Raw genomic sequence first — 288,358 nt, 5'->3', positions numbered from 1 at the left:
TACAGGAAACGTGTGTGTTCTGCAATATGACAATTATCGCTGCTATTAACTTTTAGTTCATCTCAATGAAGAGAGATATAGAAGGGATGAAGAGAACACGATTAGCAATTCAACGTTACAGGAAAGGTGTTTTTGCTGCAACATGACAATCATCGTTTCTAGTAACTTTAACTACATCTGAATGAAGAGAGAAATATATACAAGGGATGAAGAGAAGACGATTAGCAATTCAACGTTACAGGAAAGTTCTGTATGCTGCAACACGGCCATCATCGTTTCTAGTAACTTTAACTACATCTGAATGAAGAGAGCTATACATACAAGGGATGAAGAAAAGACGATTAGCAATTCAATGTTACAGGAAAGGTTTGTTTGCTGCAATATGACAATCATCACTGCTAGTAACTTTAACTACATCTGAATGAAGAGAGATATACATACAAGGGATGAAGAGAACACGATTAGCAATTCAACGTTACAGTTAAGGTCTGTATGCTGCAACACGGCCATCATCGTTTCTAGTAACTTTAAGTACATCTGAATGAAGAGAGAAATACATACAAGGGATGAAGAGAAGACGATTAGCAATTCAATGTTACAGGAAAGGTTTGTTTGCTGCAATATGACAATAATCGCTGCTAGTAACTTTAACTACATCTGAATGAAGAGAGATATACATAAAAGGGATGAATAGAAGACGATTAGCAATTCAACGTCACAGTTAAGGTCTGTATGCAGCAACATGGCCATCATTGTTTCTAGTAACTTTAAGTACATCTGAATGAAGAGAGGTACACATACAAGGGATGAAGGGAAGACGATTAGCAATTCAACGTTACAGGAAAGGTGTATTTGCTGCAACATGACAATCATCGTTTCTAGTAACTTTAAGTACATCTGAATGAAGAGATATACACTTACAAGGGATGAAGAGAAGACGATTAACAATTCGACATTACAGGAAAGGTCTGTATGCTGCAACACGGCCATCATCGTTTCTAGTAACTTTATCAACATCTGAATGAAGAGAGATATACATGCAAGGGATGAAGAGAAGTTGATTAGCAATTCAATGTTACAGGAAAGTTTGTTTGCTGCAATATGACAATCATCGCTGCTGGTAACTTTAACTACATCTGATTTAAGAGAAATATACATTCAAGGAATGAAGAGAACACGATTGGCAATTCAACGTTACAGGAAAGGTTTGTTTGCTGCAATATGACAATCAAAGCTGCTAGTATCTTTAACTAGATCTGAATGAAGAGCGATATGCATACAAGGGATGAAGAGAACACAATTAGCAATTCAACGTTACAGTTAAGGTCTGTATGCTGCAACACGGCCATCCTCATTTCTAGTAACTTTAACTACATCTGAATGAAGAGAGAAATATATACAAGGGATGAAGAGAAGACGATTAGCAATTCAACGTTACAGGAAAGGTGTGTTTGCTGCAACACGGCCATCATCGTTTCTAGTAACTTTAACTACATCTGAATGAAGAGAGATATACATGCAAGGGATGAAGAAAAGGCCATTAGCAATTCAACGTTACAGGAAAGGTGTGTTTGCAGTAACATGACCATCATCGTTTCTAGTAACTTTAACTACATCTGAATGAAGGGAGATATTCATACAAGGGATGAAGAGAACACGATTAGCAATTCAACGTTACAGATAAGGTCTGTATGCTGCAACACGGCCATCATCGTTTCGACTAACTTTAACTACGTCTGAATGAAGAGAGATCTACATAAAATGGATGAAGAGAAGACGATTAGCAATTCAACTTTACAGGAAAGTTGTGTTTGCTGCAATATGACAATCATCATATCTAGTAACTTTAACTACATCTGAATGAAGAGAGATATACATACAAGGGATGAAGAGAAGACGATTAGCAATTCAACGTTACAGGAAAGGTTTGTTTGCTGCAATATGGCAATCATCGCTGCCAGTAACTTTAAGGACATCTGAATGAAGAGAGATATACATACAAGGGATGAAGAGAACACGATTAGCAATTCAACTTTGCAGTTAAGGTCTGTATGCTGCAACACGGCCATCATCGTTTCTAGTAACTTTAAGTACATCTGAATGAAGAGAGAAATACATACAAGGGATGAAGAGAAGACGATTAGCAATTCAACGTTACAGGAAAGGTTTGTTTGCTGCAATATGACAATCATCGCTGCCGGTAACTTTAAGTACATCTGAATGAAGAGAGAAATACATACAAGGGATGAAGAGAAGACGATAAGCAATTCAACGTTACAGGAAAGGTCTGTTTGCTGCTACATGACAATCATCGTTTCTAGTAACTTTAACTACATCTGAATGCAGCGAGATATACATACAAGGGATGAAGAGAAGATGATTAGCAATTCAACGTTACAGGAATGGTGTGTTTGCTACAACACAGCCATCATCGTTTCTATTTACTTTAACTACATCTGAATGAAGAGAGATATACATACAACGGATGAAGAGAAGACGATTAGCATTTCAACGTTACAGGAAAGTTTTGTTTTCTGCAATATGACAATCATCACTGCTAGTAACTTTAACTACATCTGAATGCAGAGAGATATACAAACAAGGGATGAAGAGAACACGATTAGCAATTCAACGTTACAGGAAAGGTGTGTTTGCTGCAATAAGACAATCATCATTTCTAGTAACTTTAACTACATCTGAATGAAGAGAGATATACATACAAGGGATGAAGAGAACACGATTAGCAATTCAACGTTACAGGAAAGGTGTGTTTGCTGCAACATGACAATCATCATTTCTAGTAACTTTAACTACATCTGTATGAAGACAGATATACATACAAGGGATGAAGAGAACACGATTAGCAATTCAATGTTACATTAAGGTCTGTATGCTGCAACACGGCCATCATCGTTTCTAGTAAATTTAAGTACTTCTAAATGAAGAGAGAAATATATACAAGGGATGAAGAGAAGACGATTAGCAATTCAACGTTACAGTTATGGTCTGTATGCTGCAACACGGCCATCATCGTTTCTAGTAACTTTAAGTACATCTGAATGAAGAGAGAAATACATACAAGGGATGAAGAGAAGACGATTAGCAATCCAACGTTACAGGAAAGTTCTGTTTGCTGCAACATGACAATCACCGTTTCTAGTAAATTTAACTGCATCGGAATGAAGAGAGAAATACAGACAAGGGATGAAGAGAAGACGATTAGCAATTCAACGTTACAGGAAAGGTTTGTTTGCTGCAATATGACAATCATCGCTGCTAGTAACTTTAAATACATCTGATTGAAGACAGATATACATACAAGGGATGAAGAGAACACGATTAGCAATGCAACGTTACAGGAAGGGTGTGTTTGCTGCAATATGACAATCATCGTTTCTAGTAACTTTAAGTACATCTGAATGAAGAGAGAAATACATACAAGGGATGAAGAGAAGACGAATAGGAATTCAACGTTACAGGAAAGGTTTGTTTGCTGCAATATGACAATGATCGCTGCTAGTAACTTTAAGTACTTCTGAATGAACAGAGATATACATACAAGGGATGAAGAGAACACGATTAGCAATTCAACGTTACAGTTAAGGTCTGCATACTGCAACACGGCCATCATCATTTCTAGTAACTTTAAGTACATCTGAATGATGAGGAGAGAAATACATACAAGGGATGAAGAGAAGACGATAACCAGTTCAACGTTACAGGAAAGGTTTGTTTGCTGCAATATGACAATCATCGCTGCTAGTAACTTTAAATACATCTGATTGAAGACAGATATACATACAAGGGATGAAGAGAACACGATTAGCAATGCAACGTTACAGGAAGGGTGTGTTTGCTGCAATATGACAATCATCGTTTCTAGTAACTTTAAGTACATCTGAATGAAGAGAGAAATACATACAAGGGATGAAGAGAAGACGAATAGGAATTCAACGTTACAGGAAAGGTTTGTTTGCTGCAATATGACAATCATCGCTACTAGTAACTTTAAGTACATCTGAATGAACAGAGATATACATACAAGGGATGAAGAGAACACGATTAGCAATTCAACGTTACAGTTAAGGTCTGCATACTGCAACACGGCCATCATCATTTCTAGTAACTTTAAGTACATCTGAATGATGAGGAGAGAAATACATACAAGGAATGAAGAGAAGACGATAACCAGTTCAACGTTACAGGAAAGGTTTGTTTGCTGCAATATGACAATCATCGCTGCTATTAACTTTTAGTTCATCTCAATGAAGAGAGATATAGAAGGGATGAAGAGAACACGATTAGCAATTCAACGTTACAGGAAAGGTGTTTTTGCAACATGACATGTTGCAACATGTTGCAACATGACAATCATCGTTTCTAGTAACTTTAACTACATCTGAATGAAGAGAGAAATATATACAAGGGATGAAGAGAAGACGATTAGCAATTCAACGTTACAGGAAAGGTCTGTATGCTGCAACACGGCCATCATCGTTTCTAGTAACTTTAACTACATCTGAATGAAGAGAGCTATACATACAAGGGATGAAGAAAAGACGATTAGCAATTCAATGTTACAGGAAAGGTTTGTTTGCTGCAATATGACAATCATCGCTGCTAGTAAATTTAACTACATCTGAATGAAGAGAGATATACATACAAGGGATGAAGAGAACACGATTAGCAATTCAACGTTACAGTTAAGGTCTGTATGCTGCAACACGGCCATCATCGTTTCTAGTAACTTTAAGTACATCTGAATGAAGAGAGAAATACATACAAGGGATGAAGAGAAGACGATTAGCAATTCAACGTTACAGGAAAGGTTTGTTTGCTGCAATATGACAATCATCGCTGCCGGTAACTTTAAGTACATCTGAATGAAGACAGAAATACATACAAGGGATGAAGAGAAGACGATTAGCAATTCAACGTTACAATTAAGGTCTGTATGCTGCAACATGACAATCATCGTTTCTAGTAACTTTAAGTACATCTGAATGAAGAGAGAAATACATACAAGGGATGAAGAGAAGACGATAAGCAATTCAACGTTACAGGAAAGGTCTGTTTGCTGCTACATGACAATCATCGTTTCTAGTAACTTTAACTACATCTGAATGCAGAGAGATATACATACAAGGGATGAAGAGAACACGATTAGCAATGCAACGTTACAGGAAGGGTGTGTTTGCTGCAATATGACAATCATCGTTTCTAGTAAATTTAACTGCATCGGAATGAAGAGAGAAATACAGACAAGGGATGAAGAGAAGACGATTAGCAATTCAACGTTACAGGAAAGGTTTGTTTGATGCAATATGACAATCATCGCTGCTAGTAACTTTAAATACATCTGATTGAAGACAGATATACATACAAGGGATGAAGAGAACACGATTAGCAATGCAACGTTACAGGAAGGGTGTGTTTGCTGCAATATGACAATCATCGTTTCTAGTAACTTTAAGTACATCTGAATGAAGAGAGAAATACATACAAGGGATGAAGAGAAGACGAATAGGAATTCAACGTTACAGGAAAGGTTTGTTTGCTGCAATATGACAATCATCGCTGCTAGTAACTTTAAGTACATCTGAATGAACAGAGATATACATACAAGGAATGAAGAGAACACGATTAGCAATTCAACGTTACAGTTAAGGTCTGCATACTGCAACACGGCCATCATCATTTCTAGTAACTTTAAGTACATCTGAATGATGAGGAGAGAAATACATACAAGGGATGAAGAGAAGACGATAACCAGTTCAACGTTACAGGAAAGGTTTGTTTGCTGCAATATGACAATCATCGCTGCTATTAACTTTTCGTTCATCTCAATGAAGAGAGATATAGAAGGGATGAAGAGAAGAAGATTAGCAATTCAACGTTACAGGAAAGGTGTTTTTGCTGCAACATGACAATCATCGTTTCTAGTAACTTTAACTACATCTGAATGAAGAGAGAAATATATAAAAGGGATGAAGAGAAGACGATTAGCAATTCAACGTTACAGGAAAGGTCTGTATGCTGCAACACGGCCATCATCGTTTCTAGTAACTTTAACTACATCTGAATGAAGAGAGCTATACATACAAGGGATGAAGAAAAGACGATTAGCAATTCAATGTTACAGGAAAGGTTTGTTTGCTGCAATATGACAATCATCGCTGCTAGTAACTTTAACTACATCTGAATGAAGAGAGATATACATACAAGGGATGAAGAGAACACGATTAGCAATTCAACGTTACAGTTAAGGTCTGTATGCTGCAACACGGCCATCATCGTTTCTAGTAACTTTAAGTACATCTGAATGAAGAGAGAAATACATACAAGGGATGAAGAGAAGACGATTAGCAATTCAACGTTACAGGAAAGGTTTGTTTGCTGCAATATGACAATCATCGCTGCCGGTAACTTTAAGTACATCTGAATGAAGAGAGAAATACATACAAGGGATGAAGAGAAGACGATTAGCAATTCAACGTTACAGTTAAGGTCTGTATGCTGCAACATGACAATCATCGTTTCTAGTAACTTTAACTACATCTGAATGAAGAGAGAAATACATACAAGGGATGAAGACAAGACGATAAGCAATTCTATGTTACAGGATAGGTCTGTTTGCTGCTACATGACAATCATCGTTTCTAGTAACTTTAACTACATCTGAATGCAGAGAGATATACATACAAGGGATGAAGAGAAGATGATTAGCAATTCAACGTTACAGGAAAGGTGTGTTTGCTACAACACAGCCATCATCGTTTCTATTTACTTTAACTACATCTGAATGAAGAGAGATATACATACAACGGATGAAGAGAAGACGATTAGCATTTCAACGTTACAGGAAAGTTTTGTTTTCTGCAATATGACAATCATCACTGCTAGTAACTTTAACTACATCTGAATTCAGAGAGATATACAAACAAGGGATGAAGAGAACACGATTAGCAATTCAACGTTACAGGAAAGGTGTGTTTGCTGCAATATGACAATCATCATTTCTAGTAACTTTAACTACATCTGAATGAAGAGAGATATACATACAAGGGATGAAGAGAACACGATTAGCAATCCAGTGTTACATTAAGGTCTGTATGCTGCAACACGGCCATCATCGTTTCTAGTAAATTTAAGTACTTCTAAATGAAGAGAGAAATACATACAAGGGATGAAGAGAAGACGATTAGCAATTCAACGTTACAGTTATGGTCTGTATGCTGCAACACGGCCATCATCGTTTCTAGTAACTTTAACTACATCTGAATGAAGAGAGAAATACATACAAGGGATGAAGAGAAGACGATTAGCAATTCAACGTTACAGGAAAGGTTTGTTTGCTGCAATATGACAATCATCGCTGCCGGTAACTTTAAGTACATCTGAATGAAGAGAGAAATACATACAAGGGATGAAGAGAAGACGATTAGCAATTCAGCGTTACAGTTAAGGTCTGTATGCTGCAACATGACAATCATCGTTTCTAGTAACTTTAACTACATCTGAATGCAGAGAGATATACATACAAGGGATGAAGAGAACACGGTTAGCAATTCAACGTTACAGGAAGGGTGTGTTTGCTGCAATATGACAATCATCGTTTCTAGTAACTTTAAGTACATCTGAATGAAGAGAGAAATACATGCAAGGGATGAAGAGAAGACGAATAGGAATTCAACGTTACAGGAAAGGTTTGTTTGCTGCAATATGAGAATTATCGCTACTAGTAACTTTAAGTACATCTGAATGAAGAGAGATATACATACAAGGGATGAAGAGAACACGATTAGCAATTCAACGTTACAGTTAAGGTCTGCATACTGCAACACGGCCATCATCATTTCTAGTAACTTTAAGTACATCTGAATGATGAGGAGAGAAATACATACAAGGAATGAAGAGAAGACGATAACCAGTTCAACGTTACAGGAAAGGTTTGTTTGATGCAATATGACAATCATCGCTGCTAGTAACTTTAAATACATCTGATTGAAGACAGATATACATACAAGGGATGAAGAGAACACGATTAGCAATGCAACGTTACAGGAAGGGTGTGTTTGCTGCAATATGACAATCATCGTTTCTAGTAACTTTAAGTACATCTGAATGAAGAGAGAAATACATTCCCGTTCCGTGCCCGGTACCTGCCGGGCAAAGGGGCGTGTTTGCGGCTGCTGCCGAAGCCAGGCCGCCATCAAGGGTGTGTCCGTGCGCACGTGGCGCGCCAGCGCGCCGTCGTGACGCACAGTAAGGAGGCGGGGCAGCTGAAGGCCATTTAAGGCCACTCCACCAGCCTCCCGCCCTCCTTTGAATTTTGGCGGCGGAGGCCTTGTGGCGGCGGCTGCTGCGCGCCGCGGGGAGCCTTCCGGCCGCGGCGGGCCCTTTGGTGCGCTGGCCTAGCGGGGGCAGCGGCGGCTGCGGGACGCGAGGGGCCTTCGGGCCGCGGCGAGGCTCGGGAGGCCTTCCGGCCACGGCGAGGCCTTTGATGGGCCGGCCTCGCGGCTGCGACGAGGCACATGGGGACTTCCAGCGGCGGCGAGGCACGGGAGGACTTTCAGCCGCGGTGAGGCCTCTGATGGGCTGGCCTTGCGGCTGCGACGAGACGCGTGAGGACTTTCAGCCGCAGCGGGGCACGGGTGGCTTTCCAGTTACAGTTTCAGTTTCAGTTACCCCTGAGGAAGAATCTTTAATTCAGAACATGTCAGGCCTAAACAAACTGCACTGCTATGGGGCCACCTTTGATGCTCTTCTGCTCTCTCCTGTTTCTTTCCTTCAAACTATCACCTTCTGATTCCATCATTTAGCATAGAAATAATGTTTGGGATTAAGGGAAACACAACAACCTACTTCTAGTTAAATAGTACCCTAGACTTTCTATCATAAACCTGGAATATGTGGAGTAGGGGGAGAGACAATGTTTAAAATTTAATTCTATGCTGATAGTAAAAGAGAGATTGAAAAGGCCAAATATGTCTTGCAACCCAGGGCATGTGTGTCTGTGTTTTAAGTATGCAGAGAGAAATGTTTACTTTAGCTGAAGGTGAATCACAGTCAGCATTTTTATGGATTAAATATAATTTGAAAAGAACAGTAGGGGAAAAGGTTATTTTAAGGATTTTCTATTTAAACTAAACAAAATATTTATGCAGGCAGGCTTCTGTGCAGAACATAGAGGCAAGTATTCATGGAGAGCTCCTGTCTGTTTCTCTAAGCATAGTAATGCAGCAGGTAAAGGGATGATGCATAGACGAAGAGCTGTCTCTCTACTCTTCTATGTATTTAGGTCCAGTTCCACACTTTATGTGGCAATTGACATTGCCGCTTGCTCACTACATGTCTCTCACAATGCTGTAATGGGTGGCAAACCTCCAGTTAGGGCCAGGAGATACTTCTATTGGGGTCCCCTTCCCATTACAGAAAGCAAAATAGGAATAGACTCCTTTTCTTGATACTGAAGTGTATTTTTAGTTTAAACTAAATGTTACTTTTCAGTTACCAATTACCTAGAGAGGTAGTGGGCTATCTGACACTGGGGGCATTCCAGGGGCAGCTGGAGAGGGGATGCTTTTATTAAGGGATGTACTGAGAAGGCCATCCCACTTCCTCACTGTTTTGCAAACCAGGAAAGTTCAGAGAAGGGGTTAGTCAATTAGGGAGAACTTGAGATGAGAGGGCCCCCCAAAAAATTGCCTGCACTCCCACACCCTCCTGCTGCCTGTGGCCGCCACTTCTTTTGCAGAATAACCTAGAAAGATGCTCTGTCATAACGTAGCGGCCATTTGGATTGGAGCAATGCAATGTAATTACAAAGAGCAGAGGCTTTTTGATGAGGGTGGGGGGCAGCTGGAGACAGAAAGGAGGCTGCAGGAGCCAGTAGGGACCCCCAGTTAGTGCTGCAACCTCACCTCCAAAACTACTTCAACTCCAAATGCAAAGGGAACTCATCCCCCCCTTTTTTCACTGTCAAGCTTCTCCCCCCCCAAATACGTTCTTCAAAACCCAGGTAAAAATATATGAACCTTTCCATCAGTTAAGTCCCATAAACCTCTGTCCTAAGACCCATTTAATCTGTGGTATTCTGAGTAAACACACATAGGATTCTGCTGTACGTGTGCAATCACATGCCCCCTTCCGGGGGAAGAAGTAACGATACACTCGGGGATTTTCTCATAAGTAAGTATGCATAGAATTGGTCCAATTCATATTTCTCTGAGTAAATTATTTAAACATAATGGAATTAATCACGTGCAGGCTGCACATTTGCTTGCATCTTCTCTTTAGCTAGTTTACAAACTGGTCTGTAGATAAGGTGCCCACCTTTTTTTTTACAGGCCTCTAGTCCTGTGCTTTTAAGAGTCATTTGATCTGCAGACATTAGAAGATGACATTGCTTAACTCCATGCCATCTAATAACTGCTGAATACGAACCTGCTATTAAAGGCACAACAACAAGCCAGAAGGATATGTGGGGCCAGGGCCCCCCAAAGGAGTGGGAAGCAGCCCCCAGCAGAGGCTGCTTGAGAAAAGTGTCCCTTCCCAGCTACGCTCGAGGGCTATGGACCTTGCTTGCAGACTGCCCAGTTATGGGGAGACTCATTTTATGATGTGGTTTTTCTTTATTATGCGGTTTTCCGGATCCTATGGACGCACTGGTCCAGGGGACAATTGATGAAGACATACAGTCGGGCAGGGTTATTGGCCCCTTCCCATCATCCCCTACCTCTGCTCTCTCAGTGCCCCCCCCGTATAGTGCCCAAAGTGGCAGTGGGCAAAGTCTACCTGATTCACCATCCGTCATACAAGTGGGGTCAGTCAGTGATGGCTTCATACCAGATAGTCTATGCACAGTGCACTACACTTCATTCAATATAGTGCGCACCTGTGGCAGAGATGCCTTATGGGCAAGTGTGGCAGCTAATCTGCCTGCGTTGCCAGCTGTTACACATGGTGGATTTTGAGCTGCTGAGTTTTGCTTTTTAGGTCAACTATGCAGCAGAGCATTACCTATGGGCTGCTGTATTCTTGCATGGAGCACTTCAGCCCCTTCTTGGAAGGGACAGCCAGGAGACGAGAGGCCCCAGAAGCGGTGGGGCACTATTTTCATGATGTCCAGTTCTCGGGTAGGGCAGACTTTGGGTGCATGTTAGCGCTTGATGGCACAGTTTATAGCGTAGCTATGAACTGGGGAGTTCTTTTGGCAGCTGGGGAAGTGGAGGATCCTGCCCCAGTGTTCACCTTCCAGGGTATTAAAATCGACTTTTGGACCCAGGGCTGTAGGCTGCCTGGGAAAAGCTTGAATTGTTGCAGATCAAGATCCTGAAGTTTTCAGGGGCTGGGAAAGTGTTGCTTTCTGCCCTTCAGGTATTGGGGGCCTTCTGCGGTGGGGTTTATAGTGCCATAACAGGGATTTCACAGCCTTACCACAGGTTCAGGGTTTTGGCTGCCTTATGCGCCAACCTGCGGTGTGGCCCCCTCCGTTCCTGCAGTGCGTCAATGGTGTTTCAGTTAGAGGAAGGACCGACTCTGCTAGTCCCATACCGCATACTGGGAGATGGAGGAGGGGAGTCAGAGATGGTCAGGGCAGGAGGGGATTCCTGGGAGTTGGGGGATGGCAGGGGCTATGCAAAGTGTGGCCTATTCCTAGGAATCACGTCCTGGAATTCATCACAGATGGTAGGAGTAAAGCTTGTCTGCCAGTGTGTCGCAAGGTAGGCTTGCAGGGGGCCTTTAGGACCATTCACATGTCTTGGGATATGTCATGTGCTGGCCAGCTGGCCCATGCACACCCCCATACCCCTTATCCTCACCCTCCATGTTCACCTGACCCGCCAGGGATTGTTGATCAGGGAGGTGCCCTGTGACCATCATGCTTCAAAGCTCAGCGGTTACATGTAGCACCCCTCACACTTAATTTTGGAGCCTTCCGGATGGGGGGTGGGGGTGTTTGGGGCCAGGTCAGACTTCCTTTCGAGCCATCCTGGGGTCCAAGGTTTGTTTCCAGGCAGACCAGGGGTACAAGAGTCATTCCACATTATTTTACCCTCCCCTGGACTGGACACTTCCCCATGACGGCGACATAGTGTTTTTGGCCGGAAGCTATAGGCCTGGTTGCCTGATATTCAGGGGGAGCGATCTTCCCTCATAAAGTTTCGGTCTAGTGTCGCGATGCCTGGGAGCGGACCCATGGGGGGTTGAGGGCCATGCCCCTCCGGAATTGGGGTTGCCTACCTGGCAGTGGAATTGCCTACCTGGGACGGTCTATTTGGTTTTGTATATGCAGGTGCAGGCCGTTAGGAGGTGGAAGTAGGGGGCGCATGGAATACATTCACCCCAGGGGCGAGTCTGAAGGTCTGGGACCCAACTGTTCACGATTGTTTCTGTTTTTGGCAGGTTGCTGGACGGGGATGGAGCAGACGCGCAGTCTACTCTGCAGCCATGGCATGAGCTCATAGGCTGGCCTTGGGGCCGCAAACGCACATTGGTTCACAGCTGGGCCTCTGATGGTGGGCCATGGTTTGGTGACTGGGTCGACAGAGTATGCGCTGGAATGGTCTCCTACCCATGTCGTTCCAGCAGGTTCTGGGCAGAAGGTTACTGAAGGGCAAGACATGTGAGAACATGCAGTTGAGGCCACAATAGCCTCTGGTCGTCTGCTATGGTCAGACAGGAAGGGCAAGGCCCTCAGTGGCAGGCATGTGAGGACATGCAGCTGAGGCCTTGGTAGCCTCGGGTCGTCTGCTGTGGTCAGACATGGAGGGCAAGGCCCTCAGTGGCAGGCATGTGAGGACATGCAGTTGAGGCCACGGTAGCCTTGGGTCGTCTGCTGTGGTCAGACATGGAGGGCAAGGCCCTCAGTGGCAGGCATGTGAGGACATGCAGTCGAGGCCTCGGTAGCCTTGGGTTGTCTGCTGTGGTCGGACATGGAGGGCAAGGCACTCAGTGGCAGACATGCTTGGACATGCAGTTCGGGAGGCAACGATGCCATCCTCCTGAGGGACCTGCAGAGGGGTCTGCATGAGATTCTTATCGGGTGTGGGGTAAAGGGAGACTAAGCAGAGGCTTGTCCCCCTTTTGTGGCAAAGAAGTGCGGGAAAAGGTTTAAAGGGAAAGGGCAGCTAGGTGACACCTTTAGGCACCTTTGGGGGCGATTGGCGGTCCGGGGGCCTGCAGCTCAGGGCTATACGGCCCGGGGGGCAGAACACGGGCCGCCTTTGGGGCCAACGTGCCTCATCCGCTCGGAGTTTCACGGCTCCGGGGGGCGGTGATGCGGGTTGGACCCCCTACACATCTTCTGGGTGTGGCCTGAGCTGGGGGTCTGGCACAGGGCAGCCCCGGGCTCAGGCAAGGTTTGATCGCCCTATGGCTGCAAGCAGGCTTTGCCTGGATCATCAGAATGCTCCCGCACTTGATTTCCCCTCTGCAGGTTCATTATTCCAATTGATTCCGTTTAATAAAGTGGCCCATGATTTAACCCAATGAATGGTGTTTGTGTTTTATTTCGGCAATAGGCCGCAATCCCGTTCCGTGCCCGGTACCTGCCGGGCAAAGGGGCGTGTTTGCGGCTGCTGCCGAAGCCAGGCCGCCATCAAGGGTGTGTCCGTGCGCACGTGGCGCGCCAGCGCGCCGTCGTGACGCACAGTAAGGAGGCGGGGCAGCTGAAGGCCATTTAAGGCCACTCCACCAGCCTCCCGCCCTCCTTTGAATTTTGGCGGCGCCCGCCCGACCCTCCCTCTACTGCAGTGTGATTCATTTGGTCGCTACGGGGCCGACTAGGAATTTTTGGCCTGCCTGCCTCGCTTTGCTGGCAGGTTTCTTTTGCCTACTCCACACTGTGGTTGGGGGGACGGGTCAAGGGTTAGCACGGGTGCCTTTGGGGTTAATAGGCTGATTGGTGTGTTTTTAGCTTCAATATGTCAACGGTCACTTGTGGCAAAGAAGTGCGGGAAAAGGTTTAAAGGGAAAGGGCAGCTAGGTGACACCTTTAGGCACCTTTGGGGGCGATTGGCGGTCCGGGGGCCTGCAGCTCAGGGCTATACGGCCCGGGGGGCAGAACACGGGCCGCCTTTGGGGCCAACGTGCCTCATCCGCTCGGAGTTTCACGGCTCCGGGGGGCGGTGATGCGGGTTGGACCCCCTACACATCTTCTGGGTGTGGCCTGAGCTGGGGGTCTGGCACAGGGCAGCCCCGGGCTCAGGCAAGGTTTGATCGCCCTATGGCTGCAAGCAGGCTTTGCCTGGATCATCAGAATGCTCCCGCACTTGATTTCCCCTCTGCAGGTTCATTATTCCAATTGATTAGGTTTAATAAAGTGGCCCATGATTTAACCCAATGAATGGTGTTTGTGTTTTATTTCGGCAATAGGCCGCAAACAAGGGATGAAGAGAAGACGAATAGGAATTCAACGTTACAGGAAAGGTTTGTTTGCTGCAATATGACAATCATCGCTGCTAGTAACTTTAAGTACATCTGAATGAACAGAGATATACATACAAGGGATGAAGAGAACACGATTAGCAATTCAACGTTACAGTTAAGGTCTGCATACTGCAACACGGCCATCATCATTTCTAGTAACTTTAAGTACATCTGAATGATGAGGAGAGAAATACATACAAGGAATGAAGAGAAGACGATAACCAGTTCAACGTTACAGGAAAGGTTTGTTTGCTGCAATATGACAATCATCGCTGCTATTAACTTTTAGTTCATCTCAATGAAGAGAGATATAGAAGGGATGAAGAGAACACGATTAGCAATTCAACGTTACAGGAAAGGTGTTTTTGCAACATGACATGTTGCAACATGTTGCAACATGACAATCATCGTTTCTAGTAACTTTAACTACATCTGAATGAAGAGAGAAATATATACAAGGGATGAAGAGAAGACGATTAGCAATTCAACGTTACAGGAAATGTCTGTATGCTGCAACACGGCCATCATCGTTTCTAGTAACTTTAACTACATCTGAATGAAGAGAGCTATACATACAAGGGATGAAGAAAAGACGATTAGCAATTCAATGTTACAGGAAAGGTTTGTTTGCTGCAATATGACAATCATCGCTGCTAGTAACTTTAACTACATCTGAATGAAGAGAGATATACATACAAGGGATGAAGAGAACACGATTAGCAATTCAACGTTACAGTTAAGGTCTGTATGCTGCAACACGGCCATCATCGTTTCTAGTAACTTTAAGTACATCTGAATGAAGAGAGAAATACATACAAGGGATGAAGAGAAGACGATTAGCAATTCAACGTTACAGGAAAGGTTTGTTTGCTGCAATATGACAATCATCGCTGCCGGTAACTTTAAGTACATCTGAATGAAGAGAGAAATACATACAAGGGATGAAGAGAAGACGATTCAGAATTCGACATTACAGGAAAGGTCTGTATGCTGCAACACGGCCATCATCGTTTCTAGTAACTTTAACTACATCTGAATGAAGAGAGCTATACATACAAGGGATGAAGAAAAGACGATTAGCAATTCAATGTTACAGGAAAGGTTTGTTTGCTGCAATATGACAATCATCGCTGCTAGTAACTTTAACTACATCTGAATGAAGAGAGATATACATACAAGGGATGAAGAGAACACGATTAGCAATTCAACGTTACAGTTAAGGTCTGTATGCTGCAACACGGCCATCATCGTTTCTAGTAACTTTAAGTACATCTGAATGAAGAGAGAAATACATACAAGGGATGAAGAGAAGACGATTAGAAATTCAACGTTACAGGAAAGGTTTGTTTGCTGCAATATGACAATCATCGCTGCCGGTAACTTTAAGTACATCTGAATGAAGAGAGAAATACATACAAGGGATGAAGAGAAGACGATTAGCAATTCAACGTTACAGTTAAGGTCTGTATGCTGCAACATGACAATCATCGTTTCTAGTAACTTTAACTACATCTGAATGAAGAGAGAAATACATACAAGGGATGAAGACAAGACGATAAGCAATTCAACGTTACAGGAAAGGTCTGTTTGCTGCTACATGACAATCATCGTTTCTAGTAACTTTAACTACATCTGAATGCAGAGAGATATACATACAAGGGATGAAGAGAAGATGATTAGCAATTCAACGTTACAGGAAAGGTGTGTTTGCTACAACACAGCCATCATCGTTTCTATTTACTTTAACTACATCTGAATGAAGAGAGATATACATACAAGGGATGAAGAGAAGACGATTAGCAATTCAACGTTACAGGAAAGGTTTGTTTGCTGCAATATGACAATCATCGCTGCCGGTAACTTTAAGTACATCTGAATGAAGAGAGAAATACATACAAGGGATGAAGAGAAGACGATTAGCAATTCAGCGTTACAGTTAAGGTCTGTATGCTGCAACATGACAATCATCGTTTCTAGTAAATTTAACTGCATCGGAATGAAGAGAGAAATACAGACAAGGGATGAAGAGAAGACGATTAGCAATTCAACGTTACAGGAAAGGTTTGTTTGATGCAATATGACAATCATCGCTGCTAGTAACTTTAACTACATCTGAATGCAGAGAGATATACATACAAGGGATGAAGAGAACACGGTTAGCAATTCAACGTTACAGGAAGGGTGTGTTTGCTGCAATATGACAATCATCGTTTCTAGTAACTTTAAGTACATCTGAATGAAGAGAGAAATACATGCAAGGGATGAAGAGAAGACGAATAGGAATTCAACGTTACAGGAAAGGTTTGTTTGCTGCAATATGAGAATTATCGCTACTAGTAACTTTAAGTGCATCTGAATGAAGAGAGATATACATAGAGGGGATGAAGAGAACACAATTAGCAATTCAATGTTACAGTTAAGGTCTGTATACTGCAACACGGCCATCATCATTTCTAGTAACTTTAAGTACATCTGAATGAAGAGAGAAATACATACAAGGGATGAAGAGAAGACGATTAGCAATTCAACGTTACAGGAAAGGTTTGTTTGCTGCAATATGACAATCATCGCTGCTATTAACTTTTAGTACATCTCAATGAAGAGAGAAATACATACAAGGGATGAAGAGAAGACGATTAGCAATTCAACGTTACAGTTAAGGTCTGTATGCTGCAACATGACAATCATCGTTTCTAGTAACTTTAACTACATCTGAATGAAGAGAGAAATACATACAAGGGATGAAGACAAGACGATAAGCAATTCAACGTTACAGGAAAGGTCTGTTTGCTGCTACATGACAATCATCGTTTCTAGTAACTTTAACTACATCTGAATGCAGAGAGATATACATACAAGGGATGAAGAGAAGATGATTAGCAATTCAACGTTACAGGAAAGGTGTGTTTGCTACAACACAGCCATCATCGTTTCTATTTACTTTAACTACATCTGAATGAAGAGAGATATACATACAACGGATGAAGAGAAGACGATTAGCATTTCAACGTTACAGGAAAGTTTTGTTTTCTGCAATATGACAATCATCACTGCTAAGAACTTTAACTACATCTGAATTCAGAGAGATATACAAACAAGGGATGAAGAGAACACGATTAGCAATTCAACGTTACAGGAAAGGTGTGTTTGCTGCAATATGACAATCATCATTTCTAGTAACTTTAACTACATCTGAATGAAGAGAGATATAAATACAAGGGATGAAGAGAACACGATTAGCAATCCAATGTTACATTAAGGTCTGTATGCTGCAACACGGCCATCATCGTTTCTAGTAAATTTAAGTACTTCTAAATGAAGAGAGAAATACATACAAGGGATGAAGAGAAGACGATTAGCAATTCAACGTTACAGTTATGGTCTGTATGCTGCAACACGGCCATCATCTTTTCTAGTAACTTTAACTACATCTGAATGAAGAGAGAAATACATACAAGGGATGAAGAGAAGACGATTAGCAATTCAACGTTACAGGAAAGGTTTGTTTGCTGCAATATGACAATCATCGCTGCCGGTAACTTTAAGTACATCTGAATGAAGAGAGAAATACATACAAGGGATGAAGAGAAGACGATTAGCAATTCAGCGTTACAGTTAAGGTCTGTATGCTGCAACATGACAATCATCGTTTCTAGTAAATTTAACTGCATCGGAATGAAGAGAGAAATACAGACAAGGGATGAAGAGAAGACGATTAGCAATTCAACGTTACAGGAAAGGTTTGTTTGATGCAATATGACAATCATCGCTGCTAGTAACTTTAACTACATCTGAATGCAGAGAGATATACATACAAGGGATGAAGAGAACACGGTTAGCAATTCAACGTTACAGGAAGGGTGTGTTTGCTGCAATATGACAATCATCGTTTCTAGTAACTTTAAGTACATCTGAATGAAGAGAGAAATACATGCAAGGGATGAAGAGAAGACGAATAGGAATTCAACGTTACAGGAAAGGTTTGTTTGCTGCAATATGAGAATTATCGCTACTAGTAACTTTAAGTACATCTGAATGAAGAGAGATATACATAGAGGGGATGAAGAGAACACAATTAGCAATTCAATGTTACAGTTAAGGTCTGTATACTGCAACACGGCCATCATCATTTCTAGTAACTTTAAGTACATCTGAATGAAGAGAGAAATACATACAAGGGATGAAGAGAAGACGATTAGCAATTCAACGTTACAGGAAAGGTTTGTTTGCTGCAATATGACAATCATCGCTGCTATTAACTTTTAGTACATCTCAATGAAGAGAGATATAGAAGGGATAAAGAGAACACGATTAGCAATTCAATGTTACAGGAAAGGTGTGTTTGCTGCAACATGACAATCATCGTTTCTAGTAACTTTAACTACATCTGAATGAAGAAAGATATACATACAAGGGATGAAGAGAAGACGATTAGCAATTCAACGTCACAGGAAAGGTTTGTTTGCTGCAATATGACAATCATCGTTGCTAGTAACTTTAAGTACATCTGAATGAAGAGAGAAATACATACAAGGGATGAAGAGAAGACGATTAGCAATTCAACGTCACAGTTAAGGTCTGTATGCAGCAACATGGCCATCATTGTTTCTAGTAACTTTAAGTACATCTGAATGAAGAGAGGTACACATACAAGGGATGAAGGGAAGACGATTAGCAATTCAACGTTACAGGAAAGGTGTATTTGCTGCAACATGACAATCATCGTTTCTAGTAACTTTAAGTACATCTGAATGAAGAGATATATATACTTACAAGGGATGAAGAGAAGACGATTCAGAATTCGACATTACAGGAAAGGTCTGTATGCTGCAACACGGCCATCATCGTTTCTAGTAACTTTATCAACATCTGAATGAAGAGAGATATACATGCAAGGGATGAAGAGAAGTTGATTAGCAATTCAATGTTACAGGAAAGTTTGTTTGCTGCAATATGACAATCATCGCTGCTGGTAACTTTAACTACATCTGATTTAAGAGAAATATACATTCAAGGAATGAAGAGAACACGATTAGCAATTCAACGTTACAGGAAAGGTTTGTTTGCTGCAATATGACAATCAAAGCTGCTAGTATCTTTAACTAGATCTGAATGAAGAGCGATATACATACAAGGGATGAAGAGAACACAATTAGCAATTCAACGTTACAGTTAAGGTCTGTATGCTGCAACACGGCCATCCTCATTTCTAGTAACTTTAACTACATCTGAATGAAGAGAGAAATATATACAAGGGATGAAGAGAAGACGATTAGCAATTCAACGTTACAGGAAAGGTGTGTTTGCTGCAACACGGCCATCATCGTTTCTAGTAACTTTAACTACATCTGAATGAAGAGAGATATACATGCAACGGATGAAGAAAAGGCGATTAGCAATTCAACGTTACAGGAAAGGTGTGTTTGCAGTAACATGACCATCATCGTTTCTAGTAACTTTAACTACATCTGAATGAAGGGAGATATTCATACAAGGGATGAAGAGAACACGATTAGCAATTCAACGTTACAGATAAGGTCTGTATGCTGCAACACGGCCATCATCGTTTCGACTAACTTTAACTACGTCTGAATGAAGAGAGATCTACATAAAATGGATGAAGAGAAGACGATTACCAATTCAACTTTACAGGAAAGGTTTTTTGCTGCAATATGACAATCATCGCTGCTAGTAACTTTAAGTACATCTGAATGAAGAGAGCTATACATACAAGGGATGAAGAAAAGACGATTAGCAATTCAATGTTACAGGTAAGGTTTGTTTGGTGCAATATGACAATCATCGCTGCTAGTAACTTTAACTACATCTGAATGAAGAGAGATATACATACAAGGGATGAAGAGAACACGATTAGCAATTCGACGTTACAGTTAACGTCTGTATGCTGCAACACGGCCATCATCGTTTCTCATAACTTTAACTACATCTGAATGAACAGAGAAATACATACAAGGGATGAAGAGAAGACGATTAGCAATTCAACGTTACAGGAAAGGTTTGTTTGCTGCAATATGACAATCATCGCTGCCAGTAACTTTAAGTACATCTGAATGAAGAGAGATATACATACAAGGGATTAAGAGAACACGATTAGCAATTCAATGCTACAGGAAAGGTTTGTTTGCTGCAATATGACAATCATCGTTTCTAGTAACTTTAACTACATCTGAATGAAGAGAGATATACATACAAGGGGTGAAGAGAAGACGATTAGCAATTCAACGTTACAGTTAAGGTCTGTATGCTGCAACATGACAATCATCGTTTCTAGTAACTTTAACTACATCTGAATGAAGAGAGAAATACATACAAGGGATGAAGAGAAGACGATTAGCAATTCAACGTTACAGGAAAGTTATGTATGCTGCAACACGGCCATCATCGTTTCTCGTAACTTTAACTTCATCTGAATGAAGAGAGATATACATAAAAGGGATGAAGAGAAGACGATTAGCAATTCAACTTTAAAGGAAAGGTTTGTTTGCTGCAATATGACAATCATCGCTGCTAGTAACTTTAAGTACATCTTAATGAAGAGAGAAATAAATACAAGGGATGAAGAGAAGAGGATTAGCAATTCAACGTTACAGTTAAGGTCAGTATATTGCAACACGGCCATCATCGTTTCTAGTAACTTTAGGTACATCTGAATGAAGAGAGAAATACATACAAGGGATGAAGAGATCGCGATTAGCAATTCAACGTTACAGGAAAGGTCTGTATGCTGCAACACGGCCATCCTCATTTCTAGTAACTTTAACTACATCTGAATGAAGAGAGAAATATATACAAGGGATGAAGAGAAGACGATTAGCAATTCAACGTTACAGGAAAGGTGTGTTTGCTGCAACACGGCCATCATCGTTTCTAGTAACTTTAACTACATCTGAATGAAGAGAGATATACATGCAACGGATGAAGAAAAGGCGATTAGCAATTCAACGTTACAGGAAAGGTTTGTTTGCTGCAATATGACAATCAAAGCTGCTAGTATCTTTAACTAGATCTGAATGAAGAGCGATATACATACAAGGGATGAAGAGAACACAATTAGCAATTCAACGTTACAGTTAAGGTCTGTATGCTGCAACACGGCCATCCTCATTTCTAGTAACTTTAACTACATCTGAATGAAGAGAGAAATATATACAAGGGATGAAGAGAAGACGATTAGCAATTCAACGTTACAGGAAAGGTGTGTTTGCTGCAACACGGCCATCATCGTTTCTAGTAACTTTAACTACATCTGAATGAAGAGAGATATACATGCAACGGATGAAGAAAAGGCGATTAGCAATTCAACGTTACAGGAAAGGTGTGTTTGCAGTAACATGACCATCATCGTTTCTAGTAACTTTAACTACATCTGAATGAAGGGAGATATTCATACAAGGGATGAAGAGAACACGATTAGCAATTCAACGTTACAGATAAGGTCTGTATGCTGCAACACGGCCATCATCGTTTCGACTAACTTTAACTACGTCTGAATGAAGAGAGATCTACATAAAATGGATGAAGAGAAGACGATTACCAATTCAACTTTACAGGAAAGGTTTTTTGCTGCAATATGACAATCATCGCTGCTAGTAACTTTAAGTACATCTGAATGAAGAGAGCTATACATACAAGGGATGAAGAAAAGACGATTAGCAACTCAATGTTACAGGTAAGGTTTGTTTGGTGCAATATGACAATCATCGCTGCTAGTAACTTTAACTACATCTGAATGAAGAGAGATATACATACAAGGGATGAAGAGAACACGATTAGCAATTCGACGTTACAGTTAACGTCTGTATGCTGCAACACGGCCATCATCGTTTCTCATAACTTTAACTACATCTGAATGAACAGAGAAATACATACAAGGGATGAAGAGAAGACGATTAGCAATTCAACGTTACAGGAAAGGTTTGTTTGCTGCAATATGACAATCATCGCTGCCAGTAACTTTAAGTACATCTGAATGAAGAGAGATATACATACAAGGGATTAAGAGAACACGATTAGCAATTCAATGCTACAGGAAAGGTTTGTTTGCTGCAATATGACAATCATCGTTTCTAGTAACTTTAACTACATCTGAATGAAGAGAGATATACATACAAGGGGTGAAGAGAAGACGATTAGCAATTCAACGTTACAGTTAAGGTCTGTATGCTGCAACATGACAATCATCGTTTCTAGTAACTTTAACTACATCTGAATGAAGAGAGAAATACATACAAGGGATGAAGAGAAGACGATTAGCAATTCAACGTTACAGGAAAGTTATGTATGCTGCAACACGGCCATCATCGTTTCTCGTAACTTTAACTTCATCTGAATGAAGAGAGATATACATAAAAGGGATGAAGAGAAGACGATTAGCAATTCAACTTTAAAGGAAAGGTTTGTTTGCTGCAATATGACAATCATCGCTGCTAGTAACTTTAAGTACATCTTAATGAAGAGAGAAATAAATACAAGGGATGAAGAGAAGAGGATTAGCAATTCAACGTTACAGTTAAGGTCAGTATATTGCAACACGGCCATCATCGTTTCTAGTAACTTTAGGTACATCTGAATGAAGAGAGAAATACATACAAGGGATGAAGAGATCGCGATTAGCAATTCAACGTTACAGGAAAGTTTTGTTTGCTGGAACATGGCCATCATCGTTTCTAGTAAATTTAACTACATCTGAATGAAGAGAGATAAACATACTAGGAATGAAGACAAGATTATTAGCCATTCAACTTTACAGGAAAGGGGTGTTTGCTGCAACATGGCCAACATCTTTTCTAGTAACTTTAACTACATCTGAATGAAGAGAGGTATACATACAAGGGATGAAGACAAGATGAGATGCAATTCAATGTTACAGGAAAGGTGTGTTTGCTGCAACATGACAATCATCGTTTCTAGTAACTTTAACTACATCTGAATGAAGAGAGATATTACATACAAGGGATGAAGAAAAGACGATTAGCAATTCAACGTTACAGGAAAGGTGTGTTTGCTGTAACATGACCATCATCGTTTCTAGTAACGTTAACTACATCTGAATGAAGAGAGATATTCATACAAGGGATGAAGAGAACACGATTAGCAATGCAAAGTTATTGGAAAGGTTTCTTTGCTGCAACACGGCCATCATCGTTTCTAGTAACTTTAACTACATCTGAATGAAGAGAGATATACATACTAGGAATGAAGAGAAGACGATTAGCAATTCAACGTTACAGGAAATGTGTGTTTGCTACAACCCGGCAATCATCGTTTCTAGTAATTTTAACTACTTCTGAATGAACAGTGGTATACATACAAGCGATGAAGAGAAGACGATAAGCAATTCAACGTTACAGGAAAGGTCTGTTTGCTGCTACATGACAATCATCGTTTCTAGTAACTTTAACTACATCTGAATGCAGAGAGATATACATACAAGGGATGAAGAGAAGATGATTAGCAATTCAACGTTACAGGAAACGTGTGTTTGCTACAACACAGCCATCATCGTTTCTATTTACTTAAACTACATCTGAATGAAGAGAGATATACATACAACGGATGAAGAGAACACGATTAGCAATTCAACGTTACAGGAAAGGTGTGTTTGCTGTAACATGACCATCATCATTTCTAGTAACTTTAACTACATCTGAATGCAGAGAGATATACATACAAGGGATGAAGAGAAGATGATTAGCAATTCAACGTTACAGGAAAGGTCTGTTTGCTGCTACATGACAATCATCGTTTCTAGTAACTTTAACTACATCTGAATGCAGAGAGATATACATACAAGGGATGAAGAGAAGATGATTAGCAATTCAACGTTACAGGAAAGGTGTGTTTGCTACAACACAGCCATCATCGTTTCTATTTACTTAAACTACATCTGTATGAAGACAGATATACATACAAGGGATGAAGAGAACACGATTAGCAATTCAATGTTACATTAAGGTCTGTATGCTGCAACACGGCCATCATCGTTTCTAGTAACTTTAAGTACTTCTGAATGAAGAGAGAAATACATACAAGGGATGAAGAGAAGACGATTAGCAATTCAACGTTACAGGAAAGGTCTGTTTGCTGCAACATGACAATCATCGTTTCTAGTAAATTTAACTGCATCGGAATGAAGAGAGAAATACAGACAAGGGATGAAGAGAAGACGATTAGCAATACAACGTTACAGGAAAGGTTTGTTTGGTGCAATATGACAATCATCGCTGCTAGTAACATTAACTACATCTGAATGCAGAGAGATATACATACAAGGGATGAAGAGAACACGATTAGCAATGCAACGTTACAGGAAGGGTGTGTTTGCTGCAATATGACAATCATCGTTTCTAGTAACTTTAAGTACATCTGAATGAAGAGAGAAATACATTCAAGGGATGAAGAGAAGACGAATAGGAATTCAACGTTACAGGAAAGGTTTGTTTGCTGCAATATGACAATCATCGCTGCTAGTAACTTTAAGTACATCTGAATGAAGAGAGATATACATACAAGGGATGAAGAGAACACGATTAGCAATTCAACGTTACAGTTAAGGTCTGTATACTGCAACACGGCCATCATCATTTCTAGTAACTTTAAGTACATCTGAATGAAGAGAGAAATACATACAAGGGATGAAGAGAAGACGATTAGCAATTCAACGTTACAGGAAAGGTTTGTTTGCTGCAATATGACAATCAAAGCTGCTAGTATCTTTAACTAGATCTGAATGAAGAGCGATATACATACAAGGGATGAAGAGAACACAATTAGCAATTCAACGTTACAGTTAAGGTCTGTATGCTGCAACACGGCCATCCTCATTTCTAGTAACTTTAACTACATCTGAATGAAGAGAGAAATATATACAAGGGATGAAGAGAAGACGATTAGCAATTCAACGTTACAGGAAAGGTGTGTTTGCTGCAACACGGCCATCATCGTTTCTAGTAACTTTAACTACATCTGAATGAAGAGAGATATACATGCAACGGATGAAGAAAAGGCGATTAGCAATTCAACGTTACAGGAAAGGTGTGTTTGCAGTAACATGACCATCATCGTTTCTAGTAACTTTAACTACATCTGAATGAAGGGAGATATTCATACAAGGGATGAAGAGAACACGATTAGCAATTCAACGTTACAGATAAGGTCTGTATGCTGCAACACGGCCATCATCGTTTCGACTAACTTTAACTACGTCTGAATGAAGAGAGATCTACATAAAATGGATGAAGAGAAGACGATTACCAATTCAACTTTACAGGAAAGGTTTTTTGCTGCAATATGACAATCATCGCTGCTAGTAACTTTAAGTACATCTGAATGAAGAGAGCTATACATACAAGGGATGAAGAAAAGACGATTAGCAATTCAATGTTACAGGTAAGGTTTGTTTGGTGCAATATGACAATCATCGCTGCTAGTAACTTTAACTACATCTGAATGAAGAGAGATATACATACAAGGGATGAAGAGAACACGATTAGCAATTCGACGTTACAGTTAACGTCTGTATGCTGCAACACGGCCATCATCGTTTCTCATAACTTTAACTACATCTGAATGAACAGAGAAATACATACAAGGGATGAAGAGAAGACGATTAGCAATTCAACGTTACAGGAAAGGTTTGTTTGCTGCAATATGACAATCATCGCTGCCAGTAACTTTAAGTACATCTGAATGAAGAGAGATATACATACAAGGGATTAAGAGAACACGATTAGCAATTCAATGCTACAGGAAAGGTTTGTTTGCTGCAATATGACAATCATCGTTTCTAGTAACTTTAACTACATCTGAATGAAGAGAGATATACATACAAGGGGTGAAGAGAAGACGATTAGCAATTCAACGTTACAGTTAAGGTCTGTATGCTGCAACATGACAATCATCGTTTCTAGTAACTTTAACTACATCTGAATGAAGAGAGAAATACATACAAGGGATGAAGAGAAGACGATTAGCAATTCAACGTTACAGGAAAGTTATGTATGCTGCAACACGGCCATCATCGTTTCTCGTAACTTTAACTTCATCTGAATGAAGAGAGATATACATAAAAGGGATGAAGAGAAGACGATTAGCAATTCAACTTTAAAGGAAAGGTTTGTTTGCTGCAATATGACAATCATCGCTGCTAGTAACTTTAAGTACATCTTAATGAAGAGAGAAATAAATACAAGGGATGAAGAGAAGAGGATTAGCAATTCAACGTTACAGTTAAGGTCAGTATATTGCAACACGGCCATCATCGTTTCTAGTAACTTTAGGTACATCTGAATGAAGAGAGAAATACATACAAGGGATGAAGAGATCGCGATTAGCAATTCAACGTTACAGGAAAGGTCTGTATGCTGCAACACGGCCATCCTCATTTCTAGTAACTTTAACTACATCTGAATGAAGAGAGAAATATATACAAGGGATGAAGAGAAGACGATTAGCAATTCAACGTTACAGGAAAGGTGTGTTTGCTGCAACACGGCCATCATCGTTTCTAGTAACTTTAACTACATCTGAATGAAGAGAGATATACATGCAACGGATGAAGAAAAGGCGATTAGCAATTCAACGTTACAGGAAAGGTTTGTTTGCTGCAATATGACAATCAAAGCTGCTAGTATCTTTAACTAGATCTGAATGAAGAGCGATATACATACAAGGGATGAAGAGAACACAATTAGCAATTCAACGTTACAGTTAAGGTCTGTATGCTGCAACACGGCCATCCTCATTTCTAGTAACTTTAACTACATCTGAATGAAGAGAGAAATATATACAAGGGATGAAGAGAAGACGATTAGCAATTCAACGTTACAGGAAAGGTGTGTTTGCTGCAACACGGCCATCATCGTTTCTAGTAACTTTAACTACATCTGAATGAAGAGAGATATACATGCAACGGATGAAGAAAAGGCGATTAGCAATTCAACGTTACAGGAAAGGTGTGTTTGCAGTAACATGACCATCATCGTTTCTAGTAACTTTAACTACATCTGAATGAAGGGAGATATTCATACAAGGGATGAAGAGAACACGATTAGCAATTCAACGTTACAGATAAGGTCTGTATGCTGCAACACGGCCATCATCGTTTCGACTAACTTTAACTACGTCTGAATGAAGAGAGATCTACATAAAATGGATGAAGAGAAGACGATTACCAATTCAACTTTACAGGAAAGGTTTTTTGCTGCAATATGACAATCATCGCTGCTAGTAACTTTAAGTACATCTGAATGAAGAGAGCTATACATACAAGGGATGAAGAAAAGACGATTAGCAACTCAATGTTACAGGTAAGGTTTGTTTGTTGCAATATGACAATCATCGCTGCTAGTAACTTTAACTACATCTGAATGAAGAGAGATATACATACAAGGGATGAAGAGAACACGATTAGCAATTCGACGTTACAGTTAACGTCTGTATGCTGCAACACGGCCATCATCGTTTCTCATAACTTTAACTACATCTGAATGAACAGAGAAATACATACAAGGGATGAAGAGAAGACGATTAGCAATTCAACGTTACAGGAAAGGTTTGTTTGCTGCAATATGACAATCATCGCTGCCAGTAACTTTAAGTACATCTGAATGAAGAGAGATATACATACAAGGGATTAAGAGAACACGATTAGCAATTCAATGCTACAGGAAAGGTTTGTTTGCTGCAATATGACAATCATCGTTTCTAGTAACTTTAACTACATCTGAATGAAGAGAGATATACATACAAGGGGTGAAGAGAAGACGATTAGCAATTCAACGTTACAGTTAAGGTCTGTATGCTGCAACATGACAATCATCGTTTCTAGTAACTTTAACTACATCTGAATGAAGAGAGAAATACATACAAGGGATGAAGAGAAGACGATTAGCAATTCAACGTTACAGGAAAGTTATGTATGCTGCAACACGGCCATCATCGTTTCTCGTAACTTTAACTTCATCTGAATGAAGAGAGATATACATAAAAGGGATGAAGAGAAGACGATTAGCAATTCAACTTTAAAGGAAAGGTTTGTTTGCTGCAATATGACAATCATCGCTGCTAGTAACTTTAAGTACATCTTAATGAAGAGAGAAATAAATACAAGGGATGAAGAGAAGAGGATTAGCAATTCAACGTTACAGTTAAGGTCAGTATATTGCAACACGGCCATCATCGTTTCTAGTAACTTTAGGTACATCTGAATGAAGAGAGAAATACATACAAGGGATGAAGAGATCGCGATTAGCAATTCAACGTTACAGGAAAGTTTTGTTTGCTGGAACATGGCCATCATCGTTTCTAGTAACTTTAACTACATCTGAATGAAGAGAGATAAACATACTAGGAATGAAGACAAGATTATTAGCCATTCAACTTTACAGGAAAGGGGTGTTTGCTGCAACATGGCCAACATCTTTTCTAGTAACTTTAACTACATCTGAATGAAGAGAGGTATACATACAAGGGATGAAGACAAGATGAGATGCAATTCAATGTTACAGGAAAGGTGTGTTTGCTGCAACATGACAATCATCGTTTCTAGTAACTTTAACTACATCTGAATGAAGAGAGATATTACATACAAGGGATGAAGAAAAGACGATTAGCAATTCAACGTTACAGGAAAGGTGTGTTTGCTGTAACATGACCATCATCGTTTCTAGTAACGTTAACTACATCTGAATGAAGAGAGATATTCATACAAGGGATGAAGAGAACACGATTAGCAATGCAAAGTTATTGGAAAGGTTTCTTTGCTGCAACACGGCCATCATCGTTTCTAGTAACTTTAACTACATCTGAATGAAGAGAGATATACATACTAGGAATGAAGAGAAGACGATTAGCAATTCAACGTTACAGGAAATGTGTGTTTGCTACAACCCGGCAATCATCGTTTCTAGTAATTTTAACTACTTCTGAATGAACAGTGGTATACATACAAGCGATGAAGAGAAGACGATAAGCAATTCAACGTTACAGGAAAGGTCTGTTTGCTGCTACATGACAATCATCGTTTCTAGTAACTTTAACTACATCTGAATGCAGAGAGATATACATACAAGGGATGAAGAGAAGATGATTAGCAATTCAACGTTACAGGAAACGTGTGTTTGCTACAACACAGCCATCATCGTTTCTATTTACTTAAACTACATCTGAATGAAGAGAGATATACATACAACGGATGAAGAGAACACGATTAGCAATTCAACGTTACAGGAAAGGTGTGTTTGCTGTAACATGACCATCATCATTTCTAGTAACTTTAACTACATCTGAATGCAGAGAGATATACATACAAGGGATGAAGAGAAGATGATTAGCAATTCAACGTTACAGGAAAGGTCTGTTTGCTGCTACATGACAATCATCGTTTCTAGTAACTTTAACTACATCTGAATGCAGAGAGATATACATACAAGGGATGAAGAGAAGATGATTAGCAATTCAACGTTACAGGAAAGGTGTGTTTGCTACAACACAGCCATCATCGTTTCTATTTACTTAAACTACATCTGTATGAAGACAGATATACATACAAGGCATGAAGAGAACACGATTAGCAATTCAATGTTACATTAAGGTCTGTATGCTGCAACACGGCCATCATCGTTTCTAGTAACTTTAAGTACTTCTGAATGAAGAGAGAAATACATACAAGGGATGAAGAGAAGACGATTAGCAATTCAACGTTACAGGAAAGGTCTGTTTGCTGCAACATGACAATCATCGTTTCTAGTAAATTTAACTGCATCGGAATGAAGAGAGAAATACAGACAAGGGATGAAGAGAAGACGATTAGCAATACAACGTTACAGGAAAGGTTTGTTTGGTGCAATATGACAATCATCGCTGCTAGTAACATTAACTACATCTGAATGCAGAGAGATATACATACAAGGGATGAAGAGAACACGATTAGCAATGCAACGTTACAGGAAGGGTGTGTTTGCTGCAATATGACAATCATCGTTTCTAGTAACTTTAAGTACATCTGAATGAAGAGAGAAATACATTCAAGGGATGAAGAGAAGACGAATAGGAATTCAACGTTACAGGAAAGGTTTGTTTGCTGCAATATGACAATCATCGCTGCTAGTAACTTTAAGTACATCTGAATGAAGAGAGATATACATACAAGGGATGAAGAGAACACGATTAGCAATTCAACGTTACAGTTAAGGTCTGTATACTGCAACACGGCCATCATCATTTCTAGTAACTTTAAGTACATCTGAATGAAGAGAGAAATACATACAAGGGATGAAGAGAAGACGATTACCAGTTCAACGTTACAGGAAAGGTTTGTTTGCTGCAATATGACAATCATCACTGCTATTAACTTTTAGTTCATCTCAATGAAGAGAGATATAGAAGGGATGAAGAGAACACGATTAGCAATTCAACGTTACAGGAAAGGTGTATTTGCTGCAACATGACCATCATCGTTTCTCGTAACTTTAACTACATCTGAATGAAGAGAGAAATATATAGAAGGGATGAAGAGAAGACGATTAGCAATTCAATGTTACAGGAAAGGTGTGTTTGCTGCAACATGACAATCATCGTTTCTAGTAACTTTAACTACATCTGAATGAAGAAAGATATACATACAAGGGATGAAGAGAAGACGATTAGCAATTCAACGTCAGAGGAAAGGTTTGTTTGCTGCAATATGACAATCATCGCTGCTAGTAACTTTAAGTACATCTGAATGAAGAGAGAAATACATACAAGGGATGAAGAGAAGACGATTAGCAATTCAACGTCACAGTTAAGGTCTGTATGCAGCAACATGGCCATCATTGTTTCTAGTAACTTTAAGTACATCTGAATGAAGAGAGGTACACATACAAGGGATGAAGGGAAGACGATTAGCAATTCAACGTTACAGGAAAGGTGTATTTGCTGCAACATGACAATCATCGTTTCTAGTAACTTTAAGTACATCTGAATGAAGAGATATATATACTTACAAGGGATGAAGAGAAGACGATTCAGAATTCGACATTACAGGAAAGGTCTGTATGCTGCAACACGGCCATCATCGTTTCTAGTAACTTTATCAACATCTGAATGAAGAGAGATATACATGCAAGGGATGAAGAGAAGTTGATTAGCAATTCAATGTTACAGGAAAGTTTGTTTGCTGCAATATGACAATCATCGCTGCTGGTAACTTTAACTACATCTGATTTAAGAGAAATATACATTCAAGGAATGAAGAGAACACGATTAGCAATTCAACGTTACAGGAAAGGTTTGTTTGCTGCAATATGACAATCAAAGCTGCTAGTATCTTTAACTAGATCTGAATGAAGAGCGATATACATACAAGGGATGAAGAGAACACAATTAGCAATTCAACGTTACAGTTAAGGTCTGTATGCTGCAACACGGCCATCCTCATTTCTAGTAACTTTAACTACATCTGAATGAAGAGAGAAATATATACAAGGGATGAAGAGAAGACGATTAGCAATTCAACGTTACAGGAAAGGTGTGTTTGCTGCAACACGGCCATCATCGTTTCTAGTAACTTTAACTACATCTGAATGAAGAGAGATATACATGCAACGGATGAAGAAAAGGCGATTAGCAATTCAACGTTACAGGAAAGGTGTGTTTGCAGTAACATGACCATCATCGTTTCTAGTAACTTTAACTACATCTGAATGAAGGGAGATATTCATACAAGGGATGAAGAGAACACGATTAGCAATTCAACGTTACAGATAAGGTCTGTATGCTGCAACACGGCCATCATCGTTTCGACTAACTTTAACTACGTCTGAATGAAGAGAGATCTACATAAAATGAATGAAGAGAAGACGATTACCAATTCAACTTTACAGGAAAGGTTTTTTGCTGCAATATGACAATCATCGCTGCTAGTAACTTTAAGTACATCTGAATGAAGAGAGCTATACATACAAGGGATGAAGAGAACACGATTAGCAATTCGACGTTACAGTTAACGTCTGTATGCTGCAACACGGCCATCATCGTTTCTCATAACTTTAACTACATCTGAATGAACAGAGAAATACATACAAGGGATGAAGAGAAGACGATTAGCAATTCAACGTTACAGGAAAGGTTTGTTTGCTGCAATATGACAATCATCGCTGCCAGTAACTTTAAGTACATCTGAATGAAGAGAGATATACATACAAGGGATTAAGAGAACACGATTAGCAATTCAATGCTACAGGAAAGGTTTGTTTGCTGCAATATGACAATCATCGTTTCTAGTAACTTTAACTACATCTGAATGAAGAGAGATATACATACAAGGGGTGAAGAGAAGACGATTAGCAATTCAACGTTACAGTTAAGGTCTGTATGCTGCAACATGACAATCATCGTTTCTAGTAACTTTAACTACATCTGAATGAAGAGAGAAATACATACAAGGGATGAAGAGAAGACGATTAGCAATTCAACGTTACAGGAAAGTTATGTATGCTGCAACACGGCCATCATCGTTTCTCGTAACTTTAACTTCATCTGAATGAAGGGAGATATACATAAAAGGGATGAAGAGAAGACGATTAGCAATTCAACGTTACAGGAAAGGTTTGTTTGCTGCAATATGACAATCATCGCTGCTAGTAACTTTAAGTACATCTTAATGAAGAGAGAAATAAATACAAGGGATGAAGAGAAGAGGATTAGCAATTCAACGTTACAGTTAAGGTCAGTATATTGCAACACGGCCATCATCGTTTCTAGTAACTTTAAGTACATCTGAATGAAGAGAGAAATACATACAAGGGATGAAGAGATCGCGATTAGCAATTCAACGTTACAGGAAAGGTTTGTTTGCTGGAACACGGCCATCATCGTTTCTAGTAACTTTAACTACATCTGAATGAAGAGAGATAAACATACTAGGAATGAAGAGAAGATTATTAGCCATTCAACTTTACAGGAAAGGCGTGTTTGCTGCAACATGGCCAACATCTTTTCTAGTAACTTTAACTACATCTGAATGAAGAGAGGTATACATACAAGGGATGAAGACAAGATGAGATGCAATTCAATGTTACAGGAAAGGTGTGTTTGCTGCAACATGACAATCATCATTTCTAGTAACTTTAACTACATCTGAATGAAGAGAGATATTACATACAAGGGATGAAGAAAAGACGATTTGCAATTCAACGTTACAGGAAAGGTGTGTTTGCTGTAACATGACCATCATCGTTTCTAGTAACGTTAACTACATCTGAATGAAGAGAGATATTCATACAAGGGATGAAGAGAACACGATAAGCAATGCAAAGTTATAGGAAAGGTTTCTTTGCTGCAACACGGCCATCATCGTTTCTAGTAACTTTAACTACATCTGAATGAAGAGAGATATACATACTAGGAATGAAGAGAAGACGATTAGCAATTCAACGTTACAGGAAATGTTTGTTTGCTACAACCCGGCAATCATCGTTTCTAGTAATTTTAACTACTTCTGAATGAAGAGTGGTATACATACAAGCGATGAAGAGAAGACGATAAGCAATTCAACGTTACAGGAAAGGTCTGTTTGCTGCTACATGACAATCATCGTTTCTAGTAACTTTAACTACATCTGAATGCAGAGAGATATACATACAAGGGATGAAGAGAAGATGATTAGCAATTCAACGTTACAGGAAAGGTGTGTTTGCTACAACACAGCCATCATCGTTTCTATTTACTTAAACTACATCTGAATGAAGAGAGATATACATACAACGGATGAAGAGAACACGATTAGCAATTCAACGTTACAGGAAAGGTGTGTTTGCTGCAACATGACAATCATCATTTCTAGTAACTTTAACTACATCTGTATGAAGACAGATATACATACAAGGGATGAAGAGAACACGATTAGCAATTCAATGTTACATTAAGGTCTGTATGCTGCAACACGGCCATCATCGTTTCTAGTAACTTTAAGTACTTCTGAATGAAGAGAGAAATACATACAAGGGATGAAGAGAAGACGATTAGCAATTCAACGTTACAGGAAAGGTCTGTTTGCTGCAACATGACAATCATCGTTTCTAGTAAATTTAACTGCATCGGAATGAAGAGAGAAATACAGACAAGGGATGAAGAGAAGACGATTAGCAATTCAACGTTACAGGAAAGGTTTGTTTGGTGCAATATGACAATCATCGCTGCTAGTAACATTAACTACATCTGAATGCAGAGAGATATACATACAAGGGATGAAGAGAACACGATTAGCAATGCAACGTTACAGGAAGGGTGTGTTTGCTGCAATATGACAATCATCGTTTCTAGTAACTTTAAGTACATCTGAATGAAGAGAGAAATACATTCAAGGGATGAAGAGAAGACGAATAGGAATTCAACGTTACAGGAAAGGTTTGTTTGCTGCAATATGACAATCATCGCTGCTAGTAACTTTAAGTACATCTGAATGAAGAGAGATATACATACAAGGGATGAAGAGAACACGATTAGCAATTCAACGTTATAGTTAAGGTCTGTATACTGCAACACGGCCATCATCATTTCTAGTAACTTTAAGTACATCTGAATGAAGAGAGAAATACATACAAGGGATGAAGAGAAGACGATTACCAGTTCAACGTTACAGGAAAGGTTTGTTTGCTGCAATATGACAATCATCACTGCTATTAACTTTTAGTTCATCTCAATGAAGAGAGATATAGAAGGGATGAAGAGAACACGATTAGCAATTCAACGTTACAGGAAAGGTGTATTTGCTGCAACATGACCATCATCGTTTCTCGTAACTTTAACTACATCTGAATGAAGAGAGAAATATATAGAAGGGATGAAGAGAAGACGAGTAGCAATTCAACGTTACAGGAAAGGTTTGTTTGCTGCAATATGACAATCATCGCTGCCAGTAACTTTAAGTACATCTGAATGAAGAGAGCTTACATACAAGGGATGAAGAAAAGACGATTAGCAATTCAATGTTACAGGAAAGTTTTGTTTGCTGCAATATGAGAATCATCGCTGCTCGTAACTTTAACTACATCTGAATGAAGAGAGATATACATACAAGGGATGAAGAGAACACGATTAGCAATTCGACGTTACAGTTAAGGTCTGTATGCTGCAACACGGCCATCATCGTTTCTAGTAACTTTAACTACATCTGAATGAATAGAGAAATACATACAAGGGATGAAGAGAAGACGAATAGGAATTCAACGTTAAAGGAAAGGTTTGTTTGCTGCAATATGACAATCATCGCTGCTAGTAACTTTAAGTACATCTGAATGAAGAGAGATATACATACAAGGGATGAAGAGAACACGATTAGCAATTCAACGTTACAGTTAAGGTCTGTATACTGCAACACGGCCATCATCATTTCTAGTAACTTTAAGTACATCTGAATGAAGAGAGAAATACATACAAGGGATGAAGAGAAGACGATTACCAGTTCAACGTTACAGGAAAGGTTTGTTTGCTGCAATATGACAATCATCACTGCTATTAACTTTTAGTTCATCTCAATGAAGAGAGATATAGAAGGGATGAAGAGAACACGATTAGCAATTCAACGTTACAGGAAAGTTGTGTTTGCTGCAACATGACCATCATCGTTTCTCGTTACTTTAACTACATCTGAATGAAGAGAGAAATATATAGAAGGGATGAAGAGAAGACGATTAGCAATTCAACATTACAGGAAAGGTTTGTTTGCTGCAATATGACAATCATCGCTGCCAGTAACTTTAAGTACATCTGAATGAAGAGAGCTTACATACAAGGGATGAAGAAAAGACGATTAGCAATTCAATGTTACAGGAAAGTTTTGTTTGCTGCAATATGAGAATCATCGCTGCTCGTAACTTTAACTACATCTGAATGAAGAGAGATATACATACAAGGGATGAAGAGAACACGATTAGCAATTCGACGTTACAGGTAAGGTCTGTATGCTGCAACACGGCCATCATCGTTTCTAGTAACTTTAACTACATCTGAATGAATAGAGAAATACATACAAGGGATGAAGAGAAGACGATTAGCAATTCAACGTTACAGAAAAGGTTTGTTTGCTGCAATATGACAATCATCGCTGCTAGTAACTTTAAGTACATCTGAATGAAGAGAGAAATACATACAAGGGATGAAGAGAAGAGGATTAGCAATTCAACGTTACAGTTAAGGTCTGTATGCTGCAACATGACAATCATCGCTGCTAGTAACTTTAAGTACATCTGAATGAAGAGAGAAATACATACAAGGGATGAAGAGAAGACGATTAGCAATTCAACGTTACAGGAAAGTTCTGTATGCTGCAACAGAGCCATCATCGTTTCTAGTAACTTTAGCTACATCTGAATGAGAAGAGATATACATAAAAGGGATGAAGAGATCACGATTAGCAATTCAACGTTGCAGTTAAGGTCTGTATGCTGCAACACGGCCATCATCGTTTCTAGTAACTTTAAGTACATCTGAATGAAGAGAGAAATACATACAAGGGATGAAGAGAAGACGATTAGCAATTCAACGTTACAGGAAAGGTTTGTTTGCTGCAATATGACAATCATCGCTGCCGGTAACTTTAAGTACATCTGAATGAAGAGAGAAATACATAGAAGGGATGAAGAGAAGACGATTAGCAATTCAACGTTACAGTTAAGGTCTGTATGCTGCAACATGACAATCATCATTTCTAGTAACTTTAAGTACATGTGAATGAAGAGAGAAATACATACAAGGGATGAAGAGAAGACGATTAGCAATTCAACGTTACAGGAAAGTTCTGTATGCTGCAACGCGGCCATCATCGTTTCTAGTAACTTTAACTACATCTGAATGAAGAGAGATATACATAAAAGGGATGAATAGAAGACGATTAGCAATTCAACGTTACAGAAAAGGTTTGTTTGCTGCAATATGACAATCATCGCTGCTAGTAACTTTAAGTACATCTGAATGAAGAGAGAAATACATACAAGGGATGAAGAGAAGAGGATTAGCAATTCAACGTTACAGTTAAGGTCTGTATGCTGCAACATGACAATCATCGCTGCTAGTAACTTTAAGTACATCTGAATGAAGAGAGAAATACATACAAGGGATGAAGAGAAGACGATTAGCAATTCAACGTTACAGGAAAGTTCTGTATGCTGCAACACAGCCATCATCGTTTCTAGTAACTTTAGCTACATCTGAATGAGAAGAGATATACATAAAAGGGATGAAGAGAAGACGATTAGCAATTCAACGTTACAGGAAAGTTTTGTTTGCTGCAATATGACAATCATCGCTGCTAGTAACTTTAAGTACATCTGAATGCAGAGAGATATACATACAAGGGATGAAGAGAACACGATTAGCAATTCAACGTTACAGGAAAGGTGTGTTTGCTGCAATATGACAATCATCGTTTCAAGTATCTTTAAGTATATCTGAATGAAGAGAGAAATACATACATGGGATGAAGAGAAGAAGATTAGGATTTCAACGGTACAGGAACGGTTTGTTTGCTGCAATATGACAATCATCGCTGCTAGTAACTTTAAGTACATCTGAATGAAGAGAGATATACATACAAGGGATGAAGAGAACACGATTAGCAATTCAATGATACAGGAAAGGTTTGCTTGCTGCAATATGACAATCATCGTTTCTAGGAACTTTAACTACATCTGAATGAAGACAGATATACATACAAGGGATGAAGAGAACACGATTAGCAATTCAACGTTACAGGAAAGGTGTGTTTGCTGCAACATGACAATCATCATTACTAGTAACTTTAAATACATCTGAAGTAAGAGAGATATACATACAAGGGAGGAGGAGAACACGATTAGCAATTCAATGTTACAGGAAAGGTTTGTCTGCTGCAACACGGCCATCATCGTATCTACTAACTTTAACTACATCTGAATGAAGAGAGATATACATACAAGGGATGAAGAGAAGACGATTAGCAATTCAACGTTACAGGAAAGGTGTGTATGCTGCAACACGGCCATCATCGTTTCTAGTTACTTTAACTACATCTGAATGAAGAGAGATATACATACAAGGGATGAAGAGAACACGATTAGCAGAATGCAACGTTATAGGAAAGGTTTGTTTTCTGCAACACGGCCATCATCGTTTTTAGTAACTTTAACTACATCTGAATGAAGAGAGATATACATATTAGGAATGAAGAGAAGACGACTAGCAATTCATCGTTACAGGAAAGGTGTGTTTGCTACAACACGGCAATCATCGTTTCTAGTAACTTTAACTTCTTCAGAATGAAGACAGGTATACATACAAGGGATGAAGAGAAGACGATTAGCAATTCAACGTTACAGGAAAGGTGTGTTTGCTGCAACATGACAATCATCGTTTCCAGTAATTTTAACTACATCTGAAATAAGATAGATATACATACATGGGATGAAGAAAAGACGATTAGCAATTCAACGTTACAGGAAAGGTGTGTTTGCTGTAACATGACCATCATCGTTTCTAGTAACTTTAACTACATCTGAATGAAGAGAGATATTCATACAAGGGATGAAGAGAACACGATTAGCAATGCAATGTTATAGGAAAGGTTTCTTTGCTGCAACACGGCCATCATCGTTTCTAGTAACTTTAACTACATCTGAATGAAGAGAGATATACATACTAGGAATGAAGAGAAGACGATTAGCAATTCAACGTTACAGGAAAGGTGTGTTTGCTACAACACGGCAATCATCGTTTCTTATAATTTTAACTACTTCTGAATGAAGAGAGGTATACATACAAGGGATGAAGAGAAGACGATAAGCAATTCAACGTTACAGGAAAGGTCTGTTTGCTGCTACATGACAATCATCGTTTCTAGTAACTTTAATTACATCTGAATGAAGAGAGATATACATACAAGGGATGAAGAGAAGATGATTAGCAATTCAACGTTACAGGAATGGTGTGTTTGCTACAACACAGCCATCATCGTTTCTATTTACTTTAACTACATCTGAATGAAGAGAGATATACATACTAGGAATGAAGAGAACACGTTTAGCAATTCAACGTTACAGGAAAGGTGTGTTTGCTGCAACATGACAATCATCGTTACTAGTAACTTTAACTACATCTGAATGAAGAGAGATAAACATACAAGGGATGAAGAGAAGACGATTTGCAATTCAACGTTACAGGAAAGGTGTGTTTGCTGCAACACTGCCATCATCGTTTCTAGTAACTTTAACTACATCTGAATTCTGAGAGATATACATACAAGGGATGAAGAGAAGATGATTAGTCATTCAACGTTACAGGACAGGTGTGTTTGCTGCAACATGACAATCATCGTTTCTAGTAACTTTAACTACATCTTAATGCAGACAGGTATATATACATGGGATGAAGAGAACACGATTAGTAATTCAACATTACAGGAAAGGTGTGTTTGCTGCAACACGGCCATCATCGTTTCTAGTAACTTTAACTACATCTAAATGAAGAGAGATATACATACAACGAATGAAGAGAATACGATTTGCAATTCAACGTTACAGGAAACGTGTGTTTGCTGCAACATGACAATCATCGTTTCTAGTAATTTTAACTACATCTGAATGCAGATAGATATACATACAAGGGATGAAGAGAAGACTATTAGCAATTGAACATTACGGCAAAGGTGTGTTTGCTGCAACACGGCCATCATCGTTTCTAGTAACTTTAACTACATCTCAATGAAGAGAGATATACATACAGGGGATGAAGAGAAGACGATTAGCAATTCAACGTTACAGGAAAGCTGTGTTTGCTGCAAAATGACAATCATCGTTACTAGTAACTTTAACTACATCTGAATGAAGAGAGATAAACATACAAGGGATGAAGAGTAGACGATTTGCAATTCAACGTTACAGGAAAGGTGTGTTTGCTGCAACACTGCCATCATCGTTTCTAGTAACTTTAACTACATCTGAATTCTGAGAGATATACATACAAGGGATGAAGAGAAGATGATTAGTCATTCAACGTTACAGGACAGGTGTGTTTGCTGCAACATGACAATCATCGTTTCTAGTAACTTTAACTACATCTTAATGCAGACAGGTATATATACATGGGATGAAGAGAACACGATTAGTAATTCAACATTACAGGAAAGGTGTGTTTGCTGCAACACGGCCATCATCGTTTCTAGTAACTTTAACTACATCTAAATGAAGAGAGATATACATACAACGAATGAAGAGAATACGATTTGCAATTCAACGTTACAGGAAACGTGTGTTTGCTGCAACATGACAATCATCGTTTCTAGTAATTTTAACTACATGTGAATGCAGATAGATATACATACAAGGGATGAAGAGAAGACTATTAGCAATTGAACATTACAGCAAAGGTGTGTTTGCTGCAACACGGCCATCATCGTTTCTAGTAACTTTAACTACATCTCAATGAAGAGAGATATACATACAGGGGATGAAGAGAAGACGATTAGCAATTCAACGTTACAGGAAAGCTGTGTTTGCTGCAAAATGACAATCATCGTTACTAGTAACTTTAACTACATCTGAATGTAGAGAAGTATATATACAAGGGATGAAGAGATCGCGATTAGCAATTCAACGTTACAGGAAAGGTTTGTTTGCTGGAACACGGCCATCATCGTTTCTAGTAACTTTAACTACATCTGAATGAAGAGAGATAAACATACTAGGAATGAAGAGAAGATGATTAGCCATTCAACTTTACAGGAAAGGCGTGTTTGCTGCAACATGGCCAACATCCTTTCTAGTAAGTTTAACTACATCTGAATGAAGAGAGGTATACATACAGGGGATGAAGACAAGACGAGTTGCAATTCAACGTTACAGGAAATCTGTGTTTGCTGCAACATGACAATCATCGTTTCTAGTAACTTTAACTACATCTGAATGAAGAGAGATATACATACAAGGGATGAAGAAAAGACGATTAGCAATTCAACGTTACACGGAAGGTGTGTTTGCTGTAATATGACAATCATCGTTTCTAGTAACTTTAACTACATCTGAATGAAGAGAGATTTTCATACAAGGGATGAAGAGAACACGATTAGCAATGCAATGTTATAGGAAAGGTTTCTTTGCTGCAACACGGCCATCATCGTTTCTAGTAACTTTAACTACATCTGAATGAAGAGAGATATACATACTAGAATGAAGAGAAGACAATTAGGAATTCAACGTTACAGGAAAGGTGTGTTTGCTACAACACGGCAATCATCGTTTCTAGTAATTTTAACTACTTCTGAATGAAGAGAGGTATACATACAAGGGATGAAGAGAAGACGATAAGCAGTTCAATGTTACAGGAAAGGTGTGTTTGCTTCTACAGGACAATCATCGTTTCTAGTAACTTTAACTACATCTGAATGCAGACAGATATACATACAAGGGATGAAGAGAAGATGATTAGCAATTCAACGTTACAGGAAAGGTGTGTTTGCTACAACACAGCCATCATCGTTTCTATTTACTTTAACTACATCTGAATGAAGAGAGATATACATACAAGGGATGAACAGAAGACGATTAGCAATTCAGCGTTACAGGAAAGTTTTGTTTGCTGCAATATGACAATCATCGCTGCTAGTAACTTTAACTACATCTGAATGCAGAGAGATATACATACAAGGGATGAAGAGAACACGATTAGCAATTCAACGTTACAGGAAAGCTGTGTTTGCTGCAATATGACAATCATCGTTTCTAGTAACTTTAAGTACATCTGAATGAAGAGAGAAATACATACATGGGATGAAGAGAAGAAGATTAGGAATTCAACGTTACAGGAAAGGTTTGTTTGCTGCAATATGACAATCATCGCTGCTAGTAACTTTAAGTACATCTGAATGAAGAGAGAAATACATACAAGGGATGAAGAGAACACGATTAGCAATTCAATGCTACAGGAAAGGTTTGCTTGCTGCAATATGACAATCATCGTTTCTAGGAACTTTACATCTGAATGAAGAGAGATATACATACAAGGGATGAAGAGAACACGATTAGCAATTCAACATTGCAGGAAAGGTTTGTTTGCTGCAACATGACAATCATCATTACTAGTAACTTTAAATACATCTGAAGTAAGAGAGATATACATACAAGGGAGGAGGAGAACACGATTAGCAATTCAATGTTACAGGAAAGGTTTGTCTGCTGCAACACGGCCATCATCGTATCTAGTAACTTTAACTACATCTGAATGAAGAGAGATATACATACAAGGGATGAAGAGAAGACGATTAGCAATTCAACGTTACAGGAAAGGTGTGTATGCTGCAACACGGCCATCATCGTTTCTAGTTACTTTAACTACATCTGAATGAAGAGAGATATACATACAAGGGATGAAGAGAACACGATTAGCAGAATGCAACGTTATAGGAAAGGTTTGTTTTCTGCAACACGGCCATCATCGTTTTTAGTAACTTTAACTACATCTGAATGAAGAGAGATAAACATAGTAGGAATGAAGAGAAGATGATTAGCCATTCAACTTTATAGGAAAGGTGTGTTTGCTGCAGCATGGCCAACATCCTTTCTAGTAAGTTTAACTACATCTGAATGAAGAGAGGTATACATACAAGGGATGAAGACAAGACGAGTTGCAATTCAACGTTACAGGAAAGCTGTGTTTGCTGCAACATGACAATCATCGTTTCTAGTAACTTTAACTACATCTGAATGAAGAGAGATATACATACAAGGGATGAAGAAAAGATGATTAGCAATTCAGCGTTACAGGAAAGGTGTGTTTGCTGTAACATGACCATCATCGTTTCTAGTAAGTTTAACTACATCTGAATGAAGAGAGATTTTCATACAAGAGATGAAGAGAACACGATTAGCAATGCAATGTTATAGGAAAGGTTTCTTTGCTGCAACACGGCCATCCTCGTTTCTAGTAACTTTAACTACATCTGAGTGAAGAGAGAAATACATACTAGGAATGAAGAGAAGACGATTAGCAATTCAACGTTATAGGAAAGGTGTGCTTGCTACAGCACGGCAATCATCGTTTCTAGTAATTTTAACTACTTCTGAATGAAGAGAGGTATACATACAAGGGATGAAGAGAAGACGATAAGCAATTCAACGTTACAGGAAAGGTCTGTTTGCTGCTACATGACAACCATCGTTTCTAGTAACTTTAACTACATCTGAATGCACAGAGATATACATATAAGGGATGAAGAGAAGATGATTAGCAATTCAACGTTACAGGAAAGGTGTGTTTGCTACAACACAGCCATCATCGTTTCTATTTACTTTAACTACATCTGAATGAAGAGAGATATACATACAAGGGATGAAGTGAAGACGATTAGCAATTCAACGTTACAGTTAAGGTCTGTATGCTGCAACACGGCCATCATTGTTTCTAGTAACTTTAAGTACATCTGAATGAAGAGAGGTACACATACAAGGGATGAAGAGAAGACGATTAGCAATTCAACGTTACAGGAAAGGTGTGTTTTGTGCAATATGACAATCATCGCTGCTAGTAACTTTAACTACATCTGAATGCAGAGAGATATACATACAAGGGATGAAGAGAACACGATTAGCAATTCAACGTTACAGGAATAACTGTAATATGACTGTATTGTCATACCAATGGCAGTTGCACAGAATCGACCCTGAATGGTGTCTTTCATAATATCTGTAAACTGTGCTGGTCTGCGATACGGTTTGTCATTCAGGACTTCTTTTTTAATTGTTCTGAACCAATGGCATTCAACAGTGGCATTACAGTCTCCAGTTTGGTGGCATGTTTGGTCTTGGAGCATAATGCCACTCCACAATGGCAATGTAGCAACATACCTTGACACAATGTTTTGTAGTTCATTATTGTAGTAGATATTTTGTTTTTTAATCACATTCTGTATTCCAATGCTTTCCAGATTTTGGGTGGGAATAAGTTTGGAAAAAGGTGAGCTTTTACATATGAAATCCTGTGTTTGAGAGATTCCTTCTTCCAGATCAAAAGTACTTTCATGATCAGCAGTGGATATTTTCTGGTCTTTTAAAAAATTCCTTAACGGTATCTATTGCACCTTACACTCATATGTTAGCTGCTTAGTCCCAAACATAATGTTTAGTTTTCTAATCATCTCTGTATTCTGTCATTTCCCCCCATTTTGCAGTAATGCTAAAGCATACATGAAAAAACTTTTAACTCTTGTGCAACTTTTATTCTGCTTAAATGTCCAGCAATTAGCTTTATCATATGTGCCGCGCAAACGTGAATTATTGTGAATTCAACAGGTCTCTTCTTTGAACACACTTCAAAACATGCTTTGAGGTATTGCTTTGGAAGCATCTTGTTAAACACTTCACATTCAACTTTTTGTGGTCTGAGATGTTGTCCAGTCACATTTAGCATGTTCCTTGAATACAATGCCAGCCAGTGTGAAATAGCTGGAGTGTTCATCTCTGCTAGTGGAAGGATGTGTTCGATGGATCCTTTATGCACAAAGCATAATACAAAATACGGTGTTTCACTGAAGGCGGTCTCTGGACTTAAGGACATTGCGGCGTCAAGATACAACTTGCGTAAACCCGCCCTCTGAAGATCACACAATATATGTAATTGAACGTCCATATACATGTGCAATGTAAATGGTGATACAGCAATATACTGCACATAGCAATGTTCTGTTTTATATGGTGCTATTTCTGAAGCATCTTGCTTCTCTTGTATGTTAACACAGTCCTGAAAAAGGTTTCCCTCACTGGAAATTTTTTGTAAGACTGCAGTAGTTTTCACTTCATTATAGTTGCTTGCTATTAGGGTCACACTGGCTTATAAGTGTGTTCCTTAGGTGACTTGGTGTTTCTCCCTTTGTTTTTTCCCCAGTTCCTTCGTTTCTGGGATACGTGTATGCCTTTTGTATGACTGGCCAATGGTGTGTGAGTGATGTTTATTCTTACGTTATCATCCTTCTTTGGTCTCTCTTTATCAGTCATTTGCTGCCAAATACAGCCATCAAATTTACATTTTGCTTTTCTATGCCAAAATGGGGCATTCATTTTTTGTGAGCTCTTCCTTTTCAATCGATTATATCTGAAAGCAGATACAGACCACGTTCTTTTCCTCCAACTTCTTGGCTAACATCTGTTCTGTAATCCAGATTGTGATTTTCTCGAGTATATCTCTCTTTGTTCAGATGTGTTTAAACTTACTATAAACGATGATGGGCATGTTGCAGCAAACACACCTTTTCTGTAACGTTGAATTGATAATAGTCTTCTCTTCATCACTTGTATGTGTTTCACAGTGCATAGAAACTGATATCTGATCTTCGTGGACACTCTCTTGAAATTCCTTCCCTTTGGGAACATCACTGCCATTCTTCTGTCTAAATATAGTTTGATGTTTCAACTTTGGATCATTGTACTCAGTTTGGAGATGAGCATCTATATCCACAGATTCAGTCAGTGAATGAAAATATGATTCATTTTGGGTAGCTTCATTAGATGCACTGAATTTATAGTCCTGTTTGAAACGGCAGTTCTGATTCACATGCTGGAAAAAACCATGGTGTAACATCAATTAACTGCTGTGCAGATTTATAAAAGCTAAACACTTTGGGTGAAACTAATCATTGCAATGACCACACTGAACACTGAATCTTCTGGCTTCTTCCAAGTACAAAACTTTTTGATCCCAGCTTCTCTCAAAGTTCTACTTCTCAAGGCTCTTCGATCTTCCTTCCATAAATTATAATGCCATTTCTTACATTTCTGTGTTTCTGTAAAGCTTAGTAGATATCCTTGTTGCGCTGTGTGTAGTTGTGTTGCTTAATTTCGTTTAAAAGCAGCACCACAACAGCAGAGAGTAACAGCAGATGTTGAAATGCGAGTGTGCTAGCGTGTGGTGCGTTTGCCTAAGAAAGCAGGCTTTTACCCTGCAACAGCATCACTGAGACTTCCCTAAAGGCATCACAGTCTAGCGACAGAAGGAAGTCAGTGAGATTATCGCAGGTAAAAGGTAAAAGGACCCTCGCTCTATCTTCCTTCTGGAGCACATACAAAAGAACAGAGCAGGAATTCCTCTTGCCACACTTCCAACAATTCTGCCCCAACAAGACGTCTAATTTCTGTAACCTTCTTTGTTCAAATTCCGCACTTCTTGAATGTAAGCATGTATTATCTTTTCTTGAGCATCTAATGCAGAACTTAAATATTTCCATGACATCTTAAAGGAAATCTCCACATTTGCAAATATAACTGTGGTGCTAACTGTTAGGCAAGGTGAACTGGAATGGTAACTAAAGTTAGGTTTCAATTGCAGCCAAGTTAGGTGTGGTGGCATGAAACAACGATTGGTGTTTCAGGATACACACAGTAAACTGATGGCTATTTTGGCAATCAGCTGAGAGTCTGACCTACAACCCTGGCCCCTGGGTGTTGTTTCCCACCTGGATCCTTATCTTTGATGATAAAGAAGATGGTTATTTCTTTGAATAGTCAAGCCAACAACACTACTGACTTGTTAATTTTTTAATATATATATAAGTACGTCTAAAAGTATGGTTGTAAGTATGTATGTATATATTTGTTTATTTGTTATATCTCTATCCTCTCCTTCCTCCAGCTTTAGCCCAGGGTGGCAAAAAAGTGATACCCCCCCCAAGTCTTTTAAAAACATCTTAAAAACAAAAGATGTTTACAAAATCAAATACAAAACACACTCTCCCAGATGCAATGAAGTATGTTTTATGGTGCTCCAAACCATCTTTTGTGAAGGGCACTTCATTTCCTTATTCTTTTCCTGTACATATTCGCTATATTTTCTAGTACATATATGCCCTTGTCTGTGCCATACAGACACAAGACATTCTGAATTGGGTGGGATACCTCTCCAGAATGAAGGGGTGTATGACCTGCAGTGCCCAAAGCATGTCTGATGGTGGAAACCCACAGTTCCTTATGCATTTTCTACATAGCTTGATTATTGTTGTTGTGCAGAGCTGTCAATCCCTGTTCCTGTTCCACAAACCCAGGGGAAGTGCGGGAACCCCTGGAAGTCTCTCACCCTCCAAAAAATTAAGGGTGTGCACAACACTATTAAGTTCTGTGCCTGTCGATTAACATATGTTCAGATATGTATGCTAATTCCCTCTTCATATAATTAAATGAACACTGGGTTTATCTTTGCTTTCCTGGCTAACGCTTGGGTGCCCAAATTCTGGAATGCATTCAAGTGACAATGACAAAAGATTGTAAAAGGGGTGTCAAGGTTGCATGTTGGAACTGTACACATGTGTGCTTACTGAACATTTCAAAACAAGGTGATTTAGTAACCTAGTACCTTAGGTTTGCTCTCAAAGTTGGTGATGCCAAAATAAAGACTAACAGCATCTTCTTCTAGTTGTGCATTATTTTAGTATATCCCCTTCACCATCTTCAACTTGAAGGTTGGCAGGAAAGAATTGTAAGTCATGAAGTACACTTACCTAATGTCATTAACACTAATCTGTTCCTTATATGTTGGTTTTTGACTTGATTGCCAATGTGATGAGCAGGTCTCCATTAATAAAAGTCCTCCTACTCAGGGTACGTGTTCCACTGCACTTTCTCACTTTTACACTGCAAGTGATAAAAAATATAATGATCACAGAAAGCATTTTGTTAACGTATTAATTTAATTCCAGAATAGGTTTTGAAAATGTACGAAACACAGAGATGAAGCTTGCAGTGTATTGGCTGCATCCAAGCTGTTTTTAAGATGAAATAAGATGCTAGATATAACGAAAGATGGTATGTAAATAATATACAACTAAAACCCAGTCTTGCCTTTCTGATTTGCACTATCATCATTATTGTATGCATACAGCGTTAGCAATCTCTCTGTGAACACCCAGTGTGGTCCCTCTCATTAATACTGCTTTCCCAGTTTATTGTGTAAAGAGTACTTAGAACACAATCAAGATGGGATATCATAACAGGGATTAATATCCTTGGAAGGGTGTTACTTCAAACCATTGCATAGCTTGAAACATTATGAGAAGATTTGTTCTGTAAAATTTGACAATGAATCCAGTGATCCAGTGAAGCTAGCGGGGCAATAAATAGCAATGAAACAGTATACCTACGATAAACATATTGACCTAGACTTCATTTCCCTTATCCTTTTTGGACATTCAAGATTGCTACAGATGGAGTACTGTCTGGAACTGAATAAAAAGGATAGGCGGGAGGTTATTATGTCTTCTTCAGACCCACAGCTATCTCTGACCTTTTGCCACGTAATTCTGAAACTGTGTCAATCATTCAAGTTTCCCTGAACACCATATATGACTCCTAAAGGCATCATTCACTTGCAACAATCTTTGAATGGCTTCATCCTTGTTCTGCAGTCCTGATATTTCATTTTTCAATCTGGGATACAGTTCCGTTATCACAATGTAGAGATTGTCTATTGGGCGAGTGTTTATAAGCTTTCTATTCCTTCCCTTCAGTTTCCCTTTTCCATTCCAAAGAGGACAAGATGAAATTGGATTTTCTTTGTGCTGATGTTCAAGCAGTGCTTTTTGGTACCTAGGTTGCTTTTGAGGTGTGCACTGTGGTCTTTTGGACCATTTTTCGATCTCAGTAAGAGGATCTGGTATGACATCACTTAAACTAGTTTCTTCTTGGTTTTCTTTTTTTGGTTGCTGTCACTGAGAATACCAATGGCAGTTGCACAGAATCGACCCTGAATGGTGTCTTTCATAATATCTGTAAACTGTGCTGGTCTGCGATACGGTTTGTCATTCAGGACTTCTTTTTTAATTGTTCTGAACCAATGGCATTCAACAGTGGCATTACAGTCTCCAGTTCGGTGGCATGTTTGGTCTTGGAGCATAATGCCACTCCACAATGGCAATGTAGCAACATACCTTGACACAATGTTTTGTAGTTCATTATTGTAGTAGATATTTTGTTTTTTAATCACATTCTGTATTCCAATGCTTTCCAGATTTTGGGTGGGAATAAGTTTGGAAAAAGGTGAGCTTTTACATATGAAATCCTGTGTTTGAGAGATTCCTTCTTCCAGATCAAAAGTACTTTCATGATCAGCAGTGGATATTTTTTGGTCTTTTAAAAAATTCCTTAACGGTATCTATTGCACCTTACACTCATATGTTAGCTGCTTAGTCCCAAACATAATGTTTAGTTTCCTAATCATCTCTGTATCATTTCCCCCCATTTTGCAGTAATGCTAAAGCATACATGAAAAAACTTTTAACTCTTGTGCAACTTTTATTCTGCTTAAATGTCCAGCAATTAGCTTTATCATATGTGCCGCGCAAACGTGAATTATTGTGAATTCAACAGGTCTCTTCTTTGAACACACTTCAAAACATGCTTTGAGGTATTGCTTTGGAAGCATCTTGTTAAACACTTCACATTCAACTTTTTGTGGTCTGAGATGTTGTCCAGTCACATTTAGCATGTTCCTTGAATACAATGCCAGCCAGTGTGAAATAGCTGGAGTGTTCATCTCTGCTAGTGGAAGGATGTGTTCGATGGATCCTTTATGCACAAAGCATAATACAAAATACGGTGTTTCACTGAAGGCGGTCTCTGGACTTAAGGACATTGCGGCGTCAAGATACAACTTGCGTAAACCCGCCCTCTGAAGATCACACAATATATGTAATTGAACGTCCATATACATGTGCAATGTAAATGGTGATACAGCAATATACTGCACATAGCAATGTTCTGTTTTATATGGTGCTATTTCTGAAGCATCTTGCTTCTCTTGTATGTTAACACAGTCCTGAAAAAGGTTTCCCTCACTGGAAATTTTTTGTAAGACTGCAGTAGTTTTCACTTCATTATAGTTGCTTGCTATTAGGGTCACACTGGCTTATAAGTGTGTTCCTTAGGTGACTTGGTGTTTCTCCCTTTGTTTTTTCCCCTGTTCCTTCGTTTCTGGGATACGTGTATGCCTTTTGTATGACTGGCCAATGGTGTGTGAGTGATGTTTATTCTTACGTTATCATCCTTCTTTGGTCTCTCTTTATCAGTCATTTGCAGCCAAATACAGCCATCAAATTTACATTTTGCTTTTCTATGCCAAAATGGGGCATTCATTTTTTGTGAGCTCTTCCTTTTCAATCGATTATATCTGAAAGCAGATACAGACCACGTTCTTTTCCTCCAACTTCTTTGCTAACATCTGTTCTGTAATCCAGATTGTGATTTTCTCGAGTATATCTCTCTTTGTTCAGATGTGTTTAAAGTTACTATAAACGATGATGGGCATGTTGCAGCAAACACACCTTTTCTGTAACGTTGAATTGATAATAGTCTTCTCTTCATCACTTGTATGTGTTTCACAGTGCATAGAAACTGATATCTGATCTTCGTGGACACTCTCTTGAAATTCCTTCCCTTTGGGAACATCACTGCCATTCTTCTGTCTAAATATAGTTTGATGTTTCAACTTTGGATCATTGTACTCAGTTTGGAGATGAGCATCTATATCCACAGATTCAGTCAGTGAATGAAAATATGATTCATTTTGGGTAGCTTCATTAGATGCACTGAATTTATAGTCCTGTTTGAAACGGCAGTTCTGATTCACATGCTGGAAAAAACCATGGTGTAACATCAATTAACTGCTGTGCAGATTTATAAAAGCTAAACTCTTTGGGTGAAACCAATCATTGCAATGACCACACTGAACATTGAATCTTCTGGCTTCTTCCAAGTACAAAACTTTTTGATCCCAGCTTCTCTCAAAGTTCTACTTCTCAAGGCTCTTCGATCTTCCTTCCATAAATTATAATGCCATTTCTTACATTTCTGTGTTTCTGTAAAGCTTAGTAGATATCCTTGTTGCGCTGTGTGTAGTTGTGTTGCTTAATTTCGTTTAAAAGCAGCACCACAACAGCAGAGAGTAACAGCAGATGTTGAAATGCGAGTGTGCTAGCGTGTGGTGCGTTTGCCTAAGAAAGCAGGCTTTTACCCTGCAACAGCATCACTGAGACTTCCCTAAAGGCGTCACAGTCTAGCGACAGAAGGAAGTCAGTGAGATTATCGCAGGTAAAAGGTAAAAGGACCCTCGCTCTATCTTCCTTCTGGAGCACATACAAAAGAACAGAGCAGGAATTCCTCTTGCCACACTTCCAACAATTCTGCCCCAACAAGATGTCTAATTTCTGTAACCTTCTTTGTTCAAATTCCGCACTTCTTGAATGTAAGCATGTATTATCTTTTCTTGAGCATCTAATGCAGAACTTAAATATTTCCATGACATCTTAAAGGAAATCTCCACATTTGCAAATATAACTGTGGTGCTAACTGTTAGGCAAGGTGAACTGGAATGGTAACTAAAGTTAGGTTTCAATTGCAGCCAAGTTAGGTGTGGTGGCATGAAACAACGATTGGTGTTTCAGGATACACACAGTAAACTGATGGCTATTTTGGCAATCAGCTGAGAGTCTGACCTACAACCCTGGCCCCTGGGTGTTGTTTCCCACCTGGATCCTTATCTTTGATGATAAAGAAGATGGTTATTTCTTTGAATAGTCAAGCCAACAACACTACTGACTTGTTAATTTTTTAATATATATATAAGTACGTCTAAAAGTATGGTTGTAAGTATGTATGTATATATTTGTTTATTTGTTATATCTCTATCCTCTCCTTCCTCCAGCTTTAGCCCAGGGTGGCAAAAAAGTGATACCCCCCCCAAGTCTTTTAAAAACATCTTAAAAACAAAAGATGTTTACAAAATCAAATACAAAACACACTCTCCCAGATGCAATGAAGTATGTTTTATGGTGCTCCAAACCATCTTTTGTGAAGGGCACTTCATTTCCTTATTCTTTTCCTGTACATATTCGCTATATTTTCTAGTACATATATGCCCTTGTCTGTGCCATACAGACACAAGACATTCTGAATTGGGTGGGATACCTCTCCAGAATGAAGGGGTGTATGACCTGCAGTGCCCAAAGCATGTCTGATGGTGGAAACCCACAGTTCCTTATGCATTTTCTACATAGCTTGATTATTGTTGTTGTGCAGAGCTGTCAATCCCTGTTCCTGTTCCACAAACCCAGGGGAAGTGCGGGAACCCCTGGAAGTCTCTCACCCTCCAAAAAATTAAGGGTGTGCACAACACTATTAAGTTCTGTGCCTGTCGATTAACATATGTTCAGATATGTATGCTAATTCCCTCTTCATATAATTAAATGAACACTGGGTTTATCTTTGCTTTCCTGGCTAACGCTTGGGTGCCCAAATTCTGGAATGTATTCAAGTGACAATGACAAAAGATTGTAAAAGGGGTGTCAAGGTTGCATGTTGGAACTGTACACATGTGTGCTTACTGAACATTTCAAAACAAGGTGATTTAGTAACCTAGTACCTTAGGTTTGCTCTCAAAGTTGGTGATGCCAAAATAAAGACTAACAGCATCTTCTTCTAGTTGTGCATTATTTTAGTATATCCCCTTCACCATCTTCAACTTGAAGGTTGGCAGGAAAGAATTGTAAGTCATGAAGTACACTTACCTAATGTCATTAACACTAATCTGTTCCTTATATGTTGGTTTTTGACTTGATTGCCAATGTGATGAGCAGGTCTCCATTAATAAAAGTCCTCCTACTCAGGGTACGTGTTCCACTGCACTTTCTCACTTTTACACTGCAAGTGATAAAAAATATAATGATCACAGAAAGCATTTTGTTAACGTATTAATTTAATTCCAGAATAGGTTTTGAAAATGTACGAAACACAGAGATGAAGCTTGCAGTGTATTGGCTGCATCCAAGCTGTTTTTAAGATGAAATAAGATGCTAGATATAACGAAAGATGGTATGTAAATAATATACAACTAAAACCCAGTCTTGCCTTTCTGATTTGCACTATCATCATTATTGTATGCATACAGCGTTAGCAATCTCTCTGTGAACACCCAGTGTGGTCCCTCTCATTAATACTGCTTTCCCAGTTTATTGTGTAAAGAGTACTTAGAACACAATCAAGATGGGATATCATAACAGGGATTAATATCCTTGGAAGAGTGTTACTTCAAACCATTGCATAGCTTGAAACATTATGAGAAGATTTGTTCTGTAAAATTTGACAATGAATCCAGTGATCCAGTGAAGCTAGCGGGGCAATAAATAGCAATGAAACAGTATACCTACGATAAACATATTGACCTAGACTTCATTTCCCTTATCCTTTTTGGACATTCAAGATTGCTACAGATGGAGTACTGTCTGGAACTGAATAAAAAGGATAGGCGGGAGGTTATTATGTCTTCTTCAGACCCACAGCTATCTCTGACCTTTTGCCACGTAATTCTGAAACTGTGTCAATCATTCAAGTTTCCCTGAACACCATATATGACTCCTAAAGGCATCATTCACTTGCAACAATCTTTGAATGGCTTCATCCTTGTTCTGCAGTCCTGATATTTCATTTTTCAATCTGGGATACAGTTCCGTTATCACAATGTAGAGATTGTCTATTGGGCGAGTGTTTATAAGCTTTCTATTCCTTCCCTTCAGTTTCCCTTTTCCATTCCAAAGAGGACAAGATGAAATTGGATTTTCTTTGTGCTGATGTTCAAGCAGTGCTTTTTGGTACCTAGGTTGCTTTTGAGGTGTGCACTGTGGTCTTTTGGACCATTTTTCGATCTCAGTAAGAGGATCTGGTATGACATCACTTAAACTAGTTTCTTCTTGGTTTTCTTTTTTTGGTTGCTGTCACTGAGAATACCAATGGCAGTTGCACAGAATCGACCCTGAATGGTGTCTTTCATAATATCTGTAAACTGTGCTGGTCTGCGATACGGTTTGTCATTCAGGACTTCTTTTTTAATTGTTCTGAACCAATGGCATTCAACAGTGGCATTACAGTCTCCAGTTTGGTGGCATGTTTGGTCTTGGAGCATAATGCCACTCCACAATGGCAATGTAGCAACATACCTTGACACAATGTTTTGTAGTTCATTATTGTAGTAGATATTTTGTTTTTTAATCACATTCTGTATTCCAATGCTTTCCAGATTTTGGGTGGGAATAAGTTTGGAAAAAGGTGAGCTTTTACATATGAAATCCTGTGTTTGAGAGATTCCTTCTTCCAGATCAAAAGTACTTTCATGATCAGCAGTGGATATTTTCTGGTCTTTTAAAAAATTCCTTAACGGTATCTATTGCACCTTACACTCATATGTTAGCTGCTTAGTCCCAAACATAATGTTTAGTTTCCTAATCATCTCTGTATTCTGTCATTTCCCCCCATTTTGCAGTAATGCTAAAGCATACATGAAAAAACTTTTAACTCTTGTGCAACTTTTATTCTGCTTAAATGTCCAGCAATTAGCTTTATCATATGTGCCGCGCAAACGTGAATTATTGTGAATTCAACAGGTCTCTTCTTTGAACACACTTCAAAACATGCTTTGAGGTATTGCTTTGGAAGCATCTTGTTAAACACTTCACATTCAACTTTTTGTGGTCTGAGATGTTGTCCAGTCACATTTAGCATGTTCCTTGAATACAATGCCAGCCAGTGTGAAATAGCTGGAGTGTTCATCTCTGCTAGTGGAAGGATGTGTTCGATGGATCCTTTATGCACAAAGCATAATACAAAATACGGTGTTTCACTGAAGGCGGTCTCTGGACTTAAGGACATTGCGGCGTCAAGATACAACTTGCGTAAACCCGCCCTCTGAAGATCACACAATATATGTAATTGAACGTCCATATACATGTGCAATGTAAATGGTGATACAGCAATATACTGCACATAGCAATGTTCTGTTTTATATGGTGCTATTTCTGAAGCATCTTGCTTCTCTTGTATGTTAACACAGTCCTGAAAAAGGTTTCCCTCACTGGAAATTTTTTGTAAGACTGCAGTAGTTTTCACTTCATTATAGTTGCTTGCTATTAGGGTCACACTGGCTCATAAGTGTGTTCCTTAGGTGACTTGGTGTTTCTCCCTTTGTTTTTTCCCCAGTTCCTTCGTTTCTGGGATACGTGTATGCCTTTTGTATGACTGGCCAATGGTGTGTGAGTGATGTTTATTCTTACGTTATCATCCTTCTTTGGTCTCTCTTTATCAGTCATTTGCAGCCAAATACAGCCATCAAACTTACATTTTGCTTTTCTATGCCAAAATGGGGCATTCATTTTTTGTGAGCTCTTCCTTTTCAATCGATTATATCTGAAAGCAGATACAGACCACGTTCTTTTCCTCCAACTTCTTTGCTAACATCTGTTCTGTAATCCAGATTGTGATTTTCTCGAGTATATCTCTCTTTGTTCAGATGTGTTTAAAGTTACTATAAACGATGATGGGCATGTTGCAGCAAACACACCTTTTCTGTAACATTGAATTGATAATAGTCTTCTCTTCATCACTTGTATGTGTTTCACAGTGCATAGAAACTGATATCTGATCTTCGTGGACACTCTCTTGAAATTCCTTCCCTTTGGGAACATCACTGCCATTCTTCTGTCTAAATATAGTTTGATGTTTCAACTTTGGATCACTGTAGTCAGTTTGGAGATGAGCATCTATATCCACAGATTCAGTCAGTGAATGAAAATATGATTCATTTTGGGTAGCTTCATTAGATGCACTAAATTTATAGTCCTGTTTGAAACGGCAGTTCTGATTCACATGCTGGAAAAAACCATGGTGTAACATCAACCAACTGCTGTGCAGATTTATAAAAGCTAAACACTTTGGGTGAAACCAATCATTGCAATGACCACACTGAACATTGAATCTTCTGGCTTCTTCCAAATACAAAACTTTTTGATCCCAGCTTCTCTCAAAGTTCTACTTCTCAAGGCTCTTCGATCTTCCTTCCATAAATTATAATGCCATTTCTTACATTTCTGTGTTTCTGTAAAGCTTAGTAGATATCCTTGTTGCGCTGTGTGTAGTTGTGTTGCTTAATTTCGTTTAAAAGCAGCACCACAACAGCAGAGAGTAACAGCAGATGTTGAAATGCGAGTGTGCTAGCGTGTGCGTGCGTTTGCCTAAGAAAGCAGGCTTTTACCCTGCAACAGCATCACTGAGACTTCCCTAAAGGCGTCACAGTCTAGCGACAGAAGGAAGTCAGTGAGATTATCGCAGGTAAAAGGTAAAAGGACCCTCGCTCTATCTTCCTTCTGGAGCACATACAAAAGAACAGAGCAGGAATTCCTCTTGCCACACTTCCAACAATTCTGCCCCAACAAGATGTCTAATTTCTGTAACCTTCTTTGTTCAAATTCCGCACTTCTTGAATGTAAGCATGTATTATCTTTTCTTGAGCATCTAATGCAGAACTTAAATATTTCCATGACATCTTAAAGGAAATCTCCACATTTGCAAATATAACTGTGGTGCTAACTGTTAGGCAAGGTGAACTGGAATGGTAACTAAAGTTAGGTTTCAATTGCAGCCAGTTAGGTGTGGTGGCATGAAACAACGATTGGTGTTTCAGGATACACACAGCAAACTGATGGCTATTTTGGCAATCAGCTGAGAGTCTGACCTACAACCCTGGCCCCTGGGTGTTGTTTCCCACCTGGATCCTTATCTTTGATGATAAAGAAGATGGTTATTTCTTTGAATAGTCAAGCCAACAACACACTTGTTAATTTTTTTATATATATATATATAGTAAACAAAAAAGTACGTCTAAAAGTATGGTTGTAAGTATGTATGTATATATTTGTTTATTTGTTATATCTCTATCCTCTCCTTCCTCCAGCTTTAGCCCAGGGTGGCAAAAAAGTGATACCCCCCCCCAAGTCTTTTAAAAACATCTTAAAAACAAAAGATGTTTACAAAATCAAATAGAAAACACACTCTCCCAGATGCAATGAAGTATGTTTTATGGTGCTCCAAACCATCTTTTGTGAAGGGCACTTCATTTCCTTATTCTTTTCCTGTACATATTCGCTATATTTTCTTGTACATATATGCCCTTGTCTGTGCCATACAGACACAAGACATTCTGAATTGGGTGGGATACCTCTCCAGAATGAAGGGGTGTATGACCTGCAGTGCCCAAAGCATGTCTGATGGTGGAAACCCACAGTTCCTTATGCATTTTCTACATAGCTTGATTATTGTTGTTGTGCAGAGCTGTCAATCCCTGTTCCTGTTCCACAAACCCAGGGGAAGTGCGGGAACCCCTGGAAGTCTCTCACTCTCCAAAAAATTAAGGGTGTGCACAACACTATTAAGTTCTGTGCCTGTCGATTAACATATGTTCAGATATGTATGCTAATTCCCTCTTCATATAATTAAATGAACACTGGGTTTATCTTTGCTTTCCTGGCTAACGCTTGGGTGCCCAAATTCTGGAATGTATTCAAGTGACAATGACAAAAGATTGTAAAAGGGGTGTCAAGGTTGCATGTTGGAACTGTACACATGTGTGCTTACTGAACATTTCAAAACAAGGTGATTTAGTAACCTAGTACCTTAGGTTTGCTCTCAAAGTTGGTGATGCCAAAATAAAGACTAACAGCATCTTCTTCTATTTGTGCATTATTTTAGTATATCCCCTTCACCATCTTCAACTTGAAGGTTGGCAGGAAAGAATTGTAAGTCATGAAGTACACTTACCTAATGTCATTAACACTAATCTGTTCCTGATATGTTGGTTTTTGACTTGATTGCCAATGTGATGAGCAGGTCTCCATTAATAAAAGTCCTCCTACTCAGGGTACGTGTTCCACTGCACTTTCTCACTTTTACACTGCAAGTGATAAAAAATATAATGATCACAGAAAGCATTTTGTTAACGTATTTATTTAATTCCAGAATAGGTTTTGAAAATGTACGAAACACAGAGATGAAGCTTGCAGTGTATTGGCTGCATCCAAGCTGTTTTTAAGATGAAATAAGATGCTAGATATAACGAAAGATGGTATGTAAATAATATACAACTAAAACCCAGTCTTGCCTTTCTGATTTGCACTATCATCATTATTGTATGCATACAGCGTTAGCAATCTCTCTGTGAACACCCAGTGTGGTTCCTCTCATTCTGTGCCATACAGACACAAGACATTCTGAATTGGGTGGGATACCTCTCCAGAATGAAGGGGTGTATGACCTGCAGTGCCCAAAGCATTTTCTTAAGAGTTTGCTTAACAGTTAGCACCATAGTTATATTTGCAAATGTGGAGATTTGTGGAATGGAATAACAGTATAAATATCAATATCTAGTTTGATTATCAATACAATTTGAATCAGATTAATTTTTTGGATTTGGATATTAAGAAAGTAGATGTCTACACACTAGGATTTATAAAAAACCAACAGATAAAAATACGTATTTAAAATATGACAGTTCACATCCCAAAGTACTAAGAGAAAAGGACATTTAAGTGAAAAGTGATTTTAGAGTTGGGGCACAATTGAGGCAAAATTTACTCCCAGGTGCAACTTCTGCCCTGGGTCATCATCCTTGTGGGCGTTGCATTTTTTGCAAAAATACTAGCAAGATGACAGAATTTGTGAATCCCACTAATCAGAGGAAGTATCATCTAAGACACTTTTCTACATGTAATACAGATAGAGTTATCTATGTTATACAATGTGGCTGTAAAAAACTGCATATAGGACAAACTACAAGAATGATAAAAATAAGGATAGGGGAACATTGGAGTAACTTAAGGAACAACAGCAGAGGGGCCCCTCTGGTAGATCATTACAATCAATGTCCTCATTCTATAACAGAGTGTAAGTTTTGGGTTTTGGAAAAGGTATATGGAAGGAATACAGACATCCTATTACGAAGGGAATTACATTGGATTTTAGAACTAGATACCATGATTCCAAATGGGTTGAATGAGGAATTTGACCTGTTGCCTTTAATTTAGAAAACAGAGGTATCTTCAATTACAGTCAGGTGTGCCCCCCCCCAAAAAGGTTAAACTCGTTATATGCTACAGAGCTATATTTAGCTCAGGATAGTCTCCACATAACAGAAGTTTGAAAAAATATTAGTAAGAGTTGGCTACAATATTTTGATGAAGAATCAATGTGTGTAAGTATTTTTCATATAATTTGAGATGATTTAAATAAGATGTATGTATTTTTAACTGTGTGTTTGTGTGTGTATATATATATATATATATATATATATATATATATATATATATAAAATCTTGTTTGTTCTAGCCCCTGATGAAGGCTTGGTTGCACAAGCTGAAACGCGTTGGGCTTTGAGCTTCTACAGAGCATCTTGTAATACATTTCTAAGCTTTTTGTTATTATTTTTCAAAGAGTCCATATAGCAACAGTACCGCTGTCACCCACATCTGTAGACATGTACATCAACCACTCAACAGTCCGATTAACTCACAAAGAGAGTGGTTTGGCCAAAACAATTAACAAGTTGGTTAAACCTGTTCAGCTTCTGTATCACTATAGATTCAAAATCACAGGCTGAAGGGGAGAAAAATACATAACCTGTACCAAGAATAGTATACTAATAAGAGACAAATAGTATATTAACAAGAGACAAATCCGTGGTGCAGAGTGGTAAGCGGCGGTAACGCAGTCAAAGCTCTGCTCACGGCCGGAGTTCAATTCCAACGGAAGGAGGAAGTCAAACCTCTGGTAAAAGGGGTCGAGGTCCACTCAGCCTTCCATCCATCTGTGGTCGGAAAAATGAGTACCCGGGATATGCTGGGGGGTAAAGAAAGGCCGGGGAAGGAACTGGCAATCCCACCCCATATATACGGTCTTGCCTAGTCACCCTAAGAGTCGAAAACAACTCGCACTACAAGTGCGGGGACACCTTTACCTTTTTTAAAGTAAAGCATACAGGCACCAGTTTTAAAAAGCATGCACGAAAACCCACAGAAACTCTAGGATGCAGTCAGGGAAAGAGGTTGGGATAGGGGGAAGGATGTTGGGTGAGATGAAGGGTTAAGGTGGTATCAGAAGATAAAAGGATGCTGGCTAGGGCTAGTTACTTTAGAAACAGAAGAGGGGCTTGTCAGTAGAGTAATGGTGATTGGGCCATGGTTTTCTGGGCCTTTCTGAAAGTTTCAAGGCAAGATTCAAGATAAAGAATTTTTTGGGTCTGAGTCATCAGTGAGAAGCTTGGAAACCACAGCACCATTGTGGATCGTTCCTTGGCCATGTTAAACCAAGCCAGGACCCATATTTTGGGCGTCAGTTGGCTTTGAAGCACTAGATACAAAGTCGTTTTATTCCACATTTGGAGGAAAACTATGTTAGCACAGCAAGCGAGCTGGAGTATTTCTTTTTCCTCACAATGGAGGTGAAGAGATAGATTGTGTTCATTCTTTAAAGAAAGAGTTACTGGCAGGGGAAAAGGCGGGCAGGGGAAAGATGGAGTCTCATTATCCTGTCCAGTGCAAACCCAGCAGGGCTTTGGAAGTGGTGGTTCTTCCACTACAGTCTCTCCTCCTCCAATCGTTTCTACTGTTTTCCAATCCACAAGTGCAACATAAACAGGAAAATTGCAGACCTTGTAATGGTATGTAAACTAACTACAGATTAAGCCATAACATCTCAACTGTCTCTGTATAGGTTGCTAATGAACATATTTGTATTTTTAAGAAACCAGCTGATGGAAAACACATGTGAGGAGTGTGCTGTTGCATTAATAATCTTCTTTGGGATTCCAAAAGACATCTAGCTGGTCACTGGGAGAACAGGAAGCTGGTCTATATGTGACTTTGTGAACTACAAAAATGTACTTAATTTTAAAAATGTTTACCATTTTTTCCAGGTACAAAGTGGTAGGGATCACTTTCAACACTGGAAATCACTTTGTTTCTTTCCACAATCTGGGAAATGCAAGTGATTGGAACTTCTACGATGGAATTAGGGAGCTTCAAAACACAGGATGTGGTGATGTTTGTGCAACAGATGAGTTGTTCCAAGACTTCACGAAGTAAAATAGTACTCCAAGTCATATTGTAGCAATGAGGCTATAAAGGACCAAATGATAACAATGATGTGCAATGTGCAGTTTAGAAGGTGCTCTTCTAAATCTACTACTATTTCAGAGATGTTTGAAAATCAGGAGATTATTTCGAATGGGTGAAATTGTTTAATTCCAGCCCATGTGAAATGGTGTTGATTTTGTAAACTGCAAACAGGAAAGCTCTTGTCTGTAGTTTTTATGGTTGTTCAGTGGAAATGTGTGTAGTTCAGTATCAAAAAGTTGAATTTGGGCACTCATAAAAAATTCCTTGGCTAATTTTGTTTTTACTCTAAGTGCATATTTTTGGTGGCTTGCTCTGGTTGGCGGATCTTGGGTATTGTTAGTAATAATAGAAATAAAATTAAATACCAAAAACCTGAAGTCTAACCATCCTGATATACAGTATTAGATCCTGATGTAGTCTAATGAGGAAGTCCAGCCATCCTGATCTAGAGTATTTGGCACCCTGTGCTCCTGCTGGGAGGAAGGACAGGATATAAATCAAATAATAAATACATAAATCAATTATTACAGCCCTATGTGTTACCATAAAACCATGTGATGCAGCTCCTTCGGACAGCAGTTGATAATGAAGGGAGCCATTATCATGCGTTTGACCATCCGTTGTGTCAAATGTTGACGCTTGACACAGAAGGTAAGAGCTGCACAAAGAAACCCCCTTTTTTCTCATCTCAATCTTGGATACACAGTGGAAAGGTGACATTGTTTTTTTGTCTTCTTTGGCAATGTTTCGAACAATCTTACCTCTGCTACTGTAGTTTCATTCTTGCTAGCTCTCCTTTGAACTATGGAACAACAACCCTGCAAGGTAGGCCTGTGCCCATACAAATGAATTAGCGCATGGTCATAAGACAGACTGTAATGTATTCATAGATCCCTGGGAGATTTGCATATTTTTCCACCATCTGTGACTGCAGATATCAAACACATACAAGGGGAGGGGAATGCACAGGTCATTTGGTCACATATTGTTATGGCTTTTAGGGAAGAGACAGATGATACCAGGCTATGTTCTGAAGGCACATGATGCCAGCACCCTGTTGAATCAAATCATGGTCTGGTCAGTGCTTGGATGGTATCCCGCCTGTGAACCAGATGAAAGCCGCCTAGGGTTTATATCATGAAAAGGAATGTGGGGTACAAATGTGACAAAAAAGGGGGGAAGTTTGTAGGGCCTCTGATTTTGAACCCTGCAAGTGTGAGAAAGAAACCCACTATGATGTTGACATTATTCCTTTTGTTAATCTAGTAGAGTGGCCGGGTGAGTTAATTGCATTGCCCATTAGCTGGTGAATGGGCGCGGGAGATCCTATTGTTATTGAAACTATTCCATAGCCCTTCACCCCTTCCAGTGGCCAAGGACAGGCTGGAGTGTTTTTGGTTGTGTCGGAGGGAAAGTATGGGAAATGGAGGTGGGCAGAGATGATGGCTCTCTGCACAATGACTTTCCGCTGCTAGCGTTAACCTTGATGGAAAATGCACCATCTCATGGACTGCTGATGCTTCATACCCCACCCCCACCCCATCTTAAGCCGAGGTGGCTATGTGTGTAAACAAATGAAACATATGTCATAAACACAGCACTTTGCAGGAACTGGTCAAACCCCATCACTTACGAAGACTTTCTGTCCTGCATTCAGAACTGTTTCTAGTATTCAAGCAATTGGCTGGAATCCAAACCTGAGGATGTGTGAAGAGGCTATAGCCAAAGAAAGAATGTAAGAAAGAGAGGAAAATGTCTTAGCCACTGCGAAGTCTTCTAGCATGCTTCCTTGCCCGTTCCTGCTGATTGGATCTATTCATGCTAAGTCGCAGGAAAGGTGAAAGGCAGCCGCATGGACATGTGTGAAGAGGCTATAGTTAAAGAAAGAATGGAAGAATGAGAGGAAAATGTCTTAGCCACTGCAAAGAGTCTTCTAGCATGCTTCCGGAGTGCCCAGCCACAGTGTTTTTAAAAGGAATATTTCCTGATGGGGATCATTCTGCAAAGAGATCCATATCCAAGCAGGGTTGGCAACCCCCTGCCTGGAATGCCCTGCTTGGCTACTCCAAACTTAATATGGCTGCTCCAAACTTCTTTACAGATTTGACCCTTCACTTCAGAAAGAGGTCTGAGAAATGAGTAAGAGTAAGAAGATTCTCTACCCTTTCTGTCTGCATAGATGCCCTCCTCCGTGCTCTGCGCCCAACAGAAGCTCTGGGCCAGCCGGGACACAGTGGCATCTCGTAGAGGACACCCTCCCCTTTCATGGGGTGTATGATTTGTCCTGGCCCAAAGCAGATTTTGGGTTGGGCACCCCCAATTAGTTATTTTTCCTGTATGTCTTTTTCTGCTTTGATTTTTGTATAGATGCCCCTTCAGAAGCTCTGAGCCAGGTGGGACCCTCCCCTTTCCTGGGGTATATGATTTGTGCTGTCCCAGAGCAGATTTCAGGGTGGTACCCCAGTTACTTATTTTTTTCTATGTGTTTTTGTCCATTTTGATTTTGCATTGATGTACCAGTGTGTGCCCGGTGCCCAGCAGAAGCTCTGGGCCAGACGGGATGCACTGGCATCTCGTAGAGGACACCCTCCCCTTTCCTGGGGTATATGTCCCAGAGCAGATTTTGGGGTGGGCACCCCCAGTTACTTATTTTTTTCTACTTGTTTTTGTCCATTTTGATTTTGCATAGATGCCCTCCTCAATGCCCTGCGCCCAGCAGAAGCTCTGGGCCAGGTGGGATGCAGTGGCATATCGTAGAGGACACCCTCCCCTTTAATGGGGTGTATGATTTGTCCTGGCCCAGAGCAGATTTTGGGGTGGGCACTCCCAGTTACTTTTTTATGATTTTATGACATCATTATGTATTTATGATAATATCAGAAGCCTGGTGATTTTGATTGCATAAATGTATTGTTATTCTTGACGGGGAGAGTCCCCCGATCACAGTGATATATCATACAGGGTACCCCAACATATATTCTGGGGTTCAGAGACATGTTAAGTTTGGTTTGAAGTTGCTGTAGTTGTCAAGTCTTCTTTTGTAGTGTTTTGAACTTTCAAGCAAATAAGGAACTGGGAACTAGAAACCAACTTCAGCGTCGTATCAGTTAAATAGATTAAATAGTCACGGGGGGTGGCTGACGTTTTGGTGAATATCTCGGGAACCAGACCACCTAGAAACTTTTTTTTTTTAAATTGAAGCTGAGAGTCCGGAGATTAATGGGTGGTAGCCGGAGAGCTGGAGGGCCCCCCAAAAACCGGGGACTCCGGCCGAAAACCGGAGACCTGGTAACTCTCATTAGGAGGCCCCTGATTCCCCTCACAGAGCTACAGTTTTCAGTTTCCTGACAAGAGGGATTGATTGTTAAACCATTTTGGAAACTGTAGCTCTGTGAGGGGAATAGGGGCCTCCTAACAACTCTCAGCACCCTTAGCAGACTACAGTCCCCAGGATCCTTTGGGAAGCCGTGACTGTTCAAAGTGTTATGATGCTTCTTTTCATGTGTAGTGCAGATGGGGTCAGAGAGAGAACCTCTGCCGGAACTGTTGGAGGAGGTGCACAGAGGCAGCTTAGTGGCTTGTGAACGGGATGGATTTTTGTCCTTCCCAGTGTAATTAGAAGCATCTGAGCGCCCTTGGCTTGGCATAAATGCAGTGATAAAAGAGAGGAAGTGACAGAGATGTCAGACATTAAAAGAAAACTAAGAACACTGAGAGTATCTTGTGCACATATTTATCATTTAATATGTTCTTGTAACGTTGCTCAGCATGCAGTAGAGGTGGGCCAGAATTTTGATTCAGTTCGCATTCCAAGCCGAATCTATCAAATTCACACTTTCTGAAACAATGGCCTCATTCACAGGGAGCTGAACTTCCAGTAAAGATGCAGCTTTTGCCATCGCGATAGATTTGCAAGGTTCATACTTCCTACTTTCAAATCCACTGTTTTCCTTTCACACAAGTAGGTGTTCCTCTGTGGACCCGCACCTAATTTTACATGTACTCCCTCCAGAGTACCCATATTGCTAATGGAGAAGGGGAGGTTTTTTTTGTCAGTTTAGTTGTTTCTTGTCAGTTGCACACCTCTGTCCCTGAAGCAGGGAGGGGTGTGTGCAATTGACATGAAACTGAATAGAGTGGGGAGTGAGTGAAAGGCAGCTTTTGCTGAGGCAGAGAGAGAGAGGAAGCTGGCAATGGGGCATAAGAGAGCTCATGCACTAAAAAAAATCAAGGCAAAACACCTACATGGAGGAGTGCAGCGAACTTGAGACTTCTTTCCTTTTCGCATTAAAATTGGATTGGTTTGATATGGGAAAACTGTGTGATAGCTGCTGATTGATTGCAATGTCATGTGAATCATGCAAATTAAACGGGGATGCAAGTAGTACCAATCTCACAGTAAGTTGCCATGTGAACCAGCCCAATTTGAGAACTGACATACAGCCATCCTTCGAAGTTTGCCAACCAATCAATGGTTACAAAAATGCATATATTTGGGGGAAATGTGCATAATAATGACTATATGAGTGGACATAACATACAAAAATGCATTATATGACAAGAAATGGCTAGCAAAAATGTGTACATTAGTCAAAACTATCTACAAAAGTGTGTCTATTAGGAGAAATTCACACTAAAATGCTGGTGAATTCTCATGAGTAATTTTTTAAAAAATTGCAAATTGCTGTGGAAATGTGGAGAATTGAATTTAAGATTGGAAAAATGAGAAACTGAGAGAACTGAAATTGGCAGATCTTTCCACCCCTAGCATGCAGTAAGATGAAGTAGGTTGTTAAATGAGTCTAAGACAAAATAATGCAAACTTCAAGCTGGCCCTGAACAGATAGATGCTCATATAAGGGGGTGGCAGCAGCAATATTCTCAGCTCTTCTTCAACCACATTTCTAGAAAATTGTATAATTTATTGTAAATGGCTGAGATCTGCAAAACAAGCTATTTTAAATTTTCCACCTCAAATGAATCCACAGAACCCCTGTGTGATGCAAGGGACTTGGGGTCCCATTGTAGTCCATGTGCTCTGTTCACTAGAGAGGGTCCCTCACCATAATTCTGCATGTGCATTAAAAAACAGTGGTTCCTAAGCTTTTTCCCCCCATGGATCACTTGAACATTGCTGAGGGTCTTGGCAAAACAAATGTTTTTTCTGCCTGTTGTAGCAATTGTAATGCATTGTGCTAGACTTTGTGTGATTTTTAAAAATTGTATTTTAATTGTCTCAATTGTTTCTTATATACTCTATTTTTTATTGTATTACAATTTGAATTCCATAAAATTCATATTGTACCACAATAAAGGACAATACAGGAAATCAAAGAAGCAACAAAAGTACAATTAAAAATCAGTATGAATATTTACAATGGTAGATGAGCCACCTCCTGTCTTCAGCCACAAATCCATTCACACTGCAGACCACCTGAATGACGCTCATGTACCATGGATCCACGGACCAATTTGGGATCCCCTGCCCTAAAACATACCCAGTATTCTCCTATTGCCTTCCCAATCTGTAGCCCTCCAGATCTGGGTGGGTTACAACTCTCATCATCACCAGCCAGCATGGCCATGGGGCAGGGATGCTGAGAGCTGTAGTCCAACAACATCTGGGGACACAAGGTTGGGGAAAGTTGTTCTAGTTGTCTCTATATGTCGGGGTGGGGTGGAGGAAGATTAGTAGTACTGAGCCGCCTGTCTTGCAGGAAAGTCTGTGCACAGCTACTGAAGCTTTTCCATTGCGGGAGACCCCTGGAAAGTCCAGCGTTTTGAAACCACTGCCAACCTCTACTTGATAATGTGACTCACAGATCCCCAGAAAAAACCCTAACCCTGATAAGAACATTCCCTACACTGACACTGGAGTACAATCTGTCAGGGAGTTCTCCTGTGCAAGCCTCATCGAAATGCTTGAATGTGCAACTGCTTCAAGATCTCCCTGCACTTTGGCAGCTTGCATTTCGAAGGGTGGCTCTAGTAAAGGACCCTTTGACTTGCAAGTCTAATCTACAGCTAAAAAGAACCTGACTTGATCAGATCAAGGTCTGTCTAGTCCAGCATCCACTTTGCAACCACAACCAGATAGATCCCTCTGAGAAGCTCACAAGCAGGGTTCACAAAGATGATGGACAACTCCTACTGCTTGTTCTTGGCACAAAGGTGTACTGGCCCTGACAATGGAGGCTCCATTTAGCTCTCATAGCCACTGATGAGATGATGATTGTTTATAGTTTCCTTTTCAAACCTTCTAAGCCAGTGGCTATTGCCACAACTTGTAGAAGAGGGCTCCATCAGTTGTGAATTGTGTGAAGAACTCCTTTCTTGTGCCTGTCCTAAATCTATGGCTCATTAATTGCACTGGGTGAGCCTGAGGTCTAGTTTTAAGAGAAAGACAGAATTTTCTCTCTAAGGTTGCAGCCCTAGGCAACCTTTTACTAAACAGCAAGCCCCATTGAACTTGGTAGGACTGCTCAGTAAACATGTTTAGGATCATGCTGCACAGCTGCTTTCTTCTGATCTGTGGCTGCCACTTGGTCCAGAATCTGGCTATGCAAGAATGCTTGGATGTGGGCCAAATGAGTCCCACTGAAGCAAATCCCAGGTTATTTGGCTTAATTGAGCCTATGGATCAAGTTGTAATATTTTGTTTCCTCTTCTCGTAAAGCATCCACCCAGATGGTTCAAGGAAACAGCAAACTAAACCATCATCAAAACCGCATTTCCTGCTTTCATCAATAGTAAAAGTTTTGAAGCTGTTTGTGCATTTAGCTGTGATACTACCACTAATAATTCTCAGCTGTGAATTGCACTCCTGTCGAAAGAGTAATTTCTTTTCTTTGAGCAAAATGTGTGCACAAAATTGCTTGATCTGTATAAGTAATTGGTGATATCTTTGTTTGTTCCTAATAAAATGATGTGAACATTTTAAATGTGTTTTTCTTCCTGCCCTGACTGTATGGCGTAATTTCAGCTGTTGTTATTTTTTAAAACTATGACAATTATAAATTAATGTTTTCCAGCATAGCAGTGACCAAAACTGCTTATGTAACTTCTGTGAGAGGGTGCAGGATACGTAGTTTAAATTAGGGATGTTCAACCACATGATTTGGCTCAGACACTGATTCAGCATATGAGAAAAATGCATGATTCAGTCTGAAGTGTTTCAGAGGCTGTCCGATTCAACTTGGGCTCTGAATTCCAATTTGGAAAAGTGAAACTTTTTGCCTCCTCTTCTCAATATTATGGGCAAATAAAAAATGGCTATATCATATTAAAAATAGTGGCAGGCTTCCTGCTATTCATTTGTTTGGAATACATTTATATTCCACCTTTCCTCCAAGAGACTCAAGATGGTGGTACACATGGTTCTCCCCTTCCCCACTCCCCTTCCCCACTGGATCCTCACAACAAGCTGAGAGATGGTGATTGGTTCAAAGTCACCCAGTGAACTTCTTGGCTGAGTAGGGATTTGAACCCTGGTCTCCCAGGGCCTAGTCTAACCACTACACCTTTAACACATGCAGGACAGGCAGAAAAAGAACAAATGCAACCCCATCAGCAAGCATCAAGAAACAATAACGGGCAATGTTGGTTCTCTTAAATTGCCAGGCAAAAAATAAAGTGGAAAACACTTGGATATAGTAAGATCTACATTCAGGTGATGAATGATGAGAAGCCCTGTCATTTATCATCTCAGCAGGCAAAATGGGTGGGGAACCCTTTTAAGACAAGGAACCCTTGGCCACATTCCTTCATAAGTAACCTTCCAGGGGCCACATTCTAATGGATGGGACAGAGGGAATAGTGGATGGAACAATGCATGAGACTCTTTGTAAGTGGCGGCTGGGGGCTCCATGTCAGTGGGACACTGGAATCTGCTTTGGGTTTTAGTCCAAACTGTCAAGGAGTGCCTTGGACAGCACCTCAAAAGTATGTATTAAAACCTGGAGTGCATTCCATTGCCCCACTGACATGGAGCCACCAACTACCACTGATTTGTAAAGTAGACTGCATTCTGTTGACACAAAACTCGGAGGGTCCTTCACATAGCACCTCTCTCTATCTTCCATTCTGGCAAGGAAGAGACATTGCCACAGTTCTCAGGCACATTCTAGCCAGGCAAAAGAATTCAAGGAGGGTACAAAGCAGGACGACAAAGGGGATGGCCTGGGAGGGGCACGGCATTGGGAGAGTCCTGAGGGCCAGATAGAGAGGTCTGGAGGGCCACACTCAGCCCTCAAAGCCTGAGGTTCTCCATCCCTGAGATAAAATGGATTTCAAGGATATCTTTCTTTTCCATTGAATCCTTGAAAATTGCTGGAGGTCTGGGTGGGCCCCCCAACACACTTTTTGTCTTCTTCTGCAAATCAAAACACATGCCCTGCTCAAATTTTAATACCTACCGTACAGACTGGCCATAAAAAGCAAATGCTGCAAGTAAAAATAAAACACAAAGCTACAAAATTTCACATATAAAGCAAATAATAGAGGTAGAAGCTGCACCCATATTGTCCCCCCTGTGTGTACACCAGTGTGCTAATGTGCATGTGGGTTGCAGAGATCCCATTTTTCCATGCACACTTTTGTTCGTGCACAAGGGCTTTCAGCTGAACTGAATCTGTGTTTCCCATCCACACTAATGGGCGGCATTTGATGGGATGTATCCACACTCTGTGCTGTTGCCCCCCCCAATTAATACTTCCACACCCTCTCTGAGTTCAGGAAACCTGAGGACCATTGTGGGCATGCATGCAGGTATTTGTTTACCTGTGTGTGGCCAATTTTTTTGTAGACACACACATATACACATGCATGTTGTGCTCGCCCCCCCCCACAGCAGCCCATTGAATAACAGAAATTGGGATTGTGGTGATTTATGTCACCCAGCAAAACGTCACCATACCTGTTTGCTCAATGTGCTTCAGCATGTACAGTTGGGTAACATAAAATTTTATGTTGATTTCCCCCCCCCATCGCATTGTCTGGAAATCCAAATTAAATGGGGGTCAAGAGCAGGCTGCCACTTGGAGAAAAAAATCATGTGGATGCTAGGGTGTAGTCATCTAGGGTCTCGGGGTGTGTGTGTCTTAGACCCCTTACTTTTTTGGGAGCAGGTCCTAATGTCTCCAGGATCCTATGAGCCAATCAACATGAAAGGGGAATATGTTAGCCACTGAGAAGAATCTTCCAGCTTGTTTCCTTGTCCTTTCCTTGTCCTGTTTGGAGCCAATCAGAGTGACAGGAGGTGAGTCAGCCACTGAGAAGACTCTTCCCAGTAGATAACTGTTGGAAGTGGGGCAAGAGCAACTCCTGTATGGGTTCTTTTGTTTGTATTCCAGAAGGAAGATAGAGTTAGGGTCCTCCAGCTGGCTAGGCTTGCCTACCTAACTTCCATTGTAAACTGATATGCTCAGGAAAGCTGACCTATTCCTCCTTCTTTTGTCTTCTTAGACTGTCTGAGGGGAGAGGAGGCATCTCTGTCTTTGCTCTCTCTCCTGAGCCATGAGGGCAATACCCATGTCTGGGCATTGCGCCTCCAACTTATTTAGTTAGTTAGAACTAGTTATGCCTTTTCTACCTACTATGCATTTCTATAAATAAAGGAGCTTTTCTTATTTTACTAAGTTTTAAGTCTCAGTGATCTAAATGCAGGGTAAAAGCCTGCTACTTAGCTAAATACACACACTGGCAGCTCAGACCGCTGAATATCTCTGCATATATATTTCCATAACACTAACACTGGCCTCTTTTGTGCTTATTGGCTCCCATGGAGATCTATTGTTGTGGGGGAAGGCATTAACAAAGATCTCATTCTCAACCCAGAATTTCCAAAAATGTTGGAAGTGGGGCAAGAGCAACTCCTGTTTTGTTCTTTTGTTTGTGCTCCAGAAGGAAGATAGAGCTAGGGTCCTCCAGATGGATAGGCTTGTTACCTTTACCTGTGATGCTCTGACTGACTTCCTTCTGTCGCTAGACTGTGATGCCTTTAGGGAAGCTTACCTGCCCCTCCTCCTTCCGCCCTTTCCCTTCCCTTCTTCTCTGGCTGTCCCTGAGAGAGGAGACATCCCTTTGTCTCTGCTCTCTCTCTGAGCATGGGGCTGACTCCTACACCTGGGAGTTATGCCTCCAACTTAGCTAGTTAGTTAGAACTAGGGATGCCTTTTCTATCTACTATGTATTTCTCTAAATAAAGTAGCTTTTCTTATTTTACTGAGTCTCCAGTCTCAGTGATGCTGATGCAGGGTAAAGCCTGCTTTCTTAGGCAAATGCACGCACACGCTGGCACACTCGCATTTCAACATCTGCTTTTACTCTCTGCTGCTGTGGTGCTGCTTTTAAACGAAATTAAGCAACACAACTACAAACAGCGCAACATGTACCCCCGTTACTTATTTTTTTCTGCGTGTTTTTGTCCAGTCTGATTTTGCATAGATTCCCTCGTGAGTGCCTGGTGCCCAGCAGAAGCTATGGGCCGGACTCGATGCACTGGCATCCCGAAGAGGACACCCTCCCCTTTCCTGGGGTATATGATTTGTCCTGGCCCAGAGAAGATTTTGGGGCAGGTACCCCCAGTTACTTATTTTTCCTCTATGTTTTTTTCTGCTTTGGTTTTGGATAGATGCCCCCCCATGTGCCCTGCGCCCAGCAGTAGCTCTGGGCCAGGCGGGACACAGTGGCATCTTGTAGGGGACACCCTCCCCTTTCCTGGGGTATATGATTTGTCCCGGGCCAGAGCAAATTTTGGGGCATGTACCCCCAGTTACTTATTTTTTTTTGCGTGTTTTTTTCTGCTTTGATTTTGCATAGATGCCCTTGTGAGTGCCTGGTGCCCAGCAGAAGCTATGGGCCGGATGGGATGCAGTCGCATCTCGTAGGGGACACGCTCCCCTTTCCTGGGGTATATGATTTGTCCTGGCTGAGAGCAGATTTTGGGGTGTGTACCCCCAGTTACTTATTTTTTCCTGTATGTTTTTTTCTGCTTTGGTTTTGGATAGATGGCCTCCCATGTGCCCTGCGCCCAGCAGAAGCTCTGGGCCAGGCGGGATGCAGTGGCATCTCGTAGGGGACACCCTCTCCCTTCCTGGGGTATATGATTTGTCCTGGCCCAGAGCAGATTTTGGGGTGTGTACCTCCAGTTACTTATTTTTTCCTGTATGTTTTTGTCTGCTTTGGTTTTGGATAGATGCCCTCCCATGTGCCCTTCGCCCAGCAGAAGCTCTGGGCTAGGTGGGATGCAGTGGCATCTCATAGGGGACACCCTCCCCTTTCCTGGGGTATATGATTTGTCCTGGCCCAGAGCAGTTTTTGGGGCGTGTACCCCCAGTTACTTATTTTTTATGATTTTATGACATCATTATGTATTTATGATAATATCAGAATCCAGATAATTTTGATTGTATAAATTTATTGTCAATCTTGACGGGGAGAGTCTCCTGATTACAGCAATATATCATACAGGGTACCCCATTATATATTTTGGGGTTCAGGGGCATGTTAAATTTGGCTTGACCTTGCTGTAGCTGTCAACTTTTCTTCTTTGTTAGTGATTGAACTTTCACGCAAATAAGGAACTGGGAACTAGGAACCAACTTCAGCGTCGTCAACTCAGCGGCCTTTGTCCGAAAGAGGACCTCCAGACGAGTCGACTCAGAAGTAAGCCCTGCTACGCCGCCGACTGGGATGGATTCCCAGGCAGGCGCCAAGCGCACACATGGCCCGAAGGCTTCATTTCGCCTTGCGCGTCGCGGGTTTCACGACGGTGAGCCACGTAGTTGCGGGACCCCCCGCGGGGTCTTCTTCCCAGGCTTGCAGGCTGGCGGCCCAAGCCTCTCCTTTTCCCCGCCCCGCTTGGCCCCAAAGCCTCCAGCCTATCCTCCATAAATAAAAGCCCCGGGACGGTGGTCAAACGCGGAGGTGCCAGGCCTAGCCAAGGACGGCTGGCTGTACTGGGACGCCGGCTGCGGGGGCTCCTTAGAGCAGCTCTCCCGCCACGTGCTCTCTTTCGACGGCCATGGCATCGCCCGCCGCCCGGCAGCCTCGGCTCCGCCTCCTCTTATGGGCGCTGCTGGCCAGCGCGGCCCCCTCGTCGTCCCTGCCGCCGCCGCCGCCGCCCTGCCCAGCGTTGTGTGAGCCGGCGCGCTGCCCTCCGCGCTCCCCACAAGGGTGCTTGGCCGTCGGGGGCGAGCTGCAGCCCGATCGCTGCGGCTGTTGCTGGGAGTGCTTCCCGGGCGAAGGCCAGCCCTGCGCCCCGGGCGGCCTCTGCGCTCCCGGGCTCTTCTGCAGGCGGCCTGGCGGCGGGGGGCGCGTGCGGGGCACCTGCCGGTGCGCCGAGTCGCCTCTGGGCGTCTGCGGCAGCGATGGGCGGACCTACCGGAGCCTCTGCCACCTGCGGACCGAGAACAAGGGAGGCCGCCTCCGGGACCAGCTGCCCGTTATCGCTGTCCAGAAGGGCGGCTGCGGAGATAAAGGTGGGGGACGGGGGCGGGGAGGGTAGGTTTTAACATAGGAGACGGTAAGGTACAACCAGTTAAAAGGATTCCCAGTAACCTCCTGGCAAAGGTGCATGGGGTAAAGCCTGGCTTGTCCACACGGGCGGATAACATCGCATTGGGAAGAGCAAGTAAAAGCTTTACGTTTAAGCCATTTTAGCCTTGTGAGTAAGCCACGCAGGGTTAACGCTGCAGGTGGAACTTATTTTTGATTGATGGAATTCAGCATCTCAGAATGAGGTGGGTGCCCCTCCAGGGCACCGAAATTGTTGAGAAGTCCTGTTCGCAGAGAAGGAAAGGGCTGTTAAGGGCTGTTACCCATGATGGCTAAACAGAGCCTGCAGCTTCAGAGGCAGTCTACCAGCTGCTGGAGGAGAAACAGCTGGGGACAGAGCTGTTGCCCTCATGTCCTGCTTCTGGTCTCCCCAGAGGCATTTGAATGTCCTCTCTTGCCAAAAGGAGGCTGGGCTGTGTAAATGGACCCTTCGCCTGATCTAAGATGTCTACAGCATCCTATTTGTTGTTATGTGCCTTCAAGTCGATTACGACTTATGGTAACCCTATGAATCAGCGACTTCCAGTAGCATCTGTTATAAACCACCCTGTTCAGATCTTGTAAGTTCAGGGATGTGGCTTCCTTTATGGAATCAATCCATCTCTTGTTTGGCCTTCCTCTTTTTCTACTCCCTTCTGTTTTTCCCAGCATTATTGTCTTTTCTAGTGAATCATGTCTTCTCATTATGTGTCCAAAGTATGATAACCTCAGTTTCATCATTTTAGCATCTAGTGATAGTTCTGCTCAAAGTAGACCCACTGAAATGAATGAACCTTAGTTATGTCAGTTATTTTTAGTGGGTCTCCTCTGAGGAGGACTGTCATTGAATACCACCCTATGCTTCTCAGCGGAGCCTATTCACACATTCAGCCATGAGTTAACAAGTGCAGAGCACTCAAAGGAGGAACATCTGTGAGCCATTTTGGTGACTGGCAGCTGACTGCATGAATGGACTTCCCTGAAAAGCATTGCCTCTGATGACATCTAATCTATTGCTAAATTCCAAAGCAGAATTTTGCCATGGATGCATTTGGGCATCTCTTTTCCAGCAAATCCTGGATGTGTATTCTTGGCTTATTTGGATGGTGTGAAAAGGAACGAAACTGGCACCTGGATTTGTGAATTTGATCCATTGGGAGGCAAGAGGTCATAGGAAGATGCCATATATGAGACTAACTATCTAGCCTCATGTTGCCTAGTCCAGCCTTCTCTAAACTGGTCATCTCCAGATGTTTTGGACTACAACTCCCATCAGCCCCAACCAGCATAGTCCATGGTTAGGGTTTATGGGAACTATAGCCCAAAACATATGGAGGGCATTAGGTTGAAACAGCTGATCTCCTCTGGTGGGCAGTGGTTCTTCACGATCTCAGGCTGGAGTTTTAAAAGCTGTGATGCTGAGGATTGATCCTGAAAATGTCTACATGCAAAACATGTGCTCTTCCGTGGAGCTATGATGAATTGTTTCTTTGGTGTCAGATGATTACAGTGTAGACTCTAGAGCAGGGGAGCAGAAGGTTTCCAACAGATCAGCAAGACACCCTTCCCTTCAAAATGAGGGTGCTGAGATGAAGAAAGGTGGGGTGGAAACTAAACCAGGAGTTGATGTTCATAGGACAGGACTGCGAGCTCCCTTCTGGCCCTGAAAGCATATTCCTGGCTTAAGCATGTTCTTAGAGGTGCTGTGCTCCATCTTTCTAAGAATATGTTCCCCTTCTGCTGCTCTTCTGCACCTGGCTCCAGTTGGTGGATCTCTCGGATCTAGTATAAAACAAAATAGATCCCACAAGCCTGAAGTCTGCCTGTCCAAGCTGCAGAGTATTGAGATTCAACTTTGTGTTGCATTGAGTGTCAGAGACATCTTTTTGCCTCACAGGTCCTGTGGATCCCAATAGCCTGAGGTACAAGTTCAACTTCATTGCTGATGTGGTAGAGAAGATTGCTCCAGCTGTCGTGCACTTGGAACTCTTCCGCAGGTAATAAGCAAACTCCAGCTAGTTAAGAGGGAGAAATTAGCCACTTCTCTGCCCGTTGACTCTTTTTCTTGCAGCGCCTTTTCCTTGGCCCAACTGCAACTCTATAGCAGCTGACCCTCCAAGGCTTTTAAAGTCGGGAGATGTGGGCAAAGTAATGTTGCAAGATAATTTTCAGTCTGGAGATAAGAGTGGCCTCGCAACAGATTGTGTTGCCCTTCCGCAACTTTAAGAGCGCTTAAGGAAGATGCATGATACAGTCCCCATGGCTTGCTTTCCTGCACAGGGGTGCTTTGTGTGTGTGTGTGTGTGTGTTTTGTTTTTTGCAGCAGTTGGGTGCTGGAGCTGGAGGGGATGGTAGTGAGGAAATTGAGCATTGTTGTTGTTATTATTATTATTATAGTGCCATCAGATGCACATAGCACTGTACATAAAATGAAACAATAAAAACAGGTCCCTGCCCCCAAAGGAGTACAATCTAAATAAAATAAAATGAAAGCAACAAAGGAAGGGAAAGGAAACAAGTAGAAGAGAAAGCGAGGGCTTCAAATACACATACTCGAGGTATCCAAATTATAGAAAATAAAGAAACCTAAGCTGAATTTCCAAAAGCTTTGGAATAAAGGAAGGTTTTTAAATGAAACTTAAAAGCTGAAATTGAGAGCAGAGGGGCGGCAGTGGCGGTGGTGAAACCTGTCAGGTCATAGTATAGTCAGAAGAGCACTTAGAATACTTAGGAGCAGATCCAAAACAGGGCTAAGGGTGCATTATGTCGCAATCAGTGGGCTTAAGCACATAGTTTAGTGTTGATTAAACATGCACACACCCCGGATTAATTACTCCTAAAAGAATGCAGCCCTTGGCAGATGATGATCAAAGTCTTGTATGGGTCTAGAACAGACATGGGGAAACTTTGGCCCTCCTGATGCTAGAATCATAGAATAGTAGAGTTGGAAGGGGCCTGTAAGGCCATCAAGTCCAACCCCCTGCTCAATGCAGGAATCCAACTTAAAGCATCCCCAACAAATGGCTCTCCAGCTGCCTCATGAATACCTCCAGTGTTAGGGAGGCCACCAACTCCCGAGGTCATTGGTTTCATTGTCGTACTGCTCTAACAGTGACTGAACCTCAACTACAATCAGTTCCAGCAAGCATGGCCGATGGCCAAGAATATTGGGAGTTGTAATTCAGCAACATCCGGAGGACCAAAGGTTCCCCACATCTAGTCTAGAAGTCCAATATTGGCAATTTTGTATTCAGAAAGATCCTATGCTACATTATGTGCTTTAAATGAGCAAATAATTTAGGGAGTTTGCCTTATGCTGAGTCAGATCATTGGTCCATCTAGCTTAGTGCTGTCTACACTGACTGGCAGCAGCTCTCCAGAGCTTCAGACAGGGATGTTTCCCGTGTCTGCATGGAAATGGTGGGGATTGAATCTGGGACCTTCTGAATGCAAAGGATTTACTCTGTGACTGGGCTACAACTTTTCCCTTTCTCTGTTTTTTTTTAATACCAAACCATGACCTGTTAAGTTGTACAAAAGTTATCCAGAAAGTAGTTGGATGCTAATATGGACAAAAAGCTTTTATTCTGAAATTGCGATTTGCAATTTACAATGTGACAGTCATCCTTTTTTAAATCAAGATGAAAAATGATTGTAATCTTTGAAGTTTTATTGTACCTATTTGCATTCTGTTCACAGCAATGTAATGAGGAGGACAGATACCATATTTACAGGGCAGGTTTTTCACCTCTGATGCAAGCCTAGATACCTCCTGACTTTGCAGTGTTTGCATCAAGCACACCTTCTGGCAAGATAAATGCTGGATGATCTATCAATCTTGCTTTTACTCCTGTGCTTCAGGCAGGCTGCCTGTTTGTTTTTTAAAGGATTTGTATGTTTGTTCATGTGTTTTATTGATGCATTAAAATTTCACTTCATGGTTTTTTAAAAAAAACAAACCTTTTTTAAAAAGTTGAAGAATTGTTCTGTAGCATGGATGTGTTGCTAACATTACCCCCGTTGCAGTCGGTATGTCCTCCCCCCACCCACTGAGCTTGTCCCAAGGGAGAAATGGGTACATTTGGTCAGTTTACAGGCAGGGTACTTTTAAACAGTTCCACTGCTCTAAAAATGTTGAGTTTTATTCAGTGCTAGTCCTGTTCAAAGTAGATCCATTGAAGTCAATGGACGTGATTAAGGCTGCAATCCAGTGTACACTTGCCTGGGAGTAAGTTCCATTGAATTTCATGGAGCTTACTTCTGAGTAGATGTATTGGATTGCAGATTGATTTCATTAATTTCAATGAGTCTACTCTGAGCATGACTTGGTTATAACCTATAATGTCTTACCTTCAGCCTAATTGCTCAGACCTTTGGTTTTAGATGTGTTTTTATTTTAATTCTATTGTTTTAGCACTGGTGCCCTGGGCTCCTTTAGGAAGAAGGATGGCATATACATTTCAGTAATAATAAATTATAAAGTTGGCAGTAGTGGATTTGTGTGTCTGATCCTGGGGCAGGTCGCCTTACACAAACAAAGAGGTCCTGGTGTCCAGCGGTTCGGGCTTCATTGTGTCCGAGAATGGCCTGATTATCACCAACGCCCACGTTCTCACCAACAAGCAGAGGATCAAAGTGGAGCTCAAGAGCGGCCATCAGTTTGATGCCAAAGTCAAAGATGTTAACCACAAGCTGGACATCGCCCTGATTGAAATAGACACCCATGTGAGTATCGCCTTGTTTTTCAGCAGGGCAAGAAAACCCCTGCAGGCTCAAACTCTCCCTTGGCACGTTTCCTGGCATAATGAGGGTAGTGGAATTTATCCCATAAACTGGGCTGGGATTTGAGAGAAGTTGCTGGCTTAGAGCAGGGGCGAATATAGGCATGGTCTACCCCGTCTGGTCAGATCAGAACCCAGGGCTGCTTCTGTGGTTTTTGTAGGAAAATAATGAGGACGCTTGTAGAGATTTTCTGCAGTGTTTGATATGGCCTAACTTAAGAAGCTGTTTACAGGAGATCAGCTCAGATGTCTGGCAAGAGTGATCTGTCCCTCGACTGAGAGCCCACTTTGCAGGGAGGAAGAGGGAGAGAAAGAAAATCCTGCCCACTGCTGCCTTTGGGCCCACTTACCACCAACATGCATCCCCCCCACAGATTAATTACTCCTAAAAGAACGCAGCCCTTGAGAGAAAAGAGGTTACCCATCCTTTAGGACTTGGGTCGCCAACATGGCACTTGCCAGCACACATGCACCCATAGAGGCCTACCTTGGTGCCTGCAGGGTCCTGTCCCTCTCCCCCCCCTTCTGTTGTACCCAATCAGCCATGCTGGCTGGGGTTGATGGGAGTTGTGATCCAAAGTAGCTGCAGACACCAAACTGGTGAAGGCTACTCTAGGGCAAAGGTGAAGCACAATAGCTTAGCTCCGTCTCACTTACGTTTTCATCAGTTCAGAAGAGCCGGCGTGAATTTATACAGCTTCCCAAGTGATTCAGATTGGCCTCGCTGGCTTTTAAAACTGGATTCCTATTGAGCTTTGGTTTTAACTGAGATCCTAAACCCTAACTGATACTCCATTCTTAAGAAAGGAGCAAGATGAGTTTGGGGAAAATATATAGCAATGTTCCTGGGACAATCAGACAATTCCAGTGGAGAGTCCTGGCCTCTCTAGCCTGCCGCTCTGGGCTCTTGCTGGAAGGAAGGGCGGGATATCAATCAATCAATTAAACAAACAAACAAATATATATATATGGAAATGGACTGCCTTCAAGTCGATCCCGACTTATGGCGACCCTATGAATAGGGTTTTCATGGTAAGCAGTATTCAGAGGTGGTTTACCATTGCCTTCCTCTGAGACTGAGAGGCAGTGACTGGCCCAAGGTGATAGTTGGACAGTGGTGACTCTGGGCCCTGTGGGAGATTCCCACCTCTGTATATATATATTGTGTGTGGGTAAGGTGCATTTTAATTTATTTGTTCTTTGCCTTGTGGGCTTGAGCTTTTGTGCCTGAATTTTCATCTGCCTTGCAAGATGAACGGAGGATAAAACTATCAATGGCTACTAGGCATGATGGCTATGTTTCCCCTCCACTGCTGGAGGCAGTGTGCCTCTCAATAACAGTGGCTGGAAATCACAGATGGGGAGAATGCTGTTGCACTCAGATCCTGCTTGCGGGCTTCCCATAGGCTCTGGTTGGCCACTGTGAGAACAGAGCCTGAACTCCTCTGGCCTGATCCAGCAGGTCTCTTTTTATGTTCTTAAGAAGTCCATTAAAGTTCCTGGCTTTTATGCCTGCCTGCCCACATCACCCATCTATAGCCCCCAAGGAACAGTTTTAGCTTCCCTGCCTGCTCGCCTGTAGACAATTCTGAATTGCCATAGGGGGCCAGGTGAGCAGCCCCCTTTAAAAAAAATACTTTTAACATTTTAATCCCTGTGCAGATGGCCCTCCCGGTCCTCCTGCTGGGCAGATCCTCTGACCTTCGGCCTGGGGAGTTTGTGGTGGCCTTGGGCAGTCCTTTCTCCTTGCAAAACACCGTGACAACTGGAATTGTGAGCAGCACTCAGAGAGATGGCAAGGAGCTTGGTCTTAAGGACTCTGATATGGAATACATCCAGACCGATGCCATTATCAATGTAAGAGACGCTTCTGGGGATCCCCAGAGTATGTTCTTTTCTTTACCACTTTATGGGGGATCCATCGCATCAATGGAGCCAATCAGTAGCAGTGCTGCCATGATGTTTGGTAAAGCATTACTTCGCTATACTTCCACAGTCTTTTGCTAAAGAGGCAGAAGCAGTTGCTCTTTCCGCCTTGCATGTCCACTTTCTGTTAGGTCAGGCAATGCTGTGGAATGAATGAGGAGGGGAAATGAAACTTGGGGGGAACCTCCAGGTCACAGGCCTAATTTATCTATTAATTGCACTTATGTCTCACCTTGTTTTAAGGAGTTCAAGGTTCTCCTCCCTCTCCATTTTATCCTTAAAACAACACTGTGAGGTAGGTTAGGCTGAGAGACAGTGACTGGTCCAAGGTCACCCAGCAAGCTTCATGGCTGAGTGGGGATTTCAACCTGGTCTTGCAGGTCCTAGTCCAATGCTCTAACCTGTACACCACACTGGCTCTCAGTGTGGCCCAGCATGGATCCCGATGTAACCCATTGGGTGGAAAGCCGGGAGCCCAACAGTAGGTGGAGCCAGAGCCAGTGACAGGCAGGGTCAACTAGTTCTAGATTTGTCCTGCCCTCTTCTGTGCTGAGTTCTAGAAAGGCAACACTGAGACTTCCCCAAAACCAAGCCCATGTATGACCGGCGGGGCAGGTAGAGAAGTGGCTGCTGGTACACAACTGGGAATCTTTAAATGCACTCCCAGTTGTTCATTGGCAAGGGAGGCTAGTTGTCACCGCCGATCAGCTGATTGGTGGTGACAGCAAACTCTGTGAGATTGGCTGTGCTATAGAGTTCCCCCTGGAAAGCCCTGCAGAAAGTGGAGCTATCCAAACAGTGGAGACTTCAAGGCTGCTGAGATCCCTGAGGAATGCTGACTCCTGCCCAAAGTAGGGCTTGAAGTTGGTGCTGATCAGTTGATTGATGGTAACTTCAAGCCTTGCTTGGTTGGGCTTGGATATTCCTTTGTAGCACGGTTTGCCATGCTGCAAAGGAAAACTGGGTCACCTGATATCAAAGTAACTTCAGGTGCTAGGTGTATGGGACCCTGCCAGGGATGGAGGAACCCAGGATCCGTCCTGACCCAGTTTTCCACCCCTGGATTATTTAATCACCCACTTGTATACTGGGGTAAGCCCCTATTTTTCATATGCATTTTTGCTTCCTTGCAGTTCATACATAGGGGAACTTAAGAGTTCCCTGGGAAGAGGGATTGACTGTCAATCCGCTATGGGAATTCTAACTCTGTGAGGGGAATGTTGGATGTTGTATCTGGCGCAAGCAGATGCCCAGGATGCAGAACAGTATAGTGACAGGCTAGATGCCAGTTGAAGCAATGAGCCAGACAAGTAATAAGTTTTAAGAGTCACTTTACTGACAATAGAATATATCACAAGCTCTCTCTCTGTACAAACTCCTCGACCCCCACACCCTGCCAGTTTGAGTTTCCAGCTATATACTGATAAGACAGCTGGTTGTCCTGGCAACGTGTCCTTGAGATCTGCACGGACTCTGTGCTTCTTGGCCTTGTAACTCTGCTGTGGAAAAATACATTCAGGCACTCTTTCTTTGCCAACACCCCCCACCTATTTTTCCATAGCATAAACCTTTATCATTTACATTACATCTTTCATGTTTCTTCCAACTTTTGTTATCACAATTACAGTTACATTTCTTGCAGTCACTTAAATTACATTTCTCCACATGATACATTTCTTTTCTTCAGTTTACATCAGCATCATTTGTAATACAGTTACTCCATTGCAGCTTTGTTCTGTTTTTCCACGTTGTGTTTAGACTCAGTCTTTTCCTGCTTTGCCATTTCCTGCCTTCTTTGAAATTCTTGTAAAAGTTTGCCTTCTATATAATCCATATTGAGATTTGCATCGTCCATTGCTTCCAAAGAGCTCACCAGACTATCATAACTTGAATCTAGTGAAGCTAATGTGATATACACTTTTTGCGTTTGAGAATGTTCAATTTCACGTTCTGACAACTCAGTAAACAGTCTGTTTATTTCCAACAAATGCTCTGACATGGTTGTATCTCCAGATAAGTGCATCTGATACAATCTTCTGGCAAGATATATTTTAGAACTGGCAGTCTTTTTCACATGAATATTTCTTAAAGTTTCCCAGGTTTCCTTAGCTGTTGTTGCGTCACGCACGTGCAGTAATTGAGAATCATCAATAGCAAGAACAATTAACGCCTTTGCCCTCTCATCCAGCCTTCTCCAATCTGCTGGAATAGGCACCCCGGCGGGTGGGTCTTCTGCGATAGCTTTCCACAGGTCTTCTTTCACTAGAAAAGCCTGCATTCTCTGTTTCCAAGTGCCATAATTTTTCCCTGTCAGCCTTTCCAAGGGAATCCCGGCCGATAACGTAATAGACATACTTTCACTTTTCACAGTTCACCGCCTTTGTAATTAGAGCTTCTCACCTCTGTCCTTCAGTCAGTTATTCCCACGGCTCTCTCACAGCTTTCAGCTCAGCTTTCGGTTTCTCCGTCTCTCTGCTGTTTTACTCGCTGGTCTGCAGTTCTGGCTTTTCTCTGCCGCTTTTCTGCAATCCTCCGCTCCAGGTAATCCTCAGCACCAGGTAACCATCAGCACCAGGTAACCATTCTCTGCTACCACTTGTTGGATGTTGTATCTGGCGCAAGCAGATGCCCAGGATGCAGAACAGTATAGTGACAGGCTAGATGCCAGTTGAAGCAATGAGCCAGACAAGTAATAAGTTTTAAGAGTCACTTTACTGACAATAGAATATATCACAAGCTCTCTCTCTGTACAAACTCCTCGACCCCCACACCCTGCCAGTTTGAGTTTCCAGCTATATACTGATAAGACAGCTGGTTGTCCTGGCAACGTGTCCTTGAGATCTGCACGGACTCTGTGCTTCTTGGCCTTGTAACTCTGCTGTGGAAAAATACATTCAGGCACTCTTTCTTTGCCAACAGGGAATAGGGGTCTCCTAACCACTCTCAGCACCCTTAAACAAACTACAGTTCCCAGGATGCTTTTGGGGAAAGCCATGGCTATTTAAAGTGGTAGGATTCTGCTTTAAATGCATAGCACAGATGGGGCTTTAACCTGCCGCTTCAGTTGTCATGGTGTGTCTGCAAGAGCCACATAAGTGCATTAAAGTACATGAGGGCACTAGAATGGAAGCGATGACTACAAGGATCAGAAAGTGAAGGCAACCTGACCAGGAGTTGGGCTTCTTTTATGTTGTGAACTATCTTAAAATGCTACGAATGTCAGAAATTTCTGAAGACTGTAGGCAAAATGGGCTATAAACTCTTTGAAAAGGCTTTGGCAACTGGTCACTCTCCAGTGAATTCTGCCAGAGGAAATGGATGTGAAACAGGCTAATTAACCTGCTCTCCGACTGTCTTCTCTTTTGCAGTATGGAAATTCTGGAGGGCCACTGGTCAACTTGGTAAATAATCTACATTATTTCATTATTATTCATTCTTATCCCTCGGCTTTGTCTAAACTTAAGTGTGTTTTTCCTCTTTAGTCGTGCCTTCACCAGCAGCTATCTATATGTTGCTTTATCAACATATTTCATTAATTCACATGATTGAGTAAGGCTGCAGTTCTCTACCCATTTGCCTGGAAGTAAGCCCTACTGAACTGAGTGGGACTAAATTCTAAGAGGTATAGGATTGCCCCTGTTAAAGAAATGTCCCATCTTTCTTTGCAGTCTGGAAGATTCTTCAAGTTACAGCCATCCCCTGACCTCAAATGGGTTGTATCCAATGCTAGTCTTACTCAGAGCAGACCATTGAAGTTAATGGACATGACTAATTGAGGCTTATTAATTTCAATGGGTCTACTCTGAGTAGAGCTTAGTTGGCTATAACCCAGTAAGGGCGTGGCACTCTGATGAACTCTGTTCATGGGAAGAATACACAGGTTGTAAAAAGACTCCTCAGACTTTTCTTCACTAGTCATATGTCCCATCTTGGTCCTAGGGTATGGTCTGAAGGCTACCATGGCTGAAGCTAAGTAGGTCTGGTTCTGGTCAGTGCCTGGTTGGGACACCAACTGGGAACCACATGCATGCCATATTTGAAAGGTTGCCACACAAAGGAGGGCCAGGATCTCTCCTTGATCATTTAAGAGTGCAGGACATGGAATAAAGGCCTCAAGTTATAGGAAGCCAGATTTCAGCTGAACATCAGGAAAAACTTCCTGTTAGAGCAGTAGTGGAAGAGGAAATTTTATTGTTTGTAGCCAGTGGCCATCACAATATAGTACAACCAATCAAATAGGAAAAGGCGAATAAAACCATATAAAATGTAAAAGACACCTATTACAAGAGATCACACACAATACCTAAAATACATTAAAAGAAAAACAAGCCAAGGGGCTTATAGTTAAAATAGACTAGTCAGGGGCGGGCTCCGGATGCATACCCACAGTTGCTAAATGACCAGCTCTCAATTTCCCCGCCGCCAAGGCAAATTTTGCCACTTGAAGTATTACCCATGGATCGGAGGGAGCAAGAAGAGCACACGTTTGCTCCAAAGGTGGTCTGTATCTCCAGGAGTATAAATTTCCTTCTAGGCTCGGTATACAGCGCACATCGTAGTGCAATGTCCTCCACTTCAGGAAATTCACAAGTACAGAGTCTTTGATGAATAGGGCGTTTCGCGTATCTCCCCTACAAAAAAGCAGAGGGCATAGTTTGAAAGCGTAAGGCCGTAAAGGCCTTTCTTAAAGCAGTGGAGGTCAGATAGATGAAATATTGTTCAAACCCAAAAGATGTTTCAACTAAGGGATACCACCGGGAAAAGGCTGACTGAGTGGAAGCAAACACGTCCTTCCTTCTTGAGTAGAACAGAATTCTGTCCTTATAAAGAAATCTTACTTGAGGGGTGACACAGGAGGGCAAAATTTCTGTGTTTATCCTATATGAGGACAGCATTAATTTAGTGCGCATAGCCCAAGTGTTAGAAGAGGGGCTCTAACTGCTCCAGAAAGCATTCCTTAATAAGGCGGGCATCATTCGAGGATGAGAGTTTTAGCCAGTAACTGGCAAGGGCCGCATGTACAAGGGATTCTATTGACTGGAGCCCAGTTTCCATCCTTAAAAGCGGGGCAGGCGTGCCTCTTGGGAGGGTAAGGATGGAGCGCAAAAAGGAATTCTGTATTATCTCAAGAACGGCAAAGTTGTCATGCCTCCAAATTTGGGCTCCATAAAGGAGCTGAGGGATCACTTTTCCCTGGAAAACCTCAATCATAGGGGAAACTAAACTGCCCCCATTAGACCTAAAAAAACAAAGAAGAGAGTGTACCGAGGGGGATGCTTTTAATTTCACTGCCTGCAGGTGAGATTTCCAAGATTGGTTGGCCGTGAAGTTAACACCTAAGTATCTAGCATGGTGGCATTGGGCAATAACCTGGTTGTTCAATTTCCAGCTATGGAATTTCCTTCTCTTTCCGAATACCACTACATTGGTTTTTGAATAGTTAATTAAGAGATGTTCTTTGTTGCAAAATTCTCCCAGAGCTCTTAGTAGCCTCCTCATTCCAACCAAGGTGACGGCGACCAAGGCCAAATCATCGGCATAAAGTAAAACTGAGAGTTTAGTGCCCAAGATGGAAACAGGAAAGAACTGTGGGCCACTCAAGTCTTGCACGATATCATTAACATAGAAATTAAAAAGAAAGGGTGCCAAAAGGCAGCCCTGCCTTACCCCTTTAGTTGTTGAAACTGACTCCGATAGACAGCCACTAGCGCCAACTCTAACCCTAAGTGAGGTGTTCGTATGTAGTATACGTAGTAAGCAAAGAAGTCTTCTATCAATGTTAGTCAAGTAGAGTTTGAACCATAATCGATCTCTATCGATAAGGTCAAATGCGGACGTGAAATCCACAAAGGTGACAAATAATTCCTTGTTTCCCCTTCCAGTGTATTTTTGAATTAAATGGGATAGGATAAAGCAATGATCTATTGATGACTTCCCTTTTGTAAAACCCGCCTGTTCCTCCGCAATAATTGCATTTTCGGCAGCCCAATCTTCAAGCCTGCACAGCAGATACTTGGCATACAGTTTGGCCACTAGGCTGATTGGTTGAAAGTTTTTTGGGTCAGCCTTGGATCCCTTTTTGTGGATTGGTACAATTATGCTGACTCCCCACCCAGGAGGAACTTCACCTCGATGGTTTATGAAGGTGAACGTTTTGGCGAGAATTGGTGCCCACCAGTGGGGATTTGCTCTAAATAACTCTACAGGGAGCATGTCCTCACCTGGAGCTTTCTTTACGGGTAAGGACGAAATCAGAGTGGAAATTTCTTGGGGAGTAACGGGTTCCCACTCCGGACAATGGGAGAGGGTGAAAGATTCACCAACAAGAGAGGGATAAACCTGTGGCAAGCAAAGGTGGCGGTCGTAGAGGGCATTAAAATAGGAGCACCATTGAGAGGAGGTAATTTGATTATCAAGGGGGAAGTAATTCCCCCTAGTCCCTTTAGACACTAGAGCCCAAAATCTATCTGTGTTCTTTTCTTGAGATGCCAGACCGAGGTCCAGCCATTGCCGTTGGATATACCATTCTTTTTTTCTTCGTAGAAGATTTTTATATTCTCTTCAAGCAGAGATGTAGGAGTTAAAGTTTGCTAGGGAGTCAACTCTCCTGTGGTTCCTTATTGCTCTTGTGAGAGATCGTTTTATTCTGGCACAGTGATTATCATACCAGCCAGATTTTTTTGGCCTAAGGACATAACATTTACTCATCAACGGTTTTATCTCTGATGTTATTAAGCAATAGTGATCCAAAGGATTGTCCACAGCCAGGAGTTGACCTCTCAGCACCTGTAGTCTGGGGGAGGATAACAATAAGTTAGTGGCCGTTTGAATAGTGCCATTCCAACGAATCCCTCTAACGCCCTGTGGCGAGAATGTCTCCATTGGCGCTGCAGGAATCGAATTATAGTCCATTGGAAGCGTGAAGCAGGCACGGATGGGCATATGATCACTCTCAGTTCTAGCCAAGACTGCGAATGATTCACAGTAGTCATTGCAAGAGCGAGAGAGTATCATATAATCTATAACGCTTTTTCCATTCGGACCAATATACGTGTAATAGTCCGAGGATGGATTATTAGGTGTGCCGTTACATATAACTAAATGGTATTTGAAGATAATCACAAAGAGCGAGTGACCTGCAGTATTCATGCCGGAATCTCGTGAGTCTCTGTCTGGAAGGGCTGCCAGATCTTCTAGGGTCAGTCCAAGTTTATCACCAATTATGGAGTTGTTTGGGCTGATCCTAGCATTCATATCCCCAACCATTATAATTAAAGGGTCAGAATTAGCTTGATATAAAAGATCAAAAACCCTATCTATGTCCGACCAAAATGACAAACATGCATATTTAGAGTTAGCAGGGGGGCAGTAAACATTAATTAAAAAGATTTACAGCCAGAGGGCCAAGTAATTTGCAAGATTAGTATATTGCTGGAGGGGACCAACTCCAGCTGGAGAATAGCGGGGTTGTAGTCCACCTTAATTAGCATCGCCAGGCCAGCTCGGGGCCTACCTCTCCACCCAGGATTTGCTGCTGGTAGAGTAAAAGTAATATAACCAGGCAGTGAGGGGAAAGAAGATGAAATTATCCATGTTTCCTGGATGCAGAGAATTTGAAATTGCTGGCAGAAATCATAGAAGGAAGAGTCAGCAAATTTAGAAGCCCAACCCGCGACATTCCATGAGACAATATTCGTAGATAAACACTGAGTGGAAGGGGGCGTTCAAAGGGGCAGTGGAACATTTTCAACTTCCCTGATGTTCGTTCTCCCGCATGTGAATAATCGCCTCACAGGTATAATTAGGTCTACTGACATTGGAAAATCTAGGTCTGGGCAAGGGTTGGGACACCTTTGGTATTTTGGGGGGGAGAACCCAATTCATCCTTCTCTAAAAATCTAACGTCTGTCCATGAGGGAATAGAGTGAGTATTTAAGACGCAAGACCTCCGCGCTAGCTCTGATGAGGGCACAGTCTTTATACAAGAGGAGTCCGGCTTAGTACAGCGGGGAGCAGCAGTTTCCTGAGTGGCGCTGATCTGTTTCTCTAGCAGCAAATGAGGAGGGTGTAGAACTTCCAGTGCCTTAGTATCCTGTTGCAGATCACGGTGATTAGGCAAGGTTGAATGGGAATAGATAGTTCTGTTCGAAAGGTAGTCTGTGTAGTCTTTGGATAATGTCATGCTGTTCCGGGAGTGGTAGTGTGTCGAAAGCGTTAAAAAGGGATTCCTCCTCCACAGAAAACAGATTGATGGGAATATCGTTGTTGCACAGATTAGAGCAGTATGAAAATGGAACCGATTGCCTAGGGAGGTGGTGGGCTCTCCAACATTGGAGGCATTCAAGAGGCAGCTGCATAGCCACTTGTCAGGGATTCTTTAAGTTGGATTGCTGCATTGAGCAGGGGGTTGGCCTTGGCCTTAGAGACCCCTTCCAACTCTACTCTTCTATGTAAATGTAAGAAAATAAAATCTTAGTGATAAGAAAGTTTCACCAGTGAAGTCTAGTAAAACCTTGGTGTCATTGGGTGGCATCCTTTAGTCATAGGGTAGGCCCCTTGAAATCAATGGACTTAAGACCATTGCCAGCCCGGGCTCCTTTATAAGGAAGGGCAAGATATAAATTTAATAATAAATAAATAAATGTCCATTGATTTCAAGGGGTGTACTCTGAGCACAAATAAAGGATACTGCCCCCTTTTTAAAAATTAATCACCCAAAATGTTTTAATACACTGAATGTGTGTATCTAGATGGAGCTTTTTTCATCCCAAGAGCCACATTCTCTCCCAGGCCACCTTGTAGGGGCCATGTGCCTGTGGCGGGCATGGACAGAGGCAAACATGGGTGGAGCAATGAGTGTAATTTTTACCTTTGTCCAGGAAGCTGGTTTCTACACACACTGCTCGATCTGCCATCCAGCCAAGCAAGAGGCAATATTAAAGTAGGGACACATTGCAACCAGGCAAAAACACTGAAGGATGCTAAGAGAGCCAGGTGGGGGTGTGGCCTGAGGAGAGTGCCCAAGGGCCAGATAAGAGAGGCTTGGAGGCCACATTCAGCCCCCGGCCCTGAGGTTCCCAACCCCCAATTTAGAGAAAAGCCTGCCAAAAAACTGCAAGAGAACAGTAAATGCAGTAAACTGCAGGAGCTGAGCGGGTCCATTAGAAAAAAACATCTAACAGGAGCAAAATACTTTTATTACTTGGGATCATGCAAAAATTATTGAAGGTATGACAGGCTTGTTTTGCATGATAAACACACTCAGTAAAAACCCATCTTAAAATCTGCCTAGGAAAGCATTGGGTGCATTTAGAAGTAGTGTTCAGAGTTTGCTGGTATAACTTTAAAAATAGGATTTCAGTATTTCAGGACTTCTGGGCATCTTGGTTGTGTGTTTTTCTGCATATATAGGTAATGCAGAGAAAAATCAACTCCTTTGAAATGTGGTGTTGGAGGAGAGCTGTGCACATACCATGGACTGCGAGAAAGACAAATAATTGGTGTTAGAACAAATTAAACCAGAACTGTCACTAGAAGCTAAAATGATGAAACTGAGGTTATCCTACTTTGGACACATAATGAGAAGACATGATTCATTAGAAAAGACAATAATGCTGGGAAAAATAGAAGGGAGTAGAAAAAGAGGAAGGCCAAACAAGAGATGGATTGATTCCATAAAGGAAGCCACATCCCTGAACTCACAAGATCTGAACAGGGTGGTTCATGACAGATGCTGTTGGAGGTCACTGATTCATAGGGCCATAAGTCATGGTCGACTTGGAGGCACATAACAATAATAGGTAATGCTCTCCTGACTTGCATCTCAGTTAAGCCATATTCCTTGTTGCTGCATGCCTCCTAATTTCGGTTGAACACCCATCCCCCACAACCTCCGCTCATATCCTTGCTTCTTCCTACATGATCAAGGTATGAAAAATCCTCCAGTTCTCTCTCTCTCTCCACTAGGATGGTGAAGTCATTGGGATGAATACCCTGAAGGTCACGGCTGGCATCTCCTTTGCCATTCCCTCTGACCGGATCCGCAAGTTCCTGGAAGATTCTCACAATCGCCTGGCAAAAGGTAGTGAGTCAGGGACGATCACCGGAAGCCTGTTCCTGGTTCTGTGTGGGAGAGTTCTTGCACTCACCCACCCTGTGGCAGTGGTGGCTCCATGACAGTGGAATCCATTCAGCACCGTGGACAACCCCTTGAAAGATGGGTAAAACTTGGAGCAGATTCCACTGCTGCACTGGCATGGAGCTGCCAGCCGCTGCTGCTCTGTAGGCTGTACACACAGTGAGGCATAGTGAAGGGGCCGCAGCTCAGTGGTAGAGCAACTGCTTTGCACCCCAGGTTCAATCCTCGGCATCGCCAGGTAGGACTGGAAACGAATCCCGTCTGAAACCTTTTGAGAGCTGTGGCCAGTCAGTGTCACTAATACTGAGCTAGACAGCCCAATCATGTAACTCTCTATAAGGCAGCTTCCTGTGTTCCTATGATCAAATGGTAGACTTGTGCATCTTACAGTCATTCAGAGAACCTCCAGCGCAAGAAGGCCCAATTCATGCAAGCCGTCGGCCCCGTTGGTTTTAGAGTACAGAGCAGGTGAACAGGATCTGTTCATGTAGGCGGGGCTTTTTGTGTGTGATGGTACTCGCCAGTACAGAGTACCAGCATCTCCTTTTTGTTTGGCTGCCCATGGCAATCCTTTTGTGCTGGTACCCACAGCACATTTGTCAAGATATGAGTGCCAGCACCTCACTTTTTACCAAAAAAGGCATTGCATGTAGGCATTTTTACACACACAAAGATGGGGGAGTGCTGGACCCAGTCTGTCATTTTTTTCATGGCTTTCTGAGAATGTTTCTAACCCTCATGTCTCTAGGGAGAATTAGATCAAAGAAAAAGTATCTGGGGCTCCGAATGCTCCCTCTCACTTTCAAGTAAGTTTGCTGTGCCCTGCCCCCCCCCAAAATCCGTGCCTTCCTTTCACCTGTCTGGATCTTGCATGTCCTCTCACTGTAAGGCTGTGTTGAGACGTTAGCATTACATGATTGCATTCACCTCATCATTACCTGAATGTCTGCTTGCTATTGCCAGTAATATGTCCTCAGCGTCCCATTCTCCTCCTTTTAAACTTTGATAGGGCATCCCTTTGACCAATTCGTCCAGTGAAAACTGATAGGGGATGTGCCATGTCGCCCATACCAATTTCCTGTCCCCAGCTTTTAATGCCCATTTTAATGCTGGCAGGGCTGTTCTGCGGCAGCGTAGGGTTGCTACTTGCAGACAACCTTCACTGTCACTGGTTTTGGGGTGGCTGCAGCTTGTTAAGCCCACTCACCCTGATTCTGCTGCTATGGTGGATGGTCAGTGAAGGCCTCTTGCCCTGCCTACAGTGGATGTTGCACAACCAGAGTGTTTTAATTACAGGTTTGGGATTTCTGTGTTTAGTGGGGAAACTGCCTGCTTTGTTTAACTGTCCTGATCTCTCTCTCTCTCCTCAGTCTCATCCGTGAGCTGAGGCGGAAGGACAGGGATTTCCCACACCTGAGCTCCGGTGTCTATGTCTATGAAGTGATTCAAGGAACAGCTGCCGAAAGGTAAACTCTATTCATTTTTACCCCTGCTCTTGGAATGGGATGTAAAGCAAGTAAGAGGGCTTGGCCTCCTCCGGGCATGTTTTGGATTTGGAAGGGCTTCTCTTGCACAGATGCTCTCCTGGCTCCAATAATTCTGTGCTGCCTCCCGTGTTCTTGTAGGAAATATTACTTTTTTATTTCTGCAGCACAGAACTGGATATCGGGCACAGACATGCTATAAACCAACCCCTACCCCCCAATGCTTTCTGTATTAATTTAAGTACTCTTGAACCTGTGCAACTGTACTGCACTGTGTTTTAGTATTTGCATAATGGGATGTCAGCTGCATTAAACACTGAATGCATTGCTGAGTCAGCACCTGCTCTTCATGAGGGCGGCAGTAACATTTTTGCTTTCCAGGATAGTGGGTTCTAGCCAATTACGTTCTACTCAGAGTACGGCTGCTGAAATTATGCCATGCTCATTAACTTCAATGGGTCTACTCAGAGTAGGACTGGCATTCAATACAACCCCTATTCTCTTACTCTCTGCAAATGTAGGAGTTATTTACCCACGTACAAGATGAGGATGAGTGGGTAGCAGGCTTGCTCAGTCACAATCTAAGTTTCTACCACTACTGCTGTAATATATTGGCCTGACTGCAGCTAAAGTTGTGCATGAACATTTGTAAGCTGGTCCTTCTGCCCTACTCAAGACCTACAAGGGAAGAGTTGATTTTTCAAGAGGGCATTCTGGCTCCGAAACAGATCATCTTGGTATGTCATTTAGGTGAGGCTGTTTGAAGCCTCAGCTACAGTGAATCAAGTTATGGTTTTCTACAGCCGATTTTTTGGATGGTATTTGCTTACTGAGAAGAGCTGTTTGTGCAAGAACATTTTTCAAGAGGTAAAAGCTATTATAGGCCAACAGCATCAACCTTCTCCAGCCTGTTCTAGCTTCCTATCTGATCAGAATGTGGAGGGTGAATGATGTGAGGAAAAACCCAGATGCCATCCCTTAAATCTTCAGAGGAAATGTTGCTGAAACCAGCAAGTAAGCTGGTACTGTATCTAATTTCCTGCTTCCCTTGGGATATTTTTTTTTAAAGACAAGAGAGACACACTGACTTACGAACACTTGCATAGAGATGCATTTACTGAACTGCTTTGTGTGACCATGACTAAAATCAGGAGCAGGAAGAATAAAATGGGAAAGACAATGGAGATGCATTTCTTGGACCTTACTGTGAACATTAATCCTCTTTTTCTCAAGACGAGCAGGAAACTAGTGCAGACTAAGATGGCTGTAGAAATTTTGTTCACTGTGAAACAATTGTGGCTGGTGGCTCCATGTCAGTAGGGCAGTGGAATCTGCTCCAGGTTTTAATCTGAACTTTCAAGGAGCTGTCCAAGCTGAAGCACCTTGGACAGCTCCTTCAAAGTTTGGAGTAAATCCCAGAGCAGATTCTACTGTCCTACTGCCACGAAGCACCAGCCACCACTGCTGTAGAAGGATGTACATCTAGCAGTTTCTTCCAAACAGATGGCCTGCAGCTGTTTTGGACTACAGCTTCCCATCAGCTACTGGCCATGGTGGCTGGGGAATTCAAGTCAAAAAGAGCTGCAGGCCACCTGGTTGGAGAAAACTACTGTGTAGATAAATGCCCATGAACTCACCACTGTGTGAAGATCACAAGTACATCAACTACTTCGTACTACATCTCTTTGAACACATCTGCCTTTCTAGGTTTAGATAAAACTTAAAGATGGTTTTACAACAACAAATAACAAAATTAAAACCAAACCTAATATTCTGGGGGAAACTGTTTGGCACCTACTTCCACAACATATGCATGCCTCTCAAAATAAGACAGTGATACACCCTTGGGGGCAGGTGTGGGGAACCTTGGGTTCTCCAGATATTGCTGAACAACAACTGTCATCATGCCTAGCTGTTGGCTGTGCTTGCTGGGGCTGATAGGAGACGTAGTTCAGCAACATCTGGAGCCAAAGGTTCCTCACACCTTAGCCCCAAAGTAGCCCTGTTGGCAACCAGTGCTCTTTGAAAGCTTACTCTCTAGACATGGAAGGCAGTGAGGTCTCTCCTAAGACAGAGTCCCTGCAACAGTCCTTTCAAGTGATCTATGCTTCTTTTCTAATTTGCTGTATGAGAAGGGGGCCAACTTGAAAGAGTGCATGCGAAAAAGGTTTCACTAGCAATAACTACCACTGTCAAGTTCCTGTTCCCATAGGTTTTTTTTAATCTCTGGCTTTTGTTGCAGTGCTGGCCTGCAAGATGGTGATGTCATTATAGCAATTAATGGAAAAACAGTCACTTCAATCCATGATGTAAAGGATGCTGTCCAAAACATCCGCACCCTAGCCATTGTAGTACGGCGGAGTAATGAAGACTTCATCTTGACAGTAACACCAGATGAAGTTGATTAAAAAAGTGTGCCTTTCTATAGAAAAAGTGTGTTGCAGTTCTAAATTACGTCTAACAAATGGTTTAGGCCTTAAGAAATAACTGTACAAACAATATCCAACAAGCTCTTAGTCTCTTTGTATGAACAAACCAAACAATCCCAATCAAAAGTGGACAAGCTAGGGTTTTTTTTTTTTTTTTAAAAATCAAGAGACAAAACTGTGTGTGTGGGGGAACAGGACACAATACCATCCATCATAGATCTTTTAGGTTGAAGGTCACCTTCTCCAGTGCCCTACAGCAAGGTAGGAACATCTATTACACAAACTCTGTGTGATAGTTGATTTAACTTGACTCCTCCAGTTTTCTAGTGGGCCAGCTGCAGAACTCCAGATGGTGAAGGTGTTCCAAATGTTGGAGGTCACCTGCAAGACAAGAAATAAGGTTGATACAGACATTTCTAGATAGATAGTGCAGGGGTGGCAGATGCTATGAAAACCACTGGAATCTCTAGACTGCCTGATTTGATGGATATTCCTTCCCAATACCACTGAACAAAGGCAAAATATGGTGGTTAAGCATCCCCCAAGGTGTTACGTAACCATGGAAAAGACCTACTCTTTAACGGCTACTACTCAACCGTCTGGCAACAAGCAAGTTTTTAAGAATACCTATCCTCATGCCACTTCCAAATATTACTCTAAAGCATAACTTTAACTATCTTAAAATAAGATTAAAGTAGTTGCACAGTTTAAGCTTTCCATAGTTTATTCTTGCCCTGTACCAGCTCACCTTAGTTAGTTATAACACAATATTGGAACACTTTCACACTCCCATACCAGAAATTGTTTTGCATACTCATTTTAGCTCCAGGAACAAAAAGCTGCATTCATAATGATGTAGCCCCTCTAACTGGCTCTTCTTCCATCGTCTGCCACCCAGGCCAATCGGACAAATGCAAGAGTTCCTTTCTGGCCCCAACAGAGACCAACTATCAGGGCAAGGAAGTGTGTGTGAATTTGCCTTGCTATAGGAATACTTTAATTCCATTATTATGTAGATACCCAGACATTGTAGTAGTTTGCCCCACCCACCAACTACAGGCAAACCCTGCTACATAGACTAATCATTTGTGTATGTTCCAGTGATAGAACATACACAATGGATACTAGAAGAAGCTAATCAGGTGCTGATGTCAATCGAAGGCATCCTGAAGAAACTCTCTTCCTGATTAATTTTTAACCTGCTGGCAAGATTAATTGGGCTGAAACCTAGCTCACACTGAAAATATGGCAATCCCCTGCTTTCTTAAAATGGGCCAGCAAGTGGCCACCTTTTTTTGGGGGGGGGGTCACTTCACTAAGCACGTTCTTGAGTTCGAACACAAAATGGGTCTGGCACTCATAAAAGATGCAAAAGCAAAAAAAAAAAAAAAGGCATTTTATCTTATCTGGGGCTACTTTGGGCTAACATTCTGACTGGAAAACGGTGCTACCCTAAGCTCAAATGTAAAAAGCAATCAAAACCAGACAATGACTTTTGCAACTCCACTAATTTACTAATTATTTTCTGCTAATAGTGGCTGCACGGGTTTATTTAGAAAATCTCTTCTAAAGAGTACAGCACTGAGAATTAGGATTAAGTGGAGTGGGGTAGACCACAGTTACTACCCTGGCACCTCCTAAAGAGTACACAAACACATAAGGATAGAAAGAAATACAATACCTTTTTGACAGTGGTAAATCCATTGAGCGTGTTTATTCTACAGGGTAGAAGTCTTCCCAGTTCTTTATGGGCAAGAAAAGCACAGCTTCAATTTAAACAAGACAATGAGGTATGTACAGCAGAATTATGGTTAGCATTTTTCTCTTAATTCCATTCTTGGAGGACCTACTTCCAGTGCAAAATGTCTCTATGCTTGCTACAAGACAAGATTTAAGTATCAGGTCTCCAGCTGAGCTTCTTTGGTTTAGGTCCAGTCAGATTTGTAGCCTTTCAGTAAATGGTGCACCAGTTGCTTCCATCACTGGGCATCAGTCCTCCAGTGATAAGGAGAATCAAGTCCACAAACCACCAGATCCCAAGTCCTCCAAGAGTGAGCAGTTTCCCCACAGCTGTGCCCGTGTGCCCCAGGCAGAAACGATCCACTCCAAAGCAACCCAAGAAAAATGAGTAGAGAAGAGTGGTGATGAAGTAGTGTCCAGTGTACCTAAGATAAAACAAAGTTGGAAAAAGCTTTGATGCAGGGAGGCGGTATTATTTCAAGTCCAATCCTTGTCTTCATTGTACCACAATTCCCCTTAATAGGCATAAAGCAAAAGTCCCCAAACTGGTCTGTGGACCACCAGTGGTCCATAAGCTTCATTCAGGTGACTTGTCCACAGTAAGTATTCATATTGATTGTAATGTTTTTATCACTTTTATTTCTTAGACTGTATTCTCTTGTATTACAATTTGAATTCTCTGGAATGCAAATTGTAATACAACAACATACAATATAAGAAATAAAATAAGCAATAAAAGCACGATTAAAAATCATATATCTAGCACAGTGCACAATAATTGCTACAGCAGGCAGAAAGATCATTAAGTGGTCTGCTAAGACCACCAGCAATTTTCAAGCTGTCCATGGGGCAAAAAACTTTAGGAACCACTGACATAAAGAAAGATGCATAGAATCCTCTATATTTTAAAATGTATACACTACAAAAAGTGCCTACTTTCAACTTGCCTGAACAGTGGAAGGGCCTTCATTTACTCATAGCTTGTGTGCAAAAATAGCTCCTTCAGTTGAAGTCAGAAAGGCACAGTAGGGCTGGAGAGAGGGTCAGATTTGTCTCCCACACCCCATCTATCACATACTGAAGTGTTGCAAATGAGTTTTGGGGTTGGTCATCTCAAATTGCCAAAAAAGAAAAAATCTCAAGAAAGAAAGGACACTCACTTAATGCATGGCTTATTCCCACGCCGAAAGGTTCGCAGACCTGCACATTCGATGCCATCCAGTGCCTTACATTGGACCTGAGTGTGGCTTACATCGCTATATGCTTGGCCACCGAACTATTACAGGGACAAAAAGACAGCAGACAGCATTGATAATTTATTGGCTTAAATCCGTCGATGCTGTTGATTTAAGTATACATTCTCTACTGTGAATGAATGTGTCTGGTAACAAGAAGGGAGATGTTTGATGCCCTGGGCTCCTTTGAGTAGGATATAAATTTAATAAATAGGAGGTAGGAACTCAAGCTCTCTTTACCTCCACCCTCACTCCATGTTTACCAGACATTTAGCTAATATTAAAGCATCAGAACAATTCCTTTTGGACCCACCTTGAGACATCCATAGCCCATTTCATCTCGTGCACTTGAATTTCCACCATGATCCACAGGAGCGTCACACTCTATGAACTCCTCGGGTCTACAAATAAACCATAAGGAGAATTCAGTTTTGAGAAGGATATGGAGCATTTTTCCAGAGCTAAGTTTCAGAAGAGTTGATGTGTTCAACAAAATAGAGAGTCAGAGCACAGCAATAATTCATGAATGTTCCCCAAAATCTCCAAATTGGGCAGACAAGCATCAATTTAACCCTATTCCTTGCTCCAGTCTTCTTCCAGTCTCCACTGCATGCCTTTCTACCTACAGTAGTTTGCTATCTCCATCTCACCTTTCATCTTTGACTTTAGACACTTGCCATCAAGAGTAACACTCCTCCTCCCTCTCTCTCTCTCTTCTCAATCAGCCTTGATTTTTGCAATCCTTCAGCCTACCACTCTTTTCTATATGCACCCACAGCCCACCCCCTTTAAAATCCTTCCTCAAAAGCCTTTCCTTTACGCTCCAGCCTTAACCCTTTAGTTTTTCACACAAGAACCATGTTCAGGTGTTTTAGCAGCAGCTTCAATAGTAACACCAGCAGCATTGCTTTAGGGCAGCCTTTCCTAACTAGTGGGCCACCAGATGTTGTTGGACCACAACTCCCATCAGCCTCAGCCAGCTTTGCCAATGGTCAGGAAAGATAGGAATTGTGGTCCAACAACATCTGGTGGCCCAGTAGTTGGGAAAGGCTGCTTTAGGGTGTTGTAGGAAATTAATATGGCAGCTGGCCAGCAGCAGAGGCATACCTACCACAAACTAAAGCTGCCAGTCAAACCAGTCAGAGGGCACTGTGATGTTCCTATATTAATGTATATATGGTAAGTGTTGGTTGTTTAGAAGATACATGGTAAGTGGAGTGAAAGAGGAGGGGGAGTGAATGGGCAGTAGAATGCTAGATGATTGGCTGAGTGTTTAAAATGGCTGAACGTATAAAAGGAAGAGTGAGAGTGGAATCTGGGGGGGAGAAGAGAAAGAGTGGGTTGTTTGGTGGGTTTGAGAGAGTGGTTTGCCAGGAGAGAGTGGAGAAGGAGGGGGGTGGAGTTCGGATTAGTATTGAGTAAAACCATATGCTTACGTGCCTTAAGAAGAAATCTTGTTAATCTTGTTAGCTTTGTTATCTTTAATAAATACTTAATTTGGTTTACCAAAGGCCTGATCCTTGGCTGGGGTTTCACAGACCAGAAGGGAGGGTAAGGTAATGACCAAGGCTGAAGGGAAACTGTAACAAATGGTGGCAGCGGTGAAGAGAATAACAATACCAGTATTCAGAGTCTCTGGGAATACTAGTATTAGGACGTGACTGGTGGTTGCCTAGCAGGGGGATCTGTTGAGATCTGTGCTAGAGCGGGGAGAGAAACAATAAAAAAGGACAGTCCGGACTGGTGGAGTCCCTGGTGGTGCCTAGTGAGAGGCAGTAGCCACGCGCAGGTAGGAACCTGACAGGGAGAGCCAGGGAAGGGCGTCACAGGTGGTGGCAGTAGCGGTGGGATACGAACAACAGAGAATCCGGATACGAACCAAAGAGAGTCCCTGTCGGGACGCGGAATTGGGGTCCCGGGGATTTAGAGTCAGAAGACAAGGGGGAGGGGAGCCCCCTGTCAGACTTGAGCGAAGGAGAAGGAGAGGAATGTCCAGAGATAGGGTTGCCCAGCAACGGAGATCCTGGGAGCGCCAGAGTCTCGGAGCCAACCTTGAAAGTTCACACGCCTCCCCCTCCGCCCGGACCTCCCCTTACGCCCATACTGGAGTCGGAATCTTCAGAAGGGGAGGGGCCGGCGCTTCCCCCCTCACCGCGTACTCGACGACAAGTGAAGAGACAAGAAAGGGGGAGGGGGAGACAGGTGGCCCCTGAGGGTGGATTGAGGCGGAGTGAAAGGCTTCGCGCCCGTTTGGGTCCTACTTAAGAGTTGGGCGGGAAAGTGCACTTCGCTCTGTCAACTATCTTTCCATGTCGCAGGATCTGTAAGTCAGTGGCGCTTTATGAGAAGGCGCAGCGTTTGTGTGGATGTCACTCTAATAAAAACTGAATTGCTTTCACCCACTGGTCTGGTTCCTCAGTCTCATCCTGGACCTGACAGTCCCAAAGACACGTGGTGACAAAGGAGACTACGTCACAAGTGTTGGCTGTAGCAGTGAGATACGAATACTAGAGAATCCCTACCAGTGATGTGGCAAACAGAATTAACAAAACAAGATTACTTGTGAGAGTGACTGGCAAAGAGTGTGTGGCAAAGAGTGAGTGACCATGGCTGAATATATAAAAATGAAAAGAGAGGAGCTGGTGGAGAAGTGCATAACATTCAATTTACCTCACGAGGGTAAAGGGGTAGATGAATTGAGGGTAGCACTTATAGGATTTGCAACTGCCAGCAAAAACAACCTGTCAGAGAAGAGACCCCAGAAGGCTACTTAAGCAATCCCGCTTATATAGAGTACTTGAGAGAGAAGTTAAGATGGGAGCATGAGTTGGAAACTGAGAGATTGAGGAGGGAGGCTGATGAGAAAGAAAAACAGCGGGTCTTTGAGGCTGGGGAAAAAGATAAACAGCGAGAGTTGGAAACTGAGAGATTGTGGATGGAAACTGAGAGAATGAGAGTGGATGCGGAATTACAGGCAGAAAAGTTAAAATTTGAAAGAGAGAAGTTTCATTCTGATGAAACAAGAAAGGACAGAGATGGAGCAAAAATAAAAATTACTCCAAAGGACTTTGCTGTCTATGAGCCTGGTCAAGATCCTCAAATTTACCTCAGCACCTTTGAAAAAGCAGCTCAGTTGTGGGGGCTACCTGAAGATAAATACATGCAGTATTTATCAAACCTGATTAAAGGGGAATTGGCTGAGGTATACCAATATTTCCCCTCAGACAGGCCCGTCACCTATGCTGAATTCAAAGAAGCAGTGTTTAAAAGATTCAGACTGGGGCCTGATTATTTTAGAAAGCTTTTCAGAAACTGCCAGATACAGACAGGGAGGTCTTTCGTGGAGCTGGGGGCAAAACTGATGGACATATTTGGGAAATGGCTGACAAGTGCAAAAGCTCAGTCTGTGGAGGAGGTGAAAAACCTCATGATATTGGATCAATTATACCATCAGTTACCACCAGAAATAAGGCTCCTGGTCAAAGACCGTTCCCCTACATCGGTGCAGGAGGCTGCAGAGATGGCGGATCACTTCGCCTCCAACAGAACTGGCTGGGTGGGGAAAACATCAAGAGATTTTAAACCCAGACCATATAACGCTGGCAGAAGGGATGTGGTACCACAGAGAGTGAGTCCTCCAGTAAAATCTGAAGGGCACAGGACACCCCAGAGTGGATCTGTGTACCCTAAAAGTGAGGAGAAATTATGCTACAAATGTGGTAGACTGGGGCACCTACGTTTTCAATGTGAGGTTGCCAACCCCATTAGTAATCCTGCTCAGACAAGGGCAGTGAAAACAGAGCCCAAGGCTTTAGAAACAGCAAAAAAGGTTCAGTTCTGCCAGATAAACTGGACAGAAGTAACAGACCTTGATTCAAGTCTGAGAGAGGAAGTGAGTGTACAAGGGGCAAATTATTGGGCATTGCTTGATACTGGTGCCGCTCAGACATTACTGAGGCCAGATTTAATAAAATCTGAGGTAATATTACCTCAGGAAACTGCGACTATCCAAGGAGTGAGGGGTCAACCAGAAAGTATGCCTGTGGCCCTGGTGGAAATGACTTGGAGAGGCCGAGAGGGCCGATATAAAGTAGGCATTAATGCCCAGCAACAAGAACCAGTAATACTGGGAAGAGATGTAATGGGAGCCCAAGGAAAGATCTATGTAGTGACCAGACAGCAAATTGGCAGAGAAAAAGAAGCCATATTAAGGGGGGCTGAAACAAACAGGGTGGAATCTGTTAACCAGCCTCAGGTCACCATAGCAACCACTAGCAGGCCTGCTGAAGGAGACAAACTGTATCAAGTGGTCTCTGATAAGAAAGAAGCAGAGCAATTCAGGGAAGAGCTGCATAAAGATATAAGTTTGAAGCAGACAAAGGAACAAGCTCTGACCCAACAGATTCCTTTCACTGACAAACTGAGGAATCAAGTTGTGTGTGAGAATGGGATTTTATATAGACTGTGGATGCCCGCTGAGAGAAAGGATGAATGTGAACCAGTGAAGCAATTGATAGTACCTAGCAAATACAGAACCAGATTGCTAGAGGTAGCCCATGATGTCCCATGTGCAGGACATCTGGGAATAAAAAAGACCAAGAGGAGATTGGCTGCACACTATTATTGGCCAAACATCTCCAAAGATGTAAAACAACATTGTCTATCTTGTGGAATATGCCAAAAGGTGGGAAAAAGTGGAGTAAAGACTAAGGCACCCTTAAAGCCCCTTCCTATAATTGGACAACCCTTTTATAGAGTGGGAATAGATTTGGTGGGCCCTTTTTCCAAACCCACAAGGCATGGCAAGAAGTATCTATTGGTGGTGGTGGATTTTGCCACCAGGTACCCAGACGCAGAAGCACTAAGATCTGTAGAAGCCCCTGTAGTGGCAGAGGCTTTATTAAAAATCTTTATGAGGCTGGGTTTACCTCATGAAGTGCTGACGGATCAAGGCAGTGTATTCATGGGAGAAGTGATGCAATGTATGTGGAAATGTTGTGGTCTAAAACATCTAAAGACCACTACTTACCATCCCGCCACTAATGGGTTAACAGAGAGATTCAATGGCGTTTTGAAGGGCATGATCAGAAGCTATGTTCAAGATCACCCACAAGACTGGGATGAACGGTTGGGATGCTTCTTATTTGCATACAGAGAAGTCCCTCAGGAGTCAACAGGCTTCTCACCCTTTGAACTCATGTTCACTAGAAAAGTGAGGGGACCTTTGGAACTATTAAAAAATTCATGGGAAGGAACCCTGGGAGAGTACAAAACATCTGTAGTAGATTTTGTATTGGAATTCCGCAATAAATTAACATCAATGATGGAGGTGGTGGAAAAGAATTTGAGTCAAGCACAGGAGAAGCAACGTTACTGGTATGACAGAACAGCCAGGGAACGTGTGTATGATGTGGGAGATATGGTTATGGCGTTCATACCCAGGAAACATGACAAATTACAGGCTAACTGGGAAGGACCATATACCATCAGAGAAAGGCTTGACACAGTGACGTATGTAATCACCACAGACCAATTAAACAAAAGCAAAGTGGTTCATGTAAATATGTTGAAGCCTTACCATACCAGGGATGTACAGGTGTTGCAAGTTACCTTATTCCCTGAGGGAAGTGGGCCTGAACTTCCAGATTTGGTACAGGAAAGCAAAGACAAAGGAGGGGTAGATCAAGTGGAATGGTCAGAGGAGGTGAAGGAGGAAGTAAAAGAAGAGATTCTGAGAGTTTTGAAAACCTATAGGAATCTCTTTAGCAACAAACCTGGCCGAACCAGTATAGTTATACATTCCATTGATATTGGAGATCATGCCCCAATCAGATCTATGCCGTACCGTGTGAATGGGAAAGTTTTGAATGAGATCAAAAAGAAGGTGGAAGATATGCTGGAATTAGGAGTGATCAGGGAATCCATCAGTCCCTGGGCCTCAAGTATTGTCCTGGTTCCGAAAAAAGATGGAACGACCAGGTTTTGCATTGATTATTGGCTAATCAATAAAATTACTGTCCCAGATGCGTATCCTATGCCTAGGGTAGACACAATGTTAGAGTTATTGGGGGCAGCAACCATTATCTCTACACTAGATCTCTGTAAAGGATTTTGGCAAATGGAACTAGACGAGCAATCCAGAGCCAAAACTGCCTTCAGTACACCAGATGGGTTATATGAGTTTGTGACCTTACCCATGGGACTAAGGAACTCACCAAGTTCATTTCAGAGGCTAATCAATACTGTGTTGCGAGGCATGTCAGATTTTGCAGTGGCCTATATTGATGACGTGGCCATATTTAGCAAGTCGGTGCCTGAGCATGTCCAACACCTGACAACAGTATTGGAGGCCTTAAGAAAAGCAGGCCTCACAATAAAAGCTAAGAAATGCCAGTTTGGACTAAAGGAAGTAATCTATTTAGGACATAAGGTGGGGGGTGCAAGGTGGAGGCAATACAAGCGTGGCCGATCCACTTAACCAAAAAACAAGTAAGGGCATTTCTGGGTGTGGCTGGATTTTATAGGAAGTTTGTGAGAAATTTTGGGGAAATAGCAACCCCCTTGCATGAAAACAAAGAAGAAGTGTTCTGAGCGTGTGGTATGGACGGATGAATATCAGAAGGCTTTTGATCTACTGAAGCAAGCCTTGTGCCAAGGACCCATATTAATAGCACCAGACTATGAGAAACCATTCATCGTGGCTACAGATGCGTCGGACCTGGCGCTGGGAGTCGTCTTGCTACAGGAGAGAGAAGGCACCAGACATCCAGTGGCGTACCTGAGTCGCAAGCTGACGCCGAGGGAGAAAAACTATTTGTCGGTCCAGAAGGAGTGCCTAGCGGTCGTGTGGGGACTGAACAAGTTGCGCCCATACGTGTGGGGACGAAGATTCACGGTAACTACGGATCATCGGGCCTTGTTATGGTTGCAGACTATGAAAAACCATAACACTATGCTGCAGAGGTGGTCCTGGGCCCTACAGGACTATCAAGTGGACTTCCAGTTCATAAAAGGCAAGGACAATGTACTGGCCGATGGACTTTCCAGGCAAGTGGCCGGGACTGCAGTGACGTGACCAGATGGAGGGACAAAGAAAGACATTTTCCCCATAGAGACTTGTTTATATTGTTAACGCGATGTATAAATCCTGGAACAGGAATAATACTCTGCCGTTGTTTAAGGGGGGGGAAATGTGATATTCCTATATTAATGTATATATGGTAAGTGTTGGTTGTTTAGAAGATACATGGTCAGTGGAGTGAAAGAGGAGGGGGAGTGAATGGGCAGTAGAATGCTAGATGATTGGCTGAGTGTTTAAAATGGCTGAACGTATAAAAGGAAGAGTGGGAGTGGAATCTGGGGGGGAGAAGAGAAAGAGTGGGTTGTTTGGTGGGTTTGAGAGAGTGGTTTGCCAGGAGAGAGTGGAGAAGGAGGGGGGTGGAGTTCGGATTAGTATTGAGTAAAACCATATGTTTATGTGCCTTAAGAAGAAATCTTGTTAATCTTGTTAGCTTTGTTATCTTTAATAAATACTTAATTTGGTTTACCAAAGGCCTGATCCTTGGCTGGGGTTTCACAGACCAGAAGGGAGGGTAAGGTAATGACCAAGGCTGAAGGGAAACTGTAACAAATGGTGGCAGCGGTGAAGAGAATAACAATACCAGTATTCAGAGTCTCTGGGAATACTAGTATTAGGATGTGACTGGTGGTTGCCTAGCAGGGGGATCTGTTGAGATCTGTGCTAGAGCGGGGAGAGAAACAATAAAAAAGGACAGTCCGGACTGGTGGAGTCCCTGGTGGTGCCTAGTGACAGGCAGTAGCCACGCGCAGGTAGGAACCTGACAGGGAGAGCCAGGGAAGGGCATCACAGGCACCACCATTATTACATTTATATCCCATATTTCCTCCAAGGAGCTTAAGGTGGCATATACAATTCTTCCCCTAGAACAGAAGAGCACTGCTAGATCAAGCCAATGGTCCATCTAGTCCAGCATCCTGTTCTTAGAAATGCCTCTAGGAAGCCTGCAAGCAGGGGCTGAGTGCAAAGAGCCCTCTCCCCTCCTGCGATTTCCAGGAAGTGGTATTTGGAAGCATACTGCCTCCGACCATGCCTCCCCAGGCCTCACAACAACGCTGTGAGGTAGATAGGCTGAGAGACAGCAAGGACACCCTGAGAGCTTCATGGTGGAGTGTTATATCTTAAGTTCTCTTTAGAGTAGATCCATTAAAATTAATGAACATAGGTCAGTCACATAAACCCATTTTGTGTTTTGATTAAAAAAAGAGAGGTGCTGGTAACTCTTATCTTGGAAAAAAAATGTAGTGCCAGCACCCAATGGTAGTCATGGGCAGCCAAGAAAGAGGTGCTAGTACTCCATACTGGTGAGTAACATCACAAAAAAGCCCTGGACCCATTCACTTCCATGGGTCTACTCTGAGAACTAGCATTGGACACAACCCTGAATAAGGATTTGAACCAGGGTTTATTCTAACATGCAACTACACATTTTGTGTAGTGTAAAAAAAAATGAGCAGTATGAAATAAGCCTTTTGTGCAGTTGAGCATATGGGATTTAATCTGGAACTAGGCAATTTCTTAAAAAAAAATGTATAAAGATACAAAGAAACAGCAAATGAAGATAAATATTGGTTCGTTTCACATTTTCATAACTAATAGTCAGCGCTCTTTTGGTAAAAAAATGAGGTACCAGCACTCACATTTTCATAAAAAAGTAGTGTGGGCGCCAGCACAAAATGGCTGGTAGGACCAAAAAAGAAGAAAAAAAGGTAGTATGAAGTACTGTCACACACACACACAAATGTATAGTATACTATGAGGCAAATTACTTGACTAGTTCAGGGGTAGGCAGTGGGCTGGCTGTTAGCGCTATAGGGGGCAAAAAAGCGTATAAACTCTGGTTTCAACCCAGGTCCCAAGTCCCCGCCTCCACCTCACCTCACCCGAACTTGCTTGTCCCTATAGCCCCCTCCCTTGAACTCCTCTTCCGCGCTCCGCAACCAACAGGCTCTGTAGGCCTCCCTCCTCCCAACCCCGCCCCTTCCTGCTGCCCCGCCCCTTTGGTCGCTCTCCTCAGCCCATACGAAAGCCCCGCCCCTCACAGGTAGTCGCAGAGAACGTAAGGGCCTTGAGCTTCCCAGACGCTGGAGGCGGCAGTTGCGGTTGGGTCCAGTTGTTGCTGCTGGTCTTGGCCTAGCGTGACTCCGGCGGGGCTGTCGGTGGCGTTGTGTTGGTGGCTCCGCGACACGCCTTGGAGCAACAGCAGGTTGCCCAGCAGCAGCGCCGCCTGCCCGCATAACAGCGCGTAGCACACCTGCCCTCTGCCCGCCATGGCGGCCGCCCGCTCGGGTTCCGATAGGCGCTTCCGGAAATTACCTCAGTCTCCTACGCCCCGCCTCTCCACCAATAGAAAAATGCAGGGGTGGGCCCAGCCAGCCCTTCTAGCCAATCGGAGGCAAGTTAAGGGGGGATGAGGAAGCGCAGCTATGTAGGCCCCCAAAGCTTCAGCTTCCGGTAAAGATGGAAAGCAGCGCTATCGGGCAGGAATTTTTCGTCGCTCTAGCTTGTTGGAATCTCTATGGTCACCCGTTCCACAGTTCTCTGTGGTCTGAATTGGAACTCGGGAAGAGCAGCTCCGTCTTGGACTGGGGAGTTCTGCAGTGGTGTCAGCCTTGTAGAGAGAAAGAACGTCCATTTAACCGTATGAATAGCTCACGAGCTGTAGGACTCCAGCTCCCATCAGCCCCCGCTAGCAGTGCCAGTAGACAGGGATGATGGGAATTGTAGTCTAGCTGATCGCGGGCGGGCGGTTTCTCCGACGTAGACGATCTGTAGCTCTCCTCCCCCAGCACAGCTGCGATTGGCAACAAGGCTGCTGCCGAGAGCCAATGAGGGAAGAGAATGAGGCAGAGCGGGCCCGCCGCGTTTCAGGCCAACGGGCAGCAGCGGGCCGGAGGACGAAAAGTCGCTCATTGGTTTATGCCTAAGGAGAGATGTGGCTGCAACAAGCAGAGGAATGAGGAGGTAGAATCCTGAGGTGGAAGACCGCCAGGCTAGGGCCCCTCTTTTTGTTGTTGTTATGCTCCCATGCCTTAAAACAAATCAAAACATCCTGCAAGTAGAAAACTAGCGTGTCAGTGAGAAAAGTCCTATGGTCTACCTGCTGGCTGGTTGTGCTGGTTTTGTCCTATCAGGGTGTTCTGTATTATAAGGGAGGCTGGGGAAATGGCTGTAGCTCACTGGTACAGCATCTGCCTTGCATGCAGAAGGTCCCAGGTTCAATCCTTGGCATCTCCTGTTCAAAGGTAAAAGTGGTAGGTGATGGGAAAAAAATTCTGCTTGAGGCCCTGGAGAGCTACTGCCAACCAGAGTAGACAATACTGGGCCAGATGAGTAACTAGATGTATTTTCCATCACTAGCTTCCCTGGTTCTATTACCAGGGAAAAGGTCATAGCTCCATGGTATAGAGCAGTGGCTCCCGAGCTTTATGAGTACAGGACCCCATTGTGACTTCAAAAGTTTTCACCACTCCTATATGCTAATTGTTGCAGTTTTAGTCTCTGTTAATTGAAAAAATACATAATGAAGCATTAAATAATGTCACTTTTTATTTCACACAAAAACAAATATGAGGAAGATGTTATTTATTACCTGCCCTTCACCAGAAGGTCCCAGGACAGGTTGCAACAATACAAATAACATTTAACCATTTTTGAAGGAAATAAACGGAAGGAGATAAAAGTAAACCACCCCCAGAGCAGTGAACAGAGCCTGGTTGATGCTGGGGCATTTAGTTTTAAGTGTTCCTTCCATCTGGATACAAAGATACCTCATCTTCAGTACTTGGCTCATGAAGCTCCATGTGATGGCAGCAACATTTATTATTATTATTATTATTATTATTATTAGACCAACCCAAACTGTGTTTGCATATTTACAGATTTGTAGGGCAGTACAATATCTCGGAGAGGAGGTCAGGTCTCCTGCTTCCCTGGTGCATTCATTATAGCTGTCTAATTTCCCTGCTTTTTAAAGTTTGATAGAAATATCTGTGGGCTATAGGTATGTTCTTAAACTGCAAGGTTTTTTGCATATTGGTGAATTTAGCTAATATTTCTATCCTAATTTCCAATCAGAGAAATGTTTTTGTTTGAATTGTATGCTCCAAGCAACTGTGGTTGATGCTTAATGTATCATGCTTAATGACATCACATGGGCCCACCTCTGATGTCACTAGGGACCGCCCCTGAAATCGCAGGGTTTGGAATGCTTCTGACCTGGCAACCCTAGTAGGCCTTAACATCCTGGTTGTGTTTCAGATTCTTTTTTCTTTGATTTTTAGGATGAGTTATTACATGATTCTAAACATAGCCACACACAAAGACTTCCCCCAGTTCAAAATCAGGAGCAGGCCGGATGGAGACAGACATTTTATTATTATCATTATTTATTGACCAGCATTGATTTAATATCCATTCCACATTTCCTCCAAGTGAACTTCATGACTTAGTGGTGATTTTCACCTTGATCTCTCAGGTCCTTGGCCAATCCCTCTGCCTTATCCCATGTTCCGGGGGGGGGGGAGATTTAGAAGTGAATAAGCTGGAGGAGGGGAATAATCTTTTTTCCATAGGTCTGGAAATTTATGGGGTCCCTTGTTAACAGTCCTGTGAGACACCTTTAAGACTAACCTATTCAGGCTGCAATCCTGTACACACTTTTCAGGGAGCATTCCCCATGAAATTCAGTGGGGCTCACTACTGAGTAATGTATAGTTATTGTGGCATGAACCCACACTAGCAATTTGTTTAAATGTTAGTATTAATTGGGTTACATATTAAATATTAATAAAAACAGCAGTGTTTAAGTGCAAAGGAAGAAGATAGGGAGAGAACTGGAATGGGAGAGGGGGCACAACCTTTTCTCCCCGCAGAGAAGCAACTGGGACAGCAGGGACCCCTTCCAAACAGGTTTCAGATTACTTAGGAGCTTAGTGTTTGTGCAGTTGCAATGCTGAAGTGTCCATGGTATCTTGCAAGTGAGGAAGATGGGGAGAAAACTGGGACAACTGGTTACACCCCCTGTGACCTCATTGCCCACACCACTATGACTTCCTAGCAGCCCCACCACGTCCAATGACTCTCAAATTTATCAAGTTCCAGCACCTCTTTTTTTTTCTTTTTCTTTTTTTTCTTTTTTTACGAAAAAAGCACTGATGCAGACAAACTGGAACAGGTTCAGAGGAGGGCAACCAGGATGATCAGGGGACTGGAAACAAAGCTCTGTGAAGAGAGACTGAAAGACCTGGCCATTTTTAGCCTTAAGAAGACTGAGGGGAGATGGCATTGCACTATTCAAGTCCTTAAAATGTCACACAGAGGAGGGCCAGGATCTCTTCTCGATCATCACTGAGTGCCAGATGCAGAATAATGGGCTCAAGTTACTACAGGAAGCCAGATTTCGGCTGAACGTCAGAAAAAACTTCCTAACTGTTAGAGCAGTACTACAATAGTGCCAATGACCTAGGGAGATGGTGGGCTCTCCAACACTGGAGGCTTTCAAGAGGAGCTGGACAGCTCCCTGCCAGGGATGCTTGAAGTTGGATTCCTGCACTGAGCAGGGAGTTAGACTCGATGGCCTGACAGGCCCCTTCCAACTCTTCCATTCTTTGATTCTATATTCTAAGGAATGAGAAACACAGACTGAGAACTGTTCACAACTTTAATTATATAAAATGCCATATACATGATTAACAACACACAATGAAACCCTAAAACCCTACACAAACATAAAAAACGAGCAGTGGTCCCTCCATCACTGTCCACAAAGTACTTGGATCCGGGCTCGAGAAGAGGAATTCATCTCTGGGGATTTATTTCTGGGGACGCACACCATCTCATTCAAATTCTTCTATCAGGAGTTCCTCTGGTTGGGGGAGAAAGGAAAACAAGGGAAGTCTTCATTATAGCTGCTTCAATTTGACCTTTTCAAATGTTTATTAATATTTTTAGTACCATATTTAACAAACAAAGAAGACAAAAAAGAAAGAAAGAAAATGAAGGAGCAAAAAACAAACCAAAAAAATGCATCACCTCACATTAAGGATACAATAACCATCACTACATCCATCTTAAACATATAAATCGGTATTATACAGCCACAAGAGTGGCTGTATACTATAGTCAGTAGGGATTTTTCGCGTTCTACCATGTTAAATGAAAATACCCCCCCACCCCTTTCTGGTGCGTTGTATAGTCCCAATTCAAAACAAAAACTTACAAGGCTTATACTGTTGGATTCAGAATCGCTTGCTCTACAACTCTGGAAGTTTTCTTGGTGATACACAACCCCCCCACGGAGAATCCACAGGTTAAAGTGAAAAACGGGAGGAAAAAAAAACTAGAAGCCGTTTGGACTTTTTTTTTCTTGAAATTGACATAATCTGTTGTCCTTGGTTACAACTCAGAGATGACTCTAAGGTATCCCTAATCAATTGCCTGAGCTTGCCCCAAACACAGTACTTCATCTGTACTAGGTTTAAATTAAAAAAACAGCATGGTTTATTTTTAATTAATCGATTAAAAATGCATTAGAGTGGATTGTAACATACCGCATGCGCAGAAGAAAGACTTCTTTCGTTTCACTCTCCTTCCCTCTCCCCTTCCAGTTACTTGGAGGAAGCAGGGGAAGTCTGCTCCTGTGGTTGGTGGGTAACAGACATGTGACTCACACTGGCCTTCTGCTGAGCTTGCTCTGTGTGTGGAAGCAAGAGAGAGAGTGAGAGAGAGAAAATGGCTGAAAATGGAGGGAGAAAGCAGCAGCAGATGGGAGGTGAGTGGGAAAGAGTTAAAAATGGGGGGGGGACTTTCTTTCTGTTCTTCTCCAGTCCTGTTTTAAAGCAATTAGGCAGGGCTTACTTAGGTATTACAATTTATTATTATGTAGGAAACTAATACTGATTTGTTTAAAATTAATACTGATTTTTTGCAATGACCAAGTGGTTTGACAATAAAGTATTATATGGGCTGTATGCATTTATACATCTACAGTGTGTGTATGGAGTCTTTCCAACAACTTTTTATGTACACCGCCCAGAGAGCCTTTTTGGCTTAGGGCGGTATATAAATTAAATTAAATAAATAAATAAAAATAAACTCTGTGATTGGGTTGGTGATTGGAAACCAAGGCAACTCACAACAAGAAATTAATCCCTTTAAAATCCAATAACCATAAAGCAAGAATAAACAGTTGGAAAACAGCCTAAAGAGGCATGATTCTGAATTTTGGGTTGGGTGAATGAAGTTTATTTATTATTTGATTTATATCCTGCCCTTCCTCCCAGTAGGAGCCCAGGACGGGAAACAAAATACTAAAAGCACTTTAAAACATCATAAAAAACAGACTTTAAAATCTATTAAAACATCTTTGAAAACATTTTTAAAAAGCTTTAAAAATATTTTTTTTAAAAAAGAAAAGGCTTGAAACATATTAAAAAGCAATTCCAACACAGACTCAGACGGGGATAAGGTCTCAGCTTAAAAGGCTTGTTGAAAGAACAAGTTCCTTATCACTTGAGGCTGTAGTTCTCTGCACACTTCCCAGTTTAGTAAACCCCATTGAATACATTGGGACTTGCTTCTGAGTAAACAAACATTGGATTGCACTATAAATATATTTACAGATTGTGTAATTAATAAACATATTTGATAGTCATGTTTATATAAATATTTCTTCATACTGCGTTCCAATAAGTATTTGATTTCACACTATGGTTGTAGATGATTTTTTCTCTACATTTTAAGTGTGCCCTTCTTCCTTGGGGTGGTCATGGTACTCTGTTTTCATCTTGAGGGGAGGATAGGCTGAGAGATGGTGAGTAGCACACGGTCATCCAGTATACTTTATAGCTCATTTCCATTTTGAAAAATTAATTAAAACGATTTACATGCAGGCAAATCTCATAAATAAATAAAATAAATAAAGTTGATTAAGTAGATCAACACATTTAAAGCACATCCAACTCACATTTAAAGCCCATGACTTCGCCTAAAGAATCCTGGGAAGTGTAGTTTCCCCCTCACAGTTATAGTTCTCACCACCCTTAACAAATGAAAATTCCCATGATTCTGTGATGGGATTCATGTGCTTCAAATGGGTGTTGAATGTGCTATAAATAAATGTTGTAGGTATGATGTGCATTCAAGAGTGAATTGCAAAGAAAATTTTTAAAAGATACTTTTTTAAACAGGGGGAGGGTTGTAGCTCATCGTTAGAGCATATGCTTTGCATACAAGGTCCAAAATTCAATTCCTGGAAAAGGCTATTGCCTGGAATCCTGGAGAACCAATGCTAGTCCATGTCATGAGTACTGAGTTAGATGGTACAAAATGGCCTGAGTCAGTATAAGGCAGATTCCTTGGTTCCTAAAAGTGGGAAGAGACTCAAGGGCCACAGTGACTCCAACATTTATTGATGTATTTTTATTAACAACATTTATATACCGCTTTAGTGTAAAAAATCTCAAAGGTGTTTACAGAAAGACTTAAAACAATAAAATTGTTGTTAAGGACAGATATTTTAAAAAGTTCAAAATAATAAAACCAACAATGAGTTAAGAACAGATTTAAAAATACAATAGCTTAAGAACATAAGAAGAGCCTGCTGGATCAGGCCAGTGGCCCATCTAGTCCAGCATCCTGTTCTCACAGTGGCCAACCAGGTGCCTGGGGGAAGCCCGCAAGCAGGACCCGAGTGCAAGAACACTCTCCCCTCCTGAGGCTTCCGGCAACTGGTTTTCAGAAGCATGCTGCCTTTGACTAGGGTGGCAGAGCACAGCCATCATGGCTAGTAGCCATTGATAGCCCTGTCCTCCATGAATTTGTCTAATCTTCCTTTAAAGCCGTCCAAGCTGGTGGCCATTACTGCATCTTGTGGGAGCAAATTCCATAGTTTAACTATGCGCTGAGTAAAGAAATACTTCCTTTTGTCTGTCCTGAATCTTCCAACATTCAGCTTCTTTGAATGTCCGCGAGTTCTAGTATTATGAGAGAGGGAGAAGAACTTTTCTCTATCCACTTTCTCAATGCCATGCATAATTTTATACACTTCTATCATGTCTCCTGTGACCCGCCTTTTCTCTAAACTAAAAAGCCCCAAATGCTGCAACCTTTCCTTGTAAGGGAGTCGCTCCATCCCCTTGATCATTCTGGTTGCCCTCTTCTGAACCTTTTCCAACTCTATAATATGCCTGGAGAGGCTTGCCTCAAGAAAACTGATTTTAACAGGTGCTGAAAAGAGGCGTCTGCCTAATGTCAGTAGGCATGGAGTTCCAAAGCATAGGTGCTGCCACTTTACAGGACTGATTTCTTACAAGGGCAGAACAAGTACTATGTGGCACCCATAACATGGAAAGCACAGCTTGAACTTGGCCTGGTAGCAAATCAGCAACCAATGCCGATTTCAGAGCAGAGGTGTAATGTGCTGATAGGATCTCACTCATGTCAGCAATCGTGCTGCAGCATTCTGCGTTAACTGCAGTCCCCAGGTCATGTTGTGCTGCATGGGGATTTCTGTGACCTTGGCTGACTGGCTGCTAGGATTTTTTTAGGTTGGGTTTTTGGTTATGAATCCTGACTGGTTGTGGGATGCGGAGTTTTCTGCCTTATTCATAGGAATCTTGTTGTGGTTGGTATGGTATTGCATTTAGGAAAGTGTTACTGGCTTTTGTGTTGTTGTTTTTTCTATTTGCATTTCACTTATCTTTAACCTCACTCTGTTACAGCCATAGAAGCAACAGCAGTGGTTCCATGTGCTCAGGACAACCCCCTTAAACCCACTGGTGATGCACCTTGTTGGTTTCATGAAAGTTTGCCCAATAGTGGTAAAAGAGAATTCATATATTTGGAAGTGTGGCTGCAACTGTTGTTCCCAAGCTGCTGCTTATGAAAGTAGACCAAAACATGTGTGTTTTCTCTCTGTCCATTATTGCTCACTGGAACTGGGTTGGCTGTCAAAGTGAGTTTATAGCAGTCCACAGGGTAGACAGAAAGGGTAGAGAATCTTCTTACTCTTACTCATTTCTCAGACCTCTTTCTGAAGGGTCAAATCTGTTAAGAATTTTGGAGCAGCCATGTTAAAAGATAAGGGCAGGGCACTGCAGGCAGGGGGTTGCCAACCCTGTTTGGATATGGATGTATTTGCAGAGGATCCATAGTCAAGGTTTACCAACATCACAATCCATACTATATCTACTCAGAAGTAAGTCTTGTTGAGTTCTGTGGTGCTTAGTTCATTAGTAAGTGTGTTTAGAATTGCTGCCTTTGGGAACATCCATCTTTACTCCTGAGTGTTCCCATCTAACATCTCCACAACACTAGGCTCCTTTCTTCCTACAATGGCCTTCTGGTGACTGGCCTGGGGGCACTTAAACCCTTCTTGCTGAAAGCAAATGTGCTAGATTAAATGTTCCCTACCCGGGCTTCATATTTTAGCTAAGATTTCTATCTTAATTTTCAATCAGAAAAATGTTTTTTTTTCATTGTATGCTCTACACAACTGTGATTGATGCTTAATGTATCATGCTTAATGGCAGCACTAGGGCCCTTGCCTGTGACATCACTCAGGCCCCTGACATCACTCAGGAGTACCTCCTCTGGCCCTGAAATTTCAGGGTTTGGGATGCTTCTGACCTGGCAACCCTAATTCCCGCCTTCCATTGTTCTTAGCCAATGAGAGACACCACAGTTGTCCTGGAAAAATGAAGAATTTTAGTCTGCTTGCCTGCTGCATCTGCAGAATCTAGCAGGTTAGAAAACTGCACATGCCCACTTGATCAACACATGCAGCTGCTCCACCCCTTACCCATACACTTTCTGGTTGCGTCAGCAAGGAGAAGCAGCTTTCATCTCAGTTGCCTGTTTCTTAGGATATGTGTCTTAAGTGGTGAATGCAATGGGAGGGTCTGCCTGTCATCATGGAGGATGGAATAAAAGGGTTTGATTCCACTAAACACTCCCTCCCCTGAACAGATAGAAGATATAAAAGCAAACCTCTCTGTAGAAAAGGCAGTGATACTAGCATTTGCATTTTTCAGCCCTGTACCCACCTTGTTAAATGGTGCTTACTCCTAAGTAAAGTTGCATTGGAATGCAGCCTCACTCACCCTGTTGCGTGACAGAGCCTCTGTTCAGCAATTCAGAAAAGGCTAAAAAAGTAGTTTTTGATACATAGCCTTCTTCAAAATGACTGGCAGGCACCTCTCCACCAAAGATCACCCTACTTCCATCTCCCTAGGGATGGATATGTGTGTGTGTGTGTGCACGTATACCTACACGCATGTGTATATATATACATACACATAGAGGCGCTCCCTCTCTCTATGCATATATTCAATGCAGTGGGGGGTGTAACCTTCCCCCCCTTAAGGAATGGAACAGCTACCCTGTCTAATGCTACCACAGCTTGCCAGGTCTCTAGAATTCACTGCATTTTTATTTTCTTTTTAAAAAAAGGTGCCATCACCCAGGTCTCCATCATGTTCTAGCCTTTATCATAGAAGGCTCCATTTTCCCTCTCTCTGATCGGATATGTGAGAATCGGTGTACTAAAGACACTTCTTACATGCTCAGACATGCTCCCTTTAGATAATATGATTGACAGAGCTGATAATATTGAAATCTTGATTTCTATCTGCGTTAAAAGTTGTATGATTTTTATAGTGCTGCACACTATGCTGTGTAGCTTGGAAGAATTTGGTAACGTGCCTCTGAGCATATGCAACACCTGCAATCAGCCCAAATAACAGAAACAAGACATGTGCTGTGCTGATCTTGTTTTAGCAGGGAGGAAGCAACATTATTAAGACAGTTGATATAGTTGAGATGGTCACTTTGAATATGTCTGATTTCCTTTGCAATTTTAGTGAAGTTTCCTATAGGAAATCATTTTCTTTTGTTTCTATTTCTGCAAATATGTGAAGTACAGCAACACTTTGCAAAATTTACACTAAAAAAACTCCAGACATAATAATGGCACTGACTTCTGCAGAATAGTCTCCAGTGGACCTCAGGAGTGTGTCAGTTTGCACAAGATAAAATGGTGGGAGGTGAAATATATTCTAACAAAATGCTAGGTGTGCTCTATGTTTTTAATTGACCGTGCCTACCTTGCCTTAAATGAAGTGGTTTAAACATAGCAGGCTGAAAACATGCATCCTCTTTTTCCCAACAGCTAGAGTCACTGCTGAAGTAGCAACATATGGAATCAGTCTGATTTTACATCAAACTACAGTTTCAGATTCAACTGTTAAAACACCCAAAATAGAAATAGAACATAACCTCCAATTTGAAACACAAAAGGCTATTTTCGCCATCATATGACACTGACCACTAAAAAGGTTTTGAAATTAATAAAAATAAATTTGACACAGATTTCTGGGATGAATAATGAGGAAAATAAAATGTTCTAGTTTAGATTCTCTGTACAAATAGTAGTAACACAGGAAAGAAGCAAAGTAAGAAGAACACCAACAAACATACAAAAATAGAATTCTCCATCTTTGGAGATGGCACGTGTTGCCACCACTCACCATATGCTCAGAAGCACATGTTACCAAATTCTTCCAAGCTACACAGGAAGTGGATTGGACTGTGAAAGACCAACCCAAATGGTGTTTGCATTTTGACCAGTTTGTAGGGCAGTACAATATCTCAGAGAGGAGTTCAGGTCTCCTGCTCCCCTGGTGCATTCACTATAGCTGCCCAATTTCCCTGCTTTTTAAAGTTTGATAGAAATAGCTGTAGGCTATAGGTACATTCTTAAACCGCAAGGTTTTTTGCCTATTAGTGAATATGTTATTAAACTTATATTGAATAAGTCACAAAGCCAGGCTGGACTCGGCACATGGCATACTTAGATAGCTAATGGGGGACTCACACCCTGGCAGAGTCCAAAGGGGCTGCTGTCCATGGCCCCATCATCACTACTATTGTCAGACCATTGGGGCCCCTCCTGCTGTGGTCATTGGGCCCTTTCTTTTGGGGACAGCCACCCACTACCCCAATCCCCAATTTTGTGGCTGGTTTCAAGACCCCTGGCTTGTGGGATTGGCCTGAGGCAGGTATGCTACAGCTAAGAAGTGGTCCTCAGGTCTGAGGTAGGTGACGGATGGTGGGTTTTGTGTGGAAAGTGTGGGCTGAGTCTGTGGTTCCAGGATGGAGAGCTTACCTTCTCTCTTTTGGGGGCACAGCAGGGACAGCTCTGGAGGGAGGGCGTCTTGGATGGACTCCAGCTGTAGAGGAAAGAAAATGCTGCATCAGAACAAAAGGAGGCCCAGCTGCCCAGACTCACTCCCTTGCCTCAGAGGACCTCTGTGGGTTCTGCTGCTTAGTAGGCGAAGGCCAAAGGGCAAGCCCAATGAAGGGGGCAGAAATGACGCCTGAATCATACTAGCCCCACAGGGAGACCAAGATATTCTGTTCCTGACAGAAGATATTAATGTTTCTGCTGAGAATGTATCTTAAGCTGCTCTGCCCCTCAGGGCCATAAAGTAGCATATAAATATTCAAAATAAATGAATAAAGGTGAGATATTAACGGTTAGGTTGGGGAGCCTGATAGCGTAGGCCAGCAGGCGTTGAACGCTGCGGGTGGCCAGATCCCGTTCCTCCTCTTGCTCTGAAATGATGTAGAAACTCAACTCCTGTGGGGGAAAAGAGCACCTCAGAATCAAGGGGCTGGTCTGGGCTACAGACACAAACCGGCAGCACCCACCACGACTCCCTCCCTCTCAGAGAGGGAGATCCCTCGTGTGTTTTTCCTGCGAGCCCCTGCCTAAATGAAACACACTGTCATGGTTGCGAGCTTACTCACTTCCAACATGGCAGACAAAGTCTGGAGGGTTGGGGCCTCTGATAGCAGGCCCCTCAGCATGGCCTTAAAGCTGTCCTCCAAATACTGAAGGTGAAGAGCATTTTCATTCAGGTGCATACGTCAATTTGGGGCAGGATAGAATTTGGAAACAAGGGAAAAAACATTTTTAGCAGTGGATATGAGGAAGTGATACGAAAGCAAATGAGAGGAATAGAGAGAGGGAGCTTCAAATGAGACTGTGAATCCAGCACATTCATACACAAACACATCACTCACTTACAGAAGAGGAAGCCCTTTACTGAGCTTACTCTCTTATTGACGTATCAGCCAGAAATGAAAAGCTATTTCAGGAGATGTGTTGACTGACTACAAGTCAAAGCCCAAGAATAATGTTCAAAGAAGTAATCTACAAAGAATTTACCTGGTTGTCATCCTCAGTCAGCTGCGTAAGCTCATAAACTGGAAAAAAGGCCAAATTGATTAGAGCAGCCCTCTGGTGGTCTTTGAAAGGAGGGTTCATGAAGCTGTGAGGATGGAGGGTAACGTATGAGAGCAGGATCTCCAAAGTCCTGTGAACTGTTACTAGGAATGGCGGGACCCCAACCTCCTTCCAAGCCCCTCTTAGACCTCATGGGTCAGCACCCTATCCCCATCCAGAAGCCTGGCCTGTGAGACAGAGATGAGGAGGGCTCAGCTGGACCCTCAGACCACTAACACTAGAGGCAGAGCTAGCAGACACCAGCCTGGTCCCCAGAATCAAGACCATGCCTGACCCAAGCCTGAGGCCATCAGATCAGGGGCTCTTGAGGCAAAGACCCCCAAGTTGGGACTTCCAGAGTCTGTACCATGAAAGCCTCCATGTCCCCCTGGAGACCTGGCTCCCCTCCATGCCAGGCATCCAGCCAAGGACCCATCAAGTTCTACCTGCCAAGCCAGAGTCCTGCCCCTTTAAGAGCTTCTCCACAAGGAAGGGGCAGAGACTGGGAGGAGTCAGCTGGCCCTGGGAACATTAAAGCCTCTGGTCCCCTCGGAGTCTTGGTAAGGGCAAGTTGCTGTCTTGGAGCTTCCCTTGCCCTCAACAACTCACCCCCTCCCCACAATGGCTGAATTACTCCCCAGTTGTGGTTGAATAAGAAACGACATCCCTCTGTAACATACCTGAGTTCATAAACGGCCTCTAGAGCCATTCTGACGGTTTTGGGGGGGATCCAGGAACTGCTGGTATGTGTCCAGGATGTCCTGAGAACAAAGCAGAAGAGACACGTCATTTCCCCAGGGACCTCCGGAGGGCTGCTCCAGCCCCAAACTCAGGTTTGACTTCACTGGGCATTGGTCTTCCCAAACACCTGCAGAGTCCTCCTCTCTGCCAGACCCATACAACGTCCCCCAAATCCCATCCCCAGGGCCCTCTCCCCCCACCTCCCCACAGGGCTCCTCCTCTTGCAGCTCACTCACCCCAATAGCATGGGCTGCAGCATCCTTGCGAAAGGGGAGGGTATCATGTCCCCTTGCCCAGGCCTCCTTGCAGCTGGAAACCAGGGAGGACAAAAAAATCATCCCTGGCGAGTTACTGAAAAGGGAAACAGTAAAGATTTTCATCAGGGAAAGACATTTTAGTTTCCAAAAATACAGAGCAATGAAAATAAGGGAGAGAAAGGGGTGCTCCCAAGAGTGTCCAAGAAATGTTTCAGGGGTGCAAGGTGTATGAATGGTTATGACAGGTCATTGGCAACCCTCTCCACCCATCGTTGCATTTAGACTTCTGGGGGGAGAGACCCCCTTCCTCCCACCCTGCGGACACCCTTGGGTGCTCCCAGGCCCCAAAGGGCAAACTCCTAGAATGGCCATTTCCCTGGGCTAGGTGTGTGTGTGGAAAGGAACCTCCTGTGTCGAGAGGATTTACACCTGCTCTTCACTTCTGTTCCCCTGATACTGACCTTGGGCGAGGGGATGAACTCCTCACCCTGCGGTACCTGTGGCTGTGCAACGGAAAGAGGAGGAAAGGGTGTGAAGGGAGGTTCATTCACCTCTTAGTATTTGCTGCCTTGATTCATTTTGCCATCCTCTTACTGACCTTCCTACTCCTCATCTCCTGGCCATTCTTCAGATGACCCTCTATGCTCCCCCCGCCCACCTGCCTCCCCCCTTTCCCTCCCTGGGAGGCCCCCCTCCCCCCCCTCTCTGCTGGACTCCAGGGAGGCTGAAGGGTGGGAGATTGGGGAGGGCCGTAGCTCAGTGGCAGAGCATCTGCCTTGCATGCAGAAGGTCCCAAGTTCAATCCCCAACATCTCTCAGGCAGGGCCGGGAGACACTCCCACCTGAAATCTTGGAAAGCTGCTGCCAGTCAGTGTACACAATACTGAGCTAGATGGACCCAGGTGGTATAAGGCAGCTTCCTACATTCCGAGATACAGGACAAGCAAGAGGGAAGGCTTGTTCACCATCACGCAGCATTGCATCGCTCAAGGATTGAATTCCTGGCCACAGGATGCAGTGATAGGGGACATACTGAGCAGTTTTAAAAGGAGATTCAAAAAAATCAAGGAGGATAAAGCTATTGAGGGCTACTAGTCAAGGGGGTTCTCTGTTACCCCAGGGTGCCCCTAAAGGTGGCTTGGGGAACCAGGGCCTGTGCCAGGCATGACTGGGTCCTTGGGCACCAGCCCACCCCAGGCCCACGGTACTGTAGCCCAACTCACCCATACAGGTGGTGCAGGGCTAATAAGCCCACCCGCACATCCCACCTACCTCTCCTGTACTTGTGAATGAAATGCATGCTGCGTACATATGCCTGTCACCAACCAAGATGGCAGCAGGGGCATCAGCCCCTTAGGGAAGCCTCTTCCGCCATCTTGGTCGATTTCAGGCATGCGTGCTCAGCATGCACATCATTCCTAGGAATGGGAGAGGTATGTGGGGCATGTGAACTTATTGAAGCCCACACTGAATGTATTGGGGGGGTCTGGGAGCTCCCTGTGCACGATCTGCGGCAGGGTCAGGAGCTGACACTGCTGTGGATCGTGGAACAAGAGTGCTACCCTTCCACCCTAAAGAGGGGCCCTTCAGGGGCCCCTCTGGGTTGCAGGGGCCCTCAGCCAGGGCCCAGCCCTGTGGGGAACCTTTGGCCCCCCATATGTTGCTGAACTACAATTCCCACCATCCTTTGCCATTGACCATGCTTGCTGTGGTTGATGGAAGGTGAAGTTCAACAATGTCTGGAGGACCAAATGATCTTAAATAAATGCTATCAGTATTTGAGGGTCACGAGAGGGACAGGGTTACTCTTAAGGTGTCCTGTGGTGGACTTTCCCTTTGAAGTATCTGGTTGGCCATTGTGGGAACAGACGGCTGGACCGGACGGGCCTATGGTCTGATCCAGCAGGCCTCTTTGTTTGAGGGAAACTCAGTAGTGTAGTGGCAGGTTCCAGAGTGCAGGGTCCCTTCATGAAAGTCACAGTCCTGCCCCCTTCTAAGATTCTGCAACCTTCTAAGATTATAGAATAATCTGACCAGACTTGAATGCTGGCTTCTGCTTCTCTATCACTGACACCGTTTGAAGGCCCTTTCTCACTGTCAAGAGATACCCCTTGAATTACTGGATTCAGTGTCTATGCGTTTGTCTTCTGTTGCAACCAAAGTGCTTGAGGATGTAGATGGGCTGCTATCTTCAGGATTCACTGTCTCTTCCGCAATTACAGAATTCTCACTCTCCACAACTTGCTTTGGCTTTTTGAAGTAGGAACTTATACAGGCTTGCTTGCAATTAACACCCAGAAGCTGCCCTTTCATGCTGATTGGCTTGCAGGACACTGGAGACATAGGGACCCTGCTGGGCTGTGGCTCCCCAAAAAGTGAGGGGTCTAAGACCCCCAGGATCCCGGATGACTACACCCCTGTGAGGGATACCTCCGAACCAGCCACCATCTTCCTGGGCTCTCATACTAACCGTCTCCCTTCCCCCAAAAGTGGACACCATCCCCTCACTGGCAGCCTCACCTGGCTTGGCTTCTGGCTTCTGTCTCCACTGGAAACGGGCACTTCTAGGTGGTCTTTTTTGTGGCCCCTGAAGGGGTGACCTTGCCAGGCCTGTGCCAAAGAAGGCCCCGCAGTCGCCTCAACCTAGAACAGAAAAGGGAGAGGTCAGAATGAACCCCCTAGCTGGAAATGTTCTGGGGAGGGGATGGGGGTCTAGAGAGGCCACGGATCAGATCAGCCAAAACAGAAATAGGGGAGTCTGCCTATGTTTCAGCCTCTTTCATTCAGAGCAGATCTCTCTCTCTCTCTCTCTGTCTCTCTCTGTGTGTGTTTCTGTTTCTGTGTGCTAAACCTTCCAGTCTCCAAGATTCCTCTCCCAGCATTGCAAACCACAGCACGGAGGCAGCAATCTTTGGTACATGATGAGGATGAGGAGGCCTCTAGGTGTGTGACAAGAGCCAGAGCCAGAATGTTGGCAGCAGATGGAGTGTGACGGAGAGTGATTGACAGGGAGGTGGAGAGAGTGTCAGTTGAGACCGTTGGAGAGATGGAAAATGGAGGAAGGAGGGAATGAGATGGGAGGGGGGAGGGAGACTCGGGAAGAGTTTGGGGGAGGAGGGGAGCTCCTAAGGAGGGGAGATTAGGCCAGGGTGTCAAAATGGTAATTTTAGCATAAAAGATAACTAGTTCCAAATATTACTTTGTTTAAATAAAGACATATTTGTGGTTATCAGCTAGTTGTGTTCTTCTCTGGGTGTCCGTGTGTCTTGTGTAGATCACAAAGGCTCTGGAGGGAGAGTCCTGCTGGTCTCAGAAGGGGGGTGGAGGAGGGTGCCATGGGGGATTGCGGAGGGACGTCCCTGGGCTCAGCAGCAGAGAACTCGGACAACTGGCCTAGTACCCTCCAGGGGCCAAAACCATGTAGGGGATCCCCCCCAATCTCTCCCTCCAGCATAAAAATAGATAAATAGAAATGAAGTGAAGAAATCCTACTTACATTTTCAACATGCTGAGGCCTCTTTGGATGACTCCTAACTACACCTGCTCTAGTACCTACCTAAACTAACCCAAACCCTAATTCTAGCCTGAGCCCCTCCCCAACCCTAAGCCCCACCCTGCCCCCTCCCCTAACTCTGCCCCAACCCCTATGTACAAAAGCAAATATCAAAAATATATACAAACAGGATAAAGAAAAAGATAAGATAAAAATGAAAAAAATAAACAAAATATAAAGAAAATATAAGTAGCAAAATAAAAATAAAGATAAACAAAATATAATTAAAATAATACACAAAAATATAAAGAGAAATAAAATATAAAGAAAAACAAAAATGTAAATAAACCAAAATAAAAAACCAACTGAAACCCTCCACTCCACGCTCTCCAACTACTCCTCTCTCTCCTCTCCCTCCTCTCTCTCCCACTCCTCCTAACTGACCTGCACGGGACATCCCTAGTTGGTGACTTTTAAGCCAGCAGCAAGAGATGTCACAAAGAAGGGTGGGTCCCTGTTGCCTTGGCAACCCACCTGCCAGGAGGACCCTGGACAATGGCTGCTCCTGAGTCTTCTTGAGGCGTCTTCAGAACTTGGAGGCCCCTGTTGTCCTGTCGGCCAGCTTGCTTCAGCATCCCTCTTAATATCTCTGTTTCTCAAATGAATCAGGTTGTTCTCCATTAAGCAGCATTTCCAAAGGGAGACTGTCCCCCCAGCCTCCTCTATACAGTGGAAAACTCATTGCTCCCATGTTGAGGGCAAGGGCCTTGAGTCAGGGGGGCAGAGCATCTGCTTTGCCTACAAAAGGTCCCTGGCTCAATCCTCAGCCTCTCCAGGCAGGGCTGGGAAAGCAAGACCCGGTTTGATGTCCTGGAGAGCTGCTTCCAGTCAGTGTGGACAATACCCACCTAGATGGACTTGGCGTAGGGCTTCTTAGGTATCGTCCTGTTTGGTCATTTATCCTGAGAGCTAGCAACCTTCTCTGCAAGACACGAAGATTCATCCCATAACATCCAATATAGAAGACTTCTTTCAAATAATAACATAGGTACAGGAATTCTGACTACAGAAGGGGGTAAAATTCTGCCTCTGAAATAAAGGCATTCGTGCTGCAAGATGACCTGCCCTATTTAGGGTTACCAAGTCTCTGGGTTTTGCTCGGAGACTCCAGTTTTTGGGAGTCCTCTCCAGGTTTCTGTGTGTGCCACCCCAATCTCTAGAGTCTTAGCTTAATTTTTTTTTAAAAAATTAAGTTTCTAGGTGGTCTCGTTCAAGAGATATACACCAAAATATGAGCCCCCCCCCACAACTTCTGTTAGTACTGGCTGCTCTAACCTCCACCTGACATGTTTTTAGACAAGTGAAGTCCAGGTTGTGATTGACAAGGGATTTGTTGACCTCCAGACAGTAGCTAAACCCCATTGCAAGTTCTAAAAACAGTTTTCTTTTCATGTTTGTGTACACTTCAGGAATTCAGTAAATGTATAGCTTTCAGCAGCATTAAGAGTACTTTCTGTGCAGGAGATCTGAATACATTGGGACTTGCTTCTGAGTAAGCATGCATAGGATTGCAAAAGACTTATAGTGGCATGATGCTGTTACGACACGTGCTTTTGGGAACCTGAGTGTGTGACTTTGCCACCCTCATGACCCATGAAACACACCTCCTTGAGAGGAGGGGGGGAGAGGAAAAAGTCTTTTAAAAACCGAGGCTTGAATCTAAAAAAGAAAAAGGAGAAGGGGGGGTGAGGAACATCAGAGCTCCCACACGTGTACTACGCTCTCAAGGAACGCATCAAGGACTGCAGGGACAGAACCGGAGAGACTCTGGGTCTTGGTGCAAAACCTTGAGACCAAGAGATTCCTTCCTGGTTTTGGATCAGAGCTCTTCCACATAGCTTCATCTGTATTCAACCGCCCACTCCGGGCATAGGATAGGTAATCCTACCTTTCACCTCTTATAGTAATAGGGTCCTTTGATTTCTTTAAAGTTATGAATGGGTTAGGATATTAATGATTAATGCTGCCACACACCCAAGTAATTCTGTAATGCTTTTCTACTCTTTCTCTCAATAAAAGGAAGCTGTGCTTTATTTTAGTTTGGACCTGCATTTCTTGGGGAAAATATAGATACACTATTTAGGCACATTTCAGGGCAAAGCGCTTGTTTTATCCCTAGCAAAAGATCCCCTCCTGTCAAGGAGGTGTGTTTCATGGGACATGAAAATATCTGTCAGTTTTGGTTCTCTCAGTGTCTCATTTTTTTCAGTCTTAAGTTCAGTTCTGCAGCAATTTGTAATTCTTGTGAAATTTTTTTAGCATTTTAGTGTGAATTTCTCTTACTAAACACATTTTTGTATGCAGATTTGACTAATGTACACATTTTTGCATGCATGCTCTCCTAACATAATGCATTTTCTATGTTATTTTCACTAATATATTCATCTTTATGTACTTCTCCCCTCAGCATATGCATTTTTTTGGGGGGGGGGAATTGGCTGGAAAACTGCATCGCAAAATTTGGATAAGTGCAAATTTTGAAGGACGGCTGTGTTTCAATTCTCATATTATTTCGGAAAGTGCAGATTTGGTAGCTTCAGCTTTAAATGTGAACTAAATCAAATTTCTCTCCCATCCCTACTCCCAGTTTTCTTGAGAAGCTGGTTTCATTCTGAAATCTTGGTATATGCCCACCCATAATGTCATTGGGCAGATGTGAATACACTCTCATTGCTGGGACCACCTACCTCTGTTTCCAGTGGACACGCTGCAGGGTAATTCAGAATCAATCTGCAATGAGCTTTTATTTTCGGAATGAAACCAGTTTGTCAAGTGCTTTTTCAGGGGCAAAAATATATAATAGGTTCAGACTGACTATGAACTAGGTATAAAAAAAAGCTTCATTGATTCTAGAATAAGATGTTGTGTGTACACAGCCTAGGGATGGGGGAGAAATTCAATTCAATTCTCTTTTAAAGGCAAACCTACTTAATTTGCACTTTCTGAAACCAAAACACAGCCATCTTTCAAAATTTGCATGTCTCTGAATTTTGCAAACTAGTTCTCCAGCCAAGTCCTGTGTACAAAATGCATGTGCTAGTATAAAGTATGCATTAAAATTGATCTAATTTCCACAAATAACCTATAGAAATGCATTATATTAAGAAAAATGAAACCTTAAGGAAAATGTGCTTTGCAAAAATGTGCATATTCCATACAATGTGCATTTTAGGAGAAATTTGCACTAAAATGTTGATGAACACTTATAAGGACCGCTTTGAAAGCTGGTGTGGAAATGAGAACTAAACTTGAGATTGGAAAAATGAGAAATGGAGAAAAGCTGAAATTGAGATTTGCTCATCCCTAGCATAGTTGTGCTCTCACACCCCTCTCTGTCCCCCACTGAGACAAGGAAGAAGCATCAAAAACAGTTCTAGGCCCCTAGGCCTGAGGCTTTCCATCTCTGTTCGACAAAGGCTGAGAGCTTCAGTTTATTTCTGGCACACTCCCAAGGTGTCCCAGCACATTGTTTGGGACACACATGATGTTTATAACTAATATCCTTGTTGACATCTCTAAGTCATTAGCTGGGCTTCAAATGTATTATTCCCTTTTATGTGGTTTTGGAATGGCAAGTAGCTGGATGTTAAATGCCTGTTTTTATGGTGCTGGCTTGGTGCACACACTTATGAATTTTGCAGTGCAGATCTCCAACCACAAGATGTTTACAAAAATGCATGTATTGGGGGAAAGTGTGCAAAAAAGGAATATATTAGTGATAATGACATCAAAATGCATTACAGTAGGAGAAATTGCTTGCAAAAATGTGTACATTAGTCAACTGCATATAAAATGTATTTATTAGGAGAAATTTGCACTAAAATGCTGAAAAAGCTTCATGAGGATTTTATTTAGAAAAAAAAGAACAGCAAATTCCTGCAGAAATGTGGAGAACTGAATTTAAGATTGGAAAAGTGAAAAACTGAACAAAATTGACAGATCTTTCCATCCCTACAGGGAGTTGTAGGAGACCCCAGCATCTCTCCTTGGATACTGTTCCATACTGCTGTGGGTAGGAGGCCAGCATGCAGAGCCCAGAATTATCCTGGGAGATGCCTGCTGTGGGACCAATGGCTTTCCACAATGAAGGCCGGCTCTACTATTAGGCAGAGAGAGGCAGCAGCCTAAGGCAGCAGATGTCGGAGGATGGGGAGTAGTGTTGAGGGGCTGAAGGTACAAGAGCTCTGTGTGCAGTGTGGCCTGCCTCTAGCCCCCTAAGTTAGCCTGCTGTGATGAAGCAAGATTCAAGTAGAATGTTTTGATTCAGCATGATGAATAAAATGTTTCATTGAATCTTGGTTCTCCCCTTTTTCTCAGTTCTTTTTATGGGAATGGATGCTTTATGTCTGCTTGACACTGTGGAGGACTAGCGGAGACATAAATAATTTTGTTATTAATGTTGATGGTTTCTTCTTTTTTTAAAATTGTTTTTTGCCTGCTTCTCATAAACTGGCAAAATGAAAGACATTCCTTACAGTTCAGGATCATGTAGATCCATTTGTTACAAAAAAAGTAAAAGAATATGGATACGAGCAAGGTGGTGACTTAGGAGGATGCTAAGTTTGGAGCTCCTCATTTTACTTCCAATTTATCTGATTTTAGAGCTTTTAGAGCTTTTACTTCAAGCCTAAACAACCTGCATCACCTTTGCCGGGATTTTTATGTCAATTATACCTCTGGTGCCTCTAAGGGCTGTTCTTCCTGTGTTTTCTTTTTGATAACGCTTTTTCGCTTTCGTTCTCGGATGACGGTCGGAGCCTTCCAGCTCACTAATATAAACAAGGTAATCAACCTGGTCGTGGTTTGTGAATCGTGCTTCAGTCAACGTGCCGGGCTTGGACATTGTTTGCTTTATTTTGCACTCGACATTGTCTTCAGCGTTAAATTGAGTTGCTAATTGTTTTTTATGTGAACCCTTTACAGCTGCTGCAGACCCGGCTTTTTTTCCTGCCACAAACTACTTAAATTCCCGGCAGATATGGCTCTCACTCGACAAGCAGGTAAGGCTTTGGGGAAAGCTTTACTCCGTGCGCTAACCTCCCTGAAGAAGAAGAAGAAGGAAAAGGAAAGTACAAAAAAAAAACAATCAAGCAAAAAAACAAACTAAAATTCCTTCGTACTTCCCCTTTAAAGAGAATCCTCTAGGAACGGATTGTAGAGAGCTCGAGGGTGGGGCTGGAAGTTCCCGGCTGCCGGATGATAAAGATCCTTCAACGATCCCTCAGGCCTTCCAACATTTGGATTGGTTGGTGGATTATAACAAGTGAGGTTTGCCCTTCCTCAAAAGGCTCTCCGGGGGACCTAATCTGGCATCTGAAATTGAGGCAGTAATGTCCCCAAGCTGCCCTTTTGAGCGAATGCCTAATCCTTACTTATTTCCTCTTGTTTTGTCCTCTTTGAGCATGAGATGTGATTCTACCAACTCAGAAGGTCGGCCTTTATCTTCTGCATCAATTCACTTAAGCCCTACAGATGTGGCTCCCTCTTCTCAATATGTCAATCAACTATACCTCTCAACAGGCTTATGCCGAGTTAGCGGCGGAGTCGAGCCCTATCTCCTTTGGGACCTGTAATCTGGAGGCTTCCCTTTTCCTTTTTTTTTTTTTTTTTTTTCAATAATTTTTATTCAGATTTTCATAAAACATACAAGACGAAATCATAAAACATTCAAAGACAAAAAACAAAATCAAAAATAGTTAAACAAACAAAAAAAAAAAGAAAGAAAAAAAAAAACAAAAATAAAAAATAAAGAGTAAAATATTGACTTCCCATTTGTCAAAGATCAAATCAGTTATAAGTCTATAATATATAACAATCCTGTCTCTTAAGTCATATTATAAAATCACTTTCCTCCAGTAATTATCTTACTTAATCATCAAATCTCATAAACATTACTTTATTCTTTCCACAAAAAGTCAAAGAGAGGTTTCAATTCTTTAAGAAATATATCTAACAATTTTTTTTTCCAGATAAGCATATCGATTAATCCATCTCATTACTAATTATGATAATCTTATTGTCATAACCATAGTCAAAATAAACATTTCAATTAATCCATCACATCAGAATCTGTTAGGTTCAGTAATTTCAGTAGCCATTGTTCTATTATCCCTATTAGTTCCATTTTCCATCTTCCATCTTCAGTAGTCTTGTTAAGTCCAGTAATTTCAGTATCCAATCTTCCATTATCAGTATTCCATAATAATCTTGCTGTCAAAGCCATAGTCATATAGTAAGAGTCTGATGGGAATTACCTCTATCCCAAATATTTTCTTGCCATCCATTCTGAATAGGTTGCTGAAATACTGCTGTAAAATCATATCTCTGTTCTTTTTTTCAAAATACACTGGGTCATCTCTTGAAAGTTTTTCCATTGTCACATGGCTGCAGTTAATTCCATAGATTTTCTCTATATTGGGCTCCATCACATCATTCCAGTCCAGAAGATTATCCATGCCATTGATAACTTTATCTCTAGAATCTTCATTAATTTCTTCAGAGATAACATTGAATTCCAAACAATAGATTTTATTTCTAAAGTCCATAGACTCCAAATCTTGTTCCTGTTCCACGTTTGTTCCAATCTCCGGGATCTCCTCTCTCACAGGGACCCCTGTTCCAGTCTCCAGGGTCTCCTCTCTCACAGGGACCCCTGTTCCAGTCTCCAGGGTCTCCTCTCTCACAAGGACCCCTATGTCTTTAATCTCCTGTGTCTCCAAACAATAGATTTTGTTTCTAAAGTCCATAGACTCCAAATCTTTTTCCTGTTCCACGTTTGTTCCAATCTCCGGGGTCTCCTCTCTCACAGGGACCCCTTCCAGGGTCACCTCTCTCACAGGGACCCCTATATCTTTAATCTCCTGCTTCATTTTACTCAATTCAATTTTCAGCTCCTTACAATCCTGTCGCAGGTTTTGTTTCGTTATCTCAATCTCATCCATTATTTTCTGAAACATAGTTATTTCCAGATTCTCAGCCACTTTCTTAATTGCCATTTTAAAAGAAAAATATAGGAAAACCACTTCTTATTTCAGCAACAATTGGGTTAATACTCCAAACTTGGTGACATCACAGTATAAACAGAGCAGACAGCCTTATCTCTCCATGCTTAAGTAAACAAAATGCAGTTCCCAGGATCGAAACAATTAATGGCGGTCGTCAGGAAACAGATTCGTCAAAATAAAATAGACCAAAAAGAGAGTAGTCTCAGACAATATAATATTCTTCAAAATAAAAATCTGGAATAGAAATCCCTCTTCTGTGTATATCTTTAGAATGCAAATCCAGGACAGCTTTTTGCAACAAAAACAGAGATAAGCTATTAATTAGTGAGTAGCAGAGAGAAGTTATGGCTCCCCAGTGAGATGTCAAAAACCGATCAATCTGGCAAATCTCTTTTAAACAGCAACAATTTAAGTCAAGTAAAAGAAAAATATAGAAAGAAGGGTGCTTGCCTGTTAGTGCGTTCTCTCTTAGAAGACAAGATGAACGTTCGCTTTATCAGATAGAGCTTGTTGTTGAAAATCCGTCCCACCTTCGTCGGCTGGACCTCGTCCCATAAATCAATGAGATCTGGTCGTCCCAACAAAAATAGGCTTTGAGGTTAATCTCTTCGTTTCTCCCTACCCGGGAGAAGTTTAATCAGTCAAAAAAAAAAAAAAAAAATCTGACTGATATATCTGAATAAGCTTCTTTTGAGGCAGGAGCCCGTCTCAAAAGCAGGCACAGGCTAAGTCACCCTTCCCGGAAGTCCCCGAGGCTTCCCTTTTCCTAAAGAATTGGAATCAGTTAAAAAATTTTTATCGAAATGTTAGGATCTCCTGGTGGTGTTGGCTGAACTCCATAAATCTTATCCCTATGCAATTATCCTGGGCCAAGCATCTGGAGTTAATGACCTGCAAATTCATCCAGAACCGCAGCAATCTTCTCCTAGAGCCTCTCAGAAGCCAGCAAATCGCCTCACCCGTAAGATAAAGCATAAATCCTTAGCCCACCCTAAACCTAAAAACATTAAGGCTCGGAGTGGCAGGCTTAATAATGTAAAACGACGTAAAGGTTTCAACTTCCAAAGGCTTTTCAACCTCCTTGATTCTTCCCAACCATCCATCGCTCCGATAAGAAAAGAAAGCCTCCACGCAGACTTATACGTCTAATCTTCCTATTCATAACTCACACTCTGTATCTGATCTATCCTGCCTCGCGGACCTGCCAAGAGAGTCACCACGAGAGACACTGATGTCACCTCTAAATGACATTCTTGAATCCGAATTTCCATTGGTCCTTGGCAACATATCCTCGAGACTGCTCCCTCTTTGTGAGAGACCCCTCGATACCTACCCCTTCCTTTAGAGAAACAAAAGTGGAATCTGACTTTGAACAATCAAAAATTAGTTTTTTCAAATTTCCCCAAACCAAAGGGACGGCTTTCTTTCCTCCAACGTAAAACTCATTTTTAAAATTTGATGCGAAAAATAGCCCCCTGTTGTGAGTAATTCGATGATATTGTAGATATTGCCTATTTGTTTTATAATTATCGAAATGCACGTGCCATAGTTACATTTTCATCTTCGGCTTCGGTGCTTTCGCTATATAAGCAGAAACCCCTATTCTTTCAAGCAAATATGCCAATATCTAGACTGTTCATTAATCAAATCCTCTGTTCTCTAAAGAAACCAACCCCTCTAATAAGAGGGGAATTTCTAATTCTCTTATTCTGTTAAATATTCCTAACTCTACCTTGCACCTTAAGCCTAGTGGTCCTCTTTCGGAATCTGGTCCTTCTGATCACTCTACCTTGCTCTTGCCTGCTTTGGTTCCTGAAGAAATAGAATTATTAAAATCTTCCCAGTTTTTGCCTATCCAATCCCAACTGGAGATTATTGCTTGACTTATTTCTTTAATTGATACTCTCACTCAAGTCCTCCCTCACAATAAGACTATTCCACTTCAGCCACTGATATTGGTTAACGATCAGATGATAACCAACCCCAAGCCTGGTAAGCCTGAAGTGAAGACCTACCTCACTAATCAGGAGTATCCCCTTGATAAGCCTCTTTCTCCTACTCATAATCAGATTCCCTCATCCTCCCCCTCGTTCCATCAGAATTCAGCTAATAGCTCCAGTGATCTTTTGACTTCTAAGCACCCTAGGCCCCATCCGCTGGCCCTAACCTCAGGCCTTGAATGGCTTCATGTCAGGTACCTTGACCCTGAGGAATTGGGACACTCTCCCGCTAAGGTCCCCCCCACTGAGACTTCCCAGCTCTTGGAGGATAGATTGGTGAGGGGAGCAGGCTCTGTGTTTGTGGACAGAGCGGGAGACCTCAACCAGATTACAGTCTTGGAGTGACAATCCCCGTCTTGTATAGTCCCTCCTGCTGATTTGCCTTCCGGGCCATGCGCTGATGCCTTATGGGCTCCCCAAAATAGAGTAGCTACCTTCCAGGACTCGATTGAAATCCTTTCGTGGAATATCGCTGGTTGGGCCTCAAAGAAAGCATCGTCGGATTTCTTGGATTTCCTTAAAATGCATGAGGTGATTTGTCTCCAGGAAACTTGGTCCACCAACTCCATCTATTTGAATGGATTTGCCACATTTGAGCTATTTGCTCTGTCTGCTAACAGTAGGGGCAGACCCAGGGCTGGTTTGGCAATTCTCATATCCACCTCCCTTCGGGCTAATTTCACGGTGCTGGGTGCTTGTGATAATTTTGCCCTTGCGGGCTTATTGAAATTTAAATTTGCAACCTTTTTACTGTTTAATGTTTACATTCCTCCTGCTGCCTCTAAGAAGGATGTTGAGTTGTCCTGGGATACTCTGGAGAGATTTATTTTAGACCTTATCTCTTCATATCCCAGGGCAACCCTTATTATTCTTAGGGATCTTAATGCAAGAATCGGCCCAAATAACAACACTCTCCTAAATTCGCCCTTATGGGGCGTCCTTGCAATTATATGCCCAGATACCAAAGATCGTCTAAAGATCTTAGAGTAAATTATGCTGGAATTTGTATCTCAGCTCATTGCTAGACTTAATCTGCTGATTTTAAATGGTCATGTAAAACTAGGGAATAGTCCAGAATTTACGTTCACCTCTTCCCATGGCAGCAGTGTGATTGATTATGTTTTAATTTCCCATCCTTTGCTTCCTTGGACCTCTAATTTTACAATAGCAGACAAATTAGATAGCGATCATTTCCCTTTAAATATTACATTGTCACTGGCTGAACCCGGTCATTTTGCTGCTCATCCACATTTTGCAGTTAAGGACTCATGTCCCAGTTAGAAGAGAATCCGTTGGTCTGTCGCTTCCTCTAATAAGGTAACCTCCTTTCTTACTTCCCCTAGAGCCACCGCTCTTAGATCTCGAATTATGGATGCTGGCCTTGCTGCTCCCTCTGATGCCTCCGTTGTTTTATGTGATTACTCATTATTATCTTCCGCTTTATATGCGGTTTTAACGTCTAATTTTAACGCTTTTAATGCCGATGTGTGTCCTGTTATTTCCTGTTGGTTTGATAATGACTGCCTTGAGGCTAAGAACCAATTGAGATCGATCTATAAGTTTTATAGGTTACAAAATATCTCCATATTACCCCCTGAATATTTTATTATTAAAAGGAAATATAAGCAACTACTTTCCTCTAAAAAAAGATTAACACTCCATAATAGATGGAAAGCCTTAATCAGTGCTTCCCTTAATAACAATTTCCAACTATTTTGGTCTCTAGTGACCGATGCTCTTGGTTCCTCTACCCCTTCTCAGTGCAAATTCCTCCTCCTATCTGGGAACGCCATTTTTCTGCTCTGTTCTCAGATAATGATGGTTCGCCAATGCGTCCCTTGATCCCCGTGGATTCTTTTCCCCTTCCTGCTTGAACCCCTGTAACATTGTTGGAGATCATCTCCTTGATCAACAATCTTAAGACTGGAAAAGCTCTGGGCATTGATGCCTTCCCTTCTGAAATGCTAAAGATGCATATTGACTGGTGAGCTCCTCTATTAGCCAACTTATTTTCTCATATTAACCACTCTGGTCGAATCCCCTCTACGTGGCTTGAGGCTGTAATTATCCCCATCTTTAAGAAAGGTGACAGGAGTGATCCCGCTAATTATAGGCCTATTAGCCTTTTATCTATTGTGGGCAAATTATATGCCAGTTTTCTTAATCTCAGGCTGTTAGCATGGATTGAGGAGGAAAATATCTTGGGCAGAGAGCAGGCCAGGTTTAGAAAGGGTAAATATCCGATTGATCACTGTCTAGTACTAACACATCTAGCCGAGAAGTATTCCTCCTCTTTTGGCAATGGTTTATCAGTCGCCTTTATGTCCTTAAAGCGGCTTTCGACTCTGTCTCGAGAACAAAACTTTGGTCCAAGCTGTATCAATGTACTATAGGCAAAAGATTGCTCTTTCTTATCAGCTCTCTCTACCATTGTACTTCTGTTCACGTTCACTGTGGCGCTGATGGAAGCCTGACCAATCCCACTCCGGCCTCTAGTGGTGTGCGCCAGGGCTGTATTCTGGCTCCAACACTATTTAACCTCTTTCTCAATGATATGAGCAACTGTTGCTTGTCTGATAATTTTCACCCCCCCAAATTAGCTGGGATTAAATGCCCTTTGCTTTTATATGCTGATGATGCCGTTTTAATGTCATCGAATATTGGCTTAAAACGGCTTCTACGTGCCTTCATGGGATATTGTACTAAAAATTTGTTAACTATTAATTTTTCTAAATCCAAGATTATGGTATTCTCTTGCCGGATATCTACCCACCCCTGGATCATTAAGGGACACTCAATGGATCAAGTCAGGCAGTTCAAATACCTGGGGTCACTTTCCAGGCTACACTCTCTTGGACTGCCCATATCTCTTCCGCGGTTCAATCTGCCTTGAATGCCACTAAGGCCTTACTTCGTTTCTTTTTCACCACGGGAGGGCAATACATTCCAGCAGCGATTCAAGTCTTCAAATAAAAAATCCTTTCTCAACTTCTATACGGGGTCCCAATTTGGGCCCCCGGTTTTAATGCCAAGGTCGAATCAGTTTTATCTCGCTTTTTGAGAACTATTTTTGGTATGCCCCGCTGTGCATCTGCTGCTGGTCTCCGTCTTGAGGCTGGGCTTTATTCCACTGAATGCATGGCATGGCTCATGGCCTTTAGATATTGGATCAAAGTGATCTATGCTGACCCCTCTAAGGACTATTTACATCTTTTATGGAAAGACCCCTTTACCAGCTCCTGGTCAAAGAACATTCAAAACAAATTAAAGATGCTTGGCCTTTCACTAGAGCTTTTATCTGTTATCGATCCAGTCTCAGCAAATCACATTATAGAACAACATATTAAAGACATTGATCTCCAATATTCAAGATCGAGAGCCAACTCAATTTGCTCCCCTATGTTGCTAGACTTGAACTTTGCTTTTCCTAATCATGCTGCCTATTTGTCAAATCTGTCTGTCATGGATTCCTGCTGTCAAGGCGCAAGGACCATGCGTCAGACCCACTTCCCAACCTTAGGGCAATGGGACTGGAACCAAAATATACCAATTCACCCCTGCCAAGGCTGTGCAATCCAACACCAACCCTGCAAGGTAGAAGGTAGGCTGCCACCACCCCTGTTACTGGTCCACTCAGAGTTAGGGGAGACTCTGAGCCCAGACAATTAGGTAAACCAAGGTTCAAAAAGACAAGAGCCAAAACTACACTCCTTGTCAGGAAACCTCTGGTAAAACCCCACAATTGGAATTAAGCTTTTAACTTCTTTTTCCCTCTTTGGTAGTTACGTGACTGAGATGGTCAAGGTACTGAATTCAGAACCACCCTTTCTCTCAAAGAACACACCAGGTCAAATAGAAGTAGCTTTATTAAAATAGATAAGTGCACATTAATATATAGCAGCAAGTAATCCTTTAAGACTTTATACCCAAAACAGGGGCTTAAGTCAAATAAAAGAGTTCAGATACACAACATGAAAATAACAACCTTTTCTAACCTAATACTTACACATGAGGTAGATGGTTGAAGTGGCATCCCTCCTAAGAGAGAATGATGTTAACCACAAAGCAATGGAACCCTGCCTAAGTTACCTCCCATAGGCAACACCAGGGAACCACAAAAGCAGAGAGGTATAGAACTCGAACCAAGGCAGCAGAGAACAAAGGCTATGGGTCTCTAGCCCTATACGTAAGGAAAAGAATCCTAACGGTCCAAGATTAATTGACCAATCAGGAATGGGCTGATGTAACCCCTTTCTAGATGTTTCTCACTTTTGCACGCCTTCCCGGCCCCCCTCCCAACAGTGTTTGAAACTTCACAGGCCAAAATGACCTTGGGTGCTAGGCACTTGCTAATCAGCACAGATAGCCAGGTGTTTCTTGTTTAGGCTTCTCCTTAACCGTCTTCAGCTGGAAACCGAAACTTAATGTATTATTCTATCAGAGGCCTGCCTTTTCTAACAGTTAAAACTCCCAGAGTCCCTTGCTTGAGCCAAGATATTACTTATGAGATTGTTAATAACTCATGAACATATACAGGTTCATGAGACTGTCCATCTCGAAATACCACCTGGTTTTCTCTAGAGCAAGATTTGATTGTCTTCTTTCCACGATCCTTGAAGGCCGCTTTCAAGGTATCCCTCTAGAGAAGCGCCTTTGCCCCTGCACTTTTACTGAGACTGAATCCCTGGCTCATATTCTGTTCTGTTGTAATTTGTATAATGCAGAACGATCTAGACTTATCTTTCCTATAATCAATCATTATCCTGGTATTTGCAATACCTCACATCAGATGTTGATAAGCTGACGACACAATCCGTTGCTAAATTTCTTAATCTAGCCCAGATGTTAAGAAAGCCTTCCCCGTTTTAAAACTTTTTACTAAGAACATATTTGTATTAATATGCACTGTTTTTATACTTGTTGTATTACTGGCTAAATTTTATATCTGTTGGGTCTTTGACCGTAATAATAAATACATACATACATACATACAAAAAAGTAAAAAAATTAAAAAGTAAATTCAATTTGTAATAATTGTTTGAATAAAATGTACTTTTAATATACCAAATGCAATAATTTTATGCCAAACCAACTTTTACATAATGACATTTGATGTTCTTGAAGTAACAAAGTGACTTCCAATCTGTAAAACATGCTAATATTGAATTTTTTCAATTTTTCCAAAAAATTGTGGTTTTTTTTGAAAAAAACAACAGAAAAAACTTTTTTTTCCAAGGCTTCAAAATTTCCAGAAATTTTACATCTCTAGTCAGGGATGATGGGAGTTGTAGTCCATCAGCATCTTGAGGACCCAAGGTTGAAGAACACTGCCCTAATGGACCAGTCTCCACCCTGCCAGCAATGTCCACAAAAAAACAGGAATTTTGTATAACACTACCCACAACCACTTGCTGCAAGAGCAATGAAAATAGGTTCTTAATTTTTGCTCCAGTGAGCTAGTGGTGGTAATCAGAAAGGGACCAGAGTCAGACCAAAAATAAAAATAAATGGGAAGATTTATTTAAATCAAAGCACAGAAATGAGGAAAATATACAAATTCAGCAAAAACTGAAATATAAGAGTACAAAGAATGTATGATTCATGGTATAAATGGGAAACAATATTAGATGGCAAATAAAAGTAATTAACCAAACGAATAAAGCATGTCTATCACTAATCCCTAAATTACATCCCTCTGAAACTTCCACCAGTTCAAACTAGTTGCAAACTGACTAGATTCCCAGCCTTAACAGCCGTTTAACCCAGAGATTAAGGAGAGCAGGGGAGAGGGCATTACCGCTCCTAATCCAAGCAGGGATCCAAGGAACTGGCTTCTGTGGACATGAGGTGAAGGCTGAGAAAAATGGATTCAGGGTTCGGTGTTTAGGATCCAGAATGGTCCCAATGGAAGATATGTTTATTTAATTAATTTATTTAATTTATTATTTTATTTATATCCTGCCCTTCCTGCCAGCAGGAACCCAGGGTGACAATATGTTCACGTAAAAAATCATGAAAAACGTTTAAAATTGGAATAGTGAAGTCTGAGCCTCACAAGGGAATGAACAGAAAGTAAAATCAAAATAGAGATGGAAAAGAGACCCAAGTAAAACAGATACTGCTTTTTTTGAACATTGGTTTTAAAGTGTTTTCTGACAGGATCACAGAACAATGGAGTGGCCACCTTCTTTTGTATCTGCAGGGCCTCTGTGCCTTTGAAAGCTGCTTGGCAACTTTCTCCATCACTGCACCTGTTTCATTGCTATGTAGAATGTATTCTGGAATGGAACAGGTCTGCTAAAACAAAATATGGCAGCCCCAAAGAGGAATGCCTTGTTTCTTGCTGGTTGCTGCTGTTATAGCTGTGACATGGAGTTTGCATGTCATGGGATGGGATAGGGGAACGTATTTTCCTCTGTGAATGTTGAATGGCTGCTTGGTTGCCTATTGATGTAGGTGGCCATGAATAAGAGGCAGCAGCTGGTGGTTAGATTTATTTATTTATTTATATACTGCTTATTTGTCAAGATGGCTTCTAAGCGGTTTATAGCTATAAAATCAATTATAAAATACATAAATAATGAAAATACACTATTATAATTCAATCAGAAGATTAAAACATCCTTAATTAAAATATACAACAAACCGGTTAAAAAGCATGACAATTAAAACAGTTAAAAAGCACACTACTTAATACAATCAGAAGTTCAAGTTCAGGGGACTTCCGGGAAGGGTGACTTAGCCTGTGCCTGCTTTTGAGACGGGCTCCTGCCTCAAAAGAAGCTTATTCAGATATATCAGTCAGTTTTTTCTTTTTTTTTTGACTGATTGAACTTCTCCCGGGTAGGGAGAAACGAAGAGATTAACCTCAAAGCCTATTTTTGTTGGGACGACCAGATCTCATTAATTTATGGGACGAGGTCCAGCCGACGAAGGTGGGACGGATTTTCAACAGCAAGCTCTATCTGTTAAAGCGAACGTTCATCTTATCTTCTAAGAGAGAACGCACTAACAGGCAAGCACCCTTCTTTCTATATTTTTCTTTTACTTGACTTAAATTGTTGCTGTTTAAAAGAGATTTGCCAGATTGATCGGTTTTTGACATCTCACTGGGGAGCCGTAACTTCTCTCTGCTACGCACTAATTAATAGCTTATCTCTGTTTTTGTTGCAAAAAGCTGTCCTGGATTTGCATTCTAAAGATACACACAGAAGAGGGATTTCTATTCCAGATTTTTATTTTGAAAAATATTATACTGTTTTGAGACTACTCTCTTTTTGGTCTATTTTATTTTGACGAATCTGTTTCTTGACGATTGCCATTAATTGCTTCGATCCTGGGAACTGCATTTTGTTTACTTAACTATTGGAGAGATAAGGCTGTCTGCTCTGTTTATACTGTGATGTCACCAAGTTTGGAGTATTAACCCAATTGTTGCTGAAATAAGAAGTGGTTTTCCTATATTTTTCTTTTAAAATGGCAATTAAGAAAGTGGCTGAGAATCTGGAAATAACTATGTTTCAGAGAATAATGAATGAGATTGAGATAACGAAAATTGAATTGAGTAAAATGAAGCAGGAGATTAAAGATATAAGGGTCCCTGTGAGAGAGGTGACCCTGGAAGGGGTCCCTGTGAGAGAGGAGACCCCGGAGATTGGAATAGGGGTCCCTGTGAGAGAGGAGACCCTGGAGACTGGAATAGGGGTCCCTGTGAGAGAGGAGATCCCGGAGATTGGAACAAACGTGGAACAGGAACAAGATTTGGAGTCTATGGACTTTAGAAATAAAATCTATTGTTTGGAACTCAATGTTATCTCTGAAGAAATTAATGAAGATTCTAGAGATAAAGTTATCAATGGCATGGATTATCTTCTGGACTGGAATGATGTGATGGAGCCCAATATAGAGAAAATCTATGGAATTAACTGCAGCCATGTGACAATGGAAAAACTTTTAAGAGATGACCCAGTGTATTTTGAAAAAAAGAACAGAGATATGATTTTACAGCAGTATTTCAGCAACTTATTCAGAATGGATGGCAAGAAAATATTTGGGATAGAGGTAATTCCCATCAGACTCTTATTATATGACTATGGCTTTGACAGCAAGATTATTATGGAATACTGATAATGGAAGATTGGATATTGAAATTACTGGACTTAACAAGACTACTGAAGATGGAAGATGGAAAATGGAACTAATAGAGATAATAGAACAATGGCTACTGAAATTACTGAACCTAACAGATTCTGATGTGATGGATTAATTGAAATGTTTATTTTGACTATGGTTATGACAATAAGATTATCATAATTAGTAATGAGATGGATTAATCGATATGCTTATCTGGAAAAAAAAATTGATAGATATATTTCTTAAAGAATTGAAACCTCTCTTTGACTTTTTGTGGAAAGAATAAAGTAATGTTTATGAGATTTGATGATTAAGTAAGATAACTACTGGAGGAAAGTGATTTTATAATATGACTTAAGAGACAGGATTGCTATATATTATAGACTTATAACTGATTTGATCTTTGACAAATGGGAAGTCAATATTTTACTTTTTATTTTTTATTTTTTTTTATTTTTTTTTCTTCTTTTCTTTTTTTCCTTTTGTTTAACTATTTTTGATTTTGTTTTTTGTCTTTGAATGTTTTATGATTTTGTCTTGTATGTTTTATGAAAATCTGAATAAAAATTATTGAAAAAAAAAAAGAAAAAAAAAAAGAAGTTCAAGTTCAGGGGAATGCTTGCCTAAACAGGTGTGTCTTCAGGAGCCTGCAGAATGGCAATACTGATGGAGCCACTCATATTTAAGCAGGGACAGCAGTAAGGATTGGTGAGTGAGTAGAAGTGAGAAAGGATGTTATCATTTAGGTAAGGGGTGGTGAACTTGTGGCCCTCCAGATGTTGTTGGGCTCCATCTCCCTTGATACAAAATGTGCCATAATTGTAGCTCAGTGGTAGAACATTTGCTTTGAATGAAAAATGTCCCAAGTTCAATCTCTGGTCTGATACATAAGCAGTTTCCTATGTTTCTGTATCACCATTTGTGTCATGACCATGGGATCTGATTCCCCTTCCTCAGGAGTTTTATTTATTTTATTTATTTTTATATAGCTAAGACAATCTCTAAGCTGGTTACAAAATAACTATGCACACAAGCACACACATTACTGTATGTAATGCAATGCAAAACTACAATACAATGCAATATAAAACAATACCATCTTCCCCAAAAGCAGGATCGTCGCCAGAAGGTAGTGCTTGGGGAACATTGCTCGACACCCTGGACTCTCCATTGTGGAGTCCCTCAGGGGTCGGTCTTGTCCCCCATGCTTTTTAACATCTACATGCAGCCTCTTGGTGCCGTCATCAGGAGTTTTGGAGTGCGTTGCCATCAGTATGCTGATGACACGCAACTCTACTTCTCCTTTTCACCTTCTTCAGGAGAGGCTGTTGATGTGCTGAACTGTTGCCTGACCGCGATAATAGACTGGATGAGAGCTAATAAACTGAGACAATCCAGACAAGACTGAGACACTGTTGGTGAGCTCTTTACCTGCCCAGATGGTGGATGTTCAGCCTGTTCTAGATGGGGTTACACTCCCCTTGAAGGAACAGGTTCATAGTTTGGGGGTCCTTTTTGACCCTTCCTTGTCACTTGAGGCTCAAGTGGCCTCGGTGGCGCGGAATGCGTTTTACCATCTTTGCTTAGTAGCCCAACTACGCCCCTATCTGGACAGTGACGATCTCGCCTCTGTTGTTCATGCTCTGGTAACTTCTAGATTGGACTACTGTAATGCGCTCTACGTAGGGCTGCCCTTGAAGACCGTTCGGAAACTTCAGCTAGTGCAAAACGCGGCAGCCAGGTTGTTGACGGGGACCCATTGGTCTGCGCATATAACACCTGTCCTGGCCTGCTTGCACTGGCTACCTATTTGTTTCCGAGCCAGATTCAAGGTGCTGGTTTTGACCTACAAAGCCTTACACGGTGTGGGACCGCAATATCTGATGGAACGCCTCTCCCGCTATGAACCTACCCGTTCACTTCGTTCAGTATCTAAGGCCCTCCTCCGGGTACCAACCCATCAGGATGCCCGGAGGATTGTTATTAGATCCAGGGCCTTTTCTGTGGTGGCCCCCGAACTATGGAACAGCTTACCTGAGGAGATACGCCTGGCGCCTACGGTTCTTTCTTTTAGGCGCCAGGTTAAGACCTGGTTATACTCCCAGGCATTTTAACGTTCATGTTTTATATTAAATGTTTTTTACTCTACCTTGTTGTGACCTTGTATGTTTTATTGTAACTTTGTATTTTAACTCTGCTGTTCACCGCCCAGAGAGCTATTCGCTATGGGCGGTCTATAAATAAAATAAAATAAATAAATAAATAAATAAATAAAAACATAACAGCACATTTTGAAGAGTCAGCCTCCCTCTTGTCAAGGCACAGATCCTGACTCATGAGTTTCAAGCTTGTGCCCAGCTTCCTGGACTGGGGTTGCCTGACCTCAGTTGTCCATGTTCTGGTGACCCTCTGCCTGGACTACTGTAATGCATTCTACATGGGACTGCCCTTAAAGATGGTCTGGAGGCTACAGCTAATGCAGAATGTGGTTGGTAGGATGGTAGGTGGGGCAGTCCAATGAGACCGTGTGTCTGTTGGAAGTTTCACTTCTCACTGTGTGCTCTGAATCTATTGACCATTAGGGGCAATAATAATAATAATAAATAAACTTTATTTCTACCTTTCTTTATTTCTTTCTTTACAGCTAAAAGATAACACACCATTAAAACATAGAAATGTATACAATTAAAAATAGAATTAAACTATGAGAAAAATTAAAAACTATAAAACGTATGTTTAAGAACAGCAGATAATTTAAAATAATAAGATCATAATGTAGTCACCCATCCTATGACACTTAATCCTGGCCGTTCTCTATCCCAAATGCCCATTCTCTTTCATATTCCTTTATATCTCCAATAGATATAGTTGGTCAGTTGAAAGGGCCCCTGCTTGAATTCTCTCCTTGTTCCGTTCCTCAAGTTTAAGCATGCCTCTGATTGGTTAGACTGATATCCTCAGGGCTATCATCCCAGTTCCTTCTTCTTCCCACAATTTTCTCTCTCTCTGCCTTTTGAATTCAGCTAGTGTAGATGATTAGGCTTTCCTAACCATGTGTATTTTCTTAATGAGTTTATTTTGTTGAAGATAAACACCATTCTCTTTCATATTCCTTTATATCACCAATGAACTCTGCTGCATACAGTAACTCTCTTCATAGGGACATAGGTCCAGACATAATTGGAGATTTATAAAAGGAAAAAGAAAAAGGAGTCTGTGGAGTCTGTAATACAGACAGATTAGATAAGAAAGGATAGCTACTTCTGAATTTTCTAGGACATCTGATGCCACTGAGCAGCTAAATGACTCAAACTACAGAAGATGGTACTTTGGATGAAAATGCTGCTGAATACTTTGGGGTTAGCCTTTGTCCTCGAAGAACCAAGGCCAGAGGCATTTCAAAAGAAATAAGATGAATGGGATGCCACACACAGGAAAGCCATGGGACACATATCTCTAGCTGTAACTGATAATCTAATTTACCATATTGAAGATAAGCAAACTGCAAAAGAAATGTGGGAAAGGTTGAGGTAGGCTTTTCAACAAAACAAAATGAATACTCAAGTTTCCTTGATGCTAAAACTCTGTAACAAGAGGCTTAAAGATCTTAATTATCTATCAGGGCATATGAGCTCTTTCTTGGGAACAGTAAGAGAACTGGAGCAATAGGAGATAAATTTACCTGAGGCAGCTAAGATTGGTCTTCTGCTCAATACTTTGCCTCCAGAATATGAAGGAATAATTAATTTACTTCACATTAAGGAAAAAGTGAGTTTTGTCCAGGAGCATTTGCAAGAATTTAATCTAAGAAAACAGATACAAAATGAGGAAACCAAAAGCCAAGCCTATAGACTGACTCAAGGCAAGCATTGTTTCTTTTGTGGAAGTAATCAGCATTAGAAAAGCACTTTTCCTTACCTGAGAAAACCCCTTAAGGGCAAATTCCAAATGATTGAGTCAGCAAGACCAAATGACAAGGGAGTAAGGGGGAATGCCTCTCCAGAAAAGAATTTTGGAAAATAAAATATGTACTGCAAAAGAAATAATTTGTAGAGTTGATTCAAACCAAGCTCACATCAAGATTCACATAGACAGTGGGGCAACTTCACATTTCTTCAACAATTTGGATGTTTTCTCAGATATAGATATGGATTATAAAGTCCCAGTTTATCTTGCTGATGGACAATGTATTTATACACAAGGAAAAGGGACAGTTCATTTAAAATGTAAACTGGGTGAAAAGAGCACCACTGATGTGTGCATTCCTGGAGCTTACTATGTGCCATCTCTACAGAACAGTTTAATGAGCATAAAAACAGCTACAAGGTGAGGATGCAGAGTTTTGTTTAGGAGAGATTGTTGTTTTGTGTTCAAAGGCAGAGAACTACTTATGACAGGACTTTTAAGTAATGAAGACCTATATGAAGTAGATTGTGTGAGACAGCAAGCTAATGCTACTAAAGAATGTCTTCATAAAGACTACATGAGGTTGTGGTATCACTGATTTGGCCATAGAAATGTTGAAAGCATTTCAGAACTTATGAAAGACAATTTAGCAAAAAATTTAGACAAAAACCTGACATAAAAATTTAGACATGCAAATTTGAGTTCAAGTGTGTTGATTGTGTTAAAGCGAATGCAACTAGAGCCACCTACAGGCCATCTGTTGTTGTTGTTATGTGCCTTCAAGTCGATTATGACTTATGGCGACCCTATGAATCAGTGACCTCCAAGAGCATCTGTCATGAACCACCCTGTTCAGATCTTGTATGTTCAGGTCTGTGGCTTCTTTTATGGAATCAATCCATCTTTTGTTTGGCCTTCCTTTTTCTACTCCCTTCTGTTTTTCCCAGGCCATCTGCTGAAGTGCAACCAGAAAAACTCCTGGATTTAATCCACAATGACATCTGTGGACTCTTACCTGTAATGACACCAGTAAGGAATGTTTATTTCCTTACTTTTATCGATGATTTTTCAAGATATGTCTACACTTACCTCCTTAAAGAGAAAAATGAAGTGTTACAGAAGTCTTAAGAGTATGTGGTCAGAGTGAGCAATAAATTTGGGAGAAAGCCCAGACTGCGCACTGACAATGATGGTGAATATGCAGGGAAAGATATTGAAGAATACCTAAAGAAACAAGGCATTAAACATGAAAAAAACAATTCCTTATACCCCAGAACAAAATGGGACGTCAGAAAGGGAAAATAGAACACTATTAGAAATGAGAAGTATGCTTCTCAGTGCTATATTCCAATGCTGTGGGGAAACAATAATGACAACCACTTACTTGCAAAACAGGCTACCCACTAAAGGCAGAGAAGCAACACCATTTCAACTGTGGAATGGAACCATATTAGAGTGTTTGGATCTAAGGTGTATGCTTACATTCCCAAAGAAAAGAGAGGCAAACTAGACTGCAGAAGTGAAGAAGGCATATTTGTTGGCTATGAATTGGGCTGCAAAGGCTACAGAATACTTGATCCTACCACAGAAACAATCAAAGTATGTAGTATTGCATATTCAATGAGAGACAAAAACCAAATACCAGTAAAATGTCAGAAATCAAACTAGACATCCCAGCAGGAGAAGAAACAGTGCAGCAGTCATAGCAAGAAGTGGCTGTGACCTTTGAAACGTCAAGTGAACTCAAGCAAGAAGGGGGTGCAAGAGCTGATCAAGAGGTGAGATGCTCAAGCAGACCCAACAAATGGATGACATCCAACAGGCTGTCTCTTCTAACCAGAATGGAGGAGACACCAAAGTCCTCCAACTGGCGAGGGATGCCAGATACCGAGACAGACAAATGGCTGCAAGCTGCTGGAGAAAAAATAGAATCTCTTCACAAGAACAAAACATGGACTCTTACAGAGCTACCAAAAGGGAGAAAGATCATTGGATGTAAATGGGTCTTTACAACCACACAAGGTGCAGAAGGTGATACCAGCACTACAAAGCTAGGCTAGTTGCTAAGGGATACTCCCAAAAATACGGTGATTATTATGAAACTTTTGCACCTGTGGTCAAACACACTTCGATAAGGAAACTTCTCAGTATTGCCACCTCAAGGAAGATTCAGATTCAACACCTGGATGTAAAGACAGCCTTCCTATATGGAGACTGTGAGGATGGTATATATATATATATGGTTGAACAACCCGGGAAAGGACTGGTGTGCAAGCTTCAGAAAAGCATTTACGGCCTGAAGCAAGCTGCTAGGGCCTGGAATGACAAACTAAACCAACCACTACTTAAGGAGGGGTTCACACAAGGAAAGCCTGACCTCTTCCTATACTCGAGGTTTAAGAATAATAGATGGACATTCATCCTGACCTGTGTGGATGATTTGGTCTTATATCACCAAGACAAGGAAGACAGTGATGAAATTGTGTGAGATCTTAACAAGGAAATAGAAGTGAAGGAGCTGGGAGACATCTCTTACTATCTTGGAATCCAGATGGAAAGTGGAGAAAATGGAAACTTCTTCATTAACAAGAAAGAGAAGATAATGAACCTGATAGAGCACTTTGGGCTGACAGAAGCCAATGTAGCAGAAACACCAATGGAAGTAGGCTTCTTTAAAGACAATGAGACCAAGGAACCACTGCAAAACAACAGTCAGTACAGGACAGTAGTTCGAAAGCTTCTGTACATATCAACTGTAACAAGACGACATTGCAGTAGCAACAATTGGGATACTGTGCAGAAAAGTTAATGCACCAACAAAGAAAGATTGGAGTGCAGTCAAGAGGATAGGAAGATATCTAAAGGGAAATGCAGATCTGAAATTGATGCTACCCGCAAACAGTAATTAATGAGTGGTAGGTTATATGGATTTAAACTGTGATGAAGGCAGAGAAGATCAAAAGTCCACTAGTGGGAATCTGTTATATTATGGAGGAGGAGTAATCAGTTGGACTAGTAAGAAACAGTTAGTCGTAGCCCTCTTCTCTACAGAAGCAGAATACATATCTGCAACACAAGCATGTCAAGAAGCAACCCGGTTACTCAGACTACTCTTAGAACCCGGTTACTCAGATTACTCAATGAACCAAAACCAACTAAAATGCATGAAGACAACAAGAGTTGTATTTTGCTCTCCCAGTCAGACACTGCAAAAAAAGCACATTGATACCAAGTACCACTGCGTGAGAGATGAGCAACAGAAAGGGCTCATTGAGCTGAAGTACTGTCCAACAGAAGAAATAGTGGCAGATATTCTTATCAAGCCACTACCTAGAGAGCGTTTTCAGGATCTTCATGAAGTGATGGGAGTCGTGAGTTTGAGTATGACACAATGAGAAGGGGTGTTGGAAGTTTCACTTTGTGCTTGGAATCTATAGACCAGTGGCTCCCAACCTGGGGGCCGCAAAGTAATCCAGAGGGGGCCATGAACAGTAAAGAAATGAATTATTTATTAATTTTTTTTAAAAAGTCTTCACTCCCTCTACACTGTCTGCTTTCCACTGCCGCTGCAGATGACACCTCCCCCTTGCTCCAAACAAGAGGGGAGGCCTTTTCTGAAGCTCCAGAGCATCTTTCAGGCGCAATAAGGGCAGGCATCTGCCTATAAAATACATGGCAGATGCCAAAGGAGGCTGAGAGTGGAGCTACCAGGAAGAAGAGGGGATTACTATCACTGATTCCCGTCTACTGGCACTGCCGCTACTGGCAACACCCTTAGTTAGAATGAGAGGAGAGGGCTTCTTGTGAAGCAAAAAGAAGCAAGCCTGAAAAAAAAGGTTGCTTTCCCCCTTCCTTCCTGGCAGCCAGCCTGCCTCCCTGGGGGGAGGGGGTCACAATTTTCTTTCAGCTTATAAAGGGGGTCCCGTGCTCATAAAGGTTGGGAACCACTGCTATAGACCATTAGACGAAATAGATATACAGTAGGGCCCCACTTATACGGTGGGTAATGTTCCAGGCCCCTGCTGAAAAGCAAAACCCACCATAAAGTGGGACATAGCGCGCGATCAGCTGTACAGTACAGCTGATTGCACTCTACAGCTGATCAGCTGGAGCATGCAATCAGCTTTAGTGTGGGAAGCTCCAGCCACCACACTCCAGCTGACAGTGCTTGGCCCCTGAAGCTGTCAGCTAGAGCATGGTGGCTAGAGCTCCCCACACTCCAGCTGATCGCATATTAGAGCAGCTCCCCATGCTCCAGCTGATCACTGTCAGCTGGAGTGCGGCGGCTGGAGTACGAGGAGCTCTAGCTGCCACGCTCCAGCTGACAGCAATCAGCTGAAGCGCGGGGAGCTTCAGGGGCCAAGTGCTGGAGTGTGGTGGCTGGAGCTCCACATGCTACAGCTGATCACCCCGCTAGCGCTGTATTAGCAGAATGCCGAAAAGCAGGGCACTGAAAAGCGTGGCCCTACAGTAGTTAGTTGAATCGACCCCTGCTTGAATTCTCTCCTTGTTACTTTTCTCAATATTAAGCATGCCTCTGATTGGTATATTCTTGAAGAAAGTCGCTTTATGCAGCAGAGTTCATTTAAGATATAAAAGAATATGAAAGAGTGGTGTATATCGTAAACAAAATAAACTCATTTTATTAAGAAAGTACATGTGGATAGGAAAGCCAAATTATTTACACTAGCTAAATTCAAAAAGGTAGGGTGGGGGATGAAGAAGGAGGAACTGGAAGTGATGACAGCCCTAGGAATATCAGTCTAAGCAATCAGGGACAAACTGTCTTGAAATGCTGCTTGGAACCAATTGGGTGGGAAAAGTGGGGGAAACGTGACTCCCTGCTTAAGATTCCAAAAAATATTGAAAATCCTGACTCCAGGTCAGGAATCCAAAAAAAGTCAAAACATGTGACCTCGGGTCAGGATTCCCAAAAATGTGAAATTCAAAACTGCCCCAGAGTGTCCTAAAATGGTGCTCAAGAGCCAATTACGGAAACAAGACTGCCAGCTCTAGATTTGAAAAAAAATCCAGAAAATCCAGATTACAGCTGAAGAGTCCAAAAAAGGAAAAAAGTGACCTGTGAGTCAGGATTCCCAAAAATGTGAAATATTTCAAAACTGCCCAAAAGGGTCCTAAAATGCTGCTCAAGAGCCAATTTGGCAGGAAAAGTGGGGGGGAACATGACTGCCTGCTCTAGTGTCCAAAAAATCATGAAACTCCTGATTCCAGGTCAGGAGTCTCAAGAAAGTCAAAAAGTGTGATATGTGGGTGAGGATTCCCAAAAATGTAAAAAATTTCAAAACTGCCTGAAAGGGTCCTAAAATGCAGGAGCCAGTTTGGTAGGAAAAGTGGGGGAGACGTGACTGCCTGCTCTAGGTTTGAAACAATCTTGAAAAACCTGATTCCAGGTCAGGAGTCCAAAAAGGTCACATCCACACCAGAGATTTAAAGCACATTTAACATACATATAAAGCACATGGCTTCCCCCCCAAAATAATCGGAACTGTAGTTTACCCCTCAGTAGGGATGGGTGAAAAATTCAATTTAGTTTGCATCTCAAGCCAAATCATCAAATTCAAACTTTCTGAAACAGTATGAGAACTAAAACCAACCATCTTTCAAAATTTGCACTTAATTTTGCAACACAGCTCGACAACCAAACAATGTAAAAAATGTCTATGTTAGGGAATGCATAAAAATGAATATATGAGGGATAATAAGATACAAAAATGCATTAGTTAAAACTGCCTACAAATTGTGTTTATTAGGAGAAATTTGCACTAAGATGCTAGAGAATTTTCACTAGGATTTTTTTTTAAAATTTGCAAATTGCTGCAGCAATGTGGAGAACTGAATTTAAGATTGGAAAAATTGAGAGAGAAAAAATGGACAGATCTTTCCTTCCCTATTCCTCAGAGAGCTACAGTTCCCAGCACCCATAACAGAATTCTTTGGGGGAAGCCATGTGCATTAAATGTGTGTCTAGCATGGATGTGACCACACGCTCCAAACACATACCACACATTTTAGTTCAAACTATGTTTAGAACAACTGCATTTTATTGTAGAAACAAATAGAAACAAGCCTTGCGTTAATAACACCTGAACACAAAGCGAGATCCGAATTAAAATATTTCAACGCAATGTACTTCTTGGAGAGAAGAAAAGGCATTTCTGCAACAGTTTGGCAATCCGGTAACCGTATCTGCAACTTCTGCTGCTGTTGCCTATACGCTGTGATGCAGGGAATTAAAAAAAAAAACATAGCAGAAAATCAACAAGATTATACATCAGATAGGAATTGGGGCCAACTAGTTCCCAGGATTCTTTGGGGTAAGTAAAGTGTTTTAAATGTATGATATGCTTGCAGCCAGTCTCAAGAGTTCCTGCCAATGAGGACTCTGCCCTTATTCAACCCGAGGGGGCAACTTTTAGGTTCTGCTCAGCACACAGGCATCTCCTACTGGGAAGTTCTCCCAGGGCAAGAGAACAATTAAGGGAAGAATTTAAAATGGAAGCCAGTTTAGCCAGTAAGAGCTGCTTCTGGCATGCACCATGTTAATTCTCCCACAATACCTTTGGGGTCCTGACGTTGGAGTCTTAGAATCATTGTGGGGGGATTTTAAATGGCAGGAGGAAGAAGGGATGGGGGAGGATTTTGGTTCACAATTTGAATAGAACCTCTTCAATCTGCATCCAATGGACCATGCTCAGATCTGAATGCAGACATGCGAATCATATCACATGCCTATGAGCCTTTCCAAGCATAGTTCAATCCAACTTCCAGTTTGTTTGTTTTTTAAAATCAAGGTAGTCCAAGGGTTTTCCTGATTCTGTCCTTTCCCCCCTTGCTTTTAAACTGTTCCTGGTTGCTTGCAGTGGAGAGGAAAGTGTGACGTTTGCCACATTTGTTCAATACAATGGATGATCTTATTTATATTTTGATCAAACTTTATGTCAATTAATTTTCAATGTTTGCTTTTATCAATAATGTTTAATGATTGTTTTAGATTGCACTTTGTGAACAACTCAGATTACCTGAAAGACTGCCTGACCCTGTACAGACCTATAAGATCATTTAGATCATCTGGGGAAATTCTACTCATGGCATGGCACTCTACAGAATATTCTAGGGCAGTGATCTGAAAACAGGCATCTTCCACAGTTGCCCCTGTACTATGGAATGACATTTCTGCCATACATGAAACAGCAACCATTAGTTGCTTCAGATGTCTTGTAAAGACACACTTGTCATATCTAACCCCACTTCTGGTCGCAGGAGTCCTCAGAACCTCAGGTGGTACGCAGAGTGCCCCTTGGTGGGGAGCTTACTTAGAGAGTTCTGTTGCCCCCTTTCATCACAGGACTCCGCTATATTATACAGCCACAAGAGTGGCTGTATACTATAATCAATAAACAGAGGGTGGCTAGCATCCAAATGGGCAATCAAAAAGAGAAGGTCAAAGACCAAGATTCTGGAGAGTGGGAACTTTTATTTTTGATAATTTGCTTGTCTTTTAATCTTACAAGCTATTATCCCCTGATGAAGGCCTGTAGATAACAGGCTGAAACGTGTTGGGTTTTATCAAAAATAAAAGTCCCCACTCTCCAGCATCTTGGTCTTCGACCTTCTCTTTTTGATTGTATACTATAGTCAGCATGGATTTTTTGCATTCTGCATTGTTAAATTGAAAATGCCATTCTGATCCTTCCCATAAGCTCATTTCAAAACAAAACCTTACAAAACTTATAATCCTGAACTCAGAAACATTTGTTTAACAACCCTCTAAATTTTCATGGTGACACAAAACAGTCAGAGAGAAATGAGAGTTCAAAGTGTAAAGAGAGAGAGAAGAAAACCAGACCCCTTTTGGACTTTTTTCTGTCAGAGTTCTCATAATCTGTTGAAATTAATGAAAAATCAGCCATGTTCACAGAGTACCTGTAATCATATTATTGACCTTGCCCCATACCTTCATCTTCTGCAGTTCAAAAGTTAAAAAAATGCCTGGCTGATTTTTAATTAATTTAAGAAATTTTGGCTTGAACTCAATGATAATGTCGGGCATGCTCAATAAGAACCAAATGTCAGTGTTCTAAAAGCCAGACTCACAGCTGCTGGGCTTGCCTAATCCACACCCACACCAGACTTTGATTTCATGTGAGACAGTCATGGCTTCCCCCAGAGAATCCTGGGAAATGTAGTTTGTGTAGGGTGCTGAGAGGAAATGCCTATTCCCCTGACAGAGCTCCAGTGGCCAGACTGGTTTAACAGTCAGCCACTCTGACTGAAGCTCTGTGAGGGGAACAGGGCCTCTCCTATCAACACTCAGCACCCTTCACTAACTACAGTTCCCAGGATTCTTTGGGAGAAGTGATGACAATCTGAAGTGAAACAACAGTCTGGTGTGGATGTGGCCAGGGACAGCTTTGGTTTAAATTTGGATGGGTACATGTACCCACTGTAGAATAAAAAGGTGGGAGAAATCCTGAAAAAGAATGATACTGTTCACAATATTTTCCTTTTGGAAAGGGGCTTCCCCTCTGCCCAGTGCCCACCTACCCACCCTATCCCTCCTCCCCCTCCTCTCCCCTCCCTGCCATCCCCCCTCCTCCCCCTGCCCCTCCCCTAGGTCAGTTTCACCTATCCTAAGCATGATTGCACAGGAGTAAATCCCACTGAACTAAGAAAGCATACAAATGATCAAACCAGCCCTCCCCTCCTCTCTCCTCCATCTTGCCCCTCCCCTCCCCCTTCCTTCCCCCTCCTCCTCCCCCTTCCCCTCCCCTCCCCCATGGTCAGTTTTACCTATCCTAGGACTACGACCCAGGAGACCAGAGTTCAATTGCCTACACAGCCATGAAGCTCACTGGGTGACCTTGGGCCAGTCACTGCCTCTCAGCCTCAGAGGAAGGCAATGGTAAACTACCTCTGAATACCCCTTACCATGAAAACCCTATTCATAGGGTGGCCATAAGTTGGAATCGACTTGAAGGCAGTCCATCTCATTTTCAAGCATGATTACACGGGAGTAAATCCCATTGAACTCAATAACCATGCAAATGATCAGACCTGCCTTTCCCCTCCTTCCCCTCTCTGCTCCCTTCCTCCTCCTCCTTCCTCCTCCACTCTAGGCTTCCCTCCCCATGGTCAGTTTTACCTATCCTAAGCATGATTGCAGGAGAGTAAATCCCACTGCGCTCAATAAGCATGCAGATGATCAATCCATTCTCAGCAAACTTGCACAGGATCCCATTTCTTACCTCCCGGACAAAAAAGCAGGGAAATTCACTAATAGGCAAAAATACCTTACGGTTTAAGAATGTACCTATAGCCAACAGATTATTCTATCACATTTGAAAAGGCAGCGAAATTGGGCAGCTATAGTGAATGCACCAGGAGAGCAGGAGACCTGACCTCCTCTCTGAGATATGGGACTGCCCTACAAATTTGTCAAAATGCAAACACCATTTTGGTTGGTCGGGGGGAGGGTACGACTGGAGCAACAGAGGAGAAATACAGGTAAAGAAGCTAGGACAGTTAAGAAACCAAGGAGCCAGGAGCAGGAGCAGCCGGGGCTGCATCTATCGCCCGGCTTCCCAGTACCGTGTGCTGCTGCCAGTTATCAAGAGGGAGAAGGGAGGGGCAAGGCAACAAGGGGACCTATAGGACTGGACCTCATTTTTTATTTGTTTGAAGTCCTTGAATCCCTGATTTTATGTTTTCATAGTCCTCCACTGAAGAATGTTGACAACATTTCATATACTGTGATGTGTTTTAAATAAGAACATAAGAAGCTGCAGGATGTGGCCAGGGCCAGCAACAGGCATGACTGAGCCCCTGGGCACCAACCTGCTCTGGGCTCGCAGCGCTGTAGCCCAACACCCCTCCCAATACTGGCTAATAAACCTTCTTGCGTACCCCACCTACCTCTTGTGTCATGTGAATGATGTGCATGTGTAGCGCACATTCCTGCTATCAAGAAAGATGGCAGCAGGGGCATTAGCCCCTTAGGGAAGCCCCCACTGCCATCTTGGATGATGGCAGGCATCCGTGCACAGCAATCACACTGATGGGAGAGGTAGGTGGGGCATACGTGCAGGCATATTGAAGTCTGAGCTATCTGTATTGGGGGGATGCCTTGATGCTCCCTCTCCACGATAGGGTTGGGCTACAGAACCCGACGCTACTGCAGATCACAGAACAGCAGCACCACCCTCCCACCCTAAGTATAGGCCCTTCAGTGGCCCCTCTGGGCCACAGGGGCCCTCAGCCAGGGCCCAACCTGGCCAGCTTCTGGCATCGGACTTATCCTCCACAAATTTGCTTAATCCTCTTTTAAAGCCATTTCCTTCTCACTCATATTTTTGCATTACCCCCCCCCCTCGGCATGCTATGGATACATCATTATTATATTTTTGCAGCTCATTTAGCATCTCAAGTTTCTGTATTAAACAGGTTTTGTTTAAAATGTGCACTCTATTTTTTATATTTGAATCTTTGTTTTTACTTTCTCCATTCATGACAAGGTTATACTTTCTTCTTATGGATTATTTATTAATACCTGACTGTACTGCACTGTTTTATGGTGTCTGATGCTGGCCAACAACTGGTAATTAAAACCCAATAACCATCAATATTAGTTATTTGTCTGGCCTATTTTGCAATAAATTTAAAATATTAGTATTATTGAAATGAATTATCTAAATGGTTGTGGATCAACTTGAAGGCAGTCCATTTCCATTTTGTGTTTTGAAATGAATGACTGTTATACGGCTTGTTGTAATGATGTGTCAATATGTATATTGGTTGTTGTGCTGCTGTTCTTGCGTTGTGATCCACTGTGCATACAGTTCTGTGGGGAAAAGGGGGGCATACAATTTGCAATCATCTAAATCACGTGCTCCAATCTGGAGCTAGAGCCCTTCACAACAGAGCCAAAGAAAAGTAGACATGTGTAGGGTTAAGTGTAAAAATCTACCTTGCAGTCTCCGGCTGATGTGCTTCTTGAGATCTAAATCAAAAGGAGAGAAAATGTACACAGTTCAAGAATAGTATTTTAGGAAACACAAAGACATTCCCAAAGCCTTAATACCCAATTCTTCAGCCAGGCCACTGGGGATTGTCCTCAGGAAGCCAAGCGCATACATGTAGCAGAATCCAGGAATGTTCCTGGAATGTGCCATCTCAGGCTTTACATCGGGGTGAGGAATCTCAGGCCCAAGAGTTGAATGTGGCAACTCTCTCTCTCTGGGTCACACCCCTCAAGTGCTCTGCTCAAGTGCTTTTGCCTGGCTTGAATGTGTCCTTGAACTGTGCAAAGGCCTCTTGCTTGCCTGAATGGAAAGAAGTGTGTGGAAACCTCTGGCTTCTGTGTGTCGGGAGAGGTAAGAGTTACAGTGGTTGCTCCACCTACATTGTGCCTCTGGCAAGGAGCCCATGGAAAGTTGCCCACAAGAGAATGCGGCCCTTGGCCGATTCCCGCTTTAGGTAGTGCGGTAGTGGTGTGCCGGCGGGGGGGGGGGAGTACTCCTTGCATTTTAGAAAAATCACCTCTCAGAGAAGTCTGTCTTTCCTTCCCACTAGCCTTTTAACCTTTTAATTTCATCTGTGTTGGAACTGTTTTTAAGCATTTTTTAAAAAGGTGTTTGGAATATTTGTTTTTTAAGATGCTTTGCTTTTAAGATGTTTTTAGTGTTTTGGTTTGCCACCCTGGGATCCTTCTGGGAGGAAGGGCGGGATGTAAATTTAATAAATAAATAATAAAACACGTAGGGTGGTACTCAGTGCTAGCCCTACTCAGTGTTAGACCCACTGAAGTTAGTAGAGATGACTAACTTTGGTTCATTAATTTCAGTAGATCTACTCTGAGTAGGGCTTAGATGGATACAACCCTAAAGCAGGAGTTCCCTAACTGTGTGTCTTCAGAGGGTCTAAAGTACCACATTGGATGCATTCACCTCACCAATCTATACCTGTTGGGGAGGGAAGTGGCTGATATACACAGCTAAACAAGGATGCAGCTAAAGAAGGATGCAGCAGGATGAGGGATGTTCAAGAATTTAAACAAAAACAGAAATGGGAACAGAAATTGCTGTTTATTGCTTATTAGTTTTGTATCCAAAATGGAAATCAATCCAGTGAATGCCATTGGTATTCATCATGGCTGTTGCTTTCAGTCAGCATGAGATATGTAACTAATGACAATTCCCCACCCCCACTCCACTTTGCATTGCATTTCATTTGCAGTGAAATGAAGAGAGTGGAATAGCTTCATGAGAATGTATATTAACTACGTAAATTACATAAGTTACATAACTTCACCACAGCAGACAGTGAGACAAATAACATCGTTTTGGCCAGAAGACAAAGGACAGAAGAATGGAAACAGTGCGGCATGCAACAAGTAAAGGGCGGGAGGGAAAACTGCCTTCTTGCATCCCTAATCAGGGATTCTCTGGTGTAAACTGTGCTACAGCTGACAGGCATGATGGAATCCCAGAAGTATCATCATAGCCCAGAAGGCTGTCCCATCCCTGAGCCATAACTGATTTATTTTGTTTTCATTTTATTTATATCCCACCCTTCCTACCAAAGGAGCCCAGGGTGGCTCCAGGGATAGCCAATGTGGTGCCCTCCACTTGTTGTTGGACTCTGGCTCTCATGAGCTCCAGGAAGAAGGGAGCTGCAGTCCAGAGACATCTGGAAGACTCCTTGTTGGCTATCCCTGGACTAGGCAAAGGGGAAGGCAGAATGATGAGAGGCAATATGTGAGCTGGTCTATCATGCAACTGGTAAGGAGAACACTGGTTCATTGTTCTGGCAGCAGACTGAGAAAATGAATCTATACTTTTGTGAATGTAAGGGTGATGCATGGGTCTAATTTCACTTGGGAAAAGGAAAAGCTGCAAAAAAAAGGAAGTTTGGGAAAATATCTGCACTTTGATCATTAGGCAAACAAAATCAAGTTACCTTTCTGTATCATAATCTCCTCCTTCTCCTTCCTCCTCCTCCTCCTCCACTCTTTTCGCATGTGAGAAAAAGTCCCTCAATTTGATGATCAAGATGATGGAGCCAATCAGGACAGGCAGGAAAAGGAAGAAGCTAATCAGGAGCCAGTTCCTTGTTGTGATAGGAACACTGCGACTTTCACCCACGACTGAAGCTAGCAAAGGAAATAATAAATAAATAATATCATATCCTCTCCATTTCCCTGAGTGGTGTGCTAAAGCAGGATCTAGAGAGACAGGAGAGAAGCTGAATGAATTTGTTGCACCTTCCTTTCCTGCAGAAGATGTAGAACAGACATCCATGTCTCTGCATGTTTCAGGGGCAGGGTCTGATGAACTGAGTTCAATTGAAGTGACAAGAGATTAAGTTCTTTGGCTTATCAAAAAACCAAAAATTATCAAGGCAACAGTATTTGCCTGAGAAACAGGAGCAGAAATTGCTGATGTTCATTTATTCATCCCATATCTGCAACAGAAATCAGTCCAGCAAATACAACTGGTATTTGCTTTTGTAGTTGCTTTCAGTCTACAAACAATACATAATTATGTTTTTTCCCATTTGTATGGCATTTCCTTTGCATTGAAATCAATAGGGTGGAATAACGTAAAGACAATATAACAATGTATATTATCAATTACATAAGCTACGTAATTTCACCACAGCGGACAGCAAGGCAAATAACATAGCCTTGGTGGAAGATGAACTGTAGTGGAACACAAACAGTGCTGCATGCAATGAATACAGGGTGGAATGAAAAATTATGCCTTTTGCATTCCTAATCACAAGGTTTCTCTGCAACCTGTGGATTTGGCGGCAGTGAATCTCTGAGAACCAGTTGCTGGTAAGCAGGAGAGGGCTACTGCCTTCATATCCTGCTTGCAGGCTGGTCAGAGGCATCAGGCTGGCTGCTGCAGGAAGCAGAACTAGGTGGACCTTTGCTCTGATCCAGCAGGGCTCTAATGTTCTTATCTCCAGTGGCAGCTGGTGACTCGATGCCATTGGGTCAGTGGAATCCATTCCACGTTTTAGTCCAAACTTTCAAGGTACTATAGGTTCTGCACCTTACAACAGCTCCTTGAAAGTTCAGACTAAAACCCGGTGTGGATTCCACTGCCCCACTGACATGGAGCCACCAGCCTCCACTGTTTATTTCCTTTAACATGCTCAAGAGGGTTTTTCCAGCTGTTAGGAGAATGACCCTCTCTTAACCCACTGAACCACCCACAGACCACCCTGATCTGTTAACCAGACCTCTGCCTGCCAAAGGAATCCTCAATATGATATGTTGCTTATAGCTCATTCTGCTTATGGGCAAGCATACACTAAAATTTATTAAAAGTCAATTAAAAGCCAAGAACTAACCGCTTCGGAATGTGCTGTCGATGCTTCCTCCCAACCCTCCTTTCTCTTCTGTTGTGCAGTCAGGGGGGGCCCAGCCCTCATTGCAGTGGCAATTTCCTTTATTGTTGCACACCTGGATTGCATGGGGAAGGGGGGAAGAGAAGCCAGTTATTTCCCTTACAGTTGTTAAGACTTTGCCAAGCCGGTGCCCTCCAGATGTTTTGGACCATGACTCCTTTCAGCCCTAGCTAGCACAGCCATGCTGTCATCCAAAACATCTGGAGGGCACTGGCTAGGTGAAGTTCTACCATTTTCAGTTCTCCTGTCACCATGCCCATTGCAGTTTCCCAATTGTGGCATCGACATCTTGTTATACATTGGGGGGGTTTAGAATCTGGTTGCTACATTCCCCCCTCCTCAAACTTGCCTAGCAGGCAGAAATCCAACAGGTGCTGCTTTTATGCATTTGCTGCAGCTGTTAAAGAGGACAGGAGCTTTGCCAGAAAACAGCTGCTCCCTGCCCCTGGGCAACCCAGTATCCCTGTAGGAAAAGGGGTGCCAAGCACACAAAGATACATTTCAGCAGGAATAGGAATATAAAGGATTGTGGGATTGGGATGGATGATGTCTGTGGGTCCCCTTCAAGCCTGCAATCCTGTATCTGGAAGTTGGGATCTGCTGTAGAAGAAGCCTGCTGTAATGACCAAGCCAGTGCCTTTGTTTGGTCGATGAGTCTGTCAAGTGCCCCTCTTAATGTGTAAGGATTTTGCCAAGAAAAGTTGTGTTGCCATAGGCATATGGGTAGCCCCCCTCACCTGGCTGAGGCGGGAGGTAAATTTTGCATGAGTCAAAGGTGATGCTGGAAAGATGCAGAAAGGCTCTGTGCTGAATCCAAAGCTATGGCTTTGGAGAGTCCCCTGGAAACCTAATGGAGAAGCAAGATCTGTTGGACTGTTAATGCTGTAGGCTCCTCCATCTTACACTCAGGTTGTATATATGTGTAAATAAAACCATATATCCTGAAGACACCACAGTCTCCACCGACCTTCATTCCAAGAAAGCCAAACCTTGGCTAAGTGCAGGAACCCCTGGAAGTCTTGCACCACTTGGAGATGGGAGTACACACAACAATATGGATTAGAGATCGATAGTTCAAAACAGTGTTTGATGGAGCCCATTTTCTATCTCCCCCCATATATCTGCCATAAAGGTGCCAAAAGAATGTCTGCATCAGATGATAACATGGCTAGCTCACTGGAAAATTCTGGGTGCATTTGCAGTTCTTCAGTTGCTGGTTCTGTTCAACCAAGGATGGGAGGGGGAGTGGATCCAGCCAGCCAGATCCTCATCTCCCCCACCGCCATGGTCTAAATTTAGGAGGTGGGCAGAGCTGCCAATCACCTAGTGTCACAATGACTCCTGCCACCCCTCCAATTGTGGCCTTGATGTCTAATAACACGAGGGGGATCTGATTGCTACACTCCCGCTCCTCCCCCCAGCAGGGCTCCAGCAACTTGCCTAGCAGGCTGAAATGTCACCACGGCCTCAGGTGCTTGTTTCAACCCATGCCGACAATCAGCTGATTGTCAAGGCCTGCAAAGCACCACATGCTGAGCTGTGCAAGTCCAGACAATGAGCTGAAGTGTGGCAAGGCAAGGAGGATGGGGGCAGAGCAATGCAACAGGTTGGCACTGATCTCCCACAGCCGCCTCCTTCCCTGTGCAGCTCCTTCACCCCTCACTGGAATGAAAGCAAAGGCTCAGCCCAGAACCACCTATAGGGCTACAAACAAAAGCAAATTTAGCTATAGCAATGTTTGGATGCCCAGCTTTTGTTGACTATAGCACCCATCATCCCCACCCAGCTTGGCCAAGGGTCAGGGATGATGGGAGTTGCAGGCCAACAAGACCTGGAGACCTAAGGCTAAACAACACTGGGCAAAAGGCCATCAGGCTCCACCCCCAGTCTAACCCAGATGTCAGAATTTTAGAAACCAAAGTTGGCAACCCTGGTGGGGAAAGGCAAATCAATTTCTTTCTTTCTTTCTTTCTTTCTTTCTTTCTTTCTTTCTTTCTTTCTTTCTTTCTTTCTTTCTTTCTTTCTTTCTTTCTTTCTTTCTTTCTTTCTGTGCTCTGGGCACAAAATGTGGTCAAGTGATTTTGTGTGAGCATGGATGAACACTTTTAGTACATATTTGTTTTGTTTTACCAAGATTTTTATTTTGTATGTTACTGTCCCTGTAAATCGCTGCAGGTCTCCTTCTGTCTGTGTGAAGAGATGCCACAACTGAACAAATTGAAATGAATGCGCTCCTCCTGGCTGTTCCCCACAAAACTACAAATCCCAGGGTTCCATGGAAGAGGGAATGACCGCTAAATGTATCTGCAGTGCGAGACACCACATGTTTGGTACTATTTGAAAAATAACCTGCTGTTACTCACTCCTTTATTGTGGCAGTTTCTTTCTGGATCGCAAGTTGTTCTTATCACAGCCCTATCCACGCACTTCTGGTTCAAGCAAATCTAAGTTAAATATATATATATATGGGACCACTTCAGGTAAAGAGACCGGCAGGAAAATAGCCACAAGAGCCCTTTGCCTGTTGAGTCTGTGTGCGTGCACACACACAGACACACACACCCGTCAGCAATTGGGGGAGAAGGCTGGAGGGGAAAGAAAGTACATAAAGGCTGTGTGTGCACCATACATTTAAAGCACATGGTTTTCCCCAAAAGAATTCTGGGAATTATGGTTTGTTAAGAGCCAGTGTGGTGTAGTGGTTAAGGTGTTGGACTATGACTTGGGAGACCAGGGTTTGAATCCCCACACAGCCATGAAGCTTACTGGGTGACCTTGGGCCAGTCACTGCCTCTCAGCCTCAGAGGAAGGCAATGGTAAACCCCCTCTGAATACAGCTTACCATGAAAACCCTATTCATAGGGTTGCCATAAGTTGGAATCGACTTGGAAGGCAGCCCCCCCCCAAAAGGATGCTGGGAATAGTAGTTCTGTGAGGGCCAAACTGCAATTCCTAGGACTCTTTGGGGGATGTCACATCCTTTAAATGTATGGTGTGTACACAGACAAGGGATGGAAGGATCTGTCCATTTGGGTTCTCTCATTTTCTTGTTTTTCTAATCTTAAATTCAGTTCTCCACATTTCTGTAACAATTTCCAATTTTTTTGAAAGGAGAAAACCTCACAAAAATGCTTCAGCATTTTAGAGCAAATTTTCCCTAATAAATACAGTTTTGTATGCAGGTTTGACTAATGTACTCATTTTTGCAAGCAAATTATCCTAATATAATACATTTTTGTATGTTATTTTTACCAATATATTTATTGCATGCACACTTTCCCCTAATATAAACATTGCTTGGTTGGAGAGCTGAATGGCAAAATTCGGATAAGTGTGAATTTCAGAGGATGGCTATTTCAGTTCTCATGTTGTTGCGGGAACTGCGAATTTGATAAATTTAGCTTTAAATTGATTTGCTGAATCAAATTTCCTGTCCCTAATGCAGACATAGAGGAACAGAGGGGAGGGGACTGGGGACCTCCCTCTCTCTGTTCTTCATCTGCCCATATGTCCTTCACTTTAGCAGATATTTATTTATTTCAATTTGGATGTCTCTGTCCCACATAAATGTGCCCGAAGGGGCTCACCACATAAGAAGCAAAAGTACATATCCATTACACACTACAACTGTAGTCTAAATACCAATTCATTTCAAGACGTACTATGGCAATCCAAAGAAATAATTCATTTTGCTAATATGGACATTAAAATAGTTTAAGTTCAGGATAACATAGACTATCAAACAGTAAATCACATCAGCTGGTATCGGTTGGTTAAAATATATAAACCAGAGTCAAAAATTGTAAACATTTCCAGGCAGTCAGATTTCTACAACTGTGTAACCAGCAGCCAGGCCCCCAAATTGCTCAAGAGGCAGCAGCAGATCCACTGCAGCTCTTTGCTCCTCCCTCTCCCAGATAATTAGCTGCTCAGTCTACCAGTCATTCTGCATAATGCTGTTAATTAGTTTTATTGCTTTGTCACCCTGCCCACTCCTCTCACAAGCAGAAGAGCAGGAGAAAGGGTTGTACCCGGTGCTGGTCCTTGTCAGAGCAGACCCACTGAAATCAATGGGCATGAGTAATTTCAGACTATTGGGTTGCATTCAGCTAAATCCTACTCAGAGTAGACCCACTGAAATTAATGAACCTAAGTTAGTTATGTCCACAAACTTCAATGGGTCTACTCTGAATAGGACTGGCACTGGATACAACCTAGTATTTCTTTAATATTAGCTGGATCTGTGCATCTAACTAAAAAAAACACCAAAGAATTGCAGGGTCATAGCATGCACTACATTGCTCTCATTTATTTACTTAACTTACGGTATGTATATTCCTCCTTTTCCCCAAGGAGCTTCCTTCATCTCACCTTGCTTCACACCCTGGTTGGACCCTGCCTTGCTATGCCATAGAGCTGGACAGTTTGCTCCACCCACTTATGCAGGGTGGAGGCCCTGACATTCCAGATCATTTGTCCACACCAGCGGAACTGCACTATCTGGATCAGAAGTCAAACCTGTTGGGACTGCTGCAGAAGCCCTGGCTTAAACCCTGATCTTGTTTTTGAAATAGTTTAAACCCTGGTTTATACTCTCACCTTGTTTTCCCCGCAACCAGTACCATCGCGAACCAAGAATGGGTCCTTCACTCCTGGCCCCTTCATGTAGTCCAAAGTGACACACAAGCGATTCTGCACCCTTGCGTAAATTATTGCTGCGTTTTCTATAATAAAAGGCTTTTTACTTGGATATTCACACACCAACTTGCCACACTTGAGGTCCCTGCAAGTAAGCACAAGAAAAGCATGGCAGTGGGCGGGTGGGGTATTCATCAGATGCCCAGAAGAATGAATCCTCCTATGCCAGCAATATGTAAAATGGTTGCTTCACTGCCAACATTTCAAATAAAGATAACTACTTGAAAAATATATCTCTATCTTAGAAAATATATTTCCATATTAGAAATGACCAGGGGATGAGCTGTCAACACGCAGCATAGCCATATGGTGGTGCATTGGACTACAGCTCCCATCAGCCCCTGTATTGCATGGCCATGCTGGCTAGGGTCAATGGGAGTTGCAATCCAAAACCTCTAGATGGCACCAGATTGGGGATGGCTGGTGTAACCATTTGGTACACTGGTTGTGCTAGTCTAATTCATATAAAACAGCAGAGAAGACGGCAATTTTGGTCCTGGACTAGACTACATCAAACTACAAATGTGAGGTTGTATAGGTGAATGCTTCTACATGAAAACTATTTCCCATTCAGTTGTGTGTGTGTGCGTGTGTGCATGTGTTGGTGCCTGTTTGACTGCATTCTGTCAAACTGGCAGGCAGCTCCATTTTGGGTTTGTCGCAGGAGCCTAAATAGGCTATTGCCTGCTATATATAGTTCAATGCTGGGAGGCCCTAACAAAACTCTCAAGACACAACAATTGATTCTTTGATTAGAAGTCTTTATTTGCGAACAAGCAATTGCTTGGAAGAGTTGCACAGAGAACAGTCTCTATGTAAGCCTTAAAAAAGGTAAAGGTGTCATAAGAACATAAGAAGAGCCTGCTGGATCAGGCCAGTGGCCCATCTAGTCCAGCATCCTGTTCTCACAGTGGCCAACCAGGTGCCTGGGGGAAGCCCGCAAGCAGGACCTGAGTGCAAGAACACTCTCCCCTCCTGAGGCTTCCGGCAACTGGTTTTCAGAAGCATGCTGCCTCTGACTAGGGTGGCAGAGCACAGTCGTCATGGCTAGTAGCCATTGATAGCCCTGTCCTCCATGTATTTGTCTAATCTTCTTTGAAAGCCATCCAAGCTGGTGGCCATTACTGCATCTTGTGGAAGCAAATTCCATAGTTTGACTATGCGCTTAGTAAAGAAGTACTTCCTTTTGTCTGTCCTGAATCTTTCAACATTCAGCTTCTTTGAATGTCCACGAGTTCTAGTATTATGAGAGAGGGAGAAGAACTTTTCTCTATCCACTTTCTCAATGCCATGCATAATTTTATACACTTCTATCATGTCTCCTCTGACCCACCTTTTCTCTGAACTAAAAAGCCCCAAATGCGGCAACCTTTCCTCGTAAGGGAGTCGCTCCATCCCCTTGATCATTCTGGTTGCCCTCTTCTGAACCTTTTCCAACTCTATAATATCCTTTTTGAGATGAGGTGACCAGAACTGCACACAGTATTCCAAATGCGTCCGCACCATAGATTTATACAACGGCATTATGATATCAGCTGTTTCCTAATTATCCCTAGCATGGAATTTGCCTCTTTCACTGCTGCCGCACACTGGCTCGACATTTTCATCGTGCTGTCCACGACAACCCCGAGGTCTCTCTCCCGGTCGGTCACCGCCAGTTCAGACCCCATGAGCATATATGTGTCCCCGCACTTATAGTGCAAGTCATTTCCGACTTTTAGGGTGATGTCTTGTGACGTTTACTAGGCAGACCGTATATATGGGGTGGGATTGCCAGTTCCTTCCCTGGCCTTTCTTTACCCCCTAGCATATGCCGGGTACTCATTTTACCGACCATGGATGGATGGAAGGCTGAGTGGACCTCGACCCCTTTTACCGGAGATTCGACTTCCTCCTTCCATTGGAATCGAACTCCAGCCGTGAGCAGAGCTTCGGCTGCGTTACCGCCGCTTACCACTCTGCGCCACGGAGGATCTGTAAGCCTTACCTTTCATAAATAAAACACACATCTCTGTTATTATACAGCCACGAGAGTGGCTGTATACTATAGCCAGCATGGATTTTTCACATTCCGCAATGTTAAATGGAAAATACCCCTGCATGCCATTCTGATGCTTCCCATAAGCTCATTTTGAAACAAAACCTTACAAAACTTATAGTTCTGAACTCAGAAACGCTTGCTTAACAACCCTGTCAATTTTCATGGCAATACACAAAACAGTCAGAGAGAATCGAGAGTTCAAAGTCTAAAAAGAGAGAGAAAAACCTCAGAGTACTTTTGGACTTTTTTCTGCCAGAGTTCTCCTAATCTGTTGAAATTCATTAAAAATCAGCCATGTTCACAGAGTACCTGTAATCCTAATACTGACCTTGCCCCATACTCTGACCTTCATCTACTGCAGTTTAAAAGTTAAAAAAATGCCTGGTTGATTTTTAATTAATTTAAGAAATTTTGGCTGGAAGCCTATTATAACGCGGGGCATGCTCAGTAAGGACCAACTGTCAGTGTTCTAAAAGCCTCACAGCTGCTGGGCTTGGCTAATCAGAGGGCCATACCCACACCAGACTTGATTTCACTTGAGACAGTCATGGCTTCCCTCAAAGAATCCTGGGAAGTGTAGTTTGTGAAGGGTGCTGAGAGGAGACTCCTATTCCCCTGAGAGAATGGTTAACAGTCAGCCACTCTGACTGAAGGTCTGTGAGAGGAACAGGGCGTCTCCTAGCAACTCTCAGCACCCTTCACTAACTACACTTCCCAGGATTCTTTGAGAGAAGCCATGATTGGCTTTGAGAGAAGCCATGATAAATTCTTTTAAATTGTTTTGAAAAGATGTGTTTTTAAATTTGTATATTTGTTTTTAATGTTTTTAGTTATTGTAAACTGCCCAGAGAGCTTCGGCTATGGGGCGGTATATAAATACACTAAATAAATAGATAAATAAATAATGATTGTCCAAAGTGTAATAGAGGCCTGGTGTGGATGTGGCCAGGGACAGCTTTGTTTTAAATTTGGGTGGGAGGTAGGGTTGCCAGGTTCAGGGCCTGAGACTGATCCTATATCTTTAGTAGAAGAGAAAGTCAGCCAAGTGCAGGTGTTCTTGCAACATTGTAATGGGAAAAACCACAAGGTAGAATTCTCCCTTCCCCCAGCACAACTTTGAAAGATACAGAAGACACCTTGGTTGCCAGGCCCAGCCTGGTCAGTTTTACCTATTCTAATCATGATTACATAGCAGTATATCCGATTCAACTCAATAATCATACAAATGATCAGACCTACCTTTTCCCTCCTTCCCCTTTCCTCTCCCTTTCTCCTCCCCTGCCCTCTTCCTTCTGCCTCCTCCCCTGTCCACTTCAGGCTTCCCTCCCCATGGTCAGTTTTACCTATCCTAAGCATGATTGCACGGGAGTAAATTCCACTGAACTCAATAAACATGCAAATGACCACATCTGTCCTTCTTCTCCCCTCCCCCTCCTGCCTGCTCCCATCCTAATCCTCCCCTCTGCCTTTCCACCCCTCCCTCCTCCCTTCCCCATCCCCTGTGGTCAATTTCACCTATCCTAAGCATGATTGCTTTGTGTGTGTGTGTAAATCCCACTTAACTCAATAAGCATGCAAATGATCAATCCATTCTCAGCAAACTTGTGCAGGATCCCATTTCTTACCTCCCGGATTAAAAAGCAGGGAAATTCAATAATATGCAAAAACCCTTGCGGTTTAAGAACGTACTTATAGCCCACAGATATTTCTACCAAACTTTAAAAAGCAGGGAAATTGGGCAGCTATAGTGAATGCACCAGGGCAGCAGGAGACCTGAACTCCTTTCTGAGATATTGGACTACCCTACAAAGTTGTCAAAATGCAAACACAATTTGGGTTGGTCTTTCACAGTCCAATCCACTTGCTGTGTAGCTTGGAAGAATTTGGTAACATGTGCCTCTGAGCATATGGTGAGTGGTGTCAACACTTGTAATCTGCCCAGATAATAGAAAGAAGATATGTCCTGTGCTGATCTTGTTTTAGCAGGGAGGAAGTTGAGATTGGTCACTTTAAATATGTCTGATTTACTTTGCAATTTTAGTGAAGTTTCCTATAGGAAATCATTTTCTTTTGCTTTTGTTTCTATGAATATGTGAAGTACAGCAACACTTTGCAAAATTTATACTAAAAAAACTCCAAACATAATTGTGGAATAATGGCACTGACTTCTGCAAAATAGTCTCCAGTGGACCTCAGAAGTATCTCAATTTGCACAAGATAAGACAGTGGAAGGTGAAATATATTCTAGCAAAATTCTAGATGTGCTCTATGTTTTTAATTGACCGTGAACACCTTGCCTTAAATAAAGTGGTTTAAACATAGCAGGCTGAAAACATGCATCCTCTTTTTTCCAACAGCTAGAGTCATTGCTGAAGTAGCAACATATTGGAATCAGTCTGATTTTACATCAAACTGCAGTTTCAGATTCAACTGTTAATACACCCAAAATAGAAATAGAACATAGCCTCCAATATAAAACACAAAAGGCTGTCTTCACCATCACATGACAATGACCAATAAAAAGGCTTTGAAATTAATAAAAATACATTTGACACAGATTTCTAGGATGAATAAGGAGGGGGAAAATTTTCTGATTTAGATTCTCTGTAGAAACATTAGTAACACAGGAAAGAAGCAAAGTAAGAAGAACACCAACAAACATACAAAAATATAATTCTCCATCTTTGGAGATGGCACGTGTTGACACCACTCACCATATGCTCAGAGGCACGTTACCAAATTCTTCCAAGCTACACAGCAAGTAGATTGGACTGTGAAAGACCAACCCAAATTGTGTTTGCATGTTGACAACTTTGTAGGGCAGTCCATTATCTCAGAGAGGAGGTCAGGTCTCCTGCTCCCCTGGTGCATTCACTATAGCTGCCCAATTTCCCTGCTTTTTAAAGTTTGGTAGAAATATCTGTGGGCTATAGGTGCATTCTTAAACCGCAATTTTTTTTTGCATATTAGTGAATATACTCTTTTCAAGGTTACACTGATTACTCAATCTTCACGTCAACATATGTCAATCTATACAATAACTTGGTCTAAACATACTTAACATAGCATAAATATAATTATCTTCTCTAAAATATGCAGGTCAAGATAACTTTTCTCTTCCTTTTCCATGACACAACTACGCCAACCTCTTCCCTACATTTCCATCATATCTCCTTTGATAAGTATTTGACCTTTAAAGCAAGCATGTATTTATAAAGTTTGCTCTGCTTCTTTTCACAGCCTAATAAGAGCAATTTCAGCAATTCTACTAATACATTTTTAGGCCTAGCCACTTTGGAGAGCTCACGCAAACCTGAACCAAAATATTTCCGAAACAGGTTAGTTATTTTTCTATTATGCTTTGCTTTTACCATTCCAATTTTTCCCCTCCTGAAAAATAATTTTCTCCCCAGCCCTAGGAGGAAGTGATTTTTTTTAATGCAAAGCAAAGAGACAGGCTTGTCAGTTTCATCTTAGCAGAGGAAAGTGACACACAGGCTTGTCAATTTCACATTAGCAAAGCAAAGAACAGGCTGAGCAAAACAAAGACAGAGGCTGCAAAGCAAAGACACAGGCATGTCAGTTTCAAGTTAGCAAAGCAAAGAAGCTTTTTAAATAAATCCCCACATAGCCATGAAGCTCACTGGGTCAGTCACTGCCTCTCAGCCTCATGAAAACCCTATTCATAGGGTTGCCATAAGTTGGAATCGACTTGAAGGCAGTACCTTTACCTTTAGGGAAAAGCCAGGGAAACTTGCAGCATTTAGGACTTGTCCACAAAGTTAGCGAACTTTCAAGTTCAATTTTAGCAAAATTTTCCCGATCCTTAATATATATATATATAGTGTGTGAATGTATGTATTGTATATGTATATCTATATACTATATAACGTATATGTATATCTGTACCTATGGACTGTATCCAGTGTTCTCTGTCTGCTAGTGCAAAGGCTCTTGCGCTACCAGATGGGTGAGTTTTAAAGTTGCACAACAGAAGAAATGTAATAGCGGCACTAGCAGAAACGTATTGTGTGACAGATTATGCAGTCTATTGTGCAACAAAGTTACTAGCAACCTGCTTTGTGCATTCTCTTGTGCACCAACATTTTGTTGGTGCAAAAATTTTTACTAGTGCAATAAACATTTTACTAGTGCAATCAACATACCACTAAGTGACTTTAACTTAATGCCACACAATCTAAAATCCATCCATCCATCCATCCATCCATCCATCCATCCACAAAGAAGCACCCCAGCTGCAGTGTGAAGTGGTACACGATCAGATGTTTGTGTCAGCCAGAACGTAGACACTATTCAACGGTAGTTTAACTTGTAGCTTTTGCAAGAAAGAGGGAGCCACCATTCTAATAATTTCACATCTGCCATTTGTATGGACTAGGGCAGCCTTTCCCAACCAGTGTGCCTCCAGATGTTGTTGGACCACAATTCCCATCTTTCCTGACCATTGGCAATGCTGGCTGAGGCTGATGGGAGTTGTGGTCCAACAACATCTGGAGGCACACTGGTTGGGAAAGGCTGGACTAGGGCATTAGTATCATACTGTCAAAGAGTGCTGACTCAGATGAATTTTATTGCATGTCAGGTATGTGGCAGAACAAGTAATATCCTATATATCCACCCAGTAACATCTTGCAGCACAAACACAGCTGCCCTCAGCCACATTACAACAATGTCCTTGGCATCCAAAATAAGACATTTCCATCCCATCATTTCCACTTTTGGTCAAAACCTACTGCCACTGACAGTTGTCATATCCTCGGGTGCTGGAGCCGCAATGTCCCATCCTGTCCCTTTGACTGTTAATTTCCTCATAGCACTGCGAAGATCCGCTTTTTGAATCTGCAACATAGATCAGAACCATTACTCATTTATTCAAAGCATTTTTATCCCACTCTTCAACACCCCCCTCGCAAAAAAGAGCTTCCAGAGTTGCATACAAATATCAGTGATAAGATGACCCCTGCTCTCAGGCTTACAATCTAAAGAACACAAGACAAAAGGAAAAGGGATTTGGAGGGAAGAGGAAAACAAACTCAGTCTCTAGTTCTTAGTTACAACACTCTTCTAATTATTAGCTAGAATGGAATGATTCCGAGAGAAGAAACCAAAAGTTGCTGGTCAGAGTCAATGGAGAGGCCCCACAGTCCCATCTCTCCCTTTCAGCTAAGCCCAGGTGTGGGGAATCTTTGGCAGGGATGTAGTCATCCAGGGTCGTGGTGGGTCATAGACCAGTTACTTTTTGGGGAGCAGGGTCCCAGCCAGGTCCCTGAGAAGAATCCTTGTCCTTTTGCACTGATTGGAGCCAATCAGAGTGAAAGGAGATGAGTCAGCCAATGAGAAGACTCTTCTCAGTAGCTAGCACACAGCTGCCCCTTTCATGCTGATTGGCTCCTAGGGACATCTGTTGTAGTGGAGTGTGGACTCAGAGATGACACAGAGAGCAAGGGAGATGAGGGAAAGTGGAAAAGGGGGCATGGCTGTGGGGGGTGTAGCATAACTGTCATGAAGGGGCCCTGCACCTCTGAATTTGTCATTGCATGACTAGTATTTGGCCCTCCAGATGTTTCTGAACTGCAATTCCTGTCACCCCTGGCCATTGGCCAAGCTTACACACATCGGCTTTTCTAGTTTCCAGGGGATGCCTGCATAGCTGGATTCCAAACTGAAGCCTTCTAACCTGCACACTGGATGGGGCCTGTCCAGCTGCACAAGATGTAAGGCAGGATTCTCCTTCTCCACCTGCCAGTCTTTCCTAGCTCTGACCCTTGGCTTCACTCAGCAGCAGCTCAGCCCTGATAGTTGCATGGGGGCCCAGCTGATGCCACTTTAAAGTCACTCCCACCCAAGGATGGGAGAGAAATTTGATTCAGTTCACATTTCAAAGTGAATCTACCTAATTCGCATTCCCTGAAACAATGTGTCAATCAAAACACAGCCTTCCTGAAAAATTTGCACTTCTCCAAATTTAGTGGCGCAGTTCTCTGACCAAATAAATGTGCACAAAAAGGCACACATTACGGCAGAGGTGAGGAACACTTTTGAGCCTGAGGGCCACATTCCCTACTGGGCAACCTTCCAAGGGCCACATGCCAAGGTGGACAGGGCTCGAGGCAAAAGTGGGCAGAGCAAAGCCAGTAAATTTTACCTTTGAACAGTAGAATCATAGAATAGTAGAGTTGGAAGGGGTCTATAAGGCCATCAAGTCCAACCCCCTGCTCAATGCAGGAATCCAAATTGAAGCATTCCCGACAAGTGGCTGTCCAGCTGCCTCTTGAATGCCTCCAGTGTCGGAGAGCCCATTACCTCTCTAGGGAATTGGTTCCATTGTCGCATGGCTCTAACAGTTAGGAAGTTTTTCCTGATGTCCAGTCGAAATCTGGCTTCCTGCAGCTTGAGCCCATTATTCTGTGTCCTGCACTCTGGACTAATTACTACACACAGTGATACACCCCTCTCTGTCTTCCACTCAGGAGGGTGTGAAGCAGGGCTAGGGGAGGGTGTGGTCTGGAGAGAATCCTGAGGAACCCACAGATATAGACTCAAGTTCCCGATCCCCATACTCGGGAAAGCAGGGTGCATAAAAATGCAAATATTATTTCTTTATTTCATTTATATCTCCCTTTTCCTCCAAGGAGCTCAAGGGGGCTAACAAAGTTTTCCCTCTCTCCATTTTATCCTCACAACAAGCCTGTAAGGTAGGCTAGGCTAGGCTGAGAGAGGCATATAACTGGCCCAAGGTCATCCAGTGAGCTTCATGGCTAAGTAGGAATTTGAGGCCTGTAGGGCTTCCTACGGCACAGAGTAATATGTACAACAATGCATATAATTAGCAGAGACTGCATTTCTGTCTGTTATTCTCATATACAATGGGGCTTTCAGAACCTTGGATGGCTCCTTGAAAGTTCAGGCTAAAACCCGGGGCGGATTCAGTGCTCCACAGACATCGGAGCCACCAGTCTTCACTGCATATACTAAGGTGAAGTGTGCGTGGAAATACATATATATTAGTGAAAATAACACACAAAAATGCATTAGGATAATTTGCTTGCAAAAATGTGTATATTAGGCAAAATGTCATACAAAAACGTGAATATCTGGGGGGGGATTCACACCCAAATGCTGATGAATATTCATGAGGACTTTCAAAACAAAAATCCGCAAACTGATGCAGAAAGGTGGAGGGCTGAACTTGAGACCAGGGAAATGAGAAACAAACCAAAATGGACAGATCTGGTGTGAGGAGAAGGCAGCAAAGAGGAGGGAAAGAGGCATGAGGAGATGGGTAGCAGAGTGGGCAGGGAGAAGGGAAAAGAGGGTGGAGGAGGGCCAAGGGACAGTCTGGGGAGAGCAGAAGGGCTGTAGGGAAGGGAGAGAGGAGAGGGAAGAGGGACTTCAGTTACCTTTTCCAAACATTTTTCGGCACCACCGATCTGGACTTTGGCATATGCCTTTCATGCACACCCCAGTATCCCCCTCGCACAGCTGCCCGTCCTGGACATGGAAATCCTCTGTGCACTCGGTGGACGTGCCATTACAGTACTCCTTCAGATCACAGTCATCGTCCGAAGTGGATCTGCATAAGGTGCCTTTTGCTTTCAACTGTCAGAGGGGAAAGAGAAAGAGCAGCTTGGGAGTTGCGAGTCAGGCCCAAGGCAGTGGGTCTCTCTCTCTCTCTCTCTCTGCGTTTTGGCACTGCTTCCAAACAAATGCTGCCTCCCCCACTCTCCTACAAGACTGCATGGGGAAAGAGCCACAGCACAGTAGTATGCACTATGGGCTTTGCATGAAGAAGGTCCCAGGGTCAGTCCCTGGCATCTCCAGATAGAACTGGGAGAGACTCCTCTCTGAAACCCTTGAAATCCACTGTCAGTCAGTACAGATCAGTGGTTCCCAAACCTTCTCCCCCCCAGCCCACTTGAAAATGGCTAGGGGACTTAGTGGACCAGTTAATGATTTTTCTGCCTGTTGTAGCGATTGTACCGTGCTGTACTAGAAGCTGTATGATTTTTAATTATCTTTATTGCTTCTTTTATTTCTTTTGTCTTGTATTTTATAGCATTACAATTTGCATTCTACAGAATTCAAGTTGTAATACAACAAAATACAATCTAAAAGAAAATCTACAATAAAAATACAGTTAAAAATCAATGTGGATATTTAATGTGGGCATGTCAGGGGCAACCTGTATGAAGCTTGTGGGCCACTGGTGTTCCCACAGACCACAGTTTGGGAACTCCTGGTATAAATACCGAGCTGGATGGACGACTGATCTGACTAGGGATAAGGCAGCTTCCTATGATCCTGAATCTTGAAGAGCTGCTGGCAGTAGGAGACCAAGACTTGGTAGATGTCACTTGAAATTCTCACCAAATCAGCAGCAGTGATTGGTGACTCCAATGTCCATGGGGTGGTGAATCCACTCTGAACTTTCAAGGAGCTGTCCAAGGTGCTTTCAGCTCCATGAAAGTTTGGACTAAAACCTGGACCACATTCACTGTACTACTGACATTAGAGCCATCAGTCTCCACTGAGGGAGGGCGTAACAATACCAGGAGGCTAGCTTACCGTGCAATACCTATGCCAGCAACACGAACCGTGGGCACATGCTTTCCCTCTTTTCAACGTACAATCTGACGCACAGCAAGGATTGCTTTCACATTCCTGGAAGGGGAGGGGGAAAGGAATGGTGGCAATCAGGACACACTGTCTGCTGAGAAATGTCAAAGGGGCCAGGGGAATCAGCTTCATGCCCTACAAGTGGAAGGCCACCCCTCTCCTCCCCCATGCACAAACCCCATCTGCATTATACATTTAAAGCACTCTTATAGCACTTCAACAGCCATGGCTTCTTTAGGGTGCTGAGAGTTAGGAGATCCCCTATTCTCTTGTTGTCTCTCACGTTGATTAAATTTGTTGGTTTATTCACGCATGCCATGCCTAGATTTTAGCTAACCAAGAGTCTATAGAAGGAATGATGGCATTCTTCCAGTTCTGACATATTGTCATTCTAGCTTCCATTATCAAATAAGTGACAAATTCCATTGTCACTTCTATATCTTCTTCTCTATGTTATCCTAAAGATACCCAAACAAAACTACCATTGGGTTTCTTGGGAGGTCCTAACCCAAAATTTTTCTTTCATTTCTGACACCATTGTGTGTTATGAGCCTTCAAGTCGATTACGACTTATGGCGACCCTATGAACCACTGACGTCCAATAGCATCTATTATAAACCACCCTGTTCAGATCTTGTAAGTTTAGGTCTGTGGCTTTCTTTATGGAATCAATCCATCTCGTTTGGTCTACCTCTTTTTCTACTCCCTTCTGTTTTCCCCAGCATTATTGTTTTTTTGAGTGAATCACGTCTTCTGATTATGTGTCCAAAGTATGATAGCCTCAGTTTCATCATTTTAGGTTTAGGGATACTTCTGGTTTAGTTTGTTCTAACACCCAATTATTTGTCTTTTTCGCAGTCCATGGTATCCACAAAGCTCTCCTGCAACACCACATTTCAAATGTTTTTTCTCTTATCAGCTTTTTTCACTGTCCAACTTTCACATCCATACATAGAGATTGGGAATACCATGGTCTGAGGACCTTTTCTAGTTCTCTCATAGCTGCCCTCCCCAGTCCTAGCCTTCTTCTTATTTCTTGACTATTGTCTCCATTTTGGTTAATGACTGTGCCAAGGTATTGATAATCCTTAAGTTCAATGTCTTCGTTGTCAACTTTAAAGTTACATAAATCTTCTGCTGTCATTAAAAAAGGTAAAGGTAAAGGTGTCCCTGCACTTGTAGTGCGAGTCATTTCCGACTCTTAGGGTGACATCTTGCGACGTTTACTAGGCAGACCATATATATGGGGTGGGATTGCCAGTGATTACTAGATCTCAAAATATCTGAGTCTTTGTGCATGACCACATAATGTGGAATACATTGGTGTTTATATCCTGGCAGTATTGTACTGTGACTGGGTACTGAGTGACCATCAATGCAGAAGCAGGTATTTTTACATTTCCCCCCTTTCCTGCTAAACATGGCCAGGGTCTGATCAGTGGTTGGACGGGGGACTGCCTGGGAACCATCATGAGTTCCATGATGAAAGAAGGGCAGGATGTAAATGAACTGGGTAACATCTAAACTACAAGTTGCATCCAATGCTTGTCTAGTGCCAGTCCTACTTAGAGTAGATTCACTGAAGTTAAAGGACATGATTAACATAAATTCATTAAATTCAGTGGGTCTACTCTGGGTAGAACTTAGATGGCTGCAACCCTATGGAAATATAAAAAGCTTTACTATTTGCATAAACTGGGCTTATTAGCTGATACATAGGACACATCTGCACCATACATTTAAAGCACTCTTATATCACTTTAAACAGACATGGCTTCCCCCAAAGAATCCTGGGAACTGTAGTTTGTTAAGAGTTCTGAAAGTTGTTAGGAGACCCTCCTATTTCCCTCACAGTGCGACAATTCCCAGAGCTGTTTAATAATCAACCCCTCTTCCCAGAGGAGTCTGGGAACTGTAGCTTTGTTGGGCATTCAGGGACCCTTACAACGTTCAGCACCTTAACAAACTACAGCTCCCAGGATTCTCTGGAGGAAGTCATGACTGTTAAAATGGCATAATAGTGCTTTAAATATATGGTGTGAATGTGGCCATAGTCTCCAGGTGCAGAAATGGCTTATTTTAGTTGCCATTTTAGGTCACCCTCATTGATTTCCTTTTCTTTCTGGCTCACCAACACCATCCCCCTTTCTAACAAACCCTTGCTGTGCCACAGTCACATTGTTCCCCGTCTTCTACTTCTCTGTTGCCGCAGAAGGGGGCGCGGTACGTGATATCCATCCGTGGCTTGTTCAGGAGGCACTGTGACACTCCAGATCCCAGAAAATTCTGGAAGTCTTTGATACTGCAGCTGCTGAACGACTTGATGCCGCTGGCCTGCCTGTAGGGCAAAGGTGGGAGAGAAAAGCTGCCACAGCACAGAGAGGCTAGCCGACCGTGGGCTGCAGTTGTGGAGTGACTGGACTTAAGAGACCTAGTGATTTGTTTCATGTTGCCTATGTAAACGTTGATGTGCCCGCTGAAGAACCCCTGAAGGAAGAGGTGGAGGAACCTCTGGCCTGCCAAATGTTGTGGGACTCCTGGCCCCCATCAGTTCCAACCAGGATGGCCAATGATCCGGGATGATGGAAGTTGTAGTGCAGAACATCTGGAGAGCCACAGGCTCCCCGGTCCTGCCTTAGGGCCTGTCACTGGACTCCAAAAGATGCTGGGGCATGTTCTAGGGGGACACAGTCAATTATCAAAGCGGGCTTCTTGGCTGACCGCATTGGCCTGTGTGAACTGAGGCCCAGTTCTCACTTGCATGTTCAGCCTATGCCTCAGTTAATCTACAGGAGCAATGTGTGTCTGTGTGTGTGTATCACGTGATGAAACACTGCCTCACAAGGGGAGAAACCCCCCAAATTCCTATATATAAAAAACTAGCATGAGAGAGAGAAGAATAGGAGAGCAGGCCTGGCGCCAGAGGTCAGGCCTGTCGGATCCTGGCCAAGGGCCCCAGTGGCTCAGAAGGGCCCCTTGTAGATCTATAGTCAGGGCATTGCATTTTGGGTAAAATGAGACAGTGGGTGGCCATGTTAGATGTGAGCTAAGCTTGGCTCCCATCAAAAAGTCTTCCTGCTGCTAAAATGTGGCCTGGGGCCTAGCAAAGAGGGTTGATATGTGGTGTCACACCACCATCGTGGCAGCAGTGGCAGATGAAAAAAATGTGTGGTTGCACTGAGAAAGGGGTGTATGTTAAGGGAGGGTACTGACCATACTATACCAAGGGCCCCCTGAAGTTTGATGCCGGCCTTGCAGGCTAAGCTAAGACCCTGCTATACTAATTTCTCCAGAAAAAAAGCAGCTTCATTCTCTACTGCTTACAGCTGGATTGTTTCACTGAACTGAGGGTGAGGAACATTATTTCCCATCCACGGGCCACATTCCCTTCTGGTGACCACATGCCAATGGTGGGCAGGACCAGAACCAAAAGTGGGCAGAGCAGCAAATGCAAATTTTAGCCTTTGTACAGGAGGCGAGTTTCTACACACACTCCCCCACCCCTCTGTATCCTCCATCCAGGGAAGCGAGAGGCATTATGGGAGCTCAAGGACATATTCCAGCCAGGCAGAAACATTTAGGGAGGGTGCAAATCAGGGCCGGTGAGGGGCATTGCCAGGGGAGAGTCCCAAGGGCCAGACAGAGAGGCTTGGAGGGCCACATATGGCCCCTGGGCCTGAGGTTCCCCACCCCTGCATGGAACCATAGTTAACACAAGTTTGGATATAATGTGAAACCATGGTTAGTTAAAAGGAAGTGAAAGCTACCAATCTCCTCCTTATAGCTGCCCCAGAGAAGGAGGAGAAGAGACCTCAAATCCAAGGGTCATAAATGTAATCCTATTTTTTAATTATTATTATTATTTAGTGTTTTGTGCGGATGCAGCTAGCTAGACAGTGGCAGCTGGTGGCTCCCATGTGAGTGGGGCAGTGGAATCTGTGCCAGGTTTTAGTCTGAACTTTTAGCACCTTGGACAGCTTCTTGAAAGTTCAGACTAAAACCCGGAGCGGATTCCACTGCCTCAACAACATGGGGGCCATCAGCCGCCACTGAAGCTAGAGACTGTCATCCTCACAGGAATGAACTACAGCAGCCATGTAAATGTGCCCACAAAAGATATTAGCCTGCAGACAGCCCGCTGGATTTCTCTTCTGGGCAGAGATGGAGCACTCTTTCCTTCCTCTGCCATCCTGCTCACTGATTGGCAACAAATCGCACCTTTGCTCCCCCAGTCACTCACCCGCAAGCAATTCCTAAACAGCACTGGGCTAGTCCTTAACTGCAGGCCTTGCAAGGAACCCACCCAGTGACGAGGAGAAACAACTTTCTTGCTTTGATTTGGATTCATGCATTGAGCAGGAGGTTGGACTTGATGGCCTTATAGGCCCCTTCCAACTCTACTACTATTCTATGATATTCTATTCTGTGATAACTACTCGGGGATCGTTTGCCATAGCTGCTCACCAGAGGAGGCAGAGCCTCCACACCAACTTCCTGGCAGGTGGATCGCTGGTGCTTACCAGGAGGGAGAGAGGCAAGGTGGCAGGGAGGTTTGCGCAGTGCAATGCACTTGCAGAGCCAACTTCTGCAGTGTGTTCTTATCACGCCTCCCACCTGGCCACCTTACCCCACTCCCTGCCAATAAGCAACAGCAACCCACCTGCAGGAAGCTAGTGTGGCAGCTCCGCCCCTCCCCCCCAGTGAGCCACTTCTTGATTGTGGGGCAGAGGAGGGTTGGCTGTAATAATGATAATGATAATGATAATGATAATGATGATAATAATAATAATAATAATAATAATAATAATAAACCACTTTATTTCTACCCTGTCCTTTTTCCAATAGGACTCAGAGCGGCTTACAACTAAAAACAACACACTATTAAAACATACAAAGTATACAATTAAAAATAGAATTAAACTATGAGAAAAATTAAAACCATAAAACATACGTTAAAAACAGCAGACAATTTAAAATAATAAGACCATATAATGTAGTCACCAATTCTAGGACACTTAATCCTAGTCGTTCTCTATCCCAAATGCCTGTTGAAATAAAACAGTCTTTACTTGTCGCCGGAAAGACGGCAAGGAGGGAGCTAATCGCACTCAGAAGGGAATTCCATAGCCTAGGGGTGGCCACTGAAATGGCCCTATCTCGTGTCCCCATCATATGTACTTGCGAAGGTGTGTGGAGCACAAGAAGGGCCTCACCTGAAGATCTCAAATCCCAGGCAGGTTCATGTAGGGAGATACGATCTGCCAAATAGCCTGGACCTGAGTCGTATAGGGCTTTGTAGGTCAAAACCAGTACTTTGAATTGTGACTGGAAACAAACTGGCAGCCAGTAGAGCTGTTGTAACAGGGGGATTGAATGATCCCTGTAACCAGCCCCGGTTAGCACTCTGGCTGCAGCTCTTTGTACCAATTTAAGTTTCCGAACAGTCTTCAAAGGCAGCCCAATGTAGAGCGCATTACAGTAGTCTAAGCGGGATGTAACCAAGGCATGCATCACCCTAGTCAGATCAGGCAGATCCAGGAACGGGCGCAGCTGGCGTACCAGTTTTAATTGGGCAAATGCGCCCCTGGACACAGCAGTAATCTGGGCCTCAAAATTCAAAGCTGAGTCCAGGAGTACACCTAAACTGCAAACCTGAGACTTCAGGGGGAGTGCGACCCCATCCAGTACTGGTTGAATCCCTATTCCCTGATCTGCCCTCCGACTGACCAGGAGTACCTCTGTTTTATCAGGATTTAATCTCAACTTGTTTGCCCTCATCCAGTCCATCACTGATGTCAGGCACTGGTTAAGGACCTGTACGGCTTCCTTGGCTCCAGGTGGAAAAGAGAAATAGAGTTGAGTGTCATCAGCATACTGATGGCACCGAACCCCAAAACCCCGGACAACCTCTCCCAGCGGTTTCATGTAAATGTTAAATAACATGGGGGACAAAACTGAACCCTGAGGGACCCCATAGGTCAATGGCCAAGGGGTCGAGCAGGAGTCCCCCAGTACCACCTTCTGGGTTTGGTCCTCCAGGAAGGACTGAAGCCACTGTAACACAGTGCCCCCAAGTCCCATCTCAGCCAGGCAGCCCAGAGGGATACCATGATCGATGGTATCGAAACCCGCTGAGAGGTCCAGTAGAACCAACAGGGACACACTCCCCCTGTCCAGTTCTCTGTGTAGGTCATCCACCAAGGTGACCAAAGCCATCTCTGTCCTATAGCCAGGCCTGAAACCAGACTGAAATGGATCCAGATAATCCATATTATCCAAGAATCTCTGGAGTTGGGCGACCACCACACGCTCTATTATCTTGCCTAGAAATGGAGACTGGCCGGTAGTTACCCAGTACAGAGGGATCCAGGGAGGGCTTTTTCAGCAGTGGTCTTATAACTGCCTCCTTTAAGCATGATGGAATTCTTCCTTGTTGTAGAGAGGCATTAACCACTCCCCTGACCCAATCGACCAGTCCCCCTCTGGTACTTTTAATGAGCCAGGAAGGGCAAGGGTCCAGTAAACAAGTGGTGGCATGCGCCGCTCCAAGGATCTTGTTCACATCCTGGGGCAAAACAAGTTGAAAAGAATCAATTTTAATTGGACAAACAGGCGCCAAAGTTACATCCTCAGAGACTGTATCAATTTTAGCATCCAAGTCGGAGCGAATCTGAGCGATTTTGTCTGCAAGGTGCCGTGCAAATTCTTGACAGCAGTCTGCTGAGTGGTCAAAATTACCCTCACGGAGGCCAGAACTTAAAAGCCCCCTAACCACTTGAAACAGTTCCGCTGGCCAGCTCCCAGCAGACGCAATGGAGGCCGAGAAGAAAGATTTCTTCTTAGCCCGCACTGCCTCGGAGTAGGCCTTCAGATAGGTTCTAGCCCAAGATCGGTCAGCTTCGCTCCGAGTCTTCCGCCAACGTCGCTCTAGTCCCCGTCTGACACGTTTCATCACCACCAGCTCCTTGGAAGACGACTTTGGTCCTTACCTGAAATAAATTTCTCCTGGATGATAGTCCATCAAGTGGGCTCTGGCTCCACCTAGCGACCGTAGGCAGGAAATTACAGCAGAATTGCTGGGAGTAGGTCGGCTATCACGTGACCTCTCCAGTCTTTTCATGACGAGACGAAACACATCAGGTTGTCAGCTAAAATTGAAGTGTAACTGGTGACGACCTACTCCCTTGAAATAGAAAAAACAGACACTACAAAAGAAGGCTTCAGAGTTAAAAGTATTATTGAAGAGAACCATAAACAACAGAGAAAATTAGGCATTGAATACGGAGTCGTTACAAACATGTGGCGAAAAAACAAAGGCAACAAGTTGTCATAACTAACTTGAAATGTAGAAAATTATGTTGCTAGTAAGAAGTAGATTAAACAATGAAGTAGAAAAAACATGCATGTGCTAGTGTCTACTCATTGTAACAATTCTTTAGGTTGACCGGTAGGTTAACACTGTATCAAAAAGAGGAACTTAGAAAAGTAAAGCACGCAGAGCCACAAAGAGGTGGGCCTTGATGGACTATCATCCAGGAGAAATTTATTTCAGGTAAGGACCAAAGTCCTCTTCTCCCTGGATGATAGTCCATCAAGTAGGATATACCAAAGCAGTCCCCATCTAACAAATTAGGGAGGATGTTGTGGCTCAAGGTTTAAGAGCGTGCTGCAGGACTTTTTGGCCAAAGGTAGCCTCAGCTGAAGCCTGAGAAACCATGTTGTAATGTGCTGCAAAAGTATTAGCAGACGACCAGGTGGCTGCGCAGCAAATCTCTTCTAGAGCAACATTAACTGAGAAAGCCGCTGAAGTGGAAGCTGAGTGAGTAGAACGTGCCATTATCTTGCTAGGAAGCGGCACATTTTGAACCTCATATGCTAGCTGAACACACGCTCATAGCCAACACGACAGGGTTGAAGCAGAAACCCTTTTCCCCAAACAGGTGGGGTGAAAAGATACAAACATGGAATCTGACAATCGGAAGTCTTTAGTTCGGTTGAGATACACCTTCAATGCCCTGCGGACATCTAAACAGTGCCAGGATTCCTCCTGTGGCACCGTAGGATTCGGATAGAATGAAGGGAGATCTCTTGTTTCCGATGAAAAAGCGAGTTCACCTTAGGCATAAAAGATGGATCCAGTCTCAAGACAACGCAGTCGTCACGAAAAACGCGAAGATGTTATGCCACGGATAGCACATGAAGCTCTGAGATGCATCTAGCGGAGGTGATGGCCATGAGGAAAAGCACTTTGAACGACAGTAGGCGAAGGGTAATGTTGTTGAGAGGTTCAAAAGGTGGTTTCTGGAGCGCTGCGAGAACTGGAGACTCCATGAGGGATAGTGATGAACCACAGGCAGGCAAAGGGTGGCAGTGCCCCTGAGAAAACGCTGTACAAGAGGATTGCAACCAGTAACCCCACAAGGACAGAGGGATAACACCGATGACAGGGTGGAGACCTGTCGTCACAAGGTGTTAGCTGTAAGGCCCTTGTCGAATCCTTCTTGAAGGAAGGCCAGGATCTCTGAGACTGATGCGTGGGGCGGGAAGACGTTCCTGACTGCACACCAATCTGCGAAGACACGCCACGTGGAACCATAAATTCTGATTGTGGATGGACGGCGTGATGCCAGAATGGTGGCTATGACTTCCTGTGATAAACCTGCTTTCCCTAAATAGCTGCGCTCAACCTCCAGGTGGTCAGACGCAGCCAGGTCGGGTCCGGGTGTTGGATTGGACCCTGTGATAGGAGATTCCGATAGGGCAGAAGACTTAGAGGTGGTTGGGTTGAGAGACGCACAATCTCCGAGAACCATGGGTGGCATAGCCAGAAGGGCGCAATCAAAACAATTTCCGTGTGTTCCTTCCTCAGCTTCTGGAGAGTGCGAGCTAACAATGGAGTTGGGGGGAAAGCGTAGAGGAGACCCCGAGGCCAGGTGTTTGTCAGTGCATCCATGGCCTCCGCCTGAGGAGATGGATACCGAGTGAAGAACCGAGGCAGGTGATGATTGTTGGGAGAAGCGAAGAGATCCACCACCATGTTGCCAAATTGATGTTGTAGCTGAGCAAATGCCCTTGGATTGAGTCTCCACTCCCCCTGTCGAAGTTGTTGACGACTGAGCCAGTCTGCCTTCATGTTGGCGTCTCCGCTGAGATGGTCTGCGTGCATGGATCCCAGGTGTGACTCGGCCCAAGAGAAGAGAAGAGCGGCTTCCTGGTGAAGTGTGTGCAAGCGCGTTCCCCCTTGCTTGTTGATATGAGCCTTCGTACAGACGTTGTTGGTACGACGGAGGATGTGACGAAGATTGAGTCTGGTAGTGAAGTACTGAATGGTGAATCGAGCTGCCCGGAGCTCCAACCAATTGATGCTGTGTTGGGACTCTGTCAAAGACCATTGCCCCTGGACGCAGAGGGAGCGACAGTGCGCGCCCCACCCAGACAGGCTGGCATCAGATGTGATGATGACCCGTAGTGGATCCTGGAAGGACATACCCATCCTGAGGTTTGAAGAAGACATCCACCATTGAAAGGAGCTGCGGAGATGAGTGGAAATACGCAGCTGATGATGTCTGCAGGCCATGATGTCTTGCTGAAAAGGAAGCAGGAACCACTGCAATGTGCGAGTGTGGAACCTTGCCCAAGGGACTATCTGAATTGCGGAGATGAAAAGTCCCATGGCCTTTGCCAGAACCATAAGATCTACGGTGGAGGAGGCAATCAAGGATGCTGCAGTGGACTGAAGGGCTCGTATACGTTCCGGGGACAGCCAGATTGTGGCCTGTCAGGTATCCAGAATGGCTCCCAGATGCTGTAGGCGATGTGTGGGAAGCAGATGGCTTTTGGCATAGTTTATAAGGAAGCCGTGGGATGACAAGGTTTCTACAACAAGGCGAACCGCTGCTTCTGCTTGAAGAGTCTCCGCGCGGATCAACAAGTCGTCCAAGTACGGATAGATGTGAACTCCCTGGCAGCGGAGAAAAGCCACAAGGGTAACCATGATCTTCGTGAACACCCGGGGGGTCGAAGAAAGACCGAATGGCATGGCGCGGTACTGGTAGTGCTGCTGGTCGTAGGCAAAATGGAGATATCGTTTGTGTTGTGGGTGAATGGGTACGTGTAAATAAGCCTCTTGGAGATCTATGGAGGCTAGATAATCATGTTGTTGCAGGGTTTCCCGAATGGACAGGAGGGACTCCATTCTGAACTTCCGATGTTGGACAATCTGGTTTAAGAACTTCAAGTCCAGGATTGCCCTCCAGGTGGTTTTGTCACGTTTTGGCACGACGAAGAAAACAGAGTAGACTCCTGAGAACCATTCTGCGACGGGAACATGCTCTATTGCACCAATTTGAAGAAGATGAAGAATGGCGTCCGAAAGGGCTTGCCGCCTTTCCGGAGAACCGGACACGGGGGATGGCAGAAAATGGTTTGGTGGGAGACTTTCCAGCTGTATAGCGTAGCCCTCCTGAACTGCCTGTCATACCCAGAGGTCTGTTGTTAAATGCTCCCAAATTTGGGCAAAAAGGAGTAGTTGTGCCCCTACTGGCAGAGGGTGTGAGAACTGACGTGAGGAATTGTGAGGCCTGTTACCCTTGGGTTCAGAAGATGCAGAATTAGATCTGCTTCCCCCCGAGTATTGAATCTTTTTGAAAACCGGCCCCTGGTTCAGTTGGGCTGACCTGAACGGAAGTCCCGGCCTCTGCCTGATGAGCGTGAGGGACGAAAGGACTGGAAAGGGTGAAACTGAGACTGAAAAGGTTGAGCAGGAAGCCGATAAGGAGAGAACCTGCGCAATGATCTGTGGTCCTCCCGACGCAGAGTGGCCAAAAAAGGCTTGCGTTTCTCTTTAAGGTCCACAAGAACCTCCTGAAGGGCCTGTTCACCAAATAATTTTAGACCTGCAAACGGCGCTGTTGACAAATTGATTCTGGCCCCTTGGTCGGCGTCCCAGTGGCGTAACCATAATGTGCGTCGAGCCACAACCTGTGTAGCGATCGCCCTTGCAGAATACTGGACTGCGTCCAGTGTGGCATCCGTCACAAAGGTGGCAGACCTATGAAGCTTCAGAAGGGTCTTGCGCAGTCTAATAGGGTCATGAGTGATGTCTTGAGCCGTCGGCTCCAGGAGATCATTTAGCCAAACTAATGAGGCCCGTGAAAAGATAGAAGCCACACAAGAAGCTCTGACTGGCAAACCTGACGCCTCGTGGGTTTTGCGCAGGTTGAAGTCAAGACGGCGCTTAGATATATCCTTAAACTGGGCTTCAGATTCTCTTGGCAATAGAGAACGAGAAACTAGAGAAGAAATAGGACCGTCCACCTCAGGGACTTTTAGCATGTCCATGAAGACTGGTTCCATGGAGTAGAAACAGTCTGCCAAGGCAGGAAGGCGCCGTTTCTGAAGGGGAGCTTGCCACTCAGCCTGGGCTATAGACTTAAACATGTCTGGCACAGGAACAGACACCAGCTTAGGTTTAGGAGTTTTCAACACTGAAGCTGCTCTGGAAGAGGCTGGGGATGGGTCTTGCCCTGCAGGCTTAATATCCAAAGCCGCCAAGGATTTGCAGAGGAGGGGTAAAAAATGGTCGGCTGAAAACAGTCTATGAGAAGCAGAGGATGCTGAAGATGGGGCGTCTTCCAGTTCCGAACCTGCGCTCCATTCATCATCTTCATAATCTGGGTCTATGAATGGATCTAAAGGGTCTGCATGTGGTCTAAAAGTGGCATGCCCCCTGGAGGCTGCAAAAGGTTCAGGAGAGGAAGAACCATCACTCTCTGAGGAATGTCCTACGAACTCTCTGGGGAGCCTACTCTGAGGATGCCTGGATGTATGCCCTTTCAAAACAGGCCTTGAGAGAGCAGATCTGGACCGTGAGGTAGCAGGAGTCAATATCTCTGTGGACAGTACTCCAATGAGTGCTTCCTTGATTTGGGCAAGCGCCTCTGGCGTTAGTTGGAATGGCAGGGTAGGGGCCAAGGTTGGCTCTTGCGCTGTGAGTTGGTAGGAGCTAGCATGACGACAGTCCTCCTCTGAGAAAATTTTCCCTTCACTGCCTGACGTGGCCCCAGACAAATTTGTCACTGGCTCATCCTCAGAAAATGAGTCTTGAGTGTGCTTAGGAAGAGGTTTATGGTGACTCACAGAAGCAATGACTGAAGAGTGGCTCTGGTGCCCAGAGCCGCAGTGGTGAGGAGGGCGCTTTTTAGACTTAAGTGCCAAGGAGGAAGGCGCTGGTAATGGGGTCTCAGAAGGTACTGGGAGCTGGCATGATATGGGAGTGATGCCAGACCTCCCTATTCACCATCAGTGTCTGAGGAAGCAGCAGCCATGGAAAGCGTTTTACGGGGAGCTGCGGCAGAGGGGGCTTTCAAGGTGGCAGATCTCCTTTTGGCGGGAACTTGCAGCATCACGGGGGCGGTAAGAGCCGCTACCCCAGCACTGCCCGATAAAAGCACTCTTGTTGGTTCCCCATGCTTTGTCTTTTTAAGCGCCTTACGAGGCGCTGAGGCTGGCTGTGCTAAAGCAGTGTGGAAGAGTTTTGTGTGTCTTACAGTATTAGACACATGATGAGGCGCTGGGACAGCCTCCCTCATAGCCACCACAGGGTTTCCCATTAACCCCTCAGTTGTTATAGCGGTGGGAGCGCAAGCTGAGGTGCTGATTCTTCCATCGCTCTCCCTCACGCACACACACCTTTCCGGGGTGCGGGAGAGGCGTTCGTCTGAGGAAAAAATACCACTCACGCACATGCGCCTTTCTGGGGTGCGGAGGGTTAACGAGTTGACAGGGGAATTTGGTTAAAACCAGTCAGATCTCCTTTTCCTACTTCAATCAGCCTAGTGACAAGGAGTAGAAGCGGAGACAAACTGGCGAGGATCTGTAAAAAGTGGTTTGTTTTGTTTTAAAAAGACAACGAAGAGCAATAAAAAATTCAACCACCTAGGTCGATGAGGCAGGAAAAGACTGGAGAGGTCACATGATAGCCGACCTACTCCCAGCAATTCTGCTGTAATTTCCTGCCTACGGTCGCTAGGTGGAGCCAGAGCCCACTTGATGGAGAAAACCATGGGGCCGGTTTGGCTCCACTCCGAAAGAGGGGACGCTCGGGAGCAATTGTGGCCATTTCCCTATTCCAGAGGTCAACCAGGGCTTCGACAGGATCGCCTGCCAAGGTGACAGGAAAAACTCCAACAGCCATCAGGAAATCTTCCGGATCCATCAGCCTCTTGGGACGGACCATTCTAATCGGTCCCCCACCCCTGCAGAGGTTCTGGGTCCCAGTGAGTCTAAACCCAACCAGGTAGTGATCTGTCCATGACAACGGAACCACCGCAAGTTCTTCCACACCAAGATCACCATCATCCTGACCAACACAAAATACCTGCCATTATAACAGGCAGGGTATGAGTGGAGAGAATTTGCCTGTTGCAGAACCCCTCTATGGTGCACAACCTTTCCACCCCGTCCTTAGGAGAGAATCGCAGCCATTCACTTCTGCCAGAGATAGTAAAGAGATACTCATCAGGACACCACAGATGGCTATGATCTCCATTGCCCCAACCTGGGTTGTGGTTCTTACAATGTTGGGAAGCGGCTGTGATAGAAATAAATAAATAAATAAATAATAGATTTAGCCTTCGTTGCAACTTGGTGACCTCCGGATGTTTGGGATTGCAACTCCCACCAGGCCTAGCATGCATGTCCACATTACACTGGGGCTAATGGGCACATGGTCACTGTGGCTGGGACTGAGGGCACCAAGCTGGGGAAAACTGAGACAAAGAAAACAACCAGCTTCCTCCTTAGCACCATGCTAGCAATAAACAAAGGAAGAAAGGGCCTTACACTGCATTGGTATTCATCAAGCAAGTGGTTCCTGGGCAGTGGCATTGCCGTGAGTTGTCGAAGTACAGGCCCAGGCTGAATCCCAGCAGCTGTGCGACGATCACAGAAAAGGCCTCCAATGTGATCCCCTTTTCATACTAAATGGGAGCACAGGAAACATTAATGGTTGGCAGGCATAAGAGCTAACCATAGAGGCAGTTGCTGCTGTTATCATCATTATTGCCAATGGAAGCGGTTTGTGAAATGCTAGTAGCAACTTTGGAAAGGGGCTTTCTGCTGGGATCGTGGCAGGGAGAAAAAGAGTTAAGCTCACCCATCCCCTATGGTCCCATTTCTCCCTCATGGCCCCAAGGGTGCTCAGGCATCCAAGCAGCTGCCACTGCTCTAGCAAAAATGTTCATGTTAACTGAAGTCACGCAATAAACCTCAGGTCTAGCTTGGCCCAAAGCTTCCAGGAATCACAACGTTGAGTTATAGGATTGGATGATATGTGTGAAGAAACCGGCTCCACTGGTCAGATTAGTTTCCTTTGTTAATCTAATCGTTTGGAATAAGCCTATTTGAGTGGTCAATCTGCATATCCAAAGGGATCCTGTGGCTATTGGAACTCTTTTCAGGGGAGAGGCCCTCCTCCCCCCATCCTGGAGCCAAGGAGAGGGTTATGTCTTTTAGTTTTATCTTGGGGGTGAAGCTGGAAAGTCACAGAGGCCTGTCCTCTGTGGCCTATACCCCAAAAGCTATGGGCCTTGGGGGAGCAAGATCTCATGCACTGTTAATGCTGAGAACACCCCATCTTATGCTCAGGTTGTGAATATGTGTAAGCAAAAACCATATATCTGCTGACATATGACACCACAGTCTTCACTGACTTCTCTCCAAGGAAACCAAACCCTGGGTAAGGGCAGGAACCCTTTGAAGCCTTGCACCGCTCAGAGATTAGGGTGGCGCACAACAGCATTAAGAAATTGAGAACAGTTCAGCAGGTAAATGAGCACAGCATGTCTAGCGCTACCCTACCACGGCAATCCCTGCAGAAGAAGGTCTGGAGCACATCTTTCTTGCACAGGAATAATACTCTGCCGTTGTTTTAAGGGGGGGAAATGTGATGTTCCTATATTAATGTATATATGGTAAGTGTTGTTGTTTAGAAGATACATGGTAAGTGGAGTGAAAGAGGAGGGGGAGTGAATGGGCAGTAGAATGCTAGATGATTGGCTGAGTGTTTAAAATGGCTGAACGTATAAAAGGAAGAGTGAGAGTGGAATCTGGGGGGAGAAGAGAAAGAGTGGGTTGTTTGGTGGGTTTGAGAGAGTGGTTTGCCAGGAGAGAGTGGAGAAGGAGGGGGGTGGAGTTCAGATTAGTATTGAGTAAAACCATATGCTTATGTGCCTTAAGAAGAAATCTTGTTAATCTTGTTAGCTTTGTTATCTTTAATAAATACTTAATTTGGTTTACCAAAGGCCTGATCCTTGGCTGGGGTTTCACAGACCAGAAGGGAGGGTAAGGTAATGACCAAGGCTGAAGGGAAACTGTAACAAATGGTGGCAGTGGTGAAGAGAATAACAATACCAGTATTCAGAGTCTCTGGGAATACTAGTATTAGGACGTGACTGGTGGTTGCCTAGCAGGGGGATCTGTTGAGATCTGTGCTAGAGCGGGGAGAGAAACAATAAAAAAGGACAGTCCGGACTGGTGGAGTCCCTGGTGGTGCCTAGTGACAGGCAGTAGCCACGCGCAGGTAGGAACCTGACAGGGAGAGCCAGGGAAGGGCGTCACAGCGCACAACAGCATTAAGAAATTGAGAACAGTTCGGCAGGTAAATGAGCACAGCACGTCTAGCGCTACCCTACCACGGCAATCCCTGCAGAAGAAGGTCTGGAGCACATCTTTCTTGCAAACGTCGAGCCCACAGAATCACCCTTGTTCCTGAAGCTGGGGGGAAGGGGACGGGGAGAGAGAGAAGAGGGGAGAAATGCTTTGACTCGCACTCAGCACCTTAGCAAAAAGCATAGGAAAAGAACACTGAAGCTTATTTCTGTAACTCGCCAGTGGCAATGGGCTTTGTGTGCTCTTACTCAGGATGCCTCTTCAACACTTTGCCACCCCAACATTTCCTGCTTTCTCACTCTGCCCATTCTCCTTTGCTGCCCCCCTTGACCTACACACCCCTCCCAGAGCCCCTTGACCTACACACCCCTCCCAGAACACTTTCATGGTGCCACCTCTCTCTTCCTCTCCAGCTCCTCGACCCAAATCCACCCCTTCCATGAAACCAAAGTTATCCCCAACTGCAATGACACCTAAGGCAGCTGTGTATGTAAGCCCAGGAAAGTGCCTGTCTTAAAAAAAAAAAAATCAATAGCCTACTTCCCTTCTACCAAGTGGGCTGGGAGATGTGGAAGGGATTCCTCACCCTCCCTCGTCTCCCAGCCCCCTTGGTTTCACTGCTGGCCACAGAGGAAGTTGGCTGGCAGAAAAAATGGAAACGGACTGCCTTCAAGTCGATATCGACTTATGGTGACCCTAAGAACAGGGTTTTTATGGTAAGCGGTATTTAGACACCATTGCCATCCTCGAGGCTGAGAGGCAGTGACTGGCCCAATGTCACCCAGTGATACTCATGGCTGTGTGGGGATTCGAACCCTGGTCTCCCAGGTCGTAGTCTAACACCTTAACCACTACACCACACTGCCTCTCTTCCTGGCTGGCAGAAGGATGAAATTTGTGGGAAAATTGAAAAGCACGCACCCCTTACAGATCAGAAGTCACTTTGTTTGTTTAGGAACATAAAATGTATATTATGTATAGCTTGGTTTGCCATTAAATTATCATTTATAATTAATCAAGTATATGACAAGTACAGATTTTTCAGGCAATAATTACAAATTGAATTTACAGTAGGGCCCCGCTTTTTGGCGTTCCACTAATACGGCAGCTAAAATTAGAGTAAGGCCCACTCATACGGCGCTTGTTCCGATTTACGGTGTTTTTCGGGCGTTGGGCGCCATTTTATTGAAGGAGTTCTGCTTTTCGGCAGGTTTCGCTTTTTGGCGGTGGTCTGCAACATAACCCGCTGTATGAGTGGGGCTCTATTGTACTTTTAAAAAAAAAATTGTTACAAGCTGTGGAACTGTGAGGAACCTAGCATTTCTTTCCTTTTCAGTTTATGAGTGGGCAATCCCCCCAAAAACACAAGAAACTATTAACATTAGACTAAAAAAAAAGAAAATTATTATATCACCTCCTGTCTTCCACAATGTCAAGCGTACATAAAGCATTCTTTTCCATAGAAAGAGCTGAGAAAAAGGAGGGGGGAACCATGACTCAATGAAAACCAGACAGAATTTAATGAGACTCATTTTCTGAGGTGTCACTAATAGTATTTGCTTCCTTTTGTTTTTTCATATTTGTCTTCATATGTATTATGGACTTCTAAAAACTGAAGGTTTGCCCAGATTGAAACGTGCTTCTATACCCTTTCACATGTATAGTCAAAGATTTTTCCATTTTTCAGGGGGAAAAAGGCTTTGGGGGGGACAAAAACCCAAATATTTTTCTTTTGAATTTTTCCGGGATTTTGTGGTACATTTCTACTCAGGTGGACAAAAGGTAGATCAGGATCTACTGACAGATTGATAAACACTTTGCAGTAGATCAGTAAGGATTCTGACTCCCGACTGTTGGCAGAACAAAACAGAGACAAGCTCCAGTGTTTCTTGTAATAGTTGCTTATTTCGCTCAGCTGTTTGTTTAGCTTGAAAAGTTTCAGAGATATGTTTCCTTCATGAAGAGTTCCCTGGGAAGAGGAGATGATCGTTTAAAACCACTATGGAATTATAGCTCTTGGGGTGGGGGCGGGGGAATAGGGGTCTCCTAATAACTCTCAACACCCTTAGCAAACTGCAGTTCCCAGGATTCTTTGTGGGAAGCCATGCCTGTTTAAAGTGGTATGATATTGCTGGATAGTGCAGACGGGGCCTTAAACAGATGGAGCAATGGTCTGATGCGAGGCAATGTAAGTCAGCTTCCTACATTTCCATAGAGTGGTGGTGTTAAGCGCAATGCCTAAGCCTCTCTCTCTCTCTCTCTCTCTCTCTTTCTCTCTCTCTCACACACACACACACACACACACACACACACACACACACACACACACACACACACAGGGTATTTTGATGCTTGACTCGCTCACATGCCCCTCCCCCACCAGCCCTCAACTGCCATAACCCATCTTCAAATCGTCTCCACCACCACTTTCCCCACACTGACCACCTGGACAAGGAAAAGATCCCCCTTTTTAACAACAAAGTGGGGGAAATGCGCTTCTTACACAAACAAGAATGCCACGTCGTGGGGTCGTAAGGTGAGGTGGACCTGTTTCCAGTCCACAAACCTTTCCAGCAACTCTTTGGCTGTTCCCGCGGTGGAGATTTTATCCTTGTCTTTCCAAAACTCCATAGAGGACAGCAGAATCCTCATGTTGAGTTTGTAAAACATCTGAAAATAGGAGCGATAATGTAGGTTTAACCAGCGACCCATGCCACACCTCAGTGGGAGGGCACATGCTTTCCATAGATAAAGGTAGAGGGCTCTGTTCCCAGCTTTTCCAGCTAAAGGACCTCAGGTTATCTATTTCTTAATGTATAAAAAGATGTATATGCTGCTTTTTGGGGAGGCATACCCACTCAAGGCAACTCACAATTAGAGATGGAGCAGAAATTCTATTTGGTTCGCATTTAAAGCCGAATCTACCAAATTCACACTTTCCAGAATAGGAGAACCTAAACACAGCCAGCTTTCAAAATTCACACTTTTCTGGATTTTGTGATGCAGTTCTCCAGTGTTTACAGAAATGCGTATATTAGGGGAAAGTATGCATAAAAATGAACATATTAGTGAAAATACAAACATGCATTATGTTAGGATACATTGCTAGCAGGAATGTGTACATTAGTCAGAACTGCAGACAAATGTGTTTAGTAGGAGAAATGCTAAAGAATTTTTGTGAGCATTTTTTTTAAAAAAATCGCAAATTGCTGCAGAAATATAGACAACTGAATTTAAGATTGGAAAAGGAGAGAAATGAAACTGACAGATCCTCCCATCCCATCACAGTGTCATAAAAATTCAATGCTTTTTGCTGATGTGGCCGAGGGGTGTTTGTGTCTACTTCTTTCATTCTACAAATCATCTCACCAGTGGCCTGCGGCCTTTCTGGGTGCCTGCACTTCAATTAAAGCCCAGGGGAAGACATCCTGAGGTGGCTCCTCCCTTGGGGCTTCTTCAGATCAGGAAGCATTGGCAGCCAGGGAGGCTGCAGAGTCCTAGAGAAATGTCGAACAGAAAGAAAAACACACACAGTAACCAAAATTCTAAAGAAATTCTCAAGCACCCTGAAAATGAGGCAGAAAAATTGAAGCCTCTTTTGCAGAAGGAAACTTTCCAGAAAATGAAGGACAGATTTTGACAACGCACTAGAGCTAACCCCAACTCCTACTAGCTGCCTCCCCCTGTCCCAAGGCAGGGAAAGAGGAAGGCACCAAAGGTAGATGCTCCTGGGCCAGGTCCTACCTGAGCATCATTTTCCTTCCGGAGTGCAGACTCAAGCCCCAGCCCCCCCAGGTGCAACCCTTCCACAGCATTCCCTGGAACACAGCTTGGAAGCAGCTCCTTATGGAGGGCTGTTGCTCTGTCTCCTGAAGCAGACAACCAACCATCCCTGTGCAGAACTCATCAGCTGCTTACAAATGTGAGGGATCCCTGACTCCAGAGCTTTCAAAATGTGCTGCTGTGTTGTAGCTATTGTTACTGGATTTCAATGTTTTATTCCATTGTATTGTGGCTTTGTTTAATATTGCATTGCATTGTAATATATCATACTCTTTCCATTTCATTGCTCTCTATATAATGGTTTTTCTGTGACAGTATCCACCAGTACAGAGCATTGGCACCTCTTTTTTTGCTGACCAAGGTAGCCATTTTGTGCTGGCACTCACGGCACTTTTATCAAGATATGAGTACCGGCACCTCCTTTTTTTTTACCAGTTATTGTTATGCTGTGAACCGCTTAGAGACTGTCTTAAATATGAAGCAGTATATAAAGGATATAAATGTAAAAATAAATAAATGAAATAGCTCCGTGCAAACAGTCTTTAATGTTTTAATCATAGCTGGCAACAGAAAAAAGTTGACAATAATTACAAAAATATTTAACAGAATATCTTATTTATCTAACACACGATAAACAAAAAAACCCAGGCTCTCACTTTGCCAGCTGCCAAAGGAAATCTGGCCACAGCTAAAAGAGTTGCTTTATCACAAGAAGCCAACGGGAAATAAATTTTTTGCAACTCAGACCAGCTGGCTTTCCCCTCAAGAAGTGGGTCTAAAAGTTTAGTATTAAACACAGAGAAGATTGGGCAGTAAAATAGATAATGTGGTGCATCCTGCCAAAAGGACAGAGTCTCGAATCAAAGGATTAAAAAAAAAGCCCTTCTAAAACTGCAGTTTGCAGTAATGGCATTTGAGTTGGGTTAAAGCAGGTCTAAGAGTAGGATTAGATATAAGCTTCAAGTGACACATTCAAATGTATACTTGATTGCAGCATCCCACGAGGGCCCTTCTTTTTACTTATCACTCAGATCAGATTGGACAGCAGCACTGTCAACCATAAATGAAATAAGGGTGGCCAACTCTTAAGTTGCGTATGAGATGCTTCTGTGTTGCCCAGGCCACAATGCATTGCTCTTGCAGGTATCTCTTTTTGACTTGGGCCCCCCAGGATGCAAAGGAAGCCAAGGGGAGCATTGTAGAGAGTGGGGAGCAGGCAAGGTCTGGGTCCATGCCCTGGGTTCAAGCGCAGGACAAGGTGTCTTAGACAAAGTCAGGATGTGTTAATGAATCTGAGCTGTTGCATCCAACACAACACATGCTGTCTACTGGCATACAAAAAGGCATCAACTTACTGTGTTTATAAAGCTAACAAGCTGGGTGATTTTCCTCATCACAGTATCTTCATCTGAACCCATATAATCATACTGAAAAGAATAGCATTTCCTTGTTAGCCAGCAAAGATAACTAAGAACCATTTTGCACATTATGTTGCATGTTAGATGCCTGCTGAAGATGCTTTCAGTCAGGGGTCATCAAACTGCATGGGCCAGGAGGGACATCTGGAATGGTGACAAGGTGCTGTGACTGCCAGGCATGAAACAGCTGTTGTGGGGGACATGGCATAAAACAAAGAGGCTGCCATGGGGGCTGCTGCATCTAAAAAAGCAGAAAATCAGGCAGGATGACAAAAGGGTGGGGGCATGCCACCCCATCAATGGAGAAAAAGGCATGTACATCAGCCACTGCCGTGATCGCTCACAGAGACAAGCTTTGCACATCTCCTCTGCTCAGAATGGGCGGGGGAGACAGTCCAATCCTGGCATCGAATAAAATGTGGGCATGCCTAAGGGGGCATGTTCAAGCTGGGGGAGGCCAAGCCAGTACAAATCAGAACTGGGCAGGAAAAGGAAACAGTCTCTTGCACATTGTGGATTTTTGAGGAGCTCTCAACTAAGGCTTTTAGAAGGCACCATAAAAGGTTCTGGCAAGCACCCTGCAGGCCCCACACTGCTGACTCCTTTGTTAAGAGAAAACCTAAAACCACAAAGTGCGGGCATGAACAAAAAGCATGTATGCAAATATCCAGGGCATGATGCAGCCACCTTGCTGAAGTGAAACATTTCTGGGGCTGGTTGGCATCTGGATGAGAGGCTAGTTCAGTTCAATGATGGGGGAAAGGTAGGACAAAAACAACCACTGAAAAGTGGTGCAAAATAAGTACATTCAAAATAATGGGGATTATAGCGGAGCCCGTTGGCTGCAGTTCCAAGTCTCATGTATGCTTAGTGGAAACAACAACAAAAGAGGTAAATAAAGGAGGTTAAAATAAACCTACCAGGGCTTTGGCCACGACTGTGTGCATTTCCACATATCTCACGGTGCTGAAGTTAACCTGTTTTAATTCAAGGAAGAAGGTTTAACCTGTCATTACTGCACTCATATGAACATTATGCAAAAGCCACAGGTGGAACTACAAATGCCAGTGTGTGGAGGCTTACTCTTGACCTCACCAGGTTTGCATCACAGGATGGAAAGATAATGGAGGGGGGGAGGGATCCGTGATGAATGGTCATGCTTGCTGGGGCTGATGGGAACCACAATCTGGCAACATTTGGGGAGGGCACAGTCTCCCCATCCCTTAGCTAGAAAGACCAGTAAGTCTGATTGAGGATGCAATGGCTCATTGACAGGGCATTTGCTGTGCATGCAGAAGGTCCCGGGTTCAATCCCCAGCATCTCCATCCAGAGGCCACAGGACTGGGGATCACTTCTGCCTGACACTTGCAGAGTGGGGGTGGGGTGCCGCTATCAGCCAAAGGAGACAATATTGAGCAAGAGGTATCAATGGTTGGGCTCAGTCTAAGGCAAGGGTGAGGAATGTTTTTCAATCTGGGGGGGATCACATTGCCTTTTGGGCAACCAGCCAGGGTTGGGCAGGGCCAGAAGCAAAGTGTGTATATCACAAAATTAAGGCAAGGGCCCTTGAAAAAGCCAGCCAGTTCCTCCATGGAGGGACAACCTACCACTCTCTGGGCAGCCTACAGAAGGCTTCATTTGGCTCTAGGTCTCTGCAGAGACAACATTTATTGTTAAGGGAAATCTTTTTGGAGCTGTCCAAGGTGTTGCCTGCACTCTTCTTGACTTGTCTCTGCTGGCTTCCCCTGCAAACCCCAAGTTCCCATGGAACCGGACAATATTTTCACTTGGTTACTTTGTTTTGGATTCCCTCTTTAAGGCTGCAATCCTGTACACAGTAACCTGAAAGGAACCCACAGTTAACACAGTGGCAGTTACTGCTGAGCAAGTGCACGTGTGTATCCTATTGTTATTTGATATGCTGCTCTACCCTGAAAATGGAAGAGGCGAGTATCACACAGGGCTTTTGCATTGCTGGACAGCTACAGCTGCTTGCTTAATGAGCACTAATTTGCAGCTGATGCTCAGAAAGCCAGCTGTGCATGACACCCATCAGTGTGACAGCTGAAGGGAAAAATGTTCAGCCTGAGAGTGCATGCCCCATGGGAGGTCAGAAGAGGAACAGCTGTACTGTCTAGGCATCTGGGGGGCGCTTTTTGTACCCAGAAAGAAAGAAGCAGACTTGTGGGGGAGTGCAGTTGCTTTTAGAGGACTGATGGTACTTTAAGGCTAGTGTTGCCTTCCTTGTTGACTGTGGGCTTGTGCTTCTGTTCTATATACATATGCAAACATTATAAAACATCTTCAGTTTCTTTGGGGTTTTTTATTTCTCATCACAAGCTGTCCTTGACAAAGCTCCCCCCCAAAAAAAATTCCTACTGGGAGAAGTCAGGGAAGAGTGTGCGTATGCATAAGTACATGCACATGCTTGCAAAATACTATTGCTACTCATTTTTAAAAATTTATACACACAAATGGTTGTTGTTAAAAAAAAAATGGACTGCCTTCAAGTTGATCCTGACTTATGGTGACTCTATGAATAGGGCTTTCATGGTAAGTGGTATTCAGAGGTGGTTTACCATTGCCTTCCTCTGAGGCTGAGAGGCAGTGACTGGCCAAGGTCATAATAATAATAATAAAATTTTATTTATGAGTCGCCTATCTGGCCAAATTAACAGCCACTCTAGGCGACGTACATCAATACAATAAAATACAATATAAAACAATAAAAACAATGAGGGCCACAGTCAATAGTTAAACTAAACACTACAATTCCAGTTAATAACAGTATTAAAAGCTAACCCACCCCAGGGATCCCGTAGGCTTGCCTGAACAGCCAGGTCTTCAATGCCCGGCAGAAACCTATCAGGGAAGGGGCATGGTGAAGGTCGAAAGGAAGGGAATTCCAGAGGGTGGGGGCCACAACCGAGTAAGCTTCATGGCTGTGTGTGGATTCGAACCGTAGTCTCCCAGGTTGTAGTCCAACACCTTAACCACTACACCACACTGGCTCTCATGGTTGTTGTTAAAAACAATGGTTGTTGTTATTGTTTTTAAAAAATAACACTCACTGGTAACCCTGAGTCTATCCTCGGTGCTATTCCTGGTGTCCATCTAATGGAATAGTTCTCTTGAGAAAGTGGCCACTCTGCATCCTTGTATTCCGTCTGATAAATGAGGTGCTGAAATCCAGAAGCAGATTCCACTGGCTCGATCCCATAGCTGGCGTTCTCAAACTGCAACAACCCACTGGCAAGTTGGGCAAGCCGTGGGAAAGAAGCAAAAAGATGGATGGTACAAACCATGATTTGGGTGATCAATAGCTAAATCCCCCTTTCGGCCCAATGCAATGCTTCAGCAGGTGGGCAGGACAATCAATCCTGCTTTCTGTAGGTTTTGGATGTGCCGGCAACTTCCCTGCAAGGGACTTACCCACATAAAAGACCAAGTGGATTGAACTCCCCACCCATCAGCTGATGCTCCAATGCTTTCTGCAGGAATTGGCTGCACGGGCAGCCAATCCAGCCACATCTCTACCTGCTCTACAGCTAACATCATGCATGATGTCAGGTATGGGGCAGGTGGGCGTGGCTTGGAAAAAAACAGCCCATCGGACCAAATGGATGGACATGCTGGACCGGATCTGGCTGTGGCCCGAAGCCTGCCCCCACCACCAATACAGGAGAAACTGACACGGGATGGAAATAAGCTGATTCAAAACAAAGTAACAAGAGAGAGCCTCTTCCCTGAGTGCTAAAACAAAGAACACAACCAACAAAAATCAAGGTGTGGAGTAAATTCTCTTTTACAAGTAACATATGAGGTATGCATCACTCTTTTCCTAAAAAATATTCTAGCAGCCTTGGCTATTGACTAGTACACTTGACTGTTCCACTGCAAGAGGTATGTATTTATATATAAAAGGTATCTATCGCCCTTAACAGCTTGGCACCAGTTTACTGCCTTATCCCATGGTGCCCACTCAAGCACTTCGACCTGCAGACTAGCACCGTTATAGGTGCCACATAATACTTATTCCGCACTTGAAAGAATGTTTTGATCATTGTAATGTTTGTTTCGTAAACTGCTTAGAGGTTTTCTACAATCAAGCAGTATATAAATGCTGTTAAATAAATAAAATATGCTAATAGATTTTAAAAGTACAGATCCTTGGTTCAGAAGAGCTATTTGGAAAAACAATGCTTGAGATTGTGTGCAAGTGGCATGTAACAAATGTTGCATACATTAATTATAAAATGTGTGTGTGTGTGTGTGCGCACACACTTGTGCAGGCCAATTTGGCCATTCTTCATTGCCACTGCAGCTTATTAAGCAGGTTGTTTAATTTCAGGTCCACCTTGCTCAGGTGCCTGGTGCGCTCTGAATGCAGTTGCACTTGGACTGAGAAACGAAGAGTTGTGTTCAAGAATGACAAGAGTCCCTCACTTGAGTCCAGCACAGGTGCTGAGCATCACAACTGAATCAGTGTAGCCTTCAACGTAGCCTTGATAGTAGCAATCACGCTAGAAAAAAAATCAGAATAATTTGTCTGCTAATAAGGGGAACTAAAAAGTGAAAAGAGGGAGGATATTTCCATCCCCCCAAACACACATACAGTAGGGCCCTGCTTACCGGCGCTTTGCATTCCGGCGTTTTGCTAATGCGGCGGCTTTCAATTAGGGGAAATTCCCCGTTTTAAAGCTGTTTTTGCCCTTTCACGTCATTTTCGTGCAACACGCCCCATTATACTCAATGGGTTCCGCTTTACGGCAGCAGTCCAGAACAGAACCTGCCGTATAAGCAGGGCCCACCTATATTGTTGTTTGAAACCCAACCCTCTGTCATACCAGGCAAAGCTTGGGCTTGTTCCCTCAAATCAAATACATAGTAACTCACCTCTCCTCTTGGCCAGGCTAGCTGCCATTTCCCTTTTTTCCACTGTCAGGGTGGTGCTGTGAAGCAGCAAGGCTCAGATAACCCATCCCTCCTCTTGTAAGCAGCTCTAGTGGCACGGACAGTGAGGTCCCTGCGTGTGCTTCACGAACCACCCCACCAGGTTAAGCCTGCTGGTGCTTTATACCCATGAACCATTGCTTTCCCTCTAATCAAAGTTTCTGGTTATGTGCACGGTGCATCGAGTAGGAAAAGTGGATGGGGAAATTGGCAGATGAAAAGCAGTGGGTGGGAAAGGATTAAGCACTAGAGATGCAAACTTCTCAGAAATTCTGAAGACATGGGGGAATTCTGTTTTTTCTGGAAAGAGGGGCACAAAAATTTGAGGGACAATTGACATATATGCAATGCTTATTTCCTTATCAAATCTAAGCTTAGCTCCCAGGCTCACATCAGTAACAGGAGCAAGGTGGGAGTGACATTGTTGTGATTTTCACCCCCTTTAAACCAAGTGGCATGCAAATGAGCCCACCCCACCCCACAATACACACAGCACCACCCATTGCTTCTCTTCTAGAAACTGCCTAACCTGGCCCCGTTTGGAGGGGAGAATTGGCAGTCGGTGTTCCCAGATCCTATGTGTGCTGCTACCAGTCAGCTCCTGCTCAGTATGGCTGCCCTCTTGGAACCTGCATGTGAATTTATGTGCCAGTCCTGGTGGGAGGGATGGTGATGGTGAGACAGAATGGAGATGTGGCCCACTGTGCATAACGTCTGTGCTTGGGTGCAAGGATGTGTGCTTTAACAATTCACTACCTTATTCATGCTTTTTAATAGGCACACTGCAGCTCATCAATGAAAACTCACATGATTAATCTATTTTTTTAATGGGTTGGCAAGTCTAATGTAGCTCAAACAACAATCCAATGAAAAGAGCATCTGAGGAAATCTTACCTGAATGGAGGGGACAAAGGACACCACTGATCCTCCATGGGTATATGTATAAACTCTGAAATCATTGCTTAAAAAGGATCTGCAAAGAAAATATGTATGTGAGAGTGTATGTGTGCTGGTCCTGAAACTTGCAACAACATCCACTGTCATGTCCTGATGGATGGATGACATTGTCTTTGCGACAGGGGGGAATGGAATAAGGCCTGGAGGGGCCTGAGATCCCCCCCCCATTTTAACAGTAAATGGTAACGGTTTGGGGGTAACATAACAAAACAATGCGAACTGATGATGAGGAAGGCAACTCATTCTGGGATGTAGCTGAACATCAGCTATTGTTCCCTTGCTGCCTAAATTCCCTGTAGCCGTGGCAGGACCTGAGTCCTATACAGATATGTGCCAATGGATGTCTTCCTGAAAAGACCCTCCTTTTCTGTAAATGAGCCCCAGGCCCAGGATGAAAAAAACTCCCTCCCTAGCCCACTTACGAGTAAGAGGATGTATCAGTTATGCATACAGCAGCATCTGTTGACATCACACTTTACAAAGAATGAGAAAGCAAGCCTCTGCCCCCAAGGAGTTTACAATCTACAGCAGAGCTCTACATAATGTTTGGAGAATCGGTGGGCCTCCAGATGTTTCTGTTGAACTACAACTCCCATCATCCCTGACCATTGCCCATGCTGGTAGGGGCAGATGGGAGCTAGAGTCCTGGGGGGGGCACAGGTTCCCCATCTTGTGCTAAACCTTGTTGCAGCAAGTCACCAATTTGGAGCTGTCTGAGGTCTTGCAACTCCAGCCTGACCTAACCTCAGACCTTGGTAGGCCACCCTCCAGTGCCCATCGAGCCCTCTGGGCCCTTGCGTATGCTCAGGGCAGGGCAGGAGAGAACTGGGAATATCTCTGATGGACTCAGGTCCAGCCACAACTACAGAGAATTTAGGCAGCAAGGAGACAACCACTAATGTTCCAGGCTGTGGTCTGAAGGCACATGGAGCTGGCACCCTGCTGAAGCTAAGCAGTGTCAGGTCTGGTCAGTGCCTGGATGGGAGACTGCCTGGGAACCATATGTAAGCAGCCTTGGGTTTCAATCATGAAAAGAAAGGTGGGGTAGAAATGTAATAAATAAATAATGTTCAGCTACTTTCCAGAATGAGTTGCCTTCCACACTATCAGTTTGCATGGTTTTGTTTGGTTAACCCTCAGACTGTTGCCATTTACTGGTAAAATGGATAACTAGACCCTCCGTAAGCCACACTTCTTCCCCTAACCACACCCCTTGTTGCAGGCCACACTCCTCATTAGCTCTGGGCCTCCTCCTCCCCAAGTGCTTTTGCCTGGCTGGAATGTGTACAGGAACCGTGATCGTTCCTCTTGCATGCCTGGATGAAAGCTGGAGAGGTGCATGTATGGGAGTGGGGGGAAGGTGAAGAAACCTTTGACTTTTGCATGGCCACCTTTCTCCCCTCATGTTTTGCCTCTGGCCCCACCAACCACTGGTGTGTGGTCCCTGGAAGGCTGCTCTCTGGGGCAGGCAGCCTGCAAGCTTTAAAAAGGCTCATTACAACATTTCGCCTTCTTGTTCAATATACTGGCTGGTACAATATACTCTGTGGCCTCAGTTGAAATGCAAAGAGGTTTTCCAATGAAGACTGGAGAGAAATTTGGTTCAGTTGTCATCTAAAGTCAAATCTATCAAATATGCACTTGCCAAAGCAGCGGCAGACCTGAAACACAGCCCTCGTTTGAAAGCCGCACGTGTCCAAATTTTGCAATGCAGTTCTCCAACCAAAGCACGTTTACAAAAGTGCATTAGGGGAAAGTGGGCATAAAAATGAATATATTTATTTATTATTTAATTTGTATCCCGCCCTTTCTCCCAGGAAGAGCCCAGGGCGGCAAACAAAGCACTAAAAACACTTCAAAACATCATAAAAACAGGTCTTAAAATACATTAAAACAAAACAGTGTTAAAAACATTTAAAAAACTTTTAAAAAGGTTTAAAAACATTAAAAAACATATTAAGCAATTCTAACACAGACACAGATATATTTGTGGAAATAGCATACAAAAATGCATAATGTTAGGAGAAATTGCTGGCAAAAATGTGTACATTAGTCAAAACTGCAGACAAAAATGTGTGAGAGGAGAAATGCGCATTAAAATGCAGAGGAATTTTTAAAGGAACAAATTGCAAATTGCTGCAAAAACGTGGCGAACTGAATTTAAGACTGGAAAAATGAGAAACCAAAAAAACCAAAACTGACAGATCCATCCATCCTTGATGAGGACTAAGATTTGTTTCTGAAAGTAAGCTTATTTTCTCTGCAGATGAGAACTGAGTACTGTGTCACACTTTTTTGGATAGGGTTTCTTGGAAATCTTTCTAGCCATTAAACATGAACACAATGTCTCTGTGTGTGTAACCAGAGCAGAGAATAAGATGCAAATCCCAGTTATGTGTTCTACTCACTGTTGCTTCAGATGAATTGTATATGGATTCCCATTTATATCGATATCGAAGGTCATCCTTTCCTACAACAGCCAAAGGTTTTGTCACACTCTTGTTGTTTATACAGTGAAGTCCAGCCTAGGCAAACAGTTTGGGCCTTTTTTGCCCACCTGCAATCAAAGGTGCTGCAGTCCCAAGAACAGTTGTACCACTTGACCTGCTGTGATTGCATTTCCATAGTAGTGCCCTTTACCTGGAATTGGGGTTCCACACAGCACTTGACATAGTGCTGCAAATTGGACCTGCTGCAGTAAAATGTTGCGGCATGTATCCACTCCCTGAGAGGAGTGCTCCCGTTTATAGCTCCAGTCAGCCTGTAAGAGAAGCCTTGCTCACATAAGCGGGGGAGTTTCAGGGGGATGGAAAGGAAAAATACACTTTTCTTCTCCCTCCCTCTCCCACAAAGCCTGAGCATTTATTGCTCTGTGGTGGCAAGGTTCTATAGAGTAGGAAAGAGGATATGTGCCCTTCCTGCAATCACCATTGTCCTTCCTCCTGAAACACCCACATATAGTACAAGAAGATAATCTTTTTTTTAATCTCAAGGCACTCAACCGCCCAACTCTAATTCCTGCTCCAGCATGCTCAGCATGTTGGTGAGCATCCAACATCGGTGGGGCAGTGAATCCGCTCCAGGTTTTAGTCCAAACTTCCAAGGTTGAAAGTTTGGACAAATACCCGGAGTGGATTGCCTGCCGCACTGACTTCAGAGCCACCAGTTTCTATTGATACTCACTATAAGCTATTAGTGCAGTGGGGAGGGGGAGAGACCTTGTGGCCTTCCACCTATTGCTGGACTACCCAGAGAGCCATGCTGGCCAGGGCCGATGGGAGTCGGGATGCAGCTACATCTGGAGAGCCACAGCTTCTCCGTCCTTGCACTGGGCGCTTTTTGCCTTAAAGGGTGGGGGGACGGGATAGCACAATACACAGCTGAGCCCTTGGAGGTGAAAGAAAAGCCTGACAGACTTAGTGGCTGCCGGAAAGCTACGGTTAGGGTTTGAATTACGATTGTCAACTCTTCCCCCTCCTGTCCTTTGATCCCCATTGGCATGGATCCCCATGCCTTGAACAACCTTGGAACAAACTCAGACTACAGCTCGTGGTTAGTGAGGAAAAGACAGCTTAACCAAGAGTCTCCGTTTGGATAACATGCTAAGCCAAACCTTGGCACGATGTCGCAGTAAAAGGGACCTGGGAGGAGCAAAGCAGCTGTGAGCTCCTCTCTGGGAGCCCAAACATTTGCACAGTCTTGGTCAGCTGCAGATTTGCTTCCCATGCCGAGCAAACTAGGCCTGCGTCTGTTGGTGTTTTTATACTGTGGATTTGAAATGTTGCAGCTTAAACTTTTTCAAAGTAATCAGCCTTGAGAGGGCAGCCTAGACAAAAAGTAGAGGAGGGACACTTTGGATTATCAAACACAATACCGTATTTCCGCTGGAGTGAGGCGGGATCCTCTGAGGAACAGTCACTTGGAGAAAGGTGCGCCGAGACCCTAAGACAGGAGAGACCTTTCTATAGCCATTTATTCATAAGATCTGGGTATTAACTGCACTTCATAAGATCTGGGTATTAACTGCACTGCAGGCAATTGTTTTGCAAGAAGAATTTTCAGCACTCTCAGAATATCATCAGTATTACTATATTTAATGCCTGCCCTTCACCATTAGGTCCCAGTAGGAGTGTAGTGGCAAATTCAGAAGCACAGGTTCCCTTCATGATAGTCACAGCCACACTCCCTTCCCCCTTTATGGGTTGAGAATTAGATCCTTGTTAATGCTTTCTCCCACAACAGACATCGCTAGCAGCCAATCAGTATGAAAGGGGAGAGTGTTAGCTACTGAAAAGAGTCTTCTCAGCAGCTGACTCATCTCCTTTCACTCTGATTGGCTCCAATCAGCAGGAAAGCTCAAGGAAGCATGCTAGAAGACTCTTCTCAGTGGCTAACACGCTTGCCTCCCATACTAATTGGCTTGTAGCATGCTGAAGACATAGTGACCCTGTTGGGACCCTGCTCCCAAAAAAGTAAGGGGTCTAAGGCCCCCGGAGACCCCGGATAACTACAATCGAGTCTCAGAGTGGGTTACAGACTTTTAAAGTCCAGTATGAAAATCCTTTAAAACACATTACAATTCTCAGGATCCTTTGGGGTGGGTGGGAGCCATGACAGTTAAGGTAGAAGAGATATAGATATTGATATCCCACTAGTCTAGGACCGGAGTGGTCAGTTGCAGTATGGCACACCCAGCCTCCCAAAACATTTCAGTTGGGCCCCTTTTGATCCTACCAAAGTTGGACCAAGGTGCAGGAGAAGAAAAACAAAAATTACTTTGTAAGACGCAGAGACGTTCCATGTTTAAGCTGTATATCACCTGTCTCTAGCCTGGTGTCCTTGAGATGCTTTGGACCACAACTCCCATCAGCCAGCACAGCCATAGTCCAAAACAGTTTGGGGAAGGCTGGCATATATTTTTCTTTGGGATTTGTATGTAAGATGCTCTATGTTGGCTCAGTTAATTCCAATATTATTACTGAGCCTGAGGTGAGTGGCTGTCACCCTGTGTGGTGAAATATAATTTTGGACCCACACCTAGAGTGTAGAGTGGCCCTTGAAAAGTCATCCCTGCCTGATTTGGTGCTTAATTTGTGCCAGGATTTACCAGAGTATAAGCCTATCCATGTTTACTTGGAAGTAAGCCACACTGAATTCAATGGGGCTGGCTTACAAGTAGATGTGTACAGTACTGTAACCTTAGCCCTAAAACCCGCTTCTAATCCTTGGCTTCAGCCCTCAGTACTGAGAACAGGCACTTCAGCATGTGCAGAATGTCTTTTCCCTGAACACTGCTGCAAGCAATCAACATCTCTCAGGTTAAGGACCAGGGAAGAGGCAGATCTGGGATTTCCCAACTTTTATCGTAATTGTCATTGCTTTTCCTCTCCTTGTTTCTTCTCCCTCGAGGCCTGTGAATCTCAACCCGGCCAGGAACAAAGGAGGGAGGGGCAGTGGGTGGCAACGTGAGAACAGGCCTTTTCAGTGGTGGCTTCTCAATTGTGGAATGCTCTCTGCAGAGAGATGTGCCTGGCACCATCATTACTAGCTTTAGGCTCCAGGCAAAAGTGCTTCTGTTTGTCCAGGCATTGTGCTCTTAATTGGGGTCCCATATTGCTGTTCATCTTTTAGCGGGGTGGAGTAGGATTCGTCCTTTTTATGTTATGGCAGGATGAGCACTTTTTTGTCAACTGATGCTCTTTTACCTTTTTAATGTATTTAAAATTCTGCAGCATGTATACTTTCATAACTGTAAGTCGCTTTGTAGTAAATGATGAATGAATGCAATAAATGACATAGGAAGCTGCTCTACACCGAGTCAGATCATTGGGCCATGTAGCTCAGTTCACTCTACACTGACTGATTCCGATTCCGATTTATTGCATTCAGCCATAGACCATTGCAAAATACAATTTTAACAATTAAAACAACATAGAATTAAAATAGGCCAAGATACAGAAGTGCAGAAATACTCAAAGAATATTATGATTCTGCATATGAGCCACATGCGACTTCTTGGCCACCAACACAGGATCGGCTGCAATGTCGTCAATTTAACAGTAACAGTTACAGTTAAAACAACATGCAAATAAAATGAGCCAAAGTACAGAAATAAGAAAGTGCTGAGGAGATTTTATATTTCTGAATATGGGTCACCCGCAGCTTCCTGGCAGCCAACGCAAAGTTGGCTACGGCTAACGTCACATGATTCTGATTAGCACATAAAAGCTTCACGACCTGTTCCTGGGTGGATTTATCCGATGAGGTGTAAATATGATGGGCCAAGAATTTCTGTCTAAGCTCATCATACAATGGGCAATTTAACAAATAATGAACAATTTCTTCCACTGAATTGCATCCCAGGATGCATCTCCGTTCGTCAATTGGAATGCCCAAGAATCTCCCGTCTAAATAGGCAGAGGGCATCAGCTGAAACCTTAGTTCCGAAAAGGCTCTATGGACAGGAGCAAATGTTAGCCTCTCGAAATAATGTGGTTTGGCGTGATTAACATGCAATAAGGGATACCAGCTAGAAAATGGGGCGGCTACGATGGATGCCCGATCCTGTCTCGCATCCTGATCAAAGACCCAGTTCCTAAGGGCTCGGGGGCTTAGACTTAAATATTCCCCCATGGTGAGGTTGTACATCTCTAACTGCATGGCAGCCAAAGGCCCACCCCCCTTTGTAAGTTGTTCTAACCAGCATGATTTGGTGAGGGAGTGATTGGCCATCCTAAAGACTCTGTGCCAGTACCTGAAATAGGCAAGATCAATTCTGGCTGTGAGCGAGGGAAGACCAAACTCTGCTCTGAGATGAGCTGCCGGTGTTCCAGGGGGGAGACCCAATGTCTGCCTCAGAAACTTGTTTTGTAGGGTCTCTATCTCCCTCTTAGCAGTTTCCCCCCAAAGTTCTGCCCCATAAAGTATAGTGGCTATAATTTTTGCAGTAAAGACCTTGATCATGGGATTAACCAATTGGCCCCCTCTAGCATAGAAGAACTTTCTGAGTTGTGCTATGGATCTGGCACCTACCAGTTTGGTTGATTTTATGTGGGCCTTCCAAGAAAGGTTCTCAGTGAAACAGATGCCCAAGTATTTAAACAGGTGAACTTGTTCCAAGGGGTGCCCATTCAAGGTCCACTTGGAAATTTTTTTTTTCCTGCCGAAGACCAGGATCTTACTTTTGGTATAGTTGAGTGTTAAACGTTGGGCCATGCAATAGGCACCCAGATGGTTTAACATCCTTTGAAGTCCAATTTTGTTTAGGGATAACAATACTAAGTCATCGGCATAAAGGAGTAATGGGGTCTTACGATTACCAACCGAGGGAGGAAAAAAGGAGGGAGAGGCCATTACAGGGACAATATCGTTGACAAAGAAATTAAACAGGAAGGGGGCCAGGATGCAACCCTGCTTTACCCCTCTAGCAATCTTAACCTCCCGGGAAAGAGTGCCCTGCAGGCCTAAACGAACCTGTAGGGTGTTGTCCTGATGAAGGGTCCGAATCAGGAACAACAGTCTCCTATCAATATTGGTCTCAGCCAGTTTTTGCCAAAGTAAGTCCCTGTCTATAAGGTCAAAGGCTGAGATAAAGTCTACGAAAGCTGCGTATAAAGATTTGTTTGGACCCCTGATTGTTTTATTGATGAGATGCTGCAAAACCAAGGCCTGGTCGACAGTACTTCTGCCCTTTCTAAACCCTGCCTGCTCCTCATAGAGGATAGAATTACTACCCTCCCACTCAAGGAGCTTGTTTAGAAGGTACCGTCCATACAATTTGGAGGCAACGTCCAGGAGACTAATTGGTCTGCAGTTCTGAGGATCTGAGGCGTTGCCTTTTTTGAAAATGGGAACAATAATGCTAGATCGCCAGCTTGGGGGAAGGTCACCAGTTGAGTTTATATGCGTAAACAGTACGGCTAATACTGGAGCCCACCAGTTTGCATCAGTCAAAAAGACCTCTGGAGGGATCACATCTCTGCCAGGGGCCTTGCGAGGGTGGAGCTGTACAATTAGCTCCAATATTTCCGAGGTGGAAACCAGGGGCCAAGGGGGAAGCGTACGAAGCATAGAAAGATTCCCCAACGGGTCAGGAAATGGACTTTTACTGCCACCAAAAATATTGGAGAAATGGGAGACCCAGGTATCGGGAGGGATTGGGGGCGCTACCCAGAAATCATTAGGGGTTAGACCTCCCTGAATCAATTCCCAAAATTTGGGATCATTCCATTCGCTCAGTGCGAGTCCTAGAGCTTTCCAATTATCCACATAAAAAGCCCCCTTTTTTTTCTAAGAAGGATTTTATATTCTCTTCAGCGGGATTGCAGATGGAAAATAGGCTCACGGGATCCCACCCGTAATAACCTCCTAGTCAGCTGCTGAAGCTCCTTTTTCTTTGCTCTGCATTCGCTGTCAAACCATGACCGGCAGTTACCGGGAGGCTTGGCAGCTGAAGTGGCAGAGTCTTATCGTGTGAACTATGTCTTGGTAGATTGAGAGAATAGACCCCGGGGATTCAACGGTCAGCTGACGAAGATGAATAAGTTTTTCTGACGCCAGCACCTGGCCTATGTTGGCGTCCATTTCCTGGGACCATTTAAGGCGGCTAAACCCCTGTAGGTGACCTAGCATTTGGGAGTCTGTCAATACAGAAGGACGGTAATCCTGGAAGTGGAGAGTAAGTCTTAGTAGAAGATGGTCGCTATCCGCCCTGTCCTCTAAAAGCATCTCCTGGATAAAGGGGACAAGGGAGGATGAGCCAAGGATGTAATCTACAACACTGGCTCCCCTCCCAGAGATGTACGTATAATAGCCCTTAGAATGGTCAAGGAAAGTTCCATTAAGGCACACCAGTTGGAGTTTAAAAATTAAAGAAAAAAGGGCATCCCCATACTTATTAATTGACAAGTCTCGAGACAAACGGGGGAAACTCATCAATTCATCTGGGTCAAACCCAAGATCTTTGCCCAACCTGGGATGGCTGCTCCCCATTCTGGCATTAAAGTCACCGCAAATAAGTTGCGAGTGGGCAGGATACTCCGCTGAAAGATTTTCCACAAATAACTCCAGCTCAGGCCAGTGCCCTAAATCGGCTCTAAAAGAGTAAGGGGGTATAGACCAAGGGAGGCACCATAGGTCCCTGCAACACTAGGGCCTGGCACATGCTTGGTGTGGGCCCACGGGCCTCTAAGGCCTTAACCTCCAGGGATGAAGAAATCAGAACAGCAAGACCTCCGGAGCCGCGGCCTTGATTAGAGGATTTCACAGCAGGCTGTTCCCAGATCCTAAAACCCTGCAGTAAAGGAGGAACCTGGAAATTACAATCAGCCTGACATCAATCTCTGGAGCAGATTATAAAGCAGTCAATGTGTAAGCACCTTGAAAACAATGCAGTGATTACTAGAAGCCAGTATGGATTTATCAAGAAAAAATCCTGCTAGATTAATCTTATTCCATTTTTTGATTGAGTAACCTCCTTGGTAGACTGTGGGAATGCTGTGGACAGTACTATCTTTTCGGCGCCAGGTGAAAACCTTTTTATACTCCCAGGCATTTTAAAGTGTGTTTTAACAGCATTTTCACCATTATTTTGTATTCCGGATGTTGTTTGGTTCTTTTATTGTTTGCTTGTTTTGTTTTTTGATTCATTGTATTTATTGTATTCATATATTGTGCTGTTTTTATCTTTCTGTACACCGCCCAGAGAGCCTTCGGGCTTAGGGCGGTATATAAATTAAATTAAATAAATAAATAAATAAATAAATAAAACGGAGTTAGTTTCCAGGAGCCAGGTCTCCTGGAGACATATAATATCAAAAGACTGCAGGTAAAGGGTGAAATCTTGGTCTACTAGTTTGTTAGCAAACTGGTTTGTTGTTATCCTGCAGTGTTCCAGGATAAGAATTTTATAGGATTTGCCAGGCGTAACCTGGCCGCCAGGCAGCCGTTTCTGATAAGAGGCGGGGCGATGTCAGAATCTGTGCACTATGTGCCTTGCTGGGCGATAGCCCCTTACTGGTGAGAGGTTTATAATTAGCCTGTTGGTCTGGTTGGCCAATAACAAGGTTCCCAGGGTCAGGTGTGAAAAATTGGCGTCCTCGAACAAGAGGGTGCACTTGCCTTACTTTTGCTGGGGCCAGCTCCTGAAGGATTATGGAAACTCGTTTCCCGTCAAAGATGATTTCCAGTATCTTTGGATAGAGAGCACTTTCCTAGACGTTCCGAAGCTTCCCCTGAGAAGGTGATAGTATCTAGGAAAGGACTTACGCTACTTACGTTGGAGATAATTAGTCCAGAATGGATGGAAGGCAAATCCAAACGGGTCATTCCTCTCCCAGGGGAGCCCAGTTCCCCCGGCTCTAAAAAGTGCATGTCAGTCCATGAAGGGCCAGTAAGTGGGCTTAGTTTGTCGCTAGCTCCAGGGAGGGTTGAGAGATTGTTAATGCCAAGCGAATTTTCGCACTGGTTAAGCTCCACAGTGATCTGATGGATACGTGAGTGGCCCATTCGGCTCTGGATCTTCTCAGGATCCCCTTGCGCTGATATAGCATCTGGATGGCTCTGAAGGGCTTCCTTTTTACATAAGGGACTAAGTTGTTTCACCTGCAGATTGTCTAAGTGCATTTTTAAAAGGTCCAGCTTGCGCACAATTTCAGATTGATCTTCAGCAGGTAAGGCTCGGAAAGATTCCACCAGGAGTTTTTCTTCATCAACAAAGGGGACTATCAGTTCAGTATTTGGGCACGCCTCCCTGTACATAGGTGGAGAGTTGGTCACACATTGAAGGAAAGGCCCGGGGTCGATGGTAGGGTCCGGGTCTATCTGATCGATAAGAACAGAGGGATTAGTACCCAATTCATCCTCCCAAGCGCCACTAAGGGTGCCACATTCTCGAAGAATCTTTGAATCATAATCTCCCGGGTCACGAGGGCACTTCTGGAGGCAAGTGCGAGGCTTGCAAGGCTCAGATCTGCGAAAGTAACCACAGCCCACACAGTCCTATAGTTATAAAATAGATAGTCCACGCGAACAATGTCGGAAGACTGTATCTGGCCTGACAGAGCTGGCTCCATTATGTTCAAAAGATGGAATTTACGCTTGGATTGTGATACTATACCTGCAGGTTTGGGATAGTTCAGCAAAACCAGCTTACATCTATTCAGCACCAAGTTCCAACAAGCAATACATTTCTGGTCCTGTAAGGGTTGCACTGATGGAAAAGAAATAGGCCTCGGGTCTTGGGCTGGTAGAACATGGGGCATGTCCTGAGATGGTTGCGACGGTAAAGATGGAGAAGAGGGGGAGCTTATCTGAACACAAGATGGCGTAGGGTTACTGGTAGGGACCCTAAGCTTAGCTCCCCTGCTTGCTTCTGGTGCTGGAGTATAGGACTGTGGTTCATCGAGTATATTAAACAGTCTGTTGAACCTCATCTTCTTAAAGCGGGGGGGTTTGTATTTTTGATGTTTTTGCTTTTCTTGCGAGTACCCCCATGCTGGCCTCACGCTCTCTTGATGGACTGTGTGGGGTGAGGTAGCCTTCCATGAGATAAAATAGGCTTATTTGTCTGGGAGCTCTCACTACCCAAACTCGGGCTAGCGGATGCTGGCCTGGGCTTCTTCTTTAAAAATGCCACTAATGTGGTCAGGAGGCTTACACTGCAAGAGGAAGGTTTTTACTCGATCTAAATCCTCCAGTATCGCAAGAAACCATCCTTCAGTGGGTATCTTGGTGCTTTGGGACACAGGGGGAGCATCAGAGGGAATCATATGGGCTCTCTGGGGATCAGCAGTGTCTGAGTCTACTATGGGGCTGTTACTCAAGGAGCCCTCTGGATCTAGCCCAATTCCAGTCTGCGAAGAGACGGTAAAATTTGCCGCCTCCAGCTCTGCTGCTAGATTCATCAGGGGAGAGTCTTCCTTTGGGCCAACCAGGTTGTATTGAAGGTCCAGGGACCAATCCAGTTGGAAGTTTGGAGAAGGCAATAGTTTCAAGGACTCTTCCCTTGATTCAGAGACAGAGTCTCCCAAAGTAAAAGAAAAAAACTCAGTGATTTTAGTTTGGCGAGCACAAGGCTTTAAAGGAGCCTCCTCAGTACAGGGGACGATCCCTAGCTCTCTGTATCTCTTTCTGATAAGCACCATGGTTCCAAAAGAGTCACCTCAGAAAGAGAGGGAGAACTCTTTGCAGAGAAGTATGGGCACAAATATGGGAACAAATACAAGCTGAAGATTCTCCCGGCAGAGTTAATATGCGCCACCTGTTCACTGAGAGCCAGCCACAGTAGAGAAGTTGGAATTAAGGCTAGCTTCCTCCTAACTCCTTCTCAAGGCTCCAATTGTGGCAAGCTGCCAGGGCTGATAGCTTGACTTTGCAGATTACATGAAAGAAATATGCAACCCTCCATCCTACCAGTCTTTGAACTTCTGCAAAGGAGGGAAGATAAAACCTGTACAGGGAGTAGCCAAAGCCTGGAATTCTACTGAAAACAAATAGGGTAGTACAGTTAATTAAAACTGCTGGCTGGCTGGGTTGCTTACATGTTATGACTCAAAGTCGACCAGCATTCGAACGGAGTGCCTTGATGAGGCCTTAACGAAGCGTGGAGATGAGGTAAGACACTGTTTGTTTATCTTCGACCAGCAAAGAATATTAGTGCTAGCTGGAGGTTTTAGGAGATTTAGATACGGAGCTCCTGAGATAGCTCCCTTCCTATGCCGCCATCTTGATCCCCCTAACCTCTACACTGACTGGCAGCAGCTCCCCAGCGTTGCAGGTAGGGGCATTTCCCATCCCCACCTAGAGATGCCGGAGACTGGAGCTGGGATCTTCTGGATGCAAAGAACGGGCTCTGCCACGGAGCAATGGCCTTTCCAACACAGGGACATAGGAAGCTGCCTTATCCTGAGTCAGACCATCTCGCTCTGCGCGGTCTACACTGGCTGGCAGCAGCTCTCCAGGAGATGCTGGGGGTTGAACCTGGGACATTTCGCGTGCAAGGCAGATGCTCTGCCAAGTGAGCTACATTCTCACAAGGGTTCACACAGGGGAATATGAAAGCATTGTGCACCCAAATAGTCCTAGAATACCAGCGGTTGGGCCAGGAGAATTAGGACGGGGGGGAAATTGCAGAAACTGTTGGTATTCGCCTTGTGCCCCATCCTTTATCCACACCCTTCTCCTTTAAAGGTCCAAAGAAGTAGACGCTTTCACACAACAGCCTCAGCTGAGCATGCAGAATTCAGAGCCGGTGCCCAAAGGCTGAAATCCTACTCCCCACCCCATGCATTGAATATACAATTCAGCAGTTGTCTGCACCGCAGGATGTAGATGTTGCTGGACTCCAACTCCCATCATCCTTAATAATTTAATTATTAATATCCTTAATAATACTGGTTGAGGCTAAGTGGACTGACAGTACAAGAGCATACAAGAGCAGTAGGATGCTGCCTTGTACTTAGTCAGACCATTGGCCCATTGAGCTCAGTATTGTCCGCACTGACTGGCAGCTGTTCCCCAGAGTTGCAGATGGCGGTCTCTCCCAGCCCTACTTGGAGATGTCAGCCAATGAACCTGGGGCCATCTTCATGCAAAGCAGGTGCTCTGCTACTGAACTACAGCCAGCAATGTGCAGCAGAATTTTTTCTGTGGAAAATATCCCATTTTTCCACAGAAAATTTTCCATCTGATAAGTTCATTAGTAATGAGGAATGGATGTCAACTGCAAAAACAGTATTAGGAAAGCCTGGCAGTTTCAAAGCTTTGAGCGCTGTTTACTAACCACAGGTAAAATAAATGTTAAATTAGAAGACACTCTAGGACATCACAAAACTTTCCAATGCAGACCAGTAATGTAGCGATAAATTCAGAAGTGCAGAGTCCCCTCATGATAGTCATGCTAGATTGAGAATGAGATCCTTGTTAATGCCTTCTCCCACAACAACAGATGTCCCTAGGAGTCAATAAGCATGAATGGGGAGAATGTTAGCTACTGAGAAGAGTCTTCTCAGAGACTGACTCACCTCCTTTCATTCTCATTGGTTCCAATCATCAGGAAAGGACAAGGAAGCATGTTAGAAGACTCTTCTCACCAGCTAACACTCTCCTTTCATGCTTATTGGCTTGTAGGGTGCCGGAGACATACAGACCCTGCTGGGACCCTGTTCCCAAAAAAGTAAGGAATCTAAGACCCCCTGAGATCCTAGATGACTACACCCCTGATGCAGGCAGAACATCTTCCAAGGCAAATTACTCTATTCAAATAGTAATTTCCAATACAAATTGTCCTAAGGAGATTTCAGTCTATTTTGCACAGGAAAAATTCCCGGGAAGCCCTCATCCTCGGCTACAATCCTTCATGACCCAAGCTGAGCCTAAGCACTTCTAGCCTCTCTCTGGGTAGGGGCCATACACAAGCATCAAGTTATGGGGGGGCTGGGGAGGGGGAAGCTCCAGGCGCAATCATGTTCCCTAGTACTGTGACATGGGCAGGGCGATCTGGGCTGGATGGCTTGTTCGCTGCTGGGGCATCACTGAGCCATCTCAGTTTACAAACATAATTGCTCCTCACCAGTCACAAGTTTTGGTATAGCAGGCAAATGTTGGAGGTGTAAAGCTGGAAATGCCTCAATGGGGCATATGATGTGAGTTTGTCCAATAATACATGGTTTCTGATCTGAAGATGTTGCCTTTATCAATTCTGCACTGGCAAAATCCTTGATACAGTATTTGCAGACGTTTGATAATATAATTTAAAAGTATACCGAGTACGGGTTGAGATGTGAAGGCCCAGAAAAAAAACAGAAAATTTGGAGAAAACCTGGGGGTCTTTGCCCCTTTTTCCTAAGCATTTGTTTGTTTCACCCCAAAATTGGTGGTGGGGGGGCAGAGGGAAAAATCAATTTAAAAAGGGGGGCAGGAAAAAACTTTTTCTCCTATTTTTATTTTTCTGTTTTTTTCCCTAGGCCTTCACATCTTGAAACATGGAGATTAATGGCAAGACAACAAAAGTGGGTTTTGCAAGTCCTTTTATGGTCCCTAAGTGACTCATATTAGCAGCCTGGAAGGATAAACCGAGGCATTTTAGCATGTGTTTTTAAATTGCTTTTTAAAAATGTGTTTTTAAATCTGTACATTTGTTTTTAATGTTTTTAATTGTTGTAAACTGCTCAGAGAGCTTTGGCTATGGGGCAGTATACAAATGCAATAAATAAATAAAAAATAAATAAACCATCTCTCATGCAATGGTGTGAAGACCTCACTGCTCTGGCTACATTTGAACTTATTTCATATAGATACCAATTTTGTGTGGACATCTGGAGGGCTTATATTACGATGTTTAACTTGAAATGGATGTACTGGCACTGAGTGTATCCACAATGTGAACTAGCAGTGTGGAATTATGATTATTTTTCTCTTTTCTTTCTTTGTTAAATTTGCAAATAAAAAAAATTAATTAAGAAAACAAGTTGTGGTACAGCAGAGGGGTCTGGCGCCCACTGGGACTGGTAAATTGATGCCAATGACCGACAGAACCAACTAATTCTAGTTTTGTCTACTTCCCTGATGAGTTCTGCTAGGGCAAAACTGAGACCAATGTGGATGCTGACAGCTAGGGACCCTCCCTGGGCGGTATTCAACCCACTCCTGTCCAAAGTTAGACCCACTGATGTTAATAGACATCAGTAACTTAGGTTCATTCATTTCAATGGGTCTACTCTGAGTAGGACTTTTGGGGAAAACCCACTGGAAAGGAGGCAGCCAGGTGGGGCCTGGCCACGGAGAGCCCTTTGGAGCTGGTGGGAGACTGTCCCATTCACTCTAATGGACAAGCCTCTACTGTTAGCACACTACTTCTGTAGAAAGTGCTACGCACCTTGATGGTACAATTTTTATATATTGTTATTACTACTATTATTTATTAGTGGGCAGCGATTCCGGGTACAAAGGGGTCATTTCCAGCAGTCTGAGACCCGCGCCTGCGTGTCCTTGGGGGATCAAGCCAGCCCGCCAGCCCAGGGGAGGCACAATGGCCGCCAGTTCTCCCCAGGGCTCAGAAGGGGCGCCACGAGGGTGTGGCCGCTGGGGACACCCGCCCTCGAGGATCCCTGGGCGCCCAGCTCCCCTTTCGACTCCCCCCACTGGCTCACCCAGCGCAGAAACGAGGCAGACGGGAAGCAGCGTCAACACCAGGCGAAGCAGAGCCATCGCCTCCTTTCGCGCCGTTCCCACCAGCATCAGGAGGAACCCTCCGGCGACCAGTAACGGGCGCGGAGGAACGGGGGGGGGGAAGCGTGGCCCCCGAGCGAGAGACACTCTTTCGCGGCCCTGGCGGGCGAGAACCGGCCCAAGCAGGGCAAAGACCCTTTTGGGGCGGGGCAGCGGATTTTTTTAAAAAGGCGGGCAGGAAAGGGCTGAGGTGGTGGAGAAGGCCTTGGGGCAGATCTCGGCGCACGAAACAGGGCGGCTCTTGGCAAAGATGTCCGCTTGCGAGCTGCCGTCGCTCGTTTCTCGGTGGCGTTGGGAAGCAAGAGCGGGTTTCATGTCAAGTGGATCGGGTTGCATCTACGATGGGCTGGCGGCTGCAGCTCAAGCAAGCCGGCAACGTTGACGGGGCGGAGGGGTGGAAAGGGAGGGGGCGCCTGTATGTTTGTGCTGCCCAAGAGGGGGGGTGACTTGGGGGGAATGCAAGGGCGCCGCTGTTTAGGCGCGGTTGTTCCAAGAGATCTGGCTTCTTGAAACCGGGGACGGGAGTGGGTGTTAATCCCATAAATCAGCCTATAAAGGCGCACACACCATTTCCCTCGAACAAAGAGCATAACAAATAGCGCTCAAGTCCTGGTTGCGGTGGGCATGTCATAGGCATCTGACTGGCCGCTGTGAGAACGGGACGCTGGACTACATGGGCTTTGGGATGATCTATGCTTATTTGGTATGACCTAAACTTGGATTATACAAATTCATGGAGGATAAGGCTATCAATGGCTACTGGCCACAATGGCTGTGTTCTACCTCCACTTTTGGAGGCAGTATGGGGGGGCATCCAATGCTAGTTCTACTCAGAGTAGACCCACTGGAATGTATCCTTGAACCCAATTCACCAGGACAGGTACCAAGAAAAAAGGGCTGCCCTAGGTAGATAGGGGTGGTTGGAAAGATTTGGGTTGCCATTTCACCCCACTAGGTGGACGTGATGATGCAAGACAGAAATTCAATAGATGGAGCTTCTCTCTCTCTCTCTCTCTCTCTCTCTCTCTCTCTCTCTCTCTCTCTCTCTCACACACACACACACACACACACACACACACAAACATGCCCAGCTGGAAGAAGGGGCCAAGGAATTGGTTGGCTATCTGCTTGCCACACACCTGGTGAACGTAAGAGCTGTGTTTGGAGGTGGGTGGCAACCTTAGCTGCAAAGTGTGCTTCCAAGTGTCCCTAAAGTTACCAGCTTTTTAAAGAAGTAACTCCTGTACCTTTGACAGGTAAATGACAAGAGGAATTGCAGCACAGCAAAGCTTTTTCTTGTCACTGTAATCTACAAGGTCAGGAAGAGTGTCACCTGTTGAATTTCTGCTTGTCTTGGAGCTGTTAGAGGCAGGGGGATCCATGGCAAGGGAGGGCAGGGAGAGAAGGTAGCAACTCTAGGAGATGCTGAATGTGTCAGTGTTGTTGCTGGGGAGGTGGAAGCAATTGCAGGTCACTGTAACAGCAACATGAGGAGGGCAGAACTGGGATACATGTCTAGCAAGCCAGGATGAGATGTAAGCAACTCAGTAGGATTTTGATTCTCTTGGCAGGAGACCTGTACCATTAAGAGCTGAACAAGAGGCAGAAATTCTACAAGTGAGAGTTTCACTTACTGAATTTCTGCAGGAGTCCTGCTTTTTTGGCAGGTGGGGTGGGGTGGGTGGGAATAAAAATGGCAGCACAGGAAGCCTAACAAGACTGAAGACTATTGCAGCTCTCTTCCTCATAGGGTCTGTCCATACCACTCTATGATCGGCAATGTTATACCTTTGTATCCTTGTTAATTCACAATCGTCCATATGACACTGCAACCTAGTACAGATTTCTGCGTTCACAACTCGGCATTAGAAATACCATTGGAAAACCTATACACTTTCCTAAACCGATAATCACATTCAGGCCCGCCCATAGTATGGGCGGGCCTGGGGCAAAAGCATAATTGGGGGCCCCCACATTCTTTCTCTCTCTATATTATATATATATTGAGAGAGAGAGAGATTTTATTTACGAATATATGTAATTATATTTAATTTACATATGAGGCTAACAATTTATTAAATACAAATATGATTACCTTCACTTCAGGGAATAGGCCTCTAATCAACCTGTTCCATATCCATTTGTCCACTGGTCTTTTGACATCTGTCTTCCCTTTGTCGATATCTGCTAGATATGGCAGTCTATTTCTAGGCATATTTTCCCATCTTTATCTTCCTAACTGAACCTGGCAACCCTAATCTCATCAATATTCAGTCATGATGCTTACTCCCCAATGTACCTTGGTAGAGTTGTGGCTACTCCATAGCCTGATCCTTTGTAGTTTTTCTTTGGGAGTAAGTTTCCTAGTTCAACCATGGGGCTTTACTTGTAGATAAATGTGTCCTTAGGGTTGTGTGGGTTTACACAAGAGTAGTCTCACTGAGCACATAGGCTTCTTGCAGCTTTTCAACTAGACCTTTGTTTATTCAGGAGTAAGGGTGCAATCCTAATTCAATTAACCTGGGAGTAAGCACCTTTGAATTCTGTAGGACTTACTTCTGAGTAGATGTAGTTAGGGTTGCAATGCCTAGCTTGTCTGCCTGCTCACTCACTCAATAGGGCCACAATCCAGTACATACTTACCTGGGATTAAGTCCCATTGAACACAACAGAGCTTACTTCTGAGTAGACATGTATTGGATTGCAAGCCTGGGTCACTTACCTTACCACCATTTGCCCATAATGCTTGCTTAGAAGGAACAACCATTCAGTTAAACAGGACTTACTCCGAATTAAGTGGGTTTAGGACAGCAGCAAAGAACTGCTGTCTATGTTAATTTCTAAGGATACTGAAACTTTTTCAGATTTATTTTCTGTACATTATATTAGGTAAGTTGATGCAAGGAGAGGGCAGATAGACAGCTATTTGTGAGAGAGGAAAAGGAAGGCTTCCATTGAAGGTGACAGGAAAAGAAAAAATACAGAAAAGGGAGAGGAAAGTCAGTTCTCCGGGTAAGGAGAACCTTTGTCAACCTTACATTAATAAGCAAATCCTAAGCATGTCTACTCAGAAGTGAGGACAATTTGTTTTGATGGAATTGACTGTCATGTAAGAGTGCACAGGACTGCAACTTTAACATTTCAGTGTTGATTTAGAGTGAAAATAGCTTAGTGGCTTTTTAAAAAAGAATGGTAAAATGGTAAGATTTTGAACCAAAATTAAAAAGGAGGAAAATAATAACCCCTCTCCCCATCTTTTGAACTTCGAGAGGAAGGAGAGAAATAAAGTAAATACGAACGGAGGGCAGTGGAATGTGGGGGGGAGGGGACGCCATGGCGCAGTTGTTGACTGAAGGAGGGGAAAGAATTGCATTGCCTTCACATGCGCACACAAGGATGAGGGCTCCTTACCTAGGATGCGCCGCTCCTGCTCCTCGTTGGGCGAGTGACGTTCGGGGAGGTAACCCAGCCTAAAGCGAAACTTTTTGCCTTCTTAGCGCTCTAGAGTGGAGGCAGTAGCGGCGACTAACGAGCACAGGTCTACTTGGCAATGGCAACAACAAACCACCACAAGAAGATCTGGGCCAGCCTCTTAAGGCGGAACTCAGCACCGCCAGAGCAACGGGGAAGAGCGGCGGCCGCGCAAGGCAATGGGCGGGTCTGCGTCACTAGCCTGCCTTGCCCTGTCGTGGAGTCAGTGGCGCCGCAACGCCCAAGGACCGCGACGCCACCTCCCCGGCTGCCAAGCACAGATCGCCAAGCACGGGCCTCCCCCAAAGTGTGGGGCCCGGGGCAAGTGCCCCGCTTCCCGGTGCCTAGGGGCGGTACTGATCACATTAATGTCTGTGTGCTTGGATGCAATGCCGCAGAGTTTCCTGCAATAGGCCATCCATGGGCGTTCCGCTGTCATATGCCAGGCCCCTTGTCTCCTTCCCAACCAATAGCACATCCACAAACCTGCACATGCGAGGGAATTACAAAATAGATATACATTTCTGTGCTCTTCTGAAAAAACATGAAAAACAGATGATCGTTATGGACCTATCACTGAAAAACGGTGGACTTAGGGGAGTGGCTAATGCTAAAGAAATTTAGACCAAAAAAAGCCCACATGTATGGATGCTTGATAATCAAGTTTTCACAATAATCTGACCACAAACAGGACGTGTATCGATCTTGAGGCCACCAACTGAATATGGAAAATGTGGATTTTGCGGTTATGTATGTATGGGCTTGTAGACTACCTTGATTCTGCATATCATCAAGTTTCCCATGGTTCCCAGCATCCTTAGCATCACCCTCCCCGTAAGCAAGGTGGGAAGGTATCATAGTGGCTTTGCCCCAGTGGGTAGGCACCTTGTAAACAGAAGCTGTCCTCTGACAGAGGGCTGTCCTCTGTAAAGAAGGGCACATGACCATCTTACCACTGGGATGCCCCTCTGCAGAAGCCTAATTGAATGGAAAGGAACCAGAACATGAATGAAGGGGGCACAGAACATGAATGAAGGGGGAACAGCATCTGCTTTGCATTCAGAAGGTCCGAGATACAATCTCTGCTGTCTCCAGGTAGAGCTGGGAGAGAACCGCATCTGAAACTCTGGAGAGCTGCTGCCAACCAGTGTGGGCAACACTGGGCTAGATCACATGTGGGGAACCTTTGGCCCTCCAGATGTTGCTGAACTACAACTCCCATCACCCCTAGCCATTGGCCATGCTTGCTGGGGCTGATGCAAGTTGTCGTTCACAAACATCTGGAGGGCCAAAGGTTCCTCACACCTGAGCTAGATGAAACAGTGGTCTGACTCTGTACAATAAGGCACCTTCCTATGTTTCCTTTTTCCTGCTCATGGGTCTCCTGCATCAGCATGTCTAGTTTGGTCCTCAGCACTCACTACCAGCAGCTTGGGGAGAATGGTGCTGTCCTCAGGTTCCACACATGGGCTTCCCACAGTATCTGGTTGGCCACTGGGAGAACAGAGTGCTAGACTAGGTAGGCCTTTGACCTAACCCAGCAGGGCTCTTCTTATGTTCCTACTAATAGGTCCCAAATCCATTCAACTGGAAAGTGGCCTTGAGGGATCTATGTGTCCCATTGTCAGTGCTGGTTCCCCAGGTTTTTTTTGGGGGGGGAGCTTGTGTGCAATACTTCCAGTGGACCTTTTTTTCTCCTTGAATGCCCACCTCCATTTCCTCTCTTCTGTTGCCATTTCCCAAACACTTTCCTCTCCCTTTGGACCCAATCCAGAGGGGACTTCAGAAAAACTAGTTGGGGGAATTGAAAAGGCCATTTTAGGGGGAGAAAAAGATATAATCCATACTGTGACTGAAAGCTGGAGGGACAAACAGGATAGCAGGAAGTAGGGGGTGTTAGCCCTTGTTACCTCTTGGATTAATCTGGCACAGTCTGCACCCCTTCCCAGGAAGAGAGAGGTGATCACTGCACCTTTTCCTTGCTTGGAAATGGCAGCTGAAAAGGCAGCGGCAGCAGCAAGGAGGAGGTCTAAGAGGCTCCTGGGAGTGGTAATGAGGTCCCTATTGGTGTGGGGGTGGGGCACACTGAAGCCAACCCATGATGCAGACCCTGCCTGTTATACACAAGTGCAGTGAGGAATCTGAAAAACTATTCAGGAGAACTCATCTCACCTGTACTATATGTGCAATAAGCTATTTATTAAGCAGCTACAAGGCATATCGCAACGCACAAGTGTGCCGCGATCTTGCCATCTCTTTTTCTCCCTGCACAATAGGAGCCTGGCCCAGGCCTTGTCACATCGTGTCTTCTTGGTTGCTCATGCTACTCACATGCCAGGACAAAAAGGGGGGGGGAAGAGAGAGGGAAAGACGAGACATATTGGAGCAATAGTTATAAGAATCGGCAACTGAACAATTTGACTTTCCCCCCCCAAAATTAGGCAAAAAATATATGGTGCACATGCATTTCCAGAACATAATAACTGATGTATTAACTGATGAATTTGTGTTTTAATCTGTTAGTAGTGATTATGATTTATTATGTTAGTTGTTAATATAGGTTATATTAATGTTTAAGATTTTTAAAAAATGTTTTGTATTAAATGTGTAATTTGGTTTTTATGTTTATTGTTAATGTTAAGATGTTAACATTTGAGATGGCTTCTTTTAAATGTTTTGTATTGTTTTAAATGTGTAATTTGGTTTGTTTTCAACACTGTAAACCGCTTAGAGGCTTCTTTTCAAGTATGAAGTGGTATACAAATTAATTAAATAAATAATAAAAGGGTCTTGGATAGTAGTGCCACCAGGAAAGGTGGAAAGGGAATCAGAATGAACATCTCCTATATGAGCTTCCCTCCTCCCTGAACAGTCTTTGAAATCTCTGTACCTTTTCTTTGAGAGGCAAGATCTAGTGGTGCAGGGCTCTGCCTTTAAGTGCTGCTGCTGCTGTTATGAAACGGTCTCCCAAGCAAGGTCTGCCACTGCTTGGTTTGCTCAGCTGATGCCCCCCCAGATGTTTTAGACTACAGCTCCCATCAGCCCCAGCAAGCACAGCCATGCTCATTGGGGCTGATGGGAGCTGCAGTCAAAAACATCTGGAGAGCACTAAGTTGGCAAAGGCTGGCTTAGTTTTAGGTGTGTCATTAAAAAAAGTTTTTTTATTGTTAATGAAAGCACCTGAATTACAAAAACAGTGACTAAACTATTAGCATTAATACTATCACATATTTTGAATAAACTTAAAATTGAGTAACAATCCATAGCAATGATTAATAATATAAATTAAATATAATACAATTATAATTATTTATATGATATGCTAATATAAATATAAAAACAAACATATATGATTGTACTTAATAGGAAGAAGTTATTTAATGAGCCCTTTTGTTTATTTGTAGCATTTATAATTTAAGGAGACTGATATTCATAGATTCATTATTATTGTTATTATCAAATAATAATAATAATAAATTTCCCTAGTGTCTCCTTCTCTTTGGAAGCCTGCCTAACAGTTCCCTCTTAAAGACCAGCAAAAATCCTCTGTATATGCAAAGGTTCTGTAATTAGTGGTACTGTTTCTTGCCTTAGGCTGCAATCCAAAACACACTTTCCTTGGAGTAAGTCCCATTGAACCCATTGGAACTTACTTCTGAGTAGACATGTACTGGATCACAACCTTAGGGTGCAATCCTGTGCTCTGGATATGCCAGCTGAGGGACAATGATCCATCTCTCGTCCTGTTCTGTGGAGACCACAAGAGAGGCCTGTGATGCCCCTGTAGTGTTTGCATGATATTCATGGCAAGTGCCAGTTTTGTAGGTTAAATATGGTAAGTAGAGTGAGTTGGGAGGAGGGAGTACACATGATGGAATGTTGAGGAATGCTGTGTTGTGATTGGCTGAGCATCTGGGTGGTTGAATGTATATATGGGAGAATGACAGTTGGTCAGGGGTTCAGTTCTGGTTTGGGGCTGAAAAGGGTGAGGGGTGGATGTGTATTTAGACGGGTAGTGAGGCAGGTTTAGGACTAAAGTATATGAAGTAAGAGAAACTATAGTATGTTGAAGATCATTTATATGTAACCACACACATGACAACTGAATTAAAAGTAATCTTGTTTATTCCCATTGTTATTTAATAAATCTGTTTGGTTTAACAAAATGTCTGCTCCTTGGCTGGGTTCATACAGAGGAGAAGGGTGGGCAGAGCAAAAACCAAATCTGGAACCAGTATCTATGGTGGCAGCGGTTAATGGTTAGTGTACCAGCAGCAGGTATCCAAAGGCAACCCAGGGCTGTAGTCTTTAAAGATAGAAAGATGGGGTGTTTTTTTCTGGCCTGCAGGTGTACCTAGACACTTAATAGCAATCTATTAAAGGAGGAGACTAAGGCAAAGTCTCAGGGCAGCATTGCTCTCCAGTGTGTTAGGTAGTGATGCCTAGTGGTGGGATTGTGAGAGATCTGTGCAAGGGCCAGCGCAAGAGAGGAGGTCTGACAGGTGGTGCCAATTGCAGTGGGATACAAACAAGAGGAAGTTCCCAGGAAGCAGCGTGGTTGTGTGTAGAATAATAGACAAGGATAACTTCTAAGTGTGTATGGTAAAGTTTGTGAGTTCTTAGTGACATGGTGGAGTACTTGAAAATGAAGAGGGAAGAGCTGGTGGAGAAATGTATAGCCTTTCATTTACCTCATGAGGGTAGATGAGTTGTGTGTAACACTAATCCATCAGTCCAAAACCAAGAGCCTGTGAAAGAGGAGACCCGTGAAGGGTGCTCAAGTAATTTTGTCTATGTGGAGTATTTAAGAGAGAAGATGGGAACGTGAGGAAAAAGAAAGAGATTGAGACAGTGAAACTAAGAATGGAGGCTGAGGAAAAAGAGAAACTGGTTTGTAGAGACTGAAAGGTTACAAATGGAGGCTGAGATGGAAGTGGAAAGGTTAAGATTAGAAAGGGAGAAGTTTCATTCTGAGGAGATAAGACAGATGAAGCAAAAACAGAAGTGACTTCAAAAGATTTCTCCACATATGAGCCTGGGCAAGATCCCCAAATTTACCTCACAACGTTTGAAAAGGTGGCACAGATATGGGGATTACCCAAAGATTATGCAGTATTGATCAAACTTAATTAAAGGAGAATTGGCTGAGGTGGATCAATGTTTCCCCTCAGACAGGCCAGTGACATATGCTGATTTTAACGAGGCAGTGTTTAAAAGATTTAGATTGGGGCCTGATTAGTTCAGAAAACTTTTCAGAAACTCAGTTACAGTCAGCGAGGTCTTTTGTGGAGTTGGGGGTGAAATTGATGGACATATTTGAAAAGTGGATGTTGAGTGCGAAAGCTCAATCTGTGAAGGAGGTAAAAAGCCTCATGGTGTTAAACCAGTTATTCCATCAACTGCTACCAAATATTAGGCTACTGGTTAAAGATCATTCCCCTAAGACTGTACAGGAGGCTGCAGAGCTGGCAGATCATTTTGCATCAAACCGAACGGGTTCATTGGGAAAGACACAAAGATTTTAAAACAAAACCAACACAACTGGCAGTAGAGATGTGGTACTAAAGGGGAATTTTATATATCCATACAGTAGGGCCCCGCTTTACGGCGTTCCGTTTTCCGGCGTTCCGCTGATGTGGTGGCTTTCAATTAGGGGAAATTCCCTGTTTTAAAGCTGATTTTGTGCTTTTGCGGCATTTTCACATCATTTTCGCATCATTTTCACGTGACGCGACCCATTATAGTCAATGGGTTCCGCTTTACGGCGATTTCCACTTTACGGTGGGGGCATGGTCCCTAACCCGCCGTATAAGCAGGGCCCTACTATATATGTATGATCATGACTATTAAGAAGGCAAATTTCTTTTACAATCATAAGAAGTTAAATATTGAACTTCAGGCCTATTGGGGCCCTGAGATTCAAGCTTATAGAGAAATTCTGAATCTTAGCATTTAATATTTAATCAGTAGGCAAAAGCCCATTGCCATTGACAACAGGTCACAGTGGTCTCCTGTTTTCCCACCAAATCGCCGGTACTTGACAAGGCTGAAATTAATGATTTTATTGTTTGGAATCAAGAAACGTTAGGAGCGAGAGAAGCTGTGATTGATGAAATGAGTAGGGATTGCCAATGTTTGATTCTTGGGTAAAGCAAGAACTCCACCTAGGGAAAAAATTATGAAACGTATTGGAAGTTTTAATAAAGAGAAATAGTGAAATGTATAATATTTTACAACTTTATAAGTGTGTTTTCATAAAGAAAAGGGTACATCTGGGGTGGCCTGCTTGCCTGCCTTTATATTTCTGAGGCTGAAGGATACTGGTTAACCAGAGTTATCCAGTTTTGTTTTTGCTGTGTGGCTTCAAGATGAAGCTCAAGTTTCTTAAATAATTCCCTCTCTTGAGCTATGTATTTCATAAGCAAGGGAATGGGATTTCTGAGAAAGTATAAGGACATAAGAATAAGAACCCCTATGGCAAAGGAATAGAACTGGGGGTGCTCATACATTCACAAACACCCTGAGTTAAGTTCCCAAACTTAACTCAGGGAACTTGTCCAAAATATTTCCAGGTGTGCCTGAGTCAGCCTGACCCATCTGAAAACAATGCAACAATGGCATATGGTTGAAACATATTCACAGCAGAAACTGTTCTAACTAGAACCAAAATTCATTAGTCTTGAAGAGACAGTAGGACAATGGAGGACAGGGCTATCAATGGCTACTAGCCATGATGGCTGTGCTCTGCCACCTTAGTCAGAGGCAGCATGCTACTGAAAACCAGTTGCCAGAAGCCTCAGGAGGGGAGAGTGTTCTTGCACTTGGGTCCTACTTGCAGGCTTCCCCCAGGCACCTGGTTGGCCACTGTGAGAACAGGATGCTGGACTAGATGGGCCACTGGCCTGATCCAGCAGGCTCTTCTTATGTTCTTATGGTAACATTTATGATATGGACAGAATCTTGGAATCACCACTGGAGTTAGCTAATGCTTTCTGATTGGTTTGGAACGATTGTAGTGAGGAGGAACTGTGATGAGATTGGTGAAATCACTGTCACATGTTGTAATTCTACTCTATAAAAGAAGCTGGCACACAGTGCCTCAGTGCAGTCTCACCTGGATGCTTCTGAGGGGCTGACCCTGCATATGGCCCTACATATGCTTGTAAAGAATAAAGGCCTACCTTTTTGCTTCAAGGCTGTGTTTTCAATTTTATTTAAGGACCCCCAGCAAAAGATCCCAAGGAGAAGAATTCTCCGACAGTACCACACAGAGAGTAAACCCTCCAACAATATCTGAAGGTTACAGATCACCACAAACTAGGTATGTGTGTCCTAAAATGGAGGGAAAGGTCTGCTTTGGATGTGGTAAACCAGGCCATTTATGATTCCAGTGTGAAGTTAGCAACCCCACCAGATTTCTTGTTCATGTAAAAACAGTAGAGAATGAGCAGAGTGAGGGGAAAGCTAAGAAAATTCAAATTTGTCAAATAAGCTGGTCAAATGTGCAGGATTTTGACACGAGCTTGAGGGAGGAAGTGTTTGTGCAAGGGGTGAAATATTGGGCTTTACTGAACACTAGTGCTGCCCAGACCCTCTTGAGGCCAGACCTAGTGAAAGCTGAGAAAATTTTACCTCAGAAAAAAGTAATACAAGGTGTGACGCGTGTGCAAGAGAGCATTCCGGCGGCCTTGATAAAGTTGAACTGGAGAGGAAAAGAGGAGACTTATAAAGTGGGTATCAATGTCCAACAGCATGAGCCCATAATTTTGAGTGGAGATGTGATCACAGGGGCAGATTTATGTGGTGACAAGACAACAGCTTGGCAAAGGTGCAGAAGCCATTTTGCTTGTCGCTGAACAGAACAGGGTGGAGCCTGAGGTCATCATAGCAACCCCTACTGTGCCTGCGAAGGTGAGACAATGTTACCGGTACTGAACTTGCTCGATGTTGGAGAGGCACAGGAGTTCAGAGATGAGTTGAAACAGGATTCTAGTTTAAAAGCCATAAAGGAACAAGCCCTACCACAAGGAGTCCCTTTTACAGGGAACCTGAGGGATCAAACTGTGGGGAAATGGGGTGCTATATAGAATGTGGCTGCCAAAAGAGATATATATAAACTGTGAACCAGTCAAACAATTAATAGTGCCCAGCAAATACAGAACTAGGTTGCTAATAATGGCACATGATATACTTTGCTTGGGACACCTAGGAGTAAAAAAGACCAAAAAGACTGTGCATTTATATTGGCCAAATATTGCCAAAGATGTCAACCAATACTGCTTATCATGCAGAGTGTGCCAAAAAGTGGGTAAAAGTGGGGTGAAAACAAAGGCTCCACTGAAACCCCTTCCTATAACAGGGCAAGCTTTTTACAGAGTGGGGATTGACATAGTGGGTCCTTTATCTAAACCTTCAAGGCATGGCCGGAGATATATCTTAGTGGTGGTAGATTATGTCACAAGGTACCCAGATGCTGAGGCACTGAGATCAGTAGAAGCTCCTGTGGTGGCAGAAGCATTACTGAAGATTTTTATGAGACTGGGTAAGTATTGACAGATCAAGGCAGTGCATTTATGGGGGAAGTTATGCAGTGTATATGGAAGTGCTGTGGGTTGAAGCATCTAAAAACAACCACATCATCCAGCTACCAATGGTTTGACTGAAAGATTTAACAAGGTGCTAAAAGGGATGATAAAAAGCTATGTACAGGATCACCCACAGGATTGGGATGAACGCTTGGGGTGTTCCTTGTTTGCCTACCGGGAGGAGCTGCAAGAATCAACCGGGTTTTCACCTTTTGAACTAATGTATTCTAGGAAAGTTAGGGATCCTTTAGAATTATTATGGAATTCTTGGGAAAGGTTCTTGGTGGAATATAAAACATCTGTGGTAGATTATGGAATGGACTTCTGTAACAAATTAGAACCCATGATGAAAGTAGTACAAGAAAATATGAGCCAAGCTCAACAAAAGCAGAGCTATTGGTATGACAGAACAGCAAGAGAGTGTACATATGAAATGGGGGATATGGTCATGGCATTTATTCCTAGAAAACAGGAGAAGTTACAAGCTAGCTGGAAGGGACCACCCATTAGAGAAAAATTAGACACCTTGACTTAGGTTTATTTATTTTATTTTATTTATTATTTGATTTATATCCCTCCCTTCCTCCCAGCAGGATCCCAGGGTGTTATAACATCAGATAAACCAGAAAAACACAAAGTGGTACACGTAAAGCCCTATCACACTAGAGATGCAGGGGTTTATAGGTCATCTTGTTTCCTGAAGGGTGTGTGCCTGACTGGCTGGATTTGGTGCACGAGAGCAAGATAGAGGGAGGTTTAGATCAGCTGGAGTGGTCAGAGGAAGTGGATGATCAGGTCAGAGAAGAAATCATGAGAGTCTTGAGGAAATATGCGGAACTCTTTGGAAATAGACCTGGTAGAACTAGTGTTACAAAACACTCAATAGACACTGGCAATCACCCTCCAATAAGGTCTACCCCCTATCGTGTGAATGGAAGAGTGCTTGAAAAGAACAAAAAGGAAGTTAAAGAAATGTTAGAGTTGGGTTTGATATGTGAATCAATTAGTCCCTGGTCATCTAGAATCACGTTGGTTCCTAAAAAGGATGGAACAATCCGATTCTGTATCGACTTCAGGTATATAAATAAAATTACAGTTCTGGATGCGTATCCCATGCCAAGGGTAGACTCTATGCTGGAACTATTGGGTGCAGCCAAAATAATCTCCACCATAGACCTTTGTAAGGGTTTTGGCAAATGGAGTTAGATGCGCAGTCATGTAGCAAAATTGCATTTAACACACCTGAGGGGCTGCATGAATTTGCAGTTCTCCTGTTTGGGTTTAAAAATGTACCAGCATCCTTCCAGAGACTGATCAATACCATCCTGAGAGGCAAGTCAGACTTTGCTATAGCTTATATTGAGGATGTGGCTATCTTTAGCAAGTTGTGCCAGAGCACTTACAACACCTAACAACAGTTTTAGAGGCATTTAAAGATGCTGGAATGACCATTAAAGTAAAAAAATGCCAATCTGGGTTACCCAAGGTAACATACTTGGGACATAAGGTGGGAAGTGGAAAAATAATCTCTTTATGGAGTAAAATATAGTCTTGGCCTGTTCCACTGAATAAAAAGCAAGTGAGAGCATTCTTAGGTATGGCAAGGTACTATAGAAGGTTTATCAAGGGGTTTGGGGAAATAACTACCCCACTGCATGAACTTGACTAAAAAAAACCAGCCAGAGAAAGTTGAGTGGAGTGAAAGGTGCCAAAAAGCTTTTGTCCAGTTAAAGCAGGCACTATGTCAGAGTCCAGTGCTAATAGCTTCGGACTATGAGCAGCCTTTCATCATGGCTACTGATGCATCTGACCTTGGTCTCGGAGTTGTGCTGATGCAAACAAGGGAAGGCACCAACCATCCTATTGCTTTCCTGAGCAGAAAGCTGACAACAAGAGAGAGGAATTACTCGCCAATGCAAAAGGAATGCTTGGCTGTTGTGTGGACCCTGAGTAAACTGTGTCCCTACGTGTGGGGAAGATTTACTGCTGTCACCAATTGTGTGCTGATGTGGCTGGACTCCATGAAAAATAGTAACACCATGCTCCAGAGGTGGTTGTGGGTGCTGCAAGAATATCTAGTGGACTTTGTACATGTTAAAGGAAAGTACAATGTGCTGGCAGATGGACTTTCCAGAATATCCCAAAGACTTCAGTGTGCTTGCCATTATGAAGCTGTCTTCCAATTTTTAGACTGTGAGGGAAAGACAAAGTTGTTCCACTGCCATAGCAGAAGGATCTCTCTTCCTCCCTGCATCAGGCTGCACATGCACATCTCCTGTGCAACCACAATATAGGATTGCTCTGCCCATGTTTGTTTTTAGGTCTTATTTTACTGTATGATGCTTTGGGGGTTCTTGGATAGAAAGATGATAAATAGGTTTTGCAAATTAACCTAGTCCATCCTTCAGCGATGGGAGAAAAACAGACACGTGCATCTACATTTCATTATTGCAGAGGAAGAAGGAAAAAATTAGGGTTTGTTTCTTTTCTAGATTCTGCAGCTAGCTCTGGAAGGAAAAGTGTTTCTTTTCTTTTTTAAAATCAATATTCTTTTTGGTATTCTTGGTACAGAAAATACCATTCCTGGACTTTAAGTTAGCAGATGCTTACCTTGTTTTGTCCGACATGCTATATTCTTCTGATCTAGTATAGGATCTAGAATGCAATGAGAAGTAAGGTTATTGAACATCAATTATATACAGAAAAATACACCCCACTTTGTCATAGAGTTATGTTTACTATACAGCCAGGAAGTTAATTCTTACCATTTATATTGACAAGAGAAACCTGTGCCCCCCTCCAGATGTAGCTGGACTACAATTCTCATTGTCCCTGACCATCGGCCGTGCTGGCTGGAGCTGACTAGAGCTGAAGTCCCAACAACATCTGGAGGGCCACCTGCTCCCAATCCCTGCTTTAAACATTTATTTCTTTTGTTTTTGGATGCCATCTCCCTCCAAACATTTTTGGACTGCAACTCCCATCTACCCCAAGCAACATGGCCAATGGCCAGGGATGATGGGAGCTGGTGTCCAACAACATGTGGAGGGCCCACAGATTCTCCACCCCTGATATGTACCAATAGCAACTCAATTATCTGAGTACTGGTTCTCAGGTACAGGAGGGAGACATCAGCAGGCTCAGAGGAACTCCCATGGTTTGCGGAAGTAAAACAAGCACATTTAGAAAAAAAACATAAGCAGGAAACCTCGCCTCCCCCCCCCCCAAAAAATACCCAGCCAAATGAGGACTAAGCATGGTCAGTGGCTATGGAATGCTGATTGACTGTTCGAGAAGGCGGGGGGCAGAAAAGTGAATGGGTGTGTGGAAGGGGAAACAGAAAGGATTATTATGGAGGAGGGCTGACTGAGAAGAAGACTGTACAGGAGTACTGCACGCTGAAACATTTTGTTGCGGGACCCACTTGTCCAAATTATTGATGGATGGGAAGATTTCAGATCCACACAGAGCAGGCCCTGAGGAGCCATGGGCAAAAGTGTCTTACTCAGAATCGTCTAGCGACTCATCATCATCTATGAAGTACTTGTTGATTCGAGCCCATTTCCCAATCAGGATGGCTGACCCAACAACCATGGGCAGAAAGAGAAATATGCTGAGCAGGATCCACGTCCGCAGGTTGTCTTCCACGGCTCTTCCTGCTATATCTAGAAGGAAACATTTCACGGCAAAGGCTGAAACCAGGAATAGGGCTACACTATGCATTTTTAGTGAGGCACTACCGTGCTTTGTTCATTCACTTTTTACAGGGCACCCACACAATGTCCATCATCCATCACTCTCATCCTGCACTTTCCCTGTGGTTTGTCCTCAGAAGGGTAGTGCAATTGTCACACTGCCGGACAGAGAGGCCTGGAGGGATGCATCCCCCCCCACCCCCCAGGACTGAGGTTCCCTATCCCTGCCATAATGCCATTATTGTATGGTTTTTTAATCTTTTTTAAAAATGTAAACACTTTCTATGTTACTAAAATGGCACTGGCCAGAAAGTTTTTAATTTTTTGAAAACTAGCATTATTGTAGCATTAGTTTACAGCACTATAGGACCATAAAAATTTAACAACCTAATAGTATGGTTTCATAGCACCATCCGTCTCTTTCATTTAATTGACAAAGAAAAAAAAGACAGCCAGAAAAGTGCTTTGGCAATAATTAAAAGGCTGTTTTTAAAAAAATAAACAGGGGTCATAAAATGACACCCACTGCAAAGGCTATAGCAAATCTGGGCTGAGCTGCAAATAGCCCCACTCACTACACACAGGAGGACATATGCATAGGAAAGCTGCAATACTCCTGATAGTGAGGAAAGCAACTGCATTCCACTTGCAGCTTACAAGAGAAGAACAATAACTGGGTGGCACTAGGAGCCCAAGATGGGCTATACAAGCAAACACGGTGGCTCTGTCCTACCTTCACTGTGTTGGAAATGGGGCAACAGCAACTCCTGTTTGGGTTCTTTTGTTTCTATTCCAGAAGGAAGATACAGTTAGGGTCCTCCAGCTGGCTAGGCTTGCCTACCTTTACCTGTGCTCTTCTCTACCTAACTTCCTTCTGTTGTAAACTGATATGCTCAGGGAAGCTGACCTGCCCCTCTTTCGTCTTCTTAGACTGTCCGAGGAGAGAGGAGTATCTTTGTCTTTGCTCTTTCTCCTGAGCCATGAGGGCAGTTTCCCAAGTCTGGGAATTGCGCCTCCAACTTGGTTAGTTAGAACCAGGTATGCCTCCTATCTACTATGTATTTCTATAAATAAAGTAGCTTTTCCTTTTTTAGCTAAGTCTTAAGTCTCAGTGATTTAGATGCAGGGTAAAAGTCCGCTTCTTAGGTAAATACACACACTGGCACACGCAGCGGGGAACGCTAAGTTACCTTACATATGCATAACATGCTGTAGGAGGCAATATGCCTGAATAACTATTGCTGGGAATCACAAGTACAGATAAGTGCTGTTGCACTTAGGTCCTGCTTGCAGCTTCCCAGTAGGCACTTGGCTGGCCACCATTAGAACAAAATGCTGGACTAGATTGGCCTTTGGCTTGATCCAGCAGAATTCTCTTGAGATGTTCCTGTTCCTTTCAGTGGAGACTGCACAAGAGAGCTTCCCAGAAGGTTGTGCTCCAAGTCCCGTTGTTTCAGGTTTGGGTGAAAAAAGGGTCCTGGTTTTGAAGAGATTGAAAATTACTGCACTAGAGCTGTTTGCCAGGATGGAGGATCTTACTAACCAGATTCCAGAATACGAAGCCCACTGTCAATGCTTCCTCCTAGAGGGCTTCCTTTGGCTTTGCAGTTCGGAGGAGCCCATCCTGGATTACAGTGGCAGTTTCTTTTGTTGTTGCAAATCTGAAAGGGGGAGGGCAGATGTAGAAATTCATTGCTTATGTGCTGTCTCTTAAAAAGGGCAATATTCTTTAAGAAAAAGTTTTTATTATTTCCTGAACGGGGCCCAAATTCTAGTCTAAAATAAAGGGTAAAGTAAAGTAAAAATAAGGTGTGAGAACTGCAGCCTTGATCTCACTATTAACAGTGGTAAGCCTGTGTATAGATCGGGGTGGTGCCTAGCCTTTTTCAGTCTAAGAGCCACATTTAAGACCGTCCAACCCTCCGCAGAATACACACTAATAGTGTTGTGACCAAAGTGGTGATGTATACACTGAAGTCACCACACTTCCAGTATACACACATCATCACACATGCAGGCCACAAACAGACATATGCAGGCGCACAGCAGTTTCTGTTTCTCTGACACACACACACACACACAAACATACCCCACATATACATAAAGTCACACACTCATAGAATCACACCTGCAGAGGAGGTGGGGTGGTGGGATTTTCCTCCTTATCACAGTGCTGGGAGGAAAGAGTTCTTTTTCTCCCAGACCAGCACAGCTATGAGGAAAAAAATTGCTCTCTCTACTTACTGCAGTGGAGGAAGTGATCTCCTCCCAGCTCCACACTCTGATGGGGAGGAAGACACTTTGCAAAAGCACTTCTTTCTCTTGCACCACCAATGCTCGGCTATGGGGTGGTATACAAGTATAATAAATAAATAATTATGATGAGATATGCCTGGCGCCAACATTACTATCTTTCTGGCGCCAGGTAAAAACCTTCCTTTTCTCTCAGGCATTTTAGCATTTTAACTTTTAGCATTTTAGTATTCTAACATTCCTGCATTTTAGTATTTAATATGCATTTAATATGTGTTTAATTATGTCTTAACTTTTGTATAATTAACTTATTTTAATTGATATGTGGTTTTTAATTGTATGTTACTGGTTTTGTTTGTTGTGAACCGCCCAGAGAGCTTTGGCTATGGGGCGGTATATAAATCTAATAAATAAATAAATATTAAATAAATAAATAAATAAATGCTAGGAGTCTGGAGGTACGAGGAAACTGGAAGAGACACTGAGGGCCTGATCAGATGCCGGTATAATGTGGATCTGATGTTTTTTGCAGATCCATTTAATTTGGACCGTTTACATGACGTTTTTGCCAATGCGAAGTGATTCAGCTGCTTTTGCCTTTAAATCTGGATTAAATAGATGTGATAAAAATCCAAAATTGTCTTAAAAATCCGCACCCGCCTCAGTGCCAATCTGCTGTGTGGTTGCATCCTCCGCTGTTCGCCATTTTAGATCCTCCCTTTCTCCACCCCCTTATAATGTCTATGGACATAATTTTGTTTCCGGTCGCTGATGGACAAACTTCCTGTCGCTTTACGCACTATTTTACTTTATGAACCGGTCGGGGGCAGCGAGGGAAGAGAAGGGGTGCTGCGCTACCACTCTCCCCTGGCCTCTATGAGGTATTTAGGGACGGTGCTCCGGGCGCGGGCAGGCGAGCAGCCCCTCCTCCCCTCCCCTTTCCTCCCTTTTGAGGCGGCGGCGAGCAGTCCTGCTGGCCAGTGAAGGCTGCCTTCCCTACAGCCAGCGTGAAAGCTGCCCGCGACTGAGGAGGAGGGAAGAGATGCAGCCCAGAGAGCAGGACTTGCCATGGGATGTGCCAGGGCGACCCTGCTTGGTTTTCTGGAGGGGGAGGAGAGGGGGGTTGACCCGACCCCCCCATCTAACACTTTCCAGCTGGGCAGCCTGGGGAAAGCTCCTGCAGAAGCCCTGTTGCAACTAAGTTCTCATTCACAAAGAGGTTGTGTGCGCATAAAAATATATACACTGCACACTATAAACATTTACAGCCACGGGTGGGAGCCGAGGGGATGGGAGAAAGCCTGCACCACAGGGAAGGGGGGCGGCTGTAGGCGATTCCCCTTTGTTCAAGTGCCCTCCCTCTGTGAGGCTGCATCACCACTGCACGGAGGGCTAATGTGAAAGCCTAATCCTTCCTTCTTGCTGTTGATGTGCCACGGTGTGGCCATGCCACCCTTCCTTTAGGGAAACACCGCCCCTTGCCCGCCTCCGCAGATAACATTCTAATGTGTGGGCGTGGCAACAAGGAAACACTGATAACAATAAACACAAACACATGTGAATGCTACAAAGAAATACAGCCAATTTAATTGTAGCGAGGGAGGATGTATGTAAACTGTCAAAATCAATCGCGATGGAAAAAGCAGCATTTTTAATGTGGATCTTGGCTCATATGTGAACCAGCCCTGAGTGACTCTAGCTGTCTTATTTCTATGGCTGCCTTTAGAAACTGTGAAGCAACTTGACTGTCTGAGGCTGGATCTTCACACGCAGGGAGATGGAGTAGTAGAATCCTGAGGTGATAAGAGTAGACTGTACCCCTTCAGGCTACACACTGGGGATAATTTTTAAAAAATATTCATATAGATAGATAAATAGAATCCTTGCAAGTAGAACACTAGCACAGCAGGATTAGAAGGACTGCCTAGATCTATCTCTTTGCTGTGCTAGTTTTCCACCTGCAAGGAGATTTTAGGTGGGGAATCATTCAAAAAATGGGAGTCCCCATCTGTAGCCTGAAGTGGTGCAGTCCACTCAACCACATCAGAACTCTATTTATTTATTTATTTGTTGAATTTCTTAGTCGCCCATCTGGCTGGCTTCCAGCCACTCTGGGCGACGTACAAAATAGGCATACAAATATAATAGACATTAAAAATCTGAAAACAATGACGATAAAATCTAGCCCACCCCAAAAGCCTGCCTGAAGAGCCAGGTCTTCACTCTACCACCTCCCTCTCTTCCATTTGTATATCCAGCTTCCGGCACTCAAGATACTGGAGAGCTTGGGGGCGGGGGCAGCGGCGAAGGGAATCTCCTTTTTATAGTAGAAACACTAACACTGGAAAGACAACATTCATTTTACTTACTCCATGCCCAAAACACTTTTTCCCAGGATCACAGTCATACTTCAGGATGTCATACTTTTCACATACTTGTTTGATGCAAACCTTTAAAAAAAGCAATAACATTTTTTCAGTTTTCACAAGACCTGATGCTCTGCAACAGGCCTTTTGCTGTTCCTACCCCCCCATCTATGAGTGCCTCAAGACAGGTGGTTATTGTAGAATCTGTGCTCCTCACACATGCAAGTTTTTTGCAGTGTCCATACAGCATAATCTGCATCAAAATGTCAGTCCACATTCTCCCCTGCTACACACATTTAAAGATGACGAAAACTGGTACAGAGCGGTGTTCTTTTCTAGGTTTAAGAGCTCACAGATTGTTGCTCTCTGAGCAGGGGTGTAGTCATCCAGGGTCTAAGGGGGTATTAGATTCCTTACTTTTATGGGAGGAGGGTCCCAGCAAGGTCCCTATGTCTCTAGCATGCTACAAGCCAATCGGTATGAAAGGCAGGTGTGTTAGCCACTGAGAAGAAACTTCTAACATACTTTCTTATCCTTTTCCTGCTGATTGGAGCCAATCAGAGTGAAAGGAGTTGAGTCAGCCCCTAAGAAGACTCTTTTCAGTAGCTAACACTCTCCCTTTCATGCTGATTGGCTGTTAGGGATGTCTGTTGTTGTGGGAGAAAGCATTAACAAGGATCTAATTCTCAACCCAGCATCAATAAAGGGGGAAGGGGTGTGGTTGTGATTATCATGAAGGGACCCTGCATTTCTGAATTTGCCATTACACTGCTGTCTCTGAGACACATATACATTATTTAAATAATAGTAGCAGTAGTACTGTTATGCCAGATTGTCTCCCTTACCTTACCAACTCCACATTTGGTACCCTCTTTCATCAGCATTGGGTCCGGTGTGCCCTTCGGCTGTTTAAAGTCCAGAGATACACAGAGCGTATCTTTTACCGGAGTGTACAGGACTGGAACTCTCATTTGAACATAAGGAGCTCTGGTTGGATACTCACAAATTAACTTTCCACATCTGATGTCCCTATCAAAGGCATGTGGAGAAGAGAACAGGCTCACACATTTGCAAAGAGTTGGAGATTACGTCTTAGAAATACCAGTTTTTTCATATCCAAAATGCCAGATTTGGCAACTGATGTGTATTATAAATAAAATAAATATAAAAATGCATGCTTTCCATTACACAGATGAAACTCAGAGTGGGGAGGCATTCTCATACCTTTGTAAGTTCCTTGCATAAAGGATTACTGCCCCAACTGTTTGTGTCCCATGGAAAACCTTTTTGTATATTTTAATTTGTTGTTGAATGGTTTTGTTGTATTGATTTTTCTTTGAAAACTGCCTTGTAATCATTTTGGCAAAAGGCAATATATGGGCTATTTTAATTAATAATTAATTACTCCTCCCCTGACCCAATCCATTTTTATCTTGTGTTGCATCTTTTATTTATCTCAATAACATATATAAAGCTTGACACCGTAGTTTACAGTGAAGTGAAAAAAGACATGCAAAGTATAAAGTCAACTGGAATTAACCACAAAATCAGAAAAGCTTACTTAAAAATTTAGATAGTAAACCTGAGTGCAGGAACTGCCTTGTTTTTATTAATCTGTAAACCACTCTGGGAGTCTTTTCTTTTTCTTGTTTTGTTGGAGTAACAGGATAATTTTTTTACATTTAAAAAAATATAAAAAATAATATTGCCAGAGGTTCTTCTCTGCCTCCATTCACTCAGCATTAGCCCTACACTGCCGTGATTTTAAAGTAATGAGTTCAAAATAAATCTCATCAGCTGCAGTGTGTGCAGTCGAAAATGGAAAAATAATCTTTTTGCATTTGCAGGGGGGGGATTTATTTATTTAAATTGGCATCATTCATTTTCATTGGGTGGCCCAATGTAACCAATTGGCAGTAGATTCAGCACAGTCAAAAGACAAGTACTCCTTTGCACAGGGGACACGGCAATGGCCAGCAGCTTAGATGATTGTGAAAAGACATAGAAAATTGGATTGAACCAATTCATGGAGGATAGGTCTGCCATGTGGTATTAGCCATGAACAGAGCAACATGGCACCTCCACATGCCAAGACAGTACCATATGCTGAAAACAAACAACAGGCTTGGGCTGTTCTCTTAGTACCCTGCTTGTGGACTCCCAAGAAAGAAGCATTTAGTTTCTGTATGAAACAGAATAGGCTAGACTAGATGGACCTTCTGCCTGATCCAGCAGGGTGTAAGAGCCTTATGTTCTTATTTATTTTATCTTGCTTTTCTTTTTTCAAGAGAAAAACCTCAAGGCAGCTAATAAATGAAACAGAAAAATCACACTTGGCCAAAGCAGCACAATAGGAAAAGACAAACCAACTGATGTTCTCCATATTTCCTGCTAAGTAACAGAATGCATAGCTGCTGATGAGACTCTGAGAGAGGAAGGGGCCTGGCAGGGCAAGATGAAAGAGTCCCACATGGACTATGAAAATGAGCTGTAATTTTAAGGGTGCTTGGTTTTGTTGGAATAGGCAAATATTGCATGGTCACTTTAAGGGATATTTGGGAAATATCCCATGTACCTGTTTACCATGATGTAACTTCCTAATGGGTGGGGTTTTGTTACCTGACTTCCTCCTCCTTTGTTCTGGGGGATTTTTGAATATTCTCCACTACTGATCTTCCACCATTGAGAGAGGCCGCATGGCACAGATGCTCTCTCTGAGAGCATCCATACTAAAGACTAAGATGGACACTATTTTTCTTTCTTCTAAGCTAGAGCCTATCTTCTTCTGAACATGTGAAGAGGTTGTGACATTCTCATTCTACTGCTTGTATTTTTACAACTCTGCTAAGAAATAGGACCAACCAAATTAGTTCCTATTTCTGTGTGTATTTTTATAATACCGAACAGGTTTAGCCTCAGATTATCCTTGTCATCCATTTCAATCCCCCTCTGCAAATCTAGAGCTTCAGGGAGAATGCCTCGTTCCTCAATGTCCTGTTCTGGTCCTGCAGAGGAGCCCACAGAGCAAGATAGGTTAGTTGTGACAGAACCACAGAGAGCTCCTGGGGAGCAACTTGTTCCAAGAAGGACTGGAGGTGAGTGGTGGCCTTTTGAGCCTATGTCTCAAGTCTGCATCTCGCAGGCTCCACTCCCTTTGGAGGACTGTAGGACTTTAAAGGGCCAGCCCTCTGGCCTTAAGAGAGGCACTTCTCCTGCTTTCTGTGTCCTCCCACCTGCACTGTCGGGCTAGCAAGGTAGAACAGGAGACACTTATGGGAAAGACACACATGAGGATCCTCCCTCTAGTCCTATGGGCCTTGGTGCTATGGGATCTGGTTGAGCGGGCACCTAACTGCCAACCTCCGGATCAGGGTCAGAGCCAGGAACCAGTCCAGCTCCTCACCCAGTGACAGTGAAGCTTCCAACTGGGTATCCTGGTTGGCGCCAGGCTCTGGAATCATGACACCCCACCACACCCGGCAACTATTATGCTATATCATCAAAAAAAATGCACTATACAACAGAAGATGCCCAAGCAACCACCCGCCACACAAACCCTGTCACGACCCCAACCATTTATTCTAGTCTCTTCTCTGTTTCCTAATCACATACCGAAAAGAGCAAGTCTTAAATCCCTTTTTTAGATCAATCCCACAGTGTCCAAATCTATCTCTCTGACCATTAATTTCTTCATAACACGCTTGAGGAGCACTTTTTGACTCTATAAATATTGAAAGGATCTTGATTAGAAGAAATAAAATACAACCTGTAATAGTTTTCTTTCTTTCTTTCAGCAATGCTCTTAACAGATATTTGCATATGGAAAAACAACTGAGTCTGATGCAAGGAGTCTGATGAGGCGGGTTTGAGTCTGTAAAGCTTATGCATAATAAATATGTTAGCCTTGAAGCTGCCACGGGACTCTTGGTTGTTTTCACTGCAGCAGAATTATTTATCTATTTAAAACATTATATTCATGCAATGCACAATTAAACTATGGAGTTCGCTACTGCACGATGTAGTGATCAAACAGATTCAAGAGGGGGTTAGACAAAATGATGAATGATAAAGCTATCAACAGCTGCAAACCATGATGGTGATCGATATACCACCTCCAGCATCACAGGCAGCAAGCCTCAACACCATGAGCAGGAGAGTGCTATTGTGCTTGTGCCCTGCTGGCAGCCTTCCTGTAGGCACCAGTGAGATCAAAAGACTGATATAGGCCTTTGGTGCGATCCAGCAGGGCTCTTCTTAAAGACATTTGATGAAGGACCTCAGCAAAATATCTTAATGGAGCAGGTTGATATGGGAAGATGCACTCCTTCAGTTATTTGGTCCCAAGTTATTTAGGGCTTTCAAGGTAACTACCAGCAGTTTGACTTGGGCCCGGAAGCAAATAGGTAGCCAGTAGCATAACATAACATGCACAAACCTGGTTGTATCAGTCAAACTTCTGGTGGCCATCTTCTACAGTAATTGAAGCTTCCAAGTTGTCTTTAAGGGCAGCCCCACATACAACAAATATAATGTATGACAAGCAAACGGGGAAGTTACTGGAGCATAGATCACTGTGGCCAGACTATCCCTATCCAGAAATGGCCACAGGTAGGGAAGCAGCCAAAGTGGGCAGAAGGCACTCTGTGCTACCAAGACCACATGGAGCTCTAGTGGATCTCGGAGTACCCCCAGACTGCACACTTGCTCCAAGAATAAGGAGAAACAAGGGAGAATGGACAGAGTCAATTAGGGAGCAGGAGACCTTTGGACAGCTGAGGGTAGCAGAGCTGGATGAGTGAAGGTGACAGGAAGGGACATGTTGGAAAGTAAGTGCAGAGGGATGAGGGCCCAGCCATAGAAGGTATTCGAAGTGAGCAGAAGAGAAGCCAGTGAAGGGATTTAAGGTGGGTAATCACACAGTCAGAGGGATGGCAGAGAAGAAAAAGTTTGGCAGCAGAATGTTGGATGGATGTGAGTGGAAGATGAGACAAAGAGAAGAATGCAGTACTCAAAGCGAGATGTGACCAGGGCATGGAACAGAGGTTTCACTGATGGGACTTTTTTAACATTGTAAAGGGAGACGGAGAATGACTTGGCAATGGACTACATTTGGTTGCCAGTTCGTTTCTGGGCCCAGTTCAAGGTGTTCACATTAGTGTTTAAAGCCCTAAATGACTTAGGTCTGAAATATCTGAAAGATTGCCTCCTTCCCTATAGACTCTCTCAAGTGTTGAGATCAGCAGAGGGGGCCCTTTTGGTAGTTCCACCACTCTTGGAAGATCGGGGGATGGTGGCACAGGAGAGGGCATTCTCTGTGGCAGCCCCTAAGTGGGAACACCCTCCCCACCAAGGTACATCTGGCCAGTTCATTGTACCGTGCTGAAGACGCACCTCTTTACCCTGGCCTTTGGCACTTGAGATGTATATTTTTAGGATCCACCCCATATTCTGTGATGATGTTTAGGTTTTTTTTTAGAGTTTTAATTATATGTTTTAAAATTGTTGTAACCCGCCCTGGGACCTTTGGGTGAAGGGCAGGTAATCATAATCACAATAGTTGTTGTTTGGAATAGAATAGAAAGAGAGGATTCTTTGGAGACAGCTATAATAGGTAAACTGGTATAAAATTAGCAAAATATCATGGTCCAGATGTGTGCCATGTGATGCACAATTTGGTCATAGAAGAAAGCTGTTTGCTTGTTTTTTTTAACTACTCTGAGAGTAAAAGTTAGAAAAGCAGCAGCAGCAAAAAAGCAATTGTCTCACTTACTTTTACCAAAGAGTTCCTGACAGTGTAGATCAGCCGACTGACAGAATCCACCATAGCAGTAGCCAGTGTTGGAGCCACACCTGAAGCCATTTTGGGCATAAACATTGGCTGGGCAGGATGCCGAACTCCCATTGCAGTACTCAGGGAAATCGCAGCTGCTGTCTACTGCTGCTCTACATATGGTGTTTCTTGCCTTATACTGGGCAAAAAAAGAAAAGGGAGGGGAGGAATCAGTGGGGTGTATCCAAAGCAGTGACAGCCAAGTTCAACGGGCAAGATGGCACTTTTGTTTTATCATAGAATCATAGAATAGTAGAGTTGGAAGGGGCCTATAAGGCCATCGAGTCCAACACCCTGCTCAATGCAGGAATCCAAATCAAAGCATTCCTGACAGATGGCTGTCCAGCTGCCTCTTGAGTGCCTCCGGTGTCGGAGAGCCCACTACCTCTCTAGGTAATTGGTTCCATTGTCGTGTGGCTCTAACAGTTAGAAAGTTTTTCCTGATGTCCACTCGAAATCTGGCTTCCTGCAACTTGAGCCCATTATTCCGTGTGCTGCACTCTGGGACAATCGAGAAGAGATCCCGGCTCTCCTCTATATGACCTTTCATGTACTTGAAGAGTGCTATCATATCTCCCCTCAGTCTTCTCTTCTCCAGGCTAAATATGCCCAGTTCTTTCAGTCTCTCCTCATAGGGCTGTGTTTCCAGTCCCCTGATCATCCTTGTTGCCCTTCTCTGAACCTGTTCCAGTTTCTCTGCATCCTTCTTGAAGTGCGGAGACCAGAACTGGACACAGTATTCAAGATGAGGCCTAACCAGTGCTGAATAGAGGGGAACTAATACTTCACACGATTTGGAAACTATACTTCTGTTAATGCAGCCTAATATAGCATTTGCCTTTTTTGCACCACATCACACTGTTGGCTCATATTTAGCTTGTGATCAACAACAATTCAATTTTATCTCATTTCCCTGCACACACCACCAAATTTTCTTGGGAGGGTCTCCCCAACCCTCTGGAGCCAATTTTGAGGATTCGCAGGGGGCTGCCGGGAAGAGGAGGGGGAATTTCTGTCTCACTCGCACAAATCTCCTGAGCTAGTGGAACAGGAACATTGGATACCCAGTACCATTTTTAGTGGAGAAGGGCTGTAGCTAGGGTTGGGTAGGATTCTGGTTCACTTTGCACTGTGGAGCAAACCTTCCCAGTTTGTTTCCCTTGGACTCATGCACAGATCATAACGTTGATCTGCAGATTTAGCCACGTAATCAATGGACTCAATGGTGCATGGGGCCACACTGTATTTATAAGATGGTCTGAGGGCTGCCTCTTTCTTTTTTTAACTTGAAAACGTGGAAAGCTGCTTAGAACAGCTCTGTAGCCAGCCATGTGGTAAAAAAAATTGCCTTTTAAAATGCTTCCAGGAAGTGACTATATGTCATAATGTGAAGTCTCTTCCTGGGGAACAACTGAACAGAAAAAGGATGGCTGCCCCCATGTATCCTATCGAGGAAGCCATTTTTTTTCCACACAATGTCCTTGTACAGAAAAAATTGCATCTGGCATGCAAACATGGCCTTCCTGAGTCCTCAGTTTAGATTGCTGGGTGTGTGTGTTATTGCTTTAATATGTATATTTCTGTATTTATTTCCTCATACTTATATTCCATCCTTCTCCTCAACTGGAGCACAGAGTGGCTAACTACACAATATCACATACACAATAGTACAACACAACAACAACCAATCACAAGACATCATAACTGAGTATCAAAGCTTGCAATTAACAAAAGTACAGAGATGGCTGGAATATGCCTATTGTGTCTGTATCAGATGTTGGTTAGTCAGAATCTGAAGTAAATCAAAAGAAGTCATACAGAGACAGAATTGGCAGAATTTGGAAGGAACTGATATCCCCAGTGGGGGATAGTCACTCTGTATGGTTAGGGTATTAGAAAAACAGATTAAAAGACCATGGGTTTGTTCCCTATCTTAGGGAGACCTCCTCTTTCTCCCAGGTGATTACAAAAACATTTTATGCAGATCCTCCTATGTCGGTATAGTTGCAAGAGCAACAATGGAAGAGTATCAGCCAATTTTTGCGAGCACAAACTTCTTGCATAAGGAAAGGGGGGCATAAAAAGAGGAGAAAAAGAGGAAGGTAAGCAAGGGAGAACATGTGACACAATTAGCTCCAGCTGTGTCAGCTGAAGACAAGACTTTGAAGTGGAACTCCCTGGAAAACAGACTGTGGGGTGGTCTGCTTGTTCCATTAGTGAAGCCTTGCCTTGGACAAACTGGAAAAGGTCGAAGACTCATTTCCGCATAAAGACTGGAGGACTAGCTGTCCTCTTTCACTGAAGGTGTTATTTTGGTTGCAGTGAGTTATCACTAAGGATGGGTGAGAATTTCAATTCAGTTTGCATTTCAAGCAGAATTTATCAAATTCGGAATTTCCGAAGCAATATGAGAACTGAAACACTGCCATCCTTTGAAATTTGCATTTATTTGGGATGCAGGTCGCCAACTGAACAACATTTACAAAAATGCATATATTAGGGGAAAGTGTGCATAAAAATGAATACATGAGTCAAAATAACATACAAAAAAGGCATGATATGAGAAATGGCTTGCAAAAATGTATACCTTTGTCAAAACTGCCCACAAAAATGTGTTTACATCTGTTGTGATTGAAATCTTGTGAGCATTTGTTTTGAATTGTTATATTGTAGCCTGGTGGACATGTGCATTGCTAGTCTGCAATCAAAAAACTGAGTTGTACCTTTCACTTTTGTGGTCTGGATTTCTCTTCTTGCTTACAGGGTCTGTAGAACTCTGGTAAGCCTTCACACTGAGTTGTGTCAGTGCTTACAATGCTAGTGGGATCCCTAATTTTTTTCCCTTTCCTTGGACAATGTCAGCACTTAAGCCTTATGGAAATAGCTTTTGAGACCAAGAATCCTCAAAAGTGACATTCCATCTTCAAAGGAAATTCTCCCTTGGTTTTGGTATAGTGCAAAGTGAGTTGGCATCTTGCTTCAGGATGCAAAGGTTTTAAGTGAGATAAAGTTCAGAGGGTATGCTAATGCCAATTCAAAACCAACTGAAACAATTGTGTGGCCAAGGCAATACTGAAGAGAATACTTTTAACATCTTACCTGACAGTTTTCACAGCACAATTCATTGCTGCATACTGCTCCTCGGTGAAGTGTACATGACCTAGTACAACATTTACTGTTCTTACATTCCTAAAAACAAATTCACATAGCTATTTGTTTTGTATCAGTAAAGAGCTTGGATGATTAAAAAAATTAAAGGTAAAGCTGAAATTATCAGGCTTAAGGCCAATAGGGCCTGTTCATGGACAAACATGGAATCTGCTAAAATCTTTTCTGTTGAATCATACTTTTTTAGACAAAGGAATTTTAAAAGAAAGGAGACTTTGTCTTGAAATTTTACTCCAATTACACCTGACTGTATTAGTTGTGAGATTCTGCCCCCCACCCTGAAACCATGGTTCACGACAGATGCTCTTGGAGGTCACTGATTCATAGGGTCGCCATAAGTCATAATTGACTTGAAGGAACATAACAACAACCACAACAACCCTGAAACCAAACAGCCACAATCAAGATTGGAAAAAGCAGTGGGGGGAGGGGGGAAAGGTTGCTTAACCCATTCCTTTCCTGCTGTTTGTATGTGTAATATTACCCCTCTAGATGTTTTTCTACCCATAGGGGGAAAATACAGATTTCCATGTACCTCTTGGTACCTATGGGAAGAGAAGCTGCTTGGGGAGGACCTTTTTGTGCCCACTTTTTAGTCTGGTGTGGGAAGATGGGGCACGTGCTAATGTTTTGCCCCCTCTTTTGTGGATCCTTTGAAGGATCTTTTGCATGAGGTCTTCCCACCTCTGCTCTCTTGAATTCTTTTGTATGGAGATGCCCAGAATTAATTCTGAATCCTTCCACATGTGGTGACAAGCACTCTCTCACTGAGTTATCATCCCCTACCCCTTAATGCAGAAGTGGGAGTGTACAGCTTCCAAAGGTTCTGAGGAGGAGTAAAGGCCAGAAGCTAGGCTAGTGACGAAAACAAAGGATATAATACAGTGGAGAAGTCATCTGGAAGAGCCCCTTGTCAGTTTCACATTGCAACAGTCAATCTAGCTACAACATGAGTCGCCAATATGGAGCCCACAGAGGCACATGCACCCTCAGAGGCCTTTCCTGGTGCTTGCAGGGCCTCCCTCTGTGCCCCCCCCCGTCCCTCTCCTGAAAGCCATATTCATCCTATGAAAGAGTTTTTGAAGCCTAACTGCCATGTGGGGGTAATTACAAGGGGTTACAGCTATTAAAAGTGAGAATGCAGCATGCAAGTGGTACCCACAACAGTTACTCCAGTTTGCAAATGTGCCCAGGGCCCCCAAAAGGTAGTTGATATCTGAGCTACAGCTAAAAAGTGAGGCACCTCTCACCCCAGCTGTGGTTCTCACTGGATGTGCTTTCCCTATGAACATCTATTCCAGCCTTCAACAACCTAGTGCCCCCTCCAGACGTTTTGGACTACAATTCCCATCAGCCTCAGCCAGTCAGGGGGGATGAGAGTTGTATTCCATCAACATCTGGAGGTCCACTGTTTTCGCATTCCTGCATTAAAACCTGCAGCAATAAAATTAGGTATTGCCTATTAAAAACAAAACAAGGATGATAATAATAAAGGCACCTTCAATTTTCTGGCAAAAGAGATACAAATAGAGAAGGCCTGATAGATTTAAATTGAGAAAGAATCCCTGTGTTGCATCAACACCCGAAACAAGGGCTTTTCTTAAGCTCAGTCAGGGAACGTTCTGAGATGGTCCCAAGCACAAGGCACCTGTGACATTGGTCTTAATTCCTGAACAGGCCTACATGGGAGCCCCTAAATTAAGGTAAACTAAGATAAACTGGTTCTAAGCTAATGAGCTTTTTGTACTGTTGTTTTTGGTTTTACATCTTGACTGGTAAACTGCTCTTCATATATATGATCTCCTTTTTGGCTTTAGTTGACTTTTCATGTAACTGCTGAGTGGTTTTTCATTTGATGACAATGTTGTTATTTCTAAAAAGGAAATTTTCTAAATGCATGCTTCATTTCAAAAGCCGAACTCAAAGAGAATGCAACTAGTAGGTTTCACATTAGGAGCAGGCAAACAGAAGGGCTGTAGCTCAGTGGCAGAGCATCTGCTTTGCATGCAGAAGGTCCTAGGTTCAGTCCCCAATGAAATCTCCAGGTAGGGCTGGGAGTGGACCTTGCTTGAAATCTAGGGAGCCACTGCCAGCATGGACATGTGAGGGAGATGGAACTGTAGCTGAAATGGGTGTGCCAGAAGGTGCCAAGGGCTAATCTAAGCAGACGCTTTTGATGCAGATCGCCAGTGTAAAAGGGGAGAGAGGCTGAGGGCTTGAGGCTCCTCGGGGGGGCGTGAACAGTATCTGTCTCTGAGAGGCACTTGTTGCGGATGAGCAACCCAGTAGTCAAAGGGAGAGAGAAACAGCAGAGATAAGACAGCCACAAAAGCAAGGAACTTGGGAGGTGGGGCGTTGGTAGAAGCTAGGGATGGTGTAGAATATTCGCAAAATCGGATTTGGAAAGGAATTCTGGGATAATCCGCAAGTTCGTCTCATCGTCAAACAGGCTCCCACTTTTTGCGTGCTTTTGCGGCTGTTAGTGACACCGTAATTTTTTAGACAAACAATTTTTAGACAAAAAGCCGCTGCAAGAATTATGTAATTATTTACATAATTATTTACTTAATAATTTTTATAATCTGCTGCTGCTGTATTCATTATATAAATATACAGCAGCATAAGGAATAACAGAGAAAATTATGTAATTTTTCAGAAAAAATAACAAGAAAAAAAAGGGAGAAGCAGAAATCGCGATTACTGGAGGAACACAATTTGTGAATAGGAACTGGCAGCCTATTTGACGAATTGAGAAACAGAACAGAATCAGACAGCAAACCCCATCTCTAGCAGAAGCCAGCAAGACAAAGGAGATGCTAATATATTAGAGCCTGTAACTGGAGAAAAGTGCAGGAGTGATCACTGAAAAAATAATGGGAGGTTTTGTTTCTAGTTAACAAGGAGACTGGGCAGGAAGCCAAGAGTTTGTTTGGTTTGAAGGGGAGCCCCATGTTGAAAAGCCACTGTTCTCCTTGAAGTAAGGGGAACACACTGTATTCTATAAGGACAACACTGCGCTAGATGGGCCAGTGGTCTGACTCGGTATAAGGCATCTTCCTGTGTCCCTAAAGAACAGCTTTCAGGAGTCCAGCTACCTGCATGGAGCCCTGGAAGCTTCCCAAAACAGACGTGGAGGGCAAGCAGAGGTGGGTGGGGAATTAATCCAAATGTCTGGCTTTATGCTTTATTTTTAACAATCCACCCCAAACTTCTGGAAAAGGGTAATGTACAGATTCAAATTTAAAAAAATCCCCTGGCAAACATTTCTGAGGTACTGACTTCTGCAGAGCCGCAATCGCACTTCTCTCCTGGTTCCACAACACCATTCCCACAAATTGCTTTGTCTCTTGCAGTCCTCTTCTTGTAGAACAATTTTAAATTAGGCCGATTTGAAAGGCAATGGGCCCCCTTGAACTTAATGAAATTCTGGAAGTCTTCAATGCTGCAGCTGCTAAAAGTTTTAATCCCATTTGAAAATCTGAATATAATCAAATGAATATGCCATTATTATATGACAAAAACACATACACACCGAACACAATTTTAATTTATTTTTAATTTGTTGTTATTGTTGCTTATTCGCCTTCCGCATATATGCCTCAAGGCGACGTGCACAATTTGTATCCTGCCCTGTTCCAGGGGTTTGGGGTGGATTATTAAAATGCATGAAAAGGTGTGCAGTGAGAGGGGGGGAGGCAAACTAGCCTGTGCAGCCTCACAACCTTCCTATTGTAGCAAGGGTCTCTGTGATGTTCCTGTATTAATGTAGATATGGTAAGTGCTGTTTGTATAGAAGATACATGGTAAGTGGAATGAAAGAAGAGTAAATGAGCAGTAGAATGCTGGATGATTGGCTGAATGTTTGGATGGCTGAGAGTATAAATGGAAGGATGACAGTTGAATCTGGGTGGACGTGAGTGGGTTGTTTTGGTGGAGTTTGGAGGTGGGTGTGAGTTGGGGCATGTCAGGAGAGTGTGGAGAAAGAGGGAGGTGGAGTTCGGATTAGTAATAAGTCAAATATCACAGTAATAGATGAAACCATAAGCTTGTAGATCATTATCAAAGTTATCTTGTTATTAATGTTATTTAATAAATACTATTTTGGTTTACCGAAGGCCTGATCCTTGGCTGGGGTTTCACAGACCAGAAGGGAGGGTAAGGTAATAGCCAAGGCTGAAGGGAAACAGTAACAAATGGTGGCAGCGGTGAAGAGGAGAAGATAACATTATAAGTATCCACAGCAACCCCGAGTTATGAGATATCTGCATTGATACAAGGGGGTTGGGAACAGCATAGGCATGCAGTCATGAATGTAACCGGATAGAGAGACTCAGGCAAGGTCTCTGGGAACATTGGTTGTAGAATGTGACTGATGGTGCTGCCTAGCAGGGGGATCTATTGAGATCTGTGCTAGAGCGGAGAGAGAAACCATAAAAAAGGACAGTCCGGACTGGTGGAGTCCCTGGTGGTGCCTAGTGAAAGGCAGTAGCCATGAGCAGGTAGGAACCTGACAGGGAGAGCCAGGGAAGGGCGTCACAGTCTCCAGCCTTAAACCAGTTTTAGCCTTTACGCTCACTGCATTATTTCCAAATGCATTCAGTACAGAAATGATAACAGCACACACCAAATCTATCAACGGCAGTGGAAGATTTGGAGCTCTCTAAAGTTTGCTGGTGCACAAAGCCTATTTATCCACAGGTACAGTGAAACTTTACCCCATATGGCAGTGGTGGGGATCCTCAGGCCCATAGGCATAATTAGGCCTGAATTTGGCTTGCAAAGCCATGTTGGGAAACAACGACCATCTGCCACATGAAGTCAGAGCACAGAGCTCCGTTATCTCTAATCTAAGCACTAAATAGTAAGGTCAGAAAGAAGGGATTTCCTATCTTCAGTCTTAGTGCTAAGCACTAGAGCATTGGAGTCAGGGATAAGCCTCTGTCTGCTGTAAGATGCTGAAGAGCAGGCACCATTGCTCTTGCCTGCAATCTTGTACAGTGCTAAGATCAGAAATAAACTCTGCTGCTGCCTTTTACTGTCAAAGAGAAAGCAGAGAGAGGCTTATGTCCAATCTTAGCACTATAGGATTATGTATGAAGCGACTTTTATCCCATAAGGCTTATCAATATGAACTACAATATTTATTTATTTATTTATTATATTTCTATACTGCCCCATAGCCGAAGCTCTCTGGGCAGTTCACAACATATAACATCCAATATACAATTTAAAAACATATATTAAACTTAAAAATTATACCAAAAATACCTAAACATAGAATAAAAAATGTCAACAACAACAACAAATAAATAAATACTTACACTGCTTCAGTGTTCATTATACAGATGGAGCCTCCTGGACACTTACACTCTTTGCCATTATCATATTCCATCCCCAGATTAAGGCCCAGCAATTGTGCAAGAATGACAGAAAATATCTCTATTGTTACTGACTTTTGGTACTAGAAGAAAAGGGAAAAACTGAAACCAGGAGCCAAATTATTTCACCCCATTATGGAAACAAACACACACCAATAAAGGACAGCTAAATGTAAACAAGTCACTTAGGGCCATTATTTCAGAGATTCTTGGTACTTATGTTTGTTTTGTAGAACTGAATATCATATTCTGCCTTGATCTACTAGGCACAGGAAAGCTCAACATGTATTAATGTTGATATCCTAAGGGTGTATCTGCACAGCACTTTCTATGTGGGGTGGGGAATGAATATACATCTAAGGCATCCAGCCATGCAAGGCTGACAACTGCCAGCAGTTGGATTCCTTGTGTGCAGAGACTAGGGAGGGGCAACAAATCAACTCAGTTCGCATTTCAAGCCAAATAGATCAAATTTGCACTTTCCAAAACAATATGAGAACTGAAGCACAGCCATCCTTCAAAATCCACACTTACTCGAATTTTGCAGTTCTCCAACCAACCAATGTTTGCAAAAATGTGTATTTTAGGGGGAAGTGTACATAAAAATGAATATATTAGTGAAAATAACATACAAAAAAGGATTATATGATGAGAAATTGCTTGCAAAATGTGTACATTAGTCAAAACTGCCTACAAAAATGTGTTTATTTGCACTAAAATGCTGGAGAATTTTCATGAGGATTTTGTTTTATTAAAAAAAATTGCAGACTGCTGCAGAGATGTGGAGAACTGAATTTCAGATTGGAAAAATGAGAATCAGAGAACCAAAACTGACAGATCTTTCCATCCCTAGCAGAGACAACCACACTAACCTATGGAACAAGCCCTAATCACCTTACTCCCACCAGTTTGCCTGAGAGGCCAGCCTAACTGGACAGCATCCTAGGAGGCCTTGACACCCCTCCCTCTCTTCTCTCTCTCTTCATCTCTCTTTTTACCTCTACCCCATACACCTGAGGCAGCACCCATCCCACTTGTGCACATGAGAGTCCTGCCCACTCCCAGGGTCCAGGGCAACTGAGTGAAGAGTGGAGCAACTGTCTCTCTGAGCCCACCGAGCACACTGCCCACCCACAACCCAGAGTCCCGTTCTGAGGTCAGCTGAAGCCAGTTTGTACTCATGTGGAGGAAAGGAAGTCCAATAACCTGTATCAAACATGCCAGTCTGGGTTCAGGTTTGGGTGTGGAACTGAATCAGCCTTGGTTACCCTGATGGATGACCTTTACAGAGAGAAGGACAGGGGGAGTGCAACCCTGTTCCTTCTGCTCGATCTCACAGCAGTTTTCGATATCATTGACCATGGTATCCTTCGGGATTGACTCTGCACAATGGGTACTGGTGACATTGTGTTCCAGTAGGTCCATTCCTATCTGCAGGGTTACCATCCATCAGGGTAACCAAGGCTGAGAGTAGCTTTAAGAGAGTGCTGTTCTGCCCTCTGGTGTTTACACTATGGCATGCCACAGGGCACTATTTTGTCCCCAATGCTATTCAACATCGGTAAGAAGCCTCCAGGGGTGGTTATTAGGAGTTCTGGAGCAAGGTGTCATCAGTACGCTGATGATACCCAACTATATTTCTCCATTACATCTGAGTCAGGAGAGCCTGTATAAATCCTGGACTAATGCCTGGATGCAGAAGTGGAGTGGATGAGGGTCAATAAACTGAGCTTGAATCCTAGAAAGACAGAGACCTTGTGGATGGATGGTTCCCATGTCTGGAAGATAGGTCAATTGCCTGTTCTGGATGGAATTGCACTCCTTCTAAAGGAGGTACACAGTCTGGGCGTACTCCTTGGTTCATCTCTGTCACTGGAGGCACTAGAGCAGCCTTTTTCAACCAGTGTGCCTCCAGATGTTGTTGGACCACAACTCTCATCAGCCTCAGCCAGCATTGCCAATGGTCAGGAAAGATGGGAGTTGTGGTCCAACAACATGTGGAGGCACACTGGTTGGGAAAGGCTGCATTAGAGGCTGCACTGTCAAGAGAGTTGCATCTATGGATTGCACGACCACAGAATAAGGTGTGCTTCTCCCCTGTTCCGCCCACATCCCACCTATTCTGCCAGCCTATGGTTCTGCTGGTGTACCAGGGGAGTTCTGCTAGAATATCTGTAATGATGGCAGGGTATCTGGCATTCTGCCAACACAGCAGGGCTTCTGCCAAATCCTCAAGCCTCTCGGCCAGCAAACTCCTGTAGAGGATTGTATCCTAAGCGACTCAGTGTAGCTCCTCTCAGAACTCTGCTGGAAAAGTATGGTTTGCACTGCAGCAGGAGTACCTATAGGAGTACCTATAGCCATGCAGATGTTGTTGCAATTACCAATTAATTAATTAACATACCTCTTAATGCCAAAATAGGCTTCTCAGTGCTTAACAAAGCATAAAAAACCAGTTACATGAACTTTAAACTATGAACACCCTTAATTAAGATTTGCAATAAAAAGATTCCATTAAAACAATGCAGCAATTGAAACAGGAAGCTCAGGTTGAGAGATCAAAGGTGTCTTCAAAAGCCAGCAGAATGCCAATACAGATGAGGCCTCTTGTGTTTCAGCAGGGGGTCCTTGGACTCCAGTTCACACAGTGCCCAACCAACATGGTCAATGGTCAATGATTATGGGAGCTGTAGTCCAACAACATCTGGAGGTTCACAAGTTATCCACCCATGCAGTACCTAAATCCAAGTCAGGAAACATATACATTTTAGTCAAGAAAGTTTAGAGATACTGCACCAGAGCAACTCCTGCATCAAAGTTCCGGAGGCATAGCTTCCCCATGTATCCCGCTCCTACATAATTAGGCTTCTCCCTGTAACTAAAGCACAAAAGTAGAGGACAGGTCATGCACTTTGTAGAAACCAACAGGACTATCTACAAGACACATGCCAAAACCTTCAAATGACCAGGACTAGTGGAGAAAATGATCTACACATTGGCTATTCCCTGCTCTTGTTATCAGAGCAGGTCCTTATATCATTTGCCTACAAGCCCAGTTGATCAATCTGGTGAAACTGCCTGCTATTTAGCACGAATGCCTGCTAGACTGTTTCAGCATATGGGAAAACTGTTGCTGATAGGAGCCACTAAGCTATGTGTCTCTGCTTTCAGATATCCCTGCTTGCTTTCCTGTTGCTTTCTACATCTATACCACTCAATCAGGTGTTTTTTGTAATACAATTGATGCATAATGGAGCAAGAGAAGGAGGGATCTGCTCATTACTTGGATGAAAGAAATTCAATTTTCCCAAATATAATGAATAAAACTATTTGGCTAGAGAACTGCACTGTAAAATTCAGGTAAGGGCAAATTTATAAGGATGGCTATGAGAACTGATCTGAATTTCTCTGCCATCCCTACTGCAGCTTGTTGCCCTCCAAATGTTTTTGTACTATAAATCTCATCAGCCCTCATCAGCATAGACACACAGAAAGATATATACTTCTGTGCAGTTTTTCATTTGCACACAAGGCTTAAATCTACATATTTAAGAAGGGGAAGGAGACTGTTTGTCATCAGGGGAGGGCTATTTCCACCTGCCTTGCCCCACCCTCCAGCCCTAGAAGCCTTCAAATGCAGCTTCTTTCAGAAGACTTTCTGGCTCTTTGGGTTGAGCTATGGGGGTCGGGGGGATGGAAGAGATTTTTGTATCAGCTTTGGGGTTAGTTTTTAAATATTTTTGCCTTGGCTCTGTTGTTGAGCTTTATGCTCATTTATACTTTGATGTATATATTTTCTTCTTAATGTTGTAGGGATTATACTTTTTATTATGTGTTGTTGTGTTACAGCATTTGGACTGTTTGTGGGAACCACTTTGAGCACATGTGTATTTGTGGAAAATGTGGTATATAATATAATAATAAATCAGCTTTTCCTTAATTCCATCTATAATGTGAACATAACTTCCTGCAGTTGCTGAAGGATGCATTTGATTTCCATATTCTGCCCTATACTAAGAGCATTCAGTGTGGCATAATAATTATTTAATATGTAGATTTTTTTTATCCCACCTTCATCCAAGTAGCTCAGGGCTGTGTGCAAGGCTCCTTCCCTCCCTTTTATCTCCATAACAATTCTGTGACATTGATTAAGGTCAGAATTAGTGGCTGGGCCAAGATTATTCAGTGAGCTTCATGAACAGGAATCTGAATGCAAGTTTAACTCCAGTATGCTATCTACATATGTGTCTACACCATACATTTAAAGCACATGGCTTCCCCCCAAGAATCCTGGGAACTATAGTTTGTTAAGGGTGCTGGGAATTGCAGCTCTGTGAAAAGTAAATTGCCATCCCAAGGATTCTTGGGATGGCGGAAGCCATGTGCTTTAAATACATGGCATGCATGCAGCCTACTACTTACTCCACACTGGTGCATCTTAGGCACTTTTTATTTTATTTTAGACTGCAATCCAATACACATTTACCTGGGAGTAAGTCCCATTGAACCCAATGGACCTTACTTCTGAGTAGACAAGTATTGGATTGCAGCCTTAGATATGAAAGGGTTGGTTCACCGTCCTTGGCCAGCTGGTGGTACTCTAGTGATGCTATGTTTTTCAGCCATCTGCAAAAAAGACTGAAAATGCTCAGGAACTCACAGCACAATCCTATTCTTGAAGGTAAGTCTCACCAAATTCAATAAGGCACTGAATTCCCTTAAAAAAAAAAAAGGTACTAGCCCCATCTGAGCTGATAGCCACACACATTGGAAATGAGGCAACAAGAGCCGAAAGAAGTGACAGGACATGATGATATGCCAGCCCTCACAGGGACTTTGTATGGGGAAAATAAGTGGCTACACTTGTGGGCCAGCCTTCTGTTTTTCCTGTATAAAGTCTCCACAAGAGACAACATATCATCACACTCCCAGATGCTTTTAGAGTGGTTTAATAATCAGTCCCTCTTTCCAGGAAACTTTGGGAATTGCAGCTCTGTGAGGGAAACAGGGGTCTCCTCTATAACAACTCCCAGCACCCTTGATAAACTACACTTCCCAGGATTCTCTGGGGGAAGCCATGACTGTTTAAAGTGGTATGATACTGCTTTAAATGCACAGTACAGACGAGGCCTGTGGGTACATGCCTGTATTTTTATATTAAAGAATTCAATATATCAATATCCATGACAGAGCTTGGAGAAGTTACTTTTTTTGAACTACAACTCCCATCAGCCCAAGCCAGCATGGCCACTGGATTGGGCTGATGGGAGTTGTAGTTCAAAAAAGTAACTTTTCCAAGCTCTGATCCATAAGACAATATTAGAGTGATTAATAGGATATGATATTCTTCCTTACACAAACAAAAATGCCAGATCATGAGGTCGTAGAACAAGATATGAATTTTTCCAGTGTAAAAACCTTCGTAGCAACACATCAGGTTCTCCTGACGTGGACACTTTATTATGATCTGTCCAGAACTCCAGAGAAGAAAGAACTACTGTAATGTTAAGGCCAGAATATATCTGAAAAGACATGAAAAAAGCATGCTCAAATATGTTTTGATTATAGTGATTCTATTATAATTGTCTAAGAATTCATCATAAAGGCTTAGCTATGCTAAGGACGGTTTATTAACAAGTCAAGATGACACACAAAGATTTGATTCTGTCATGTTTTAACAAACAGCTTAAACTAAACAGAATTCTTCCCCTCCCTCTGATCCCAGTTCAGAAATAACAAGAAACTCTAGTTAGTTTTTAAATAGGAAGCAAGTGGCTTCTGATCTCCTTCTCATGGCTGTGCTGAAAGAGGAGAGGGGAGTGGGGAATATGTGAGCACAAGGCTAGTGTGAGGGGTAGCCAATGTGGTGCCCTCCAGAAGTTGTTGGACTCCAACTCCCATCTTTCTTAACCATTGGCCACACTGGCTGGAACTGATGGGAGCTGTAGTTCAACAACATCTGAATGGCACCACAATCACTACTGTGCGTAAACTATTGTTTAGCATTATGTCCAAAAAGGGCCATACATTCCCATCTTCGCTTCCACTGCAGAGCAAGTCCTACTGAAAGCCATGTTAGTGATGTCAGTTTCACTGGGTTTTAAACAATAATAATTTTAGCTGGTTCAAAACCTAATTGTCTGACACAATGAAAAGTGAGGATCAGTGATGGCCTTTATTTGCATATTAATCTGCTGCCTTTTCAAGAAGTTGCCCAATGTGATTATGAAACATAACATTGTAGGTGACATTGCGATGTTGAAATAAGACCACAAGTTGTGACCTCATGCGTGCATGTGTATATTCCTAGCAACCAGTGCTATGCGATTATTTTGCCAACACAGATGCTTGCAAAACAAGGTCATTAGAGCGATAGCCAAACGAAAACATCCAAGTGGCTCATATCAGTTTGAAAACAAAACAAAACATGGCAGTAACTTACACTGTTGACAAAGCCGATAAGCTGTGCTATGCTGTTGGTTACAGTGTCACCGTTTCCACCCAAATAGTTGAACTGCAAAAAGAATCAGTTGCATGCATCATAACAAATATAAGCAATACAAGAGAACATTTGTATACCACCAGCACTGGCAACAGAATGCTGAGCCAGATTCAGTTTGGTCTGAGAGCTAAACTGGATGCTGAGCCAGGCATATATCAAAAAGAGTCATGAGGTGCTTTGGATGCACTTGAAGAGCTCGCTTTTCAGTGCGTGTGTGGCTGTAGCATAGCAGTACAGATGGGGGAGAAATTTTATTCTGTTTGCATTTAAAGCTGAATCTATCAAATTTGCACTATCCAAAGGAATATGAGAACTGTAGCACAACCATCCTTTGAAACTTGCACTTATCTGAATTTTATGCTGTAGTTCTCCAACCAACCAAAGTTTACAAAAATGCATGCATTAGGGAAAATGAATAAATTAGTGAAAATAACATACAAACATGTATTATATTAGGAGAAACTGCAAAAATGTGCTCAGTCAAAACTGCATTGAAAAATCTGTTTATTAGGAGAAATTCACATTACAATGGTGAAGCATTTTTATGAGGTTTTTTTTTTTAAAAAAAACAAATTTCTGCAGAACAGAATTTAAGATTGGGAAAATGAGAAATGGAGAGAATTGAAATGGTCAGATCCTTCCATCCTTCCATAGGAGTGAATCAAACAATGGTACACAACCACTTGACTAGCACCTCCATAGCTGCCACCTTCTCTTGGTGGATGAAGCAGGCCAGTTGCCTAAGATGCCTAAGATGGAAGGAGACTGCAGCTGTTAAAATAATGTTTGATCAGCCCTGCAGGATCAGACCAAAGGTCCATCTAGTTCAACATTCTGTTCTCATGGTGGCCAACCAGATGCCTGTGAGAAGTCCAAAAGGAGGACATGAGTGCAAGGACATGGTGCACCTTCTTTCTCAGCAACAGGAGGAAGTGGCAGCAGCAACAATGAGGCAGGGGAGTCACCTCTCTTGGTACATTCCCATCTCCCTGGCTGCCTCCTCCCTTCACGTGCAGGGAACATTCTCACTGCTGCTTCCCATCACCGCAAATGGGAAAGAAAGGGCCCTACAGCTGCAACCTCCTCTCATCTCGAGAAGATAAAGTGGCAGTGACGGAGCAGCCAGTGCCAAGTGGCTGAAGCAGGACAGCTTTCAATGTGCTGCAATACTATAGACACACATACATTGAGCCCTTTTTTGATGTCAGCACTGAGACCTTTTTTAAAAATGTGAGCTTTATTATGGCAGCAAACAGGAGTTTTCGGGGCTAAACTAAATATTTCATGAGTTTTTTTTAATAAATAATAATAATATTACTGAAAAAAACCCTGATGTAATCACTTCCAGACAACCTGTTTATTCAGCATTCATCTTGATTTGCCTGCACAATGTTGGCGAGGAGATTAGACAACAGTTGCTATTTACCAAGCATTTCTTTGCAGGATGATTATTATAATGTAGCATCAAGTAACCATTATCCCATACTATCCAGTGCATTTTCATATCACTTTCTTTATTGCAAAAAATCTGATTTTGGGGCATGGGGGGTTAGTTTGTATGCAAGAGCACTAAATCAAATGTAATCACACAACCTGAATTTGTATGTTTGTGACTGAATCCCACCCCAAAATAGGAACATCTTGGGATTGCTAAACACACATTTAGTGCTGCATCGAGTTTGGCTCCCAAACCCACATTTGCTGTGATAACAGGATTGCAAGGGTGCTTACAGGAGACAATTGGTGAGGAAGGGGTGTTAAGCCCCTCCAGGTGCCTTCCAATTCTCCCATACATATAGCCTCCCCTCCACCTATTTTCTTCCTCTCTGCCAAGTTATTTCTAGTTTCAGCACTGGAGTCTGGTTTGGGTGAAGAAAGTCAATTACAATTGCCTGGAGAGAACTTCAGGGGGAAATCCATCAGGCTGGAACAGAGGGAAAGATGGGAAGGAAGACTATTCCATTGGCTGTGCTCCATCAGGCTTCTCCTTCCTTCTTCAAGGGTCACCTAGCAGCAGCCATTCATTCCCTCAAGCTTCAGCAGAGGGAGAGATGGAAAGCAGGGCTGCTATCAGCTCTGCTGAGAGACCAGTGCCTTTTGACACCTCCTTTCCCAGGACAGTTTTCCATCCCAGGCGGTCCTTGTCAAGAACTTTGTAACTTTAAGAACCCAGTGCCTGAGTTTGCATGTTTCCTTCCTCCTTTTGTGTTAGATTTAGATTAGATTTAGATTTAATATTTATACCCTGCTTTTCTATTACAGAAATACTCAAAGAGCTTACAAAGAAGAGCAAAAATACAATATAAAACTATGTTGTTTTTACGCACCGTTAGTTGTATTGTTAGTTGTATTGTTGTTTATTCTTTATCCAGGAAAAATATAATAATTAACTAAATAGCTAACAATTTGCTGCCCCTTCATGAGACATAAAATCAGCTTACTCTTTCTAAAAAAAGCGTTGTTTCTTTTAGACTGTAAGCCTCAGGGCAGAAACTGCCTTGTCTTTTATTGATCTGTAGTTGATCTGCAGGCCACTCTGGGAGCTTTTTTGCTTAAGAGCAGGATTAAAAAAGAATCTTAAACTTAAAATCCATTAAGAACTGATGAATAGCACTGGGGGAAGGTTTAGGCACAGCCCTTGTTCCTGCCACTACTCCCTGGTAAGGGTCCTCTCATCGCCACATTAAGCTTATGGGGGAAACACATGACCTTGTGTTTCCATCTTCTAGTTTCATCCTGACCCAGCAAGGCAATTCTTATGTTCTTAAGGTATGTATCTTATTTTAGGTTTTGAATTAGGGGTATTTTTTAAAAGAAAAATAGCAAGGTTGCTAGTCATGCAACAAGGTCAGCAGGGCAGGAGGATGTGTCTCAATTCAATGAGCTCAATGGGCTGATTTGGGCTCCTGCCACAACACTTCTGACAACTGCTTCACCTTGCAGTCAAGCACCACACACAGAGGCTAAAATGAAACTTGTCTGTTCAGCAGAGAGGCTGCTGAAACAAAAGTGGAGTCCTCCCTGTGTGTGTATATGTGTGCGTGTGCGTGCGTGTGCGTGCGTGCGTGCGTACACTCTGTCTCTCTCCCTCTCTCTCCCTCCCTCCCTAGCTCAGAGTCTTTAGCTGCATGACATGAGATGGCATGTTATGGTCCTCACCATCTACCTGTCATGCTTGAATCTCAGTCTTCAGCAAAGGAACTCAATGAGTACTTGATGAAATCTCATTTTATATTCCCAACAGTAGCCTTGCAAGCTAGGTTAGACCAAGTCTACCGCATAAGAAGAGACATGATGCCAGATCTCACCATCTAAGTGCAACACTCTCCATTCCACCATGCTGGTCCCAGGAAATACCTTTCCTAGGATTCAAAGGGCATATGTTCTTCATGATCAGCGACTTACCAAACCCTTGTCCAAAACGATATATAGTTCTATGTATCTGTGTGTTTTAGTGACATCTGACAGTGGCTGAGAACAGACAGAATAAATCAACTTTAGTAATCATTTATATATCTTATTTATTTAATTAATTAAATGTATACCCCACCCTTCCTCCAAGTATTTTCATCACTGGTACTTTTATAATGCAAAGTTGGTTGACATTACCATCGATTACTAGAACCAAATCCTGCAGCACCTCAAACTGCATTGCTGAAAATAACAACAAAAACTGTACATCTGTCCAGTTCACCTTTTTCACTGTTTACTAAAGGATATAATCTACAGCAAATCTCTTCACCATAAGCACCATTGCACTCAACTCCTATTCCTTTCAGAGTTTTTGTGCAAAGAAGTGTGGATACTGTTGAAAAAAACAAAACACTGCTGCAATCAAGAGAAGCATGAGAGAAATATGCCTAGCTGTGCATGACAAGGTATTTGAATACCAAGATTAGTGTTAGACCTTGATGTCTGAAGGCAAGTAGGTGTTGGTCTGGAAAGTGGTAAGTCATGAAGCAGGCAGTCAAGCAGGAAAGCTACCATGTTGGCCATAAGGTATTATTATTACTATTTATTACACTTTTTATCACTTACTACATAAACTGTCTTGAAGCGACTTACAATTATAAAAAAAGAATACAAAGTTTAAAACAAACATCAAAAAAAGGATACAACAACATTATTGACTAAAAGTACTCATCATGCAATATTATACAAAGGACAAATCTTACCCCACTCTACTAAAAGATGAACACCACAACAGGCTAGGGTATCATCAAAGCAACCCAGTGAAGAATCAAATGCCTAGGTAAGTAAGGAAGTCTTTGCCTGATGCCTAAAAGTTGATGATGATGATGTCAGGTGCACCTCCCTCAGGAGAGTATTCCGCAGCCGGGGGGGGGGGCACCATGGAAAAGGCCTGTGCTCACATTCAGAGGGGGTGCATAAAAAAGGGTCTCAGGCAATGAAAGCAGGGTCTGGGTAAGTTCAGAGAGGCAGTCCCTAAGGTACTGGGGACCTGAGCTACAAAAAGCTTTATATGTCAAACCTAGCACTTTGAACTGATGCTAGAAACTAACCAACAGTCAGGACAGCATTATATGTTCAGACATCCTGCTCCCAAGCAATAATCTGGCTGCTGGTCAGGCAGTCTAAGGACAGCTCAGTCTGTATCTGCTGCTGAGACTGCATACACAAGCCAGGGGCAGAAGCTTCATAGGTCCAAATGGAATGCTCTCCCCCTCCCCTGTGTCAGCTGACCCGTGTTGAGCCAACAGCTTTAATCCTGTCCCCTGGGGTGGTGCTTAAACACTGCTGAGAACAGGCTAGCACCTCCATCTTCTGCCAAACTGTCACTTTGGCACAGAGAGAACTGTGCTTCGGCTTCTACCGGCAGAAGATTTTCAGTACTTTGTTTATTTCCCTCCCCTTAAATATTAGGCAGGTGTCATCCCTTATCTTTTCGGCGCCTTTTGACAACTTTCCTCTTTCAACAAGCCTTTTAAGTTGAGACCTATCCCAGTCTGCGTCAGTGTTGGAATTGCTTTTTAATATGTTTTTTTTAAAAACAATATGTTTTTTAACCCTTTTTTAAAGATGGTGTAAAAGCTTTAAAAAAATTTTTTTTTAAGTTGTTTTGTTTTGGTGTATTTTAGGGTCTGTTTTTATGATGTTTTGATGTGCTTCTGTTTGCCGCCCTGGGCAGCTGTTGGGAGGAAGGGCTGGATATAAATCAAATAATAAATAAATAAATATTTATTTATTTATTTATTTATTTATTTCATCTCTCCAGCCTAGCTAAGCAGCTACGAAGTCCACATCTTCATCGAATTTCCACTTAAAATTCTTTTTTGTCACTGCATTCCTACCCAGACCCTGCATTCATCAACTGAGGCCCTTCTTTGAGCGCCCCCTTCTGATGGAGGATGGCAACACAAGAACAGGCCTTTTCCGTGGTGGTTCCCTGGATGCTGAATCTCAGCAGATACAGACTCAGTTGTTCCTAGACTGCCTGTCCCTGCACCCCCACCTACCTGCAGAATTCAGCAGCCAGATTGTTGACTGACAGCAGGAAGTCTGAACATATCATGCTGGCCCAACTGCATAGACGCATCCAGCTCGGATATGCCCCAATGTAGCTGTTCTGTGTTAGTTTCGTATTAAATATCAGGAGTGCAGAACCTTTCTCATCCCAGAGGCCATGATCCCTTGTTGGCAACCTTTTGGAGTCCGCACACCAGTGTTTGGTCACACCTGCCACTCTCCATCCAGGCAACCAAGAGGTATTATCACAATTCAAGGACACACTCTAGCCAGATAAAATCACTAGAAGTGGATGCAGAGCAGGGCCAGTGAGGGCATGGCCTGGGCAGACTCCTGAGAGCCTGCTAGAGAGACCTGGAGGGCCATATTTGGCCCCTGGGCGTGAAGTAAGAGCCGTAGCTCAGTGGTAGAGCATCTGCTTTGCATGCAGAAGGTCCCAGGCTAGATCCTGGGATCTCCATGTAGGGCTGGGAGAGACTCCTGCCTGAAACATGAGGGAGCTGCTGCCAGTCAGTGTAGACAGTACTGAGCTAGATGGACCAATGGTCTAACCCAGAGTAAGGCAGCTTCCTGTGTTCCCTGCCCCTGCTATGTGTTTAACTAAAGACATCCTCCTACATTCTGTATCTGCAACTAGAAGGGCTGGCCTCAGAACACCAATGCCAGGTACGCCTCAGCAGCCAGGATTATTTCCTCTGATACCTGCTATGGTCCAGGGATCCAGGGTGGCATCTGCTGGAATGTCTCAGATTGGCAGGGGGTTGTATACATCTTTTCCCACTCTAGTAACTCTTGTCTGTTTTCTTGTATTTTATACGTATTGCAAACCACCCTAAGAACTCTGCTTAGTAACATTAATAAGAGGGTAATCAATCCTAAAGGTTGGTTTAAAAATGAAAGACAATGATTGGCACTCACCACTGTATCTGAAAGCAGCTTATAAGAGAAGTCTTCACTCCACATTCGCCTTTGTGTAGATGACGAATCTTCAGTCCAAAGTGGGCTCTGGAGGTTTCTGTTGCTTATTTCATAAACCAGGTGCTCAAAGTTAGTTGAGGATTCCAAATGCTCAATCCCATAGCTAACATTCTCAAACTGCAGCAGCCCTCTTGGGGGGGGGGGGACAGAAAAAGGCGAGGTATAAGAAGGCTTTAGAAAAAGCTGTTGGGGCAGAATAAACCTCAAACCCGCTTAATGCTATTTCATGTGGGATGCTAAGAATGTCTTTCATTGCTCCCTCATCACTCTGGGCACGTGACACACACCTCAAATCCCTATGGTGGCTTCCTATCCACTCCCAGATCCAGAACAAGCACCCATTTTTTATCCTGTCTCATGCCCCAATAAAATCCTGCCTCTGACTTTTGCCTCCATCTCAAACACTCAACCTCCTGCTTCAGCAAATGACTCCACTCTTTCCCCTTGGCTGCCCCTTATGTTTGGAATTATCTCCCAGAACGCCTTAATGATGTCGCCCCTTTATCTTCCTTCAACTCCCTTCTTAAAACTCAATTATTCCAACAGGGCATTCCAGGGATGGAAAAGGGTTAGCGTCACGGATTGACACTGTGGAACACTTGCCAACACACATAATCCAAGAAAGGGTCCAGTGCCAATCCCTGGAGCATTCTAGTCCTGTATTTGGGCTCTGTGAGTATCTTAAAGTGCTGGCCACCTCCTCTGATCTCATATGAGCAGGGATAGTGGACTCTGGCTATCGGATGGGGTGCTTAAGCTGTACCTCCACCTATGTTCAACCTGCATATTTGTAAATAAACTCAAATAGTACCAAAAACTCTAATAAAGCTCGAGTGATCTCCAGTGCACCCAGGAACTTTTCACGGCTCAGAGAAGAGGGATGAATTTTAAGAATATAAATAACCTGGACTGTTCTGAAGATTCCACTCAAGCAGAGTGTGAAATACAAGGATGGGAGTCGGAGAGGAGGAGGGACAGGTCATGCACTTCTGATGCGTGACTTATGTCAGAGACAGGATACTAGGTTTGACAGAGAATTAACTCAAACTGTTGAAGTCTTTTACCTGAGCCCCAAACAGGTGCTGAGTACTGCAACAGAGTTAGGGAAGCCTTGGATATACCCTTCATAGAAGCATTCACCCTAAAGTTATTTAAAAAGTAATAATTAAAAAGCAGTTGACCAAGCACACCTCCCCAACAGATATTCTCTATTAACCAGACTTAAATGCAGTTGTTAAACCTCACCCTTGGCCCCACAACCCTTTGTCTGTGTGCGCACGCACACACAACCCCAGTTACCTGAGAATATTGCTTCTAACCATTTTCCACCAGTTGAGGCCAGCGTGCCAGCTATGGCCTCTCACAGACCGAGATAGCTTAGCCAGTTATTTATGCTGTTCATGGGAATGCAATGCATTGTATGTGAGGCTGTCCTTGAAGACAGTCCAGAAAGCACAGCTAGTACAGAATACAGCAGCTAGGCTAATCCAGAATGTACAGAATAGATCACCTAGTTACTAACTGGAGCTGGACATATGGAACAAGCCCCACTTGTCTTGAAACAGTTCCACAGCATTCCATCTGTTTTTAGGCCCAATTCAAGGTGCTACTTTTGACACATAAAGCCCTAAATGGCTCAGGACCAAGTGTGATGATCCTGCATTAGTGTAAATATGGTAAGTGCTGTTTGTATAGGAGATACATGGTAAGTGGAATGAAAGAGGAGGGGGGAGTGAATGGGCAGTAGAATGCTGGATGATTGGCTGAGTGTTTAGAATGGCTGAGAGTATAAATGGAAGGATGACAGTTGAATCTGGGTGGACGGTGATCGTGAGTGGGTTGTTTTGGTGGGTTTTTGAGAGGAGATTGGGTGGAGAGTTGGTGGATGTGAGGAGAGTGTGGAGTTCGGATTAATACTAAGACCAGTACCTCAGGAATAGATGAAACCATATGCTTAAGTGCCTTTATAAAGAAATCTTGTTATCTCTGTTATTTAATAAATATATTTGGTTTACCAAAGGCCTGATCCTTGGCTGGGGTTTCACAGACCAGAAGGGAGGGTAAGGTAAATACCAAGGCTGAAGGGAAACAAATGGTGGCAGCGGTGAAGGGGAGAATATAACACCACAAGTATTCAGAGCAAACCAGAATTATCTGCATTGATACAAAGGGAGTGGGATAGCTTAAGCACTCAGTCACAGAGGTAACCTGATAGAGAGACTCAGGCAGAGTCTCTGGGAATACTGGTTATAGGACGTGACTGGTGGTGCTGCCTAGCAGGGGGATCTGTTGAGATCTGTGCTAGAGCGGGGAGAGAAACCATAAAAAAGGACAGTCCGGACTGGTGGAGTCCCTGGTGGTGCCTAGTGACAGGCAGTAACCACGAGCAGGTGGGAACCTGACAGGGAGAGCCAGGGAAGGGCATCACATGTGGTGGCAGTAGCAGTGGGATACGAACAAAGGAGACTACGTCACAGGTGTTGGCTGTAGCGGTGGTATGAATACTAGAGAATCCCTAACAGTGGTGTGACAAACAGAAATAACAAAACAAGATTACTTGTGAGAGTGACTGGCAAAGAGTGTGTGGCAAAGAGTGAGTGAACTCAAACACCATGGCTGAATATATAAAAATGAAAAGAGAGGAGCTGGTGGAGAAGTGCATAACATTCAATTTACCTCACGAGGGTAAAGGGGTAGATGAATTGAGGGTAGCACTTATAGGATTTGCAACTGCCCAGCAAAAACAACCTGTCAGGGAAGAGACCCCAGAAGGATACTTAAGCAATCCCGCTTATATAGAGTATTTGAGAGAGAAGTTAAGATGGGAGGCTGAGGAAAAAGATAAACAGCGAGAGTTAGAAACTGAGAGATTGAGGAGGGAGGCTGAGGAAAAAGACAAGCAGAGGGTCATTGAAATGGATGAGAAAGAAAAGCAGCGAGAGTTAGAAACTGAGAAGTTGAGGATGGAAACTGAGAGATTGAGGATGATGAGAAAGAAAAGCAGAGGGAGTTGGAATTTGAGAGAATGAGAGTGGATGCTGAATTACAGGTAGAAAAATTAAAATTTGAAAGAGAGAAGTTTCATTCTGATGAAACAAGAAAGGACAGAAATGAAACAAAAATAAAAATTACTCCAAAGGACTTTGCTGTTTATGAGCCTGGTCAAGATCCTCAAATTTATCTCACAACCTTTGAAAAGGCAGCTCAGTTGTGGGGGCTACCTGAAGATAAATACATGCAGTATTTATCAAACCTGATCAAAGGGGAATTGGCAGAGGTATACCAATATTTCCCCTCAGACAGGCCCGTCACCTATGCTGAGTTTAAAGAGGCAGTCTACAAAAGATTCAGACTGGGACCTGACTATTTTAGAAAGTTATTCCAAAACTGTCAGATCCAAGCAGGGAGGTCTTTTGTTGAACTGGGAGCAAAGCTGATGGATATATTTGGAAAGTGGATGAGTAGTGCCAAAGCTCAGTCAGTGGAAGAGGTGAAAAGCCTCATGATACTGGATCAATTATACCATCAGTTACCACCAGAAATAAGGCTCCTGGTCAAAGACCGTTCCCCTACATCGGTGCAGGAGGCTGCAGAGATGGCGGATCACTTTGCCTCCAATAGAACTGGCTGGGTGGGGAAAACATCAAGAGATTTTAAACCCAGACCATATAGTGGCAGCAGAAAGGCTGTGGTGCCACAACGAGTGAGTCCTCCAGTAAAATCTGAAGGGCACAGGACACCCCAGAGTGGATCTGTGTACCCTAAAACAGAGGAGAAATTATGCTATAAATGTGGTAGACCGGGGCACCTACGTTTTCAATGTGAGGTTGCCAACCCCATTAGTAATCCTGCTCAGACAAGGGCAGTAAAAATAGAACCAAAAGATCTAACCACGAAAAAGGTTCAGTTCTGCCAGATAAACTGGACAGAAGTAACAGACCTTGATTCAAGTCTGAGAGAGGAAGTGAGTGTACAAGGGGCAAATTATTGGGCATTGCTTGATACTGGTGCCGCTCAGACGTTACTGAGGCCAGATTTAATAAAATCTGAGGAAATATTACCTCAGGAAACTGTGACTATTCAAGGAGTGAGGGGTAGACCAGAAAGCTTGCCTATGGCCCTAGTGAAAATGGAGTGGAGAGGCCGAGAGGGCAAATATAAAGTAGGCATTAATGCCCAACAACAAGAACCAGTGATACTGGGAAGAGATGTTATGGGGGCACAAGGGAAAATATATGTGGTGACCAGACAGCAACTTGGCAGAGAAACAGAAGCCATGTTAAAAGGGGCTGAAGGAAACAGGGTGGAATCTGTTTGCGAGCCTCAGGTCCCCATAGCAACCCTTGGCAGGCCTGCTGAAGGAGACAAACTGTATCAAATGGTCTCTGGGGAAGAGACAAAGCATTTCAGGGAAGAACTTAATAAGGATACCAGTTTGAAGCAAAAAAAGGAGCAATCCCTGACCCAACAGATTCCTTTCACTGACAAACTGAGGAATCAAGTTGTGTGTGAGAATGGGATTTTATATAGACTGTGGATGCCTGCTGAGAGAAAGGATGAATGTGAACCAGTGAAGCAATTGATAGTACCTAGCAAATACAGAACCAGATTGCTAGAGGTAGCCCACGATGTCCCATGTGCAGGACATCTGGGAATAAAAAAGACCAAGAGGAGATTGGCTGCACACTATTATTGGCCAAACATCTCCAAAGATGTAAAACAACATTGTCTATCTTGTGGTATATGCCAAAAGGTGGGAAAAAGTGGAGTAAAGACTAAGGCACCCTTAAAGCCCCTTCCTATAATTGGACAACCCTTTTATAGAGTGGGAATAGATTTGGTGGGCCCTTTTTCCAAACCCACAAGGCATGGCAAGAAATATCTACTGGTGGTGGTGGATTTTGCCACCAGGTACCCAGACGCAGAAGCACTAAGATCTGTAGAAGCCCCTGTAGTGGCAGAGGCTTTATTAAAAATCTTTATGAGGCTGGGTTTCCCTCATGAAGTGCTGACGGATCAAGGCAGTGTATTCATGGGAGAAGTGATGCAATGTATGTGGAAATGTTGCGGTCTAAAACATTTAAAGACCACTACTTACCATCCCGCCACTAATGGGCTAACTGAGAGATTCAATGGCGTTTTGAAGGGCATGATAAGAAGCTATGTTCAAGATCACCCACAAGACTGGGATGAACAGTTGGGATGCTTCTTATTTGCGTACCGAGAAGTCCCTCAAGAGTCAACAGGCTTCTCACCCTTTGAACTGATGTTCACTAGAAAAGTGAGGGGACCTTTGGAACTGTTAAACAATTCATGGGAAGGAACCCTGGGAGAGTACAAAACATCTGTAGTAGATTTTGTATTGGAATTCCGCAATAAATTAACATCAATGATGGAAGTAGTGAAAGAGAATTTGAGTCAAGCACAGGAGAAGCAAAGTTACTGGTATGACAGAACAGCCAGGGAACATGTGTATGAGGTGGGACATATGGTTATGGCATTCATACCCAGGAAACATGACAAATTACAGGCTAACTGGGAAGGACCATATACCATAAGAGAAAGGCTTGACACAGTGACGTATGTAATCACCACAGACCAATTAAACAAAAGCAAAGTGGTTCATGTAAATATGTTAAAGCCTTACCATACCAGGGATGCAAAGGTGTTGCAAGTTACCTTATTCCCTGAGGGAAGTGGGCCTGAACTTCCAGATTTGGTACAGGAAAGCAAAGACAAAGGAGGGGTAGATCAATTGGAATGGTCGGAGGAGGTGAAGGAGGAAGTAAAAGAAGAGATTCTGAGAGTTTTGAAAAACTATGGGAATCTCTTTAGCAATAAACCTGGCCGAACCAGTATAGCCAGACATTCCATTGATACTGGAGATCATGCCCCAATCAGATCTATGCCGTACCGTGTGAATGGGAAAGTTTTGAGTGAGGTCAAAAAGGAGGTCGAAGATATGCTGGAACTAGGAGTGATCAGGGAATCTATCAGTCCCTGGGCCTCAAGTATTGTCCTGGTTCCGAAAAAAGATGGAACGACAAGATTTTGCATTGATTATCGGCTAATCAATAAAATTACGGTCCCAGATGCGTATCCTATGCCCAGGGTAGACGCAATGTTAGAGTTATTGGGGGCAGCAACCATTATCTCTACGTTAGACTTCTGTAAAGGATTTTGGCAAATGGAACTAGACGAGCAATCCAGAGCCAAAACTGCCTTCAGTACACCAGATGGGTTATATGAGTTTGTGACCTTACCCATGGGACTAAGGAACTCACCAAGTTCGTTTCAGAGGCTAATCAATACTGTGTTGCGAGGCATGTCAGATTTTGCAGTGGCCTATATCGACGACGTGGCCATTTTTAGCAAGTCGGTGCCTGAGCATGTCCAACACCTGACCACAGTATTAGAGGCATTAAGAAAAGCAGGCCTCACAATAAAAGCTAAGAAATGCCAGTTTGGACTAAAGGAAGTAATCTATTTAGGACATAAGGTGGGGAGTGGGAAAATCACCCCCTTATGGAGCAACGTGGAGGCAATACAAGCGTGGCCTATCCCCTTAACCAAAAAGCAAGTTAGGGCATTTCTAGGTGTGGCTGGTTTTTATAGGAAGTTTGTGAAAAATTTTGGGGAAATCGCAACCCCCTTGCATGAATTGACAAAGAAGAAGTGTTCTGAGCATGTGGTATGGACGGATGAATGTCAGAAGGCTTGTGATCTGCTGAAGCAAGCCTTGTGCCAAGGACCCATATTAATAGCACCAGACTATGAGCAACCGTTCATCGTGGCTACAGATGCGTCGGACCTGGCGCTGGGAGTCGTCTTGCTGCAGGAGAGAGAAGGCACCAGACATCCAGTGGCGTATCTGAGTTGCAAGCTGACGCCGAGGGAGAAAAACTATTCGTCGGTCCAAAAGGAGTGCCTAGCGGTCGTGTGGGGACTGAATAAGTTGCGCCCATACGTGTGGGGATGAAGATTCATGGTAACAACGGATCATCGGGCCTTGTTATGGTTACAGACTATGAAAAACCATAATACTATGCTGCAGAGGTGGTCCTGGGCCCTACAAGACTATCAAGTGGACTTCCAGTTCATAAAAGGCAAGGACAATGTATTGGCCGATGGACTGTCAAGGCAGGTGGCTGGGACTGCAGTGACGTGACCAGACGGAGGAACAAAGAAAGACATTTTCCCCAGACAGACTTGTTTTATTTGTTAACGCGGCGTATGAATCCTGGAACAGGAATAATAGTCTGCCGTTATTTTAAGGGGGGGGAAATGTGATGATCCTGTATTAGTGTAAATATGGTAAGTGCTGTTTGTATAGGAGATACATGGTAAGTGGAATGAAAGAGGAGGGGGGAGTGAATGGGCAGTAGAATGCTGGATGATTGGCTGAGTGTTTAGAATGGCTGAGAGTATAAATGGAAGGATGACAGTTGAATCTGGGTGGACGGTGATCGTGAGTGGGTTGTTTTGGTGGGTTTTTGAGAGGAGATTGGGTGGAGAGTTGGTGGATGTGAGGAGAGTGTGGAGTTCGGATTAATACTAAGACCAGTACCTCAGGAATAGATGAAACCATATGCTTAAGTGCCTTTATAAAGAAATCTTGTTATCTCTGTTATTTAATAAATATATTTGGTTTACCAAAGGCCTGATCCTTGGCTGGGGTTTCACAGACCAGAAGGGAGGGTAAGGTAAATACCAAGGCTGAAGGGAAACAAATGGTGGCAGCGGTGAAGGGGAGAATATAACACCACAAGTATTCAGAGCAAACCAGAATTATCTGCATTGATACAAAGGGAGTGGGATAGCTTAAGCACTCAGTCACAGAGGTAACCTGATAGAGAGACTCAGGCAGAGTCTCTGGGAATACTGGTTATAGGACGTGACTGGTGGTGCTGCCTAGCAGGGGGATCTGTTGAGATCTGTGCTAGAGCGGGGAGAGAAACCATAAAAAAGGACAGTCCGGACTGGTGGAGTCCCTGGTGGTGCCTAGTGACAGGCAGTAACCACGAGCAGGTAGGAACCTGACAGGGAGAGCCAGGGAAGGGCGTCACACCAAGCTTCTTGTACCATCTTGCCCATGGTCTGAGTTCTTTTGGTTGGCCCTTTTGGTTGAACCATTGCCATATGAAGCCTGGACTACCAGGATTCATAACGGGGCTTTCACAGTTGTGGCCCCCCAGTTGTGGAAGGCTCTTCCCCCTGAGGTTAGGCAGGCACCAACAATGGCAAGCTTTCAGCACCAGGTAAAAACATTCCTCTTCCACCAGGCCTTTTGATCTTTTGAGCACTGGGCTTGACTAAAGAGAGACAAATGGATATTATATATAAAACTGGATTCTGAATGTTAGATTTTTAAATATTTCTATGACTGTTTTATAGAATTTTGCATGTTGTTGTGACCCACACTGTGGTCATTTTTATGAGGAAAGAGGTATCTTATGTAAACTGCTTAGAGGTTTTGACAATTAAAATGTATATAAATTACCTTAAATAAAATAAAATATAGATTTTACAAATAAATACATAAATATATGGCTTAAAACTAGGATACCTCAAGGACTGCCTGTTTCCACATGAACATACATGGGTATTAAGATCCTCTTCAGAGACTTTTCTGTGTGTCCCTGGGCTGTTTGAGGCAAGGCAAGGGGGTGACCCAGGATCTGTTGTGGAGCTTCTTCTTTGGAAATTGCTCACCAAAGACACTTGTCTGTCACTATCCTTACTAGTGTCAAGGGAAGGCTTATTTCTACTTGTCCCCGGGGTTTTTTAGCATGCTGAGATGGGTGCTTTTATAAATACCCTTTTGCCCAAATTTTCTTCTATTATTCTGAATTAGATCTTTATAAAAATTTGTACACTGCTTTGGGAGGTGACATACCTGAAATTTTTTTTGGGGGGGGGGCAGGGCTGGAGACGATTAATACCTCCTTGTGAGAAGGGGTTGTCCTAAAAAGAGGTGGTGGTAAGACCACTCCTTAAGAAACCCTCCCTGGATCATCTGAATAATGATCAGCCAGCCGCTAATATTCCCTTCTTGGGCAAGATTCTGAAGGGGTGGTTGCAGGCCAGATCCAGGCTCTTTTGGATGAAACCGATTTTCTAGATCCATTTCAATCGGAGTTTAGACCTGGTTTTGGCACAGAAAATGCCTTGGTCGCCCTGTATGATGTGGGGAGAGAGATGGGGGAGTGTGTCCCTATTAATGTAAATGCTTACAACAAATAAAGGGCAGAGTAATCCAAACCGCCCTTGCACCAGACTGGGGGTGTGGGCAGACTAGGCAGAGGTGTTTTTCTGCCCAGATCTCCTGAATAAGCTGGCCTCCTGCCAGCCACCACCGACAGAGTGATGCACTGGTGTGGTGCTCCCCCTTCTGCCTAACCTCAGGGGGATGAGCTGACCTGACCTGACTGGGATCTGTTTGATTCTGCGAAGGCATCAGGCCTGATCGCTGCAGCAGATCCAGACAGGTGCAGTAGTCTTACTGCCACCACCATCACCACCACCTTCTGGCACTGTAGTGGAGCTGGTGGTGGTCCACTGCTCCATAAAGCCCTTCCAGAGGGTAGCGAAGAGATTTAGACTGCACTCTAAATCTATGAAATGACATCAAAACACAGCAAAGAACTGTGTTTTCTTACCTGAATACGTGGGGAACTGGGATGCACAAAGCCTCCTTGGTTGTATGTATAAACCATAAAGTCGTTTGGCAAAAATGTTCTGTGAATGAAACACAACAAAATAGTGTTCATGTCAGTATTGCAAAAAAAAGGATAACTGACTGCCCTCCAGGAAAAGTTTCACAGGGTTGGATTGTAGATGTAACTAGTGAAGTTCCCCTAGAATATTGGGCCCTTTCTTTGTCCACTAGCAACCTGAGCAATACAAACAGTTGAATGCATCTGAAGTTTACTGACAGTGCTAAGTGGAGAGGCACACCATCAATAAATACTACTAGCCAAATGTCCATCATAACAGTAAAAGGCAGAGCTCCTTACAGCAGGTCTCCCCATCAGTTTGCACAGTGACACGAGGATGAAGGGAAGGTTGCCCTCACCACAATGGTGTCTCCCTTTCCAGTAATGTACTATACCTACCCATTCACTTCCATAGAAGAATGTCAAGGGGTGTTTGAAGAGACACCATTGGGTAGTGGGGGACTACATCTGTTCTCTACCTCTGGCATCCTCAGCTCTTAATAATCGAAGTAGCCAGAGTCTCTTGACTTCTGTTTCTAGGTCACATTAAAGTGTAGCAGTGTGTTGGAAAAGTGTAGAATCTTGGAAACTGGCTTTATAGACAGAAATGGCAATAGCAGTATAAATTATAATCACTTGAACCCAGGCTGGCTCCAGGATTTGGAGCCCTTGCATAAGGAATCCCATATGAACTTGCTTTGTTTTAATATATTTTTAAAGATGTTTTGCTTTAGTAAGTTTTAAAGTGCTTTTGTTTGCTGCCCTGAGCTCCTTCTGGGAGGAAGGATGGGCTATAAATTTAATAAATAAATAAAAATTAAATAAATAAACTTGCCTGAGTGTTATCCTCCTAGGTCTTTTTTCTGCCATCAGAGATAAGGATGGCGGTAACTGGATATACAGCCTTTTCAGTTTCTCTCCCCAAGGGGGTTTGTCTGATGCCATCTCTCTTTTCCTTTCAATGGCAGGTGAAGACCTTGTTATTTCGTCAAGGCCTTTGAGTCTTTAGTTTTCAATCATTGCTAGATTTTTTTAATCTACTGTGCTGTTTTCTTGGGATGTTGTATTATTATTTTTATTGGGTTTTGTTTTGTTTTGTTTGCATCTTTAATCACTTGTAAGCCAGTCTGGAAACTTGTTGCTGAAGAGCTGGGTAAGATGTTTTCTTAATCAATAAACAAAGAAATCCTTGCGGGGGGGGGCTTTGTTGCCTCTAACCTTCTGGAGGGCTTTGAGCAACGTGAGACTGATAGCACTGTTGAGGAAATGGCGGGTTAGAAAATGCCCAGCCTTGGAGATGGCCCACCATTGATTAGTGAAATCAAAACCAGATGCAATTTAGTAAGTGGCTTGGTTCACAAGTCACGCTAAACCAAACCAAACCATAGGTTAGTGTGAACATGTGGGCTCCTGGAGAACAGATTGCAGCCACTTAAGTTCTCATTTTGCTGCTGCACTGCACTAAGGCATAGTTTAGCTTAGCAAGTTGTCCAAACCGGGCTCATAGTTTAGCTTTCTCCAAACAAATCACAACTGTAACCAAGGTTTGTCCTATACCTATGTAAACTATGTTTGTTCAGCAGTGCTAAACCATTAGCCAAATTATGGCTTAGCTCAACATGGCACAGCAGCAAAATCACCAGGGAGGAGCAAAGTGGCCACAGTCTCCTCTCAGAGTTCACATGGTCATGAATTCACGGTGCTAACCCATGGTTTGGCTTAGTATGACATGTGAACCAGGCCAGTGTCAAATACTGCTAAAAATGCCATGTTGCATCTTTCCAGTGCTCATTAATCAGGAACAAGCAAGAAGACGAGCTTACAGAAGACTTGGTCAGCTGCTGAACAATGATGACTCATGCTCACACAAGCCAAGGAGTTAAGAATAGGCAGTCACTTACTGTTGCTTCAGATGAACTGTGTAGCTCTTCTTTTTTATTGTAATAATATAAGTCTGTGTGCTCTGGAGCATTCAGAAGAAAACAAAGAAAACAAACAATCCATCAAAAGAGTATTATGAAACTGTGTTTCTACACACTAAACGTCTCTACGGAAGCGTATTTGGTAACGGCAGCAAAAGCTATGGAAGCGATGGGCTAACCTTCCTCCAGTGGAGGCTACTCCATTAGGGCAAAAAGGGCACTCCCCCACCAGCCTCAGTCTGTCCTCAGCCAGACTCCATCTGCCTGGCCTTCTTACTTACAACCAGTCTAAGGGATGGTCTTGGCTGTCAGCTTCCTCCTTCTTAATCTCAGTGTTGCCCCTTCAGCAAGGAGGAGAATGGGCAGAGAGGGGAAGTAATAGCACGTTGATTCAAAACAGCCTGCCAAACCTTTGGCTTCAAGCTTCTGGTTCAGAAGGGCTCTCTGCAAGCAGCTTATGAGCATCTAGGAGAAATTGCTGCTTGGGGGATCCCTCAAGAGGTAATGGAGTTGGGCTGCTGCTAAAGAAAACAGTAGAAGCGGGAGTGCTCTTGCTAAAATTATGATTAATTAATATATGCTCTGATCCAAAGATTCTTATGCACAGCTGTAGAATGAACTAGGGATAGAAGAAGCTGTCAGTTTCAGCTCTCTCAGTTTCTCCTTCTTTCAATCTTAAATCCAGTTCTCTGTATTTTTTCAGCAATTTTTTAAAAATCCTCATGAAAATTCAGTAGCATTTTAGTGCAAATTTCTTATAATAAACACATTTTTGTATGCAGTTTTGACTAATGTACACATTTTTGCCATTTATCTTAATATAATGCATTCACTTTTATGCATACGTTCCCTTAATATATGCATTTTTGTAAACATTGTTTGGCAAGAGAACTACCCTGCAAAATTCAGATAAGTGAATTTTGAAGGATGGCTGTGTTTCAGTTCTCATATTGTTCAAAAAGTGTAGATTTGATAGATTTGGCTTTAAATGCAAACTGAATTGAATTTCTTCCACATCTCTAGTGCCCAGATAGCTGTGCATGGGGTTCTCTACACATTTACCCATCTAAATGATGGCTGGAGGGTCCCAGGAGATGTGGAGTAACAGCAAGCACGTGTCCTGTTTGTGGGCTTCCCAGAGGTATTTGGTTGACCACATGGGAAACCCAGTGAGGCTCTTTTAATGTCCTTAAGGTGACTTACAGCACAATCCTAAACACGTCTACTCAGAAATAAGCCCTGGCTTACTGCCAAGTAACTGGGGTTAGGATTGCAGCCTTAGTCAATTAAATGATTCCATACCTTGTCCCATACCTCTGGGACATAGAGAAGCCTGAGAGGAGGATTTGGAAAGCTACTTGACTGGAAGGAACTGTAACTCCTTCCTTTTTGTGGCTTCAAGACAGTTGCCCACAAGTGTTGTTGTCAGTACTGGGAAGACAGTTTTTATAGATCTGCTCTGAATTACTCAATAAAACCAAAGTGGGAAAACAATCTCACTCTGCAGTCTCCTGAAGTTCTCCTGAACTCAATGAAATCTGAAAAGGCAAACATGCATCCAAAGCCCTACAGCCAGCTGAGGCTCAAAATCAGAATGCATGCCAAGTATTTATTTGTTAAATAAATACAATGGGACTGAATAGAACTCTTCCAAAATCATGGCGTTAGAAACTCTTTAAAGGCATTTAAGAGGTTTGGACTTCTAGTTCTTTTTTACTTGTGTGTGCTTTTAATCCATTGGGTGGGGAATATGTTGATGTCATACATGATTTAAGGACCCTCCCTTAGACTTTCAGCACATGGGGACAGATTAATTTAACTTGCCAAAAATATTTGGAACAGTACCAACAGCTGTTATGCTTTCCCCTGAACCACAAACTGCATCAGTAATGTAGTAAAACCAAAAGGAGTAAGCAGTCTGTTTTTATAATAAAGCAAATTATTTGCTTTGCTGATGACCCTTTTCATTTCAGAGGTTTGTATGTTGAAGGATCAGGTGGTTGAGAGTCCTTCTCTGACTGCTTGGCATTCTGCAGGTGGGTAGGAGGGATTTCCTTCCACCACCTATCCAAATAGTCAATCAATCTGTCCTCTTCAACAGCTGCCTGTCTCCTTAAAGGAGCAGTTCCTTGCTTGGTCCAGCAGCAGCTGATCTCTATCAAAGGAGGCTGTTCTTAGAGTATCCAAGGGACTACTTATTTAAGAAGATGCTCAGGATGCCTGGGTTGATGTGAGGAGGAGGAAGAGGAGGAGGTGTCCATGAAGCCTCTGCATGGATAAAGGGGGAGGAGGAGCAATCTTTCCTTCCTTCCTTCCTATCAGGAGATTTACGCACAAAAGGGATTCACACAAAAACACTGGTGGTGGGCAGCTCCTCTGAGGATGGGTCATTCTACACTCCCTCACTTTTAAAGTAAACCTTTTCAAATGTAAAGGTCAAGCATTATCTCCAGTTTTAATTCAGAAAAAAAATGCCTCACAAATTTTGGGAGTCATTCTGCAAGGTATCATATACTGAGCAAATTGTCCTAATTTGTCCACAGAATCTATTTTTTAAAAATGGGATCCAAGTTTTCAAGTTACATAAAAGAAATTAAAATTTGCAATGGAATCCTATGTACATATACCTGGGGGTAAACCTCAGTTAATGTGATGGGATTTACTCCCCAGAAAACTTGCACAGGAATACCCCGTTAAACTATTTTATTTAATTTTAACACACATAATTTATTAGCAACATAACATTCTTGTTTCATTCTTCATCTGCTTCTCTTATGTTTAAGCCATTTTTTTAAAATAAAAATGTTTATAGCTCAAGTTGTTGAATAATTATGTTTCTTAATTCCAAAATACCTCATCATCTCCTAGACCATCTTCAGTTTTGTTGGATGGTAACTTCTTTGGATACGTGATGTGTAAAAATGTTTGACAATCTGAAGAAGACAAAAATAGGGCTGTAAGTAGGGTTGCCAGGTTCAAGGCCTGAGACTGATCCTGTATCTTTAGGAGAAGAGAAAGTCAGCCAAGTGCAGGTGCTCTGGCAACTCTGTAATGGGAAAAACCACACGGTGGAATTCTCCCTTCCCCCTGCACAACTTTTAAAGATACAGAAGACTTCTTGGTTGCCAGGCCCAGCCTCCAAGAGGTCTTCTGGGTCTTTAAAAGGGAGGGAGAATTCCACCTTGTGGTTTTTCCCATTACAATGTTGCAAGAACACCTGCACTTGGCTGACTTTCTCTTTACAAGATCAGTCTCAGGCCTTGAACCCGGCAACCCTAGCTGTAAGTCCTTCATTAAGGGAAGGGCCACAGCAACTGCTTTGCATGCAGAAAGTCCCTGATTCAATCCCTGTTACCTCTAGGCAGAGCTAAGAAAGTTTCCCTGTCTGAAACCCTATAGAGTCACTGCCAGTCAGTGCAGCCAATACTGAGCTAGATGGACCAATGATCTGATTCACTATAAGGCAGCTAAAAGTTACATCCATCTCTTAAAACTGGGGTCACCAAGCCAGTGCCTGTGGGCTCCATTGGGCTCACAGCCTTCTGTCCCTCCTGATTATTTTGGGTACTGCCACTAGTTATTTTTTTGTTAAAAAATGAGGTGGTGGCACATGTACCTTGATGAAAATGCTGTGGGTGCCAAGTAGGGATGGAAAGATCTATCAGTTTTGGTTCTCTCTGTTTCTCATTTTTCCAATGTAAAATTCAGTGTTCCACATTTCTGCAGCAATTTGTGTTTTTTTTTTTTTAAAAAAATCTTATGAAAATTCTCTAGCATTTTAGTGCGAATTTCTCCTAATACATTTTTGTAGGCAGTTTTGACTAATGTACATATTTTTGTGAATTAAAATATGTGAATATTTTTGTGAATTAAAATGGACAGGAATGGGACATTTTCAATCAGGCAACTACAAAATATTTTATGCAGGAATTGAGAAATTAAGAAGAAATGGGATTGCTTTAATAGTGAGAAGTGATGTAGCAAAAGCAATTAGGAGCTACAACGCAAGGTCTGAGTGAGGGATATCAATGAAATTAAATGGGAAACCTATTAACATAACCATAATCCAAATCTATGCTCCAACGGCAAATGCAGAAGAAGAGGAATTGGAGAGATTTTACACAGGAGTACAGGAAGAGATTGATCACACACCAAAACAAGATGTGCTGATAACCATGGGGGACTGGAATGCAAAAGTAGGGAACAGAGAAGAACTAGGAATTGTGGGGAAATGGGGCGTAGGAGACAGAAATGAAGCAGGAGAAAGAATTTGAATTCTGTGAAGCCAATGATTTGTTTCTTGCAAACACATTTTTTGAGCAACCAAAAAGACAACTGTACACGTGGACATCACCAAATGGTCAATATAGGAATCAAACTGATTATATAATTGGTAGCAGAAGATGGAAAAGTTCCATACTTTCTGCGAAAACAAGACCAGGAGCAGACTGCGGTACAGATCATGAACTGGTCATATCGAAAATCAGAGTAAAGCTAAAGAAGAACAGCAAAGCAATCATAATGCCAAAATACAATTTAAATAACATCCCAGAAGAATATAAAGATCGAATAAGGAACAGGTTTGAGGCTTTAAACTTAGCTGACAGAGAACCAGAAGAACTATGGAGTGAAGGCAGAGACGTTATCAGGGAAGAACACAAAAAGACAATACCTCTAGTTAAAAAGAAAGACCTCAATGGATGACTGAAGAAACTCTTAAAATGGTTAAAGAGAGAAGGAAAGCAAAAGCAAAAGGAGATAGAAACAAAGTCAGAACCCTAAATGCAACAATACAGTGACAAGTACGTAGGGACAAAGAACTATTATAATAGTTATTGCATAGAAATAGAAGAGGACAACAAAAAGGGAAGAACAAGAGAAATGAAAGGGAAATTTAAACCACGAGTAGGGATGTTGAATAATCAACAGGAGAACACACTGACTGACCGAGATGAAATAAAAGGAAGATGGAAGCAATACACTGAAGAACTCTATAAAAGAGATGACAGGATGACAGATTCATTCATGGAGGAACCATATAATGAAGAACCAGAAATTTTAGAATGCGAGGTGAAAGCTGCTCTTAAAATACTTAGAAGAAACCAATCACCTGTAATAGATGGCACACCAATAGAGCTGCTACAAGTTACTGAGACTGAATCTGTCCAAATTTTGACTGAAATCTGTCAAGAAATATAGAAAACTAAACAATGGCCCACAGACTGGAAGCGTTCAATATATATCCCAATTTCAAAGAAAGGTATCCCAGGGAATGCAGTAATTATTGAACTATTGCCTTATGCAAGTAAAGTAATGCTCAAGATTCTACAACAAAGGCTCTTACCATATATGGAGCAAGAAATGCCAGACGTCCAAGCTGGATTTAGAAAGGGAAGAGGCACCAGAGATCATATCGCAAACGTGCGTTGGATAAAGAAACGGAGCAAGGAATTTCAGAAGAAAATCACCCTGTGCTTTATAGATTACAGCAAAGGCTTTGATTGTGTAGATCATGAAAAACTATGGAATGCTTTAAAAGAAATGGGGGTTGCCACAGCATCTGATTGTCCTGATGCTCAACCTATACTCTGGACAAGAGGCTACTGTAAGGACAGAATATGGAGAAACCTATTGGTTCCCAATCGGAAAGGGTGTCGGAAAGACCAAGATGAAGCAGGTGTGAAAACTGGAGGGAGACATATCAGTAATTTAAGATATGCAGACGATACCATACTACTAGCAGAAACCAGAAATGATTTGAAACGAATGTTCATGAAAGTTAAAGAGGAAAGCACAAAAACAGGACTACAACGGAATGTCAAAAAGATTTATGTAACTTTAAAGTTGACAACGAGGACATTGAACTTGTCAAGGATTATCAGTGCCTTGGCACAGTCATTAACCAAAATGGAGACAATAGTCAAGATATTAGAAGAAGGCTAGGACTGGGGAGGGCCGCTATGAGAGGACTAGAAAAGGTCCTCAAATGCAAAGATGTATCACTTAACACTAAAGTCAGGATCATTCAGACCATGGTTTTCTTGATCTCTATGTATGGATGTGAAAGTTGGACAGTGAAAAAAGCGGATGAGAGAAAAATCAACTCATTTGAAATGTGGTGTTGGAGGAGAGCTTTGTGCATACCATGGACTGTGAAAAAGACAAATAATTGGGAGTTAGAACAAATTAAACCATAACTGTTACTAGAAGCCAAAATGATGAAACTGAGGTTATCATACTTTGGACACATAACGAGCAGACATGATTCACTAGAAAAGACAACAATGCTGGGAAGAACAGAAGGGAGTAGAAAAAGAGGAAGGCCAAGCAAGCGATGGATTGATTCCATAAAGGAAGCCACAGACCTGAACTTACAAGATGTGAACAGGGTGGTTCATGACAGACAGGTTTGTTTGATCAATTTCTACATAAAAGCACAGAGAACTTGTTTCATGGCCATCCTTTTCTAATCTTGTCTCTCTCCCCCACCCCCCGGGCCCCTGTGTCAAAATTTAAATTGCAAGCTCCTTGGAAGGAGGGAAAAATTCTGTAAGGTATCATAGATTAAATATGCTGTATCAAGCCCCCTCCAGGTGCCCTTTTTATTTTGCATTCATGATGATTTGTGCTCCTGAAGGTTATCAGGCAGTTTTTTGATACTGTTTGCACCTGCTAAAATTTGGAGGTGGACATTTCCAATCAATGTTATGTCCTGTAACTTCCTTATAAGTTCTGTTTTGATGGGAAGCAGCAGGTTTGTTTGGCAAGCGCTTCAAATCAGCTTTAATTGAGCAGCCTCAGTTTGCCAGGATATAATGGAATAGCACCCAGCAGTAGGTTCTTGGGAGAGAGGAAGGGATTTGCTTTAAATGGATGGTGCATATGTTGCCAGTCTGGAAGTCCTCAATATATGCTGCTGAATACCAACCCACAAACCCCATCAAATAGGGATGGAATGATCTGTCAATTTCAGTTCTCTCAGTTTAGGTTTTTCTGACCTTAAATTTGGTTTTCCACATTTCTGCAATTTGTGAACTTTAAAAAAAAACCTCATGAAAATTATTCAGCATTTTAGCAGGATTTTCTTCTAATATTTTTGTATGTGACTAATGTGCACTTTCTTTGCAAGCAAGTTATCCTAATATAATGCAGTTTTGCATGTTATTTTCACCAATATATTCATTTTGTGCACACTTTCCCCTAATATATGCATTTTTGGAAAATACATTGGTTGGAGAACTGCATCTCAAAATTCAGATAAGTACAAGTTTCAAAGGATTGAGTTCTCATATTATTTGGGAATGTGTGAATTTGTTAAATTTGGCTTTAAATGTGAACGGTATCCAATTTGTTGCCCATCCCTACAATCTAGCAGTGCCTAGAGCATTGTATCCAACTAACTTCTCCTCAGGGGAGGCCCACTGAAATTAATGGGCCAAGGTTAGCCACGTTTATTCTTTTCAATAGGTTTACTCTGGGTGGCATACAACCCTTAGGTTGCAACTTCCTTGCGAGCACTTTCTCACTTAAGAAATTCGGTAAAGCGCTATACAAGGATGGCGCTATATGATAAGTTAGGGTTCCCAAGCGACTCTAGCGAAGCGGGGAAGACCAGAGCCTTGGCCCGCTCTTGTGCCTTTATCAGCCCCTTTCTACGGGGCGAGAAAAGGCAGAATAACTCCCGGCCCGGTGATAAGGAGCGGCGGGCCCTTGCGCCTTTGTGGAGAATCTTCCCAATTGTGGCGGCACTGGAGGTCGACGCGGCGGGTAGAGCCGCGCAACGAAGCGAGGCTGGGCCCTGTGTGCGTGAGGGAGTCGGGCCTGGCTTGGGGCCTATCACCACCAACCGCTATTGTCGTTGCTCTCCTCCTCACTCACCAAGGCCCGTCCAAAGGGTAGCGCCGAGGAGGAGCCACGGCAGGCGGAGTCTCATGGCGCCCACGTTCTTGGGCGCCTTGTCAGCTCTTTGTCCTCCCGCTCGCTTAACGGTCTAGCCTGGAACGGCGGGCCGAATCTGCGGCTGCGGGGCGTGAGGCCTGGCAGGCGAGGAGAAGGAAAAGCCGAGTTTCCCTCCCCGAGGCAAGCGGGAGAGAAGGAGGTTTCAAGAGACGCGCCATTAGGCAGAAGGAAGAGAAGGGCGAAGGGGCAGAGGACGAGGATGTCGGTGCCGAATTGGGATTTAAAATAATTACACACACGAAACTTTTTTCTCTTGTAGAAAGAGCCAGAGGAGGAGGAAGTAGGGTGCCAGACTGGGATGTAACACACACAGAGAGAGTTGTTCATCCTGCAGTAATTTTGGCCAACCTCGCAGGGCGGTTGTAAAAGATTACAGCCCGCATCCTACGCGCGTTTGCTTATTTTACTATGTTTTTGGGCTCACTGGGATTTATTCTCCCCAGTAGGATGAACAGATGCAAACGAGGACAGAGTTCTTGCATCTTTAGCATCTGCAAAAATCCCCCCTTTTCAGCAAATGTTAAAAGGTGGAGGAGGCTTGCCCTTTTTTGCAGCTGGCCACACCCTGCTCCCCAGTTTAGGGTGCAGTCTCACCCCTTGATCCTCTGCTTGAAGCAGAGATTTTATTCTCTGTTAGGAGTTTTATGCTACCTTCTTTTTTTAAATGGTTTGTGATTTAATGTTTTTATTATTGTAAGACCTCCGGAGAAATTTGTTATTGGACGGTACAGTATATAAAAATGAATGGAGGGGCTTTCATGCCGCCAAAAAAGAGAAAATGTGGCTCTCTCACATACAAAGCGGATTTGCACAAAATGCACATATTTTGATAGAGGCACGTTTAGAAACAGTAACTATAATTTCAGCAGAGATTTGATACATCTTATAGTGCGGAAGAGTGTAACAACCTGGGCGTCTGTTCAATCTGGTGTCCTGGTGCTAACCCTCTTGCTTTCCATTCTTAGGATTCTTTATCTTTGAACCCCTCTTGGGCTGGACAGCCCTTCAATTACTCCTCTGAAATGGAAGACACATGCCCACCTTAAAATAAAGGTTTCTCAGAAGCAAATTTAAGTTCAGTCGGGCTGAATTAAATCCCCAATTTATGTGTGAATTTCAGCATTGCTCAGAAAAGGTCCGTGAAGCGTTTTGAGCACCAGCAAATGTGCAAATGATCTCAATTAAAATTGTGAGACTAGCCTTTCCCATCCACTGCTGAATTTGTAGCAAGTTTCCAAACCAGAATAATATGTTTGCTGGTTGCTTTTTAATAAGGCTGACAAGAATCTGGGCCGGATTCATGTTTGCTTGCTGTTTAATTAATGTATCGTTATTTGAAAATGTTATGCCCTTCCTTTTAACAACATGGCCCTTCACACATTATGCTATGAAGGTGCTTTATGATTACATAGTAGGTATCATTTAGGTGTTTAGTCCTGCACTTGTTGCGGCTGACACTTCCCATGAGAATTTTTTACACAGAAGTCATTTTGAGATAAGGAAATGTGTGAATCCCGGCATTTCCTGTTTTTAGTCCCAGTCTCTCCCTTCTCTTCTTCTGTTCTTAACTTTGTGTCAGTATCTAGATTACATGTGGGAACATTTTTTCAGTCCAAGGGCCACATTCCCATGTGGCAACCTTCCAGGGGCCATGTGCTAGTGATGGGCAGGATGCAAACTCTATCATAGGTTACATTCCAGCAGTGTCATTGGTTGAATTGGTGGTTCCCAAACTCCTCCATCCCACCCTGGACCACTTGAAAGTTGCTGAGGGTGTTGGTGGACCACTTAATGGTTTTTCTGCCTGTTGTTTAGCAATTGTAATGTGCTAGATGCTAAAGTATTTTTTTAAGAACAGATGGAATTCAAGTTTTAATACAGTAAAATAATAAATAAAAGAAGCAATAAAATAAATTAAAAAGACAAGTCCCACTCTGAGTCACTCTAATGTTCTCTTGCATGTACTTTCTTCGCTACTTCCTTTCTTGCTTCTTTTGTGCCCATGTATTGACTCTCCAGTCCTTTCAAGTGCCCTGTTGGCCTCTTTTCCCTGCTTGGGACCTTTCCCTATATTGCTGCCAGCCACGGTTTTATTCCACTGAGGAAGGCTGAGCCTCCTCCCCTGACACTTACAGCCCATCCTGCTCCCTTTCCGGTGAGTTACTGCCACAGACCACTTGAATGAAACTCAGGGACCATCCCTGCTCCCAAGGAACTTGCAGTCTAAGGGTTGTGTGCTCGTCCTACTCAGAGCAGACCCATTGACATGAATAGACATGGCTAACTTTGGCCCATTAATTTCAGTGGGCCACCTCCAAGTAGAAGTTAGTTGGATATGATCCCTTGGGTACCCGTCTAGATTGTAGGGATGGTTGAGAAATTCAATTTAGTTCACATTTAAACCGACTCTATCACTTTTTGAAACTATGTATTGTTGAAATGTTCAGAACACCTTACCCATTATACACTCAGTCAGTTACTGCACTCTGAAGGTGAGGGCTGTGATGTTCCTGCTTAATTGTAAATATGGTAAGTGCAGGTTATATAGAAGACATATGGTGGAGTGAAAGAGGAGGAGGAGTACATGAGCAGTAGAATGCTGGATGATTGGCTGAGCGTTTGAATGGCTGGAGTATAAATGGAAGAATGACAGTTGAATCAGGGTGGTGGATGTTGGAGGTTTAAAGAGGTGAAAGAGGTTTTGGTGGTTTTTGGAGGTTAGTGTTGCTGAGAGTGAGTCGGAGTTCTGAGGCAATTAATGAGAAGTAAAGTACATGTCAGAACATAATATGAAACCATAAGCTTGTCAATAAAGTAATTAAGTAATCTTGTTATTTTTAGTGTTCAATAAATATTTCTTGGTTAAACAAAAGCTTGATTCCTTCAGCTGGGAAACGCAAACCAGGGGGGATAGCAAGTAACCAAGGCTGAACAGTTGTATCAAATGGTGGCAGTGGCGGAGGAAAAGATATTGTATCCAGTACCACAGAGAAACCCAGGGCTGTAAGCTTCAGTGCAAGAGGCTGCAGGGGGGGTTGGGAATTACCTATACCCATAGACACAAGGTATCGAGATAGCCTGGCAGACACTAAGGCACAGTCTAAAGGCTATAAGAGATACAGAGTGTTGGGTAGTAAGGCCTAACGGGGATCTTCTGAGAACTGTGCTAGAGCTGTAAAGGGTAAGAAGAAAACCTGACGTTCCTGTCTGCTGGTAGCCACAAGTGAGAGCTTCACAGGTGGTGCCGGGGAAGGACGTCACATGGGCCTCCTGCACATACCATCTTATCAGGAGGTTTGTTCTGCACAACATAGGAAGAGGACCTTTAGTGCTGTGGCACAAATCCTTTGGAACCCCCCCCCAAATGTTAGACAGGCGCTGTCTCTGTTGTATTTTCAGTGTCTACTGAAGATCTTCCTCTTTAAACAAATTGAAGTGGAGACCTTATCCCAGTCTGTGTCTGTGCTGGAGTTACTTTTTTAGATGTTTTTAAAGCTTTTTTTTTTTTAAAGAAAATATGTTTTTAAAAATGTTTGTTTTAATGTTTTAAAGATGCTTTAATATGTTTGTAAAGATGAT

General features: G+C 43.1%; 4 protein-coding genes and 2 long non-coding RNA genes across 14 annotated transcripts; 3 read left to right on the top strand and 3 right to left on the bottom strand.

The window, feature by feature from the left end:
* The first annotated feature begins 73,245 nt into the window (after positions 1-73,245).
* HTRA4 (HtrA serine peptidase 4) lies at positions 73,246-94,911 on the top strand. Of its 2 annotated transcripts, XM_061592363.1 has the most exons (9): positions 73,246-73,905; positions 75,858-75,957; positions 78,481-78,685; positions 80,404-80,598; positions 84,036-84,068; positions 90,634-90,748; positions 91,554-91,611; positions 92,176-92,271; positions 94,532-94,911. In XM_061592363.1, exons 1-9 carry the CDS (start codon positions 73,449-73,451, stop codon positions 94,695-94,697), a joined length of 1,425 nt encoding a protein of 474 aa, XP_061448347.1. In that variant the 5' UTR covers positions 73,246-73,448; the 3' UTR covers positions 94,698-94,911. The 2 variants fall into 2 exon arrangements, with proteins under 2 accessions (XP_061448347.1, XP_061448348.1); XM_061592364.1 differs by lacking the exon at positions 84,036-84,068.
* Positions 94,791-107,080, bottom strand: TM2D2 (TM2 domain containing 2). Its single transcript, XM_061592365.1, has 5 exons — positions 106,814-107,080; positions 98,007-98,094; positions 97,619-97,734; positions 96,400-96,883; positions 94,791-95,099 (listed from the first exon to the last, which is right to left on the bottom strand). Exons 1-4 carry the CDS (start codon positions 107,041-107,043, stop codon positions 96,670-96,672), a joined length of 648 nt encoding a protein of 215 aa, XP_061448349.1. The 5' UTR covers positions 107,044-107,080; the 3' UTR covers positions 94,791-95,099; positions 96,400-96,669.
* Positions 107,081-107,187: 107 nt separating this feature from the next.
* Positions 107,188-163,880, top strand: LOC133368304 (uncharacterized). Its single transcript, XR_009758619.1, has 5 exons — positions 107,188-107,735; positions 111,380-111,543; positions 128,533-128,609; positions 161,261-161,415; positions 163,439-163,880. It is a non-coding gene; the product is annotated as an uncharacterized LOC133368304 (long non-coding RNA).
* On the bottom strand, positions 124,474-217,793 carry LOC133368298 (disintegrin and metalloproteinase domain-containing protein 2-like). Of its 8 annotated transcripts, none has more exons than XM_061592357.1 (21): positions 217,391-217,788; positions 205,117-205,184; positions 203,651-203,712; positions 201,180-201,258; positions 199,779-199,855; positions 198,404-198,581; positions 196,252-196,308; positions 195,269-195,340; positions 192,634-192,800; positions 190,154-190,235; positions 188,304-188,440; positions 176,619-176,799; positions 174,411-174,506; positions 173,246-173,444; positions 170,579-170,684; positions 163,685-163,868; positions 161,449-161,529; positions 159,029-159,140; positions 157,628-157,820; positions 155,637-155,669; positions 124,474-124,531 (listed from the first exon to the last, which is right to left on the bottom strand). In XM_061592357.1, the coding sequence occupies exons 1-21, from the start codon at positions 217,476-217,478 to the stop codon at positions 124,519-124,521; spliced, it is 2,265 nt and encodes a 754-aa protein (XP_061448341.1). In that variant the 5' UTR covers positions 217,479-217,788; the 3' UTR covers positions 124,474-124,518. The 8 variants fall into 8 exon arrangements, with proteins under 8 accessions (XP_061448341.1, XP_061448342.1, XP_061448343.1 ...); XM_061592358.1 differs by lacking the exon at positions 124,474-124,531 and adding an exon at positions 150,693-150,888 and having other exon boundaries at positions 217,391-217,786; XM_061592354.1 differs by lacking the exon at positions 124,474-124,531 and adding an exon at positions 155,026-155,510 and having other exon boundaries at positions 176,658-176,799; positions 217,391-217,792.
* LOC133368305 (uncharacterized) lies at positions 213,525-241,682 on the top strand. Its single transcript, XR_009758620.1, has 3 exons — positions 213,525-213,854; positions 228,160-228,261; positions 241,634-241,682. It is a non-coding gene; the product is annotated as an uncharacterized LOC133368305 (long non-coding RNA).
* Positions 223,149-285,003, bottom strand: LOC133368301 (disintegrin and metalloproteinase domain-containing protein 32-like). Its single transcript, XM_061592361.1, has 21 exons — positions 284,699-285,003; positions 279,674-279,753; positions 276,800-276,861; positions 274,842-274,920; positions 266,247-266,323; positions 265,123-265,312; positions 262,123-262,188; positions 258,658-258,729; positions 257,571-257,737; positions 255,012-255,093; positions 252,159-252,298; positions 250,117-250,315; positions 246,769-246,858; positions 243,610-243,808; positions 241,452-241,560; positions 238,685-238,868; positions 237,843-237,923; positions 234,764-234,881; positions 233,031-233,190; positions 232,136-232,180; positions 223,149-223,263 (listed from the first exon to the last, which is right to left on the bottom strand). The coding sequence occupies exons 1-21, from the start codon at positions 284,751-284,753 to the stop codon at positions 223,236-223,238; spliced, it is 2,283 nt and encodes a 760-aa protein (XP_061448345.1). The 5' UTR covers positions 284,754-285,003; the 3' UTR covers positions 223,149-223,235.
* Between the last annotated feature and the right edge of the window lie 3,355 nt (positions 285,004-288,358).

The sequence above is a fragment of the Rhineura floridana genome, chromosome 12 (genome assembly GCF_030035675.1).
Source record: "Rhineura floridana isolate rRhiFlo1 chromosome 12, rRhiFlo1.hap2, whole genome shotgun sequence".
NCBI lineage: Eukaryota > Metazoa > Chordata > Lepidosauria > Squamata > Rhineuridae > Rhineura > Rhineura floridana.
Note: the sequence above shows the minus strand (reverse complement) of the source record. Positions and strands in the feature narration are given on the sequence as shown.

Coding starts and splice junctions, on each gene's coding strand:
- HTRA4 (XM_061592363.1), top strand. CDS start 73,449: ATGGCATCGCCCGCCGCCCGGCAGCCTCGGCTCCGCCTCCTCTTATGG. Junction 75,958..78,480: donor CACTTGGAACTCTTCCGCAG/GTAATAAGCAAA, acceptor ATCCTGGGGCAG/GTCGCCTTACACAAACAAAG. Junction 78,686..80,403: donor TGATTGAAATAGACACCCAT/GTGAGTATCGCC, acceptor ATCCCTGTGCAG/ATGGCCCTCCCGGTCCTCCT.
- TM2D2 (XM_061592365.1), bottom strand. CDS start 107,043: ATGGCGGGCAGAGGGCAGGTGTGCTACGCGCTGTTATGCGGGCAGGCG. Junction 98,095..106,813: donor TACGTTCTCTGCGACTACCT/GTGAGGGGCGGG, acceptor GTTTATTTGTAG/ACCCGAGGAGTTCATAGAGT. Junction 97,735..98,006: donor TGGGCTATGGATGTCTCAAG/GTGGGTCCAAAA, acceptor TCCCTGTAATAG/TTCGGTGGCCAAGCATATAG.
- LOC133368301 (XM_061592361.1), bottom strand. CDS start 284,753: ATGAGACTCCGCCTGCCGTGGCTCCTCCTCGGCGCTACCCTTTGGACG. Junction 255,094..257,570: donor GATCTGGCATTTTTGTTTGT/GTAAGGAAGAAT, acceptor TTTGTGCTTTAG/TTACAGGGAGAAGCCTAATT. Junction 241,561..243,609: donor TCAGGAACTCTTTGGTAAAA/GTAAGTGAGACA, acceptor CAATATTTATAG/AGTCAAAAAGTGCTCCTCAA.
- LOC133368298 (XM_061592353.1), bottom strand. CDS start 217,478: ATGCTGGTGGGAACGGCGCGAAAGGAGGCGATGGCTCTGCTTCGCCTG. Junction 205,185..217,390: donor CTGCCTCGTTTCTGCGCTGG/GTGAGCCAGTGG, acceptor CTCCTGTCTTAG/GGTCTCGGCGCACCTTTCTC. Junction 176,800..188,303: donor TTGATGAATACCAATGCAGT/GTAAGGCCCTTT, acceptor TTTGCCCTACAG/GCAGGCCAGCGGCATCAAGT.